Source organism: Dryobates pubescens, chromosome 12, assembly GCF_014839835.1.
Source record: "Dryobates pubescens isolate bDryPub1 chromosome 12, bDryPub1.pri, whole genome shotgun sequence".
Lineage (NCBI taxonomy): Eukaryota > Metazoa > Chordata > Aves > Piciformes > Picidae > Dryobates > Dryobates pubescens.
This window is the reverse complement of record NC_071623.1, coordinates 2204300-2491375: the sequence shown is the minus strand read 5'-3', so window position 1 is coordinate 2491375 and position 287076 is coordinate 2204300. Positions and strand designations below refer to the sequence as shown.

At 46.0% G+C, this 287076-nt stretch overlaps 4 protein-coding genes and 2 non-coding genes across 6 annotated transcripts in view; 4 read left to right on the top strand and 2 right to left on the bottom strand.

Annotated features, from left to right (window-relative positions):
- Positions 1-44998, top strand: part of RCSD1 (RCSD domain containing 1) — a 48250-nt gene extending 3252 nt beyond the window's left edge. Inside the window, exons 2-6 of the mRNA XM_054165913.1 lie at positions 36709-36816; positions 39972-40061; positions 41369-41440; positions 42777-42980; positions 44204-44998. Of these exons, the coding sequence (XP_054021888.1) occupies positions 36709-36816; positions 39972-40061; positions 41369-41440; positions 42777-42980; positions 44204-44827 (1098 nt within the window). The 3' untranslated portion in view covers positions 44828-44998. The remainder of the gene's footprint in view (positions 1-36708; positions 36817-39971; positions 40062-41368; positions 41441-42776; positions 42981-44203) is intronic.
- A 5098-nt stretch (positions 44999-50096) lies between these two features.
- Positions 50097-50168, top strand: TRNAP-CGG (transfer RNA proline (anticodon CGG)). The gene has a single exon. It is a non-coding gene; the product is annotated as a tRNA-Pro (tRNA).
- Positions 50169-50607: 439 nt separating this feature from the next.
- Positions 50608-50679, bottom strand: TRNAP-AGG (transfer RNA proline (anticodon AGG)). The gene has a single exon. It is a non-coding gene; the product is annotated as a tRNA-Pro (tRNA).
- A 4596-nt stretch (positions 50680-55275) lies between these two features.
- On the top strand, positions 55276-108909 carry MPZL1 (myelin protein zero like 1). Its single transcript, XM_054165873.1, has 6 exons — positions 55276-55406; positions 80167-80321; positions 83852-84065; positions 95131-95263; positions 98541-98646; positions 106534-108909. The coding sequence occupies exons 1-6, from the start codon at positions 55277-55279 to the stop codon at positions 106633-106635; spliced, it is 840 nt and encodes a 279-aa protein (XP_054021848.1). The 5' UTR covers position 55276; the 3' UTR covers positions 106636-108909.
- Positions 108910-119284: 10375 nt separating this feature from the next.
- On the bottom strand, positions 119285-129901 carry MPC2 (mitochondrial pyruvate carrier 2). The gene is made up of 5 exons (XM_009899703.2): positions 129697-129901; positions 123891-123931; positions 121991-122075; positions 120143-120254; positions 119285-119528 (listed from the first exon to the last, which is right to left on the bottom strand). The coding sequence occupies exons 1-5, from the start codon at positions 129800-129802 to the stop codon at positions 119492-119494; spliced, it is 381 nt and encodes a 126-aa protein (XP_009898005.2). The 5' UTR covers positions 129803-129901; the 3' UTR covers positions 119285-119491.
- Positions 129902-130441: 540 nt separating this feature from the next.
- Positions 130442-253379, top strand: DCAF6 (DDB1 and CUL4 associated factor 6). Its single transcript, XM_054165874.1, has 22 exons — positions 130442-130721; positions 151094-151155; positions 160724-160816; positions 172165-172350; positions 181719-181832; positions 182883-183018; positions 188012-188226; positions 191466-191559; positions 196035-196154; positions 196385-196630; positions 201902-202069; positions 210647-210706; positions 217346-217451; positions 222539-222651; positions 224071-224154; positions 224328-224655; positions 229067-229108; positions 237159-237297; positions 245224-245380; positions 247249-247337; positions 250727-250832; positions 252944-253379. The coding sequence occupies exons 1-22, from the start codon at positions 130628-130630 to the stop codon at positions 253006-253008; spliced, it is 2817 nt and encodes a 938-aa protein (XP_054021849.1). The 5' UTR covers positions 130442-130627; the 3' UTR covers positions 253009-253379.
- Positions 253380-287076: the final 33697 nt, after the last annotated feature.

Here is a 287076-nt window from a genome sequence, read left to right as displayed (position 1 = left end):
ACTTGTAAAAAAAAGCAGCCACTAAGCATTCTTTGCACTCATGGTAGAAAAAGGATTGAAAATTATTGTGTTGGCTTGGCAGTTTACTTCTTCAGATTTGGTCCAACCTGGCTAATTCCCATAGCTGTGTCAAACCTTGCTGCAGATGTTGTGAATTAAGACAGTCACTGAAAGTGCTTGTGGCTTTCTGCAGCCTGTATTCAACAGCAGCCATGACATTCCTTTTGCCAACCTCTCTGTAGGAGCTTGGGAGCATAGAGACATTTGAACTTTACTCACACAGCTAAAGGAAGCAATTCAAGACCGAATCTCACTTTGGAGGCTTCCCGTAGTGCTATGGGATTCCTAAGTTGCAAAGGTGCAGCAACCAGGTTTATTTTGGGAAGAAATGGAATGGAATGGAATGGAATGGAATGGAATGGAATGGAATGGAATAGAATAGAATAGAATAGAATAGAATAGAATAGAATAGAATAGAATAGAATTAACCAGGTTGGAAAAGACCTTTGACATCATCAAGTCCAACACCATCTGATCAACTAAACCATGGCACCAAGTGCCTCATCCAGTCTCTTTTTAAACACCTCCAGTGATGGTGACTCCACCACCTCCCTGAGCAGCACATTCCAATGGCCAATCTCTCTGGGAAGAATTTCTTCCTAACAACCAGCCTAAACTTCCCCTGGTTCAGCTTGAGACTGTGTCCTCTTGTCCTGGTGGTGGTCCCTCTCTTCTTTGTGCCTACCAACAGATTTTCTTTCTGTGACATCTCCATTTTGCCTATGGCTACACCATCTCAGGAGAGGGGAAGCTTTCTCAGGGCCAAGAGCAGTTCTCTGCTCACTTTCCCACTTCACTTTGGCAACCTACGGGACACAGCTTCTAGCACCAAGCACTGCAGTTTCCCTTCACCACGGTGTCCTCACCTGGGAAGTGATGGGCCCACTGCTCTTTTCAATAAATCCCCCTCCTGTATCAGGTGAGGATTGCACAAAGAGGCTCTGGGCCCTGCTCTACTACTCCAGCAAGCAGAAGAGCAACATGGAGATGATTTCTCAGAAGCCTCTATACCCTGTCTCAGTGGGAAGATGCAGGAACCTCCCAGAGTATCCAGTCCCACGACAGAGGTGACATCAGAAGCCATTTCTTCCTTTGTGTTGTGATCAGCCATGTATAACAACTGAGCACATTTCCAGGTCCAGTATCCCAATTGCTGCATCCTCCTAGGAGCCATGGGGACTAATGCCCTCGCTTGGACTACAGGACAGCTTTCTTTCAGCACAGGCACTTACCTTTTCCCTAGGACAACTGCAGTAAGGATATGTGACAAGTTACCCAAAAGGACTGAAGTGGAAGGAATGGAGGAAAGCTAATATGCAGAGAAGGGGGCTGAAATCTGTAACCATTATGGTCCTCAGTATGACACACACAGGTGAGCTGGGCTGATTAAGGTCTCTGTTCAACCTTGCACCTGTGGAGTCAAGATTAAATACAGGCATTATGCCATGGTTAGCTCTGCTGGGGCACAATTTCCCTTCCTCAGGAAGCTCTGTTGCGTGGCTTTAATTCCAAAAGTTAAAACATTCCTTTTCACTCTTCCTTTTTCTTTTTGCTTAATAGAACCTCAAATTTTAACCTCAAATACATTTGTTTTCAGTGTTTCCTCCCAAACTCATGACACATCCACACAGAGTACCTGTGTAGATACAGGGAAGCATATTTGAGTATGCGAGGAGAGGTAGCCTATGACCCCATTTCACTCCTCAAGTCTGGACAGATTGAGAATCTGCCTGACAGTAAGCAGCATGGCTGCAGCAGAGGACCTGGAAAGGATCATCTTTGCCAGACTTCTACATCCCAGTGACTAGATGAGCCCTCCTTCTTGAAGGACAGAAAAGAACAAACCCACACCTCATGGGGCTGTGCTGTGACCCTTTCTTGTGCTTAGCAGAGACCCCAGAGTAAACGGTTTGCAGAATGAACTTCTGTCCTTATGAGTATCCCAGGGCATGGTGATAGCCTTCTGGAAAAGCTGCCTTTCCTGTCCTCCAGCAGCATATTATGCATACCTTCTCATACATTCCGAGGATGTGCTTATCTGAAGAGCAGGGGAAAACATCAGCATTGCTTTACTGATGGCCGCTGCTGGTTTTCGTCATGGAAATGACCAAGCCCATCCAAACCGGGGTGGTTTTCCTTTCTGTTTCCACGTGGTTGGAACAGCAACTCTACAGCCTGAATCTGGGATCTGAGGTGGCACCTTTAACCAGCAGAAAGAGAACTAGTTTGCATGACCTGTCTATTTTACTGGGGAAGCCTTTACTAGCATAGAATAGAATAGAATAGAATAGAATAGAATAGAATAGAATAGAATAGAATAGAATAAACCAGGTTGGAAGAGACCTTCAAGATCATCGCATCCAACCTATCAACTAATTCAACCCACCTAATCAACTAAACCATGGCACCAAGCACCCCATCAAGTCTCCTCCTGAACACCTCCAATGATGGTGACTCCACCACCTCCCCAGGCAGCCTGTTCCAATGGGCAATCACTCTCTCTGTGTAGAACTTCTTCCTAACATCCAGCCTGAACCTCCCCTGGTGCAGCTTGAGACTGTGTCCTCTTGTTCTGGTGCTGGTTGCCTGGGAGAAGAGACCAACCCCCACCTGTCTACAACCTCCCTTCAGGGAGTTGTAGAGAGCAAGAAGGTCTCCCCTGAGTCTCCTCTTCTCCAGGCTAAGCAATCCCAGCTCCCTCAGCCTCTCCTCATAGGGCTTGTGTCCCAAGCCCCTCACCAACTTTGTTGCCCTTCTCATGTAGGCGCAGGTTTAAGTTTCATTTCACCCAAGCCCCAACGTATCCAGCTATGAATCTTACGCCAGAAATGCTTTTACATTAACACCAAGTCTAAGGCATATATTTATGATACCTTATCACCAGTCTTGGATGAGGTTTATCTGCTCCATTAGTGCCAAGGGCAGTTTTCACCTGTTAGAAATGAAAAAAGCCGTCAGACCAAATTCTTGTCAGCTAGGAGCACGTCGCTTGCTGAAGGTATTTCTGGAAATCTTCCTGTGGCACTTTTGGGCTATGCCTTTAAAACTTAGCTGCAGATTTCGAGCAGGAGAGTGGAAAACCAGAAATAAATGACTGTTTGCTGTTAAAAGGAGAACAAAAGATTATTCTAAACAAATGCATTGGATGGAAGTCTGGGGTGAAAAGAAGCTGTAACACATTCAAGTGCCGGGTTCTGCACATTGGCCACAGCAACCCCATGCAGAGCTACAGGCTGGGGTCAGAGTGGCTGGAGAGCAGTCAGGCTGAGAGGGACCTGGGGTGCTAGTCGACGGTAGACTAAACATGAGCCTGCAGTGTGCCCAGGCAGCCAAGAGGGCCAATGGCATCCTGGCCTGCATCAGGAACAGTGTGGCCAGCAGGAGCAGGGAGGTCATTCTGCCCCTGGACACTGCACTGGTTAGGCCGCACCTTGAGTACTGTGTCCAGTTCTGGGCCCCTCAGTTTAGGAAGGAGGTTGACTTGCTGGAACGAGTCCAGAGAAGAGCAACAAAGTTGGTGAGGGGTTTGGAACATAAGCCCTACGAGGAGAGGCTGAGGGAGCTGGGGTTGCTTAGCCTGGAGAAGAGGAGACTCAGGGGTGACCTTATTACTCTCTACAACTACCTGAAGGGAGGTTGTAGACAGACGGATGTTGGTCTCTTCTCCCAGGCAAGCAGTACCAGAACAAGAGGACACAGTCTCAGGCTGCGCCAGGGGAGGTTCAGGCTGGATGTTAGAAAAAAGTTCTATACAGAAAGAGTGATTGCACATTGGAATGGGCTGCCTGGGGAGGTGGTGGAGTCACCATCACTGGAGGTTTTTAGGAGAAGACTTGACGGGGTACTTGGTGCCGTGGGTTAGTTGCTTGGGCGGTGTTGGATTGGTTGATGGGTTGGACGCAATGATCTTGAAGGTCTCTTCCAACCTGGTTTATTCTATGTATTCTATGTATATTCTAACATTCCAGTCCCATTCCTTTTCTTTTCTCCTGTGGTCTCAGCTAAGACTAAGCTGTCAGCTCGTGGTTTGGACAGCAACACTCTGTGCTGGGTTAGGAACTGGCTGGAGGGCCGAGCCCAGAGAGTGGTGGTGAATGGTGCCACATCCGGCTGGCGGACAGGCACCAGTGGTGTCCCCCAGGGATCAGTGCTGGGCCCCATCCTCTTTAACATCTTCATTGATGATCTGGATGAGGGGATTGAGTCAGTCATCAGCAAGTTTGCAGATGACACCAAGTTGGGAACAGATGTTGGTCAGTTAGAGGGAAGAAGGGCTCTGCAGAGGGACCTCGACCGACTGGACAGATGGGCAGAGTCCAATGGATGGCATTTAATAAGTCCAAGTGCCAGGTGCTGCACTTTGGCCACGGCAACCCCATGCAGAGCTACAGGCTGGGGTCAGAGTGGCCGGAGAGCTGCCAAACAGAGAGGGACCTGGGGGTGCTGATTGACAGCCGCCTAAACATGAGCCAGCAGTGTGCCCAGGTGGCCAAGAGGGCCAATGGCATCCTGGCCTGTATTAGGAATAGTGTGGCCAGCAGGAGCAGGGAGGTCATTGTGCCCCTGTACTCTGCATTGGTTAGGCCACACCTTGAGTCCTGTGTCCAGTTCTGGGCCCCTCAGTTTAGGAAGGACATCGAGACACTTGAACGTGTCCAGAGAAGGGCAACAAGGCTGGGGAGAGGCCTTGAGCACAGCCCTGTGAGGAGAGGCTGAGGGAGCTGGGGTTGTTTAGCCTGGAGAAGAGAAGGCTCAGGGGTGACCTCATTGCCCTCTACAACTACCTGAAAGGTGGTTGTAGCCAGGAAGGGGTTGGTCTCTTCTCCCAGGCAACCAGCACCAGAACAAGAGCACACAGTCTCAAGCTGTGCCAGGGGAAGGTTAGACTCAAAGTGAGGAAAAAGCTCTTGACCGAGCGAGTCGTTCGTCATTGGAATGTGCTGCCCAGGGAGGTGGTGGAGTCACTGTCCCTGGAGGTGTTCAAGGGGAGACTGGACGTGGCACTTGGTGCCATGGTCTAGTTGTGAGGTCTGTTGGAACAGGTTGGACTTGATGATCCTTGGGGTCTCTTCCAACCTTAGTTACTGTGATACTGTGATAGTCTGCTTCTCTCTCAACCCTTTGTTTTTCTCTTTGGTGCAAAGGGAAAGGGGGGAAGGTTTAGAGGGGGGGGCAGTGGACCAGCTTCCCTGCTCTCTGTGAGAACCAGAGGGGTGCCAGGGGGGTTTCTGTGTTATTTGCTAGTTGTAAATACCTGTATAATATTGTACCTCCTGTCTCTTTTGTACACATTCATTGCATTCCATTGTAGAGTGTAGATTGTGCTTGTAAATACAGCTTCCATTTGCTTCCAAATGAGTTGGTCGTACCTCAGGTAATGCGATGGGGAAACTTCAGCCCACTACGCTTCTCCAGGCAGAGACCCTGACCTCACTTGCCAGACTGACAGCTAGTATAGATGCATGCCCTGTTATTTTTTAATTCAACACCGATGTTTGGAAGAGCTCAAACCCTACACAAGAGGCAGCAAGGTGGTAAGCTTTTGCATACAAGTGTCCTTCCGCAAATAAACCTGTTTACCCTTTGTAACGGGACACACGCAGTGTCTGGGTCAGGATAGCTTACTAGTGGCTAATCTGCAAAGAGTATCCATTTACCATTGCCAGCTCCAGCAAAGTTAACTGTTCATCTCAAGCTTCTCAAGTGCATGCTCTCAGCATGACTGGAGCACAGCTCAGACTGCGTTTGTCCGGGTTGGTAGCTGTGGCATGCAGCGCTGTTTTGCTGAGTGTCTTCAAGTACTTCACGAAACATCACACCTTTCTTTCATGCTCTCTCACTGAACCAAGCTACCTGCTGCTTCTTAAGGCAAGAAATGATTGCTCACCTAGATCACTTCTCAGCACAGAGAATGAACATGTGCAGCTTGGAAAGTTTCAGAATCTGAAGGATGCAGACAAATGACTTGTTCAGAGACAGACACAAAATGCGAAGGAGAGGGAGAGCTGACTCAGAAGAATGGACTTAAGTCAGTGTGCCCTTGCAGTGAAGCAAAGCCTAAACCTTTTTGACACAGAGGAAAGAGAATTTGTGCTTCAGAAAAGCAGCACACCTATGAGTGACGGGAGAGAGTCAAACGGAAGATGTCTATCTCACCGAAGAGCAGGAAGGGCTTCTTGCAGTGAGGTCTGGCAGGGTTTGGAACAGTGGAAAGAAAACCAAGTGTAGTGGAAACCTCTCCCAGCAGAGTTTCAAAAATAGACTGGACAGAGCATTAGAAAGGCAGGAGTGATCTCCTGTTGCATTCAAGCAGTAGTATTGAGAGGGCCACCAGAGGGGCAGGATCATACTGTTTCTGCAGTTCTCCCACATGTGGGGCTGCTAGCAGACGCTCGTGGCTATTCAGGATCAGGCCCCCAAAGTGTTTATTATTTCCTGATACAATGCATTGTTCACGGCCTGCCAAACTCTGCCTATGGGAAGCTTAGGTCAAAACAGTTTGCAGGGATCTGGGAAGCTGTTCTTTTACTGCCTGTGTAAAACACAAACCCAGTTTTCTTTGTATTTTTCCTTCCTCCTTTAAGAATGGGTATCTTTATCCTTTGAAACCTCATACTGCAGCAGCAATCATGGGTTACTCAAGTCAATCGTTTTGAAATACTTTTCTGATGAGTGCCACGTTCCCATGATGTAAGTTCAGATGAAACAGGTCCTGTTTTCATATATGCACACATGAGCTGGGTGCCAGGTTTCCTAGGAATTTTACCCCTTATGGCCTGCAGCAAATGTGTGCTTAACTTGTGAGACATGCACGTTATCGTTCTTGGCCGCGACAACCCCAGGCAGTGCTACGGGCTGGGGGCAGAGTGGCTGGAGAGCAGCCAGGCAGAAAGGGACCTGGGGGGACTGGTTGACAGTAGGCTGAACAGGAGCCAGCAGTGTGCCCAGGTGGCCAAGAGGGCCAATGGCATCCTGGCCTGTATCAGGAATGGTGTGGCCAGCAGGAGCAGGGAAGTCATTCTGCCCTGTGCTCAGCACTGGTTAGGCCACATCTTAAGTCCTGTGTCCAGTTCTGGGCCCCTCGGTTTAGGAAAGATGTTGACTTGCTGGAAGGTGTCCAGAGAAGGGCAACAAAGCTGGGGAGGGGTCTGGAGCACAGCTCTGTGAGGAGAGGCTGAGGGAGCTGGGGTTGCTTAGCCTGGAGAAGAGGAGGCTCAGGGGAGACCTTCTTGCTGTCTACAACTCCCTGAAGGGAGGTTGTAGCCAGGTGGGGGTTGGTCTCTTTTTCCCAGGCAACCAGCACCAGAACAAGAGCACACAGTCCCAAGCTCACCAGGGAAGGTTTAGGCTGGATGTTAGGAAGAAGTTCTTCCCAGCAAGAGATTGGCCATTGGAATGTGCTACCCAGGAAGGTGGTGGAGTCACCATCACTGGAGGTGTTTAAGAAGAGACTGGATGAGGCACTAGGTGCCATGGTTTAGTTGATGAGATGGTGTTGGGTGATAGGTTGGACTTGATCTCAAAAGTATTTTCCAGCCTGGTTAATTCTATTCTATTCTATTCTATTCTATTCTATTCTATTCTGTTCTGTTCTGTTCTGTTCTGTTCTGTTCTGTTTGGTTTCCCACTTAGTCTTTACAAAGCATGCAGAGTTGTCAGCACTGTCCCCTCAAGAAAACAAGGGCTGTCCATGCAAACAAATGCAGGCAGGCACACCAGTCCCCTTGACAGCAGGTGTCTGTAAAGAGGGCAGAGTGGAAGAAAAGGGATGGCTGGCTGAATACGCTGGAGCATGAGGTGATGTGAGACATGAAGTTAACCAAGTCAGACAAGTCACATACTTGAAGGAAACAGTTTTAGCACCTTCCCTTTCACCTCCCAGCTCAATTCAAAGTTCTGTTTTCCACTCATATCAGAACTTCTAATCTCATTTAATATCAAGTCCTGGTCTGTGCAGCTCTGTATCCTCTCCTCCTTCACCTGCCTTGACTCTGCCCTCCCACCCCAGCCTCCTGCCCTTGGCACAGGCATCTTGCACTACTCCAGTTCTGACCTCAAGCACCTGGTATGGGTGACCCACCCATTCTCTACATGCTAGGCCCTGCAGGGCTTTGCTCAGGAGTATGATACTCCAGCTCCAGCCTCCTAAGGTTCATCCTCCACTGCAGCTTCGCCCTCTATCCAGAAAAATTAAGCCTGTGTCGTCTACAGCAGCTCCTCAAACCTTTGTAGTTGGCAGCAGTCCAGTCTGTAGAGTCTCCAAGGCAAAAGATGGAAGCCTTTTCTTTTTGCAGCTCATGGTAAAGACAAGCTATCAAGTAATGAAACTCTCATACATTATTTCTTCTGCCTCTGCTCTGCAACTCAAAAATTGCTGGCTCATTCGCTTGTCAGTTGAATATAGTTTTTCTTCTCAATACCTTTCATTCTGAGGCTCATGATTCAGTGACATGCTGGCCAGAGGTTCCTAGTGCTGAGCAGGCATGCAGGCACTGAGCCAAAGCTTCCTGGACACCTGGTTCCGCTGGCCCAGCTTTTAACCTGAAGAAACTGTGCCTGAGGTTGAAGGAGCTTAGTTCACCTTCTTGTCACAGAAAGAACATGTAGGAGTTTCAATTAGCCACCAGGAAAAAAGAGAGTACTGAAGTAGGTAGGGTGCTTCAGAGCTCTTGGACATAATTGGGTTTCTCCTTTACAGAGTTGCTGAAAGAATTATATAAGCAGGTGAACTCAGAAGCAAAGATAATTCTCAGATCACAGAAAAAAAACCCCAACATGTCAAAGGCTAAGCTGCAGTTCAAGAATTCATAGAATGGTTTGGGTTCAAAGAGACCTCAAAGATGATCTACTTGCAGCCCATCTGCCATGGGCAGGGAAACTTTACACTAGACCAGGTTGTGCAACACCCGGTCCAACCTGGCCCTGAACGCTTCCAGGGAGGGGGCATCCACAGCATCTCTGGGCAATCTGTTCCAGTGTCTCACCACCCTCACTGTAAAAAATGTCTTCCTAGTATCCAGTCTAAACCTAGTCTCTTCCAGCTTAAAGCCATTACCCCTCCTGTCATTACAAGCCCGTGTAAAAAGTCCCTCCCCAGCTTTCTTGTAGGCCCCTTTCGGGTACTGGAAGGCTGCTCTAAGGTCTCTGCAGAGCCTTCTCTTCTGCAGGCTGAACAACCCCAACTCTTGCAGCCTGTTCCCTGCTGCAGCCCTCTGATCATCTTCATGGCTTCCCATGGACCTGCTGCAGCAATTTGATGTCCTTCTTGTGTTGCAGGCCCCAGAACTGGACACAGTACTCCAGGTGGGGTCTCATGAGAGTAGAGTGGGAGAAGCCTCCCTCATCCTGGTGGTCACACTTCTTTTGATGCAGCCCAGGACATGGTTGGCCTTCTGGACTGCAAGCACACATTGCCAGCTCATGTTGAGTCTTTCATCAGCTGACACCCCCCAAGTCCTGCTTCTCAAGGCTGCTCTTGAGCCATTCTCCACCTAACCTGCAGCTGTGTTTGGGGTTGCCCCGATCCAGGAGTAGGACCTTGTATTTGGCCTTATTGAACTTCATGAGGTTTGCATGGGCCCATGTCTCAAGCCTGTCCAAGTCCCTCTGGATGGCCTCCCTTTCCTCCAGTGTGTCAGCCAGACCACACAGCTTGGTGTCATCTGCAAACTTGCTGAGAGTGTGCTCAGTTCCACTGTCCACATTGCTGACAAAGATGTTAAACACTGGTCCCAGTACTGAGCCCTGAGGGACACCAGTACTCTCAGGTTGAGCTGTTGACTGCAACTGAGTGTGGCCATACAGCCAATTCTTTATCCCTGAAGTCCATGTTTTTCCAATATACTGACCAGAATATGATGTGGGACCGTCTCAAATGCTTTACACAAGTCCAGGTTGATGACATCAATTGCTCTTCCCTTATCCACTGGAGCTGTAAAGGCATTGAAAAGGCCACCAAACTCATCAGGCATGATTTTGCCTTGGTGAAGCCATGTTGGTTGCCACCAATCACCTCTTGATTTTCCATATGCCTTGGGAAGCCTTCAGGATGATCTGCTCCATGGTCTTGCCAGGCACAGAGGTAAGACTGATGGCCTGTAGTTTCTGGGTTCTTCCTTTTTTTCCATTTTGAAGAGTTACTTGTGAGCATCTTCCTTAGGGTGTACAGTGGACTCTTACCTACAGAAAGCACTGAATTTCTAGTGCATCATGAACAGATGTTGATCTATTAGAGGGCAGAAGGGCTCTGCAGAGGGACCTTGACCGACTGGACAGATGGGCAGAGTCCAACAAGATGACATTTAACAAGTCCAAGTGCCAGGTGCTGCACTTTGGCCACGGCAACCCCATGCAGAGCTACAGGCTGGGGTCAGAGTGGCTGGAGAGCTGCCAAACAGAGAGGGACCTGGGGGTGATGATTGACACCCACCTGAACATGAGCCAGCAGTGTGCCCAAGTGGCCAAGAAGGCCAATGGCATCCTGACCTGCATTAGGAATAGTGTGGCCAGCAGGAGCATTGTGCCCCTGTACTCATCACTGGTTAGGCCACACCTTGAGTCCTGTGTCCAGTTCTGGGCCCCTCAGTTTAAGAAGGACATTGAGACACTTGAAGGTGTCCAGAGAAGGGCAACAAGGCTGGGGAGAGGCCTTGAGCACAGCCCTGTGAGGAGAGGCTGAGGGAGCTGGGGTTGTTTAGCCTGGAGAAGAGGAGGCTCAGGGGAGACCTCATTGCTCTCTACAGCTACCTGGAAGGTGGTTGTAGCCAGGAAGGGGTTGGTCTCTTCTCCCAGGCAACCAGCACCAGAACAAGAGCACACAGTCTCAAGCTCACCAGGGGAGGTTTAGGCTGGAGGTGAGGAGAAAGTTCTTCACTGAGCGAGTCGTTCGTCATTGGAATGTGCTGCCCAGGGAGGTGGTGGAGTCCCTGTGCTTGGAGGTGTTCAAGAGGGGATTGGATGTGGCACTTGGTGCCATGGTCTAGTCATGAGGTCTGTGGTGACAGGTTGGACTTGGTGGTCTTTGAGGTCTCTTCCAACCTTGGTGATTCTGTGATTCTGTGAAAATTCAGGCATTATCAAACATCAGAGCAACTCTCAGCTGCCTGGATCTATTTGCTCAGCATAGGGCCTGGTTTTCAGGGGTCATGCAAACTGGAGACTCCAGACAGAGCTGAAGGGAGGGCAGCTGCTGAGAAAGCAGTTTCACAGACCTGGATCCTCATGCCACTGGGGCTGCTGAGCCCTCCAGGGGCAGTTAAAAAGACATCTCTGTGGATATAGATTAGCTTTCACAACTCAATCTGGCTGCTGGCTCAGTGCTTGCTATCACTTTCCTCCACTCCATATCTGTGTATCTTTTCAGACCAAATTCCTGGCTCAGATAAATACAAATCTCCTTCTCTGACCTGCCTGTATCCAGTGTAGACCTAATTTTATAGCAATGTGTTACAAAGATAGCACAGTCCTGACTGATGTGTCCTGGAAGCTGCAGCAGTTGGGAGCTCTGTGTAGGCTCGTTTACCATCCTGATTTTCTGTTCCCAGCATGATAAATTAAGAAGAGCTGAATGCCTGTGCTGTTACTAGACTGGGTCTAGTATTGTGTTTAAATGGGGAGGTACCACAGTCTACTTACAGCGTTTATCAAAGGTATTTCAGATTGTCCCTGCTCCTAGCATTCTCTTTGTCCATTCTTTGACAGTTCAATGAGTTCCATTTCCAATGTGACCTTTGAGGTCAAAGGCTGTGTGCACTTCCAGGCCTTGTTCTGGGGAGCTTTTGCAGCTCTAGAAGGATGAGGCATGAGCTAACAGAGGAACACTGACAAAACCTCCCAGGCTGCCTGCAGAGAGAGGGGGCATAGTGCAGGGGACAAGTGCATCCAGCCTCCCATGAGCAGAGTCTTCTCAACTGAGGCACAGGGGAGAGGGATGGCCAGGATCATGGAGCAGCATCCTGAAGGCTTTCCAGCTCTCATGATGCATTAGAAATTCAGTGCTTTCTGTAGGTAAGAGTCTGCTGTACACCCTAAGGAAGATGCTCACAAGTAACTCTTCAAAATGGAAAAAAAGGAAGAGCTCAGAAACTACAGGCCATCAGTCTTACCTCTGGCCTGGCAAGATCATGGTGCAGACCATCCTGAAGGTTTTCCAAGGCATATGGAAAATTAAGAAGAGGAGACTGGTGGCAACCAACATGGGTTGACCAAGGCAAAATCATGCCTGATGAATTTGATGGCCTTTTATGACCTTTATAGCACCAGTAGGTTCTTAGGCTCAGATGAGATAATTAACACATACAGTATATGCACTTGCTTAAATTTCTTCCTTTTAAACTACTCTGCCAGTCCAAGACTGGTCCCTTCCTTGTTCCATCTGAAGCATCTTGCCTCCTCCTCTTAAAGTTCACTTTCTTTGAGATCTCTGCTAACAGCAGGGCTTTTTTTCCTCACCTCATATGAGGCAAGCAAGGGAGAAGCTAAACTGAATAGCAGTTGAAAAGTGATTCATCAGGCTGAGATCTTTCCTACTACAGGGGCTGTTCCACTTGCTCAGCAGGTTTCCTTCACAGCACATGCCCAAATGCATCCCTGTCTGTAGGTGAGAGCAGAGTGCAGCCCAGCGTTGTGCCTACAGCTGCAGGGGTATACAAGTCACTTAAAGCAACTCTGTGATCCAGGTGGTTTCAAATAGTGTTGCAAGGCACATTTTAACCAACAGAAAGCTGCTCATCTTAGAGGTCTATATCAGATGATACCCGTGGTTCATGCATCTTATTCCTCACCAAAGCAGTACCCAGGCATACCCAGTCTTCCTGGCCACCTCTCTCCCTCCTGTGCCTCAGGTGAGAATCATAGAATTATAAAATCAATAAGGTTGGAAAAGACCTCAAAGATCATCAAAGTCCAACCTGTCACCCAACACCTCCTGACTACTAAACCATGGCACCAAGTGCCACATCCAATCCTTGCTTGAGCACAGACTCTGCTCATGGGAGGTTGGATGCACTTGTCCCTTAGACTGCACCATGTCCCCTCTCCCTGCAGGCAGCCTGGGAGGTTTTTCAGCATTCCTCTGTTAGCTCATGCCTCATCCTTCTAGAGCAGCAAAAGCTCCCCAGAACAAGGCCTGGAAGTGCACACAAAGAGGCACCAATTAATTTGGGACAACATGACAGGCTGTGTACAGTTCCCAGGCCATTAAGAAAAACAGATGTTTGAGATAGAAACATCAGGAAGCTGAGAAGGATCCTGGGGAAAATCTTGGCTGGAAACTGAGGTCTGTACAAGCAGCTGATGCAAACTGTGCACTAGAAAAGCACCCATGCCTTATGGTGGCATCACTGCTTTTCTTCAGAACTACTATCTCAACCCTCTACTCATGGAGGCATTTCTAGTAATCTGAGTGTCTCAAGGACAGATCACAGATACTGGTTATACAAGCTACTAAAGACACTTAGGGAGCAACAAGCTTCAGTCCAGCCAGACCACTGTCTTGGTTACAGCTGTTGTCAGCTGTGGATTCAGACATCAGCATTGCTCTGACAGAACTGGAGATCAATCCTTGGCTCCAAAGGAGCTATTCCACATGGGGAGTGTCTGTGGATTCCTGAAACAATACAACCTCTTTCTTTCCCCCATGAGTATTGGACATATCTGCAGTAGCTCATGGCTATATCAACCAAACCTTCAGCATTTGTTGCTAGAGGCTCCTATCAGATGGAGAGGAGTTAATGACAGAAATATATATCCTGCCTGACACAGCAGAAAAGTGAAAGTTCTTCCTGAACTAAGCTAAAAGCTTGGTGATGGTACTTACAAGAGGGGGTATCACAGTCTCACAGTATAACTCAGGTTGGAAGAGACCCCAAGGATCATTGAGTCCAACCTGTCTCCACAGACCTCATGACTAGACCATGGCACCAAGTGCCACATCCAATCCCCTCTTGAACAGTGGCTCCACCACCTCCCTGGGCAGCACATTCCAATGGCTAACAACTCTCTCAGTGAAGAACTTTCTCCTCACTTCAAGTCTAAACCTCCCCTGGCACAGCTTGAGACTGTGTCCCCTTGTTCTGGTGCTGGTTGCCTGGGAGAAGAGACCAATCCCTTCCTGGCCACAACCACCTTTGTAGAGAGCAATGAGATCACCCCTGAGCCTCCTCTTCTGCAGGCTAAACAACCTCAGCTCCCTCAGCCTCTCCTCACAGGGCTGTTCTCAAGGCCTCTCCCCAGCCTCGTTGCCCTTCTCTGGACACGTTCAAGGTCTTCAGTTACTTAGGAAAGTGGTGCACTGGCTCTCCAGATACTGACATTCTGCCCACTGGCCTCCTTCACTGTGACCTTCTTTGAGAGAGGAGCTGAAGGCTGTGTTTGACAGGGCATTTCAGAGTAACAGACCTTTGTTTTCAGCATCCCAATACAAATTTTCCTCACCTTGAGTAATACGAATGTTCAGTGTATCTACTGCAGGATTTTGGTTCACTGGTAGCACTTCTGGTTTAGAGGCACAAAGTATTTCCCCCCAAACAGAGTTCTTTTAAGACCAAATGGTCATTATAATGAGCCAAACAAGTCATTTTTGGAGACTGTTTGTTCCAGATAAGCACAGCTAGTATTTTAAAACCAGAAATATTAACTCAAAGGAAATACTGGGACACTGAGTTTCCCAGAGTTCAGAAAGGGAGGTGACACATAGTTTTAGTCTTCTAGTGTAGTCAAACTTAGTAACTGCAGAGATCTTTGTTCAGCTAGGTGAGTCTTTGTCTCTCGGTGCTTAAGGTTACTGATAGCTCAGCTCCAGTTTGCAGTGTACAGAGTACCACCAGGCAGTAGTTAGATGGCTCAGGGAGACCTTATTGCTCTCTACAACTACCTGAAAGGAGGTTGTAGCCAGGTGGGGGTTGGTCTCTTCTCCCAGGCACCCAACACCACAACAAGAGGACACAGTCTCAAGCTGTGCCAGGGGAGGTTTAGGCTCAAGGGGAGAAAGTTCTCCCCAGAAAGAGAGATTGGCCATTGGAATGTGCTGCCCAGGGAGGTGGTGGAGTCCCCATCCCTGGAGGTGTTCAAAAAAGGATTGGATGTGGCACTTGAAGCCATGGTTTAGTTAGTCATGAGGTGTTGGGTGACAGGTTGGACTTGATGATCTCTGAGGTCTTTTCCAACCTTACTGATTCTATGGTTTGAAATACATTACCACCTAGCAGCCTGATAGTAAACCATCAGCTTTTGAACCTTGCTGAATTATGTTTATTTTCCTGAAGCTGTGGAATCTGAAATATCTTAGCCTCCTCTTAAAAAGAAATGTCTTGCCGTCATCATGGCAGCGTGAGTCTTGAATGGAGACTCTAGTGTACCCTTAAGATCCAAAAAGGAGAACCCCATGTGGTATGCCTGGTCTTAAAGCCCAGCACAGATGAGTTTTTGAAGTGGCACTGTTTCAGATGACAGGAAAACCTCTCTTGCAAGGAGCTGCTTCAGAGGAAGATTGTCATTGTGTTGGCACAGCCTCTGTGCCTTTCACTGTTTCTCCAGTTGTGTAGCTGGGTATGACCATTTTCTATCAACTATCCACAAGCCTTTTCCTGCTGCCTGAAATGATTTCCATATTGGCTTCTTGACCTGTCTGCAAGCAGCTGTGTCAGGCTTGCAATGAGGCAATCATATACACAAGCATGTTTTACAGGAAAGGCCTAGCCTGTTTCTTCTTGAATTGATTGGAGGCTTATCTGTTTTCCCTGCTCTCTCAGTCAAGCTAGTTGCCTTGTCCCTTGAGAACTGGTCTTCTGGTCCCCACTTAGACATCCTAAACTTTCCTCTTCAGTGCCTGTGAGCAAATGTTGTCATGTATCTTTAAAACCTAGTGATTGTGATTATCACAACCTCTTCTTACTGTACCTAGCAAGGCTTCTCTCCACTGTAGCCTCAGGGGTCACTGGTACCTAACAGCCTTTTATTTCACCTTTCTACCTCTCATCCCAGCCCCCTGTCTTTTTACTGCAGCAAGAGTTGCCTGGCCCTTCTAATACCTTTTGGGCTTTCCCCTTAAGTATTCATCCATCTGGCATGAAACCTCATTTCAGTTGTTCTCTGGTTACTACTTTCAACATCTCTGAGTTTCTCCTTCCTCTTACACTGTTGACTTAGTGGTGTAAGGGAACCATCATGTGAGTGCTTTGTTGAGCCTATAAAAGGTTACTGTGCATAGACAATCATTAGGGTACAGCCCTGCAGGTGCAGGCAGGAAGGGTGAGCTGAACAAACAGGGGATGCATGTGACTGAAATGTGAAATCTGTTGTCTCACTACCAAAGTGTCTTTAGAGCATCCTTAAAATCATGTTGATTATTTCCAAGTTTTTAAAAATCTTTAGAAACCAGACTGAAATACCATGAAAAAGCAGAGTGGGAGGGAATCAGTCCTTCATGGGGGCTGGGCATCCTTACAACTTGCTTAGGCAATGTTTAGTGGCCACAGGTCACAGAATCACAGCATCACCAAGGTTGGAAGAGACCTCAAAGATCACCAAGTCCAACCTGTCACCACAGACCTCATGACTAAACCATGGCACCAAGTACCACATCCAATCCCCTCTTGAACACCTCCAGGGATGGGGACTCCACCACCTCCCTGGGCAGCACATTCCAATGGCCATTTTCTCTTTCTGGGAAGAACTTTCTCCTTACCTCCAGCCTAAACTTCCCCTGGTGCAGCTTGAGACTGTGTCCTCTTGTTCTGGTGCTGGTTGCTGGTACAACTCCTTTCAGGTAGTTGTAGAGAGCAATAAGGTCTCCCTGAGCCTCCTCTTCTCCAGGCTAAGCAACCCCAGCTCCCTCAGCCTCTCCTCATAGGGCTGTGCTCAAGGCCTCTCCCCAGCCTTGTTGCCCTTCTCTGGACACCTTCAAGTGTCTCGATGTCCTTCTTAAACTGAGGGGCCCAGAACTGGACACAGGACTCAAGGTGTGGCCTAACCAGTGTAGATTACAGGGCACAATGACTTCCCTGCTCCTGCTGGCCACACTATTCTTGATCTCAGTTAGTGCATGCCCGAAGTACCCTATACTACAGAAAATCCATATAGCTATTTCTCATGGGTACAGAGGTGAAATGTAGATACCTGGTTTGGGTACATGTTCATAGAGAGCTGTAACTGGGTTAACAATCCCTTTGCTGTGAACTCAGCACCAAAAAAATGCATCCAGTTTGCTGCCACCATGAGAAGCTGTGCAACATTATATGACTTTGGAGGCCAGATATCTTACCAGTGGTTTCCTTGGGCTGCTCTGCATCACACTGCAGCTAGTCTCAGACACGTGTGTTGTACAGAATCAGTCTGCCACGGAGGGCCAGGTGTCAAGGTGGAGGACTAAAATTCTGACCTGGATTTTGAATAGCTCAGGGCAGGTTATTGTGTCCTAGATCAGCTACAGTAGTAATGCAGAGCCAAAACACAGCAATCAACATCTTCAGCCTGGAAAAAACCTTGCAACTGTTGCTTGATTTTGCTGGCTCCTTTGCTTCACGAGGTATCTGCTTGCTTGACATAAAAACTCATCCAGAGCCCCAAGTACTGCTGCACAAACATGGGATTATTCCACCTGACCTCTCCATGGGTGCTGCTGCCCAGGCCAAGCTGCCACTGGAAATTAGGCATTTCCCTGTTACACTGCCCCTGCCCCACATCCTCATCTGTCCTCTCCACTCCTCTTCTTATGAGAATCCTCTGAGCATGCTGCACACAAAATAGGATCAAGCATCTTGTGAGAAGGACTTCTCATAGAAAAGGCAACTGTAACAGGCAGGAGCTGCTGGAGGCTTCTGCAGTCTCCTCAGTAAAGGACTCACAAAACACTGTACATATAATTAGACTAGACTAGACTAGAATAGAATTGACCAGGTTGGAAGAGACCTTTGAGATCATCAAGTCCGACCTATCACTCAACACCATCTAATCAACTAAACCATGGTACCAAGCACCCCATCAAGTCTCCTCCTAAACACCTCCAGTGTTGGTGACTCCACCACCTCCCTGGGCAGCACATTCCAATGGCAAGTAACTCTTTCTATGAAGAACTTCTTCCTAACATCCATCCTAAACCTCCCCTGGCACAGCTTGAGACTGTGTCCTCTTGTTCTGGTGCTGGTTGCCTGGGAGAAAAGACCAACCCCCACCTGGCTACAACCTCCCTTCAGGATGTTGTAGAGAGCAATGAGGTCTCCCTTGAGCCTCCTCTTCTCCAGGCTAAGCAACCCCAGCTCCCTCAGCCTCTCCTCACAGGGCTGTGCTCCAGACCCCTCCCCAGCTTTGCTGCCCTTCTCTGGACACCTTCCAGCAACTCAACATCTTTCCTAAACTGAGAGGCCCAGAAGTGGACACAGGACTCAAGGTGTGGCCTAACCAGTGCTGAGTACAAAGCAGAATGACTTCCCTGCTCCTGCTGGCCACACTGTTCCTGATGCAGCACCTGAGGGATGGGTGTCAAGTGGAGGGGGCCAAGCTCTTTTTGGTGGTGTGCAATAATAAGCCAAAGAAGAACAAGCACAAGCTTGAATGTAGAAGGTTTCACCTCAACATGAGGAGAAACGTCTTTGCAGTGAGGGTGATGGAGCCCTGGAGCAGGCTGCCCAGAGAGGTTGTGGAGTCTCCTTCTCTGGAGACTTTCAAACCCCACCTGGATGCATTCTTGTGCAGACTACCGTGGGTGATCCTGCTCTGGCAGGGGGTTGGACTGAATCATCTCTGTAGGTCCCTTCCACCCTCCAATGTACTGTGATCCTGTGATGCAGAGGCCAAGCTCCCTGTACTCTACCTTAAGTTCAAGAGATAATTCCATTTACTGAAACTTTGTCTTCTAATTGTTTGTCCTTTTTTTCATGACACTTTTTGTATAAATGGATTCAGGGGGTTTTATCTTCATTAACTAATCACTTCAGTTAAAGTTAGATACTAGTTTATGGCTAGACACATCTAGTAGATCTGTGCTAAAGAAGAGCTGAAAGTCTTTAGTGTACACTATCTTTAGTGTACTGCTACCGAGAAGGTATCCAATGTGATCTAGGTGGTGCTTTAAAGAAGGTCTATTAGGGCAGGTTTTGCACAGTGTAGTCTAGTACTAGAATGACTGGAATTATCTAGTTCTAGTACAAATAATTTACCTGAATGTTTCAGAGTGGCTGGAGAGCTCCCAAACAGAGAGGGACCTGGGGGTACTGATTGACACCTGCCTAAACATGAGCCAGCAGTGTGCCCAGGTGGCCAAGAAGGCCAATGGCATCCTGGCCTGTATTAGGAATAGTGTGGCCAGCAGGAGCAGGGAGGTCATTGTGCCGCTGTACTCTGCATTGGTTAGACAGCACCTTGAGTCCTGTGTCCAGTTCTGGGCCCCTCAGTTTAGGAAGGACATTGAGACTCTTGAAGGTGTCCAGAGAAGGGCAACAAGGCTGGGGAGAGGCCTTGAGCACAGCCCTGTGAGGAGAGGCTGAGGGAGCTGGGGTTGCTTAGCCTGGAGAAGAGGAGGCTCAGGGGAGACCTACTTGCTGTCTACAACTACCTGAAGGGAGGTTGTGGCCAGGTGGGGGTTGGTCTCTTCTCCCAGGCAACCAGCACCAGAACAAGAGCACACAGTCTCAAGCTGCACCAGGGGAAGTTTAGGCTGGAGGTGAGGAGAAAGTTCTTCACTGAGCGAGTCGTTTGCCATTGGAATGTGCTGCCCAGGGAGGTGGTGGAGTCACCGTCCCTGGAGGTGTTCAAGAGGGGATTGGACGTGGCACTTGGTGCCATGGTCTAGTCATGAGGTCTGTGGAGACAGGTTGGACTTGATGATCCTTGGGGTCTCTTCCAACCTTAGTGATACTGTGAGACTGTGATAGTTTATTAAAAGAATTTATTTTAATGGTCTGCCACCTCTGCCTCTGAGCAGTAAGTCATGGCTGAACAGCCAGCTGCCTTAACCTACGCAGGGCAGAGCAGAGCCAAGAGATGCTCCTGTCTCCATGGGGCACAGGTGGAGGTTACATACGTACTGCCCCTGCAAAGGCACCCCTGCCTGGCAGAGACCAGGTGCTGCAGTTTGCTGCTTCTTGGTAATGATAGCACCTGATCAAACCATTCCTGGCAGCCTCTGACAGACACACTGAGACAGTTGCTCAGGAAGTGCACAGCCTGGGCTCCATTCTGCTCTCCCAGGGGTGTGGGCTTCAAACTCTTTGGTCCATGTATCAAGAATCGTAGAATTGCTTCAGTTGGAAAAGAGTTAAGATCATTGAGTCCAACCATTATCTAACCCTGCCAAGTCTGCTGTTAAACCATGTCCCTTTAGCACCATATCTATGCATCTTTTAAATACCTCCAGGGAGAGTGATTCAACCACCTCCTTGGCAAGCTTGTTACAGAGTTTGATAACCTTTTCAGTGATGAAGATTCTTCTAATGTTCAATGTAAACCTCCCCTGGTACAACTTGAGGCCATTTCCTCTTGTCTCATTGCTTCTTGTTAGGAAGAAGACACTAACATCCACCTTCCAGGTAGCTGTAGAAAGCAAGGTCTCCTCCTCAGTCTGATATTTTCCATACTAAACAACCCCATTTCCCTCAGCCCCTTCTTATAAACCCTGTTCTCCAGACCCTTCATCAGCTTTGTTGCCATTCTCTGGGCCCTCTCCAGGAGCTCAGTGTTTTTCTTGTAGTGAGGGGCCCAAAACCGAACACAGCAGTCGAGGTGTGCTCTCACCACTGCTGAGTACAGCAGGACAATCACCTGCTGGCCACACTATTCTTGATACAGGCCAGGATGTTGTTGGCCCTGGCCATCTGGGCACATGCTGGCTGTCAATCAACAGCCCCAGGTCCCTTTCTGCGGGCAGCTTTCCAGCCGCTCTCCTCCAAGCCTGAACCGTTGCATGGGGGTGTTGTGACCCAGGTGCAGGACCCAGCACTTGGCCTTGTTGAACCTCATAGAATTGGCCTTGGCACCCCCAATCCAACCTGTTCAATGATTTTTAAGAGATGGGGTGTAACTCAGTGCTTAGGACCAGGCCAGTGCAAGCTCTTGCCAGCCTGCCTGGCAAAGTCATGCCAGGAATTCAAGGTTCCATGGGGCACAGGGGAGCTCACACTCCTGCCTGGTGATCTGAATGCTCTCCTGATAGATAAAGTCCTGGCTTCCCTCAGGACAATTGAGTGGCATGTGCAGCAGCACCCATACATTGCCCTTCCACCAGAGGCTCCTAACTATGGAGGTTTGAGGTACTGCTGCTGTAACGAATCAGCCTGTGTAGTGTTGGGAACACGTAGGCACTAGGCAGTTGCCAAGTATTGTCATCACTAAAAGGGAGACTCAAGATCTTGCTTGTAGCTTTCCCAGTGATGTTTGCTGGTTTTGCTACTCTCATCACAGTGTGTTTAGCAAGCACAGGCCAGGCACTCCTGAGATCTACATACCACAGCATGAATAAAAGAACAGCTTGCCATAAATCCAGCCTCAGAAATTTCCAGCACCAGCCAAAGTGTAGTGCGAGGTGGCTGCCATACACTTCCTATGTAAGGCCCTTTCCAGGCCAGACTGTTAGGATATGTTACTGACAAATTCCATGGAGGCAAACAGGAGGCTGCTTTCTCCACTTTGGGCCCAGAAGACTGAGGACAGCAGCAGCAGTCCCACTTCATCAAATTAAATGGGGACTTCATGCAGTCACTCTGCTGAGAAGGGATGCCTTTTGAAAGGTGTAGAGACAGCTGGCATTGGTACCAACTGTTCATCACAACAAACAATGCTACTTAACACTTGCACCTGCTTTCCTGGCCAAAATGCATCGACAGCAAAGGGAAGGACTTCTCAGAGGGCAAGCTAAAATAAGGATTCTCTCATGTTCATTGTAGTCACTCTCCAAAACAGAAAGTAGATGATGTGTTCATCACTTCTAATATCCTGGTTTCTATAGATGTTTCCTATAATTCTCTTGTGAAGGACACAGCTCCTTGCCTACATGTCTGGCCCTGGCTGTGCTCTGCTGCCAGTCTCCTCCCACAGGCACTGGCTGATTTTTACTGACAAATGCAGCCACACCATCACTGGGGCAATGGAGATGCAGCTTCAATTGCAATGCTCTTGAACCACACCACCTAACTCCAGCTGCCACCTAGTGCTTGCTCCCTGTTGCCCTGCACAAGCAGTGTGGTTTTTTATTCATAGATTCATAGAATGGTTTGGGCTGGAAAGGACCTTAAAGATCATCTAGTTCCACCCCCCGCTCCACCTTCCACTAGACCAAGCTGCTCAAAGCCTCATCAAACCTGGCCTTCAACAGTCCAAGGAGGGACCATCCACAACCTCTCTGGGCAGCCCATTCCAGTGTCTCACCACTCTCACTGAGTCATAGAATCATAGAATCAATGAGGTTGGAAAAGACCTCAGAGATCATCAAGCCCAACCTGTCACCCAACACCTCCTGACTAACTAAACCATGGCTTCAAGTGCCACGTCCAATCCCTTTTTGAACACCCCCAGGGACCCCCACTCTCTGGGCTCGGCCCTCCAGCCAGTTCCTAACCCAGCTCAGAGTGCTGCTGTCCAAGCCAGGGGCCGCCAGCTTGGCCAGGAGTTTGCTGTGGGGGACGGTGCCAAAGGCCTTGCTGAAGTCCAGAGGAGTCTTAAGCCTATCTTCAGGTCTTGTTGTTTCTGCAGAATGTTCAGGAGTTTGGAGCTCAAACTCCAACATTCAGAGTGTTTTCCCACAAGCTGCAGTTTGCTTTCCTTGGAGCTGCAAGATTGAAGACTGAATTTGTTGCATGTAAGATCAAGCAGACATGGCAGCTGCTCTGCAGGGGCTGAGGCTTGACCTTAACATAGGAAAAGCTTTTTCTTGGAGGTGCAGTGATTCTGCACAGCTGTGCATGCTTCCATGTGCTGCAACCCAGAAACCTGTTTGCATGACCTTGAAAATGCCAGTCCTGGCAAACAACAGCCAAGGATTTTGCAGCATGCTGGGATCATTATTATGCACAATACACAATTACAGGTATGATTCTTTCACAGCTGGACTGTAGGTCCTGATATCAGCCTCACAATGCTCTTCAAATCTTTCAAATGGAAATCTTACTTTGCTCAGCTTTCTGCTGTGTTTCACTCCTGCATGCTGGCAGTTTGAGGCCAGTTGTTTCTCCTTGCCCAGCCACCTGATGGCATCTTGGAGTAGCAGGATATGTATGCTGCCGTTCTTAAAGCTCATAAAATTCTCATCTGCAATGTGGAGTTGGTTAGCTTCTGGTAAATGTTGATCAAAGAAAACACAAAAGAAAGAGAGAAGAAGAAAAATCCTTATTTTCTAGCATTTAGAAAGATCTGCAAGATATCCTGGTCTTGTCCTCTCCTGGAAAGTAAATGTGATAAAGGTCGGACACACAAAGTTTTCAGAGCTAGCTGGGCCCCACAAGAAGAAGGTGCAGAAGTGGCTCACATGGTAGCCCAGCTCTGGGCCCCTCAGTTTAAGAAGGACATTGAGACACTTGAATGTGTCCAGAGAAGGGCAACAAGGCTGGGGAGAGGCCTTGAGCACAGCCCTGTGAGGAGAGGCTGAGGGAGCTGGGATTGTTTAGCCTGGAGAAGAGGAGGATCAGGGGTGACCTCATTGCTCTCTACAACTACCTGAAGGGAGGTTGTAGCCAGGAAGGGGTTGGTCTCTTTTTCCCAGGCAACCAGCACCAGAACAAGAGGACACAGTCTCAAGCTGTGCCAGGGGAGGTTTAGGCTGGAGGTGAGGAGAAAGTTCTTCCCAGAAAGAGTAATTGGCCATTGGAATGTGCTGGAGGTGGTGGAGTCTCCATCCCTGGAGGTGTTCAAGAGGGGACTGGACGTGGCACTTGAAGCCATGGTTTAGTTAGTCATGAGGTGTTGGGTGATAGGTTGGACTTGATAATCTCTGAGGTCTTTTCCAACCTTGTTGATTCTATGTTTCTATGATTCTATGATTTTCTCCAGAGGAGCACAGTGCATCCTGTTCTACACCAAATGGTAGAAAATGGAGGTAGGAACCTTGCATCCCAGGGCACTGCAGGCTCTACTGACACAGTAACTGGCGATAAGGTATCCCAGAGCCGTGGCTGCAGCCACTTCTAGCTGGTGCTTCTGCCAATAATTACATTTACCCCAGTCAGACAAGGAGCAGCTTCACTGCCAGATGAGACACCAAATGAATAAATAAACCACATAAATCCCTCCTGAAGCAGAGAGCCTTAAGGTCTCCAGAGAGAATGAATTGTGAAGAGAGATGAGAAGAAGGATGCTTCGCTGGGATGGAGAGGGGCCAGTGTAGCAAGAAGAAACTTGTTTATTCAGGGCTTGAGATATGTTCCTTCTTGAGCCAGGGGCCCAGCGTGCTGCTGAGCTCCAAGTCAGAACAAGTATCATACAACTGCCTTCTAGGAATGTGAAAAATGGGCCAGGGGGAGCATGAGCCCACCCACTTCCTGGGCAATCTGTACTCAGGCTGCATTGATGCTGTCATGTACCATGAGGAGAATGAGCAGGCTCAGATTGTGGGTTGCAGCCTCACCTGATTTTTGCTGCCCAGTTTCTCAAACTGATTCAGGTATTTTCCCATCTCCTTGCCTTTCAGTTTGCTCCTCTGGGAAAGTCTGCATTTTAAATCTACCCTGCTAACTTACCTCTCCCTTCTCAGCCCAAACAATGTCCCTCTTTCAGTATGATCCTGATGCCACTGATGTGCTCACACAGACACAGATAAATTAATCAGTTCAGGTTATGTTGGCAGGCAGGTGCAACCCGAGATTCATTTAAATGGCAGATGCAGAGAGGTGGCTTTGAATGAAACTGCAAGCTACATATTAGGCAGCAACTTGGGTCCAATCCTAACTGAAAACTATTGTTGAGGGGTTTTTTTAGTTCATTGAAAGAGGAATTCCTTAAAAGCTGCCCATCTAATATTGTGTGCACTTACAAAGTGTGAGAGCACTTATAAAGTGTGAGGCCTGTAAGAAGAGGCTGAAATGAAAATTCATTTACCTCTTTTCTGCCATTGAACAAGACAAAAAAAGCAAAGGGGCAGATTTGCCCAGGTGAACCTAAACTTGCCCATTCTGTGCTGTTCTCTGCTTTAAGGCTAAGACCCACACCCAGGCACCCACTCCAATTTAATTTAGATTATCTTCATTGATCAATAAATGAACTTAGGGGTAGGAAAGGATAGTTTGGTGGATTGGCCTGCTTGGACACTTGCCTGTAGAACAGGTACTCAAGATACTCCTAACTGAAGGAAAGATTTAATTACTTCATGAAGACACATTACTTCTATGTTTTGCATCAATGACTATTGTGGCCTTTGAAAGGGTAGGACTGGTCTGACACACAGGTGTGTTTGGCTCATGAGATGCATTTGTGATGCATTTTCCAGAGCATAAGTTCATGCCCTCTCCAGACAGACAGGAACTGCCTATGATAGATCATGCTGCATATGGATATTCAGCTGTCCTCAGCTGTTGAATGGAAGATGGGGCAGGGGGAAGGGATTAGCTCTCACCTATGGAAATGATCACCCCAAATGAGTGGGGCAGTGTAGGAGTGGCTAGTACTGTCATCACTTCCTTACTTGATCTGCAGGGTAGGGCATCCAGATTCTGTGGTCCTGCTCTGGCAGGGGGGTTGGACTCGATGATCTTCAGAGGTCCCTTCCAACCCCTAATATTCTGTGATCCTGTGATCTTCATTTCATCAAACTCTATCTCTCCATGGGAGTCTTTTGAGGACAGAGGCTGCAGCAGCTCACTGCAGGGGTAGGAGACCTCTCCTCCCACCCCTGGATGTCCTGAAAAGAAGTTTTTCCCTGCTGCAGCTTAACATTGGAATGGGCTGCCTGAGGAGGTGGTGGGGTCGCCGTCGCTGGGGGTGTTCAGGGCGAGGCTTGACAGGATGCTTGGTGCCATGGGTTAGTTGATTAGGTGGTGTTGGATGATAGGTTGGACACAATGATCTTGAAGGTCTCTTCCAACCTGGTCTATTCTATTCTATTCTATTCTAACATTCCATTCCCCAAAATAATGCTTCATGTGTCAGGAACAGGTACTCCAGAAGTTTGAGAATGGCTCTTCTCAGCCCAGCTGGTGGCAAATGGGTTCAGTTACACTGAAAATCAGGACCCTCTAAGGCTGCACTGCTCCTTGTGCAAGCTGAAAGGCTACACCCCGGTGTCGGTGGTATAAGCTTTCCCACGCAGACAAGGTCTACGACCAGCTGGCTCCTCAAATCTTGCTTCTACCTTGCTATAAAATGAGAAGGGTAGGTATCATGTCTGAGAAGGTTTTGCAGAGAGATCATTATAAATTGCCTTCAGAGGCCCGAGCCAGGCAGGGAAGAATGGGGTCTGCAAGAGGCTCTGTTCCTTCCTGAAATCCAGTGCCTTGGGGAGGGTTGATGCTTTATCTTCAAAGGAAACCGTAGCACAGCTTCCCAGAGTTTCTTGATGGCCTTCAGCAGAGTGTGGTGCTGCTTTATTTTGACTTTAGTTTTCTCTCCACAGATTAGTCCCATGTCTCTTCCTTAGCTGTGTGGGTCCTGCAGGTGTAGATCCTAGCCTCTACCATGCAGTGAGGCAAACCTGCTCCCTAGCCTCCTGTGTGGCTGTTGCTGTTTGAAGTGGGGCTTCTGGAGATCTCTGATGCAGTATTTGTGGGGATTTTGTAGATCCTTTACAGAAACAACTTAGCTGCTGGTAACCACCACCCTGCAATGGCTCACAGGGTTCACAGCCTGCACTCAGCTGCATCCCAGGTGGGAGGCAACAGGTTGCAGGATGGGATACCAGTGCCACACACCAGAACAGCCTTTACCAGCAGGCATGCAAAAATGTTATTTATCTGGCTTATTAGGATATAAGGATCACATATAAGGAGCACATAAGGATGCAGTTTTCTCAGCTCCACACCCCTCCCCTTGCTATGGCAGTGGAAAGGTTTGTCAGACTGGGCTGTGAACTGAATTGCTGAAATGATCTGGGTTAAAAATAACCTTGTAAAGAGTTAAGAGATGTATTTTTAGCCCAGATCACTGCAGTGATCTAGTTTACTGCACAGCCCCACAAACTTACATTGCTGCAAGGGAGGGGGAAAGAGGGGAAGGAAAGGTCAAGGGAAAATGAGCAGTTGAAAACATAAGCTGCCTTTCTGCCCAAACCAGGACCTTATGAAACTGCTCCCCAAAAGCACTGACCCTCTCTTGTTTTCATCTGGGATACTGACAACTTCTTGTGGCACAGTGCTGAGAACTGGGCACCGAGGATCACTATTTCTGGATCCTGTTTGTGTAATCAAGACACTTACCCCTGAGCCTTGGATGCCTTATTGCACCTGCCTCTGACACATTATTTGTCATTATTTGTTCCATATGTGCTTTTGCTGAGGTAGATTATGTGTGCAGCAACAAAAGCCCTCCTTGGAGTCACAGGGGAGCTTTGCAGAGCTTCGGTGAGCGCGAGGTGTAGGAAGCTGGCTGGAACAAGGGACTGGTGTGAGAGCAGGCTGCTCTTTAGAAGCAAGGGAGGGATGTAGCAGTAAGGGACTGGTCTCAGAATCATGTCTAGATGCAGCTGCTTGATAATGGAGATGGAAAGTGCACAGGACCAAATTCAAAACCAAGCCCAAGCAAACAAACAAGCAGGAGAATGGTGTAGCTCACTAATTTCATAGCACTCAATACTCTAGCCTTGGTGCCACGAAGGGCTTGCATCTCATGAAAAAGTTGCTCTGTCTGTCTAAAATACCATTACCTGCAAAATCAGACAGGTCAGAGGATTCATAAAGGAGGGAAGGAGAATAGGACAGTGTCAATTTCTGCTGTTACTCAGCCAGCATTCAAGTACTGCTTAAGACAAAACTCTCCACTGTGAGGCAGTTAATAGATCTTTGCTCTATTCATCAGCCAAACCAGGTGCACATATCCAAACCTGAGCTTCTCCTTCAGTGTCTGCTTCTGACTCCCACTGATACCCTTTCAGACTGTCACTTCCAGTACTGCTTTATGGACAGTGACAAAACTGGTGGGATATCAGTTGTGATAGCTTCCAGTTGCAGGGGGGTGGGTCGTGACCAAACCTGCTAGCTGAAGGCTGTTGGAGCCAGCACCTCTGGCTTTCCAGTTCTCCCCAGGAGTGTTTGCAGTTTTGATTTCATAAGAAACTTATCTGCAGTGCCACTCCTGTAGCTTAAACTGATGATCTTTAAGAAAAACTCTTAGTGAGTACTCAAATGGGATACACAGGGAAACTCTTCAGTCTACCTCTTTTCCATGGGCCTTTAAAATGGAGCTTCTCTCCCCTGGTGCCCACAGTGGGTCTCTCAGGCTCTAGCTGGAGAACTGGCAAATGTCATTGAGCCAGGTAATGACCTTTTAGACTTTATTACTCACACATCAAGCAGCCTCATTAGCCCTCACATTTTCTGGCACATTAAATTGTCAGTGAAGCTGGGATTGGTCTTCTCCAGTGCTGCCAAAGGGACCAGGTTTGGTTTTAAAAGCAGATAAAGACAGGTGGGGTTGGGCACCATTTTCAGATTTACTCAATAGTATAAAGTTATCTGGAAGAAGAAAGTGAAACCCCTTACAGAGAACTTGCAAAGTTGCACTTCCTCTTTTGCAGACAGTGCCATGCTCACACTGCTGGTATAATTCAATTCCTGTTTTGTTGATCTTTCTGACATATTTCACTGTGTGTGATGCTTAGCCACTTATTTTTAAGGAACAGTAAAAGATGGCAGAGTAGAACTCACCAAATTACTGATGGGCTAAGTCTTTTACCTTAGCTTGCTGGTTTTGGTCCACACAGTCTGACCATGTTTTTCTTCTGAAAAGAGTCACCAGCTGGCTGCAGAGTATGAAATTAGCATCTGAGTAATTTCACCTTTTTTCCCCATAAAAAGAGCAGAACCACTTCTCTTCATCTTTCAGTGGTGGGCACTGAGGCAGAAAAAATGACCAGGAGTGTGAGAGGCTACATTAATATCATGCAGCAGGAGAGAGCTAGCACTGAACCCTTAGGTGAGAGGAGCAGATGCATTTCCTAGTTATGGAAGAGACTGAAGGGTGGCAGGTACTCTGGGGTGAGAGTATGCCTGCATCAGGAACAGTGTGGCCAGCAGGAGCAGGGAAGTCATTGTGCCCTGTGCTCAGCACTGGTCAGGCCACACCTTGAGTCCTGTGTCCAGTTCTGGGCTCCTCAATTTAGGAAGGACATTGAGACTCTTGAAGGTGTCCAGAGAAGGGCAACGAGGCTGGGGAGAGGCCTTGAGCAGAGCCCTGTGAGGAGAGGCTGAGGGAGCTGGGGTTGTTTAGCCTGGAGAAGAGAAGGCTCAGGGGTGACCTTACTGCTGTCTACTACTACCTGAAGGGAGGTTGTGGACAGGTCGGGGTTGGTCTCTTCTCCCAGGCAACCAGCACCAGAACAAGAGGACACAGTCTCAAGCTGCACCAGGGGAAGTTTAGGCTGGAGGTGAGGAGAAAGTTCTTCACTGAGCGAGTCGTTTGCCATTGGAATGTGCTGCCCAGGGAGGTGGTGGAGTCACCATCCCTGGAGATGTTCAAGAGGGGATTGTATGTGGCACTTGAAGCCATGGTTTAGTTAGTCAGGAGGTGTTGGGTGACAGGTTGGACTTGGTGATCTCTCAGGTCTTTTCCAACCTTATTGATTCTATGATTCTATGACAGGCTTCCCCCCTTCCTCCCAGTGGGAGAGCGATTGCCAGTCCCTCATGTGGCAGTCAGGGGGACAATGTTCTCCTGGCAGTACAAAAATGTGAACTTTTGCATGCCAGTGCCCCAGTATAGTGCTTTTCCTTGACTGGAAGGCATGGAGCCTGGCACACCAGCTTTAAAAAACCAAAACACAACACACACACACACACAGAGAAAACCACAAACAAACCAAACCCCAAAGGAAAAAAAGATGGATGCAAAATAGCAGTGTAAAAAGGAAGGCAACTTTCCTGTGGCAAAGTGCAGAAGGTAATCTGAGAGGCTGCAGCTGGCAGGACTGCTCAGAAGGACACAGCCCATGGGCTACTTGTGCTAATCTTAGAATGGCATGTGCGCCGCTTCCTGCGCCCCGGCCGGCGAGCTGCGTGCCGGCAAGAGCTGCCTCGCAGTCAATGCCTGCTGCCAGCAAAACAAGAAGCGCACAGAATCTTTCCAGCCTCGCAGCTTTGAGCCAATCCAAAGAAAGGGAGCTGTGTTTTCAGACTGTAAATGAATGAATAAATAAATAAATAAAGGGGGGGGGGGGGGGGGGAAGGAAAGAAAAAAATTCAACCACCCCAAAACAAGAGGTCAAAGAAGTCAAGAGGAAGCACGATGAAAGAGGCTGTTGGGCACAAAGGAGGCAACCCTTCCACCACAGACAGTAAGTTGAGTGCTTAGTTCAGGTGTCTGCTCTGCCAGACCCAGGTATCCTGAGAGCTGGTATGCAGAGCCATGCCTCCCAGTCTGTCCTACCTTCCCCAGGTTCATTCTTTGCTCCTTCCTCTGTCTAGCCTGCCCTCCTTTCACAGCAGGGGGGCAGCCTGCAGCTGGGAACTTCTCTTAGCTGTTACTCCCCACTCAGCCCAGCCACCATTCTGTGTGCAGTAGGTAGCCCTGCTGATGTGTTTAGCTCACTGTTCCTTCCTTTCCCCTTATCTGCCACATCCCCTGTGTATAATAACTCTAATGAGGGTTGAAAAGGTGCTAGAAGTTCAGAGAGAAGACAGCATGATGTGGCTTTTGTGGCTGGATGCAGGAAAGTTAGTATAGAATAGAATAGAATAGAATAGACCGGGTTGGAAGAGACCTTCAAGATCATCGTGTCCAACCTATCATCCAACACCACCTAATCAACTAACCCATGGCACCAAGCATCCTGTCAAGCCTCGTCCTGAACACCCCCAGCGACGGCGACCCCACCACCTCCTCGGGCAGCCCATTCCAATGGGCAATCACTCTCTCTGTGTAAAACTTCCTCCTAACCTCCAGCCTAAACCTCCCCTGACACAGCCTGAGACTGTGTCCTCTTGTTCTGGTACTGGTTGCCTGGGAGAAGAGACCAACCTCCACCTCACTACAACCTCCCTTCAGGTAGTTGTAGAGAGCAATAAGGTCACCCCTGAGTCTCCTCCTCTCCAGGCTAAGCAACCCCAGCTCCCTCAGCCTCTCCTCACAGGGCTGTGCTCCAAGCCCCTCACCAACTTTGTTGCCCTTCTCTGGACACACTCCAGCAAGTCAACCTCCTTCCTAAACTGAGGGGCCCAGAACTGGACACAGGACTCGAGGTGCAGCCTAACCAGTGCAGTGTACAGGGCCAGAATGACCTCCCTGCTCCTGCTGGCCACACTGTTCCTGATGCAGGCCAGGATGCCATTGGCCCTCCTGGCTGCCTGGGCACACTGCAGGCTCATGTTCAACCAGCACCCCCAGGTCCCTTTCCACCTGACTGCTCTCCAGCCACTCTGACCCCAGCTTGTAGCTCTGCCTGGGGTTGCTGTGGCCAATGTGCAGAACCTGGCACTTGGATGTGTTCAATCTCATGCCATGTATGGAAAGTTTAATGAGGGAGACAGTCAGGATCCTGGAAACAGGGAATGACATCCCCTGGGGCTTGTGGGCCAGGGAGAAATATGCTAGTGTTTATTGGGAGTGCTTATTCACAGCTCCCTCATAAAGGGAAAAGCCATTTTGCATAATGCAAGCAGTCCTTAGCCATGCTGCTCTCTACCAGGTAGTTCAGACTAGAGAGTGCTTCGTGCTGTGGTTATGATTCTTAATGTAACCTCTTCAATTTGTGTTTATCCTAGAAAGTAAGAGTCCAAGTAAATTCCTTCTTTAATATGATTTCAAGTTTCCACAGCTGTATCTCCAGCCCCTGTAGTGTGGTGACTCAAATGAAATGATCCATACAGGGGCCCGATGGTTGTTTCAAGGGCCTTTCACCTCCAGCAATAGTGAAGAGTTGGTTGTGTTGATGAGACAGCAGGTCCCTCCCAGGCAGACTGGTGTAAAAGGAGAAGGAAGGACTCTGCTGGAGCTTTTGGCTAGAGGAATGTATTCCTCCAGCAATGGACTCTGAGGAAACTTTCTGAGTAACAGAAGAGTACTGAGGCAGAGGGCTGACAAGTGTGGTGCTGTGTTGGTTTTCGTTCCCGATACAGGCTGCCATTGGGTGACGAAGGCAGGCACGAACCCTGCTGCCATACAGCAGTGAGAGTCCACAAATGCAGGGGACAGAGAATGTCAGAAGTTCTCCCCAGAAGTCCTTTATTGGGCCATTGTAGAATCCCCAGCATTACAGAGACTCAGAGTCTCACTTAGAGAAGTAGTCCAGGATCCCTTAACAGATCATAGAATCACAGAATCAATAAGGCTGGAAAAGACCTCAGAGATCATCAAGTCCAACCTGTCACCCAACACCTCATGACTAACTAAACCATGGCTTCAAGTGCCACATCCAATCCTTTTTGAAACACCTCCAGAGATGGTGACTCCCTGGGCAGCACATTCCAATGGCCAATTACTCTTTCTGGGAAGAACTTTCTCCTCACCTCCAGCCTAAACCTCCCCTGGCACAGCTTGAGACTGTGTCCTCTTGTTCTGGTGCTGGTTGCCTGGGAGAAGAGACCAACCCCCTCCTGGCTGCAACTTCGCTTCAAGTACTTGTAGAGAACAATAAGGTCTCCCTTAAGCCTCCTCTTCTGCAGGCTAAGCAACCCCAGCTCCCTCAGCCTCTCCTCACAGGGCTGTGCTCAAAGCCTCTCCCCAGCCTTGTTGCCCTTCTCTGGACACCTTCAAGTGTCTCAATGTCCTTCTTAAACTGAGGGGCCCAGAACTGGACACAGGACTCAAGGTGTGGCCAAACCAGTGCTGAGTACAGGGCACAATGACCTCCCTGCTCCTGCTGGCCACACTATTTCTGATCCAGGCCAGGATGCCATTAGCCCTCTTGGCTCCCTGGGCACACTGCTGGCTCATGTTCAGTGAACCAGTCCCCCCAGGTCCCTTTCTGCCTGGCTGCTCTCCAGCCACTCTGACCCCAGCCTGTAGCTCTGCATGGGGTTGTTGTGGCCAAAGTGCAGCACCTGGCACTTGGACTTGTTAAATGCCATCCTGTTGGACTCTGCCCATCTGTCCAGCCTGGCAAGGTCCCTCTGCAGAGCTCTCCTATCCTCTAACTGACCAACACCAGCTCCCAGCTTAGTGTCATCTGCAAATTTACTGATGATGGACTCAATCCCCTCATCCATATCATCAGTAAGGATATTGAACAGGATGGGGCCCAGCACTGATCTCTGGGGCACACCACTGGTGCCTGGCTGCCAGCTGGCTGTGGCACCATTCACCACCACTCTCTGGGCTCAGCCTCCAGCCAGTTCCTAACCCAGCTCAGAGTGCTGCTGTCCAAGCCAGGGGCTGACAGCTTGGCCAGCAGTTTGCTGTGGGGGACAGTGTCCAAGGCCTTGCTGAAGTCCAGGCAGACCACATCCACAGCCTGCCCCACATTCACCAGGCAGTCACCTGATCATGGAAGGAGATCAGGTTGGTCAGGCAGGAGCTGCCCTTCCTAAATCCATGCTGGCTGGGCCTGAGCCCTTGGCTATGCTGCAGGTGCACTGTGATTGCCCCCAGGATGATCTGCTCCATAATCTTCCTGGCACTGAGGCCAGGCTGCCAGGCCTGGAGTTTCCAGGTTCCTCCATCCAACCCTTCTTGTGGATGAGCATCACGTTGGCAGCTTCCAGTCATCTGGGACCTCTCTGGTGAGGCAGGACTGGTGGAAAATGATAGAGGGCAGCTTGGCAGCTCATCTGCCAGCTCTTTCAGCACCCCAGGATGGATCCCATCCAGTCCCATGGACTTGTGAGGATCCATATAGCTCGGCGAGTCCCTAACTACTTCCTCATGGATTTCAGGGCAATTATACTGCTCCCTGACCCCATCTACCAATTCTGGAGGCCAGTTATCCTGGAGCCCTCCCACCTTACTGTTGGAAATGGAGGCAAAGAAAGTATTTAGTACCTCAGCCTTTTCCTCTTCTTTACAATGTTCCCCTCCCAGTCCAACAAAGAGTGGAGGTTCTTCTTGCCCTCACTTTAGCATTAATATATTTGTAAAAATGCTTTTTATTGTCTTTCACAGAAGTGGCCAACTTAAGTTCTAACTGGGCTTTTGCCTCTCTAAGCAGATGAAGCAGCTAACAGAAGTCCCAAGCATATCCCTTGCAGCATCCCTACACCACAGCCCTAGCCAGAAGCAGCGAACTAACAGAAGTCCCTAGCAGCGCTATCCAAAGCTGTTGCTACCTGAGTCCCTAACCCACGAGGAGAGAGAGTAACTATTGCTCAGAGTGGCTGTTTTTTATACTCTTTGTTATCAATCCCTTTACCAGTAAACTCCAACCACATAGATAAGCTAAGATCTTTTCCCAGTAAGAGGTGCCAGCATGTCAAGGAGGTGGCTTCTGCAGCACGTCCCAATCCAGGGGTGCCAATGCGAGGATGTGGCTCTTGGCACCCATGGAATGTTGTTGGTTTGCTCTAGGCAGTGTGCTGAGGAATTGGTCAGCTAAGCAATCATGCACTCTGTGTCCAGCAGCTGCCCTCAGAATAGTGGCTGCAACAGTGCTGGTCATGTGTTTGTGTTGGTGGTCTGAGAAGAAAAGGTATGAGGTTTCTTACTGGTGGTTCATAGCCTGGTTTGTTGTTTTGAGGTCTCCACTTCTAACAAAACAAAGGTTGTTGGTTAGCTGTCCCCAGGTCCTCTGGTTCAGTTTTCACTGGCATCAGATACTAGAGAAGAATCACAGACTATTAGGGGCTGGAAAGGACCTCCAGAGATCATCAAGTCCAACCCCCCTGCCCAAACAGGATCACATAGGGCAGGCTGCACAGGAACACATCCAGGTGGGTTTTGAAAGTCTCCAGAGAAGGAGACTCCACAACCTCTCTGGGCAGCCTGCTCCAGTGCTCTGTCATCCTCATCAAAAGAAGAGTCTTCTCATGTTGATTTTGAACCTCCTGTGTTCTAGATTGTTCCTTGTCCTATCACTGGGCACCACCAAAAAGAGACTGGAACCTTAATCTTGACACTCACCCCTCAGATATTTATAGGTGTTGATAAGACCCCTCTCAGCCTTCTCTTCTCCAGATGAAACAGCCCCAGGTCTCTCAATCTTTCTTCATAGCAGAGATGTTGAAGTCCCACAGTCATCCTCGTAGTGCTCTGGTGGAGCAGATCCCTGTCTCTCTTAACCTGGGGAGCTCAAAACTGGACACAATATTCTGGGTGTGGTCTTGCCAGGGCAGAGTAGAGGGGAAGGAGAACCTCCCTAGACTTTTATTAATGCACCCCAGGATACCATTGGCTCTCTAGGCCACAAGGGCACATTGCTGTCCCATGGATAACTTGCTGTCCACTAGGACTCCAAGGTCTTTCTCCATGGAGCTGCTTTCCAAGAGGACAACTCTTAGTTGGCACCTGATAATAGATCTCCCCAGATGCAGGACTGTGCACTTGTCCTTACTGAACTTCATGAGGTTCACCTTTGCCCAGCTCTCCAGCCTGCCCAGGTCTCGCTGGGTGTCAGCACAGCCTCCCAGTGTGCCAGCCATCTCCCCAGTTTCATAGCATCAGCAAACGTGCTGAGGATACACTCAGTCCCCTCATCCAGGTCACTGATAAAGCTGCTGAACAAAACTGGACCCAGTACTGATCCCTGGGGAACACCACTGGCCACAGGCTTCCAACTGGGCTCTGCACTGCTGATCACAACTCTGAACTCTGTTGTTGAGCCACTTACCAATCCACCTCATACTCCAGTCATCTAATGCACTTTACTGGAGTTTACCTATGAGGATCTTATAGAAGACAGTATCAAAAGAACAAAGCTTTGCTTTCATCTGCTTTGACTTCCAGCCTTTCTACTTATATTGCTTGATACACATATGTCAAAGAAAAGAAGGCAAATGTGGGATGATACTAGGCCTGTGTGCTGTGGGAAATGCTGCACCATCCAGTCTCCAACAAACCTCCTGCTTCTCAGCTTGTTGTCAACCCAGGGAAGGGGAAGCTACTCTCAGCCCTGGTATTTCCTTCCTGCTCCCCACCCACATAAGTGTTTCACTGCCAAGAAGGCAGAACAGCACAGGGACATCCCCAAGCAGATGCTGGCTTGCCACCAGGACAGGGAATGGCTTTTCCTGGCAGAGTCACTGGAAAAGGAAGGGCACCGCTGACCAGGGCAGTAAAAGCGAATGAGAGGGCTGAGAAGGTGTATAGGAACATCCTTTACTGTCACACTCCAGCTGCTCACTGTGAGAAAAAGCGGGGAACAAACACTTGGCTTGAAATACTTAACCTTGTGTCCAGTGAGAAGCACTGTGCAGGCTCTCCAGCTAGAGCTGAAAGGCTCTGAATGAATTACTGTTATTTCTGGGACGTTTGAAAATGCTGCTGGGTTCTGCTTTCCCAAACCTCTTGCTCTCAGACTGGATTATTGATGCCAGATGTGCAAAACTCTGCTTTAAGTCCCTGCTTACTCTTGAACTTTATAACACATACACAGGTTTCTCTCTAGCATGTTTGCTTTTCCCAGCATTTGCTCATAACTTCTTGTTCCTGATTTGTCAGAACAGGCCAGCAGAGACCAGCTCAGAGGTAGACAAGTCGGCATCACCCTCGGTGGCTCAGCTAGCAGGGAAATTCAAAGAGCAAGCAGCCAGCAACACTGGGAAAGAGGTAAGGAGCTCTGCGGCCACCAGGAGGTAACTGGGTGGAAGATGAGGCACTCACCTCTGCCTGTAGAAGTCAGAGCATCAGTGGTGAGCATGAAACCACCTTGATTTTGAATCTTCACGGAAGATTTGTCTCCCAGTGCAAACTATGACCAGTGTCTTCCATGCATTTCTGACTTTTGGATGAGCATTTTCACAGTATCACAGTATAACTAAGGTTGGAAGAGACCCCAAGGATCATCAAGTCCAACCCGTCCCAACAGACCTCACAACTAAACCATGGCACCAAGTGCCACGTCCAATCTCCCCTTGAACACCTCCAGGGACGGTGACTCCACCACCTCCCTGGGCAGCACATTCCAATGGCGAACGACTCGCTCGGTGAAGAACTTTCTCCTCACCTCCAGCCTAAACCTCCCCTGGCACAGCTTGAGACTGTGTCCCCTTGTTCTGGTGCTGGTTGCCTGGGAGAAGAGACCAACCCCTTCCTGGCTACAACCACCTTTCAGGTAGTTGTAGAGGGCAATGAGGTCTCCCCTGAGCCTTCTCTTCTCCAGGCTAAGCAACCCCAGCTCCCTCAGCCTCTCCTCACAGGGCTGTGCTCAAGGCCTCTCCCCAGCCTTGTTGCCCTTCTCTGGACACCTTCAAGTGTCTCAATGTCCTTCTTAAACTGAGGGGCCCAGAACTGGACACAGGACTCAAGGTGTGGCCTAACCAATGCAGAGTCCAGGGGCACAATGACCTCCCTGCTCCTGCTGGCCACACTATTCCTAATGCAGGCCAGGATGCCATTGGCCCTCTTGGCCACCTGGGCACACTGCTGGCTGTTTTTGGATTTTTTTTGGATTTTGGTACATCTATGCCTTAGGACATCTAGATACTGTAACTGAGAGGCTGGAAAGCTGCACAGGTGTGCATATATGCCTAACAGCAGCTGACAGCAGTGCATGCACTGTGTGGGCTGGCTTTTGTGCACAGAGGGTAACAACCAATAGTGAAAAAGCTAATCCTGAGCCATGGAAAAAGAAAGCAAACAACAGGTGCTGCAGTGTAGAAACCAGTGGCTGGTCACCAGCACTTTATTCACAAGGTTTCCTATGGGCAATTCCTTCTGTATGGGTCTGAAAGAGAAAGCTGTCTCTTTACTTGCCTTGTTGCCTCTTCCCGATGGCATTTCAGACTCTGTGTCTTTCTGTCACGCTGAAACTTTATCGACAGCCCACTAGGCCAAGCATTACCTCACAAGCTGTCTTTCACCAGATAAGCAAAACACTTGACTCTCTCTCTTAGGAAGAAAGGAAAGTCAGACTGTTTCTGGATGGAATTTGGCATTTTAGGAAAGCCTCCTGTATCAGTATGCACTTTTTAGAAGCATAAATGTTTGCTGTTTACTTTAGTCAGTGGGTGCCCCTTTAAAATTGAACTGCTGCCTTCAGCTGCTCCTCTAATTTCAGCATGTTCCAGGCTGGGCCTGAGGGGATCCTCCCTGTCACCTCTCCTGTCTTTGGGTGGGTGCAATGGTGGCCTCTGTCCTGCAGGGCTGGCAAGCCACCTTCTTTCAGAGGCTAGCACTCCTATAGCCAGGCCAGGATGAGAATAGCCAATCTCTTCCTAAAGACTTCCCCCTCCCCCACCCCATATTCCCCAGCGCACCACTCCCATCTGTCCCATTACAGTCATTTCCTCTTTTCTTAAGGTATGGGATTTAATTGCACTAAGTCCCTAACCCTCCAGAAGGCAAGTTCCCAGACCTCTCCTGTTATCTGCAGACCTCGGCTACTCCCAAGCCAAGGCAGTGTGGAGGGGCCTCACAGTGAGGGGAAACTAATTTTCTCCATAGACAGAGAAGGACAAAGTTTCCTGTCTTTTCTCTCCAAGACATCTGTCACTTCCCCACAGCTTTCTCAGACCGGCTTCAGCTTAATGGCTGCGTGGATGGTCTTTAACCCTTGACTGACCCACGCCAGCAAAGGGAAACTTACCAACCAAGGCACATCTGATGCACAGTACAGCATTGCATGTTTGCAAAATGGTGAGATTTCGATAAGACATGATGTTATTGCTTCCTAGTGTGACATAAGGATAAGGGCTGGGATGCCCTTGGCTGCTTAGAGATGCAGCATTGCCATGGCTGGGTGCAGGACCACCAGAAGCTAAGTGCCATCAAGTCTACAGGTCTTCCAAGACAGAGAACTCCACAGAGGTCAGAGATGTCATAATCCAACTTTTCACATGCCTGCCTGTTAGAAGGTAAAAAAAATTATCCAAATATTATGCTGTGGATATTATCCAAGATCCACAATATTATCCAAGTGTTTGGTCTGTTAACACATAAAAAGTGTGTTAACAGCTTGGCAGGAGACTACAAACCTGGCAGGAAAATAGAGACAGCTTGAATTCAAGACCAGAGGAATAGTTAAGAAGAAGCAACTCCATAGGTGCTGTGCCACATGTTTCTTGCTTCTGGTGACCACTCTCACATTTCTGAGACCCCAAGGACACTCAGAAGGAACCATTGTCCCTGACATTAAGTTGCCTTGTTCCTTCTCCCCCACAGAACCTGTTTCTTAGTCAGATTACAGGTTGCAGCTGACGGCTTGTCTCTGTGAGCTGCTGTTCCTCGTTAGAGAGAAACAAATGAGACTTTAGGGCATGTTGAAAAAGTCAGAATTCACCTTTTTGCCCCTAAAATATACCACATGCAAAATAGGAAAATCATCAACCAGGTAGGCTGCTGGGACTCAATAAAAGGAAATCCTGGTAGTAAGACAGGAAAGAGAACAATAACAAGCTATTCCAATGTGAGGGGGTTTCTAGTAAGATGAAGCTTCCAAGCAGGCTTATGCACCCTCCACAGCTTACAAGAGTGTTCTTTGCACAAAGCCTGGAGTGTTGAGGGTCCTACTGTGGAAAGAGATATAGTCTACTTTGCTAACACTAGGACTGGACTTAAGATGCTACAAGGACGCCTAGCACGCTGCGCACATGCCCACATGCTAATATCTTGTGCTGCTTTTGGGTGACTCCTTTAGGCAAGCTGAGCCCTGCCATCCAAGCAGGTCACTTACAGAGCATGCCCTTTGGTGCTGAAATTTAACTTCCTTTTCAAAAAGCCCTACTAATTTCTCTGCTGCTGAGCTGGTTGTTTTCTTCTCTTAGGTGCCACCACATAAGCCAACTCGGAGGAAACCACCATGCTCCCTTCCATTGTATTCCCACAAAACTGAGACAAGTGATAATGATGAGCAAGTGAGTATCAGTGTAACAGGGGGACAAGGCCTTTCCTCTCTGAAACCTGTTCTCTCCAGAGACACAAGGTTGGAGGTAGCAGAGAGCTCAGGCTGTGCAGCAAAAAGCAGCACCAGGCCTTCCCCTGCTCACACACGTACCAACGCAGTCAGCTCCACACTGGTTCCCACTCCTGTAGCATGGATACTCAACCCATTTCTATTGCTTTTGTTTTTAACCTTAGAGCACTGACGGGATGCAACCAATTACCACCTTTCAAGCATTTTAAAGCAGGAACTGCTGACATTTTTTACATTTGAACTGCACTTAGCACAGAGAGCATCCATGCTGTTTGTTGCCTTCAGATGAACTCTTAAGAGGTTTGACTACAATAGCATAATAGTTCCACTCTGTAGATTTTTCCTTCTTCAGAAAAAGGCAATGATTAATCCAGAGTGAAGAGGGGGGTTGTCAGCAATACTGACAGAATATTGTCTTGAGGTGCCTTCCATACAGCATCCTTGAATGAGCAGGTCACAGTAAGGTGGCTGCGACTCACTAAGGCTTTTCTCAGGCACTTCCCACTCATTTCTCCCATTCTGTACTTCAGAGCATGAGATCTACTCACCAAATTTCACATAGTCATTTGCCCTTAACAAGGGAGTGTTTCCTTGTCTTTCTCTCCTGACAGCTACAGGCTCTTGCTGCCTCCATGCCAAGGTTGCCCAAGCTTTAAAATGCTTCCTTTTCCTTTGGAACAGATGAAAGCAATATGCCTCTTCTCAAAATAATGTTCTCCCTTTCTCAGACTGTTTTCAGCCTTTCATAGCTCTCTACCTTTCCAGCCACTTAGGCCTTTCCTGCCAATACTAAATGTGCTTTAACTCAACTGTTAAGTCAAGTGGTGGCAGAAAGTTTTTCCCATCACAAAAGGCTGACAATGTTTGCCAACATAAAGGCTGACAATGTTTACCAACATTAAGGCTTGTATCCTTTAATTCTAATCTGTCTGGTCCTGAAATAAGACCAGAGTTAAAACCTCTTACTTTAGATACTTTAGTGAAGGCTGTGTAGCAGCAGAGCTATTGCACATCACCTAATTTGGATATTTCAGCCAGAAAGCAAACAATCACCTTTTTTTGCCAGAGGGAGGATATGTATGGGACAAGGTAGCAAAAGGGTAGCAAGGTCAGGAAAAAAGAAAGCAAACTTTTGTGTGAAGACACTAAATGAGGCTTCATTTGCTCCCCTAGTAGCAATTTCTGCTTATCCCTTCCAAGTTTCCTCTTTTTCAGCTACTACACTGTGATTTTCATTCTGTTTTCCAGAAGCGGTCTCCAAATGCTTGCTCTTTTCCCAAGGTCAAGGTGAAAAGCTCCCCCATGATTGAAAAGCTGCAGGTAGGTCCTGGAAGAGCTCACATGGTAGCCACGGCAAAATAAAACTGATTGGCATTTGTCACAGCTACTTCCCATGCGGAGCAGCCATGGGGGAAGGTGATCCAGAAGCCAAGGGTGGCAGTTAGGTAAGCAGGGCAGAGGCCTCACTAATGAAGGCCCAGTCCGACAGTACACAAAGAAAGAAGGCAGAGCAGGTTCAGCATCAGAAACAGTTTGGCAGCCCTCAGGCATTTTCATAGACATGCCAGTGCATGGGTCAGGGGCATTTGGATTTGCAGGGTACATGGCTGGGCAAAGGCATGGCCTCAGCTCAGCTAGGGAACAGGAACCTCAGTTTCAATGCAGCTGGTAAGAGAAAGTGAGGGAAATCCTGTCTGAGACTTCTTCCAGCTCTTTGTTCACAGCTTCTCAGCCTTTTGGCTAAGATCAAGTGTAGTAAATCAAACTGAGTCACCTGCATCCTACTAGGGAGCTGGCCTTGAGCACAGGCAGCTGCAATCCTGGCAGCAGGGAATGCACTCTGGGCTCTGGCACTCCCCTGCATGCACCTAGAAGCACTAAGCTGCCCTTGCCTTGATTGCCGCAGTTACACACGAACACGGCAGTGCTTCTTGCCCTTTCCCGTATTGCTCCGTGGTGCCTGATTCACACCGCTGGGGGCAGCTCAGCACACAACAGCCTGCAGCCTTCGTGCCCTGCCGCTGCCAGCTGCCTCTCCTGGCAGCATGTGTGACTCCAGAGCACAGTGCTTCCTGGCTGCCCTGACAGTGTAAACCTATTCATAGCACTGTACCTCTTAATGCTCCCAAGGACATTTGCCTGTGAGGCCTTCTTAGTGACAGGCCAGCAAGAAGTGTTTTGCCACAGTTAACCACAAGCTCCCTTCTTTCCATGACCTTCTCACTCCTCATGACTGTGCAGATCATTCAGAAGACGTGCAGACTGAGCTTGAGAATGCGATGTCTGCTTGGGCACACACAGGGATGGTTTACATCTTGAAATCTTTGCTGGCTGCTTGTTCAGACTTTCTCCTGGCTCAGCCATGTAGACTGTTCTGGCTTGGCTGGGTCACTGGAAAATCCCAAAGGCCTCAGGATGACAAAAGGACACATCCTGAGATCCAGCTGCTGGGGAAAGACAACTGTCCAGTCATAATTTCTCTGCCGGACTTGTTTGTTGACAGTGTCACCAGGAGAGACCCATAAGCAGAAGGTATGTGGGTTGTGACCGCCGAGCCGTGGCAGCTCCCGTGGCAAGGGCAAGGGCGCCTCCCTGTGGCTACCGCATGCAGTACACGCTGGTGTTGCACGCCCGTGACCGGCGTTTCTCTTTGCAGGCCAACCTGGCTTTTGCTCCAGCTGCTCTGCTGCCGGGAGCATCTCCTAAGAGCCCTGGTCCGAAAGCCCTGGTTTCTCCATTCAGTACTCCTCCCTCAACGCCCAGCAGCCCAGGGATTCAATCTCAGCCCAGCGAAGTGACGGAAACACCGGTCAGCTTTGATCAACCCCCGGAAGGCACTCAGCTGCAATTCTATAACAAGGTAGGGTATGTGCTAAGATTTCTCCATCACAGAAAGGTAAGGCTTGCTTACCACTTGAGGAGGAAGAGGAAGAGGAGGACACAGTTCTCAGTTCTGTGGTGATACTGTGCATTTGTGGCCAAGGGAGGAGACACCAGGTTCAAAACAGCCTTTTAGTGTAACTCTGTGGAGTCTCCTCTTTGCCCATCTTCACATGGAGCTTCACAGTCCAACAGCTCTGGCAGCCTTCCTGGCCAAATGGGTAAAGGGAAGGGGTGAAGTGGCAGGGCCCAGTAACTTCAGCTCAGTGGTAACAGAGTGGATGGTACCTGGGCAGGGAGCACTGAGAGGAGATGGTGCCACATGCCAGCTGAGTGGCTGAGCTGCAGTTTAGGGAACCATGCAGAGCACAGTGGTTTGTCAGGTGTCCCCACAGGGTGCTCAGCACTTAAATGGGGAGTTGTAGTCTGTATTCACCATAGAATCACAGAATCAGTCAGGGTTGGAAGGGACCACAAGGATCATCTACCATCATGAACTAGAGTGCTGACTCCTTCCTTCCTCAACCTCAAAACTGCCCAGTATACAAGAGGCTTGGAAAGGAGGCCTACAAGAAAGCTGAGAAGTGACTTTTTACAAGGGCTTCTAGTGGCAAGGATGAGAGGGGACAGCTTTAAGCTTGAGGAGGGTAGACTTAGGCTAGATATTAGGAAGTAATTCTTTACAGTGAGGGTGGTGAGATACCAGCTTGCCCAGGGAGGTTGTGAACGCCCATATGCTGGAGGTATTCAAGGCCAGGTTGGATGAGGCCTTGTGCAGCCTGGTTTAATGGAAGATGTCCCTGCCCATGGTAGCAGGGTTAGAACTATATGGTCTTTAAGGTCCCTTCCAACCCAAACCATTCTATGAATCTATGAAATCCAAAGTTAGCAGCATATACATAACAAATGCATTGCCCTTGGGTGTGGGGTCTAACCTGGACAAAGAGCCATAGTTTACATTACAACAATGATCTCCAGCACCAGCTTTACAGAAGGAAAGGAGGTTTATACTGAGGAGCTGCTTGTCCTCTAGTCCTTCAGGGGTAGGAGCCCTCATGTCTCTGCCTCTCAATAGCAGAGCAGGAAAAGTGAGGCCAACAGGTTAGCAATCGAGTTTCCCATGGTATTTTCCTCTGCTGTACTTTCCTGCTTTCCAGTACCTCTCTCTTGACTGCTTCACTGTCTGCTTTTCCTGCCTCCAAGGTCCGGTCACGGGGATCAATAAAGCGCAGGCCTCCCTCAAGGAGGTTCCGAAGGTCTCTGTCCGAGTATGGAGATGGGGAAAATCTAGCAGTCAACATTGCTCCAGAAAATGGTGCAAAGGAAGACGGGGATGAGGTGTTTGGGACCAAGGCCAAGAAAGAGGAGGCAGAAATAGGGAGCAAAGAGCAAAAGAAACAGAGAGAGTCTGGTGAGAATCCCTCATCAAGGAGAGGATCCAGCCCATCAGAAGATGAAGAAAAAGGGGGAAAACAGGCCGAGGAAATAACTCCTTGCCAGAGCAACACAGGGGATATGAAGGAGGAGGAAGTGTGTTTTGGTGTCTCGGGGGAGGACAACTCTCCCCAGCCTTCCTCTGGAAACAAGGAGGAGGTGTGTGAGGGTCCCCAGGGAGAAGAGCTGCAAGGCAGCACCTGTGAACAGGAAAAGGGGGACACAGAGAAGGAAGAAGCTGAAGCAGAGGAGACCAGTGAAAGCACAGACACTCAGAGAATGCCAAGCACTGAAGAAACACCGCTGGCACCTGAACCACTGCAGGATACAGTGGGCTTAGAGACTGCCAGTGAGCCTTCAACATCAGCCACGCAGGAACAGGGCACAGCATAACCATGATGCACAGGTAAGGTAGGTCAGTATGATGATGGCTCCCTACATCACCAAAGGGGTTTGCTTGTTAATGAAAACGGTCTTTTTGCTGCTTCCTACACCCCAAGTATCAAATCTCAGACCTGAAGAGGCTTCAAGGCAAGGCAATTAAAACAGCCAGCCCTCCTGTGTGGTGTTATAGAGACAATGGAGATACAGCAAACCTGTTTCTTGATTCAGTAAAACGGAGAGGCTTTGCTCACCAGGCACCTGGCTCAATTGCTGTTTTGAAAGCAATTTGAACTTACTAGCACTTTTCCCCAGTAGTAACCACACATACACTATCTCAATAAGCCTCCTTTACTTGTGCATATTTCCATGTCTGTGTGTGCAGTTTGTATGTATACCTGCATGCACATATAGTCTGTCTTTATACCTATGTGCCTATCTTGTTAGCTTTGCCAGCAAAAACAGTGTTTGCATGCAGACCACCTTTGTAATCAGCCAGGGAAGCACAGAAACACAGGCCTTTGCCACTTGGAATAAAAGGGGATTTCCATGGGCTAGTGCAGGACTTGTGCTGTGTAGCTTACTGCATATTCTCTAACCACGGATCACGTAGCCACAGATGCCTGTGGTAATACCTCATTCCACCTGAACCACTTGTCCCCTCTTCAAATGCTTCCTTGGTTTGGCAAGAAGCAACTGAAGGAAGCAGACTGCAGCCCAGGCTGCAGCTCTCCTTTGCCTCCTTGGTGGGGAAACTACCAAAACCAGACTCCCCAGCACTGTAATTACTTGAGAGTCGTGATTACTTTTCATAATAGCCTTACTTGTCCCCTCTGAAAAGGACATACCCATCAGGAGAGAGAAGAATAAACAAGTGAATAGGAGCCATCTAACCCAATCAAGGTGGAAGCTACTGGAAAACCTTCAGTGGCAGGAGAGGAGCAGAACGTGGATGTCCCTCGAGGTGGAGACTCATCCCAGAGCTGAGTGGCCACTTGCTGGCTCTTTGCTTCGCACCACCCTATTTTGGGACAGTGAGAACAAGAGACTTTGCTTGCAATTCGTCAGGAGTTCAAAACTGATGTGTTGGCTGACATTCCTTGGTGGTATTTGCAGACTGTGAGATCTGGTATGTGCTGTCCTGGAGCTGACAGCCACCACCACTCCAGGACATTCTGCTCCTTCATCCTGCTTCCAAATGCTTTTTTCTTCTCCCCTGCATTGGTCTTAGATGAAGTTCATCGGTGAGGTGCATATGTGTATGGTGCCTTTTTGTAGCTTCCTTTGCAATACTTTGGGGGGTCAAATTTCAGTAAATGATGTTTTAACAATTTGAAAAAGCATGTTTTCTCCATACATGCCACATGGCAGGCAATGTGAACCCTAAACATGGGGAAAACTCTTTGGATGTTGTTCATAACATACGAAATACCCTTGAAACGGGAGTTGAGATGAATGACCCGTGAAACAGCCTGCAATAGTAGGCAGTTCTTCTGTGTGCTTCAACTTTGGGGCATTTTTAGTGAGAGTGACAAGTAACAACCAACAGCTTTGATGCACAGAAAAGATGTGCTGTGTGGAGTGACTTGTCTTATCTGGCTCCAGGCTCCAGTCCAGCCACTCAGTCTTTCTCACTTCCAGACCCTATCTAATCTTTTGACTTTCTATTGGATCTTTCAATGTGTGGCCACTGAGTCCCACTTATGAGAAAAGCATCCTGGCTTACTGGAAATAGTTGGTCAAGGAAGAGGTCTTAGGTGGCTCTTTCCAGTTGTATGGCCTGACAGAATATAAATTGGTGGTCAGACGGCCAGTCCCTCTGAGGTATTGTTCTAGACATTGTACAATGCCCTCTTAGGCATTGTACTAGATTTTAATTCACTCCTGGGGTACTAGTTAAGAGATGGATCTAGCATTTGGTAAATTAAATAAATAATTTTAAAAAGCTTTTCTATGTGGAGAGTATTTGTTGCCCAAAAGAAGTAATTTAATTGGGGAAAGACAGACAGACCCTGAGCTGAGCAGCTTCCTGACAGTAGTGCTAGAATCTCTATCTGCAATAGTGAATAAAAAGCTGCCCTGGCTGAAGGCCATAGGGACAGATAGCCAGACATGCCAGAAGCTGAGTCAAGGAGGTGTCAGTTGGTGTGCATGATCAGTGGCCATCTAGTACCCACCAACACAGACCCAGCAACAGAGACCGAGAGCAGAATCAGACCGCTCTTCTTCATTCATCACAAAGCTCCTTCTAGCAATCATTAAGCAGAGCAGAGTCAGAGGCTTGGGTTGTCCCTGGCTTTCTGGATACACATAAGCCTTGAGTGGGCTCAGCAATACAGCAGTTTTACAAACCAAATGGTTTAAAGAGGTATCCCCTTTCTATTCACCAGCAATAAAATCTCAAGGAAAGAAGTGGTTCTGGGCCTTGCCTTTCTTTTTCCCAGGTGAGAGCGCTGAGATACAACTTGCTGAGAGGCAGCAGTGTTGCCCCTCCGTGTATCACAGGCTTGTTGGCAAATGTGACCCCCCAAATCCTTTGGAGCCATGTTGTGGAGGATTGTTGCCTTTGAATCCATTTTAACCTGGTTGTTGGAGCTTGTATTCCAGGGCAGGCTGCAATCATTCACTGTACCATTTCTTCTCTCAGCAGTGTCCCATCTGAATGTGAGTGACTGTGCCTTACTGTATATACAGATACATGTGTGCCTGCTTAGAGAACGTGTGTCCCGAGCAAGGGAATGGAAATCTGAAGGAGAGGCAGAAGAAATAAATGGTGGAATTAAACCAAACCAAAGTCTGTGTGTTTCTTCTTGGGGAGATGAAGGAACCTGAGGAGAAATGGAGAGAGCTGGTAGCAGCAGGCAAAATAGGGGTAGGATTTCCACTCCCATTGTAAGAGTTTTATGTTAAATTTGAACATATTTTGTGGTATTTTTTATGTTTGGGAAACAGCAATAGCCAAGGTAATTAATCCACAAAGGAAGGTGTTCTTTGGGGTAAACAGTGACAGGGGAAGGTCATGAATTCAAGCCTGCAGTGGGCAGTAGTGTCCTCCCTACTCGAGTCATGAGGTCTGTGGTGACAGGCTGGACTCGATGATCTTTGAGGTCTCTTCCAACCTTAGTGATACTGAATCTACTGAGACTGACACACTCCCTGTCCCAGCCCTGCAGGTATCAGATATCTAAGAAGAGAAGGCAGCACAGCCATATAACCTAGTGCCGTTTCTCCAACAGTTCCCTGGGTTCAGGGAGAGCATAACCCCAGGGTGATGCACAGAGACCCCTCCTGTGAGATCTCCCAGCTTCTGGCAATCAACAGTTTTAGAGCCTTTTTGTGCTGGAAGTTGCATCACCATCTTCATGCTTGATAGCTTTACAAGTTGCAGGAAAAAAGACACTCTCTTCTCAGCACAAGGTATGCACACATCCCCCTCAGGGCAGTGCTCACTGAGGTAGCACACAAACCTTGTCCCATCGTCAACCCAAGTGAGGGCAATTTTAGAGAAGACTCTTTGCCCACATTAGTATCATGACCCTGCAAAGCAGAGGATACATGTGGGCCCAAATCCCTGCCCCATCCAAACTATCAGCAAATGCTGGTTTGGGCAGTGTGTATCCATGAGGTGTACAAAGTAAAAAAGCTTAGACTGACATGTAGACCATGTCATGCTTTGGTATATGAGGGTGGCAGTTTGTGAGGGGTGGTGTGCCTATTCAGACCTATACACGTCTGTCAAATTGCTGGCTCTGGAATGTATAATCATTGAATCACAGAACTGGTTTGGTTGGAAAAGGCCTTTAAGATCATTTAAGGTCCAACCACCAACCCAACACGGCCATGGCAAATAAATCATGTCCTGGAGTGCCATGTATACACATCTGTTGACCTCCTCCAAGGATGGTGACTCCACCACCTCTCTGGGCAGTCTGTTCCAACGTTTGACCACTCTCTCACATGTTTGGTGTAAGAACACTGATGGCTGAACACAAAAATTACCTTAACAAGACAAATCTTATATAATTTATGCGATTCCTCTGCTGTGGATGCTGCCTGAAAGACGGGGGGGAAGTAAAAGCACAAAGTTTACAGAGCAGTGATGGACAGAAAACAGAACAAGAATAAAGATAAAATGGGGAAAGGAATGCAGCACACGAGCAAGGTGTTTGGCTGAGATCTTCCCTTCACGGTTGTTTCATGATTGGACCGTGTTTAAACTGTAGCCAGCCACAATAAAGCATTGGATGGGTAAGGACTGGGAGCAGGGACTGATGGGCAGGAGTTTTGAAGGGTGTGGGATGCAAGGAAGGCTTATACAGCAGCGTGCAAACACGAGGGAGAAGCTTGAGGATGGCAGGGCGCATGAACAGGATACAGCACATCAGGGATGAAGTGGGAGCTGAAGAAGCAGCGTGGAGCGAGTTCAGAAATCAAAGGGAGCCAAGGGCTCCTCTGGGCCCCACCACATAAGAAACGCAACCAACCCAATGCTGAGGCACTCTTCCAAGATGCCTTTCGCCTGTACGCCTCAAAGGCCACTCCGAGGGCCTCCTGCTGTCTCCCACGGGCCCGGCCACCTCACAGACCGTTGCCTCACCTGCCCGGGGGGTGCTGTCATGAGAGGATTCATTCACACTTGCATGCGTAGCACCCGGCGTATCCCGCACCCACGACCCGCCTGGCACAAAGCTGCCGGCGCTCAACGTCCCCGCCGCTCTGCCGACCCAGCCGCACCAGGAAGGGGGCGCAGCGCCCAACGGTTAGGGGGGGATAAACCAAACCCAGGAGGGAGGGGAGAGTGGGTGGTGTCCCACTTCCCCCTTCTCATCCGCTGAGAATGCGCTCGCCCAGCTTCGAGCGCCGCTGTCCGTGCCTGCCCGCCGCGCACGTCTGGCGCGGGCACGAAGCCGGGGGAGAAGGACGACACAGGCGTTCCTCCGCCCCTCGGAAGAGCGCGGAGTGGTACCTGCGCAGGGGAGCGCCGCTGCGGCCGCGCCTGTTCCCCACGAGGACTCGGCATCCTCTCTATCAAGCGCAGCCGTAGGGTACGGGAAGGGCAACCCACCGGTTACCCTGGCAGGGAGGAAGTTGCAGTAGCCTCCGCAGTTAGGGAGAGGAATGGAGTCTTCCGAAGAGGTGGGCAGAACCATTTGGAGTCAGGGGGAGGAAAAGGGCAGCCCCACAAAGATACTGAATGTGGGTGAGTGGGAAGTGCTGGTAGTAGGCGGGAAGTAAGTGAGTGAGTGAGTGAAGTGCTGAGCTGGGAAAACCTAAAGAGAGCGGCTCGTTGGTCTAGGGGTATGATTCTCGCTTCGGGTGCGAGAGGTCCCGGGTTCAAATCCCGGACGAGCCCGCCGATAGAGGAGGCGTGGTGATGTCTCCTATTTTGCCGAATCTGTTACTGCCGCGATATTTTTTTGTATCTCGGTAGCTGAGGCTCCTGTGCAGCGGGACGGAGTGCACGAATGGAGCTGGACTTAGTGCCCGTGGGGAGCCGCAGGCTTCGCGGTGTTGCGGCTCTTGTTTGTTTCTTGGGGGTTAATTTCGGTCCCGTGCGCGAGGCGAAGAGTATAACGCAAGAGGGGTAATCCCTTGTAAGTGTTTAACGCTGATTCCTTGCATTAAAAAGGAACGTGTCTCGGTATAACTCCTGTGCCCCCCGGTTAGGCGTGGTAGCCGATCCTGCCTGGCGAAGAAGCGCAGCGGAGGACGCCGAGTCGTGTCCCTGTAGCTGGGTAGGGAGCAGTGCTGGGAAGCAAAGAAGAGAAACGAGTAGAGTTGAAAAAAAAATTGGGCTCGTCCGGGATTTGAACCCGGGACCTCTCGCACCCTAAGCGAGAATCATACCCCTAGACCAACGAGCCGCCGTGATAACTTTTTTTCTTCCCTTCCAGAGGAACGGTCCAGTGTTAGGGCGTTGCTCGGCGCTATTTGCGGCTACCCTTCGCATCGGCCGTTGGGGCTGCCCGCAACGGGAGGTGGCACAGGCCTGCGTCTGCGTCCTCGGCTGGAGCAGAAACGGGCTGCCGGTCAGCCACGTGGATCACTTTGTAGGGTGCTCTTTTCAATTACAGCCATGCCTACGAGATCATGGTAAAGACACATGAGAATCACCAGAAAATCGCATTACATAAACATGGTAAACAGGATTTGTGACCAGGTGTGCGCAGTCCGGTGGCAGCTTGCCATCTGACTCGTTGCAGCGGAGGGTGACGTTTCACCCCTGCCTCAGCCTGCGAAGTCGCGATCCCTGCGGTCTACCCCGGCCGGTGCCCTTGCGGAGTGAGTGTGGCCCGCCGGCAGCCACCAGGACGCTTGCCCTGCCCGTGCGCCAGCCGCGCCGCTGTGGGCAGTAGCCCACCAAGGAGCCGTCAATGCTTACGGGGACCACCATCCGCCTTGTTGGGACAGCTCAGACTCGGGTGTGCAGCCTCTAGCATCTGTTTTGTGCAGTGCTCCATATTCGTAATGAGGCACAGGCACTGTTCCTGCGCGTTGTTCTCCAGGTTTTCTCCAGTCGCTGGCGAACCCATCTCCCCCTGTGTGCAAAATCGGCTTAATCTATCTAGCCATTAACCGCAGCAGCCAAACCACAAATCCCAACTCAAAGACGGGAAGTTCATGGTTCATTGTGGTAATTTAAAACTCACTCAACCAAGCTGTGGTGACATGACTTTCCTATTTTACAAGTGATGATTTTATGCAGACCTATTTAAGTATCAAGAGCCTTCTTACCACAAACACTGATGCTGGTCAAGCTAGAGAAGTCAGTGGTACCTTGTCTCTGTATAGTAACAGCTACCAAACTGATTTTGCCTGTATTCCAAGAAACTGTAGGGGGAGGAGAGAGGGGATGGGTGGCAGAGTAGGAGGGAGAGAGAGGAAAAACAGTTGCTTTAATTTTGTGGGGTTTGGGGTTTTCTATATATCAAGCTTACTGAGAATACCTGTGGCTCATTTTTTTTGCTTGCATCAATTCAGTACTGGAATATCTAATCATTAGCATAATTTTTCATTATAGCATTTCCTCAGAGCACTTATCCTTGCATGGTGGGTAATTCAAGCCATTCCTCTTAATCAAGGTAAGGACAAATAATTATCAAACTCTTTAAATACCATGTGCAATTCCTGTGCTGCTGCAAACTCGTGAATTTTGAAAGAACCCCCGTGTTTGTTTAACCAGAGGAAATACAAATATTGCACTACTTGCCAGTCACAATTTCTCTCAACTTGAAGAGGAAAGAGTAATATTGTAACAGACACTAAATATTTTCTTTTCTAAATAGAGCCTGGTTTTGTTTGTTTTCAGTTCTTCTCATACTGTTTCGGAACAAGCACGTTGGGCAGGTTATTTATTTTGCAGGAGTGTGTATCTCTGCACACTAAAGTGCCTGCTATACAGTTCCTTTAGCAGGTACAAAGGTGCAAGCTAAATATGAAACAACCAAACCCATTAAAAATGTAAAATCAGTCACAATATATTTGTTTTTCCTCTTAGAGATATTACCTTTACTTTGTTTGATGTAATCCTGCTTGCTCTCTCTGGCAAGATACTAGAGAGCTCTACAAAACAGTAGGCCAACACGGGTCAGAATTTCTAACAAAAAAGGCAGCCATGACAAAATTTATTTAACCTCTTCCCTGGTGACACACTCTTTAGATCTTCCTCTTGTGATAATCCGAAACAAACAAACAAGATACAAACCTATTTTTCCTTATCTTGTGAAACTGAACGTTGGTTTTATCACACCTGAGAATGCTCAGAAATCAGTTAGGCAACTTGATAGCAGCCTGCCTCACTGTCTAGGCAGTCATGCTTTCTCACTGCTGATTGTATCACCTTGCAGAGACAGATTCAGTGTGATGAGAAGTAACTTCCCACCTCTCCATATTCAGAGAGAAACATGCACACCACAAACAAACAAAAAAGATTTTATTGATAGCTAAGTGAGCCGAATTACTAAGAAATTTGGTAAATACCAGTATTATCACTAGACAGAGTTGTACAGCTGGACAGAAAAAGGATGGCATCAATTACAGCTTTATTTGGGTCAGCTGTTATGCCCAATAAAGGTGACAATGGGATGCTCATGAGGGGTGGCACAGCCGGGTGCTTGGCACAGCACTTAGTTCTTGGTAACAGTATGTTGTAGCATACAAATGCAATATATGTTCCTCAGAACAAATGAAGTTGTTCTAGCACCCTGCATCCTCTCTGGAAAGAGCAGAAGACAATAACTTAATCATTACTAAGTGGATAAGAAAACTTGGTCAACAGTGGGCAGACCAGATACTCTCCCAGACGTTCTCTGTATTGAACAGCAGTGCAACTATACAGCACACAGGACACTCACAGGGCTGTACCTGTGACACAACATTATGTCATCCCCATCAGGGAAGGGAGACATTGTAGAAAGCCTCTGGCATGGGGCACATGTGGCTGACTCAGGCTTATTAGTACATGAAAAGAAGGATGTGAGCTGTGTGAAGGACAGTAAATGTGAGAATAAGGATATATGTAAAAAAAAAGCTTTAGGCTGGCTGTCCTGAAAAAAACAATCTATGAAAGGTGAAGCATGGCCTGTGCAGGGAACTAAACGTTTTTAAACTGTGGAGTACTGAAGGAGCTGAAGGTAAATAGTAATAGAATAGAATAGAATAGAATTAACCAGGTTGGAAGAGACCTTCGAGATCATCGTGTCCAACCTATCATCCGACACCACCTAATCAACTAAACCATGCAACCAAGCATCCTGTCAAGCCTCGCCCTGAACACCCCCAGCGTTGGCGACCCCACCACCTCCTCAGGCAGCCCATTCCAGTGGGCAATCACTCTCTCTGTGTAAAACTTCCTCCTAACCTCCAGCCTAAACCTCCCCTGATGCAGCCTGAGACTGTGTCCTCTTGTTCTGGTACTGGTTGCCTGGGAGAAGTGACCAACCTCTGCCTGTCTACAATCTCTGGGTCCTGAGGTGCTTCCATGTTAGCAGCGCATTTACAGTCACTAAGGAGAGCGGTAAGGGTAGGTGGAGTTTCCATAGAAAGGAGGAGCTCTGAGGAATCATTGAGGCAAAAGGTCTTGAGACGAAAGGCTTATCAGTGTGTATCAGTTTCTGCTATGGTGGGAAAGTGCGGATATTGGTCAGTTGGCTAAAGACTCGGCTGCAAGGGAAGTCAAAGAGACTAAATGAATCAAACAAGATAACTACCTGTGATACAAAACGTTGCCTGTGTTGATCTTTATCCCAAATTGTTGCCCTGCATTTCTAGAAAACATGCAAGTTAGATGAGGAACATGCTTGGAGCTTCCCTCGAGGGTGTCAATAATGACTGCATACACTGTTACATTTTAAACCTCATGAGAACTGTAATCTGGTGGTTTACATCTGGGGAAAAAAAACAACAAACAAAACCCAAACCCCTGTGTTTTGCAGGAGCTTGCTTTGTCATGGCCCTCCTCAAAATGGCACGCAGTAGCTGGGACTTTTCCTGTGGCCTCTTTCATCTGCAAATGTGCATAGATGGCCAGAGGGTGACACAGAAACGGGTAGCACCTGAATCTGAGAGAGGACCAGAACCCATGGAGCACTGGGCAGGACTGAGTGGAGTAAGCCGCATGCCTTTGAAGTGTCATGGATACCACGAGCAATAGCCTTCTAATATGGCTAAGCTTGAACTCAGCTGTGATCCCCGAGACTGCACAGTAACAGACCCACAGCTCTTGTGTAGGCCTTGACTAACAAATAACTCCACGGGTGACTGTCGGCTATTTTCAGTCTTTTAAAATGTAAACTAGGAAGACCGTTAGCGTGGCTCCAAAAGTATTCAGTCGTCCACAGAGATGGTTAACTAGGACCTGAGACGACAGCATTTAGCGCTGGGCTACTTGGTGCTTTCTGGCGCCGTCCCTGCGGAGCCAAGGCAGCACGGACAGGCCGGCGAGCGCCATACCGGCAACGTGAAAGCAGGCGGCCAGCAGCGCGGGTAGGCTGCGGCCGCACGCACCGCGGCACTGGCTCGTCCTGATGCCTGAAGAGGCAGTAGCGTTTTTCTGCGACGACACCCGGCGTTTCTAAGCCTTTCCCGCGACAGCATGGCTGGGGATGCCTCCTCTGCCACGCCTCTGACCCCACACACTTCACCCAACCCGTGGCAGCTCCAGCCGACCCGCATCCCCTGCACCCGCCACGCCTGTGACGGCACTCCCACAGCACCGCCCGCCGTCGAGGCGGGAGGAATCTCGGTACGTGCCCTCCTCGGAGGTGGGCAGATCACTAAATTCCCTGTCTGGATAGGGTCCCCGGATTTGATGGATCGTTCTCCTGACCAAACCTCGGGGAGAAGCTGGGCAGGGTCAAGAAGGAAATAGGAGGTGTGTGCGAGTGACAGCAGTGGGGTCCTATCCCGGCGAGGAAATTGGGCTGCGGGTTATAAGGGGCGGGCCCGCAGCCGGGGCGGACAATGGGGGCGCGGGGAGGTGGTGGCTGGAAGATGGCAGCTGCTGGAGGCACGGTGGGGCGCCTGGTAACCGCCGTTCCTTCGCGGTTCTCCTGCTCGGCGTGGCTGCTGGCCGCCGCTGCACTGACCGCCGGTGAGTGAATGCGTGAGTGGGGGCCGGCCGGCGCCGCCGCCGCTTGTCTCTGCGGGGCTGCACTCGTAGCCCGGGCCGATGGTGATGCGGCGAGGGGAGCTGCCCGGCTCCACCTGAGGCGCGGCAGGCGGTGGCGGACTGCGCTCGTCGGCCTGGGTCGGGCCCGGCGAGGGCAGGAGAAAGGGGCCGGCCCGGTCCGGCCCTTGAGATGGAGGCGAGGACCCTTGAGGTGGAGGTAGGTGGAGGCGAGGCGAGGCTTCCCCGGCCTGTACCTCGCCCCTGGCGGAAGGTGCCGCACGGGGTGAGGCTTTCTGGGGAGGCTCTGGGTCCAGCGGGATCATCCCTTTTAAATGCAGCTCCAGATCGTCGTCGCCAGGTTACCGGAATGGAGGGCGGTTTCTCGGGCAGCGTGCAGTTTTACTCCTTCTGTTCACCCGGTTCAGCATCGATGCTCTCCGCCACAGTTGGTGGGGCTGAGACCGGCGTTTGGGCGCGTTTCCCGCGTGGCTGCGGAACGCTGCTCGCTCCTCTCTCGGCGCGCCGGCGGCAGGCCTGGCCCACGAGGGACACCTGGGTTCGTCCGGTCCCCGGGGAGAGAAGGAAGGTGTGGTGTAGCGGGGCCCTGCGGGGCAAAGCCCCGCTGCGCGTCCCGCGGTGCCGGCGTTGCGAGGGCCCGGCGATGTGTGCCGCGGGCGCCATGCGTGACGGCCCCGTGCAGCGCTTGCCAGTTTTGTCTTGATTGGGTTATTAAGGCAGAGGACGTGAGTCGTCTTTGTTGAGGAAAGGCACAGCGCGGCGTGGAGGTGACCGGCAAATGGGGACGCTGGAATTGCGGTAACTGACTTGGAAAACCTTTGATTTTGTCAGTCGTGAGGTATTTGGGTGGAGGAGTAATTACACCAGCTAAAATGAAACGCTTACCACTTGTATAGATGGAGAATAAGTATAAGGCAACGGAGCGGTAAAACTGTCGAGGGTAATGATTAACTTCACTGTCGCTTACATTCTTGCGGGACAACGAGGTCTGTGTTTCATGTAGCATCCTGATATGAAGAGGTCATGCACATTTCCTGGGCTAGCACAGCATGAGTAGATTTCAGGTGTAGGCAATGACGGTATGCTTTCTAAAGATACCTTTGTTTGGCAATACTTGCTTAGCGGGGAAAAAAACTTTGCAAAGTTTTCTATAGGAATCATTAAAGAAGCTGAATGAGTTCTCAGTTCAAATGTCTGGAAAACTGTGTAGTGCTGTAAGGCCATCTGGTGAGAGGCTTAAGACAGAACTGTGCGGAGTGGTAAGAAACTTAAAAGTGATTTCTAAATGGCATTGTTTGGATTTGTTTGAGATTACTACATTTTGCAGTAAACAGAAGTAGAAACTGTGAGGGTTTGCTGTAGATCTTCAGAGACAACCTTAACATTTAAAATTAAATGGGCAGATACATACACAGCTTGCAGTTAAAACTAAGTTCTTTGAAAATAAATATGGAGACAAGAGAAGGAGGAAGCATATTTTGCCTGACCACAACAAAAGGTATAACTATAGTTGCTGAGAGTTGTAGATCATTCTACAAAGTCTGAGGTATGTAACCAAATATAGTATCTTAAACCCAAGCAAACTACAGGACACTCTTTTAGAAGAGACCCTCCCTAGGGTGGAGACTCTCTAAGAAGTGAGATTGCAATTTAAATGAATAAGATAGCGATTTTAACCCTCATTTATCTGTCTGGAGCTGTTTTTATGCCCATCCCTACAAATGTTGCCTTCTTTTTTTAATTACTTTTATTTTTTTCCCCAACTCTTAAGTCAGAAGTTTTTTCTATGTTGGCTTCTGTCTGTGCTTATATTGCCTATCCTTAATCCTCCTGTCTGCTTTGCAAAGACACTTCTAGGTTTTTTATTTGTCCGTGTGTGGAGTTGGCACAACGTTTGCGCAAGAATAAATGGCCAAAGTGCAGGCCCTTCACCCCATTTCCATAAGTAAAATAGCTTGGTGATTGTTAGGGAAAGGATGGCCTTCTAGGGTTTGAGGTTATAAGGAGTCTTATCATAGAATGAATAAGGTTGGAAAAGACCTCAGAGATCATCAAGTCCAACCTATCACCCAACACCTCGTGACTAATAAAACCATGGCACCAAGTTCCATGTCCAATCCCCTTTTGAACACCTCCAGGGATGGGGACTCCACCACCTCCCTGGGCAGCACATTCCAATGGCCAATTCCTCTTTCTGGGAAGAGCTTTCCCCTCACCTCCAGCCTATACTTCCCCTGGCACAGTTTGAGACTGTGTCCTCTTGTTCTGGTGCTGGTTGCCTGGGAGAAGAGACCAACCCCTTCCTGGCTACAACCTCCCTTCATGGAGTTGTGGAGAGCAAGAAGGTCTCCCCTGAGCCTCCTCTTCTCTAGGCTAAGCAACCCCAGCTCCCTCAGCCTCTCCTCACAGGGCTGTGCTCCAGACCTCTCCCCAGCCTCGTTGCCCTTCTCTGGACGCGTTCAAGTGTCTCAGTGTCCTTCTGAAATTGAGGGGCCCAGAACTGGACACAGGACTCAAGGTGTGGCCTAACCTGTGCTGAGTACAGGGGTAGAATAACCTCCCTGCTCCTGCTGCCCATGTGTAATAAATACTCTGCCTTTTGGGCTTCTATGTATTATTCCAGTTCCTGCTGGTGTTCATGGACCCTTTTCCCATTCCCTTTTCTCCTGTTGGATTTTCATTTAGTCAGAGGTTCAGAAACCAAAAACTGCCTAGCAAAATGGGAAGGGCACAAGTGACATTTGCAGAGAGCCACTACTGCTTAACTGATCATCCAGTGTGATAAGTGGCTGGGTAACATGCTGCATAGCTTAGCTACCATGGCTTGTGGCTTCTGTCTCTTCTCATGCCCAATGACAGACCTGTTTCTTGTGGCCAGTAACCTGCAGTGAGGGAGAAATATTATTCAGGGGACTGTGTTGTATGGGCTTGGTTTTTGCCAAGCAGGCCACTGTTACTTCACAGATAAATACACATAACGGGTCTAAGCTTATTTTCTTGTGTCCACCCACATGTGTGCAGTAGAAGTTCATCTTGCTTGTTTACTCTCAGTCATCTGAAAACCCATTGCTCCATTGACTTGTGAAAACAAAGGAGTGTTGTCAGCTGTACTACTTGTGATCATGTGGCCATTTGTGGTGTAAGTAGTTATTCTAGGTATAAGGTCTTATATGGGTGGGTGAGCCTTGAACAAATAGTCAAAGAGTATGAAGAAAATACATATGCATTTTGTAATCCTGAACTTGTAAGCTATGAAACTATCACTTAAAGTGGTACTGTGTTGTCTGTGATTCACATCAGAGTGGTGCTTTGATTACTTCTGAAAGTCTAGACATTATTGAAAAGGTCATTTCTGGCATCTTTATTAATCTTATTGATGCCAGTGGAGCTTGGGTGTTTGGGGGGTGTGTGTTTGTTTGTTTTTCCCCCTTCTCTCTTCCTTTTCACACATACTTAGAAAGCAGTAACAAGCAGAGGAATATTGGCATGTGCCTATCACTGCTTTGAACTGAGCTGCACATTTTAGTTGGTGCTTGAAATATTTAATGAAAAGAGCAGTATAAGTGAGGGTCACTTTGTGTTCGTGCCAAGTATGGTCAGAATTGCTGTATTCTCCCCATCAGAAGCTATTCATTTAAGATGAGCCCATGGATGCTGCAGGTAGGAAGACTTCCTTGCCTGCAGTGATAAGTGGGTTCTGCAAAGGGAAAAAGTGAAGAGGTGGATGAACTCTGCTGGTTGGGCTGAGAGTAGGTCTGTTGCTCAGGTCACCTGGCTTGCAGCATCAAGATCTTGAATATTTTGACAGGACAGTAGCTCAATGTTTTGGTGATAATGTGGTTCAGCGCCGCGTTGCAAGTTGGCTGGGTTCTTAGCGACCCAACAGACCTCTACCTCTGTTAAATAACAATGCTTATGACTCTCTTGCTTGCTGTCTGAATTGTGATTGATTGTGCTAAGCAGGAGTTCCACTGTCTGTCTGTGGATGTAGCTTACTGTGAGTGGTGACAGTAGCCAGTGAATGTCTTGCCTAATATACTGGGTGCCTTCAGTCTAGATGGTAATCCAAAGAAATGAAAGCTAGTTTTATAAGGCAGATGTCTTATACTGTGTGACTTGAAATATTTTCATCTGAATACTGTCTAGAGAAATGTTGCTTTGCTAGAGAGGTGCTCTGCAGATCATCATGATGTCATCTCTCTACAGCTTATTATTGGCACCTACAGTGGGAGTTCTCTAAGCGTGATGTGGATTGATCACGTATGGCATACTCGGCTCTTTCTACCACTTACACGCAGTTAACTGATAACAATCTTGCATGCAAAAGAAAAAGCCAAACTATCCTGGCCTGCATTAGGAGTAGTGTGGCCAGCAGGAGCAGGGAGGTCATTGTGCCCCTGTACTCTGCATTGGTTAGGCTGCACCTTGAGTCCTGTGTCCAGTTCTGGGCCCCTCAGTTTAAGGACATCGAGACACTTGAATGTGTCCAGAGAAGGGCAACAAGGCTGGGGAGAGGCCTTGAGCAGAGCCCTGTGAGGAGAGGCTGAGGGAGCTGGGGTTGTTTAGCCTGGAGAAGAGAAGACTCAGGGGTGACCTCATTGCCCTCTACAACTACCTGAAAGGTGGTTGTAGCCAGGAAGGGGTTGGTCTCTTCTCCCAGGCAACCAGCACCAGAACAAGGGGACACAGTCTCAAGCTGCGCCAGGGGAGGTTTAGACTCGAGGTGAGGAGAAAGTTCTTCACCGAGCGAGTCGTTCGTCATTGGGATGTGCTGCCCAGGGAGGTGGTGGAGTCCCCGTCCCTGGAGGTGTTCAAGGGCAGATTGGATGTGGCACTTGGTGCCATGGTCTAGTTGTGAGGTCTACTGAGACAGGTTGGACTCAATGATCCTTGGGGTCTCTTCCAACCTTAGTTATACTGTGAGACTGTGAAGTTGCTGTTACAGCTGATGGAGCCCTGCTTTCCTGGAGACAGCTGAACACCTGCCTGCTGATGGGAAGTTTTGTCTTTACCTATGAAATGTCTTTATCTAATCCATGAATTTTCTCACTTTTACCCTTCCAGCTCTTACCCCTATCCTACTGACGGTAGTGAGCAAGTGTCTGGCTGGGGCTGAGCTGCCTGAGATTCTCACACAGCCCTTGCATGTTGTTCCCTATTGCCAGTGTGCCTTTCAGTTCCTGCATTTTTACTTAGATGTTGAGTTGGCACTTCCAGTTGGTGCTGCTGCAAGATTTTGGCTTAAAGTGCATAAGAAAACAGGAAGGCTGTTCTCATGAACTCTCTTAAACCCAGCTTAAAAAACTGCAGAAGAAGATGCTTTGCCACACATTTGCTAATTCTTTACACACATGATGTTAAGGGAGCTTGTCCTGAAACATTAGCTGCATTCTACCTTCAGTGTTAAAATTCAGACTGGGGTTCTGATCCATAAGGGAGGGTTAAATGGGGCAGTGCAGCAATTGTGTAGGTGGCAACTGCTGGCCCTTTCCTAAGCACTTTCACTTCATGAGGTAGAGCAGGGCAGGTGAACTCCAGGTAGGCAAAATGGCCAGTTGCAGAGGTGTTTGTCTTCAGCTGACTGCTAGCCATGTTGTGCTCTTCAGTATCTTGTATCTGTAATAGGTGCAAGTGAAAGATGGTGAGCAAACCTCCCTCTTGGCAATAGATTCCATTACTCAGCTCTGTATGTGCAACAGGAGTTTTAAATCTGACTGGTTATTCTGTCTTGAAGATTCCTGATAGAGATTTTTACTGGATAGCTTGACTCACTCAGTGTGGAAGGTCTTAAGATGATGGCTGGGTGTACCCTGCTGTGTGACAAAATCAGCACAGACTTGGACAAAGTTGCTGCTCTAATCAAAAGGATGGCTCTAGAAACGACCTTGTGTGTGTAAACTCCCTCCATATGTGTGGGGAAGTGATGCAGAGTATGCTACAGGGGAGGCCATGAATACTTCACAAAAGACAAGTGTTCCTGGGAGGAGCCAGCTGAAGCAGCTCCTGCTCAGTGCTTCCTAACCTTGCTCAGTTGCTGTACAAATGCAGTGTAGAGAAGGCTGGATGAGGCTGTTGGTCTGGTTTAAAAGAAAACAACGGGAAAAGGGCTGTTTTGAACATGCATTGCTTCCTGGTCAGATGAATCACTTTGTTCCAAGTGTGCATAGGAGCTATTTAAATTGGCACCACCACTGACAAATTCTTGAGAAACAAAGCTTTGTTATACATAGCATGGGCTTTTTCTTTTGGCTTTGTGGTTGTGCTGCAGCAGGTTAGATCTGGTTATGAATTTGCTTAGCAAGAAAGTTAGCAGGTTTTATTAGCAAGCAAGTGCAAGATAGCTATGAGCAAGGTGCCAGAGCTGGCTGCAGATACTCAGCAGTTAGAATAGAACTAACCAAGTTGGAAAAGACCTCAAAGATCATCAAGTCCAACCTATCACCTAGCACCATCTAATCAACTAAACCATGGCACCAAGTGCCTCATCCACTCTCTTTTTAAATACCTCCAGGGACAGGCACTCCACCACCTCCCTGGGCAGCACATCTCAATGGCCAATCTCTCTTGCTGGGAAGAACTACTTCCTAATATCCAGCCTGAACCTCAGCAGGTTGAGGCAGCTTGAGCCTGTGCAGCTTGAGCCTGTGTCCTCTTGTTCTGCTGCTGGTTGCCTGGGAGAAGAGACCAACCCCCACCTGGCTACAACCTCCTTTCAGGTAGCTGTAGATGGCAATAAGGTCTCCCCTGAGCCTCCTCTTCTCCAGGCTAATCAACCCCAGCTCCCTCAGCCTCTCCTCACAGGGCTGTGCTCCAGACCCCTCCCCAGCTTTGTTGCCCTTCTCTGGACACCTTCCAGCAACTCAACATCTTTCCTAAACTGAGGGGCCCAGAACTGGACACAGGACTCAAGGTGGAGCAGTAAGGTCCTTGGAAAGCTTTGGAATTCCTTGAACTGCTGGAAAGTAAGTCTCTAGTCACTCCAGGAGAGATTGGCTGTGTGACTGAGTGCCCTGTTAGTTGAGGAGGATCATTACTTGGGTGACTTGATTTCATCTGTGTCTTCTTGCACTGCTACCTGATTGGATTTTTTTCTGACAGGTTTTAATTGGTTCCCTCTGTATACATCTTTGGAGCTGGTGGAAGTACCAGTACTTGGCAAGAGATGGATTTGATGCTGGGTCAGGACTGATGACAAGTGGCAGTCACTGGTACTGAAAGGCTTCTGATGACTTGGGTGGTTCCAAGGGCATCTCCTGCAAATGTTTCTTGGTGTGCATAAATTCATTGTCACTGAACAAGTTTCAGCTTTGTGGATTGATGGAGTATTTTAAAAGGGGGAAGGAAAAAAAAGGTAGTTTCCTGTGTCTGTTTGACACTGCATCTCTTTGTGAAATTTGCTCATCCACATCCTAAATTCTGCCTAGGTTGTTTTGGAAAGGGATAGTTTCCATGCTGCTAATGCTGGAGTTTTTCAGACAGATGCTGCACACCCTCAGCAGTTGGCAGCATCGTTGGTATTTCTAACGCAGTTTCACTTGAAGTATCACAGCATCACCAAGGTTGGAAGAGAACTCAAAGATCATCAAGTCCAACCTGTCACCACAGACCTCATGACTAATCCATGGCACCAAGTGCCACATCCAATCCCCTCTTGAACACCTCCAGGGACGGCGACTCCACCACCTCCCTGGGCAGCACATCCCAATGACGAACGACTCGCTCGGTGAAGAACTTTCTCCTCACCTCGAGCCTAAACTTCCCCTGGTGCAGCTTGAGACTGTGTCCTCTTGTTCTGGTGCTGGTTGCCTGAGAGATGAGACCAACCCCCTCCTGGCTACAACCTCCCTTCAGGTAGTTGTAGAGAGCAAGAAGGTCTCCCCTGAGTCTTCTCTTCTCCAGGCTACGCAACCCCAGCTCCCTCAGCCTCTCCTCACAGGGCTGTGCTCAAGGCCTCTCCCCAGCCTTGTTGCCCTTCTCTGGACACCTTCAAGTGTCTCGATGTCCTTCTTAAACTGAGGAGCCCAGAACTGGACACAGGACTCAAGGTGTGGCCCAACCAGTGCTGAGTACAGGGCACAATGACTTCCCTGCTCCTGCTGGCCTCACTATTCTTGATCCAGGCCAGGATGCCCTTGGCCTTCTTGGCCACCTGGGCAGACTGCTGGTTCATGTTCAGGCAGGTGTCAATCAGCACCCCCAGGTCCCTGTCTGCTTGGAGTGCTAATAACCAGTGCTGACCTAGAGGGAAACTTCTCTTGCACCCAGTTTCATGCCCATCTCCACCATCCACCTCTTGGAGTTCTTTTGTTGTTGTCTACAACTCCTAATCCTTAATATTCTCAGTTCTTTAGCAGGCATTGAGACATGTTAGGGAATGCCTATAGTAATTCTAGTAGAAGTTTGTGAGAGTGGGATGTCTTCTGAACTCTGGCATGCTTACCCACTTCTCTCAGTTCTTCAGTTAAATGATTTTCTTTTTATGTTTTTTGGGTGGGGAACAAACCTTGGTATGCTTCAAGGAGACTCTTCAAAGATGTACTCTTTGTCATCCTGTTCCCTGTAGCCCTTCTTTTATCTTGATTCCTGTTCTCTGGAATCTTTCCTTGTGCCCAAGGAATAATCTGCTGTTTGTTAGTGACTCTGTTAGTACTGCAAGATAGGGCAAGAGTAGAAGAGCTGCCATCAGCTGTTCCAGTTACCCTATGCACTTTCAACCAGTGTACTTAATTAACTTGCCCCCCTGGGTTTTTCACTGTTTTGTTTTGACTTTGTCACCGAACTGTTTACTTGAATTTTGAACTTAAGCACTTGAAAACTCACTTGGCCACAGAAGGAAAACCACTCAAGGGCTGTTGAACCTTAAAATAGGCCTAGTTTGTAATGTATGTGAGTTGCTGATTGGTGTCCCAGTTCCCAGCAGTGGCAGAGCTTTTCCATGGGGATCACAAAGCATGATTTGCTTTGTGATCCCCATGGAAAAGCTGCTAGAACACAACTAAATTGGCCTTGAGACTAAAGGAGCATCTGCCCAAACCTGTGACTGCCTCTGCCATGGATGTATGAAGCAGTGCCACTGCAGTGCTTACTTGTGCATGGATCTTGGCGCTTTTACAAGCATCTCAATTTTATGCTTCCCAGATGGAGAGTGATACATCAGTGACATTATTTTCTTGGGATTGACTGGCAAGGTACTCTGTTGTTCTTTGCTGCTTCTCATGGCTTTTTTTCCCCCTTGTATCAGATTAAAAGGAGGGACTGAGAAAGTAAATCTCAGCACAGGTTCTTCTGCTGCCCTTTGGCAGAACAATGAGGAACTCTGCATCATGTGAAAGACCACTTGCAAAACTGACTCTGTGCTTTGGGAGCAGAAGGTAGTACCAAAACTTAGTGACTGACAGAACTTAAGAACAGGACTTGCAGAGGGACCTCGACCGACTGGACAGATGGGCAGAGTCCAATGGGATGGCATTCAACAAGTCCAAGTGCCAGGGGCTGCACTTTGGCCACAACAACCCCATGCAGAGCTACAGGCTGGGGTCAGAGTGGCTGAGAACTGCCAAACAGAGAGGGACCTGGGGGTGCTGATTGACACCCGCCTAAACATGAGCCAGCAGTGTGCCCAGGTGGCCAAGAGGGCCAATGGCATCCTGGCCTGCATTAGGAATAGTGTGGCCAGCAGGAGCAGGGAAGTCATTGTGCCCCTGGACTCTGCCTTGGTTAGGCCACACCTTGAGTCCTGTGTCCAGTTCTGGGCCCCTCAGTTTAGGAAGGACATTGAGACACTTGAAGGTGTCCAGAGAAGGGCAACAAGGCTGGGGAGAGGCCTTGAGCACAGCCCTGTGAGGAGAGGCTGAGGGAGCTGGGATTGTTTAGCCTGGAGAAGAGGAGGCTCAGGGGTGACCTCATTGCCCTCTACAACTACCTGAAAGGTGGTTGTAGCCAGGAAGGGGTTGGTCTCTTCTCCCAGGCAACCAGCACCAGAACAAGGGGACACAGTCTCAAGCTGTGCCAGGGGAGGTTTAGACTCGAGGTGAGGAGAAAGTTCTTCACTGAGCGAGTCGTTCGCCATTGGGATGTGCTGCCCAGGGAGGTGGTGGAGTCACCGTCCCTGGAGGTGTTCAAGGGGAGATTGGACGTGGCACTTGGTGCCATGGTCTAGTCATGAGGTCTACCAAGACAGGTTGGACTTGATGATCCTTGGGGTCTCTTCCAGCCTTAGTTATACTGTGATCTTGTGGAGTTTCAGAGGAATGCTCTGGGCATGTCTACTCCTGTCTATTAAGCCATAAAAGCTAGGGTTTCTGTGCCAGGTGTTCTACCTGCAGTGAAGAAATGGTGGCCTGTGGGGATGTCCCTGGTGCCTATAGTTGCACTAGGGAACTATAACTTTGTGCTGCTTTCCTGACGTGTTCTGTAGGGCTCTGGCTGCTGTTGCTTCATGCTGATTGTACAGTGAAACTGCTTTGTGGAAGAAAGAACTAAATGCCACAACTCTGTAGCTGAGAGTCGTTTCAACAGCAGACCTTGATGTTTCACAACACACTTGACGATAAGTAAGAGTATTACTGAAAGCACTGTTTCACAAGTGTGTGTTGGCTTGGGACTTATGACCCCTAGTCATTAGGAAATCCCACGTTCTCCTTTCTGATGAAACTTCTGGTCTGCTGGGGAAACCACAGTGAGCATGTTGACACTGACTTTTCTGTTGGTTTATTGAGAGCTTTAAATGTGAGCTGCTCAGAGTCTGTTGTATTAATGCCTTCCGTTCCCTTTTCCTGCTCTGTGACTCTCATCAGCTTGTCACTTGTAGCAGCCTGGCTGAAGACTTTCACCTTTCTTTCATCAGAATTTTTTTTTAAATGGTTATTTCCTAATCTGTAAAATGCTTTGTTTATAAATTACTTTATTACCAGATGTCTAAGATCAGTAAAGTGAGTTGCTTGTATCGGTTAACAAGCCGAGGAGTAGCAGCTTCGAGAGGAGGCGAATGTGACACTCCTCCCAGCGTAGGATGGGAGCTCCAGCAGCTGTAAGCATCCAATATGTAGTGGTCTGATGACAGTTTCTGCTTAGGCTGTGTTTGTGCTTGTGAAAGTAAGATGCCTGTGATTACAGTGTGTGTTTTTTGCACTTGTGGTTTGTGGGGACTCTTAGTGATCAAGCTGAGTTGGACCCAGGGGAATTGAGTTTGTTTCGGTGTGTTCATAGCCTTAATTAACAGAATTTTTTCATAGTATCAGTCAGGGTTGGAAGGGACCACAAGGATCATCTAGTTCCAACCCCCCTGCCATGGGCAGGGACACCCCACACTACATCAGCCTGGCCACAGCCTCATCCAGCCTGGGCTTAAACACCTCCAGGGACAGGGCCCCAACCACCTCCCTGGACAACCCATTCCAGGGCTTCACCACTCTCATGGGGAAGAACTTCCTCCTCACCTCCAGCCTCAATCTCCCCACCTCCAGCTTCATTCCATTCCCCCTAGTCCTATCACTACCTGAGATCCTGAGCAGTCCCTCCCCAGCCTTCTTGTAGCCCCCTTCAGATACTGGAAGGCCACAATGAGGTCACCTGGGAGCCTTCTCTTCTCCAGACTGAACAGCCCCAACTCCTTCAGTCTGTCCTCACAGGAGAGGTGCTCCAGCCCTCTGCTCATCCTCCTGGCCCTTCTCTGGACACCTTCCAGCACCTCCAGATCCCTCTTGGAATAGGGGCTCCAGAACTGGAGGCAGTACTCCAGGTGGGGGCTGAGCAGAGGGGGAGAATCACCTCCCTTGCCCTGCTGGCCACACTTCTCTTGCTGCAGCCCAGGCTCTTGTTGGCTTTCCAGGCTGCAAGTGCACACTGAGAGCTCCTGTTGAGCTTCTCCTCCCCCAGCACCCCCAAGGCTCTCTCCTCAGGGCTGCTTTCCAGCCAGTCCCTGCCCAGCCTGGGTTTGTGCCTGGGATTGCCTCAACCCAGCTGCAGGACCCTGCACTTGGTGTTGTTGAACCTCCTGAGGTTGGCTTGTGCCCACCTCTCCAGCCTGTCCAGGTCCCTCTGGATGGATCCCTTCTCTCCAGCCTGTCTGCTGCACCACACAGCTTGGTGTCATCAGCAAATCTGCTGAGGGTGCACTCAATGGCACTGTCCATGGCACCCACAAAGATGTTGAACAAGCCTGGTCCCAGGACTGATCCCTGAGGGACTCTGCTTGTCCCTGGCCTCCACTGGGACATGGACCCATGGACAGCCACTCTTTGGGTGCGGCCATCAAGCCAGTTCTGTATCCATCTAGTGGTCACCCATCACACCCATGTGTCACCAGCCTGGAGACCAGGATGTGGTGTGGGACAGTGTGAAGGCTTTGCTCAGGCTCAGGCAAACGACATCAGTTGCTTGCCCCTCAGCTATGAATGTTGTCACCTGTTCAGAGAAGGCCACCAGGTTAGTCAGGCAGGATTTGCCCTTGGTGAAGCCATGCTGACTGTTCCCAATCACCTCTTCACTATTCTTCTGAGTCAGCAGTGCCTCCAGGAGGATCTGCTCCATGATCTTTCTGGGCACAGAGGTGAGACTGCCTGGCCTGCAGTTCCCTGGTTCATTGGATCCATGGTCTCAGTGGAGTCTATGGTCTACAAAGAAATTAAGAGCTGTGTGTTAATCAGTGTAAGCTTCCAGTGCAAGGAAGGATTTCTTTGTGATATGCTACCAAACTGAATTTTCAGCCTTTGCCTGTCAGAGTGGGGACCCTATTGCTGTATACAGAAATGTAGAATAGAAACAATTAAGTTCCAAAAGTTTTGTTTTCAACCAGTATGAATCAAGTGTAAGCACCCAGAGGATACAAGTGATCATAGGGAAGCAGACACTTTGGTTTTAGCAGGCGTTGTTCTCCAAGCGCTGTCAGCTCAGGCAGTGTTGGATTTCTACAGATGCTGTTACCAAATGCTTTGGAGGTGCTTAAGAGGGCCTGAAGGAAGTAAAAGAAGTTTGCAGGTTTTGAGCAGATCCTTGTAAATGTGAGAGACAGTGTTGAGGAGAAGGGCCTACAATTTGAGAAGCCTGGTGAGATCAATGCTGTAAGGTGGTTGGGGCCAGGAATCTGTTAATGTGTAAACCAGGCTGAATGCTTGGCAAGCATAGGTGAGCCCTTACACCCCTGTGCAACTGTGTCAACTCATGGCTTGTTTCTGAGGAGGGGAGCATGATTTGTGTATTACTGTGTTTAGCTGAGGATAGGGCTTTGAATGCAAGCAGTTGGTGGTAGCAGACAAGGGCAATTGTCCAGACTTGGTCCTGTATGATAGCCAGTCATCCAGGCTGTGTCTCCTGTGCACATTGCTCCCAGCACTTGTGACTTGAGTCTTGGCTGGACTGGGCACAGATGTCCTGGAGAGTATGGTGTGGGAAGAATTCCCATCAGTGTGCTATAGACAGTGCCTGGCTGTCTTCTAGAAGAGTTTTTTGAGCAAGGATACCAGTTAAATTCGCTTACCAGTGCAGTGCTGTGGTCTTTTATGTTACTCTAGTGAAAACTGGAAGCTTGACTGCATTTAATCTCACTGAAAGATAAACAGGTAACCACAACTTGGTTAACTCACTAGATGTAAACTCTTGTGGTTATGAATGCTTATCTCCTATCAGTTCTGAACTCCATCTTTCTATACTTTGCTGCTTGGTAACTGTGAAGGCTTCTTCCACAGGGGAGACTTCTGAGCAGTACATTGTTGCCTCTCTTGAAGAGCATCAGAGATGGTACAGTGCCTGGGAATTCTGAGCTGGGACAGGGCTGGACTGCCTGAAAACATGTAGCCTTTGCACTAGTTTTGTGCAACCTGGCAGACCTGCTGGGCTCCTACAAAGTTTTCCAGAAGCTCTGCATCTTCACATGTGCTTAAACTCCTGGAGGGCTACGCATTTGGAGTTGGGAAGGTCTCCTTCATTCACAGCAAGTAAATTAGAACAGTGTAAAGTCAGTGAAGTTGATGAGGTGGCAATACTGTATAATGAATAATGCTTGCTCTGGGCATGCTGCTGTTGAGTACTACATCAACTTTGGTCAGTGATCTTGCATACACTATGCCTTCCTCTTAACATCACCCTTGGAGCAGCTTGGTTACAGGAACTGCAGTCCTTACTGGTCTGGTACTGACTTCTTTCCAGAGCAAAAAGGATATTGCAGTAATGAAGGCCATGATGCAAAATTAACTTTTTAGACCTGTGTAAGCTGAGCAGGTAGCTGGAAACTCTGTAAACTCCCTCTTGACCTCAGAAAAGTTCAAAGCCAAAGCTACTGTGCATGTTATGAGCTTGAGAGACATGCAGCAGCTCCATGGCGATAAATGCAGTTCTGGAGGGCTCTGGGGGAAGCAGTCAGCTCTGTTGCACTCCCATTTAGTGTGAGCTGGCAACCTAGCATTGACAAAGGTGTCAGACTGAGACTGTTCTTTGAAAATAAGGAGACAGTTCCTGAGCAGAGGCACAAATCTGAGTAGTCAGTGTAGTGATGGGAACAGAACTGGTTATGCAGATGAGATCCCTGAGACAAGATACTAAGGAAGGAGACCTGAGAATAGAGGGAGCACTGAAGAATGAAGATCGATTTTGGAACAGTAAGAAAAGGTTAGCAAGATGAGTAAGTTAGTAATTACCAAGTATGTGTGTCATGTCCTATTTTGAGAACAGGAGGCAAGATTAGGATGTAGTCTTTTCATTGAAGTGTGGGGGCTGAAATTTAACTGGTGACAGTTAATGTAACTGGAGTAAAACTGCTCTAACAATGCTAGCAATGCAGAAGGAATGGCTGAAGAGGCACAGGTGGGCTGTTCTCTCTCCCAGCAGTTTTGATGGTAGGTGAGAACAACAGAAGCATCTTTCTGCTGAAAAGAATTAAAGCACCTGATGGGTAGAAGACATCTTCAGAGGGAAGTACTTGGGACAGTACAGGCAGTTGGACAGGGTGACAGGGTCAAGGAGGATCTAAGGTAGAAGAGCAAATGTTTTATCTTTGCCCTATATACCTTTCAGACCTTCCCTGCCTAAAGCTCTTTCCTTTCTCAGACAGACTCCTATGATAAATGATTTCCTCTTGAGAGGAACTAAGGCTGAGTGAGCTTGAGGAATGGAGCAGTAGGCAAGTATGACTTGAATGTTACTCAAAATTTAACTTTCTCCCAAGTATTTAACTAGATGGAGGAGCTGGAACAAGGATGTAGTCCTGGCAAATGTGGAAAGGAAATGAGCCAGAACTGGAAATGATCACATGGATTTTATATGGCAGAGGAGGCCAAAGAGTTCGAGGCACTGGGAACTGCCTCCCCATCAGTGAAAGTGCCAGAGCAGAGTGCCAAGGCTGAATCTATGTCACATGTTGTGGCCTCTCTCCCACTTCCAAACTATCACATTACTATCTGAGGAGCTTATATCATGCTGTAAGGCAGAAGAGGCAGGAAACAATTTTTTTTTTTTTTAAGTGCTGCACACTGAAAGAGCAACAGGCTGGGGTCAGAGTGGCTGAGAGCTGCCAGGTGGAGAGGGACCTGGGGGTGCTGGTTGACGGTAGGCTGAACATGAGCCTGCAGCGTGCCCAGGCAGCCAGGAGGGCCAATGGCATCCTGGCCTGCATCAGGAAGTGTGGCCAGCAGGAGCAGGGAGGTCATTCTGCCCCTGTACACTGCACTGGTTAGGCCACACCTCGAGTACTGTGTCCAGTTCTGGGCCCCTCAGTTTAGGAAGGATGTTGACTTGCTGGAGTGTGTCCAGAGAAGAGCAACAAAGTTGGTGAGGGGCTTGGAACACAGCCCTGTGAGGAGAGGTTGAGGGAGCTGGGGTTGCTTAGCCTGGAGAAGAGGAGACTCAGGGGTGACCTTATTGCTCTCTACAACTACCTGAAGGGAGGTTGTAGTCAGGCAGAGGTTGGTCTCTTCTCCCAGGCAACCAGTACCAGAACAAGAGGACACAGTCTCAGGCTGTGCCAGGGGAGGTTTAGGCTGGAGGTTAGGAGGAAGTTTTACACAGAGAGAGTGATTGCCCATTGGAATGGGCTGCCCGAGGAGGTGGTAGGGTCGCCGACGCTGGGGGTGTTCAGGACGAGGCTTGACAGGATGCTTGGTGCCATGGGTTAGTTGATTGGGTGGTGTTGGATGATAGGTTGGACACGATGATCTTGAAGGTCACTTCCAACCTGGTTTATTCTATTCTAAAGTAAGGGACTTCTTTTAGGCTGGAGGGAGAGAATGAGCAAAGAAAAACCTCAATAGTAGAGAAATGAAACTTGCTGTACTGCCTACAAGATGACATAGTTCTGCCTTCCTGGACTGTAGGGAGAAGTTGGTGGTTGTGTTGTTGGGTTTTTTTTGTTGTGGGTTTTTTTGGGGGGGGGTTGTGTGTGTTGCTGCAGTTCTCTCATGTATTGTTAGTGAGTGACAACAGTTGCTTCTTCAGTGCTACCCACTGCCTCTGTGTGTAGCAAGGAGTTCTTGGTACCACGTACAAACAGCCAGCGTCTGTGCGGACTCTCTTGCTCCCACACAAATGCTGAGGGCATCTTGCTTGTTTTGTGCTTGAAAGGAAGGCTTGTTCTGTGGCATGGACTCAAAACAATGGGTTTTATTTTGCTTTTCTACTCCACTATCTGGAAATAAATACATAAAGAGCAGCAGTCCTGAGTTCACTTCATTGAGTTGCTGGAAGCCTTTGTATGTTCCAAGTAAATATTTGGGAACTGTTTTACAAAAGAATATTTTTTTGGCTCGTAGAATACATGCAAGGAAAAGGAAGCTCTGGTACAACCTCTTGATGAAAATCCCCCTCACTTAGGATGTGTTTCTCTTTCGCTCATTTGGAGTGAGAGCAGTGATGACAGGGCAGTCCAGGGGAGCAGGGATAACATGAGCAGACTGAGGCATTAGTGAGTTGAAGTGAGCAGTGTGGGTTCTGACTGGCAAAGTAGATTAATGATTGCTTCTTTTGGGTTTGGGTGTTGTAATTAAACTGGTATGCTTAATTCTCTCATCCCTGCAGTGCTTAGCATTCTCATTCTGTGTCCTCTGGGTATGTGTTCTGCCTTTCCCTGGGTTGCTGTGCTGGTTGGGTGAGAGACAGCAGTTCCTGCAGAGAGCCACAGTGGTGGTTGGGCGTACCCACATGATCAGGGTGTTTTCCATCTCTTTCACTGTTTGACCGCTTCACTGGCTGAACTAGAGCTTCTGGGCCCTGCAGGTGGTCTGTATTGCAGGGCCAGCTGCTGCTCCCTGCTGTGTTTGTGGCCCTGTGTTAAAGCCAGGCAGCTGGAGTTGCCCAATATAGTTGGAGACAAGGGAAGTGGTGCAACTCATGTGATCTTTGTTTCCCTGGACAAGGCTTAAAGTTGCATATGCAAAAGATGGTCTCTAAAATTATCCATGAAGCATGGGCTTTGCTTAATTTTAAGCTCTGATAAACAGGAGGAGTTGGAGATCTGTGTTCTGTAAGCATGTGTTAGAAGCACATCCCAGAATAGAGGTTGTATGGGAACTCCGGAGATGGAGTCCAACCCCCTGCCCAAGCAGGATCACCTAGGGCAAGCTGCACAGGAACACATCCAGGTGGGTCTTGAAAGTCTCCAAAGAAACAGACTCCACAGCCTCTCTGGGCAGCCTGCTCCAGTGCTCTGTCACCCTCACTGTAAGTGCCTCACCATGTTGAGGGGGAACCGCCTGTGTTGTAGCTTGTAACTGTTGCTGCTTGTCCTATGGCTGGGCACCACCAGAAAGAGACTGGCACCTTCGTCTTGACACCTAACCCTCAGATACTTCTAGATGTTGATAAGATCCCCTCTCACCCTTCTCAAGCCTAAACAGCCCCAGTTCTCTCAGTCTTTATTCACAGGAGAGATGCCTGGGATGTGAAGGCTGGAGTCAGCCTTGGCAACAGTGATCATGACATGGCAGAGTTTAGTGTCCTATGAGGAAGAAATGGGGCAATAGGGAGGATTGTCATCCTGGACTTCAGGAGGGCTAACTTTGTCCTCTTCAAAGACCTACCTGAAGGAATTCTGTGGGCCAAGAATATAGAAGGGGGGGGAGGGCACGCAAGAGTGCTGGTTAATATCCAAACATCCCTTCCTCCAAGCTCAAGATAGGTGCATTCCTTTGAATAAAAAAATAGAACAGAATTAACCAGGCTGGAAAAGACCTTCAAGATCATGTCCAACCTATCACCCAGCACCATCTAATCAACTAAACCATGGCACCAAGTGCCTCATCCAGGCTCCTCTTAAACACCTCCAGTGGTGGTGACTCTACCACCTCCCTGGGCAGCACATTCCAATGGCCAATCTCTCTTTCTGGGAAGAACTTCTTCCTAACATCCAGCCTAAACCTCCCCTGGCACAGCTTGAGACTGTGTCCCCTTGTTCTGGTGCTGGTTGCCTGGGAGAAGAGACCAACCCCCACCTGGCTACAACCTCCCTTCAGGGAGTTGTGGATGGCAATAAGGTCTCTCCTCTTCTCCAGGCTAAGCAACCCCAGCTCCCTCAGCCTCTCCTCACAGGGCTGTGCTCCAGACCCCTCCCCAGCTTTGTTGCCCTTCTCTGGACACCTTCCAGCAACTCAACATCTTTCCTAAACTGAGGGGCCCAGAACTGGACACAGGACTCAAGGTGTGGCCTAACCAGTGCTGAGTACAGGGCACAATGACCTCCTTGCTCCTGCTGGCCACACTATTCCTGATGCAGGCCAGGATGCCCTTGGACTTCTTGGCCACCTGGGCACACTGCTGCCTCATGTTTAGGAAACCTGTGTGGATGAGCAAGGAGCTGCTGAAAGAAGTCAAGTGGAAGTTGTTCACAGTATGTGGGAAAAGGTGACATGGGAGAAGTATAGGAATATTGTCAGGGTATGTAGGAATGCAGCATGGAAGGCCAAAGCCCTATTAGAATTACATCTGTTGCAGGAAGTAAAAGAGAACAAGAAGGGCTTTTTCGAATACCTCAGTGGTGAAAGGAAGAGTAGGGAAAATGTGGTCCACTGCTGAATGAGGTGGGAGCCCTGGTAACACGGGAGGCAGAGCTGCTGAAGTCTGAGGAAACTACAGACCCGTCAGGCTCACCTCTGTGCCTGGAAAGGAGCAGCTCATTCTAGAGGTCATCTCTAAGCATATGGAAGGAGGAAAAAAAAAAGGTTATCAGGACCAGCCAGCATGGATTTGCCAAAGGGAAGTTGTTTTACTAATCTGGTAGCCTATAATGGTGTGACTGAATGGGTGAGATACAGGAAGAGCAGTGGATGTTGTCTGCCCTGACTTTGGCAAGGCTTTTGTCACTGTCTGCCATGGCATGCTCACAGGGAGGCACAGGAAGCATCGGTTGGAAGAGTGGACAGTGAGATGGGTTGTGAACTGGCTAAATAACACAGCTCAAAGGGTTGTGATGAATGGTGCAGGGTCTGTTTGGAGACCTGTAGCTAGTGGTGTTCCCCAGGGTAAGTACTGGGTCCAGTCTTACTCAACATCTTTGACAACAGCCTGGCTGTGGGGATAGAGTGCATCCTGTGCTGTTTGCTGATGATACCAGTCTGGGAGGAGTGGCTGACACACCAGAAGGCTGTGAAGCCCTTCAGTGAGATCTGGAGAGCTGGGCAAAGGGGAAACCTAATGAGACTCAACAAGAACAAGTGTAGAGTCCTCCACCTGGGGAGGAACAATGCATTGCAGCAGTGCAGATTAGGGGTTGACCTGTTGGAAAGCAGCTCCATGGAGAAGGACCTTGGAGTCCCGGTGGATGACGATGGAGATTGGAGTCAATACAGCTGAGCAATATGATTGAGTATTGATCCTTTATTGTTCCAGTATTGCAGGCCTAGGGTGTGAGTATAGCACAGTAAAGTAAAGCATGGAAGAAGGGATAGGAAAGGCAGAAGTGCCTAGCAAGGGGACTTCTACAACTTATATAAACTGGGAGTGCCTTGTTGGCATGGACTCATTGGTTCCCTGTGAGTGACCACACATCACACTAGTATAGATTATTGGTCCAGCTACTGATGACACGTGAGGTTTGGTGATGCAGGTGCACGTCCTGTTGTCCCAAGATAACTTGCTGTGGTTATAGCTACCAGTGCCTTGCTTTAGTTACATGCTGCAGGCACAGCACTGTTTGGTACACTGCTAGCTGGCTCTGCACTTATGCTGAGCATGGCCTAGCACCATGTCAGGCTCTAGGCCTGCACTGCCAGATTGCTCACACTGCTCCTCGCTGGCATTGCCACAGGTGGACAATAAACTATCAGTGTCCTTGCTGCAAAGAGGGCCAGTGATATCCTGGGCTGCATGAGGAAGAATGTGTCCAGCAGGTCAAGGGAGGTTCTCCTCCCTCTCTACTCTGATCTAGTGAGACCACATCTAGAGTATTGTGTCCAGTTCTGGGCTCTGCAGCTGTGGTAGTGAGAAGTTCAATTCTCCCCACACACAAACCACAGCTAACTCGGTTGGAGAAGCAAAATGGAAGAGAGCTGTATTTATTCCAAGCAGAATGAAATGCAGTGAATCTGCACACAATGTACAGTATTGACAGGCTATACAAAAATATGCAGGAAAGAACAAAACACAGACAACTCCCTCCTTTGGGAGGAGGGTTCCCCCCCAAACCCCCTGTCCCCCTTCCTCCTTTTTTTCCCAAAAAGGATTAGAGAGAAAATGGATATTAAGGAAAATTCTGTTAGCTCAAAGCAGTTGTTAAGGGAGAAGAAGTTAGTTTCTTATCTCATTAGCCCAAGGTCAGCAATGCCAAGCACTGAAGAAAGAAGACAGCTGTCCAGACTGAGACTGAACAGACAGAACTCAGAGTAAAACCTTAAAGTTACCTTCCCACTGATCTACCAATGAAATTTGTTTAGGATTGTGGTGGTTTAAGCCTTAACTGGGAGTTAAGAGCTCAGATAGGGGCAAGGCTGAGAATCTCTCCCCTACTCCCCCCCTCCTCCCTCCCAACAGAGAGGGAAGGAAAAGGAAAGGAGCAAATCCACCAAACAATAATTTGGAGTCAGCTTGGAAGTAGAGAGGGAAAGAGTTTCCTTTAAATAAAATAGATATATAACACAATACCAGGTAAGGTTCACAAGGGCAAGGAACAAGGATGGATGGGAGGGGGACAAAGAAGAATACAAAACCAGTCTCTCTCTGAAGAGGCACAGAGGCAGCAGGGAGAAGGATCAGGCCTGACCACGGGGCTGAGGAGCAGGAGGGCAGCTGCAGTAGCTCTTGTCCAGGAGAGGCAGGAGCCAAAAGGAGAGCTAATAGCTGCAATGTCCTGCTTTTCATACCCTAGCTGGGCAGGGAGGGGGGAGTGGAACAGACTCAGTTTCCCAGGGGGAAAATGCCCTGCAGGGAGGGCAAAGCACTTGCAAGCCCTCCCCCCTGCTTTGTTTCTTTTCAGAATGGGCATTAACCACCACAAGAATTATCTTTGTTTTTCCTTTTTACACCAAAACATTCAGCTAGAGTGTTCAGTAGCTATCCTTTTCCTTAAAGGGACAGCCAAAAACTGTCACAGCAGCTCAAGAGGGGCAGGGAAATAGCAGAGAGGGTCCAATGGAAAGCTACAAGGATGATTAGGGGAGCAGAACATCTGCTTCACGAGGACAGGCTGAGAGATGTGGGGCTGGCTAATGTTGACAAGTATCTGAAGGGTGCCATTCTCTTTACAGTGGTGTCCTGTGATGGGATGAGGGGCAGTGGCTACCACTCCACCTCATCATCAGGAAAAACTTCTGTACTGTGAGGGTGATGGAGCAGTGGAACAGGCTGCCCAGACAGGTGGTGGAGTGTCCTTTGGAGACTTTCAAGGCCCTCCTGGATGTGTTCCTGTGTGGTCTGCCCTAGGTGATCCTGCTTGGGCAGGGTGGCTGGCCTCTATAATCCTCAAGAGGTCCCTTCCAACCCCTACCATTCTATGATTCTAAATAACCTGATGACTCCAGAATAACTATCCTCCAGAACCGGTAGATGGGGTCAGGGAGCAGTATAATCCCCCTGACATCCATGAGGAAGTAGTTAGGAACTTGCTGAGCCATTTGGATCCTCACAAGTCCATGGGACTGGATGGGATCCATCCTGGGGTGCTGAGAGAGCTGGCAGATGAGCTGCCAAGCTGCCCTCTATCATTTTTCACCAGTCCTGCCTCACCAGAGAGGTCCCAGATGAGTGGAAACTGGCCAGTGTGATGCCCATCCACAAGAAGGGCTGGATGGAGGAACCTGGAAACTCCAGGCCTGGCAGCCTGACCTCAGTGCCAGGAAGATTATGGAGCAGATCATCCTGGGGGCAATCACAGTGCACCTGCAGCATAGCCAAGGGACCAGGCCCAGCCAGCATGGATTTAGGAAGGGCAGGTCCTGCCTGACCAACCTTATCTCCTGTGCCCAGGTGACTGCCTGGTGGATGTGGGGCAGGCTGTGGATGTGGTCTACCTGGACTTCAGCAAGGCCTTTGACACCGCCCCTCACAGCAAACTGCTGGCCAAGCTGTCTCTGAGCTGGGTTAGGAAGTGGCTGGAGGCTGAGCCCAGAGAGTGGTGGTGAATGGTGCCACAGCCAGCTGGCAGCCAGGCACCAGTGGTGTGCCCCATGGAGCAGTGCTGGGCCCCATCCTGTTCAATATCTTCATTGATGATCTGGATGAGGGGATTGAGTCCATCATCAGTAAATTTCCAGATGACACCAAGCTGGGGGCAGGAGTTGATCTGTTAGAGGGTAGGAGAGCTCTGCAGAGGGACCCTGCCAGGCTGGACAGATGGGCAGAGTCCACCATGATGGCATTCAACAAGTCCAAGTGCCAGGTGCTGCACTTTGGCCACAACAACCCCATGCAGAGCTACAGGCTGGGGTCAGAGTGGCTGGGGAGCATTCAGGCAGAAAGGGACCTGGGGATACTGGTTGAGAGTAGGCTGAACATGAGCCAGCAGTGTGGCCAAGAAGGCCAATGGCATCCTGGCCTGTATCAGGAACAGTGTGGACAGCAGGAGCAGGGAAACCATTCTGCCCTGTACTCAGCACTGGTTGGGCCACACCTTGAGTCCTGTGTCCAGTTCTGGGCCCCTCAGTTTAAGAAGGACATTGAGACTCTTGAATGTGTCCAGAGAAGGGCAACGAGGCTGGGGAGAGGCCTTGAGCAGAGCCCTGTGAGGAGAGGCTGAGGGAGCTGGGGTTGCTTAGCCTGGAGAAGAGGAGGCTCAGGGGAGACCTTCTTGCTCTCTACAACTCCCTGAAGGGAGGTTGTAGCCAGGTGGGGGTTGGTCTCTTCTCCCAGGCACCCAGCACCAGAACAAGAGGACACAGTCTCAGGCTGCTCCAGGGGTTTGAGCTTTAGGCTCGAGGTGAGGAGAAAGTTCTTCACCGAGCGAGTCGTTCATCATTGGAATGTGCTGCCCAGGGAGGTGGTGAAGTCAACATCCCTGGAGGGGTTGAAGAGGGGATTGTATGTGGCACTTGGTGCCATGGTCTAGTCATGGGGTCTGTGGTGACAGGTTGGATTTGATGATCTTTGAGGCCTCTTCAAGCCTTGGTGATACTGTGATAAGGGTGGAAACCCTCTCAATTAAAGATATTCTTGCCCAGTAACAGAGTGCTGTGATTGGAAGCAGAGTACTTGTACCATTGCTGTGCAGAAAATAATGGGTTAATAAAAATCACACTTTACATTTGGGTTAGCAGGGACATGTCACATGCAGACCTGTCCACAGTGGTCTTACAGGTTGCTTGCTTCCATTTGGATATGGCACTAACATTGACAGGCGCTCCTCTCTGCTGCTGCAAGGTCATGCTTTGTTTCTTAACATGAACTGGAATGAATGTACAGATGTAGTATCATAGTATCAGTCAGGGTTGGAAGGGACCACAAGGATCATCTAGTTCCAACCCCCCTGCCATGAGGTTGCTTTATCTTTGCCACATCTTTGCTTAGATCTGGTTAGGGATGGTGTCTGCAGTTTGAAGGTGTCGGATAAAGTATGCATTCAGCAGGCTTTCCAAGTCATGCTGACTCTCATTATTCTGTAGGAAAACTACAAGCACAATATTAACCTTGATTCCTTCAACTTTGGAGAGTGACTGTGATTTGCTTGCTGGTTTGATCATGTGTAAGCCTTGTGGTAGGAAAAAAAGTTGAACTACTGTGATGCTTCTGAGCTCTGTCTCTGAGTTGCCATTTATGAGGTCTTGCACATAAGTAATGATCTTCAAAAACCAGAGACCTTGTAGCATGCCAGAGAGCAGAAGCAGATGGCATAGCTGGAAGACAGAGAGGTTTACTCCTCAGCTTTCTAGGGGTGAGTTTTTGTACTGTGTACTGCTGAAAAAAGTCTGGGGATGGGAAACAAGATGTGAGCCAGGGAGGAAGCTGAGTAATATCTGGGTCTAAGATGTTAGTTCCTCCAGCGGGGCTTATTTATTACAGTGCCTGCCGGCAGCTAGTAGGAAGGAGTTTTAAACTTAGCCTTTCCAGGATAGAGTTGACTTCTACAAACTGTTGTAGAGGAAACATCTGTAGATGGAAAACATCCTGGAACAGATAATGCAAGGAAAGAAGTGACCTGGTCTGCTCTATTCTTGTTTGTATTGCAGGTATCATGCAATGACTGCACACGTGCTTGTCTAAGAGCTGTTGACGCCTCTGCTCTCTTTCCCTTACAGGCAGTGTGGTAGGAACTTTGTAATGCTTGTAACAGCACTGATGCCACTTCTTCTTCCATCTCTTTGCCTTTCTCACACAGTATCAGCAGTAGAGGTCAACACACCAGAAGAGATCTTTGTGGAGAATGGGACGGACGCAAAGCTCCCCTGCACGTTCACATCTGTGGAGGTGATCAGCAGCGCAGCCTCCGTTTCTTGGAGCTTTCAACCAGAGGGAGCTGCAACTCGTATCTCAGTAAGGAATGGCTGTAGGGGAACAAACCTGGGAGGGGAGGCTGTGATGAATGTGCAGAGGTCTTGGGTCTGAGGAACAAGCAACTGTGAATTTGGAGCCTCCTTCCGCCTGCCTTGTCTCTGTCGCTGTGATTTTTAGGGGTGTGTTTATAGAGTTGTTTACAAGTATTGCCATATGCTGAATCTCTGGGAAGAGTAGTGTGCAGTGGCTGTAAAATATGGTAGCAGTTTTAGTCAGAGGAGAGGGGTGTTGATGTGGTAGCAGTATTTATGAAGTAGATGAGTGACTGAGTGACTTCTGCTGAGTTCTGCATCCTCTTGTGCTTGAAACAAGCTGTGGAGCTGTGCACAGAATGATAATGGTCACTGAATTTGAATTACTGCTGCTAGAGTGTTACATTTCCTCTTGTGCATGGCTTCCATTTTCTGCTTGTGTACTGTGTAGCCTCTGTTTGCAGGGGTTTAATGCAAGGCCAGCCTCCCTTGTTTCTGAGCAGAATTTAATTGGTCCAATCAGTAAGCAGTTACAGCTCAGATGAGTAATTCAAACTCATTTTAGTTACTGGACAAGTGAAAAATCAGACTTGCAAGCAGCTTAGGTGATGGCAATTATTAAAATAGCCTGTTTCCTGTATGCTGATCCCAAGTGGGCTCAGATCCTTCTGGTGTGAGCCTTCAAAGAAGTGGCTTTGGTAGGTTGTTAGCTGTCCTCTTCCTCTGTTGCGTAACCTGTGCACTGCTGCGTCTGAGCTCTCTGATGCTTCTGCTGTCTTATTCCTTGTCCCGAGTGAGAATTAAGAGGAAGCAGAACAAGGGACTCTAGGGCAGCAGGGAAGTTCTGGGGACAGCAGGCTGCTCAGCCTGGTAGTGTTAGTCTTTCCCTCTGCTGCAGACATGAGATCATTTCAGCCTTAGGAGCCCTTCAATGCTCAGAACAGAGATGATCCAAAACAGTGCAAGAGCATCTTGCTTAATGTATACAGCTCTGAAGAATCACCTTCTGCAATCTCAGTGAATAAATACTTAGTTTTGAAAAGGGAGCTCTTTTCTTTGGAAAGTCAAAAGTAGGGCATATTTCCCACTAATGTTGAACAGGATGGTGGTAAGAAGCCATCTCTCTTTTCCACTCCCCATAGAAATACCTCCCATATATCCTGTTTTGTCCTTCCCTTTCAGCATCACTGTTCAAATCCCTTGTTGTAGAAACACAGCTTCAGGGCATAACACTTTTGTGGAATTTAGATAGAATAGATTAGAATTAACCAGGTTGGAAAAGACCTTTGAGATCATCGAGTCCAACCTATTATCCAACACCATCTAATCAACCAAACCATGGCACCAAGCACCCCATCCAGTCTCTTCTGAAACACCTCCTGTGATGATGACTCCACCACCTCCCTGGGCAGCACAATCCAATGGCCAATCTTGCTTTCTATGAAGAACTTCTTCCTAACCTCCAGCCTAAACCTCCCCTGGTGCAGCTCGAGACTGTGTCCTCTTGTTCTAGTGCTGCTTGTCTGGGAGAAGAGACCAACTTCCCTTCAGGTAGTTGTAGAGAGCATATTCTACCTGAATGTAGTTATCAGCACAACTGAGAGAAAACATGTTATCTTTGAACAGAAGTGGCCCCTTATGATCTGGTATCAATTGCCTGTTTCTTTTGAGGGCTGGGAGTGGTGGAGAGGGAAGATGTATTTTATGAACCCAGGTCATGTCAATGCCATGGATTGGTGGGCATTAATTTGAAAGGTCAATCTCATGATCACCTTGTGTCTGAGCAAAGTATTTGCTTCTGAAAAGGATGCTCATGTGCCTCTTTAGAATCAGCACTGGCAATCTTGTGGCCGTGTGGGGAGGCAGACTTGACTGAAAACTTTACCTGCTTGAGCCCTTCCTTCCTCCTCCACAGGCCTGGTTATAGAGATGTCTCTGCTTGAATGAAACCTCTGTTGACAGCAGAGTTGCGTAATCAGCTCTAGGCTTCAGAAGTCGTCTCCTGTTAAATCTCTTAAACATACACATGGAGTGGCTTGAGTAACTTAGTCTGTGCTTCAGGACATATTTTACTTGGTGATTTCTTCTCCTTCAGGTGAGCACACCTAGAAAGCTGAGGAATCTGCCTCTTTAAGGAAAGACTTCCAACCAGATGCTTCCTCCCTGTGCACAGAGGTGTGGTAATGCAGTGTCTCTGTGCTAAAGGTTACAATCCATCTGGACTGATGCAGATTTCCTCTGACACGTTGACAGATTACTCTGTGCTAGCAGACTTCCTACCAGATTAGGTAGTTTGCTGGATTCATGTTAACCTGTAGACAACAGATTGTCAAACTGACTGCAGCAAAACAGGTGGTCATGTGCACATGTGTGGTCTGGGTAAGATCTGTGCTGCTACATGATCAGGCCTGATGCTCAGGGTGGGGGTCTGATAGAGAGGATGTTGGGATGGCAGGCCTCAGATCAAGAGTAGGAACAGGAAAAGAGATGAGAGAGGGCTTGAATGGAAAGAGGACTGACTGCTTTGTTCTGTGACAAAGACATTGGTTCCTAAAGAAGGCTGTGGAATGAGGAAGCTGGAATCTTGAACTCCTTTAAACATACTTCGGAAACTGAGCTGAAGAGAGTTCAGGTTGATTCTTGGTTAAGTTTGTGAAATGAAGAATGAATGTGCTCCTGCAATACAGCTCTGATCCATGTCTTAGGATTGTAGATGAGTGTTCAAGCAAACCATAGGTTTGAAAGCAGAGTTGTCCTGTAGACACAGTGCACAGAGTTGTCTCTGCACTCCTACTGCTGCAGATTTCAGATTTGGCCAGGTAGAGGGGAGAAATAAGCACTTCCTCCCCAGACTTTACTGGATGCTTCATTCTGCAAGGATTTGTGGTTGTGTCTAGGAAGTGCAGGGCCAGTGTACAACTTAGTCACCTAAAGCCTGAGAAACAATTCTATTTAGTCACTGTGAAGACTTCTGGAAAAAAGATAGATGTGCTCTAAACTGTCCATGGGATTTTTTTCTGGGGGCTAGAGGGTAGGAGGGGATTGCATGTTAATTTAGCTGTTGCAAGTAACACACAGCAAAGGATGAGGCAGGAAGCTTGGTCTCCTTTTCCTACTAGGATGCAGAAGGTTTCCTGTGCTTGTAAGACAGATGGCTGTGGTCCAGAACTGTTCTATCCTTTAATTATTCCCAAGCTACTAGCTCTTTCCCCTACCTCCTTGTCTGCAAAACCTTGTTTCCCTCAGAACAGGAAGAAAACACCCCAAACAATCCAACCACAAGCCAAAACTAACAGTAATCCAAACCTTGCAGTCTGTTGTGGTGGTATGATTGAAGTATAAGCCATATCATGGTTATGGGATCAAGAGTCAACAAGACAGACTGAAGTGGTGAGGCAGGAGGGGAAAAAGTCATCTCAAAACCGAGCTGTGTCTGATGCAGTGGATGCCGGGAGAAGAATGGAATCGTAAGGGAAGCGTGGTAGCTCTGTACTCTCTAATCAGATTGTTCTTGTATCCTCTTTTCCTTGACTGCAGTTTTTCTATTACTTTAATGGAAAGCCATACCCTGGAAAGGACATACCATTTAAAGACAGGATCACTTGGGCTGGAGATCTTAACAAGAAAGATGCTTCTATCAGTATATCAAATATGCAGTTCCGGGACAACGGCACTTACATTTGTGACGTCAAGAACCCGCCTGACATTGTTGTCAAGCCAGGAGAAATCCGAGTTAGAGTTGTGGAGAAAGGTATTCCCCCACTTATGATTCTTTTAATTCCTTCAGCTTGTTTGTTTGTTTATTGTTTTCCCCTTTTTGGTATCTGTGTCACTTTTCCTGAGGGTGGGGGAGCAGCCTGGAGGGAGCAACTACCTTTTTAATTCTTTTCTTTCAGGTTCTGCTAACTGAACATCCATTCTGGGAGCTGTTTAAAAACCTGTGTGTCCTTTCTCTCTATACCCACTGATTCCTCTGCTTTTAAGAAGCTTTGATGAAAATCCATCTTCTTATTTCAGAGTCCTGTGAATTTCCTTGGTGTGGAGGTTTTGGTGTTTTTTTTTCCCCCTTAAATTTGTGTTATGCTACATCAAGGGTTAGGATGACTTTTGCAATCTGGGTAGCAAGGGGAGCAAGTGGCAGAATCTTCTTTTCAGAACCAACCTTCTGTATGTATATATATAACAGTGAAATAGTGCTGTCTTCCCTGCAGAGGTGTGTGTTTGGATGTGCTTTCAGTCTTCTACCTGGATGTTCTTAACAGTATCTGTGGTGGCCCTTAGCCAGCCCTGCAGTTTATACTTGCAGTCATTCAAGGCTTCTGGCTAGCATTTGGTAACAATGATCACAGCTGATGAGCACTTAATGTTCTGTATGTCAATTTGGCTCTTTATTGCCTTTGGCCATCCAAACCATTTGATTGCTCTAGCTAAGCTGGAGGTCAGCCAGTGGGACTGTTTCTACAATAAAATGGTTCTTAGAGTGATCAGATTTCCAAATGTCTATAAATGTAATAAGGACAAAAGTAAATGTTGGATTGATTGATGTCTGTGGTGATGCAGCTATTCCATTGGCTTCTAGCACGGTAGGGTGGATGCCTCCATGTGTACTCCAACGAGAATGATAACTGCTGCTGTGACAGGTGTGTAGCCCTGCTCAGGAGGTCATTCCATATTCTTATGTAGGCAAGGTCTGTAACTATTCTCTACAAAGAGCAGTTTGAGTTGCATGGGATCTCTGGAGATCCTGCCATCACTTAGAACTTGCTGTTTGTTTTCAGTTTGAATTCTGTGTACAACAAAGTCTATTTTGTTGTGACGTGTTGATAGTCTCTACGAAGAAGCAGTACATTAGCTGCTGTCTTGGTAAAGCCTCTTTAGATTTTTAACCCAGGTTAAGCAAATGAAGGCTAACTTGGCTGATGGTTTTTTTCTCAACAGACTTGCATGCTGGCTTCCCCATAGGTCGAGCCTCTGGACAGGAGAGCCTCACAGTTTCTGAAGGGAGCTCTGTGTTTCGCATGCTTCTCCTCGTCAGGAAAATGCTGCAACAATTGTCTTCAGGCTCCTAGGAAGACTTGGAAAACAGATTTTTTCAAGCTATAGCTGTAAATGTTGTCTTGCATTCTCACTTAGCTTGAAACTACTGTTTTACTGTTGTAATAGGCTGTGACTCACGCTGGCCTGAGCTGGAGAAATCTTTTGGATTGAAATTAGCAGAGGTTGACTCCAGCCTGCTCTGTTTCAATCTGCAGCTTTTTCAAACATTTATTTCAATTTTTTTACTAATTTAATTGTTCTAAATTATAGTTCTGGTGTTGTATCACAGTATCAACAAAGTTGGAAGAGACCACAAAGATCATCAAGTCCAACCTCTCACCACAGACCTCATGACTAGACCATAGCAGTGCCACATCCAATCCCCTCTTGAGCACCTCCAGGGACCGTGACTCCACCACCTCCCTGGGCAGCTCATTCCAGTGGTTCAAAGCCACCATTGTGGTTTAAGCCCACCCAGCTGGCACTAAACACCACATAGCTTCTTACTCTCTTCCCCCTCTGGTGAGATGATAAGAAAATAAAAGCCTTAGGTGTCAAGCCAAAGGGCAGGGAGGGCTCAGGTCCCGGTTATGGTCATGGGCAAAAGACAGACTTGACTTGGGGAAATAAAATCAACTTCATTTAAACAACAAAAACCAAAACCAATTGACCCATTGCATGAGAAGGACAGTGAGAAATACAACTAGATTTTAAAAGCATCTTTTCCCCTTTCTCACCTCTTCTGAGGCTGAGCTCTGCTCCTGACTTCTCCACCTCATCCCCTCTGGAGGCACAGAGGGGCGAGGAATGGAGATTAGGGTCAGTCTGTCCCACGTTGCTTTTGCTGCTCCTTCTTCCTCAGGGAAAGCCCCCAGTCTTCACCTGCTCCAGTGTGAGGTGCTCCACAGGTGACAGGCAGGATTCTGCCCCACCATTGATCTCCAGGAGCTGCAGTGGCTCAGCCGGCCGTCTCCTCATGGGTCGCAGGGGAATTGGTGCTCCAGGATGGTGTGCGTCCCTCCCCTTCTTTACTGATCATTGTCTCACATCCTACTCCTCTCCAAAACTAAAGAACCTCCAAAGCAAAAGACCAGTAGACCCTTCCCTTGCTAGCAAAACCCTGCCAGACACAAACCCAAGACAGCTACTTACATATTTAAATGATCTCAGAGATGCTTGATTAGTCTTAGATCCTTGATTAAACATTTAATATGTTCCAGGTTTGCTTAGCTGTTTTAAGTAGCTGACTTGGAATCATTCATAGAAAATCATAGAATCAATAAGGTTGGAAAAGACCTCAGAGATCATCAAGTCCAACCTATCACCCAGCACCTCATGAATAACTAAACCATGGCTTCAAGCACCGCATCCAATCCCCTCTTGAACACCTCCAGGGATGGTGACTCTACCACCTCCCTGGGCAGCACATTCCAATGGCTAATCTCTCTTTCTGGGAAGAACTTTCTCCTCACCTCCAGCCTAAACTTCTCCTGGTGCAGCTTGAGACTGTGTCCTCTTGTTCTGGGGCTGCTTGCCTGGGAGAAGAGACCAACCCCCACCTGGCTACAACCTCCCTTCAGGGAGTTGTAGAGAGCAATAAGGTCTCCCCTGAGCCTCCTCTTCTCCAGGCTAAACAACCCCAGCTCCCTCAGCGGCTCCTCATAGAGATTGTGCTCCAGACCTCTCCCCAGCCTCGTTGCCCTTCTCTGGACACATTAAGTGTCTCAATGTCCTCCTTAATTTGAGGAGCCCAGAACTGGACACAGTACTCAAGGTGTGGCCTAACCAGTGCTGAGTACAGGTGCAGGATGACTTCTCTGCTCCTGCTGGCCACGCTATTTCTGATGCAGGCCAGGATGCCATTGGCCTTCTTGGCCACCTGGGCACAGTGCTGGCTCATATTCAGCCTGCTGTCAACCACTATCCCCAGGTCCCTTTCTGCCTGGCTGCTCTCCAGCCACTCTGTCCCCAGCCTGTGGTGCTGCACCCAGCACTTGGACTTGTGCAATGCCAAATTCCCTACACTATCTATGTAGATTTTGTATAATCAGCTCTATGAACTGTACTGGAAGAATCCTACAGGTAGGGATGAGAAGCAGGACTGTTCTGTCACTCATGCACCTGATACTGGAAGGGACTATTGTTCAAAGCCTAAATGTCAGAAATTTGTAGGGAATCTCATGTCCTTATGTTAGGCTGTCTGTGCTTGTAATAGGAAGCTGCTTAACAGTGTATTCAAGAGAGCTTGTGTTATCTGGGGGCAGTCCCTCTCTGATCTGAACTTTCACAGGGAAAATAATTAGCATTGTCATATTGACACCATCATCATTAGCAGCAGGGGAAGACTTCAGTTTCATGCCTCTTTCAGGAAGCTGATACTAACACCTTTCCAGCCCAGGTGGAGGTTGCTTTGAATTATGGTGCCAGCTAGCGAAAAGTGCTCTGTGAGAGGCAGTGTTTTTGGCTTGTGTTCAGCGCTGAAGTGCTAGCTTTCAGAGACTCGGTTATGGAGCTGGGACTGTTGCACTGAGGTGATTTGCCCCTCTGCAAGTACTTATGAGGGGTTCATGTAATTGTGGAATGCTGACAAATACAAGAGAATTTTGCACTGTGTAATTGTACAGTTGTGTGAGTTTTTCTAGAGTCTGTTGGGCCGTGTTCTGAGTGGCAATAAAGCCAAACCCTAGTTTCACGTGCAAGCAGATGTATTTTTTTGCTGTACAGTCTTAACCTAGAACATAACTGCTGTCCTTTACTCATTTTCAACCAATCAGAGCACACTGCCTGACTCCAAGAAACAACAAAACTAGGAAATGTTAGTCTCAGTCTTTCAGCAGACACTGCTGTGTAGTTTTGGATTGCTGCTTACTTCCTTGCCCTGAAAAAAATAGGGACCTTTTTTTCCTTGTGTGCAAGGTAACAGCTGGTCTGCTAACAGAAATAAATGTCTCTTTGAATTCTTTTGCAGACAGTTATTCCTGCACTTGGAAAGGTGGAAAAGCACAGAACCTAGGGAATTTCATCTTATTCTATCCCTCAAAACAAAATGGTTTATCTTTGCACAGCACTCAAGCACAACCTCAGCCTTGGGTACCTGAAAAATATTGCCACTTGTAGGTCTCTGTTCCTTGATAGCAGAGGGATGTCTGGGCTGATGGAAGGTTCTAAAAAGAAGAAATGTCTCCCCAAAATTGTGGCAGTCCTTTCTTCATCTTTGATTTCTTACCAAGACTCTGTATTACCATGTTGTTCTGAATTGGCATCTAGCTAACACAGCAGAGTTAGGAAAGCTGCTGGCATGAGCCACGTGAGGGTATGATCAGTGACCCAGCTAGAGATCAGGTAGCCCTTCACCTGAGAGTTCCTGAACTCAGAGTGAGCAGTATCCTTCTAGATAGGTAAGTCAAAATGAGCTTGGTCTACAGGCTGCAAACTTGTGGGAACTCTTTGTATGTTGACAGTCTGTGGGCCTTGTTGGCATGAGTCCAGCAGAGGGTGACTGATCTGAAGAAAGGACCAGATCCCCTTTCACATAAGGACAAGCTGGAGAGAGGTGGGGTTGTCTAGCCCACAAAAGTGAAAAAAGGGTGGTGCCTAGCCTGCAGAAGAGAAGAAAGGCTCAGGGAGCTTCTGTCACCAGGTATTTATGTGTGTTGATAGGACCTAAAGAAGCCTGAGCCGGGGGTGTGTACTGACAGGACAAGAGACAATCAGTGTAAACTGAAACACAGGAACTAAAACCTGAAACTATGTTTGCTGTGACTGAACCCTGGATTAGGTTGCCCTAAGAGATTATGAAATCTCCCATCCTTGGAGATAGCTTCAACCAGAATGGACAGAGTATTGAGCAAACTCTGCTAGCTGACCCTGCTTGAGTAGGGGCATTGGACAGGACAAGTTCAGGGTGACCCTTGCAACCTCAGCAGTTCTGTGATGAATGGATAAAGGTATCTAGAAAGAATTTTCTGGATAAGATGTTTCACCTCTTGGATCTTGTCCTGGTTTGTGACAGCCTGCTGCCACAGCCCACTCTCACAAGCAAATGCTGCAGGAGGGAAAGTAACACAAACCCCCTCCCTCCCCCTCTGGATTGAGATAAAGAGTGTTTGATGAGGTGGCACGATGTACAATTGCCTGAATGTGTTTTGCAGAAATGCACAGCAGAAGCAGCAGCACAAGCCATCTAGAAAATGACTCCTCTGACCCCAAGCCTGCAGCCAGCCCAGCAGGAAAGAGCAGCACCACAACCCATAAACTGGAAGCAGCAACCAGAAACAGGAAGCCTCTCGTGTTACAATCTGAACTCCAAGCCCCATGATAATTGACAGCACATCTATCTGTTTTCCACTGTGATGAAATACTACAACTGTTTCTCAGGGTTTAGGTGGCTAAGTTTCCACTGGAAACTGGTGCAGCATTCTTCTGTGGGTGGTGTAGGTGGTGTCGGATGATAGGTTGGACATGATGATCTCGAAGGTCTCTTCCAACCTGGTTTATTCTATTCTATTCTGTGAAGAATTTCTTTGTCATTCACAGGTTTACTGAGCCAGGACCAACGTGAGTTTTCTGTCCCATTTCCTCATGTCCTCCTCACGCTCATGTTATGAAAACCACAGGGTACACATTGTGGTGTGTACCTCCCAGAGTCTCTCTCTTGGACAGGGAGGTGCCTGCTCCTATTAGCCAAAACATGGTGGGGGACAGGGCATGTTCTTTTTCAGTCTGTGAGCCTCCTGGGACAGTTCCTTCACAGCTGAAACACAGGCCTGGACAGAGGAAGGGAGACTTCCCTTGTGTTGCTGGAGCCTGCTAGCTGTTTCATCCACAGTCTATCCTTGGCTACCTTTCAAGGCCAGGAAAAAGACTGACCACCTCTGGCTCTTCCTCTTGCTCCTGTGATGACCCTGATTCATCATCATCCTTTGCAGGAGGAACTGCTTTCCTTGCACACTTCCTTTTCTGTACAAGGGCAACTGATACTGGCAGAGGCTGGTTCTCTGGTGCAGCTGCCCTGCCTGCACATCTGCCTGTAGGTCCAACGACCTCCTCTTGTCCCTGAGTGTACTGAGGAAGGCTTGATAGGTATGAGCCAGGCTCCAACACCTTGCAGTGATTTGTATCTCTCAGGAATTTCTGGGATAGCAACATGCTTTTTTCCAACATTTCACCAGCATGTTCCAATTTTACACTTGTTTGGGGGCAACCATCAGCCTGAGCACCTGCCCATACTCTCCCTCACACCCTGCCACTCACTAAATCTGCTCCATTCTCAGGGCAGCTCTCCAGGTGGGAAAACTTGTGTTACGCTGGGCAACTCCAGGCACACATTTAGGGGACTTGATAACAGAAACAGGCTCATGTTGGTGTCCTAAGGATATTTAAAACCTTCAAAAGATGATGTCCTGGTCTGAGACCAGGCAGATCCTCTCTTGCCCCTGAGAGGGGCAAAAGGATGGCACTCATCACACCAATGGAGTGCAAAGTGATGGAAAGTTTAAATGGAAAAGCATCAAGTGTTTTATAGAAACTACAAAGCACAGTGACAAAAGAATCCCAAAGCATACAGAGTCCCTCCCAGCACACCCAAAAGCCTCCCAACTCTTCCCTTCTCCCCACCTGAGGCTATACCCAAAACCCACAGCGTTCTTTCTCCCCAACACCCCTCATCCCCCCCCCCACCCCAGCCAGGCAGGTCTCAGGCTGGCCAGGTCTGAGGCTGCCCCTCCCCCTTCTCCTCCTGGCCTAGCCAGGACTAAGAGGCCTTGAGATATTCCCCCAGTGTTACCTGATAGGGAGCATCTCCCATGGGAGCAGAGAGGGGAGAAAGAGGAAGAGAAAGACTTTGCAGCTGGATTTATAGGGCACAGGATATTATGGGTATGAAATACACAGCTTCCTGTGTCCACCTGCTGGGCTGCACCCTCGGGACACTGGAGGTGTAGCTGTGTGGCAGCAACAGGAGGCACCCAGCCTGAGCTGCCACAGATGAAAAAGTGTTCTCTGCTCCATCTGTCTGCAGGGTGAAATGACTGATAAATGGTGACACACATATGAATACCAGCTTGACTGAGTGACCAGTGAAATGACGTGCCAGACACCAGCACAGTACCATAGCTTTAAGCCATTTTGTTGAGGTGAAAAACAGCACCACAGAGGGCACCACATGGAGCACAAATGCATTGTGCAGCATAGCCAGGCAGACAAATGCATTACACACCTTATCATTGTGAAAACACTAAAGCAAATAATAGGAAGCATACTGGAGCAAATAAAATCACCTTAGCAAAACTGGATTATCTCATCTCCTTATTGTTTCCCCACATTGGGTGCCAAAATAGACTGTCCTGTTTTAAGACAGCCTGCTTTCACAAGCGAGCCCCCACCACACAGACAGAAGGGGAAGTAACACACCCCCCCAGGTTGAGATAAAGAGTTCAATGAGATCATACAATGTAGAATTACCTTAACCTGTTCAGCAGAAAAGCACAGGAAAAGCAGAGGCAGCAGCAGAAGCCAGTGATAAAGTGACCTCCCCACCCCTCCAAGCCTTCAGCCAGCACAGCAGAAAAGACCAACACCCCAAAACTGGAAACTAGAAGCAGCAACTGGAAACAGAGAGCCTCTCATGATACAATCTGAACTACAAGCCCCATGATGCTTTGCTCCAGCCAGTACTTTTGTTTTGAAGCTGGCATGACATTGTGCTGGGGCCCATCCTCTTTAACATCTTCATTGATGATATGGATGAGGGGGTTGAGTCAGTCATCAGCAAATTTGCAGATGACACCAAGTTGGGAGCAGATGTTGGTCAGTTAGAGGATGGAAAGGCTCTGCAGAGGGACCTTGACCAACTGGACAGATGGGCAGAGGCCAACAGGATGGCATTCAACAAGTCCAAGTGCCAGGTGCTGCACTTTGGCCACAGCAACCCCATGCAGAGCTACAGGCTGGGGTCAGAGTGGCTGGAGAGCTGCCAAACAGAGAGGGACCTGGGGGTGCTGATTGACAGCCACCTAAACATGAGCCAGCAGTGTGCCCAGGTGGCCAAGAGGGCCAATGGCATCCTGGCCTGTATTAGGAATAGTGTGGCCAGCAGGAGCAGGGAGGTCATTGTGCCCCTGGACTCTGCATTGGTTAGGCCACACCTTGAGTCCTGTGTCCAGTTCTGGGCTCCTCAGTTTAAGAAGGACATTGAGACACTTGAAGGTGTCCAGAGAAGGGCAACAAGGCTGGGGAGAGGCCTTGAGCACAGCCCTGTGAGGAGAGGCTGAGGGAGCTGGGGTTGTTTAGCCTGGAGGAGGCTCAGGGGTGACCTCATTGCCCTCTACAGCACCTGAAAGGTGGTTGTAGCCAGGAAGGGGTTGGTCTGTTCTCCCAGGCAACCAGCACCAGAACAAGGGGACACAGTCTCAAGCTGTGCCAGGGGAGGTTTAGACTCGAGGTGAGGAGAAAGTTCTTCACCGAGCGAGTCGTTCGTCACTGGGATGTGCTGCCCAGGGAGGTGGTGGAGTCACCGTCCCTGGAGGTGTTCAAGAGGGGATTGGATGTGGCACTTGGTGCCATGGTGTAGTCATGAGGTCTGTGGAGACAGGTTGGACTTGATGATCCTTGGGGTCTCTTCCAACCTTAGTTATTCTGTGATACTGTGATACTGTGATTAGCATGGTATTGAATACTCATCCACAGATTCAATTGGCTAAACACACCTTGTGCTAATTCACCTGTATTTGGTGCAAGTAGCTAGTGTGGCATGGAGCCTTTCAAGAAACCCCCTGCTCTAAGATGTTCCTTGTATTAAAGGTGATGTGAAGGGAGGGACTTTGTTTCTTACAGGGAAAAACTAGAATGGTAGTCTGTGTGTTCTTTATCCTGTGTGTCCAACTGGCTTGTATTTCTGGCTTCTCTTTCTTAGCCTACACTTCCCCAAAATTACATTAGGGAAAACATGAGTGAAGCTATATTGTGTTCTTACAAGCTCATTTCTAGTCTCTTACAATGATTCTGGTTTAAGAAGGGAAAGACTGATTCTACAGAATTATAGAGAGATGTATTATGAGACATGAGAATCACTTCTGAACATTCTTTAAGAGTGGTCATGGGTAGTGTCCTGGTTTGAGGCCAGGCAGATCCTCTCTTGCCCCTGAGAGGGGCAAAAGAATGACATCACACAAATGGAGTGCAAAGTGATGGAAAGCTTAAATGGAAAAGCAATTAGTGTTTTACAGAAACTACAAAGCAGAGTGACAAAAGAATCCCAAAGCACACAGAGTCCACTCCAGCACACCCAAAGCCTCCCAGCACTTCTCTTCTCCCCACCTGAGGGTATAACCAAAACCCACAGCGCTCTTTCTCCCCCTGCCCCAGCTAGGCTGGGCTCAGGCTGGCCAGGTCTGAGGCTGCCCCTTCCCCTTCTCCTCCTGGCATTAGGCCTAGCCAGGCCTAAGAGGCCTTGAGATACTCCCCCAGTGTTACCTGATAGGGAACATCTCCCATAGGAGCAGAGAGGGGAGAAAGAGGAAGGGAAAGACTTTGCAGCTGGATTTATAGGGCACAGGATATTATGGGTTTGAAATACACAGCTCCCTGTGTCCACCTGCTGGGCTGCACCCTCGGGACACTGGAGGTGTAGCTGTGTGGCAGGAACAGGAGGCACCCAGCCTGAACTGCCACAGGTAATAACTAGGTTGTTTGGTGCATGGTACCCAGAGAGCACCCAACCTTCAGATGGTTATCAGTGTGCTACCTTCAAATCTGCTTTCAGGTGTATCTGTCTTTTCCTGTTGGCCTCACTGGGAATTGCCAGATGAATATAACTTGTGGTTTTTTCCCTTCTGATACAAAATGAGACAGAGTAATCCTTAATGTCACTTTGGTTCCATGACAAAAAAAAGCTTCTGGTTCACTGTAAACTCTCTTCTGAAGGACAGCAACATTAAAAACACTCTGGGTGTGTGCCCTCTTTGTGCGTTATTCTGCTGGCTGCCTGCTTTCACTACCACTGAGGCTGCATGCTATAATTCCTTGATATTACATTAGTGCCTTCTGCTCTAAACAAAATCCAAGGTCAGGAGCATTTGTGATTTGCATTTATGTTGCTCTAAACAAATCCAAGGTCAGGAGCATTTGTGATTTGCATTTATGTTGCTCTAAACAAATCCAAGGTCAGGAGCATTTGTAATTTGCACTTCTGTTGCTCTAAACAAATCCAAGCTCAACAGCATTTGTGATTTGCACTTCTGTTGCTCTAATCAAATCCAAGCTCAACAGCATTTGTGATTTGCACTTCTGTTGCTCTAAACAAATCCAAGCTTAAGAGCATTTGTGATTTGCACTTCTGTTGCTCTAAACAAATCCAAGGTCAGGAGCATTTGTGATTTGCACTTCTGTTGCTCTAAACAAATCCAAGCTTAAGAGCATTTGTGATTTGCACTTCTGTTGCTCTGAACAAATCCAAGCTCAACAGCATTTGTGATTTGCACTTCTGTTGCTCTGAACAAATCCAAGCTCAACAGCATTTGTGATTTGCACTTCTGTTGCTCTAAACAAATCCAAGGTCAGGAGCATTTGTGATTTGCACTTCTGTTGCTCTAAACAAATCCAAGCTCAACAGCATTTGTGATTTGCACTTCTGTTGCTCTGAACAAATCCAAGCTCAACAGCATTTGTGATTTGCACTTCTGTTGTTCTAAACAAATCCAAGGTCAGGAGCATTTGTGATTTGCACTTCTGTTAATCAGGGAATGCAGAAGAGTTGAATGTTTTCTCCCTTTTCTCCCCAGACAGCCTGCCTGCGTTCCCCATTGCCATGGTGGCAGGGATAGTCATCGGTACGGTTACAGGTCTCTCACCGCTCATCTCTATTGTCGTGTGTCTTGTCATCAGAAAGAACAACTCTAAAAAACGATACTCTGGGTAAGAGATCTCCCTCCTCACCTGTGGATGATGTGAGGAACAGCAGCAGGATCAGAGGGAGGGCTTAGAGGCGGGTAGGAGTTGTTTCAGCCAGGTCAGCTGTGGCTAGAAGTAGGGTATGACCGTGTGTAACACTGGTCATCTGTCTGTATCTTTGTACTGTGCTTGAAAAGCCTCACTGACCGTGAGTTGCACCTGAACATTGCTAAATGTTGAAGTTGTTTCCCAGCCACAAGCATGTATGCTCTAAGAGCATTTAATCCAAGATTCCCTAGCTCTGATCTGTTCCCCTTCCCTTCTCTCCAGCCTTGCTTCCCAATACTACCCCCAGCCCTAAAAAAGGAAAAGTATCACACATGCACTTTTATGGAATGCTCTGTGTTGGGTTTTAAGATTGGATTTTTCAGTTGCTAGTATCTGGCTTCTGAACCTGAAGTGTACTTGCCAAAGTCCCATTTATCACACACTTAAGGAAGAAATACCCACTTTGCATCCATTCTCATTCACTGTCTAGTTTTGTTAGCAGCTACCATCCCTGCAAAGTTTTTAGTGTTAGAAAGATAACTCCAAAGTGAAGCACAGATCATGGAGTGGGAATATGAAACATCAACCAGAGCTAACAAAAGCAGACTTGAGTCCTGTGGTGATGGAGCTTGGTGCTGGTGGGGGAGGCACATCCTTGCTTTCTCCTCTCTAATTAGCTGGTAATTTGCTTCTAATGAAAATAAAGAAAATTACATATGTAGTCTCAGAAACAGAGCCCAAACTTACAACTTTCTTCTGCTCTTTCCCCGCTAAATGCTCCTGCTTCCTACAGGTTCTTTGGGTTGCCTGTGGGATCAAAGGAAATACCTCCAAAATCATCTTGTGGGGATTTCTAAATTAAACTTTTCCCTGTCCTTTTCCCAGTTGGAGAGCTTAGAGAAAGTCAGTTGGCTATTGCCCAGTGGTAAGGCTAAATATAGCCAAGGCGGCTGCGTGTGCTCAGAATGGTGTGGAAAGCCTGGGTTTGCCTTTCTGCATGCCTCCTTCCCCTAAAGCGAAGAGAAACCTGCAGCGGTGTGCGTGAGGGGACCCACTCGCCTTCTTTCCCAGTGAGCTGCTCTCCAGTGGCTTCCTGATGAAGGGCACACGCTGGTGCTGAGACTAAAGCAGTAGTTTGTGCATTGTAATTTCTTGTAGTAGAATTAACTGCTGTCTTGGGAAGGTAATTTCTGAAGTATAACTGCCGCTTTCACTGACCGTGCCAGCTCTGCATGCCATGTAAAGAGAAACCAAGTGTGCTGCGCCCTCTTCCAAACTTGCAGACTGTCTTCCACATGGTGCTAACCCAGTGCGTGGTGGTGGTGAGATACACTTGCTCTTAGATAACCCTTCTGCCTTGAGCTGAGACGGGCTGGGGTACTGCGTGGCACCTGGAATCCCTGCATGGCCACAGCCTCCCTTCCTGCTCTGACTTGGGTGGTTTGTCATGATTTTTGTTCTTTCTGCCCTTGGTGTGCTGGGATCGGCTCCTGCTGACCTTCCTCTCCTTACAGAGATCCTGATATAGACGCCAGATTGGGAATGTAACAGGGCTGGGTCTTCTCTTCCAGTCCCACTAGACACCATGGTAACTAATCAATCAAGTTGGTGGTTGCTTTTAATACCTGTGTGTATGTGTGCACATTTCCTCTTCCTTTGCTGACTAACCAGCTAGCTCTCTACTAACATAACTTCACTGTAATTTGTGCTGGAATCTGTTGGCAAAGGGATGGTGCATTTCACTGGGTGCTTGGGTTTCATTGTCTCGTGTCTGACTGGGGTGGGATTGCTGCTTATTCCAAATGGTGTCCCTCCATCTCTTCCAACACTGAGTTTGCCAGTCCATTGACTGAAGCACAGCAAATTCAGAGCCCTTTCTGTGTCAGAATGAAAGTAAATTCCCCATAAGTGTTCCCTAGCCTAGACAGCTCAGGTGTTTGAAAACTTGCAGTGATCTAAGTACATCAGTTGCTTAAACTGGAGTGATGACTTTTACATAGTATAGAGCTGAGGGATTTTGTGAATCAGGCATGTGAATAAACCAACTCATGACGATATCACGTTGGTACCAGAAAGGCAGATTTGTCTCTGGGACAGTAGATGTCTCTTGCTGTGATGGCTGGGGGCAGTATTTTGATTTCTTTTTTTCCTTACTGCTGCATGTATGGGGAGCTAAGTTTTCTATGGGTAGACCTACCAAAAGATAAAAAATTATTGCCACGTGAGGAGGTGGTCTGCTTAATGTCACTGTCCTCATTTGTTTGTTTTTGTACAGTGTCTGTCTACAAACACTGGGGGAAAAGGATGCCCAGTGGTCAAAAGGTTATGGCAGGGCAGAGAGCTCTTGGGTCTGCAGTCAAGGAGGTGGCTAGGTTTCTTTCCTGGGTGCCTGGGTGTGAGGAGGTAGACCTAGCATTAAGAGACTCATTGTTTTGTTGATTAGAAGCTACTCACATTAAATTTAAGAGCATTTCCTCATATACTTAGCTCTATGATATTAATTTCTGTCTGTCACAGGCTTGTTTTCAGTCTTGCTTTAAGCAGATGGAAAGAAGCAGAGAGTAAAAACTGGCAACCTTATTTTAAGGGTGTTGGTTCTCACTATCAGACAGTTTGCTTGTTTGAAAACCAATGTTTGTGTGATTAGATATTCCAGAGGCTATCCCAGGGCACATAGCGCACCTGTCACTTATGAGTCTTAAAGTAATTGCTCCAGAGACTACTGTCCATCGAGTGGGCAGAACTATTTTGGTATTGTAGCCCAACCAACAGCAAGGGAACTAATGCAGAGTTTGGCAGGAAGTACCTTTCTGGTGTGGAGAGCTGGTGGCTCTTGCAAGTGTTCACTCTAACTGTAGTATTGGTATAACACTTGCTTCAGCGACTGGAACTGTTTAGCTTGTAGTTAGGAGATCATTCCTGTTTACCACTGTTAACTGAGTCTGAAGCCTCAGTGGAGAAAAGACATATGGCTTTAGACTTGTTGGGCTGAATGGGAATATCTAGGGAACAGGGATTTTGGAGGAGCTGCTGTCCTGTGTTCACGTTGCCTACCACTGAGAGTCGGAGGAAGGGGAGAGATGGAGAACTGTATGTATTTCCATGATGTTTGTTTTTACTTTGGCATAATCTGCCACATTCATCTTTCCATCACTCGTTTTTTGTTTGTGTTCTTCTTCTTTTTGTTTGTTTGGTTTCCCCTTTTGTGCCTCTTGAACATTGTTGTGCAAACTCTGCTCTGCCACCTCGTCAGCTGCAGTACATCTGAGAGCTTGATGTCACCGGTTAAGCAGGCTCCGCAGAAGTCGCCCTCCGACACAGAGGGTCTGGTAAACAGCGTGCCCGCCAGATCACACCAGGTAAACTTCTTCCTGCTGCTTCCTGAAGCAGGATCCTCACAGAGCGTGGAGGAGGTGGTATGGAAAAGATAAAAGGCAGGGTGGGACACATGAATTAGGTGCTGTTTGTCAATGAGGGCTGAGGAGTAAAAGTGCTCTGATCAAGGGACGGGCAGTCAGCTGGGACTGGTGAGCTCTTCTATAGAAGGCTGAGTGCAGCTGAAAGAATAACATGGTGGTGGCAGTTGAGATAACGTTTTAAGCCCTTTCAGTCACAGAATCACAGAAATAACCAGGTTGGAAAAGACCTTCAAGATCATCAGGTCCAATCTATCATCCAACACCATCTAATCAACTAAACCATGGCACTTGGTGCCTTATCCAGCCTTATTTTAAACACTTCCAGGGATGGTGATGGGACAGTGACTCCACCACCTCCCTGGGCAGCACATTCCAATGGCCAATCACTCTCTCTGTGAAGAATTTCTTCCTAACATCCAGCCCAAACCCCTGGTGCAAGCTTGAGACTGTGTCTTCATGTTCTGTCACTGGTTGCCTGGGAGAAGAGACCAACCCCCACCTGGCTACAACCTCCCTTCAGGTAGTTGTAGACAGCAAGAAGGTCCCCCCTGAGCCTCCTCTTCTCCAGGCTAAGCAACCCCAGCTCCCTCAGCCTCTCCTCACAGGGCTGTGCTCCAGACCCCTCCCCAGCTTTGTTGCCCTTCTCTGGACACCTTCTAGCAACTCAACATCTTTCCTAAACTGAGGAGTCCAGAACTGGACACAGGACTCAAGGTGTGGCCTAACAGGGCTGAGTACAGGACAGAATGACTTCCCTGCTCCTGCTGGCCACACTGTTCCTGATGCAGGCCAGGATGGCACTGGTCTTCTTGGCCCCCTGGGCGCACTGCTGGCTCATGTTCAGAGGTACTAATGTATCAAAAGAAATGGTTGTGGTCTTGTTCACTAATGTACACAAGTGAATTCCAAGGATGAGAGCCTGTCAAGGATGAGAACTGGGCAGTGGGTCACTGTTTAATGTAGAGACAACATTGTGTACTAGGTGTGTAATCACTCCCTAAAGCTGGCTAATCTGTCCTCAGATTGTAATGGGGAAGAATTCTAGTTTGTCATCCCTGTGGCACTGTGGTGGGTTTGAAGGGAGACCCCCTCCCCAAAACAACCATCCTCTGCTACCAAGAATGTGCTGGGTTGAGGCAGCCCCCTCCCCCCACCACGGGCAGCAATAAACACTCAGACAAATGGATTGCAAAAGTGATGAAAGTTTGAATACAAAGCAGTGAATGTTACAGAAAAGCAAAAGCACAGTGACAAAGAAAGATCCCAAAGCAAACCCAGAGGCATCCCATTCCCACCTGAGGGTACACCCGAGACCCCCAGGGCTCCTTCTTCCCCCTCCCTCTGCTGGGCTAGTCTCATCTGGCCAGGTCTGAGACTGCCCATCCCCCCGTGGCCTTGGGCCTAGCCAGGCCCAAAGCCAGCAGACATCTCCCCCAGTTACCGGCTGGAGGAGGAAGAAAGAGCAAGGGCTAGACCCCGCACTGGATCTTATTGCTGAGTTGAAGGAAAAGGTGGCTTTTATCCAGACTTAACGTCCCAAGGGAAGTTAGTCAGAGGGGAAAGAGCATGAATCTGTCAGAGATCCCACACACTATATAGTTACCTGTTAACAATATATAATTACTTGTTAGCAGTGTTCAAGGTTTCCTCATTTGTAAGCTATTTCTTGCCTCATGCTTTGGGTATTCCCAGCAATTTTCCTGGGGAGGTACAGATCCTGAGTGAGTGTAAGGCTGAAATTAGCCACCTTTTAGCAAGTGGTTGCAGAGTGGTGTGTGAAATAGCAACAGGTTCATCGAGTCCAACCTGTCTCCCCAGACCTCATGACTAGATCATAGCAGTGCCACATCCAGTCTCCTCTTGAACACCTCCAGGGATGGGGACTCCACCACCTCCCTGGGCAGCACATTCCAATGATGAACGACTCCATGAAGAACTTTCTCCTCGCCTCCAGCCTAAACTTCCCCTGGCACAGCTTGAGACTGTGTCCTCTTGTTCTGGTGCTGGTTGCCTGGGAGAAGAGACCAACCCCTTCCTGGCTACAACCACCTTTCAGGTAGTTGTAGAGGGCAATGAGGTCACCCCTGAGCCTCCTCTTCTCCAGGCTAAACAACCCCAGCTCCCTCAGCCTCTCCTCACAGGGCTGTGCTCAAGGTCTCTCCCCAGCCTCATTGCCCTTCTCTGGACATGTTCAAGTGTCTCCATGTCCTTCCTAAACCGAGACACAGGACTCAAGGTGTGGCCTAACCAATGCAGAGTCCAAGGGCACAATGACCTCCCTGCTCCTGCTGGCCACACTATTCCTAATGCAGGCCAGGATGCCATTGGCCTTCTTGGCCACCTGGGCACACTGCTGGCTCATGTTTAGGTGGCTGTCAATCAGCACCTCCAGGTCCCTCTCTGCCTGGATGCTCTCCAGCCACTCTGACCCCAGCCTGTAGCTCTGCATGGGGTTGCTGTGGCCAAAGTGCAGCACCCAGCACTTGGATTTGTTGAATGCCATCCCGTTGGACTCTGCCCATCTGTCCAGTCGGTCGAGGTCCCTCTGCAGAGCCTTTCTACCCTCTAACTGACTAACATCTGCTCTCAGCTTGGTGTCATCTGCAAACTTGCTGATGACTGACTCAATCCCCTCATCCAGATCATTAATGAAGATGTTAAAGAGGATGGGGCCCAGCACTGATCCCTGGGGGACGCCACTGGTGACTGGCTGCCAGCTGGATGTGGCACCATTCCCCAACTTCCCTAGGGCAGAAGCCCAAGATGTTTTATGTAATTACTGTAATGGTATGAGGCAGTACATGCAAGTGCCCTGAGAGCTATGTGGAGGAAGAGTTTTGCACTTGCATCTTGCAAGCACAAATACCTGTATCTTCTCCATTCAATGTTGTGATGTGAAGGGTTGCTGTGCCCTCACCCTTCCGTGTCCCCAGTGTTTTGGGTCTTAAGGTACTGGAAGGAACATGTCAGAGTAATTCTAAACTTTGTAAAGATTTCTCAGAATCAGTGTGCTTTTGCCTTTCTGTAGACACTCCAGTTTGTCTGTTAATTGACAGAGTCCTCCAGGGCCTTCCCACAGGTAAGTTCCTAAAGCAAAACCTGAAGTGTGAATGCTGCTGACCTCAAAGGAAAAACACAGAAAATAGATTTAGTTTTGTTTAGTTTTGGTTCCATGTTTTAGATTTTAGATCTGTTTTGTCAGGCAAAGAGAGCTGTGCCTATGCTTTATTTTCTTGGCAAGCATTTGTGGCAGAAAGTGGTTCCTGTATGTTCTGTTAAGCATTTGCCTCGACAGCATGTAAACATATTTACTTACCTTTAACAAGTTCCACAGTAAAATCAGGGTGGTCAGATTTTGAACATGTTGGTTAAATCAGGGAAGAAACTAAATTTCAATGATAATACTCAGATTCCTAGAGGCTCCCAAAAGCTGTTGCATCCTGCTTGTTGATTCAAGGCACACTTCTGTGTCTTGGTTTGCCTGGCAGTTTTAGACCAGTGGTTCACAGTAAAGAGTTGTGGATGTGCAGCAAGTGACCGAATGCTTTGTGCTTCACTGATGGTGAAGAACTGTGAACACAAATACACAACCCCTGCCTCCACAAATTGAAAGAATTGATAGAGGTGTTCCCTCTCAGAGAGTGACATTTAAATTAAATTTATTAAGTTAATTCCTTTTAATATTTATATATCAGTTTAAGAATCAGTGATGAAGAACTTGTCCACATCACATATGCAAGTGCACGTGAGCCTGCACTTTTGTGGGTTGGGTGGGCGTTTGTCAAGCCTAAGCCTTGCTTTTTGGAGTGCCCCAAAGCATGAGTATCTGGTTCTGTGAATGTTCAGCTGGTAGAATTATTCAGTTTGTTTTCACTGTGTCTTCCTTCTCAGCAGGTGTGCTCTGCCCCATAAAATTTGTCTGTAGTGTTTCTTCTCCATGCCACCATTCCATAGTGCCTTGTGTTCTACCATGGCTGGTATTTGCATGAGTGTGAAAAGCACTTCCAGTGAACGCAACAACTATGTGTTTCCCACATGGATGTTTAGCTATTAATCTGGGCTGCAGCAGGCAAGCTGGAAGGCAGGTGTGTGCTGTCTCAAGATTTGCTAACTCCAGGATGGCTGTCATTTATCTTAATGCTTTGCAAGTAGCTGAGTATTCATGTCTGGACAGGCAGAAGGACCACTGATCTTAAAGTGTGACCTCGACAGAAGTGCATTTGTGATGCACAGAGCAGCATGGTATAGAATTCCTGAGCAGGACCTGTCAGTGTAAGCAGCAGGAAGCACTAAAGCTGTATTAGCTTAAGTGCAGATCTCTGGCTTTGCTTTTTCTGGTTTAAGACATACCTGAGCAGGCTGTATTTAGGCTCTGTTCCAGACTTTGAATGGAGCCCAAGACCCTGGTTCAGGAATCTTGATTTGAAGCTAGAATCCATGGTTTCAGAATCCGTCTTTCAGAATCTCAGCTTCAACATCTTTCAGAATCTCAACAACCTGAAAATACTGTAAACCACAGTTAAGAGCATGATGGTCTAACTTTGTAATTCCTTTTTCCTTGCTGTAACTTGTAAGCCATGACTCTGACAAACTCCTAGCACGGCATCGGTACACCTGCTACATTTTCCCTTCAGTTATGAATGGGAAAATGGCAAGGCTTAGGGAAATGCTGGATTTAGGTGGCAGTGCTGGTCATCTTCTGGTAAGGAAAAGTCAAAATAATCTGATTTGGGGTTAGGTGAAAGTTCTGAATTGCTTAGGCATTTTTGAAGCTTCTTATTGATGAAGAAGTCTTTTTAAAGATTCAGATCACTGGAGGTACCAAGTGCAGAGGAAAAAAGTGGCCCTGGTGCAGGTTATGATCAGCTAGAAAATCAACTGGCAGCAAGTCTGTGCTCCTCCTTTTCTCTGTGTTAGCTAATCTACCACTTACTTAGGTAACAGTGAACCCATCAAGACAGTGATCACAGCAAGTGGTCTCTCCACCACCACCTAACATACTGGTTGCAGCAGAATAACCATATTTAACTTGACATAAAGTTGTAAGTGATCCTGAATGGGCTCCAGTGGTAGAAAATAGACCGATCAGAATTACTTACCTGAAATGTGCAGTGCCACAGTGAGTACTTTAGAGAGGTGTAGATTGGAAAAAAAATAAAGAAATGAACTGTCAGGAATTGCTTTCAGGCTGAATTTGTTATACCCTATGGCCTCAGGCAGATGAGACTTCAAAAACTGCCTACAAACAAACCTTAGGGCCACTTTGCCTTAAAGTTGATACAGACCCTGCACTCTAACTGGAATTAGTAATGTAATCCTGATACAGTGTTGGAGACCAGAACAACATGAGAACCAACAGCAGAAAAGGAAACAAAAGAAGTGGCCCTAATAAGACTTGAAATACAGACTTTCCCAAGACATCTGCAAGGAGTTTTGAGCATTTTCTTAGTCCTTTATTTACACTCGGGGTTTTATAGCCACTCTCCAGTTTTCATCCTTATGTCCATCTCCTTCCTGTACTCTCTTGCTTGGGAAATACTTTACTCAAAAGGAAGAAAATCTGGATTTAAACTGCTTCTGAATGAGAACAAGGTATTGATTGGTTGTGTGCTTTGCTGTTGTGTTGGGGTGATAGGGAAGAACAGCTGTGCATAAGCATACCTGTGGTCCTTCGAGAACTTCACTTTCTGCACAGAAAGTCTCTTAATCTCTGGTCCCTAATTGCTTTGGAAGGTAGGTGGAGTCTGGGTCAGTTCCAGAGAGATGTTTTTTAACTTGTCAGGATGCATAAAGGACTGGGGAGAAAGGAGTAGGAGAGATGCCCGTGAATCACAGAATTTTAGAGGTTGGAAGGGACCTCCAGAGATCATCGAGTCCAACCCTGCCAAAGCAGGATCCCATAGGGCAGGCTGCACAGGAACACATCCAGGCAGGTTCTGAAAGTCTCCAGAGAAGGAAACTCCACAGCCTCTCTGGACAGCCTGCTCCAGCGCTCCGTCACCCTCACCAAAAGAAGTTTCTCTTCATGTTGAGGTGAAACCTTCTCTGTTGGAGTTTGTATCCATTGTTCCTTGTCTGATTACTGTGTACCACCAAAGAGACTGGCCCTCTCCACTGGACACCCACCCCTCAGATATTGATAGACATTGATCTGATCTCTTCTCAGCCTTCTCTCCTCCAGACTAAACAGCTCCAGGGCTCTCAGTCTTTCTTCACAGGGGAGATGCTCAAGTCCCCTAATCATCCTCGTGGCTCTCTGTTGGACTCTCTCCAGCAGCTCTCTGTCTCTCCTGAACTGGGGGGCCCAAAACTGGACACAGTATTCCAGGTGTGGTCTCACCAGGGCAGAGTAGAGGGTAAGGAGAACTTCCGTCGACCTGCTGGACACACTTTTCTTGAGGCACCTCAGGATCCCATTGGCTCCCTTGGCCATGAAGGCACACTGCTGTCCCATGGAGAACTTGCTGTCTGCTAGGACTCCAGGGTCTTTCTCCATGGAGCTGTTTTCCAGCAGGGCAGCCCCTAACCTGTGCTGGTGCCTGTTGTTATTCCTCCCCAGATGCAGGACTGTGTACTTGTCCTTGTCAAACTTCATGAGGTTTGCCTTGACCCCGCTCTCCAGCCTGTCCAGATCTTGTTGGATGGCAGCTCAGCCTAACTGGATGTTGGCCACCCCTCACAAATCTACTTCTTTGTTGGTCATAAGGGAAACAGAAACAGAGTTAAATGGATGAAATTATTTTGAAGCAAAATGGCTGAAAAAGCTGCAACCAAGCTAAAAGATTTCTCCTTGCAATTTCCACACCCCACTACACTAAGAAAGGAAAAAGAATACAAAAAGGTCTGTCCCTTTCCCTCCTGCACAGGGCCACGTGTAGGGGTGTATGGTTCCCTTGCTGAAGTCACCTGGTAGGTGGTTGCAGCCTTCTGCTCTGTGCTTATGCCAGTTGGGGTATACAGAATGGGAGCTGCAGGTAATACATTTCCATAAGGTCCCATCTCTCTTGCTGGCTGTTTTCTCTCTGTAGGCTACAGTCCTGTGCTCTGCCCATCTTGAATAGCTGTGATTCTCTTTCCTGCGGGATATGTTTGGGAGGATGTGGTGTTTTAGGAGGTACTGGCATGCTTGTGTGCTTTGCTGAAAGATGGTGCTGTACTCTCCTCCTCTGCACCCCAGAAAATATAATGAGGGTATGTGGCTGTGCTTGCCCAGTGTGTCTGTGGAGGGGCTCACTCCTTGGGTTGACTCAAAAGTCAGGTAAGAATTCTTCATTACTGCATTGTTTCAGTACATGCTGGCTCACTCCCCAGCGTGGCTCACTTGCTTGGGCAGTGACTGGTGTCATAAGGTGGCTGCAGGCTTGTTCTCTCCCTCTGTATCTGCACGGTACAGCTTTGCTGGGGTTTGTAGAACCTGAGTGGGGCAGTGCGGGAGGTACGCTCTGCTGTCTACTGGTAAATCTGTAGCACACTTCCTCTCGAGATGGATCACATCTGGCACACATCTTACTAAGCCTACATTCTTGCTCCATAGCATGTAAGAATTGCTGCTTTTCAGAACAAAGGATCCCAGATTTTGCTTTTTGTGAGAAGCAAGCAGGACGAAAGGGAGGGCATGATGCTGTTTGGCATGCTCCTGATAGGAGAAAGGTGGCAGACTAGAGCTCATTTGTAACCGAGAGTTCATTCCACCTGCTTCAACGTGCCATTAGCAGTCATAAAAGCTCTGTGGTCTTGGTTTAGCTTTGGTCTTGCTGCCCTGCAAGTAAAGGGCAATATGGTCTTTCCTGAAAAGCCCTGATTGTGCTCCTTTGGTTCTCTCCCCAGGGCCCAGTCATATATGCGCAGTTAGACCACTCCGGAGGACGGCACAGCGACAAGATTAACAAGTCAGAGTCTGTGGTCTACGCTGACATTCGGAAGAACTGAGATGATCTCCTAAGCTATCCAAAGGAAAAGACACCTTCAGACTGGAATTGCTTGAACAAGATTTGACCCTGAGAACTCACATGTGGCCTTTGATGCCTAGGCTAGGACCAATGCATGTGCATACAGAGGGAAAGATATATATGTATTGTGTGTAAATAGTCTATTTAATCGTCCAGAGGTGAGACCAATGTTGCATGTTGAAATGCGGTAAGGATTTTGCTTATAAATTGCCAATATTCCTTTTTTTGTATCATGTATGACGAGAGAGGAAGTGAAAACTCGCCACACAACTTCAAAATGTTTTTATCTTGATTAATAATGGAATAACTGGAAGATGCCTGGAGGCTCTAGATGGACTTGGAGACTCTAGATTCACCCGGAGATTCTAGACTGACTTGGAGATTCTTTGTTTGTTTGTTTGTTTCTAGGGCTCAATTTATTTTGTTGAGTTGAATATAAAGGAGATGCCTTCTTTATATTCTCAGAGTTCTTCATGTGTACAGGGTATTCATCTTTCCTTGGTCAGATTCTCAGTACAAGCTGCCTTCTCATATAGACCAGATGCCCTCACTTGGTCTTGTAAGCCAGACTGTGAGTCCCAGTTACCAGAATTGTATGTCTGAGCAGTGTAAGTGAAGGAAATGTTTTGGCCTACCTGACCTGTGTAATACAGGCCACAGAACTGCTTGCTTCTCTACTGAGCCCATCTATTTAAGTTTAATTGTTTAAAGCACAGGGATAGCGTTGATCTAAGGAATTTTGTGAAGTGGTAGTGTCCCACATGAAAACTTAGGAGCGAGTTAAAGAGATAGGAAGCTATGGGTAGTTGCCTCAGTCTCCACTCAACCTTTCAATGAAATATTTCCTCCTCTAAGCTCTGTCATTTCATATCAGCATGAAAAAGGGCTCCAAGAGATCTAGAAGCTGTAGTACTCCCAAGGCTCTGTTGTACCACTGTCTCTTCCTTAGAGATGCTTTATCCATCCTTAAACACCTGTAGTGGAGGCTGAATGACCTCTGAAGGAAATCTGGGGCTCCACTGTGGGTTTTTTGACGTGGGTTCTTTTGTGTAAACTATATTTGCACAGAGGATGCGGAGGGCAGTTTGTTTCCTTCCTCTCTGCAAGTCTACTACTTGAATATTATTTCCTAGCATCTTATTTCTGAATTAAACTCCTCATAGATTGTTAAGGATCTCTGATCATTCTCTGCTGAGGAAGAGGAATTTTCTTCTGCTGACCCATTGTTATCCTGAAATCTGGAATTCAAACCTAGAAGTGGCATTCCAGCTGAGGTCTCTCAGATTAGCACAAAGTAGAAGGATTTCTGTTTCGTACATCCTAATGTGGTCTTGGCTTTTTGTAGCTGCAATAAGTTTTCAGTTTGGTTTACTGTAACACCTTCTCTCCAATTCTCACCTGTTTCCTAGTTCAGTCTGTTGCACAGAATCAGTCACAAAATGGTTGAGATTGGAAGGAACCTCTGAATGTCATTTAGTCCAAACCCTCCAGCGGGGTCAGTTGGAGCAGGTTGACCAGCGCTTTGTCCAGTTGGTAACATCTGTCTCCACAGTGTCTGATCATTTAGAGTGATTCAGCAGTGAATGAAGTGCTTCCCTTGTGCTCAGGTGGATTTTGTTTTCAAAAAGTTCTATCCATTGCCTCTTTTCCTGCCACTGAGCAGTACTGAGAACTATCTATACACGCCGATAAGATCCTCCCAAGCTTTTGCTTCTTCAGGCTGAACAATCCCAGCAAGTCTCAGCCTTTCCCCATGTGAAAGATGCCCCAATTCCTTTATCATCTTTGTGGCCCTGCACTGCACTTGCTGTGGTAAGTCAGTATGTCACTCATACTGGACAACCCAAAATTGGACTGAGCACTCCAGGTGCGGTCTCACCAGTGCTGAATAAAGGGGAAGGATAACCTCCCTTGATGTGCTGGCAACGCTTTGCTTAATGCAGCCCAGGATAGCATTTGCTGCCTTTGCAGAAGGAGCACACTGCTGGGTCGTGTTCAATCTGATGCCCAACACAACTCCCATGGTGACGTTCCTGTAAAGCTGCTTTTCACCCAGGGAGCCACCAGCATGTACTGGTGCATGGGGTTATTCCTTCCCAGGTGCAGGACTTTGCTCCTCTCGTTCTTGATCTTCATGACATTCCTCTTAGCTCAAGTCTCCAGTTTGTCCAGGGACCTTTGAATGGCAGCACAACCATCTCGTGCACCAGCAGCTCTTCCTGCTCTTGTATTGTCTGCAGTTTTGTCTCTGCTGAAATTGTATGATGGCTTTTTCTCAATCCCCAGATGTAAGAAGTCAGGCAAGGGAGGTAAGAGATCAATACAGCTGAGCTGAGTGCTGAAGGTCCAGAAGGAAATGCACAGACAGTGGAAGCAGGGACAGGTATCCTGAGAGGACTATAGGGGCACTGCCTGGTTGTGTATGGATGGGGTCAGGAGCACCAAGGCCTGGCTGGGAAGGGATACAAAGAATAATAAGAGCTTCTATAGCTATTGGTTAGAAAACGGTGAAAGAAATCTTACCTCCCTATGATGAGCAAGGCTGGCAAACTGGTAAGAATGGGACAAGGAAAAGGCTGAAGTAATGAACAACTATTTTGCCTTGGTCTTCACTGGCAACCTTTTTTCTCACACTTGGACCATAAGACAGGGACTGGGGTAGTAAAGCCTCAGTTTCCTGGCTGCCCAAGGAACTTGTTGATTATAATGTTTTCCTTTATTATAAACGATGTGGCAATATTAATCAAAACATTAATAACCTTCATGGTTGCCAAAATGTATCACAAGGTTGGATGTACAATTAGAATATATTTACAGTGGGAATGTGCAGGATTTGGGCAACTACAACAATTTAACTGTTTTATGCAAACCAGAAGGAATAGAACAGAAAGAGAATACCCTGGGAGCGAAATGGCATCGACCACACTGGGGAGGGGAGACTCAACAGGAACCGTGATGCCTAAGAGGCAGTTCATTAATTACTCACAGGTGGTTGTGCTGCTGCTGTGTATTAGAGGCTTTGTGGCACTCTCATGTGCCAGGCACGGCAGGTTGCTGGCAGGAATGCCAGGCGGTCGTCGATGGCTGGTCTGGCTGCAGCAGACAGCAGGCTGTTAACGATGCTATCACGACTGGCGCTGGCTTTGTCCTGGTGAATTGAGGCATGGCAGGATCCTGGTTGCAAGGGGCAGCAGGCTTGGCTCTGACTCCTAAGCTCATGGCTTCTCTGGTAGCTTGTGGTGTGTATGCTCATGGCTATATCCCTGGCGCTGGACCAGGCAACTTGAGGCTTTGAAGCTCGAAGCAGCTTTAAGCCAGACAAGGTCCAACTGGGTTCAAGCACACAAGGCCTGAGCGAGGCTAAGCAAGGCAAAAGCAACTAGAAATCCACCTGTATGTAAATCTTGCCTGAGACTGATTTGACCAATAGGGCATGAAACCAGCACATGGCAGTCTGGTCAAGAATGAAAGTCAGAACAGATTGAAGCTGAAGCTGGAGGGAGTGAGAGAAAGAATGTTAGTGCTATTTGGTATGGTACATCTCACATCTGACCAATGAAATTCATTTAGGATTAATCTTTGTTTTTCCTTTTTGTACCAAAACATTCAGCTAGAGAATTCTGTAGCTGTCCTTAAAGGCACAGCCTAAAACTGTCACAGGGACCAGGTCTAGACACCTTAGTGTCTGTCTGGGTTTGTGCTGGGGCCGTTTGGCCCTACCATGACATTCCACCCCCAACCCTGTGGGGCAAGCTGATCTCAGGCCATAAATCCCCTTTTAGTGAGGGGTACATTGTGGCTTATACAATCACTGTTGGATTACATATCAAATACAGTGGTTTGCACATTAAGCATAGTGACTTACAATACCATATGCACTATATGAGCAGTGTATACAAACCACACAAACCATGTAGCCACGAACAATGTGTTAACACAAACACTGTAGAGCAGCATATGCTCTGAGCCCAACACTTTGGTGCTCTTTCAATCATCCACCCCCTGATTGTTGATGGGTGTGTCTCCAGTGTGACACTGAATCAATCAAAGTGTCCATGGGGCTTTTTGATTTTCCCACCCTGGATGTAAATGGGTCTCTGTCGCTGAGAGACACAGTTCCTCAATATTGAGGTGAGAGAGAATGTTCTCCCTTGCCAGGCAAGGCTGGCAAAGCGGAAGCAGCGGTGAATGCTGCAGCAGGAGAGCAGACTGGGCTCTGGCTCTGTTGATGCCTCTTCCATAAAGCTGCTTTCCCCGTCTGCCGCTCCGATTCAAAACTTGCAGCACCATCCCTTTGACTTCAGATTCCGTCAACCATCTTACAGCGTGCTCTCGCACTCCCAGGGAAAGAAATTGCTGGAACCAGTCTACTGATGAGGGATCAGAGCTTCCAGGGTGGCTCTGTGAGTTCCATTTCCCGTGGCTGCTGGAGCAGCTGGAACGGCTAGGGTGTCGCTTGTGGACCTTTTCTGTGCAGCCTCGGTTCCTCGCCAGGCTGGGATACGGTATGGTGGCCAGGGCGATCTGGGTGCGAAGCACTTCCTGCGTCTCACCACATGGTGCCGGCATGCGGTGGCTGGGGTGTGCCTCAAAATGGCTTCTCTCGTTGGAGCTCTGTTCTCTGGAGGCATTTTCCAGCCTGCAGTTCGCAGCCATTTCTCAGGAATCCATTTTCGGGTGGCGGATGCGCTTGCGAATTTTCCCCGGCTCCCCGGTGCTGCGGCGGCGGTTTGTAGTCTCCTTCCTGGCCGCCGGCGCGGCACAGATTTTCCGCAGCTTACAACAGGCAGGCGCTGGGCTCAGCTCGCAGCTGGACTTGTGATGGGATTTCAGGAGCGCTGTGCTTTCAGGATTGCAGTGGTTTCACAGACCAAAGTCACCCGGTGCCGGGCTGGATTCATAAGCTGAATCAGAGCTGTTCTTTCGGATTGGCTCGGCTCTGGGTTTATGGCGGGCTCTCCGCGAGCCGGGCTCTCGCTGTGCCATATTGGGTTCTGCATGGGCTGCAGGCACGCTTGCCCTCTTTAAAACACGTGGTGTGGAGGATTTCACGGCGCTGGCAGGTGGAGAGGGACTCCTCACATTCTGCAGTCCGCAGCGGGCGTTGTGATGTCCTCGTGCGGATGATGCACTCGCCTGGCAGGTGAGGCTGCTCTCCGCGCTGTTTCAGCAGTGCCCCACGGGAGCGGGATCAGTGCGGGATCGGCAAGCCCCTTTTACGCGGCTGGTCGGTCGGAGCGAGCGGCAAGGGGGGGACAGCTTCCCTCAGTGTAGTTTTGGTGCCGGGTTTGGTTTTGCTTTCGGGCAGCACAGTGCCAGGTTGAGGCGAGCGGCAATCGCTCCTAAGCTCATGGCTTCTCTGGTAGCTTGCGGTGTGTATGCTCGTGGCTTTATCCCAGGCGCTGGACCAGGCAACTCGAGGATGTGCAGCTCGAGGCTGTGCAGCTTGAGGCTATGCAGCTTGAGGCTATGCAGCTCGAGGCTATGCAGCTCAAGGCTATGCAACTCGAGGCAGTTTCAAGCCAGACAAGGTCCAACTGGGTTCAAGCACACAAGGCTTCAGCAAGGCTTCAGCAAGGCAAAAGCAAGGCACAGGCAACTAGAAATCCACCTGTATATAAATCTTGCCCAAGATTGATTGGACCAATAGGGCATGTAACCAGCACGTGGTACCCCAATGGGAAAGGGTTCTGCCAGGCTGTGGCCAGAACACATGCTCTTACCATAGATACAGGGTTGTTTACCAGACATGCATGGTCCTGTCCCCTTTGTTCCTCTTCCTGTGTTACCCTGGCTTTCTGCAGGAAGGAGGGGGGAGAGTGGGACCATGTCTACACACCTTAGTGTCTGTTTGGGTTTGTGCTGGGGCTGTTTGGCCCTACCATGACAGTCATCTATCTGGACTTGTTAAAGCCTTTGACAGAGTCCCCCACAATGTCCTTCTCTCCAAATTGGAGAGAGATGGGTTTGATGGGTGGATTGTTCAGTGGATAAGGAATCCATTAGCTAGTCGCATGAAGAGGGTAGTGGGCATCAGCTTGAGATCAGTGACAAGTGCTGTTCCTCAGGGATCCATACTGGGCTGTGCTGTTTAATATCTTCATTAGTTACACAGACAGTGGAGTCAAGTTTGCAGGAGACACGAAGTCGAATGGTGCAGCTGACATGCCCATAGGGGCATGATGCCATCACAAAAGACCTGCATAAGCTTGAGAAGTGGCCCCACGTGAACCTCATGAGGTTCAACACGGCCAAATGCATTGTCCTGCACCAGTCTAGGGGCAATCCCCAGTAATACAGGCTGGGGCATGAAGCAGCATTGAGAGCAGCCCTGCAGAGAAGGTCTTGGGAGTGCTGGTGGATGAAAAACTGGACATGAGCTGGCAAGGTGTGCTTGCAGTTCAGAAAGCTGACTCTGCCGTGGGCTGCATCAAAACAAGTCAGATCAGCAGCTTGAGGGAGGTGATTTATTGCCTCGGCTTCATCGTTGTGAGACCTCACCAGGAGTGCCGTGTGTAACTCTGGGGCCACTGTCACAAGAAAGACATGAACCTGTTGGAGTGAGTCCAGAGGAGGGCCACAGAGATGATCAGAGGGCTGTAGCACTTCTATGAAGGAAGGATGAGAGTGTTGGGGTTGTTCAGCCTGGAGAAGAGAAGGGAAGACCTTGTTGCAGCCGTTCAGTACTTAAAAGTGGCCTACAGGAAAGAAGGGAACAATCTTGCCTGTTGCAATAGGACAAGGGATAATAAACTAAAAGAGGCAGAATTTAGACTGGATAGAAGGAAGACATATTTTAAAGAGAGGGTGATGAAACACTGGGACAGGTGACCGGGCAGAGCTTTGAGCAGCCTGATCTGGTTAAAGATGACTCTGCTCCCTGCAGAGGGTTTGGACTTGATAACCTTTGCAGGTCTCTTCCAACCCAAAACATTCTATATTTCTATCTCCTATGATTTTTCAGACCTCATCTTCATTTTGCTGGCTGAAAACTTGGTTTGAATTCTCATCCTGTCCTCCAGTAAGCTTGAAACACTCTTAGCTTGCTATTTGCAAACTTACACCAATGCTTCACTGTAAGATAATGAAATGAAATACAGTTTCAGGCCCAAGGCAGGCCCTCTTAGAACCACATCAGATAACTCTTTAAATTACAGCAGTGCCACTTAAACCACTGTTTTGGTTACAGAGGAGTTTTTTCCTACAAGGCCGGGTATGCCAACACTGTTTTCTTTCATCAGGCTCAAAGGTCACTGATTGCCTGACAACACTTGCCTGCCTTAGAAGCCTCACTAAGATCAGGATGAATCCTGCTGCTGCTTTCCTTATCTACCAGGCTTGTTACTTCCAAACATTTGTTTTACACTTATAAACGCTTTTGACATGGTTGGTAGAGAAAACTGATGTTGATCTGCCTGTGTTCATCCCTCTACATCACCCTCTTTCTCCCTAGACATTTTAGAGTAAGATGGAGAAATGTGATGAATGTAGTGACCAAAAAACTTGGTGCTATGAAAAGACAGGGCTGTCCTTGCCTCTGGAGTCTGCTACTAATACTGGTTTCTCTTCCTGCTGGAATGTACTGGAGAATCTGAGTTGTGGTCTGGTGCTGACTTTAAGAGCCACACTGATCTGTCTGGTGCTAACTTTAAGAAACTGATTGGGAATTGGTGCTTTCTTAACAGAAATACCTCCCTCGCTTCTGTTTAGCTATGGGTATGCTCAGAGTGCCTGTCCCGAGGATGCTCGCTGCAAGGCTGCTTGTGTCCTCTTTGTGAAGGCAGGACGGACTTGTAAGCATTCTTTTAAATTTCCAAACATCTTTTTACAAAGAAGGAAGTCTCTCCCCCCAGGATTAGCAGAAATCAGTCTGAATCCCTCTCTAGTGTGAAGGCTGTTGAGTATCTTTTTTTTTGGCCACGTTTCCACGTAGCTACTAAATAACTTATTCAGGGCGAAGTCCAAAGAACTTGAGGCAATGTGAGACAGCACTTAGGAACTTTCTGTCCCTCAGGTTGTAACCTTAGCTTGTTTAATCACACAATAACCTGTGCTAGCAAAAGGGAAATCGGAATAAAGTATCAGGAGACAGATGATTTAGACTTCATTGAATGGTAGCAAGCAGAGATTAAAGTCAGACAAAGGTCATCATGCCCTGATGTTGTAGTGAGCAGTATTTTAACGCTGCTTGCTCTACCTCTATTTGCTGAATTCCCTGATACTGTTATTCACAGGTGGAGAGGACCAGCTTGGACTTGGAGGAGCTCTAGGTACGTTGTCCTTGTTCTGCTGAAGTCCTGCTGCTAGCTCTTTTTAGGACCATCTGTTTTAAATACCAGTGCTGTGCGACAGGCTTGCTGCAGCACAACTAAGGGGCAGGCAGCCTCTCTTGAGACAGCAGCTGGTGGCTAAAACTGTTACATGGTAAGGGCATCACTCTCAGCGAAGCTGGAGATGGTCTGTGTGCTGTAAACGACTTGCGGTGGATTCTCTTTCATTCATCATGCAAATAAAACTGGGATCAACCTGAAATCCATTTCTCAGCCGAGGGGAGAAAAGTTAGAGCAAGTTCTTGTGTGGGTGAAAGTGTCCGTGTATCCGCTGTGGGAGAGCAGTTCCGGCTCGCCAGCCCGGCTCCAGCAGCTCAGCCAGCCGGCGCCCCCTAGAGCCAAGGCTGTGAATGGCAGCGTTCCTCTTCCCTGCTTTCGACAGAACTGCAAAGTGGGAAAGTTTTGGCTTTTTACTGAGCGGATATAGTCTTGACTATTTTTTATTGCTTTTCTGACCTCTTTTGAGAAGAGGATTACGAATAATAATGAAGTATTAGTCCCAGTCCGTTGGTAGCTGCGTTCAGTACCTCAAATCTCCATTGCCCCTTTTTGACTCCAGCGGCTGCCCTGTGGTGAGCTGGCCAGCGTGTTCAGGAGATGTCACTGAGGGCCGTGGCAAGGTGGCAGGTGGCATTACAGCCCTGCAGCTAATTGAATGATGTGCCCTTTTAAACCACAGACTGGTAGGGTTTTGTTTTCTCTCAAGGCTTTAGTGATGTTTCAATTTGTGACTAGAAGAGCTGGAACTAGGTTTTAAACCTTTTTTTTCCCCTCAATCTATGAGAACTGTCTAGGTAGCTATCTGTCTTGTAACTGCAGTAAATGTCTATATGCAACTTAGAAGCTGCATTGCCTTAGAGTGGAGCCGTTGAGGTCAAGTGTGAGCTGTTTGAGTTGCACCCGAAACACCTTCACCCTGTACTGAAATCTCATCTCGGAGTTTTACATGATTAATGTATTTATTTAGGACCTCAAATACAAAATGCTCTCATTGTGCAATAGGTGATGGAAATCTTTTCTCTTTCAAACCATCAAAGCTGAGAAAGTGGGTGAGACTTCTGGGCTGTGGCCACACCCCTGTGGTGCTACTCTTTAGGTGACTTTTATATGGAGACTACAAAACCGTATTAACTCTGCTCAGCAATTATCCTGAGGGTTCTCTTTCCCTTCTCTTCACTGTCCTAAAGCTAATAAGCCCTTTCATGTAAAGGTATTTTTCACTCTGAAATGTAAGTTCGATGCCTTTGGAGATCAATGTGCTGTGCACTCTTTTCTGTCTCCCTGCCGTGCCAGCTGTTTCTGTGTGGTAAATGTGACTGGAAAGACAGCCCGAGTACTTTTGTTTTGTAAGCCTCTGTCTTGGAGGTATGCAAGAGAAGAAACACCTGTAAGACAGGTGTATGACCTGTGTGAGGGAGCTAGATACGCATGGCATGGCCTGCTTACATGAAGAGACAGCCTACCGACACTTAGTGCTTTTGCTTTTACAGACTCGTCTGGAAACAGTTATCTTGGGTATTTTTTCTTGAATGGACTTTCATGTTTTCTATTGTAATCTTGTGAATATTTTAATACATTTTTCCCCCCATTACTGCTTTGCTGGACAAGTCTTACTTGATGAGGGGCTGGGGAGGGAAGGGGACTGAAATACACTGCCTCTCTGACAATATTCTCGGTCACTGCAGTCTCTGTTGGCTCAGAGAACAAACAGCACAGGGGGAGAGTTCACGATTTGAACTGATACTCTGTATAACCACTTCAGCTAGGAGAAAGGAGAAATGCAAGTGAAACCAGCAGAATACACATAGAAGAGAAATAGCTTTGTGGCAGGACAGCCTCTGAAAAAGGTGGGGCTGACAGATTATCAGGCACATGTCTTGACAATGCTTCCCTTCAAGTATCCTACTTTGCACAGGTTAAATCACCACCGGTGCCACAACGGGGTGCTGTAGGTCTTGTAACTATTGAACTGTTTCCTTTCCTCTCCACCCTTGCCATGCTGGAGTGAAAACAGATGGGACTGGTAGAAAAGTAGGCATGAAAAAAGACTTAATAATAGGACTTTGCAAAACCCCAAGCCTTCATATCCTGAAAGCTGAGTCCTGAAGAAGCTATTCTCTTACAGTTACCTTCTGGATATAAGTTCCTGAGCTCTGTTACTGACTCCTTGCTTTGGTGAAAGAGGTTTCAGAGTACCTGCCAGGGAAACTCATTGAAGCCTTGCTCTGAGCACAGCTGCCTTGTACTCCTCAGTAGCAGATGAGCTTTTGCGAGGTGATGCAAAGCCTTTGCTCAGAAGCTGTTTCAGTTGCACATTTTTCCTCTTCATGGGAGAGCAAGGAGGGAAAGATGTTGACTTCCAGAGAAGGGTTCAGTGTTTATTCACAAACATGTCACAGATGGAAGCAGACTACCTGCCTCCAAAGCTTTGGAGGACTGACAGGTAGGTGATTCCTGAGTGCACACCTCCAGGGGAAATCCGTATGTACTTAAGGAGGAGGTGAAAAGTGAGTAATGGAAGTTCTGGCTGGTTGTTTGTCACACTTCCAAGAACCAGGTACTTAAATGCACACATCTTCTGCCTCTAGTTGGGAAGATGTGTAGCAGGTTGAAATGACACCCCCCAAAATCAAACTGCCAGACCAGCTCAGCTGGAAAGCAAAGGAAGCTGTATTCACAAGCAAGACTACAATCTGCAAATATGAAATGCCATGAATATGTACACAGTGTACAACATTCACATGCAGTTACAATTCATAAACAACACAGGAAACCCCCTGGACAAACCCAGGGGGTTACTAGTAGCTTCCCCTCTCCTTCCCCCCTATTTGTACAAGGGAAAAGAGAAAGAGAAGAGCAGAGAGTAGCCAAGTTAGTAATTAGCCACAAGAAGAATGCAGCCAAGGTCAGCAGAGGGACCTAGACCAATGGGCAGAGTCCAGCGGGATGGCATTCAACAAGTCCAAGTGCCAGGTGCTGCACTTTGGCCATGGCAACCCCATGCAGAGCTACAGGCTGGGGTCAGAGTGGCTGGAGAGCTGCCAAACAGAGAGGGACCTGGGGGTGCTGATTGACAGCTGCCTAAACATGAGCCAGCAGTGTGCCCAGGTGGCCAAGAGGGCCAATGGCATCCTGGCCTGCATTAGGAATAGTGTGGCCAGCAGGAGCAGGGAAGTCATTGTGCCCCTGGACTCTGCACAGGTTAGGCCACACCTTGAGTCCTGTGTCCAGTTCTGGGCCCCTCAGTTTAAGAAGGACATTGAGACTCTTGAAAGTGTCCAGAGAAGGGCAACAAGGCTGGGGAGAGGCCTTGAGCACAGCCCTGTGAGGAGAGGCTGAGGGAGCTGGGGTTGTTTAGCCTGGAGGAGGCTCAGGGGTGACCTCATTGCCCTCTACAACTGCCTGAAAGGTGGTTGTAGCCAGGTGGGGGTTGGTCTCTTCTCCCAGGCACCCAGCACCAGAACAAGAGGACACAGTCTCAAGCTGTGCCAGGGGAGGTTTAGACTCGAGGTGAGGAGAAAGTTCTTCACCGAGCGAGTCGTTCGTCATTGGAATGTGCTGCCCAGGGAGGTGGTGGAGTCACCGTCCCTGGAGGTGTTCAAGAGGGGATTGGATGTGGCACTTGGTGCCATAGTCTAGTCATGAGGTCTGTGGTGACAGGTTGGACTCGATGATCCTCGAGGTCTCTTCCAACCTTAGTGATACTGTGATACTGTAATAGTCAAGCAAAAGCACCAGCTCCTATCTGCTAGAGTGAAGAAGCTGAAAAGAGTGTTACACAACTAACTCTGTTAGTAATCAATCCAATGGGATTATTTAGACCTTAGCATTGTTTTTCTTTTGCATCCAATGGCAATTTATTTACATCCTACCACTTTCCTAATCAATCTGTGGAAATTTTCCCAGCCATTAGCCTAAAACTACAAGCTGACAGGAGCTAAACCAGCAGTGGCACATACCAGCTTGCCTTCCTCTTGTGAGAAGAGTGTGGTGGCTGGGAAATGAAGCTGTACATAGCTGGAAAGAATATCCTTACACAACCAGGAAAGAGCATCAAGGGAGGGAAATGCAAATGCTGCTGCTGTTGGGTACTGAAAGTGTGGTAAACCTCCATGCAGGTCTGACTGCGACACAAAAGATGATCACTTGAGTCTGAGGCTCTGGCTGCCTGTCTCCAGCGCCTTGTCACTGCCAGTACTGTTCACTAGAGTCAGGTGAAGTGGTGCCCAGCCCCTGAATCCAGGCACAATCCACAATCAGTTCCTTTCTAAAAAAGACACCATAAGACACACCATTTTATTTCAAGTTAAAAGGTTGTACTTTATTTAACTGTAGAGAGATAGTTGGTTATTTGCAGTTAGAAAACACTTGCTCTCCAAACATTTAGATTTCCTCTTTCATTTTCTCAGAAGGAAAAACATTCAAATTAGTGAAGGTAGGTCCCATGGGGAAGGGTTTGTGCGTTGTTGGATTTGACTCATTGTATGAAGCATCTCTTTGCTGCAGCTATTCTTGCTGCTTTGCCTTCAGCTCCTGGTTATACCTGTAGGGAGAGGGGGGAAAAGCACACACTAAGAATGTAACACCAGTTATAAGAAGAGTGTCTTCCTAGTAATCTGTTCAGCAAAGGAGGTTTAACATTACAACAGACTTGAGGGTGAGAACTCAGGACAGGATCACTGAGTTCATGGAAGGAGTTCCAAATTAGTTGTTCAGGCTGCCTCATTCCTAGTACTGAAAGCAGAGAGCTAGACATTTTGCCACAAGAAATAACAATACATGAAAACTCTGCTCTGCTTAAGAACCTTTGATCCAGCTGGAACTGAGACTGAAACACTGAAAACTGACAGAAGTGAAAATCTTAGGAGGTGGAGAAAGTCCAGGCTGGTTGCCAGTCAGCCCTACAGCTTTTATGGACCGCCTCAGGAAGCACAGCTTACATCGATCATTCCTGAGAAACATGCTCCAACTATACAGGAAATATTTAAAGCTTCACTCCCACTCCACTGGAAAGCTAACAATGTGTCAAAAGAACTCTGCAATGTTTAATTAACTGCTTAGGTCCTCTTGGCTGTTGCAGCGCACAAGTTCCTGGTTAAGGTGAGGTTGTAGGGATGCTTAGCTGCAGGGTGTAGAGAAAGCCTTGCCAATGCATACCTCCATATTCGGAAAAGCTGAGAGCCACCAGCACAGCCAACGAAGAAGTTCACAGCAAACAGACTCCAGTTTTTGGGAATAATAACTAGAGAGTACCTGGACCAAATGAGGCCTGTGGAATGCAAAGGACAGTTTAAAGATGTTAAGCCTTTCAAGTGAACTATCCAAACATCCCCCGAAGTTTGGAGCCAGAATTAGAGGCCAGTTTAAGGAAACAAGTTTCCTAACTTCTTACCCCAGGCAGAGCTACAGGCTGGGGTCAGAGTGGCTGAGAGCAGCCAGGCAGAGAGGGACCTGGGGGTGCTGGTCGATGGTAGGCTGAACATGAGCCTGCAGTGTGCCCAGGCAGCCAGGAGGGCCAATGGCATCCTGGCCTGCATCAGGAACAGTGTGGCCAGCAGGAGCAGGGAGGTCATTCTGCCCCTGTACACTGCACTGGTTAGGCTGCACCTTGAGTCCTGTGTCCAGTTCTGGGCCCCTCAGTTTAGGAAGGAGGTTGACTTGCTGGAACGAGTCCAGAGAAGGGCAACGAAGTTGGTGAGGGACTTGGAACACAGCCCTGTGAGGAGAGGCTGAGGGAGCTGGGGTTGCTTAGCCTGGAGGAGACTCAGGGGTGACCTTATTGCTCTCTACAACTACCTGAAGGGAGGTTGTAGTCAGGCGGATGTTGGTCTCTTCTCCCAGGCAACCAGCACCAGAACAAGAGGACACAGTCTCAGGCTGCGCCAGGGGAGGTTTAGGTTGGATGTTAGGAGGAAGTTCTATACAGAGAGAGTGATTGCCCATGGGAATGGGCTGCAGGGGGAGGTGGTGGAGTCGCCATCACTGGAGGTGTTCAGGAGGAGACTTGATGGGGTGCTTGGTGCCATGGGTTAGTTATTTAGGCGGTGTTGGATTGGTTGATGGGTTGGACATGATGATCTTGAGGGTCTCTTCCAACCTGGTCTATTCTATGTATGTATGTAAATCCATCCACTATTAAACTGATTTTCCTACCACTAGCCATCTGTCAGTGGGTAGCTGTAGGTATGTATTGCATTCTTCACAAATCACTGAACAGTAAGGTCAATCACACTGTTAGTATCAAACAAAAATCCTCTATACAGCAGCCTAAACCTTCATTCTCCAGCACAGTTGCAGGGCAGTGCCATTTTGCTGTAGCATATCCATCTTGCTGCACCAGCTAAGGGATTACAGAAACTACCAGTCAAGAAAGGTTTGTATATCATGCAAAATGCACAACACTATGTCAGATTCACAGGAGAAAGTGGCAGCTGCAGTTTTGATTTTCAGCTTTAGCTGCCACCAGTCCCACCCTTGGCAGGATCTGGTGGAACACTTTGATTACAGAATATTGTTTCTGCCACTGTGAAAATTCACAGCAGGCAGCAGTGCAGCAGTCCATGCACCCCTGCTTCCAAGCTCTTTTAACACATGGACATTCTTGCCAGTTACATTAGTCTCATTACCCTACCATTGTTTAGTCTGTTCTAAAAAAGGCACCACATCCTGGACAAATGTCAAAATTACTTGACCTGAAGCAAAGCAGAAGAGGTCACTTAGTGGAACAAGTGGCATCACTGTAACTTAAGGGATGAAATTCATCTCCTAACTCATAACAACTTACTCTGCCAAATTAAGGCACATGTAGAAAACTGTTCTGTAATCAAAGGACCCTTACAGGTTTAGAAACAAGTCTAGGTCTGTCCTAGAACTGTCATCTGCCAACAATAGTGAGAGCTAGCATAATACAGTTTTCCATAGCTGTACTGACACAGGGCTCAGGAGGCAGCATATATGGTTTTAGAGAGAGTACTGTGTAAAAGCATGGAGTAACTTTGCCTTTACCTGTGGCCATGAGTACTGCAGACTGTGCTGTGCTGAGCTTTTCTGCTGGTCTGGCCATATCAGCAAGTCCAGCACATACCAAACCCTGTGAAGAGAAATTCAGTGAACACCAGTTGAGTACCAGGGAGGACCTCCTGTAGCAGGTCAAACACTTTACAAGGGGAAACTGCTTCATAGCTCAGTGCTCATTCTATATGCATTATGCAGGAGATGGGACCCAATATATGAGCAGAGTCACTAGACTCACAGAGACAACATCTACTTTTATTCTCTTGTGGTGGGAGTAAGAACACAATTACAGGGTGTGCAACTGGCCTGCAGTAACATCCCAGGCAGTGGCAACTTTGTATTCATTTTAGAACAATGTTAATTTAATCACAGTTGCTTAAGAAAGCCACTGAAAAATAATGGGTTGTCATGCAACAAGTAGACTATTATCTAAACAAGGCCCTTCCCAAAGGGACACTGCTGGGGAAGATGTAGGTGTGACACCATACAGTTTTCATTCAGCTTCATCTGAGGAGGTGAAATTGCTTCTTTTTAAGCATGATTTCAGCACAAGTTTAAAACTTCCAGGTGAAGAGAGGAACAGCTTGGCTCCATCGACTTGCCACCATCACCAGCAAACAGGCTGCGTGATTTTGGTTCTGTTGTGTCACTGCCCTCTACTGGAAATACAATTTCATGTTACAGGAGTTAAAAACCCCCACGCAAAACACCAACCAAATCCCACAGAGAAGAGAGTCCTAATGTTTTTGATTCACTGACTGCCACTGGGGACTCTTTTGGCTCCAGCTGGGTTTCAAAGGCAGACTTCGGTGTGCTCTTCTCGTACAGGATCGGTACTGCCCCAGTTGTGCCACGGAGACTTGCAGCACACTTGGGTAACTGCAGTAAATGCACCTTTGCCATCTAGGGGGGAGGTCATTTTAAACTTCTCAGTGAAGAACTTCACTGTGAGCTTAGAGAAGCCTTCCTGTATGCTCACAAAAGGAAATGAAAATAATAATCATAAAAAAGTCTGTGTCTAAGCTCTTTTGACAGAGCAGCAATCAACAGCAGCCTGCTCAGAAGAGTTCCCTGCATGCTCAGGGTATGCTGCCTGGGGGAGTCTCTGAATAAGGGAGAGGATAACCATGCTACTGCAGCTCCAGTTTAGCTTGACATCAAAGCCAAGCTACAGCTTGAAGCGTAATGCATTGCCTGTGACCTGCAAACAGCTGAGGTTCACAATGGACTTAGGAACCAGATGGCAAGTGGAAGAGTAGGTTACATCAAACAAGTTATCAAACAGTTTTAAGAATGTAGAAGTAATTCATCTGTACCAATACAACAACTGGAAGGAGGTACCAGTGTAGGAAGAGACATATACTTCACCAGTGCACAAACATAACCAAGGGGGTGTAAGCAAAACTGCAAAGGAAACAGAGAGCTACTGGCAGCCAGAATGGCACTTGCCTTTTTTGGTTTGTGTTCTCAGGATTACCTTGCACTCCACTTCAACCCACCTTCAAACTATGAGGCTTAAGAACTGGTTTCCTTAAGATAGTCTTCAACTTCCTCCATCTCAGAAGGAATACATGGTTTAAGAGTTCTGAATTATGCCAGCTCATGCCTACCTTGAGCAACAGTTAGCATTTCACAGGGGAAAGCCTTTGTGAAACTTTCAGTGAGGATTACAAAATTCCCACAGAACATTTCCCCACACACTGCACTCTCTGCATGTTGTGCTACTGCTATGAAGGCTAATTTTGTTCCTCCCTGCATATCAAAAATTAGAGCCTTGATATGAAATCTTCCTGTAGGCTCAGATATCTGCTGAGAAACTATTTCTTGCTGAAAGGGTTACTGCAGATTGCTCTGACTGACATCGGGACAGCAGCTGGCATCTCGTACTTACCCATTTCATAATAGGTGCCCAGAAAAACACTGTTTTTGGACCTGAGGGAGTGAAAAAACAAGTTAAATCATTCAGAGGGATGTGGCTTTTAATACCCATAGTAAGCTTGGTTTGGTTTAAATAACAAATTGTGTGTGGTGTATGTCAGCACAGGTGACAACAGCTTGTAGAAACTGAGTCAGTACCTCAGCACTCTGTTGTGTAACCAGCCCACCCATTTCTGCCACAGATGAGTAGGAGGCTGTATTTCTGCTTTTAAGCAAACAAGGACACTACAGCAGGTAAAATGCATTTATAAAGAAGAGATGTAGGATAAGGCCTAGGAATAGACTAGGCTAGAATAGAGCAGGCTGGAAAAGATGTTCGAGATCATCGAGTCCAATCTATCACCCAACACCATCTATTTTATTACTGATACAAATCAGTTCCTCCTCCCCTTCCCAAATCACAGCCCTTCTGCTACAGAAGACATGCTGCACAGCAGCATGACATGGTTAAACGGAGCACAACCTGCAAACCTAAGTAGCGGTAAATGTCACAAGGACAGTGTCCTCATTCATCTCTAGTCTGCATGTGGTGGCCTCAGGCTGTGCCTTTAAAACCTTGCTGCAGATTTTTGAGCAGATAAGTAGAAAAATATAAACAAATCACTACTGGGTGTAAAAAGGAAAACAAAAGATTACTCTGAACAAATTCAGTGGGTAAATATCTGGAATAGGAGGAGCTGTGCCATAGCAATTCTGCCCTTTTCTATTCTCTTCTGATCTCAGGCTGTTTTGCTTCGCTCAGGAGAGATAACCTGCTTTGGCTGGCCTTGGCTAAGTCTAACTTCTCTGCTCCTCTCTCTTGTCCCTTCTGTACAGGGGGGGGTAAGGGGAGAGGCAGGGAGGGAGAAGCTGGTAGCTTCCCCTGGTCCTTGTGCTGTTTATCACTTGTAAATACCTGTATAATATTGTAACTCCTGTCTAGTTTGTGCATGTTCATTGCATTCCGTTGTAGAGTATAGATTTTTGCTTGGAAATACAGCTCCATTGGCTTCTAACTGGCAAAGTTAATGCTGGGGGGAAACTTCAACCCACCACGCTGCACCTCTGAATGACAATGTCTTTCTAGCAGAAAGCAGCTTTCCACCCAGTCACACCTACAAGCTAATAATCTGCCAACAGGCAAAGGACAAAATGGACAGAAGGAAGAGAGGACACTCAGTGGAATAGGATCTAGGAGAAAACATCTCTCTTACCAATACATACTGCAGTGGTGCTAATGCAGCAGTTAGTTGATTAAAACAGAGTAGTGTAACGCCACGCCTACAACAAGCAGACTGCCAACAATGCCAGAAATCACCAATCTAGGAATGCTGCTCCAAGTCTCCAAAAAAGAGAACACAATACAAGGTACTGATGATCTCAGAGGTCTGAGGAAAAAATAATTCATAAACTTAGCAACACAGTGGCAAAAGCAAACTGTGAAAGAATAGGAAACTCAAATAAAGTCTGTCCTCAACTCCTTGTCCTATCTGTCTTTTTAAAGTCTACTGTGGAAGCCAAGAGATTGGTTCAGTAGTGTCCCAGCTCTGCAATAACAGCTAGCGTCTTTCAGAGCATTCTTCTGTCTCTAGGTTTCCTTTAATTTTTGTTTTCTACTGGTTGCTAGGTCCTCTGTAAAGAGCTAAACCCACTCTCTGCTGACCTGGGGAGTCTCAGTCTGCTGTAGCTGTTGAGCTGTATGGATATGTTCATAGCATGTTCTATGGAGATATTAATAGTACACCTGTGAGCTTTGATGGCATCTGTGCAGAGGCTCACTGGAACCCTGATTAATCTACACATTTCCAACCAAAATGCCTCAAGTACTGTGTCCAGTTCTGGGCCCCTCAGTTTAGGAAGGAGGTTGACTTGCTGGAAGGTGTCCAGAGAAGGGCAACGAAGTTGGTGAGGGGTTTGGAACACAGCCCTGTGAGGAGAGACTGAGGGAGCTGGGGTTGCTTAGCCTGGAGAAGAGGAGACTCAGGGGTGACCTCATTGCTCTCTACAACTACCTGAAGGGAGGTTGTAGACAGGCAGAGGTTGGTCTCTTCTCCCAGGCAGCCAGTACCAGAACAAGAGGACACAGTCTCAGGCTGCACCAGGGGAGGTTTAGGTTGGATATTAGGAAGAAGTTCTATACAGAGAGAGTGATTGTCCATTGGAATGGGCTGCCTGAGGAGGTGGTGGAGTCACCATCATTGGAGGTGTTCAGGAGAAGACTTGATGGGGTGCTTGGTGCCATGGGTTAGTTGTTTAGGTGGTGTTGGATTGCTTGATGGGTTGGACGCGATGATCTTGAAGGTCTCTTCCAACCTGGTCTATTCTATTCTATGATCAACCCACCACAATGGGTCCAATTTCATCAAAACACATCAAGATTTAGATCTTGCTCAGCATTCTGATAAGGTGCAAGAGGAATCAGAGAGCGTTAGGGGTTGGAAAGGACATCCAGAGGTCATTGTGTCCAACCCCCCTGCCAAAGCAAGCACACCTACGTCAGGCCGCAGAGGGCCGCCTCCAGGCAGGCAGCCAGCTTTTCATGAGAACACATTACATATTATGAATAAAGCTTTTCAGTACAAGCAATACACATAAAGACTTTGCTTACTTTTTATGTAAGCTAATGTTCCACTAACTATTCAGCCTTTAAAAGGCCTTGCAGTAGCTGTTTCTAGCCCTGCTTTAAGCACCCTCACATTTAAACACAACGAATTGGGACAAGCTAACTGTGGGGTTTCTACAGCAAACATCTGTGAAGCAACTTGCCATCTGGGGGCCTGTTGCAAACTTCAGTTGCTCCACCACTTTAAAGTCAGCTAAGGCCTATAAAAGGGGATGACAACTGCAGCACAGAAAGCAACAAAAACTGGCTTGGCAGCTTTGCATAACGCCCTGTTAGAGACACTGCTTGCAACGGCGCTCAAATGTCAAAGTGCAGTTAACAACTCCTAGCACACTGCTTCTTGCTTGGATAACTGAATGGTTCCACCTACACAGGATGTCACTTTTTCAGGATGCCTGGGGTTGTACACCCACTAAAACTCTCTTGTATTACTGTGTAAATACAGCTCAATATTCATGCTTTACAGATAGAACTTTGTTGCTACTCTCTTAGGCAGCTTAGTACGTTAACATCAGGCTGCTAATGTAGCTCTTTATGAATTAGCCTCACAGAGGTCCCACAGGAATAGCTTTAATTACTTACCACCTCTTTTCTTCTACAACATAAATTCACATATGGGAGTAGCAGGAAACATTTTCAAGAGTATTGAAATAAATTTTTATCAATAATAGACAACCAAGCAATTTAAAACTGCTGACTACAAAAGTAAGAAACAAATCAAGACAAGTAAGGTGCCGAGCCAAGGTTGTTAGAAGGGGAGAGCGTCTGAAGCCTTATGCAGAACATCTCTCCTGGCAGCACTCCAGCAAGCACCCAGCCAGGGTGAGCTCCTCCTAGACCCTGACTTCCAGAATTTTTCATGGATTAATTTGACAGTAGCACATCAGAGCAGAGGCATACAGGAGACCAACCTGGATATTATGTGTGTGACCAGTCTATAGAATGTATGACTGCTATTAAATGTAAGAAGTCTTTGCCCTGGAGAACCTAGGCAAAGTGAAAATCAGGCAAGATGAACCAAAGCAGCAGAAGGAAAGGGAGTACAAGCTCAGGCCACAATTCCCTGTCTCTGCCAAGAGCAATGCTTCCTGCTGTGTGGCAGTCTGGAGAGTTGGTGTGATGTACCCCAGGCCCTTCAATGTCCTCCAGCAGCTGTGTTCTGTGCAGTGTCAGCCAGAGAAACAGCTTTTCAGATCAGGTATCAATTATTTCTCCCAGGCAACCAGCACCAGAACAAGAGGACACAGTCTCAAGCTGCACCAGGGGAGGTTTAGGCTGGATCTTAGGAAGAAGTTCTTCACAGAAAGAGTTATTGACCATTGGAATGTGCAGCCCAGGGAGGTGGTGGAGTCACCATCACTGGAGGTGTTTAGGACGAGACTTGATGGGGTGCTTGGTGCCATGGTTGAGTTGATCAGGTGGTGCTGGGTGATAGGTTGCACTCGATGATCTCAAAGGTCTCTTCCAACCTGGTTAATTCTATTCTATTTTACTGGAAGTTTAATTTGTGCTAGAAAAGAAGAAAGCCTTGTTCCTAATTTCCCACATGTGATTTATAATTTCATGATAATGACACTTAATGCTCCAAAATTAGACTGGAAACTTAGATATCACCAGAACTAAAATGTGAGCTTTTCATTTCTAACCTACTTGTTTTGCAGTCAGAGTGACATCTATTGCATAACTTTCTCACAGACTCACCTTCAAGACATTGAAGGCTGAAACAGAAGTGGCAGAGGTTCAGTTTTGATACCTGCTTGCTCACTTATACCATCAGTATGGATTATGGCAGATACCTATGTGTGTGTATATATATACACACACAGAATCCCTTAAAAATGGATTGTTACAAAATCAACATGATGATCCTGAGAAGTTTCCCACAGGCAGTTTCATGAAGTGAAAAGCCCTGCAAGGGAACCTCCAAAGCCTTTTTTCAGTTAGTATTACAGTTCTGCTGAAGAATGAACACAGATGTTCCCAGAGCTTGCCATGCTTCTATTGAATACAAGGCAACTGGGAGCTGCCACATTTGACACAGCATGGATGTGTCAACCAGAGGCTTGTCATCTTCACAAAGGCAGTGGTGGAAACATTGACTCCTGATATACAAAAATTACATTAATGCTAAAAATATACATTCACCTCGTGAATTCTGTGCAAATCAAACATTTTGGTAACTGCAGCTTTCAGTCTTTGTGATTTCTTTAATGCAACAATTCCCATGTCAAGAAAGGACCATTACAGGAGGATGGAGCAACTGACTAAAAACTAAAGTCCATTTCCATAGCACGTACTGCAGGTAGGTGAAGAGTCAAAGGTGCTTATCACACTGAAACAAAACAGTGGGAACAGCAGCCTATGGAGCTGCAGGATTTCATTGAGTGCTCTTTTCAACTACCTTATGCAATTTGTTGACATGGCAAACATCACCCAGATGGCACTGAAGCTGATTATTTTACATCAAATGTCTCCCCAACAAGCAGGAAACCCCCTGTGTTTGCTGCAGTAAAGGTAAGCTTCAGGTCAGGTAAGGGTAGCTCATTTCACAGAAGCTCGACCTCTTCAGCTAAGAGGATGGACTGAAAAATGGCTCGAGTTGTCTCTGGTAGGAGTGCAGAGAAAGCGCATCCAGACTACACTTCAAGACCAGACATCCAAGCAGTGCTCCCCCTACTTTTTCCGCACATCCAATTAAAAGAAGTGACTACTCTCGGGCCGTCAGCCCCCTTTGGAAACCATCACGTACCCTGAACTTGGACCACGTAGCTCAGCCGTCCCCGGATTCAAATCGCGGAGCGACATTAACCAAACACTCCAGCACACTGCGGCAGGCGGGAGTAACAATTCGTATCGTGCCTGCCTTTTTCTTCTTTTCTTCTTTTCCTTTCCCTTCGTCAGAGCAGCAGAACTTCGCGTCCGCGGTGCCTGCTCCGCGCCCCCGGCCGCAGGACACATCCCTACCCCGGTGGCCCGCACTGCCGAACGCTCTGACAGCCTCTCCCCTTCCCCCACGTCAGGCAGCCGCAGCAGCCCCCGCAGGGACCCGCAGCAGCTCGCCACAACCTCCCCCGACCTAACCAGGGGCCGAGGTGACCCCTCAGACCGTAGCCCCTAGCGCGGAGGCGGCCCTGACCGCGGAAGAACGCCCCATTACCTGCCGGATGGTTGTAAAAGGGCCGGAACCGCGGCGGCAGCATAAGCTCGATGCGGTCGAGCAAGCGGTGGTAGGAGGCACGGAGCCCCGCGGCAGCGGCCGCCATGGTGGGACGACGAAGGAGACGCGGGGGCCGGGCGGCAGCGACGGGTCAGCAGATAAGCAGGTACCGACCGGACGGCTCCGCTCCTCCGCGACCCGCCGTCCTTCCACCGCCCCCCCGCAAGCCCCGCCTATCTGTCACCCTCGTGCTGGGGGGAGGGGCGCCGCGTCTTGCATGCCGATAGGCGACTTCTGCAGGAGGCGGTGCGGGGTGAAGGGGTTCGCGAAGCGCTAACTGGCTAGGGTAGGCAGCCCCCGCCTCCTGAGGAGAGCTGGCGCCATCGCGCTCCGAGAAGCTATCCCGGCCGTCGCGCGAAGGGCACGAGCGCCCGGCTCAGAGATGGCCGCTGGAGCCGCTTCACTGTCTCATTCAAGATGGCCGGCGCGAAAAACCCTGAGCTGCGACTACACGCCCAAACCAAAGATGGACACTTTGCGGCTTCGTCGTTCGGCCGGCGAAGCGGAACGCGTTGCCATCATCCGTCATTTCCGCCACAGCAGGGGGAGAGGGGCGGGGCATGATGTCCCGAGGCAACGTTCCCAGATCGCGCGAGACTCCTGTAGTCTCGGAGCCCGGCGCTCCCTCCCTCGCGGCAGGGGGCGGGGCGCGGCGCCGCGGGGCGGGGCGCGAGGAATGGGGCGGGGCGGGGAGCTGCCGCCGGCCCCGTCGCCGCTCGCTCTCCGACGGTGGCTCGGCGCGAGGCGGGCGTGAGAACGCCGCGCGCACGGGCCGATCGGTTTCCATGGTGATCGCGCGGGACGGCCGGTACCAGCGGAGCGCCCGACGCCCCTCCCTCCCCTTCTCCCCGCGCCCCTTCCGCGCGGGGCCATGTCCCGCGGGCACTGCCCCCACCTGCTGTGGGACGTGCGGAAGCGGAGTCTGGGGCTGGAGGAGCCCGGCCTGCTGCGAAGGCACTACCTGGGTAAGGGCGGAGGCGGGCGGGCAGGGCATCGTTGAGGTGCTCTTAGTCGCCCTCCTAGGTGAGGAGGGAGGCGGGCGACCCTTCTAGCCACCGCTCTCCGTGCGGCCGGGCGCCCCCCCCGTCCCCACGCGTGGGGCCGGAGCAGGGAACCGGGGATCCTGCCTCCCCACGGCGAGGCGCGCGCGCTGGGGGCGGGGCGCGGTGGGGAAGGCTTCGCGCGGTGTGGGGCGGCCGAGCGGCTCCATTCCCGAGCCCCCGTTCCGCCGCCTCGGCGCTCCCGGCGCGTTCCGCTCCCCCTCTCAGTCGGGCTGTCCCGCCGCAGCGGTCGCCGCCGGTGGCGAAGTTTCCTGTGCCCTGCGTGGGGCGGCCCCCTCGCTCCCCTCCCCAGCCCTCCGCGCCCTCGGGAGGGTCCCCGGCGCGGCAGGGCCTTCTGCTGGCTCCGTGCGCTCGTTTTGCTGCCCGGTCGCCCTCGCCCGCCAGCCCTCTCTCCCTCTCCCTGAAGGAACTGTTGCACGAGGGGAGATCCAGCGGGGAAGTTGGGCGGCGGCGGCGGCGGATCGCCGCGGCTCAAAATAGACCGGCAGCCGCGGTTTATGCCTGGGGCTGGACAGGCTCCGGATTTACCGGCCTTGAGCCTCTAAGGATTGCTAACAAAACGCGTAAATGCCGGGATAATAGCGTCATTGTTCTCCGGGCTTTTAGGTGCTTCCTGGGTTTTGAAAGCTGAATGCTGGGCAGAGCCACTTGAACGCGTTGGGTGCCGGCTTATTTAGCGTGCCTTTGTGTTCACAACTGCCCTGCGGCGACCGCGGGGGCTTCGCCGAGTGCGCTTCGGCTGTCTGGATGCTGTCTCTTGCGAAGGCTGCGAGAGTTATTTTCACTTTCCGAGTGCTCCGATTTCAAAATAGCGTTAGTTTCCTTTTAGTAGGCTTCGAGGCGATTTCTTCAGTGCAAAGGAACTGTTGATATTCTTTGTAATGGCGCAGGTTACGTGCATTCTGAACCGCTCCTCACGTAAATAAATAAATAACTACCTATTCGCGTGGTTTTGGAGGTGTTGCATATATCTGTTGCATATATCATAATGGCATTTTGCTTTAGTGCGGTGGCTCTCCAGGAAAGACGACTTAGTGGTGGCAAACACATTCTTTTATGCTTGTCTAGCAAAATAATTCCTCCTTCTGGGTCGAAACATTAAGTACTTGAGGTGGAACTTATTTACAGCGTAGTAAAAAGTCTGCATTTTTTTACTCCCTGGGCATTTCTGACTGGTTGGTATTGGTTTTCATTTCGTTTCCTGGAGGAATTTAAGGTGGCATATCACATTTCCAAGTCTAATTTGGTAGTCTGTGGTCCCTGAGCACTGGGTAGTCCACAGAAGGTGTCTGAGAAAAGCTCAGTGTTAAAAGTAGGTCTGCAGTGTGTAGATTTGGAAGAAGCAGTGCAGGACTCTGTCTGTTTTGCTTTTACATAGAATCAGTAAGGTCGGAAAAGACCTCAAAGATCATCAAGTCCAACCTGTCATCCAGTACCTCATGACAACTAAACCATGGCTGCAAGTGTCTCTAGCAGTTGAGGTGTTATGATTTGGTCAGTTGAGATCATCCTTTTGGATTTAAGGTGGTGGTTTTGTTTGTTTGTTTTGTTTCTTTAATCTGGACACTGCTGCAACAAAATGTTGATAACTTCAGCTAAAATCAAAATCCTTCTGGTGACTAGGTTATGGTCCCATATTTACTGCTTTTGATTTAATCTAAACACATTCAGTAGCTTTATAGCCTTGGAAAAAAATAGGATCTGGGAGAGGATTTCCACTGAAATGATTTTAAGATCTGCATTAATGGTGGTAAGAGTTGCTCAGTCCTTAATGACTGTTGCTTTTAATGAGAGGTTAGTACATGGTTACTACCTGAAGGGTGGTTGTAGCCAGGAGGGAGTTGGTCTCTTCTCTCAGGCACCCAGCACCAGAACAAGAGGACACAGTCTCAAGCTGCGCCAGGGGAAGTTTAGGCTGGAGGTGAGGAGAAAGTTCTTCACTGAGAGAGTGATTGCCCATTGGAATGTGCTGCCCAGGGAGGTGGTGGAGTCCCCATCCCTGGAGGTGTTCAAGAGGGGATTGGACGTGGCACTTGGTGCCATGGTCTAGTCATGAGGTCTGTGGTGACAGGTTGGACTCGATGATCTTTGAGGTCTCTTCCAACCTTGGTGATACTGTGATATGGTCTGTTACTTTTGTAGAGCCAACCCACGTGTGTTCAAAATGACATTTAAGGCCTTAACAGGCCCACTGATTTTGCTGGTAGTAGGGAGTGATTGCTTGTGTGCAGATTAACCAGATGACAGGCCTGTTGTTCTGCTTTATGTGCAGTTTGGTATATACATGGGTCTTTTTCAGACTTAGTGTTGTGTAGGAGCTGTCTTATTTGGGCACAAATTGAGACCACAGTGATGGGCAGCACTGCTGGCTGTTGCTGATCTAGCCTGAATGAAAAGCAAGGTTCCTTCATATTTACACTGTTTCCCAACAGTTCTACAGGCAGAACAAGTGCACAATAAGCATTTCATTTTGCCTTAGTAATAGCCAGTAGGGTGACTTGAGGCATTGCCTGTGTGCATGGTTTGCCTTTTGTTTTGTTTAGGTGGGCTTGCTTGTTTGTCTGAATTTGTAAGAACAGTTCTGGATCCCAGTACAAAATAGGGTGGATGGTATCCCTCTGTTGTCTGGTGCTCTTTTTCAGGGGGCAAATCAAAGGAATACCCTCATAGCAAGTCTGTAACTAGCAATGCAGTCCACAGCGTGTTGGAAGGAAGATGTGTATGCATGAATGATAATTTCATAGTGAGCCATTGATTGGGATGATGATCTTGTGCTGCAGTGTAAAATATGGGGAACATAGAATGCTGTCTTTTGAGGGAAGGCATCTGACAGCTATCTGCTTTCCTATTTGCTCTGTGTTTTAGTTTCATGTGAACTGGCAATCAAGTGGCACTCTATTTATAGTCTCTTTCAGCTCTTGAAAACAGCTGCTCCAGGAAGGATCAGTGCATCATACTGTACCTTTCTATGCAGATAGTTACCTCCTGAAATTTGTGTCCTTGCAAAACTCTTTCTGATTTTGCAGGATGTCTAAATGATTGCTCTGAAACCTAGACTGTTCTGGACAGAGTTCCAGAGGGAAGGGTTGGGCAGATGGGCCAATATGTATGTAGCTGGGATGTGTCTTTCAGGTGTTATCATATGATAAGAATTCTGGCAGTGATAGAAGGAAAATGTGGGTCTTATCAGTATGTCTGCTAGCTACACTTTCTTCAGCATTTGTAGGCTAATTAGTCTCAATTTCGGGCAGTACTTGTGCCTGAAGTCTCCAGAGAAAGCCAAGCCTCGGAGAGGCTGTTAGTAACACTGTCTTCTTTCATTCAGTTTGAGCATAGCCTTAGCCTAAGGCTAGTGGGAGGAGTCCTGCTGCATCAGCTTTCAGTTGTTAAAAACACCACAGTGCTTTAACACTGAGAAACATTGGTAGTACACCCTAGTATCCACTTAAAATTCTGCTTTGAAACTGGCAAGTGTAATTATTGAGTCGGGAGACTTTCCCAAGAATCCCCACATCAGTGTTGCAATTTTGTGTAAGTGTGTCAAGTTTTCAGTGACTAAGTAACGCAGCATTTCTGCTGGCCGGTCCAGCGTTCAGTGCCCGCTCAGGAAAGGTCTCGATGTGCGACATATAATCATTTGCCTAGAGGAAGGGCATCGTGGGTTTCTGGTAAGAAGGAGGAGAGTCCATAATTTCTCTGAAGTATTTTGTGTATCACAGTGTCACCAAGGTTGGAAGAGACCTCGAGGATCATCAAGTCCAACCTGTCTCCACAGACCTCACGACTAGACCACGGCACCAAGTGCCACATCCAATCTCCTCTTGAACACCTCCAGGGATGGTGACTCCACCACCTCCCTGGGCAGCACATCCCAATGACGAACGACTCGCTCGGTGAAGAACTTTCTCCTCACTTCAAGTCTAAACCTCCCTTGGCACAGCTTGAGACTGTTTCCCCTTGTTCTGGTGCTGGTTGCCTGGGAGAAGAGACCAACCCCTTCCTGGCTACAACCACCTCTCAGGTGGTTGTAGAGGGCAATGAGGTCACCTCTGATCCTTCTCTTCTCCAGGCTAAACAACCCCAGCTCCCTCAGCCTCTCCTCACAGGGCTGTGCTCAAGGCCTCTCCCCAGCCTCGTTGCCCTTCTCTGGACAAGTTCAAGTGTCTCGATGTCCTTCTTACACTGAGGGGCCCAGAACTTATCCAGAGAAAATCTGTTAGTCTAAAATGGTGTGCAGAGGAGTTGATGCCATTTTTTTTAGCTGAGAGTGATTGTCAGAAGTTGTAGTGCAAGTATCAAAGTAAGCCAATTCTCCCTAATCTGATACCCTTGCTCATATTTACCAACATTTGCTTTCCTCATGCTTTGAACTTTTAAGTTTGTTGGATTTCTTACGTGGTGTTGCAGTGCTACCCCCTTGTTAAAGACCGTTTCCTATTTGACTAAGCTTTGCTCATTGGACATAGATAGAATTGGGTATCGCTGTTGAACATGCAGCTCTTCCTAAAATCCATTGCTTCATGGTGCCAGACTGAAACTAATTCCTTAAAGTACTGAAAATGCTAATTCTCTCTGTTGTTTTTCCTTAGACAAACAAACACTATCAGAGATGGAAACTTTAATTTTGGGGTGACCAGCTAGAAAAAGATGTGTACCCAATTTTTACTCCAGCTATATTTCAATGCACCATATCTTAGTCTTTGAAAGTAATGGTGAGTTAGAAGGGTCAGACAGCTTTAACTGATCAGCTTTGCAGCTTGTGCTCTTGCAGATTTGAAGGCAGTCACAGGGTATTCAGTCAGCCTTTCTTCTTCAATTCTTTGCATAGTGCTTTTGATGGTTAGCTATTTTCAGGTGCAGTGCTACATTTCACATCCTAAACCTCTGGCATCAATTTTCTTTTCCAGCATGAATTAAAAGCACTCATCTGTCACAGCTAAACCCCAGGACTGCTAGAGGTGTTTTATGTGTTTTCCTTCTACAAGTCTAACAAATTAACTGCTGCTTGAAAAAGGACCATTATAAATTTACCTGGCTGTCTGATTATGAGGAGACAAATGATTGACTGCTCTTGTGTAGCTTACTGATGTGTGGCATCTTCCACTGCACTTTGGTGTGTGTTCAGAAAGCTGATTCTGTATACAGAAGCTGATTCTGGCATACACCAAATACTTTGTGAAATCAGACTAACTGAAGATTTTAGAGGGATACAATTGAAGTCTCCATTATTTTTTTCCATTAGTGATGTTTTCTGAATAGAAATAGAATCAGATTTGATATTCACAGTGTAATGTGAATTAATTGTAGGCAAATACATCCTTGAAACAAGCTCAAAGGTCTTTAATAGGCTCAATCTAATATATCTTAGGCAGGAAATTTGGTACAGTCAATGGTTTTTCAGTGGCTGTGTAGAAAAGTTTAAGATTGTAGAATCATAGAATCAGTCAGGGTTGGAAGGGACCACAAGGATCATCTAGTTCCAACCCCCCTGCCATGGGCAGGGACACCCCACACTACATCAGCCTGGCCAGAGCCTTGTCCAGCTTGGTTTTAAACACCTCCAGGGACGGTACCCCAACCACCTCCCTGGACAACCCATTCCAGGGCTTCACCACTCTCACGGTGACTTACTTCTTCCTCACCTCCAGCCTGAATCTCCCCACCTCCAGCTTCATTCCATTCCCCCTAGTCCTATCACTCCCTGAGATCCTGAGCAGTCCCTCCCCAGCCTTCTTGTAGCCCCCTTCAGATACTGGAAGGCCATAATAAGGTCACCTTGGAGCCTTCTCTTCTCCACACTGAACAGCCCCAACTTCTTCAGTCTGTCCTCACAGGAGAGGTGCTCCAGCCCTCTGCTCATCCTTGTGGTCCTTCTCTGGATACCTTCCAGCACCTCCAGATCCCTCTTGGAATAGGGGCTCCAGAACTGGAGGCAGTACTCCAGGTGGGGTCTCAGCAGAGCTGAGGAGAGGGGGAGAATCACCTCCCTTGCCCTGCTGGCCACACTTCTCTTGTTTCAGAAAAAGCAGTGTTGCCTGTTATTTATAAGAGAGGATAGTCATCAGGTATGGTCATAGACTGGGTATGGTTTTGGGTTTTTTCCCTGCTGATAAAACTAAAACTTCATGACTGCAGTTCTTAAAAATGGACTGATGGGCACTTGAAAGAGCAGTGCATAGTATCATAGTATCAGTCAGGGTTGGAAGGGACCACAAGGATCATCTAGTTCCAACCCCCCTGCCATGGGCAGGGACACCCCACACTAGATCAGCCTGGCCAGAGCCTCATCCAGCCTGGGCTTAAACACCTCCAGGGACAGGGCCCCAACCACCTCCCTGGACAACCCATTCCAGGGCTCCACCACTCTCATGGGGAAGAACTTCCTCCTCACCTCCAGCCTGAATCTCCCCACCTCCAGCTTCATTCCATTTCCCCTAGTCCTATCACTCCCTGAGATCCTGAGCAGTCCCTCCCCAGCCTTCTTGTAGCCCCCTTCAGATACTGGAAGGCCACAATCAGTATCATTGGGACCTGTTGATAACAAGTTGAGTTCAGAGGATTTTAATGAAGAGACTGTCTAAATCAAACTGCCTGCTACCATCTCACTGAAATCAGTACCAAGAAATAGCAGGGCACAATGGATATGTGTAAAGCAGCTTTTTGAAAAAAATAAAGAGTAATGATTTATTTTTGTTCCTAGTTCATCTGAGATAATAAGGATAGCCATCAAATATGTTTTACTATAACAATTTGTAGGAAGTAGCACACTGCTGTTAAAGGAGAATAAAACCATAGTGTAGCAGAATCATCTGGACAATGCAACAAATAGAAGGTGGCTGGTTCTAATTAGATACATACCAGAAAACCAGGAGCTATGTGAGCTAGGAGGCAAGATTAAAGTTGGATGAGCATTTCTGGTGTGTGTGTGCTGAATACTTAGCTTTCATTTCAGTCTCATCAGCCTTCTGTTGTCTTTGGGATTATTTCACTCACAGACTTAACTGCGCCATGGAAGCGGAGGCAGAGAAGCCAGTTGGACAGGCAGGCCAGGCCCTCCAGCCATGTGGCACTACACTATGAACATTTGATAGCTTGTTTTGTTGCTATTTCAGGAACCCTTGCTTGGAGTTAACTGTATCGTTGACCTTTCCTCTGTTGCACCTTCCCTGTGCGTTTTGTGGTTTAATTGTCAGGGTTGGTGGTGCTGCTTCTGTCTCCTCGGTGTTGTGCCACTTCGCTCCCACTCAGTGACGAAGTGTTGACAATCACTTCGGCTGCTTTGCTTTTATAACAACAGCAAAAAAAGAAGGTGTGGTATGCAGGGTCTAGGATTGCTCCATACCTTCTGTCACTCTGTCCTGAAAGAAGGGAACAGTATCTGCTAGTAGTTTGTGGGGTGTTTGGGAGTACAACTTCATTTTCTTAGGTGTTAATATCAATTAGTGAAAAATGTGGAGCCTTGCAGATCACATTTGTGTGTTCCTTGGCGGGACTGCTGGGCTGAAGCTTGGTTTTTGGTGTGGTTTCTTTTTGGTTTTGGGGTGTTTTTTAATTGGTTTGGTTTTGTTTGTTTTTAATAGTACTGTCTAGATGAATTATCACTGCTACCAATGACCCTGCTTACTGAGTCTTGATGTTTCAACTTTGTAAATCACCTATTTTTAAAGTTCCCCCCCCCCCCCCCCCGGCTATTGTATCTGTGCACACAGCATAAAAAAATTAATGGAAAGGAGATTTCTGGCATTGCATAGAATAGAATAGATTTAACCAGGTTGGAAAAGACCTTTGAGATTATCAAGTCCAACCTATCACCCAACACCATCTAATCAACTAAACCATGGCACCAAGTGCCTCATCCAGGCTCTTCCTAAACACCTCCAGTGATGGTGACTCCACCACCTCCCTGGGCAGCACATTCCAATGGCCAATCTCTCTTTCAGGGAAGAGCTTCTTCCTAAGATCCAGCCTAAACCTCCCCTGACACAGCTTGAGATGGTGTCCTCTTGTTCTGGTGCTGGTTGCCTGGGAGAAGAGACCAGCCTGAAGAGAACTACCTGAAGGGTACTTCAGGTAGTTGTAGACAGCAGGAATAGAGTAGAATAGAATAGAATAGAGTAGAATAGAATAGACCAGGCTGGAAGAGACCTTCAAGATCATTGCATCCAACCCATCAACCAATCCAACACCACCTAAACAACAAATCCATGGCACCAAGCACCTCATCAAGTCTCCTCCTGAACACTTCCAATGATGGTGACTCCACCACCTCCCTTGGCAGCCCATTCCAATGGACAATCACTCTCTCTGTATAGAACTTCTTCCTCACATCCAGCCTAAACCTCCCCTGGTGCAGCCTGAGACTGTGTCCTCTTGTTCTGGTACTGGCTGCCTGGGAGAAGAGACCAACATCTGCCTGACTACAACCTCCCTTCAGGTAGTTGTAGAGAGCAGTAAGGTCACCCCTGAGTCTCCTCTTCTCCAGGCTAAGCAACCCCAGCTCCCTCAGCCTCTCCTCACAGGGCTGTGCTCCAGACCCCTCCCCAGCTTTGTTACCCTTCTCTGGACACCTTCCAGCAACTCAACATCTTTCCTAACCTGAGGGGCCCAGAACTGGACACAGGACTCAAGGTGTGGCCGAACCAGTGCTGAGTACAGGTCAGAATGACTTCCCTGCTCCTGCTGGCCACACTATTCCTCATGCAGGCCAGGATGCCATTGACCTTCTTCGCCACCTGGGCACACTGCAGGCTCATGTTCAGCTGCTGTCAACCACTACCCCCAGGTCCCTCTCTGCCTGGCTGCTCTCCAGCCTCTCTGACCCCAACCTGTAGCACTGCATGGGGTTGTTGCGGCCAATGTGTAGAACCTGGCACTTGGATGTGTTCAATCTCCTGCCCTTGGACTCTGCCCATCTGTCCAGCCTGGCAGGGTCCCTCTGCAGAGCTCTCTCACCCTCTGACAGATGAACACCTGCCCCCAGCTTGGTGTTATCTGCAAATTTACTGATGATGGACTCAATCCCCTCATCCAGCTCATCAATAAAGATATTGAACAGGCTGGGGCGCAGCACTGATCCCTGGGGGACACCACTGGTGCCTGGCAGCCAGCTGGATGTGGCACCATTCACCACCACTCTGGGTGACAGCTAGCCTAAATGGAGCTAGGGGGAAATGAAAAGTTAGAATAACTATTATTTTGGACTGTTGATTCATCTGTCCTTCAGAAATTCAAGAGGCCTTTTAAATTATCTGTAGCTTTCTGAGTTTTGCTGGACAGGGGCTGCATGATGCAGATGCTCTTGTGTATTTCAAGGGAATAACCTTGTGTATGGTTACAGAACATTAATCACGTGTGTTAATGGTTGCCAAGAAGTAGGAGTAGTATATGGTAGTGTGTTGTGGTCACAAGGCTTTGCATGTGTAATGATACTATTTGAAATACACTCTGTCTTAGGATACAAATGCATTTGCTTTGTAACCTTTGCAGTCTCAGCCTTGTCCTGCAGCCAGCTGGAGGCTCTAAAAGTTTACCTGTGCTTCAGAGAGATTTTCATTCTTGATGGCAGCATTTCCTTGACTCTATACTGTGTGCTTTTAAAGACAATCTTTGTGAAAACAATGCATCTGCTCTAACTGCTTGTGTCTTGATCCTGAGTGTTTCAGACAGCTTCATATCTAAGTTGCACCTTGATCTTGTAATAATGAGCTTTGCGTCCACGCAAGCTGTCTCTGGCTACGAAAACAACTCGTGTGCTGGATTTGTATTTCAAGAGGAGACAGTGATGTGAGAGATCACTTGAGATTTTTGTTCTTCTCAGTATTATTTTCCTGTACCCTTCTTCCAGCTGGATTGCTTCCATTAACTGCATTAGGGCAGACCATTAAGCACGTCTGTTGCACTGCAATACTAGCGTTCCTGTGACTCCCGATTTCTATCCTTGACTGACCCCACAATAGTCTAGTGGGATATAACTGATCGTGCACCCAGAACTTGTTGACTCCACAGACTTGTCCTGTCTCAGCAGTGAAGAAAAACTCAGTTTCAGGTATAAAGTATGCCAGCCTTCAAACAAAGCTGAATTTTTCACTGATTAAGTGCAAGTCTCAGCATTTTCATGTCTTTGGGGGCCTAGTGAGCTGCTGATTCAGATATGTCCCAAATGCTTTAGTGTGTGTTGAATCATTAAATATTGAATGTGAATATCGTGAGATGGAATCTGAGTCACATCAGTGAACTTTAATAACCCCTATTGTCCTCAGATAGTTCTTTGAGGATGTGCAGGCATTCCTCAGCAAAACTGAAGATGTTGTTAGTGCCACTGCTCTGTACTTAGCAGATATCATCAGTAAATGAGGACCCTTCCCCTTCCCCTTCCCCTTCCCCTTCCCCTTCCCCTTCCCCTTCCCCTTCCCCTTCCCCTTCCCCTTCCCCTTCCCCTTCCCCTTCCCCTTCCCCTTCCCCTTCCCCTTCCCCTTCCCCTTCCCCTTCCCCTTCCCCTTCCCCTTCCCCTTCCCCTTCCCCTTCCCCTTCCCCTTCCCCTTCCCCTTCCCCTTCCCCTTCCCCTTCCCCTTCCCGCTTTTCTTACATTTGATTTTACATGTCCAGGGATAATTCAGCTTGTGTCCCAGTGTTACTTAACAGCAGAGTTGAGGTGAAAACACCATGTATGATTGATTTCACTCTGGATGATAACCGCAGAAGCTGGCGGGACAGCCTGCGCAGTCCCAAACGCCACTGCACTCCAAAGCCGTAAGTTACAGTGCTGACTGGAGGCAAGGGGCTGAGCAACCCCTGAGAACCAGGGCAAAAGTGCTCTGGATCGACTCAATGAATCTGGATCTGGGATTGCATTTTTCTGGCACAGCCTGCTGGAGCAAGTCCCTGGCTTTTGAAGCTGCAGATACTATGTGGAATTCTTCAACTTTCATTCTTTCCAATTCCGATAACTCTCCATCGTCACGGGGGGAACCATGTTTTCTCCTGCCCCCACTCTTTTATCTTTCTACATCATCATCTAAACATCACCATGATTCAGATTTCTACTTTAAATCACATCATCTATCTTTAAAACCTAATCCTGGACAATTTCCAAGTGTTTACACCAGTAATCTCACCAGATTATGTGCCTATACCTGTTAAGGTGTGTCTGTCGGTATCTGTTTCACAACTTCCCCCAAACCTGGCAGTGTATAACTCCTGTACCTGCCCAGGATTAAATGGTATGTTTAACTAGGTAGGTATGTGGATTAGTAAATGCTTTAATTCAGTTCCACCCTGTCTAAAATCTTAGTTTCATGGGGATGGAATGGAATGGAATGGAATGGAATGGAATGGAATGGAATAGAATGGAATAGAATAGAATAGAATAGAATAGACCAGGTAGGAAAATACCTTTGAGATCATCAAGACCAACCTATCACCCAACACCATCTAATCAACTAAACCATGGCACCAAGTGTCTCATCCAGTCTCTTCCTAAACACCTCCAGTGATGGTGACTCCACCACCTCCCTGGGCAGCACATTCCAATGGCTGGTCTCTCTGGGAAGCATGTCTTCCTAACCTCCAGCCTAAACCTCCCCTGGCACAGCTTGAGACTTGTGGGAAGGCAGGCCCTGCTTTTTTGCTAGATATGTCTCTTTAGGTATGCTGGTGAGCCTTTATATGATTGCTTCTTAATTTGTTTAAAAATGTGTATTGAGTTAGTTTAAACAACTTTCTTTACCCAGAATTTTTGTCTGAAGCAGACATCTAAGTGCCAGGTTCTGCACATTGGCCACAGCAACCCCATGCAGTGCTACAGGCTGGGGTCAGAGTGGCTGCGAGCTGCCAGGTGGAGAGGGACCTGGGGGTGCTGGTTAATGGTAGGCTGAACATGAGCCTGCAGTGTGCCCAGGCAGCCAGGAGGGCCAATGGCATCCTGGCCTGCATCAGGAACAGTGTGGCCAGCAGGAGCAGGGAGGTCATTCTGCCCCTGTACACTGCACTGGTTAGGCTGCACCTCGAATACTGTGTCCAGTTCTGGGCCCCTCAGTTTAGGAAGGAGGTTGAGACGCTGGAACGAGTCCAGAGAAGGGCAATGAAGTTGGGGAGGGGTTTGGAACACAGCCCTGTGAGGAGAGGCTGAGGGAGCTGGGGTTGCTTAGCCTGGAGGAGACTCAGGGGTGACCTTATTGCTCTCTACAGCTACCTGAAGGGAGGTTGTAGTCAGGCAGAGGATGGTCTCTTCTCCCAGGCAACCAGTACCAGAACAAGAGGACACAGTCTTAGGCTGCACCAGGGGAGGTTTAGGCTGGAGGTTAGGAGGAAGTTTTACATACAGAGAGTGATTGCCCATTGGAATGGGCTGCCCGAGGAGGTGGTGGGGTCGCCATCGCTGGGGGTGTTCAGGATGAGGCTTGACAGGATGCTTGGTGCCATGGGTTAGTTGATTAGGTGGTGTTGGATGATAGGTTGGACACGATGATCCTGAAGGTCTCTTCCAACCTGGTCTGGTCTGGTTTGGTCTCTTCTCCTTCTCTTCTCCTTCTCTTCTCCTTCTCTTCTCCTTCTCTTCTCCTTCTCTTCTCCTTCTCTTCTCCTTCTCTTCTCCTTCTCTTCTCCTTCTCTTCTCCTTCTCTTCTCCTTCTCTTCTCCTTCTCTTCTCCTTCTCTTCTCCTTCTCTTCTCCTTCTCTTCTCCTTCTCTTCTCCTTCTCTTCTCCTTCTCTTCTCCTTCTCTTCTCCTTCTCTTCTCCTTCTCTTCTCCTTCTCTTCTCCTTCTCTTCTCCTTCTCTTCTCCTTCTCTTCTCCTTCTCTTCTCCTTCTCTTCTCCTTCTCTTCTCCTTCTCTTCTCCTTCTCTTCTCCTTCTCTTCTCCTTCTCTTCTCCTTCTCTTCTCCTTCTCTTCTCCTTCTCTTCTCCTTCTCTTCTCCTTCTCTTCTCCTTCTCTTCTCCTTCTCTTCTCCCTCTGGGATGTCCATGTGACTAGCCCTGCTGGCTGTAGCAGTAGTCTCTGAGACACTTAAAGATACTGGAAAGACTGCTGTGTTGGGCACGTGTGTCTCAGCCATGAGAATATGTGCCTGCTAGGAATGTGAGTAAGAGCAGATCCCTGTAGCTTCTGCTAGTGTTTTCCCATGCTCCAGTATTCATTTTGTCTGATTGCTTGAGACAGTGGATGATGGTTCTGCTGCTAGCAGTATTAAATGTTGCACTGGGGTTGTCCTGCTCCTGTTTCAGATTCTCAGACATTGTCTCTTCTTGCTGAAAAGCAGAGCTCCTAATTAACATTGGTTGTTACACAAACAAGTGGTACTTAAGAAAATCCAGCAGAGTACGTGATGTGTCTGTTGCAAAAGTTCTTAAAGCTTGTCTGTGTTACTGCATTAACATCATTTATGCCAGAAAATGTTCAACACACATTACAGTTCCATGTGCTGTTTAAGATGAAGACTTTTCAAAGTCTGAGAAGAACATTTCCTTTCATATATATATATATTTTACTGGTTAGGCCACACCTTGAGTCCTGTGTCCAGTTCTGGGCCCCTCAAATTAAGAAGGACATTGAGGTACTTGAACGTGTCCAGAGAGGGGCAATGAGGCTGGGGAGAGGCTTTGAGCACCAGCCCTACAAGGAGATGCTAAGGGGATTGTTTAGCCTGGAGAAGAAGAGGCTCAGGGGAGACCTTACTACTGTTTACAGCTACCTGAAGGGATGTTGTAGCCGGGAGGGGGGTGGTCTCTTCTCCCAGGCACCCAGCACCAGAACAAGAGGACACAGTCTCAAGCTGCACCAGGGAAGTTTAGCCTCAATTGGACGTGGCACTGAGTGCCATGGTTTAGTAGTCATGAGGTCTTAGGTGAAAAGTTGGACTTGATGATCTTTGAGGTCTTTTCCAACCTTATTGATTCTATGATTCCAAAGGCATGTTGAAACCTGCAGTAATGCTATTGACTTTAGCTTGCCACACTGCAGAATATTTTTGTTTTCAGTTCAAAGGAGCTGCCTTTGGTTCCTTTGACTAGAGGAAAACAGGCCTGAAGTGTATTTTTGTTAATCTGGTAACTCTTCAGTTTAATAATAATAATAATAAAAAACCCAGGTTTGAAGAGACCCTCAAGATCATCGCATCCAACCCCTCAACCAATCCAACACCACCTAATCAACTAAACCATGGCACCAAGCACCCCATCAAGTCTCCTCCTGAGCACCTCCAATGATGATGACTCCACCACCTCCCCAGGCAGCCCATTCCAATGGGCAATCACTCTCTCTGTATAGAACTTCTTCCTCACATCCAGCCTAAACCTCCCCTGGAGCAGCCTGAGACTCTGTCCTCTTGTTCTGGTACTGGCTGCCTGGGAGAAGAGACCAACCTCCACCTGTCTACAACTTCCTTTCAGGTAGTTGTAGACAGCAATAAGGTCACCCCTGAGTCTCCTCTTCTCCAGGCTAAGCAACCCCAGCTCCCTCAGCCTCTCCTCACAGGGCTGTGCTCCAAGCCCCTCCCCAACTTTATTGCCCTTCTCTGGACTTGTTCCAGCGTCTCAACCTCCTTCCTAAACTGAGGGGCCCAGAACTGGACACAGGACTCAAGGTGTGGCCCAACCAGTGCTGAGTACAGGGCACAATGACTTCCCTGCTCCTGCTGGCCACACTGTTCCTCATGCAGGCCAGGATGCCATTGGCCTTCTTGGCCACCTGGGCACACTGCTGGCTCATGTTCAGCCTACCATCGACCAGCACCCCCAGGTCCCTCTCTGCCTGGCTGCTCTCCAGCCACTCTGACCCCAGCCTGTAGCTCTGCATGGGGTTGCTGTGGCCAATGTGCAGAACCCGGCACTTGGATGTGTTCAATCTCCTGCCCTTGGACTCTGCCCATCTGCCCAGCCTGTCGAGGTCCCTCTGCAGAGCCTCTCTACCCTCCAGCAGATCAACTCCTGCCCCCAGCTTGGTGTCGTCAGCAAATTTACTGATGATGGACTCAATGCCCTCATCCAGATCATCAATAAAGATGTTAAAGAGCATGGGGCCCAGCACTGATCCCTGGGGGACACCACTGGTGCCTGGCTGCCAGCTGGATGTGGCACCATTCACCACCACTCTCTGGGCTCAGCCTCCAGCCAGTTCCTAACCCATCGCAGTGTGCTCCCATCCAAGCTAGGGGCTGACAGCTTGGCCAGCAGTTTGCTGTGGGGGACAGTGTCAAAGGCCTTGCTGAGTTCCAGGTAGACTACATCTCTTTCAGAACTCCAACTTGTTTACTTGAGTGATGTCTTTCAGTGCTGGTGAGCAAACCAGACGATGCTTTTGCATTTGTTTGTAGTCACAAAGCCAGCTGATCACACTTAAGCTATTTCAGGCAGTGCTGTGTTGTGGAGAGTAAGATGGTGCATGTTATCTTTTCGCCTTTGGTTGTTTTTCACATGAATACAAATTCTGTTTGTTTTAGCATGATTTTTTTTTGTTGTCCTCTGCTCTGCTGGCATTACAAATATTTGTAACATAGTATGAAAATGTCAAGTGTCTTTTATCTCAGTGAGGAGTTTGTATATCAGCATTGGACTCCTCTGAAGGACTGAATGGATATTAAAATTGCTGAAACTTGCAGGGTTTTTTCTCCTGTCCCAAAACCATGCTTGTTTTATCATCTGCTCAGCTGCAGTCTGTGGCAAAAACAATGCAGAAGGCTTCATAATGGGCAGTGCAAGTGGGGACAGGATAGCTGTCAGAATGTGGTGTACTTGTGAATGAAATCCACTTAGTACTAGTCAATATAGCACGCTCACTCAAAAGCCAGTTCTTAGAATGCACAGATAAAATGCCTTCTCTGAGACGGGCAGTTGTGTACTCCATGCCATGATTTTGCAGCTGAGCACACCTTTAAAATTCTATTAACACAACTGAATGTTTTATATTAAATATATTTCAAGCATGAAATATGGTAATTATCAAACAGACACAAAGCACATTGGTCTGCACTGAAAATGCTTGCAGCCTTACCAGCGATGGAGCCCAGTGGATGCTTATAGCCAGGAGTGGATGCTTGTAGTCACTGAAATATCTGTGAAAGTTAATTGCAGGCATTGCTGATAATGCAAATAAATCATAACTGTGCTGTTACCTATAGTAACTTGCTCCTGCAGCTTTGGTAGAAGCAAATCCAAGCAGTAGTCTTTTCCAAAGCACTTATTGATTACCCTAAAAAACATATGATGTTGCTGAATGTTTTTTCCCTTCAGCAGATCTCTTTTTATGTATCTTTTGTATTTCTTCATGCATTACTGTATTGATTTCTTCAAGATATGTATGATTTCTTCATAAATAGGTATAAATATCCTTGCTAGGAAATATTACAGGCTTGCTGGACTGTAATTCAGGGCATAGTGTCTATGTTCTGTCCTTTCTGTCGTAGTGAAAGTTTTGTGTTTCGTAACACACGAAGCTTATTCTGAAGTGGATCTTAGGATTTGAGTGAAAGCTTGATTAGCCACCAAGCTGCTTGATGCTGGATGTTTAGTAGCAAAGCTCTTGCATATTAAAATTGCAAGTTAATCTCTTCACAGCAATTAAAATTTTGTATTTTCTGTAGTGTTCAGACCTTTAGGCTAAAGGCTATGAAGAGCAGAGAAGAATTTGGATTAGGTGTTTTGAATTTAAAGCATAATGAAGCAGCTGCTCATAGTAACTTGAAAGGTAATCATAAACATGGATAGAACCAGGAGTTGCCATTTTTTGATGTTTATACAGTGGTACAAAACAATAAAGAAATATATGCAGGGCCTTGTTCAAAGGACTAGAGGTCACACTGGTGGATTTGGTTTCTGGCAGTACTGCTGATTCACCCTCTTCTTTGACAAATTGCTTCAGTTTTCTGTGTCCATAAAATTGGTCTGCCATCAGTCTATGTAGCTAACAAATGTTTTCCATTATTTTATTTAATCTTCAAGGATTTTTAACATACCTTGATGGAATTTGACTTGCTGGAGCGTGTCCAGAAAAGGGCAACAAGGTTGGTGAGGGGCTTGGAGCACAAGCCCTATGAGGAGAAATTGAGGGAGCTGGGGTTGCTTAGTCTGGAGAGGAGGAGACTCAGGGGTGACCTTATTGCTCTCTACGACTACCTGAAGGGAGGTTGTAGTGAGGCAGAGGTTGGTCTCTTCTCCCAGGCAACCAGTACCAGAACAAGAGGACACAGTCTCAGGCTGCACCAGGGGAGGTTTAGGCTGGAGGTTAGGAGGAAGTTTTACACAGAGAGAGTGATTGCCCATTGGAATGGGCTGCATGGGGAGGTGGTGGGGTCGCTGTCACTGGGGGTGTTTAGGGTGAGGCTTGACAGGATGCTTGGTGCCATGGGTTAGTTGATTGGGTGGTGTTGGATGATAGGTTGGACACGATGATCTTGAAGGTCTCTTCCAACCTGGTTTATTCTATTCTATTCTATTCTTTCCTAATTTAATTCAGTGCATACAGCACATAGAGCTGATTATGCTATATGGAGAATTCTGGAAGGTGGAATGTGTTGAGATGTAGATCAAAAGTTATGCTGTGCAGAGTTTGATGTAGTTAATCCAGAAAAATAACCTATATGCATATGAACTGGGCTTGCCATATTTTCATGGAGTGGCTTCAGAAATACGTCAGCTCTACCCTAGAAAGTTGAGTAGTTTTAAACTGCTCTTCGAGTGCAAGATAACATGTGCTCTGCATTGGGAACAGATGCTGGCTCTCTTTCAGTTTTAAACTAGGGCATTCCAAATGTCACTGCAAGCTAGTGCTGAGGGACTTGGCCTTGGAAAGAGCCAGCTTGACATAAATGAGTGTTCATTTGACAAATAGGATCTATTACTGGTTTTCCAAATATGGTTGTTTTTTCATGTCTGATACCAATGTGGTGCTGCTTTGGGTCAAAGTTCAGTGGTGCTTCCATAAAGCAGAAATGTACTTCAAAACTAGACCTTCATCATCTAATGATCTGTACTTTTTCAGTGGTAAATTCTGGAATATAGTTGTAAATATAAGGAGGTTTTACATACTTAAGCCATCAAACCTCAGTGCTGTCGTCAGTTCTGAAGCAGCATTGACTAAATTGCTTATAAATGTGATCAGGCCCAGTCTGCAAGTGTTTGTGAAAGATAGGTCCTGCTTGATGAACTTCATCTCCTTCTATGACAAGATGACTGGCCCATGGATGAGGAAAATGCTGTGGTTCTTCCATACATAGAATGTAGCCTTGGAGATACTGAACAGGATAGGGCCCACACAAATAGGAAGGGTTTGGAGCCAAGACACTGTTTCCTCCATTGCCCCATTTTTACTTTAGGGAATAAGGAGACTCTTCAAGTGTTGCAGTTTTGCTTGGTTTCTATTCCACCCTCAAGTCTGTATTTAGATAAATATTGATCACATGATAACTAACTAATCACATATAAGAAAAACCACATATGCTAGCATGTGCAATCCTAACAATGTGTTTAATGTTTTAAATGGTGCAGTGTAAATATACAGGGGTATCTCAAGTGAAGCATTTAATGAAATGTGGGCAGCTACTCTAGCCAATTTATTAAGACCAAAAAACTGTCATCTAACAACAGCAACAAACCAGTTTATACCTGATTGTGTCAGCAGGCTTCTTCAAGGAAAGAAAAAATGCAATTGAAGATGTCATTACATCACATTTGCCATTTTTTTTTGCTTGCTTGCTAGTTTAAGTGATTTGGATTAAAACCAAAAAAATATCATGGTCCTCAAATGTAAGTGCTGTTAGGATGTGAGCACACAGATTAAGTTTGTCAGTGTTTGTCTTCTCTGAAAGTGCATTCTGGGGATTATTAGGTTCATTAATCTAGATGATCCTGTTAAGGGGGGTTGGACTAGATGATGCTGCATCAAAAGATCTAGAGAGGTGATTCTGCCACTTTGCCCTGCTCTCATGGGACCTCACCTGGACTACTGTGTCCAGGTCTGGAGCCTTCAATACGGGAAGGACATGGACCTGATGGAGCAGGTCCAGAGGAGTACCACAAAAATGACTGGGGGGGTTGGAGCACCTCTGCTACAAAGGCAGGCTGAGGGAGCTGGGGTTGTTCAGCTTGGAAAAGAGGAGGCTTTGGGGAGACCTGATAGCAGCCTCCCAGTACCTGAAGGGGGCCTGGGCCTACAGGAAGGATGGAGAGAGACTGTTTACAAAGGCCTGTAGTGATAGGATGAGGGGCAATGGCTTCAAACTAGAGAAGAGCAGATCTAGATTGGATGTTAGGAACAGGCTTTTCACCAGGAGGGTGGTGGAACACTGGAAGAGGTTGCCTGGGGAGGTGGTTGGGGCCCCATCCCTGGAGATATTGAAAGCAAGGCTCAAGAGGGCTCTGGACAGCCTGATGTAGTTGAGGATGCCCCTGCTGACTGCAGAGGAGGTTGGTTGGACTAGATGAACTTTGGAGGTGCCCTCCAACCCAGACCATTCTAGGATTCTATGATCTTTCAAGGTCCCTTTCAGCCCCTAACATTCTGTGATTCTGTGTGATTATAGCCTACTTTGATACAGTGGTGGCACTTGAAATGAAACTTGGTGCTATTTGTTTAAGCATTGGGTTTGGGTGGAGATCACACTGTTTTCAATGTAATTTATTTTCCCCTCTTCATGTGTATAGTATAGCAGTGGTTTTAAGTGCAGTGGTAAGTCAGCTTGTATAGGGAATAAGGACTAAAAGTTCCTGGGCCCTTACCTTACTCAATATGCATTTATAGATTACTTCTTTCTCCTTCATTCCTTCCTTTCATGTCAGCTTTCCAGAAGTTTCTTTTGTGTTTTATCCCATAAATATGTATCAGATGGATTGGCAGTGGACTTCAGTGGTACTTTTCAAATGGCAACAAATATGATGGAATTGCAATTGTTTTTTTCTCTGCTTTAAGGGATGTAGAATTGTAGATAGTGCTTGGAAGATAAAATTTCAACAAAGAACAGGAAGTTGAAGACCACTTTTTACTTTCTTCTTGAGACCTAAACCTCTTCTTCTTTATATTTCTATACAAGGATCATACTTCAATAGTTATCTTGCTGTCCTTCAGCTAAGTTAACCAAATGACCACAGTTATTTGCTGCTTTAGTGAACCTGTGAACCTGTGAAATGTTCACTTTGCTGTTCCTGCACTCTTATTAAAGGTGAAGAAGTGCTGTCAGATGTGATGCTTTATTGATTAGGTCTTTACCTGTTAGCACCCATTAGTAGGATCTTGATTACTTCTTCAGTGTTACTGTTTTGAAAAAGTGTGTAATTAGTGTTTCTCTTCACAGGCAGAAGAGAATTTATCCAAAGGTTAAAACTTGAAGCAACCTTGAATGTTCATGATGGATGTGTAAGTCACTTGTTGTTTCTTTGTTTGTTGAAGTATGTTAAATTGTGATTTTGTTGCCATGATGTTAGTTCCTTAGCTTAAAAAAATGCAAATACTATGCATTAAAGCTGAGCTGGAAAACTGTACTTGTTGAGACCTACATCTGAATTCTCTAGGTACATGTTTTTTCTTAAACATTTGATGCTTTACCTTTGAAGCAAAACCAAATCCCTTTCCTATACCTTATTACTGAATCCACTGCTGAACGAATTAATCTTCTATGCTGGGGTAACACATGCTTGTCTTTTAGTTAGAACTCATCTTAAACCTTTTACATGCAATCTTTAGCAGCATTGTGTTATGTTGATCTACTTTGTTGACTTAAAGCTGTATTACAGTTTTGAATGATTCTAAAAAGCAAATGGTCAGGTGCTGTGTGCTCCTTCAAAGATACAATCAAACCAAAGATGAGCTTCCCTGAAAGGCACTAATACAATTTAAAATATTGTTTGTTTAACTTCTGCAATTTTTGAAAGTGGTCAAAATAGTTCAAATCTTTCTTTTAAACAAAAGATTTTACTTAAAGTAGGTACAGGGCCAAGAGATTGCCACATTACTTTTGAGGAATAGAGCTGAAATTCCTGATTGTTGAAGCAGTATCACAGTATCACAGTATAACTAAGGTTGGAAGAGATGCCAAGGATCATCAAGTCCAACCTGACCCAACAGACCTCATGACTAGACCATAGCACCAAGTGCCACGTCCAATCTCCCCTTGAACACCTCCAGGGACGGTGACTCCACCACCTCCCTGGGCAGCCCATTCCAATGACGAACGACTCGCTCGGTGAAGAACTTTCTCCTCACCTCGAGTCTAAACCTCCCCTGGCACAGCTTGAGACTGTGTCCTCTTGTTCTGGTGCTGGTTGCCTGGGAGAAGAGACCAACCCCTTCCTGGCTACAACCACCTTTCAGGTAGTTGTAGAGGGCAATGAGGTCACCCCTGATCCTTCTCTTCTCCAGGCTAAGCAACCCCAGCTCCCTCAGCCTCTCCTCACAGGGCTGTGCTCAAGGCCTCTCCCCAGCCTTGTTGCCCTTCTCTGGACACCTTCAAGTGTCTCGATGTCCTTCTTAAACTGAGGGGCCCAGAACTGGACACAGGACTCAAGGTGTGGCCTAACCAATGCAGAGCACAGGGCACAATGACCTCCCTGCTCCTGCTGGCCACACTATTCCTAATACAGGCCAGGATGCCATTGGCCCTCTTGGCCACCTGGGCACACTGACCCCAGCCTGTAGCTCTGCATGGGGTTGCCGTGGCCAAAGTGCAGCACCTGGCACTTGGACTTGTTAAATGCCATCCCATTAGGCTCTGCCCATCTGTCCAGTTGGTCGAGGTCCCTCTGCAGAGCCTTTCTGCCCTCTAACTGACCAACATCTGTTCCCAACTTGGTGTCATCTGCAAACTTGCTGATGACTGACTCAACCCCCTCATCCATATCATCAATGAAGATGTTAAAGAGGATGGGGCCCAGCACTGATCCCTGGGGCACACCACTGGTGCCTGGCTGCCAGCCGGATGTGGCACCATTCACCACCACTCTCTGGGCTCAGCCTCCAGCCAGTTCCTAACCCAGCACAGAGTGTTGCTGTCCAAGCCACGAGCTGACAGCTTAGCCAGCAAAGCATTGTGTTTGTTGTGCAAGATATACAAAAAGTGAAAGGATACAAAGTGAAAATGTGTACATGTTATGTTTCAACACATGCAGTGAAATGTGAAATATTTCCAAAGCTGCTCAAATGTAAAGATGTTTTTTTTTTCTATCCTAAGTTGCTTACACTTGTGGCTTTACTTTAAGGATGGTTATAATTGTAAACTGACACAGCAGTGCTTTTAAAGAGAAAACATTAGCAAGCTAGCCTTTTGGCCTGAGATCAGAGGTGTGATTTTTTGCCTTGCATGTGGTTTTGAGAGACTAGGAAGACTGGAAAAGGTAAGTATTAGAAATGCTTTATATAAAAGTCAGCTACTTTTGTTGTATGGACCTACCATTGTAAGTTTAACGTTCTGGTACAGGTGTTGTTGACTTAGAAAAACAGATGCATTCATTCCTCATTTGTTTTCAAGAAATGTTGTAAGAAAACAATGCAAGGTCTCTTTGAACCCTGGCCATTCTGTGATAATACCTGCAGAAAATTCTTTACCAGCCTTTGCATTCCAGATTGTAACAGTGATTTTTACTCTACATTGGTTAGGCCACACCTTGAGTACTGTGTCCAGTTCTGGGCCCCTCAGTTTAGGAAGGACATCAAGACACTTGAAGGTGTCCAGAGAAGGGCAGTGAGGCTGGGGAGAGGCCTTGAGCAGAGCCCTGTGAGGAGAGGCTGAGGGAGCTGGGGTTGCTTAGCCTGGAGAAGAGAAGGCTCAGGGGAGACCTCATTGCCCTCTACAACTACCTGAAAGGTGGTTGTAGCCAGGAGGGGGTTGGTCTCTTCTCCCAGGCAACCAGCACCAGAACAAGAGGACACAGTCTTAAGCTGCACCAGGGGAAGTTTAGGCTGGAGGTGAGGAGAAAGTTCTTCACTGAGAGAGTCATTTGTCATTGGAATGTGCTGCCCAGGGAGGTGGTGGAATCACCATCTCTGGAGGGCTTCAAGAGGGGACTGGATGTGGCACTTGGTGCCATGGTCTAGTCATGAGGTCTGTGGTGACAGGTTGGGCTCGATGATCTTTGAGGTCTCTTCCAACCTTGGTGATGCTGTGATACTTCAGAATTTCTTTCCAAGTATTTTTCCCTCTCCTCAAATACATAGAAGATGACATTTTCAAGTTTCTTTTCCAGAAGTTGGTTAGGATTTTTTATTTTTTTTTCCCTCTCTCTTGAAACCAGTTATTTTTGCTGATAAAACAAGGGACAGGAAAATAGTGTTTCTTTGCTTCTTGTTAATATTTGAATGAATTATCTCTCTTTCAGTTAACTACCTCTGTGTCATGTCACAGAAATACATATGTTTTAGTTGGTGTTGCTTGGGTAGGCCCAGTGGATACATACTTGAAAACTCATTCTGAGTTTATTGGGTTAGCTTTTAAAGTATGCTTTATGTGGTCTAATCATAACAATTCCCACCCAGTAAAGCAATTAAACTGTGCATGTTACAGCATTATATGCAGATGCTTAACATACTGCTGCAACTTGGAAAATTTCTTCAGACTTTAACTTTGCTCAGAACTATCCACCTTTAAAGAATAAACTGTTGGTAGTTTTTAACCTCCTTTACTGTGCCTTTTTTTTCCCCCCTTCCCAGGGAATACTCTTGTATGGCTAACAGCACAGTATAATTTCTTCATTGTTTCAGAAAACATCTGTGAAATAAAAGTAAAATGAAATTGCGGTGCCCTTACTGATTAAAATGCTTATATCATCAATGGCAAACCACTCCATCATATTAGTTTAGTCTTTTCACGTTGCAGTTGCTGAATCAGTGAGGAATAAACACCACAGGAGTCTTAAGGATGTTTCTAGATTTGTGGGGGTTTGGGGAGTGTTCAGAGTTTTTTGGAGGGTGGGCTTTGGAGGTTTGGGTTGGTTTGGTTTGATTTAGTTTGTTTGGGTTTTTTGGTGGTTTCTTTAAGAACATTTGTGCCCAGTTCTGGGCCCCTCAGGTTAGGAAAGATGTTGAGTTGCTGGAATGTGTCAAGAGAAGGGCAACAAAGCTGGTGCAGGGTTTGGAGCACAGCCCTGTGAGGAGAGGCTGAGGGAGCTGGGATTGCTTAGCCTGGAGAAGAGGAGGCTCAGGGGAGACCTTATTACTCTCTCCAACTACCTGAAGGGAGGTTGTAGCCAGGTCTCTTCTCCCAGGCAACCAGCACCAGAACAAGAGGACACAGTGTCAAGCTGCACCAGGGGAGGCTTAGGCTGGATGTTAGGAAGAAGTTCTTCCCTGAAAGAGAGATTGGCCATTGGAATGTGCTGCCCAGGGAGGTGGTGGAGTCACCATCACTGGAAGTGTTTAAGAAGAGCCTGGATGAGGCATTTGGTGCCATGGTTTAGTTGATGAGATGGTGTTGGGCGATAGGTTGGACTTGATGATCTCGAAGGTCTTTTCCAACCTGGTTCATTCCATTCCATTCCATTCCATTCTGTGAAACGAATTGCAGCTTTTATTTTCCCTGTAAAGCATGCTGAGTAATTGGACATGGTGGTCAAATTAAATTTTTTTTCTAGCTGAAGATAAAAATAAAGTCAGCTTCCTGCCTACCATTTGATCTGTGTTTCCTAAAAGAGAGATCCTGTGGGACCCTTTCTAGGGCATGGATTGCCTCTTTCAACAGTGTTCACGTTGTCCAAATTTGGTGAGGTTGTATGTGTGCCAGAAGGTACCATTTTCCATATTAATTCTAAAGGGAGCTTAAATTGATAAGGAAATGTGTAACCTGAGATGAGATGCTTTCTGTATGAAGTGTTGAAAAAGAATCAGTTTGGCCTAGCAGCAGTGAAGCACGAGGAAAGAAGAAAGCAGCTCAGAATCATATTGAATTGGAGTAAAAATGCTACTTGTTTTCTTCCAGTTCTGGTCCTGGGAAAGTTGAGGAAGGTAGAATTGCAGAATGCATAGGTAGATGAAGCTTCTGACAAGCAATGTGACATTTTAATGTAAAGGAGACATTAAGTTGAGTAACAAACAAGCATCCTGAGTGGTTTACATCTCCTCCGGGATGGCACACGTGAGCAACTCATTTTGAGATGAAGTCCTCAAAGCTATGCCTCAGTTAGTATAGGAAGTTTGTTTGCATGTTGTTGGAATGTGCAGCTTTTACCTATTTCTCCACAGATGAAAAGTAGTACCTTTTGCTCTCACTTCCCTGCTTGGAGATCTTTCTGATGTTCTGTGTATCCACAGATACTTGTGTTTCCTTTTGTTCTATTTCTTGCATTCTGTTTATCTACCTTGTTCACAGAGGAGTAGATTCTACTGTTACATTGCATAGAAGTGTGAAGTTAGCTTCTCCCATTTTTGTGAGGACTGGCTACACTGCCTCCTGCATTGTCTGGAGAAAATACAGAGAAAGCAAATTTATTTTTGACATTTTGACTAATGAGTCAGAAGTGCCTGCTGCTTCCTTTTAAAGCTGGTTGCGTGGCAAATAAAACTAGATACAGCTGATAACCTGGAGTGCTTAGAAGAAAAAAAGCTATTTGCACATCCTCTGACTTGTCTAATTTTGTTTGTAATTGTCACTTCCATTTTTATGCATCTCACACAGTATCACAGTAACTAAGGTTGGAAGAGACCCCAAGGATCATCAAGTCCAACCTGTTCCAACAGACCTCACAACCAGACCATGGCACCAAGTGCCACATCCAATCTCCCCTTGAACACCTCCAGGGTTCCATCTCCTTTGGTTTGGCTCCAAACATATTTTTCCCAGAATTTCAAACCCTTGGAGTTGTAACTATTACATTATGCTTTTAGTTGGGTGTTGAATGGCTGTGAAGGTAACAGATGCATAGCTATTCCACAGGGCTTTGAAACACAAACCAATTTTCTATGGTAGAGACATGAGAACTTTTTTTTCATTTGCTTTCATTGAACATAGGTTGGACTTGATGATCTCAAAGGTCTCTTCCAACCTGGTCTATTGTATTCTATTCTCTTCTCTTTTCTATTCTCTTCTCTTTTCTATTCTCTTCTCTTTTCTATTCTCTTCTCTTTTTGAGTCTATTTTCTATTTTCTCTTCCCTCTCTCCTCTCCTCTCCGAACCTCTCCAAACCTCTCCTCTCCGAACCTCTCCTCTCCGAACCTCTCCTCTCCGAACCTCTCCTCTCCGAACCTCTCCTCTCCGAACCTCTCCAAACCTCTCCGCTCCGAACCTCTCCTCTCCTCTCCTCTCCGAACCTCTCCAAACCGAACCTCTCCTCTCCGAACCGAACCTCTCCGAACCTCTCCTCTCCGAACCTCTCCTCTCCTCTCCGAACCTCTCCTCTCTGAACCTCTCCAAACCGAACCTCTCCTCTCCAAACCGAACCTCTCCGAACCGAACCGAACCGAACCGAACCTCTCTGAACCTCTCCTCTCCGAACCTCTCCTCTCCGAACCTCTCCTCTCCGAACCTCTCCTCTCCTCTCCGAACCTCTCCTCTCCGAACCTCTCCTCTCCGAACCTCTCCTCTCCTCTCTGAACCTCTCCTCTCTGAACCTCTCCTCTCTGAACCTCTCCTCTCTGAACCTCTCCTCTCCGAACCTCTCCTCTCCGAACCTCTCCTCTCCGAACCTCTCCTCTCCTCTCCGAACCTCTCCTCTCCTCTCCCTCCCCTCCCCTCCCCTCCATTTTCTTTTCTATTCTATTCTATCTGGTTTTAGTTATCACTACATATATTTATTGGGGTAATTCACTGTTGGCCAATAGGTTGTTCTGAACACTGAGAAATGTGTATTGACTGATCACTTGCTGGAAAGCTGCTGTTCTCTGGGGGAAAACAGAAGAATAAAAATCAAGCCTATTCCACTGTTATTTGAATTATTTTTTGACAATGACATTGAGAACCAACTTTGTCCTAGGTAAGGGTGTACTGCAGCTGCTCAATCCTGACGCTATCTGTGCAATGGAATTGGAGTTTAGAAGGGGAACCATTGTCTTGTGAAGGCTTGTGATGCTGCAGTTTAGATAGTCATGTCTTCTCTTTGCATCTTCAGTGTTTTCTCTGCTTTTCTGTCCTTCAGATTTGCTTTTGGTCACACTCATCCACCCTTCTCTAGTTAATTTTTGTGATAGCTCTTTCCCCTCTTCTTTTTTATACCACCCCTCCCCCCCCCCCCCAACCCCCCTTTTTATTTTTGGTCAGTTTCCTTGTTTGTATTTCCACCCCCCACCCCCATTCTTGTTTCTGTTTTTCTATCCTTGTACTAGCATTTTGGTTTCTTTAGGGCAACAATGGTACTCCTCTGCCTGAAAGGAAATGTTGATGAGTATCGTTGGGTTTTGCATTTGCCCCAGCCGGAGCACTGTGCTATGGTTGGCAACAGTTTGTAAAGGACATTCATTCACATTGTCAGGACAGGTTACTTCAATGATAGATGGATCTAGGGGCTAGTTGAATGCATGGTTCTTGATTGACAGCCAGGGTTATGAAACCATAAGAGTAGCCAGTGCTCAGTCGAGGCTGATAACTTGTCCCTGGCAGTGGACAGGACTCATTTTTGAGGACAGGTGAGATAGGGCAATCAGGCAGTGTTCCAGGGAACACACTACACAATAATAGACAGATAGAGGTGAAAGTAGCAGTTTTGTTTCTGGTACCTTTCAGTTTTTCATTAATGAATATGTATATTCCTCTATTCCTGGTGTTCAGGACATTCCTCGACAGTGAACTGCAGTTTCAGTCAATGCCGTGTGTGTCGTGTGATGGTTTCATTGGAGGCTTTCTCTCTTCTTTACCTCAAAGATTCACAGAAGAGCATTTCTTTTTCCATGTCATTCATGATTTCATAAGCTTCCATCATATGCCCTCCCCAGAATAGTACAAATTACTTGCTGGTTGCTATAAAAAGTAGTAGATGCCTATGACCACCTTAGTAATTTTTTCTTAATATAATTTCTCTTTTCAAATGGGCAGTAACAGAAATGGAGAATATAGAAGTGGGATATGAACCAAAGCTTTGGATAATGTGGAAGAGACAGATGTGCTATGCATGTTTGTATACACTGGCAGAATGATGTTTGCTTTTCTGTGCATTTCCTAATGATTATTAACATTATTTGAGTGGTGTTGAGCATCGAGCTAACTCTGCCATAGACATGCGTAATGGAACGCGAAAGTTTGTTTAAAACTCCTTAATAAGTCATAGAATCATAGAATCAATAAGCTTGGAAAAGACCTCAGAGATCAAGTCCAACCTGTCACCCAACACCTCCTGAGAACTAAACCATGGCTTCAAGTGCCACATCCAATCCTTTTTTGAGCACCTCCAGGGACGGGGACTCCACCACCTTCCCTGGGCAGCACATTCCAATGGCCAACTCTCTCTGTGAAGAACTTTCTCCTCACCTCAAGCTTAAACTTTCCCTGGCACAGTTTGAGACTGTGTCCTCTTGTTCTGGTGCTGGTTGCCTGGGAGAAGAGACCAACCCCCACCTGGCTACAGCCTCCTCTCAGGGAGTTGTAGAGAGCAATAAGGTCTCCCCTGAGCTTCCTCTTCTCCAGGCTAACAACCCCAGCTCCCTCAGCCTCTCCTCACAGGGCTGTGCTCAAGGCCTCTCCCCAGCCTTGTTGCCCTTCTCTGGACACACTCAAGTGTCTCGATGTCCTTCTTAAACTGAGGGGCCCAGAACTGGACACAGTACTCAAGGTGAGGCCTAACCAGTGCTGAGTACAGGGGCACAATGACCTCCCTGCTCCTGCTGGCCACACTATTCCTAATACAGGCCAGGATGCCATTGGCCCTCTTGCCACCTGGGCACACTGCTGGCTCATGTTTAGGTGGGTGTCAATCAGCACCCCCAGGTCCCTCTCTGTTTGGCAGTGGTGATGCATGCAGTCTTGTGCTTGAGCTGCTGCTTGAAGACAGGTTACTCTAAGGACAGATTTGATCTTCCTAGACTTTGAGTGCTTTTCCAGCTTTAATTCAGTGGCACATTATTAAACAGCCATGTGAGAAGGAGAATTGATAAGGAAATACATTGTAAAGTTCTCCCAATACAATTCAGTACCTCTCCGGAGGATTCTTCATTCCCAGCATACTTGCTTCCCAAAAGGGATATGGGACAAATTCTGTGGTGCTGTTCACATGATCCTTGAGAAGGTGTGGTCACTGAGAAGTATACAAAGCAATGGATGGTCAGAATCTAGATGGAGTGAAGATAAAATAATGGTGATGTTGTGATTATCACTCTCTACAACTACCTGAAGGGAGGTTGTAGACAGACAGATGTTGGTCTCTTCTCCCAGGCAGCCAGCACCAGAACAAGAAGACACAGTCTCAGGCTGCGCCAGGGGAGGTTTAGATTGGATGTTAGGAAGAAGTTCTATACAGAGAGAGTGACTGCCCATGGGAATGGGCTGCCTGGGGAGGTGGTGGAGTCACCATCACTGGAGGTGTTCAGGAGGAGACTTGATGGGGTGCTTGGTGCCATGTGTTAGTTGTTTAGGTGGTGTTGGATTGGTTGAGGGTTGGATGCAATGATCTTGAAGGTCTCTTTCAACCTGGTTTATTCTATTCTATTCTATTCTATTCTATTCTATTCTATTCTATTCTATTCTATTCTATTCTAATTACCTCCATTTAAAATGCAGAGAACTTTGTGGAGGAATTTAGTACATTAAAGCACTGGAATGTGTAGAATTGTGGGAACTGTGGCCTCTGTGGGAAGGCTTAATTTGCCTGATGGTCTCTTCTAGAGCAGAGGGAGTAATCAAGATTCCATAGATGAAGCAGGTGGTTGATTCCCTTATAAACTTGTTTCTAAATTATTTGTGTGTGCTAGCTACTCTAGAAAGTACATTTGTGAACTCCCATTTCTGTAGTGTTGGATGAGTACTGATGTTACAATATTCTGAAAATGTAAACATAACCTTTTTATTTCATGCAGGTGAATACAATTTGCTGGAATGATACAGGAGAATATATTTTATCTGGCTCAGATGACACCAATCTGGTCATCAGTAATCCCTACAGCAGGAAGGTATGTTTGCCTCCTCAGTAATTTTCAAAGAAGATTTGCATGATTATTTCTCAGGATATTGAGATACTTTTCAAGCTCTTATTTGAGAATGATGATATCAGGCACTTGATAGTTTTATAAATGGAAATAAAAGTTCACAGTGCTTTCAAGCCTTAGTATTCTAACCCCTTGCAACATAGGCATTATCCCATTTTACGGTCGGTGGTCTGGCACAAAAGGAACATGGTCACACAACAGATCACTGTCAGAATTAGCAATAGGATTAAATAACTCCTGTGAAATCTTATAGTCAGAGAAATTGTTTTCTGCTTCACTTTAGTTTTCAAATGTTGTATTAGTTTTTGCTATACATGGTACACCAAATGGCCTTCCTGTGCAATGTTGAAGTGTCAGTACTGAGTAAAATATTACCATTTGAAATTACATTGCCTTGTGTTTGTGTAGATTTGGCTCCTAAATGGCAGAAGTGCTGTAAAGGCCTCTGCTTTTCCAGTTCTGCACTTACACGGGTTTCAATGAAGTCAGATGGCTTCCAGCAATGCCAGCTAGTATCTGTCATGTGGTAGCAGTGTTGCATGCTTTGCTCTTTAAGGAGGCATTGATAGTTTGATAGAAGAGGTGCTAAGAACTTTGTCCCTCAGTGCTGGGTAGCCTATGCAGCAATGTTCAAGTGAAATCTTCTCTCTTATGCTTTCTCAGAGGTTGAGAACTAAGACCTGAGGAGGTGCTGAAAAATTAAATGCAGTGGGGGAACCAAAATGTATGGTTGATATGGTGGAAGAGAGTTTGAATAGAAGCTTATGGAAGCAGCAAAATTTGACCTTCCTGAAAAGCTGTGGTGGGAAAATAATAGTAATCAGGAATGTGGCCTGTGCCTATATGCAAGGCCATTTTCCTCACTTCCCAAAATGAACTGCAGCTTCTAAACTTACTCTCTTCCTTTCAACCATTGGTATCAGATTGACCACATTCAGATCAGTGGTGTTAGCCCAGGGTTTCTCTTGGACTAGAGTTCAGCTGAAGAAGGGATATCTAAGACATGTATAAAACAGATGAAGGCACTTGAGAAGTAAAACTTTTTCATGCAAGTAAAGGATGTTCAATATTGTACAGAGTTTATTTTATTATATTGCTATGGGATACCAATATTGTTATTGCATAATTATTATATTAAAATATTGTAGTATTTTAATAAATGAATCAGTTTAAACTTTCTTTTTTCAGGGGATCATTTTCCCCCCCCACTGTGTACTATTGTTGCCAAATGAGAAAGGTAGAGATACACACATACCTTTCTCTTCATAGAATAGAAAAGATGTTTTGTTTTCTTACTTTCAATGGCTAGCTCTACCTAGCAGCAGAGCAATTTCCCCCTTCAACCCATGTATGCAGATGCAATTATAAACCAGCCTGTACTAACAAGAAGACCTAATAATCAGTATTGTTCCTGAAATGTACTAGAGATGCAGTTTTTAATGACTTACAATTGCTTTAGCTTTTTTCCTCTGGCTTGAGTTACAGAATCAATAGGAGAAGGCAGCAAATTGGTATGGGTTGGAGAAATGTACTGTAATTTGTCATTTTGGCAGATACATTTTCTGTTATGAACCAGCTAGAGTAGCAAAAATACACTCCAGCCATCAATATAGCCCTCTGTGTTAGTAAAATAGCTAATTTGATAAGGAAGCATTTAATCTTGTTTATTTAATCTTATTTTGGGTGAGTTTTAAATGAGTCACTTCACTTCATGTAATGTATGGCCAGATGCAAATGGTAGTTGCTACTGTGTTATGTGTCTCAGAAGGAGACATTTTCTAAGTGTTACTGAAGTTTGAATAGGTGATAGGTGTTCATAGTGCTTGTGCACCCCGTACACTACGGGTAAGATCCTGTGTTCTGCCTGTCTCAGAGCCCAGGACCCTTAATAGAACTATTTGGCAAAATTAATCTCTGCCTCTCTTTTTCTGGTGCCTCAGGGGCTTGCTCTGACACAGCTTCAGAAAATTAAAACAAATCAAGCTAATTAATTGTCCAAAGCAACAGATAGAACAGATTAGGGTTTGCTGGTGTTAAATGCACTAACTGCAAGATGATCTCACGTTAATAAAACCGGGGTGACATCCAACGCTATCAGAGATGCAAACCTTTGCAGTAGCTCTCATCCAACAGAAATGTAGCAAGAGTTAAGCCATATACTGAAGGTGCTATTCTCACCAAGAAAGCTGTCCCTGTCTGGGGTGGAGGAAAAGGAGCACAGCCCATCAACAGTCCTTGTCTGTGTCTTTCCCTCCCAACTGCTGATGCACCCTTTGCTGCTGGTACTGGTGCCTCTGGATGCTGAGAAATGTTCTTCTTGTGGGTTTTATACCCCAGCCCCACATGTTGCTGCCTTCTGGGTGACTGTAGTGGTTTGAACCTTAACTGGAGTTTAAGACCTCAGATGGTAGCAAACCAATAATTCCCCCCCTGCTCCCCTCTTCTCTGATAAGGGAAAAGGGAGAGAAACAAAAGAAAATAAAAAAGAAGTAGGGGAAAAGACAAAGAGGTAAATTTACCAAAAATATAATCTGGAGTCACTTTGGAAGTAGGAGAAGTAAATTTTTAAACAAAATATATACATATAGCAATAACAGGGAGGCTTTACAAGGGTAAGGAATAAGGATGAATAGGAAAATACACAAACCCAAGCTTGGGTGGCCTTATATTTCTCTTGATGTAAGTGGATTTCAGTCCTTTGGAGAAATGTGGATGTAGTAGGGAAAGACCAGGCCTGACCACGTGGCATAACCAGAAGGCTGGCAGTGGCTGTTGACCCTCTTCAACAGGTGAGGCAGGAGCAAAGGGTCATGGTGTCTTCCTCTTTATAGGCTTGCTGGACAGGAAGGGAGAGTGGAATAGACCACCTTTGACCCCAGCGGACCCCTCCTCCTGGCAGGGGGAAACCAAGTCCCTCTCTGTTCACCTGGATTAGGTTTCTTTTGGCCTCTGGGGGAAGCAGAGCTCTTGTAGCCCTCCCCCCAGGATGGGTGTAACACAGCACAGTGACATTTAGCATGATTTGGGAGAAGAATTGAGTAACACAGTCATAGTTCTGGGCCCCTCAGTTTAAGAAGGACATTGAGACACTTGAATGTGTCCAGAGAAGGGCAACAAGGCTGGGGAGAGGCCTTGAGCACAGCCCTGTGAGGAGAGGCTGAGGGAGCTGGGGTTGTTTAGCCTGGAGAAGAGGAGGCTCAGGGGTGACCTCATTGCCCTCTGCAACTACCTGAAAGGTGGTTGTAGACAGGAAGGGGTTGGTCTCTTCTCCCAGGCAACCAGCACCAGAACAAGGGGACACAGTCTCAAGCTGTGCCAGGGGAGGTTTAGACTCGAGGTGAGGAGAAAGTTCTTCACCGAGCGAGTCGTTCGTCATTGGGATGTGCTGCCCAGGGAGGTGGTGGAGTCACCGTCCCTGGAGGTGTTCAAGGGGAGATTGGACGTGGCACTTGGTGCCATGGTCTAGTTGTGAGGTCTGTTGGGACAGGTTGGACTTGATGATCCTTGGGGTCTCTTCCAACCTTAGTTATACTGTGATACTGTGATATATCTTTAATATGTGCTCAGTTTTGATCATTGGCATACTGAGAGGTGTCAACTTTAGTATTAAAATTGCAGTTATGTAGGCAAAAGTTTTCGCTTGGCTACCCTGAGCCTCGCAATCCATTTTGATGTTGGGTGTTTGTTATTTTGGCCTTCCTTCGTTGGTTTTAGCCAAAACAGGGCTGAAGACTCTTCCTTCAGCTTTTTGGCAGGCCAGCTTAGCCTTCATTTAACACAAACATTTACTGATTGTAAATGGCCTTGGTCCTTTGTGCTAAATGAACTTGCATTCCTGCCTCATGGTAAGATAGGCAGGTATCCCACAGCATCTGAGGAGAAATATGTCACTGTGATTTCTACTAGTAATTGCAAGTCCCAGTGAAAAGGATGAGTGCTTTATTATACTTTGGGACGGCTGAGAAGCATTCTTGTTGTGGATCTTTTCTTCCTCATTTGTTTTAGGCATCACACTGCTAAGGGTGGGGAGCAGGAGGAGTTTGGATGGAGCTAAAGCTCTACATGGCAGAAATATGGTACAAACATATGGAAATTCATGTATTTGCCTCAGGTTGAGCACTCAGTTTTCAAAGCCTTTAAATGAAGTCTGAGACTTAGCTTGGCTAATACCAATGTGAAGACAGTTCTTAGGAGGTTCAGGATTTTTGAGTCACTCAGGATTTTTGAATCTTTAACCTGGTTTGCCTTTTGGAAGAGGAAGGGTTCAGCCCATGTGAGAGTTCTGGGGAGGCTTTAGAGGGTGCTTGCTGAGGCTGAAGGTATACAGCTTTTCTATTATCTGGATTGCTACTTTGCACTTCAGGGTGGGGTTCCCTTAGGTTTGCTTTACTTCAAAAGAAGGTTTGACCTCTTTAAAGGAAGTACTGTTGAAAAGATTGGCTTGATAATTGTCCTGCACTGAGTGTCTTGAATGGGAACCCAAAAATTAACTGTATCCTGAAAAGCTTTGTAATCCACTGACATTTGGCTTGTATTTGTTTAAACAGACAATTTTTTTCTTTAAAGAAAGGAAACCAGAGTGGTAATAAAATCTCTTTTTAAAATGGCTGTTTTTTGATGTGATTTTAAGGATTGATGTGATTTTGTTCATCGTGGTGACTTTTTATTGGAAAGATTTTCCATTTAGATAGGGAGCTGAAACATTTCAGGTTTAATGAAGCCAACAGGGTAGCTGCCAGAAATTCTGTTTTCATGGAGGAAAGTACTTATTGTTATGGATGGAAGCTTGTACGTAAGATTTGGGGGCTGCCACATGAATTAGTAATCCTATCCTGAGACTTAATCTATGGTTTTATGAGATGCAATTTGAATTCTTTAATTTGTTGCCTTTTCTTCTTTTTTGTTTCCTGTGTGGCATATTGAGCAAGGAGCTGCTGGACACACTATTACTTAAAAAGAAACTCTACAGGCAGTGGAGGGAAGGACAGCTAGAACAGGGGGGATATAAGGAAGCTGCCCGAGCAGCAGGAGACCTGGTTAGGAAAGCCAAAGCAGAGTTTGAATTGAATCTAGCCAGGAAGGTTAAAGGGAACACTAAGAACTTCTACAGGTATATGAATGGGAAGAAGAAGCCTAGGGAAGGTGTGGGGCCCCTCAGAAAGGAAACTGGTGACATGGCCACAAGTGATGAGGAAAAGGCTGAGGTACTCAATAACTTCTTTACCTCAGTCTTCACTGCAAGGGCCTCTAGCCACACTCCTGGTGTCATGGAAGACAATGCCAGGGACGGGGAGGAAGAACTGCACATCGTAAGTGAAGATCAGGTTGGTGATCACCGGAAGAACCTGAAAGTGTTCAAGTCCATGGGACCCCATGGGGTACACCCACGGGTGCTGAGGGAACTGGCAGATGAGGTTGCTAAACCCCTCTCTATTCTATTCCAAAAGTCATGGCAGTCTGGGGAAGTCCACACAGACTGGAAAAGGGGAAACATAACCCCCACTTTCAAAAAGAGTAAGAAGGAGGAACCAGGGAACTCCAGGCCAGGCAGTCTCACCTCTGTGCCCAGAAAGATCATGGAGCAGATCCTCCTGGAGGCACTACTGACTCAGAAGAATAGTGAAGAGGTGATTTGGAACAGTCAGCATGGCTTCACCAAGGGCAAATCCTGCCTGACAAACCTCGTGGCCTTCTCTGAACAGGTGACAACATTCATAGCTGAGGGGTGAGCAACTGATGTCATTTGCCTGGCCCTGAGCAAAGCCTTCGACACTGTCCCGCACCACATCCTGGTCTCCAGGCTGGTGACACATGGGTTTGATGGGTGACCACTAGATGGATACAGAACTGGCTTGATGGCTGCACCCAAAGAGTGGCTGTCCATGGGTCCATGTCCCAGTGGAGGCCAGGGACAAGCAGAGTCCCTCAGGGATCAGTCCTGGGACCAGGCTTGTTCAACATCTTTGTGGGTGCCATGGATGGTGGCATTGAGTGCACCCTCAGCAAGTTTGCTGATGGCACCAAGCTGTGTGGTGCAGCAGACAGGCTGGAGGGAAGGGATCCATCCAGAGGGACCTGGACAGGCTGGAGAGGTGGGCACAAGCCAGCCTCATGAGGTTCAACAAGACCAAGGGCAGGCTCCTGCATCTGGGTCATAGAATCAATAAGGTTGGAAGTGACCTCAAAGATCATCAAGTCCAACCTGTCACCCAACACCTCATGACTACTAACCCATGGCACAGTCCAGGCAATGCCAGGCACAAATCCAGGCTGGGCAGTGACTGGCTGGAAGGCAGCCCTGAGGAGAGAGACTTGAGGGTGCTGGGGGAGGAGAAGCTCAACAGGAGCTCTCAGTGTGCACTTGCAGCCTGGAAAGCCAATCAGATCCTGGGCTGCATCAGGAGAAGTGTGGCCAGCAGGGCAAGGGAGGTAATTCTCCCCCTCTGCTCAGCTCTGGTGAGACCCCACCTGGAGTACTGCCTCCAGTTCTGGAGCCCCTGTCACAAGAGGGATCTGGAGGTGCTGGAAAGTGTCCAGAGAAGGGCCACGAGGATGAGCAGAGGGCTGGAGCACCTCTCCTGTGAGGACAGACTGAAGGAGTTGGGGCTGTTCAGTCTGGAGAAGAGAAGGCTCCGAGGTGACCTCATTGTGGCCTTCCAGTATCTGAAGGGGGCTCCAAGAAGGCTGGGGAGGGACTGCTCAGGATCTCAGGTAGTGATAGGACTAGGGGGAATGGAATGAAGCTGGAGGTGGGGAGATTCAGGCTGGAGGTGAGGAGGAAGTTCTTCCCCATGAGAGTGGTGAAGCCCTGGAATGGGTTGTCCAGGGAGGTGGTTGAGGCCCTGTCCCTGGAGGTGTTTAAGCCCAGGCTGGATGAGGCTCTGGCAACCTGATTTAGTGTGAGGTGTCCCTGCCCATGGCAGGGGGGTTGGAACTAGATGATCCTTGTGGTCCCTTCCAACCCTGGCTGATACTATGATACTATCATACTATGATATTACCTAAGCAATTGTAGAAGGTATGAATATATAATTACAACACCAAGTTAAGTGCTTTGAAGAACATCTGAAATTCTTTGCTTCCCTCCTCCTGACATTTTTCTTCAGTCATTAAGTTTTTGTAGCCTCATACATGTTGATAGTAAAATGCCCAAATGGAGTAAAGTGGGGATATTATTTTACTCTGTGTAGCTAACAGTAGGCTTTTGAGGGATGGTTGTTTGTGGTAGTCTCTCATCTTTTTCTTTACCTAGACACCAGCAACTTTTATACCTCTTTCTCCTCTGTAAGGCCATAAAAGAGGATGTTCAGTGCAAGGGCAGGAAAATATGGTGCATGTAATACATACTGTAATACTTTATTAATTTCATTGTAATGCTGCGCAACAGTCAGGAAATTGAGGGGCAAGCAAGGTGAGATCTGCTTTTTGAGGAAACTCTTTACTGAAAATGTTTAGATGTGTGTTTCTGAATCCTGTTTCCATTTACAGTGGATGAGAGAAGGGAGGGAAAGAAAAATCTGAGGTTTTTTCAAGTTTGTGAGGAATCACAGAATCACCAAGGTTGCAAGAGACCTCGAGGATCATTGAGTCCAACCTGTCACCACAGACCCCGTGACTAAACCATGGCACCAAGTGCCACATCCAGTCCCTTCTTGAACACCTCCAGGGACAGTGACTCCACCACCTCCCTGGGCAGCACATCCCAATGGCGAATGACTCTTTCCGTGAAGAACTTTCTCCTCACCTCCAGCCTAAACTTCCCCTGGCACAGCCTGAGACTGTGTCCTCTTGTTCTGGTGCTGGCTGCCTGGGAGAAGAGACTAACTCTCTCGTGGCTACAACCACCCTTCAGGTAGTTGTAGAGAGCAATGAGGTCTCTCCTGAGCCTCCTCTTCTCCAGGCTAAGCAACCCCAGCTCCCTCAGCCTCTCCTCACAGGGCTGTGCTCAAGGCCTCTCCCCAGCCTCGTTGCCCTTCTCTGGACACCTTCAAGTCTCTCAATGTCCTTCTTAAACTGAGGGGCCCAGAACTGGACACAGGACTCAAGGTGTGGCCTAACCTGTGCAGAGTACAGGGGCACAATGACTTCCCTGTTCCTGCTGGCCACACTATTCCTAATGCAGGCCAGGATGCCATTGGCCCTCTTGGCCACCTGGGCACACTGCTGGCTCATGTTTAGGTGGCTGTCAATCAGCATCCCCAGGTCCCTCTCTGTTTGGCAGCTCTCCAGCCACTCTGTCCCCAGCCTGTAGCTCTGCATGGGGTTGTTGTGGCCAAAGTGCAGCACCTGGCACTTGGACTTGTTAAATGCCATCCTGTCGGGCTCTGCCCATCTGTCCAGTCGGTCGAGGTCCCTCTGCAGAGCCTTTCCACCCTCTAACTGACCAACATCTGCTCCCAGCTTGGTGTCATCTGCAAACTTGCTGATGACTGACTCAATCCCCTCATCCAGATCATCGATGAAGATATTAAAGAGGATGGGGCCCAGCACTGATCCCTGGGGGACACCACTAATCATCAAATTCAGATCTCTGTGTCTAAACTGAGATCAGTACATGGAAAAGAACTGAAGCAGAAGATAAGTTGTGACTGCATGAAACCCAGGGGCATTAGGTTGAGGTTTGTTGGAAAAAGTGGGAAAAGTAAGAAGCACTTGTACCTCAGAGTAAGAGAAGGACTCTGTACTGCAGAGTAAAGAGAAGAAAAAGTCTGTCTGGTTATATTCAGTAACAGGGAGGAAGTGGTGAACTGGCAAGATGATAAGGCCCCTAGTTTAGAGTGGTTTGGTTTTTTTTTAATTATCTGCTTTTTTATGGAGATCAAAAAGAATTTCATGTCAGGAGAAATTATTTCACAGTAGTAATTACATAAAATCAGAGGTGGGACAGACAGAAGACAGCTTTAACTCTTATCTGAATGAGGGTACCTTATGGACCTCTTGTTCTGAGTTGCTCCTTTGATACTGAGTTCCTTATTTCCTTTGAATATATGTATATATAAAAGATATTAGGCCTTGTATATCTTTCAGCTGTAGTGGTTTAAGCTGACTAGCCCCACTAGAAGGGACAGGGCTACCCCCCTCACCCCAGGGTGAATAGAATAGAATAGAATAGAATAGAATAGAATAGAATAGAATAAACCAGGTTGGAAGAGACCTTCAAGATCATCGTGTCCAACCTATCATCCAACACCACCTAATCAACTAACCCATGGCACCAAGCATCCTGTCAAGTCTTGCCCTGAACACCCCCAGCGACGGCGACCCCACCACCTCCCCAGGCAGCCCATTCCAATGGGCAATCACTCTCTCTGTGTAAAACTTCCTCCTAACCTCCAGCCTAAAATGATGCAATGCCAGCTGGCTAGTGTATTTTAGGCCATGCTAACATCATGATCACTGCAGGACAGGAAGGGGTTGACCAAGGCTTAGTGGACTTGAAGTATATTCTATAGCTTGTAGTTTCCTGTTCTGGGTGTTTTGTGGAGTTTGTTTGGGTTTTTTTTTGCTTGTGTTGGTTGGTTTGGTTTGGGGTTGTTCAGGTTTGGGTTTTTTTGCCCCTGCTTCCGGGGCAGGGCTGCCCTCCGTTTTGCAGTCTGGGGGCGGCTTGCGTTTTGTCTGTGCCCCTGTTGCTGCAGACTGCCAGTACGGCAGTTTTCCTTTGTGTAATCTGATATCCCTGCAATAGAGTAGTAAATTGTCCTTATCTCAACTAGCATCTCTGCCTCCCGGGTCCTTCTCCTCCACCCGGAGGGGTCAGAGTGGGGAAAGAAGAAACCCCTCTGTCGTGAGCAGATTTGCCGGGGCTGAGCTGCCAGCTGAGTTAAAACCAGGGCACAGAATATGCAGATAGACCATTAATTCTCTGTGTGTGTGTGTGTGAATTGTTTAAAAGGTGCACTTGTGTAGTATTAGTCATGAGCTGTCTCTGAGAGAGCAACTTCATTTGCATAACGTTTTATTGGATTAAGTTAATTGAGTGGAATTTTGGAAGTAATTTGCATACTGTAAACAACTTGGTAAATACCTTTTTTCCTATGAGCAGTTTGCTTTAAGTGCTGCAGATAGGAGAAATAAGACTAGAATGTTCACTGATGCCCAAGAAAGCATATGGAGGGTGGTTTCAGTTCTGAGAGGCTGGTAACAAATAGGTTAGGAATTGTGAAGAGTTATCACATAGTGGTTAGAACCAGCTGTGATCCTGAAGGAAATTAGGTGAAATTAGAATGACATTCATTGACATGGAGCCCAATTTCAGTTTATTGTTCTTAAATGTTGTTTATTTGTGTTTTAACTGGTGTCAAAACATCCTTTCTTGTAAACTTTGGTGACGACGGAGGTTGGAATCAATACAGCTGATCAGTATGATCTAGTATCGTTCCTTTATTGTTCCAGTATTGCAGGCCTATGGCACAGGCCTATGGTGAGTATAGCACAGTAAAGTAAAGCAAGAAGAAGGGATAGGAAAGGCAGAAGTGCCTAGCAAGGGAACTGCTACAACTTATATAAACTGGGAGTGCCTTGTTGGCATGGACTCAGTGGTTCCCTATGAGTGACCACACATCACACTAGTATAGATTATTGGTCCAACTACTGATGACACGTGAGGTTTGGTGATGCAGGTGCATGTCCTGTTGTCCCAAGATAACTTGCTGTGTTTATAGCTACCAGTGCCTTGGTTTAGTTACACGCTGCAGGCACAGCACTGTTTGGTACACTGCTAGCTGGCTCTGCACTTATGCTAAGCATGGCCTAGCACCATGTCAGGCTCCAGGCCTGCACTGCCAGATTGCTCACACTGCTCCTCGCTGGCATTGCCACACTTTGGTTCTCCTTTTTAAAGTGAGTTTATTATAAGAATATCATCAATTTTTAAAGCCTGTAACGTTGTCTTGCAGTGCAGTGCCTTGTTCTTGACCCATGATATTCTAGATCCTCCAGTTCTTTTCTCACTGACATGCTGACTGGCTGCACTGTCACCCTGGACTGGTGTTTTACTTTGAGAAACCTGATACAATGTGTAACTAGCAATTTAAAAACATAAGGTGGCAGTTACATTCCAGTCCTTGACTTTTGCAGGCTGCTTTGTGCAAGTGTGTAAGTGAATGTCTCCTGTTGGAACCACATTGCTCTTTGAAGAAATGTTGTGTGAAGAGAGGTTCTCTGTTCTGTTGTATGAAACTGTGGGCTGCTGGCAACCTGTACATAAATGATGTTTTCTAGTACCAGAGCCCACACGTGGTGGTGTTGTCCCATCCTATGGTTGCTTTGGAAACATTAACCTGATACAACCTTCCTTTTTCTTCCTTCCTCAGGTTTTAACAACCATTCGCTCAGGACACAGGGCAAACATTTTTAGTGCAAAGTTCTTGCCGTGCACCAATGACAAACAGATTGTATCTTGTTCTGGAGATGGAGTCATTTTTTACACTAATGTCGAGCAAGATGCGGAGACCAACAGGCAATGCCAGTACACCTGCCACTACGGAACTACCTATGAGGTACCGCACGAAAGGCGATGCTTTCAAACCAGGCTCAATACCATAGCTTCTTGTATTGGTCTCCAACATTTGAAGCAGGCTGCTGAAAGCTTTAATTCAGTGAGAATTAAAGAACTTCCCTTATAGCTTTGTTGTGCTGGTTTAGTTTTAAGGTTTTCGGTGTGGTTTTGTTGGTCTGTTGTGTGGGGTTTGTGGTGGTGGTGGGTTTGGGGGGGTTTTGGGGGGCTTTAGTTTGTTTGGTGGTGTGGTTTTGGGGTTGGTTTTTATTTTGTTTAGCCTGGAGAAGAGGAGGCTCAGGGGAGACCTTACTGCTCTCTACAACTACCTGAAGGGAGGTTGTAGCCAGGTGGAGGTTGGTCTCTTCTCCCAGGCAACCAGCACCACAACAAGAGGACACAGTCTCAGGCTGTGCCAGGGGAGGTTTAGGCTGGATGTTAGGAAGAAGTTCTTCGCTGAAAGAGAGATTGGCCATTGGAATTGCTGCCCAGGGAGGTGGTGGAGTCCCCATCACTGAAAGTGCCTGGATGAGGCACTTGGTACCATGGTTTAATTGATTAGCTGTTGTTGGGTGATAGGTTGGACTTGATGATCTTGAGGGTCTTTTCCAACCTGGTTTATTCTATTCTATTCTATTCTATTCTATTCTATTCTATTCTATTCTATTCTATTCTACTCTATTCTACTCTACTCTACTCTACTCTACTCTACTCTACTCTACTCTACTCTACTCTACTCTACTCTACTCTGTAATAATTATGTATGCTTTAAAAGGAAACACATTGAATTATATGGAGGACTTTCCAAAACAATGTCTTTAAGGCCACTTTCTTTGCAGATACTTCACTGAAAGAATCCTCTGCAGAGCAAATGTGATATAAATTGTCCTGTGAATTTGTATCCAAAGTAGGTTGGGAGGTGGAGGCAATGGCTATGTCCCCTGACCCAACTTTTCATGAGTCTAATGCCTTTTCCACGCTTTATATCCTTCTCAGACATGCTTATTTCAGTGTGTTTAAGTTACTCAATATGAAAAATGTATTTAGATACTTTCTCTATTTTGTATTCCAGTCAACTCTTCATGAGTGAATTTTGAGCTAGTGCATTCAATCCTGCCTTGGAAATTTCTTTCATATAAATAGACAAGTGAGGAAGTAAAATATTGTGTTAGGAGGGTAATCAGCAAAGTCTGCTGCTTGTAAAACTGTGCTTAAAATAAATAAGTAAACCCCAGCTACTTCCTGGGTTACAAACATTGCAGGTTTTTGGACTATTTGTGGTTTCAGATGTTTTTGTAACCTTACCAAAGTACACAGGTGGTGGGAGGGGATCACAAACGCCTTACTTATCAAACTAATTTAGCTCCCATTTCATAACAAGCTTTTCTGTTTCCTTCTTTGTATTGTAAACTGAATGAAGCATTTAAAAATCTTTGTTAAAAGAAATGGAGCCTCTGCAGGGTTATGTGAACAAAGCCCAAACCACTGAAGTACTGCCAGAATTTTTGATCATGGAGTAAAAGTATCCTTAGGGTAGCAATTCCCTGTGTCCTATTAATGGTTTTATCAAGAACATTCTCTCTCTACAGGGGAACTTTGCAGATCATTTGAGCAAACCTTGTGATACTCACTCTCTTTCTGAGATTGGTGGTGTTCTTGTCATCTAGTTTGGTGTTGCCTGTGTTTAATACAAGAATGTATTTTGCATAACATGATTCTGGATCCCAGGCTCACATCATCTGCTTTTATTTTTAACATTTGAGAAACCACTTAGAATAGCAACAGTCCTTGTGGCCTCAAACCAGAAGCTTGAATTGCCTCAGTTCTCACTGAAGTTCACTATATATAGTAGTCTGTCTGCTAGACTCTGGATTCTGCAGGTTGTTGATTAGATGTTCTCTGTATCTCACATGAAGCCTGTCTTTCCATAAGAACATCTGGAGACTGAGATGCTCTTTCTTAGAGATGAAATGCCCTCGTTGAACAGAGGGTCTGTCAGGTTGCTGTGTTGTGATTTCCTGGGGAAGTGAGCCTCCTCCTAACGGATGGTTGCAGGGTTGCTGAGTAACCAATTGCTGGCTTACCTGGTACCTTTATTTCCTGGATAGCTAGCTATGAGTATTATAAAAAACATTTCTGAGATTGAGAATAAGAGAATAGCCATGGGTACTGTGCAGAACAGATGTGAAGATGTAGTGGTAGAAGCAGGATTGGGTATGTGCAATTGGAGGTCATGAGCTAGGCTGGGCTAGGCTGCTCAGAGTAGTGCAAATGGAAGAGTTGGTGCCAGCATAGAAGTCATCGTGGCTGTTTGGATCTGCCTGAGCTTAGGCTGACTATCTGTTTGGTTGATTACATGAAGTGGCTGATAGGAGGCGCAAACCAATGATCAAATGGGGAAAAAATCACTGAAAGCAGTTGCCAGTAGTGCTTGAGGGTCAGGACTAGTAATGGAGACCAGAACTGTAAGACTTTTAGCCTGTAATATGAGATGTCAGCTGTCTCTTTGCAAGGTGTCATCAGAAGTGATGGTAATGCACATTGCAAGCTACTAGACCAATGATAAATTTGATAGGTACAAGAAACCGCCCAAAGACACTGGAAAGGTTTAAAAAGTATTTTAGAAGAAACATGGGGAGACCAAGAGCCTGCCAAATCAAGATGGATGTTTTATTGTTGTCTGTATAGAATGACTATAGCTGAACACTAACTATTTCCATGAATATTCAAATTCAGCTCTTCAAAATCATTAATTGAAGAGAGTATGGACATTTGACTGCTATATTGCAAGCTCAAAATGGTGGTGTTTGGGATGATTTTCGCTTAGCAAATAATGTTAACAAGGGTCTTATTGTTGTTTTGAATAACAGTAGAGTGATACTCTTCTGTTCATACTGGCAGCAATCTGGAAATCCCTGTATGACTTAGACTGTCCCTGTATGACTTGCTACAGGCTGGGGTCAGAGTGGCTGAGAGCAGCCAGGTGGAGAGGGACCTGGGGGTGCTGGTCGACGGTGGCTGAACATGAGCCTGCAGTGTGCCCAGGCAGCCAAGAGGGCCAATGGCATCCTGGCCTGCAGCAGGAACAGTGTGGCCAGCAGGAGCAGGGAGGTCATTCTGCCCCTGTACGCTGCACTGGTTAGGCTGCACCTCGAGTACTGTGTCCAGTTCTGGGCCCCTCAGTTTAGGAAGGAGGTTGACTTGCTGGAACGAGTCCAGAGAAGGGCAACAAAGTTGGTGAGGGGCTTGGAACACAGCCCTGTGAGGAGAGGCTGAGGGAGCTGGGGTTGCTTAGCCTGGAGAAGAGGAGACTCAGGGGTGACCTTATTGCTGTCTACAACTACCTGAAAGGAGGTTGTAGCCAGGCGGATGTTGGTCTCTTCTCCCAGGCAGCCAGCACCAGAACAAGAGGACACAGTCTCAGGCTGCGCCAGGGGAGGTTTAGGCTGGAGTTTAGGAGGAAGTTTTACACAGAGAGAGTGATTGCCCATTGGAATGGGCTGCCTGGGGAGGTGGTGGAGTCACCATCATTGGAGGTGGTCAGGAGGAGACTTGATGGGGTGCTTGGTGCCATGGGTTAGTTGATTAGGTGGTGTTGGATGATAGGTTGGACACGATGATCTTGAAGGTCTCTTCCAACCTGGTTTATTCTATTCTATTCTATTCTGTTCTGTTCTATTCTATTTGTAACAGATTAAAGCACTGTGAATGGGTTAACCTGCCTGTTTCCCCCCAACAGAGAAATGAGGGAAAAGTCACACACACACACACACACACACACACACACACACAAGTATCTCTGGGTTTAGATAAAATAAAAGGAGTTTGATACAAATGTGATAACATAATGCACAGTTACCTTAGCCTATTTGCAGAAAAAGCAGGGCAGAAAGCAATAGCAAGCAGAAGCAAGCGAGCCAAACCACTACATCCATCCCCTTCATGATGCCATCCCCGAGGGAAAAAGCCAGCCCCCAAAACTTGGCACCCAAAAGCAGCAATCAGAACAGGAAGCCTCTCATATTACAATCTGAACTTCAAGCCCCACAATACTTTGCTTCAGCCAGCACTTCATTTTGAAGCTGGCATGAGGCAGGATGGTATAAATAGCAGCAGATTTAAACTCAACCCATATGTGGGTTTAACAACTGTGTCTCTTTTTGAAGTTATTCTTCTTAACCTGTGAGGTTTAACATATTTATGTTTGACCTCTTTTCAAGAAGTCTTTGAAAATACCAGTTTGTGAAACATTTCTGCAAAGCCTATAAATTCTGTTAGTGTGCCTGAAAGCTGATGTTTGAACACTCAGTGCATGTGTTGCTGTGTGGTGTAGCAGATGATTTTTTCAGCCTTGGCATATGAAAGTGTAAGGATTTTTTTTAAAGCTGTGTCTCAGCTTCAGCTTCTGACGTGACACAACTTTGTCATTGAGAAGTTTCTGGAGTGGGAAAGTGTATTCAAAATATGACTTTACTACCCAGCTGTATGGAACCACATGACTGTGTTAAATATAGAACTGAACTCATTGAGCTCTGTAAATAACAGAAGCTAACATCATCTGTCCCTGACATACTAATTCTAAATTTGAATGTGGTTAGAATTTATACTCCACCTTAAAACTGAAGTTTGTGACGGTTCAAGACGTTACAAAACCCACTGAAACAGAAGAATGGGGAAACTCCTGTACTTGTTATGAACTGTGAGATAACCGGACAGTCTGGAGGAGAATCAAGTAGAGAGGGGGAAGGAAGATCTTGAAACATGTTTCTGGAGAACTTGTTGATGAAGATGGTTACAAGATTATTTTCACTCAGCTGAATGCTTTTCTTTATTGCTCTACATGTTAATTGCATTTGAGAAAGAGAATGTGCCTTTATGGATAACTCTTACCTCCACAATTTCACTACAATAAAATGATCACATAGCTGTACATTTTAACCATAAATAAAATACTAAGTAAAAATACTTGCTTAGGAAAAAATTCTTTCATGTGTGTAATGTGTACTTGTTGAACTTAATCAAGTAAGAGCCCTTGCTACTATATTTGAGTCTGCACTTTATAAACACATAGAGAAATTGAAAAGTTTTTAGAATAGAATAGAATAGACCAGGTTGGAAGAGACCTTCAAGATCATCGTGTCCAACCTATCAACCAATCCAACCCACCTAAACAACTAACCCATGGCACCAAGCACCCCATCAAGCCTCCTCCTGGACACCTCCAGTGATGGCGACTCCACCACCTCCCCAGGCAGCCCATTCCAATGGGCAATCACTCTCTCTGTATAGAACTTCTTCCTAACATCCAGCATAAACCTCCCCTGGAGCAGCCTGAGACTGTGTCCTCTTGTTCTGGTGCTGGCTGCCTGGGAGAAGAGACCAACCTCTGCCTGTCTACAACCTCCCTTCAGGTAGTAGTAGAGAGTAATAAGGTCACCCCTGAGTCTCCTCTTCTCCAGGCTAAGCAACCCCAGCTCCCTCAGCCTCTCCTCACAGGGCTTATGCTCCAAACCCCTCACCAACTTCGTTGCCCTTCTCTGGACTCGTTCCAGCAAGTCAACCTCCTTCCTAAACTGAGGGGCCCAGAACTGGACACAGTACTCAAGGTGTGGCCTAACCAGTGCAGTGTACAGGGGCAGAATGACCTCCCTGCTCCTGCTGGCCACACTGTTCCTGATGCAGGCCAGGATGCCATTGGCCCTCTTAGCTGCCTGGGCACACTGCAGGCTCATGTTCAGCCTACCGTCGACCAGCACCCCCAGGTCCCTCTCTTCCCGGCTGCTCTCCAGCCACTCTGACCCCAGCCTGTAGCTCTGCATGGGGTTGTTGTGGCCAATGTGCAGAACCTGGCACTTGGATGTGTTCAGTCTCCTGCCCTTGGACTCTGCCCATCTGTCCAGCCTGTCGAGGTCCCTCTGCAGAGCCTCTCTACCCTCCAGCAGACCAACTCCTGCCCCCAGCTTGGTGTTGTCAGCAAATTTACTGATGTTGGACTCAATGCCCTCATCCAGATCATCAATAAAGATGTTAAAGAGCATGGGGTCCAGCACTGATCCCTGGGGCACACCACTAGTGACTGGACACATGCATAAAAATGGACACCATGCATAAAAATTGGCGTGGGGGTGGCCAGATGTACTGCTTTATTACATATAAAATGTGAAATGGTATCAGTGTGAACAAAATAAAATACAGCTACTAGAAATAAGTTTGCTGTGTTACACCACATTCAGCAGCATTCTTAGAGTACATGTTTCCAGTGAAAGCTCTGCATTGATCTTCAGCAAAGAGGCTGGAAGGATTTAGTGGGTTTAAGAACCACTGCTGGCCTTACAACTACACTAATAAAGTTAACTTGAGTGAATGTGTAGTGAAAACCACAGTTTTCAGTATTTTGTGCTAACATATTGTGAAACAACAGTCATCTCTCGTATGTTATTGTTCCATTGTTATTAAAGTATCATGGATTGGGTTGAACTTGCTGCTGCTATTCATACCATGCTGCAGTCATGCCAGCTTCAAAAAATGAAAGGGCTAACTGGAGCAAAGTATTATGGAGCTTGAAGTTCAGATTGAAACATGGGAGGCTTCCCGTTCTGGTTGCTGCTTCTGGGTTCCAGATTCATGAGTGTTGGCTCCATTGCAATGTGCTGCCCAGGGAGGTGGTGGAGTCACCATCACTGGAGGTTAAGAGGGGACTGGATGAGACACTTGGTGCCATGGTTTAGTTGATTAGGTGGCGCTGAGTGATAGGTTGGACTTGATGATCTCGAAGATCTTTTCCAACCTGGTTAATTCTGTCCTGTCCTATCCTATCCTGTCCTGTCCTGTCCTGTCCTATACTATCCTCCTTTTTCCAGGCACAGTGGGAGTCAGGTACCCGTGGATTTTGGTTTTCTGTTTTCTGCTGTTTTTCACTGTATTTCACTGTGCTTCTTCTGCAAATAGGCTAAGCTAAGGTTATTGTGCATTGTATTATTAGATTAATTGGATTATTAGCTAAGGTAATTATACATTGTGATTATGATATATTAAACTCTTATCTCTTTATCTCAACCCTGAGTTTTGTGTGTTACCTCTCCCCTCACTTTTGTGTTGGGGGAGCAGGGAGTTTAGCCATTGTGCTAACCCATTACAGCTTTGTTCTGTCTGTTAAACTTCTTGTTTGTCAGCAGTAAGATTTGGCACAGCACACAGTAAATGAATGTACTAAACATCACAAGGAGAAATGTTGAATCCTGCAGAGATTGCCTTTGTAATCTCACTTTAGGTAGTGATTTACAGATATCCATAGATTACTTTTAAGAGTGGGGATGGAATGAGAATAAATCATAACATAGGAAGTGTAGAAAGAATCACTTCTTGGCTCTGTGTTCCGTTGGTGTACTACACTATTACTGATGTTTGGAGATTTATAAACTACTATGAAGTTACTGATAGTAGCTGTAGTATAGGAAAAGAAAATACTGTGATTTTCTGCAACAGTCTTTGTTTTGTGTTTAACATTGTCATGGTTTAGACGAGGCTGGCAACTGAGCTCCACATAGCTGCCCCTGCAACACTCTGATGGGATGGGAAGGAAAAGTGGGAGGAAAAAGGCTGGGCTGAGATAAGGAGAATTCAATAAAACAGCAGAAAGAGAGAAGAAGCAACAATAATAACAAAACTACTAATGGAATAATATATAAAGCAAGTGATATAAAACGCAGTACTGACTGAGATGACCTGGCCTGACCCAAGCCATCTTCCTGATCCTGCCCCATCCACCCTCACTTGCTCCAGCTGCACCCCCTTACAGCCAGCTATCTTGGCTGTGGCTCCTCCCAGCTTACTGTGGAAAAAATGGACCCTATCCTAGGCAGAACCAGGACAAACACAATATTTCATACTTTCATTGACCTGTGGAATGAAGCTTTAACATGGTAGTTCCTTGCCTTTTTATTTTGTCTTAAGCAGGCCTTCTTGAGCGTAGCCGTACATGTACGACTCTGAGTCTCCATAGTTTGAGCAGGGCTGAAGTAAGGAAAATGGTGCTCTTAAAAAAACATCCAGTGAGGGCATAAGTTAATAACAGCCTTTAATTCACAGATGCCTCAGGAGACTACCTCTATTCCTGATGGGAATAAAAGGCATCTTCTGAGGGGTTTGTTTGATATTGTTGCTATTATCTGCTAGAGAATAGGATAGGATAGGATAGGATAGGATAGGATAGGATAGGATAGGATAGGATAGGATAGGATAGGATAGACCAGGTTGGAAGAGACCTTCAAGATCATTGTGTCCAACCTATCATCCAACACCACCTAATCAACTAAACCATACAACCAAGCATCCTGTCAAGCCTTGCCCTGAACACCCCCAGCGACGGCGACCCCACCACCTCCCCAGGCAGCCCATTCCAGTGGGCAATCACTCTCTCTGTGTAAAACTTCCTCCTAACCTCCAGCCTAAACCTCCCCTGGTGTAGCCTGAGACTGTGTCCTCTTGTTCTGGTACTGGTTGCCTGGGAGAAGAGACCAACCTCTGCTCACTACAACCCCCCCTTCAGGTAGTTGTAAACTCAGCTTCCATTGAATTATTGCAGCAACATTTGGAATATTGATTACAATCCATTTCTTTTATTTATTGGAAGATAATTGAAATGATTGTAAGCTTTCACCTGTAAATCTTTAATCTGGTGACATCCACAGTTTTAACTTCACAGTATAACTAAGGTTGGAAGAGACCCCAAGGATCATCAAGTCCAACCTGTCCCAACAGACCTCACAACTAGACCATGGCACCAAATGCCACGTCCAATCTCCCCTTGAACACCTCCAGGGACGGTGACTCCACCACCTCCCCGGGCAGCACATTCCAATGACAAACGACTCGCTCAGTGATGAACTTTTTCCTCACCTCGAGTCTAAACCTCCCCTGGCACAGCTTGAGACTGTGTCCCCTTGTTCTGGTGCTGGTTGCCTGGGAGAAGAGACCAACCCCTTCCTGGCTACAACCACCTTTCAGGTAGTTGTAGAGGGCAATGAGGTCACCCCTGAGCCTTCTCTTCTCCAGGCTAAACAATCCCAGCTCCCTCAGCCTCTCCTCACAGGGCTGTGCTCAAGGCCTCTCCCCAGCCTTGTTGCCCTTCTCTGGACACGTTCAAGTGTCTCGATGTCCTTCTTAAACTGAGGGGCCCAGAACTTCATTAGTATGAGCCTGTTTTTGAAGTAGCAGTTTTCCATGTACCTCTTTATTTCAATAAAAACCTTGACCTGAGTCATACCTGCTTCAGTCTTTATTGCTTATTAAAATGTTAATGCTTTTATTTTCAGATTATTGGTATTTCTGCACACATTAATACCTTTTTTTTCCCCCATTTTATTTACACAGATTATGACAGTACCAAATGATCCCTATACTTTCCTCTCTTGTGGTGAAGATGGCACTGTAAGATGGTTTGATACTCGAATCAAAACGAGTTGCACAAAAGAAGATTGTAAAGATGTAAGAGTGAAATCTTTTACTAAAGATGACCTAAATGTAGAGCTGTACATCATACAAACATAGGATATGAATCCTGGTAAGGCTTTTAGAAATAATAGGTTTCAGGGTCGTTGGTGGAGATGACAACATGTTTCCCAAGAAACAAAAAAAAAGTTTGGGGAGTCTTTTTTTCTTTCCTTTTTTTTTTTTTTTTAACTTTTAAATTTATATTAGTGGAATATCTACTTTGGCATTTTTTAGTTCATGAGCTTTGGTGTGAAACTTCTGACGTGATTGAAATCTAACCTCTTGCTCCGCTTTATGATAGTTTCTACAGAGTGCAGAATTGGAGGCAAAATATAAGCTTTGACAATCATCTGCAGCCCTGTGCTCTTGAGCACCCTTTCTCCCACCATTACAAATATTGATAATTAATTACACTAGATCAAATTAGTCACTGGTATTATTCCCTTAGAGGGCAAGGTATTTGTGATGTCCGCTGTGCTTTGATTTCAGAGATAGTTTTTCTCCAATCCAATATTAAAACTGACACCAAATTATGTATTACTACTCTCAATTAATTTTATTCTAAATAGGCATTGTGCATATTCACCAGTTCTAGGGGTTTCTTTCTTGATTTTCTTCTGTCCACTTATTTGCTCATATATGAAATCTATTCTAACCTGTTAAATCAATTTAGACTGGTTCTGTGTATTTAGTACTTTCCTCACTCAACAGTTAACTCAAGTTTCCCTAGGAAGATCCAAGGTGCAAACTAGGTCATAAATCTGCAGTTATTACACTTACCTATTCTGAAATATTTATTCCTGTAGTTTGTTTTGGTTTCTTTGACTCCTTTTTAAATGATTATTATTTTGAGGTACAGTTCTTTCTTTGCTATTTTCCCTTCCCTGCAGGGACTTTTCTGTTCGACTTATGTACAATCTATCTTCACAGGGCCAGACCTAGCTTTCTCAAAACCCCCTTGACTTGTGTCCTGAAGCAATAAATAGAATGAAGCTTATAATTTTCAGAGTTCTTGTGTGAATGCTGTGCTGTGGTTTGTTCTAGGACATTTTAATAAACTGCCGGCGTGCTGCCACCTCCGTCGCGATTTGCCCGCCAATCCCGTACTATCTCGCCGTGGGCTGCTCTGACAGCTCAGTAAGAATATATGATCGCCGAATGCTGGGTACAAGAGCAACAGGTAGGAGCTATGCCTTACAGTAAGCTTTGCTAACCATTTGTGGTTCCAAATTCAGGCTGTTCTTTTCAGAGTAGATAAAATCACAGAATCATAGAATCAACAAGGTTGGAAAAGGCCTCGGAGATCATCAAGTCCAACCTGTCACCCAACACCTCCTGACTAACTAAACCATGGCTCCAAGTGCCACGTCCAATCCCCTCTTGAACACCTCCAGGGACAGGGACTCCACCACCTCCCTGGGCAGCACATTCCAATGGGCAATTACTCTTTCTGGGAAGAACTTTCTCCTCACCTCCAGCCTAAACTTCCCCTGGCACAGCCTGAGACTGTGTCCTCTTGTTCTGGTGCTGGTTGCCTGGGAGAAGAGACCACCCCCGATCTGGGTACAACTTCCCTTCAGGTAGTTGTAGACAGCAATAAGCTCTCCCCTGAGCCTCCTCTTCCCTAGGCTAAACAACCACAGCTGCCTCAGCCTCTCCTCACAGGGCTGTGCTCCAGACCCATCCCCAGCCTCCTTTCCCCTTCTCTGGACATGTTCAAGTGTCTCAATATCCTTAAATTGAGAGGCCCAGAACTGGACACAGGACTCAAGGTGCGGCCTAACCAGTGCTGAGCACAGGGCAGAATGACTTCCCTGCTCCTGCTGGCCACACTATTCCTCATGCAGGTAAGGATGCCATTAGCCTCCTTGGCCACATGAGCACACTGCTGGCTCATGTTCAGCCAGCTATCAACCAGTACCCCCAGGTCCCTTTCTGCCTGGCTATTCTCCAACCACTCTGACCCCAGCCTGTAGCACTGCATGGGGTTGTTGTGGCCGAAGTGCAGTACCTGGCACTTGGACTTGTTGAATGCCATCCTGTTGGACTCTGCCCATCTGTCCAGCCTGGCAAGGTCCCTCTGCAGAGCTCTCCTACTCTCTAACAGATCAACTCCTGCCCCGAGCTTGGTGTCATCTGCCAACTTACTGATGATGGACTCAATGCCCTCATCCAGATCATCAATAAAGATATTGAACATGATGGGGCCCAGCACTGATCCCTGGGGGACACCACCAGTGCCTGGCTGCCAGCTGGCTGTGGCACCATTCACCACCACTCTCTGGGGTCAGCCTCCAGCCAGTTCCTAACCCAGCTCAGAGTGCTGCTGTCCAAGCCAGGGGCTGACAGCTTGGCCAGGAGTTTGCTGTGGGGGACAGTGTCAAAGGCCTTGCTTAAGTCCAGGCAGACTACATCCACAGCCTGCCCCACATCCATCAGGCAGTCACCTGGGCATAGAAGGAGATCAGGTTGGTGAGGCAGGAGTTGCCCTTCCTAAATCCATGCTGGCTGGGCCTGATCCCTTGGCCATGCTGGAGGTGCACTGTGGTTGCCCCCAAGATGATCTGCTCCATAATCTTCCTGGCACTGAGGTCAGGCTGCCAGGCCTGGAGTTTGCAGGTTCCTCCATCCAGCCCTTCCTGTGGATGGATAGTGAATGCCTGAAGCGTTATATTGAGTGAAGAAGATTTCTCTGAGAAGTATGATTTGTAATAATAGTCCTTTAATATTTTCTAATACAGAAATCTTTTGTAAATCTTAAGGAAATCTTTGTAAATCTTAAGTAAACTTAATCTCTTCATCTTAGAATACATGTTGTACTGGATGCAGAAAAAGTCATTTTGTAATGTCTCTTCTTGAATTTTAATTAAGATCTTATCTTCTTGTACTCTGCCATGCTGGAATGTGTTGCTTCTTATGGAAAGGGATGTTATGAACTCTGTATCATGCAATATGCTTACCTTTGCAGTGGTTGTTGATGTTTCTAACCATTTCACTGACAAGCTACAAATTCTTCAGGTGAAAACCAATGTGCATCAGATGCTTATTTTAGGACATAATCTACATAGCCATGCATGCACATTCATGCAAACAATCAGTGTCACAAAATCTATCATTTCTTGCAGCATTTTCATGTTGATCATTGTGATGGGGGAGAAAGGAAACATTAAAGATGATTCAATTAAAAAAACTACCCCTCTCACCAGGGTAACACTCTCTTAAGAGCTCTCCCATTCATCACAGTGGCCAGCAAAATTCTGTGAGAACTGTCTGAGGAACAGATTTCAGGGGACTGATGGAAAGGTGCTATGTACCTTGTTGTGGTGGGTTGAAGTCTCCTCCAGCATTGACTTTAGCCAGAAGCCAATGGAGCTGTATTTACAAGCACAATCTACACTCTACAATGGAATGCAATGAATGTGTACGCAATACACAGGAGTTACAATATTATACAGGTATTTACAATTACCAAACAACATAAAAAAACCCTGGTCAAAAAGAGACCAGGGAAGCTGCTCCCCCCAACCACCCCAAAACCTCCCAAACCCTCCTTGTACCAAGAGAGAGATAGAGAAGCTGGGAGAAAGCAGTGTTAGTCTTATCTCAATATCAGCCAGAAGCGTTATCTTCTCCCAGACAAAGCAGAACAGCCAAGATCAGAGAAGAGAAAAGGAATGGGAATGGAAGTGAAATGTGAAGAATTGTTATGATACAGCTTCTCTTATCCCAGACTTTCATCCAGTGAATTTGTTTAGAACAATCTTTTGTTTTCCTTTTCACACCCAGTAGTGATTTGTTTATATTTTTCTACTTTTCTGCTCAAAATCTGCAGCTAGATTTTAAAGGCATAGCCTAGAACTGCCACACTAGTATTGTAACAGCATGGGAATAAGGCAGATGCAGGTATGCCAGCCTGTGGAGTAGAGGAAAAACAAAATTTTCCAGATTGTAATTTTTCTGGATATCTTGGTACAGTATTCTGCTGGTTTGGGGTTTGTGAGTTTGTCTGTCTTGAATGTTTTTAAGAGGTGAAGTATTCTATGACGACTGAGGAAACTATTGGTTTTCATTTAAACTTTTTTTGGTCCTTATGTAAAATGACAGTGTGTAAAATTGCAATGTAAATGTAAAATTACAGTGTGGCCAGCAGGAGCAGGGAGGTCATTCTGCCCCTGTACACTGCACTGGTTAGGCCACACCTTGAGTACTGTGTCCAGTTCTGGGCCCCTCAGTTTAGGAAGGAGGTTGACTTGCTGGAACGAGTCCAGAGAAGAGCAACAAAGTTGGTGAGGGGCTTGGAACACAGCCCTATGAGGAGAGGCTGAGGGAGCTGGGGTTGCTTAGCCTGGAGAAGAGGAGACTCAGGGGTGACCTTATTACTCTCTACAACTACCTGAAGGGAGGTTGTAGCCAGATGGGGGTTGGTCTCTTCTCCCAGGCAGCCAGCACCAGAACAAGAGGACACAGTCTCAGGCTGCACCAGGGGAGGTTTAGGTTGGGAGTTAGGAAGAAGTTCTATACAGAGAGAGTGATTGCCCATTGGAATGGGCTGCCTGGGGAGGTGGTAGAGTCACCATCATTGGAGGTTTTCAGGAGGAGACTTGATGGGGTGCTTGGTGCCATGGGTTAGTTGCTTAAGTGATGTTGGATTGGTTGATGGGTTGGACGCGATGATCTTGAAGGTCTCTTCCAACCTGGTTTATTCTATGTATTCTATGAGATAATAAAACTGACTTTTTCTGTGGTCAGGGACGGATTGTTGCACATACTAAGTCACAACAGATATAGAATACATAGAATACATAGAATAAACCAGGTTGGAAGAGACCTTCAAGATCATCGCGTCCAACCCATCAACCAATCCAACACCGCCCATGCAACTAACCCACAGCACCAAGCACCCCGTCAAGTCTTCTCCTAAAAACCTCCAGTGATGGCGACTCCACCACCTCCCCAGGCAGCCCATTCCAATGTGCAATCACTCTTTCTGTATAGAACTTTTTTCTAACATCCAGCCTGAACCTCCCCTGGCGCAGCCTGAGACTGTGTCCTCTATACCAAGTGGGAAACAGTTGCATGGAAAATGTCTCTTTTACTCAGTGCTAGACCTTCTAATGGGTAAATTATCTGTTCACAAACTTGTAATTCTAGAATCTATGATTATTTACTGTGTGGATTGGAGATGAGTTGTCAGGGAAGCATGGTAAGTCCAGTGTGTTGTATAGCTCTGCTTTTCAAAGTGATGGTACTATTGTCTTGAAGAGAAGCTAATATTTTTTCCAGACTTTTGAGTAGAAAAGAGGAGATGCATGTCCTAAATTTTTTGAAGTTTCATATAGTTTATTTCTTTCTACTTTGGGTGTAGATAGATTTACATTCTTAATGTGTAAACATCTTAGCTTCTAAAATTTCCATTTGTACTGCATTTGACAGGTAGCTTCCACACACTGTCATGTGGGAAGTAGGAGATCAAAGAAGAGAATTGCATGTGTGGTTTTTCATAGGTTTTCATAGTGTTTGTAGAGTTGGTAAACAAAAATAAGAAATAATAATAAGATTTGATAGGTCATGATTATTGCTGTCTGCTACTACCTGAAGGGAGGTTGTGGCCAGGTGGGGGTTGGGCTCTTCTCCTGGGCAACCAGCACCAGAACAAGAGGACACAGTCTCAAGCTGTGCCAGGGAAGGTTTAGGCTGGAGGTTAGGAAGAAGTTCTTCCCAAAAAGAGAGACTGGCCATTGGAATGTGCTGCCCAGGTTGGTGGTGGAGTCACCATCACTGGAGGTGTTTAGGAAGAGACTGAATGGGGCACTCAGTGCCATGGTTTAGTTGATTAGATGGTGTTGGGTGATGGCTTGGACTTGATCTCAAAGGTCTTTTCCAACCTGGTTAATTCTATTCTATTCTAGTGTAGTCTATTCCATTCTAGTCTAGTCTAGTCTCTTCTGTTCTGTTTTGTTCTGTTCTATTCTGTTCTGTTCTATTTTAACCCATCTTAATGCAGAAGTTCCAGGCTATGTAGCCTTCCCCTAATCCTCTGTTGTTGGATGTTAAACGGTGTAGTGAAGCAGTTGAAAATCTGCAATAGTAAATGTGCCATTTCTGTCTCTCTTCCCTCCCCACCTTTTTTTTTAATTAAAATATTTATTTCTGTATTGATATATTTCTTACAGGGAATTATGCTGGCAGGGGCACCGTTGGAATGGTGGCACGTTTTGTTCCTCCTCATCTCAGCAACAAATCCTGCAGAGTAACGTCTCTGTGTTACAGTGAAGATGGTCAAGAGATCCTTGTTAGTTACTCCTCAGATTACATATACTTGTTTGACCCCAAGGACGACACAGCACGAGAACTTAAAGTTCCTTCTGCTGAAGAGAGACGTGAAGAGGCAAGTGATGAAGATAAGCTGTATGTGTGCTTGCTTTTTATTCCTAGTGGCACACAGTTGTCTTTCCCTTTTAGATTCATCTTCAGTTGTTGCAGTTGATAGATCAAGGTGTGCCAAGTAGATTGTTACAAAATGTGCAGGTTTACAATATTTGGCTTTATATAGTGTTTTGTCACCTTCTGGTTTTCTTTCTTGTTTGGTTTCATTCACTTAAAGATGAGAATGCATCTATGTGAACCTCAGGTTATAAGGCCAGCAGGGGTGGCAGGTCATTCTTGTAGTTGAGGCATAGTCTGTTGCTTTCCTTGCCACCAATGGCATATTCCTTGAAATCAATTATAAATACTATTTCTTGATGACAGAGATGAAGGCAGGTAAACAGTTTAGATTGAGGAGGGAAGCCACTCCTACTGATCAGCAGTAGAAGTTTTGGCAGTGTAACCAAGTTTTTCAGCTATAATGATGCTGACCCTTGTAGTCTAAATTTTTTGATCAATATAAAATTAATCTCTTTAACTCCTTTATATCCTAAGTTCATTACCTTTAGTCTGAGACAGGAGCCTCGACGGAGATTACAATGAGTTGTCAGTATCCTGCTATCTTCAGCTGGAATATGAGGGTGATAATGATGACTGTGATTTCTTCTTTGTATTTGCTGAGACGAGCATCATGATGATGTTTTCTTCCTCACTTTTCTTAGAATCTATTTGGAGGCCACTTTTACACATTTTCCAGCATGTTTTACATGATGTATTTTCTTCATTTGTCAGACACTGTGGCATGGTTTTGCTTTTAAGTGCTTCTCCTCTGTCCCTAAAACAGCTGTTGCTTGTGTCCAACTTTTATAGTGCAGGTAACAGTCATGTGTGAGTTGCTGAGATGTCTCTGGTATTCTCATGTGTCCACATCTGCAGGACATTGCTATCAGCCTGAGCCTCTACTACTTTGTGCTCCATCAATGTCCTGTAGCAATAGGTATTTTTTTTCTTGCAGTTTAGCCAGCTGACATTCTTACACATATCAAAATTGGTACACCACACATCTATGCAAATCTAAGCAAAACTAAAGCAAATTAGGTGATAATTGCCTGGTCACTAGACAATTGCTTTTGCAGCTAAATAAGCTAATAAAAGAATGGACCAAGCAAGTGAAGTCCAGATAAAGCCTGACAAGTATGAATCTTCATATTAAGTGTTGGTTTCATATTAAGCCTGTGGCCTGTTGCTAGCAATGAGCATCCTGTATTTACCAGGCCATAGGCTGCTGTTACTAGTGCAAGTATTGTTGATCAGAAGGGGCTGTAGATTGATAGTGTGAAGGAAGAATGTCCAGCTGAGTTACCTTGTTACCTCACTGAGGCAGGAGAAAACAAAGAGGAACCCAGAAAAATTATGTGATGCACAAAGAGAGAGTCATGCCTGGAGGTGTTCAAGAGGGGACTGCATGTGGCACTTGTCTGTGGTGACAGGTTGGACTCGATGATCTTTGAGGTCTCTTCCAACCTTGGTGGTGGTGATACTGTGAAATGGCTCTGCCCTTCTCCTTTTCTTCTGCATAATTTTGATTTTGAAGTAATTTGGTGGAGATTCAACTGCCCAGTTGTTAGAGAAAAAGAAGATTGTGGCCACCTGTTTGTTCTTTCATGATCGTATGTGTTCTTTGGTTTTGTAGGCACAGAATATGTCCTGTAATCTCTTCTTACCACATTAATTTTTCCTTAATTGCTATTTTTGCTCCAGCCTGGCTTTAGGTTGTGTAGAGCAGAAAGAATGTAAACCTTTCTTCCTGAATCTATTGGATCCTGAAAGTTAGCACTTTAATATTCTGTCACCACAGGGGTGTTACATTTACTTTAAAACTGTCAGCACAAATATACTTTTTTTTTTTCCTAGAGCCAGAAGTATCCAGCCAATAAACTTAATTTAAAACTCTGCTTTGCCTGTCTGAATGTTCAAAGCACTATCTGTTTCTCTTCAAGCCACTGAAAGTAAAACTACCTATAGAGTGCTTGTATTTCCTGCTGAGGGAAAAAGAAAAAGTTGTTCAAGTTTCAAACCCCACAATGATTAAGAAGTGAAGATCATTTTCATGGAGTTTCTCTATTTTGTTAGTGTCCAGTTGCTTGATTTGGGTTTTTTTTGCTTAATTGCAAATCCACATTTCATTAAAATGAAGCTGCCATGTAGTTTTTAAGTATACTTAGGACTGTATAAAATAAAGCCTGCGTTGTTTCTGAGTATCGTTGATTTAGAATGATCAGCTTCTGTGTAGCTGAACCTCTTGCATTCTGTTGATGCAGCGTCGTGAGGATTCATAGCTGCTCCAAACATGCAGCTGCTGCATAGCTGCTCCCATGCAGTGCTACAGGCTGGGGTCAGAGTGGCTGGAAAGCACCCAGGCAGAAAGGGACCTGGGGGTGCTGGTTGACAGATGGCTGAACACGAGCCAGAAGTGTGCCCAGCTGGCCAGGAAGGCCAATGGCATCCTGACCTGCATAACAAATAGTGTGACCAGCAGGAGCAGGGAAGTCATTCTGCCCCTGTACTCAGCACTGGTTAGGCCACACCTGGAGTCCTGTGTTCAGTTCTGGGCCTCTCAGTTTAAGAAGGACATTGAGAGACTTAAAGGTGTCCAGAGAAGGGCAACGAGGCTGGGGAAAGGTCTTGAGCACAGCCCTGTGAGGAGAGCTGGGGTTGCTTAGCCTGGAGAAGAGGAGGCTCAGGGGAGACCTTCTTGCTCTCTACAACTCCCTGAAGGGAGGTTGTAGCCAGGTGGGGGTTGGTCTCTTCTCCCAGGCAACCAGCACCAGAACAAGAGGACACAGTCTCAAGCTGTGGCAGGGGAAGTTTAGGCTGGAGATGAGGAGAAAGTTCTTCCCAGAAAGAGTGATTCCCCATTGGGATGTGCTGCCCAGGGAGGTGGTGGAGTCACCATCCCTGGAGGTGTTCAGGGCGTGGCACTTGAAGCCATGGTTTAGTTAGTCATGAGGTGTTGGGTGATAAGTTGGACTTGATGATCACTGAGGTCTTTTCCAACCTTTCTGATTCTATGATCCTATGACATTGGGGTCTATTTTATTTTTCACTTTATTTTTCGGGCACTGCTATGAATTCAGGTGGCTTAAGGAAATCGAGATGCTGCATTTATGTTTAGACTTAGAATTCCTTTCTGTCCAACATGAATAGCTTTGTCATGCCTTCTTGGTTTTAATTCTAGTTTCAATGTGTTTTCCCTCACAGTTACGACAGCCTCCTGTGAAACGTTTGCGCCTCAGAGGGGATTGGTCGGACACTGGACCAAGAGCAAGGCCTGAGAGTGAGCGCGAAAGAGACGGTAAAGTATTTGCATGTTTGCAGTTAGAGGGGAGTTGTTTCCTTGGATGCTGTGTTTTGTTTTGGTTGGATTTTCTTTGTTGGTTTTTTTTGGGGGGGAGGGGGTGTTTGTTTTATTTTAGGTTTTATTTTCCAATTGTTGTTAAGTATTCCTGAAACGTGCTTCAGACTAAGCTGCCTGTGTTTTAGGAATCAGACATGTCTTAAGATGATCTCCTTAGAATTTAACTCTGCAGGGATTTTTAAAATGTCCAAATTGAAAAGATTCTTACCAGAAAAAAATTGTTGCTTCAGTTAGGCTGATGCAAAGCAAGGGGAGCTTACTGCATTGTCATTGGTCAGATAGTAACAGGAATTAATGCTTGGCCTTTCGCGGTCAGGTCTTGTTCTGCATTCAAAGTTACAAATAAAATACTCTGTAATGGTTACAGCAGAGACCTGAGAACTGAAATTCAGAGCAATAGGATTCTAAGATTCTTTCCATTTTTTGTGAAACAAATGTAGTGGCTAAATTCATGTGCCTCTGTTTTAATGTTTGAAATATATGACTCAATTATTGGAAGCTTCAGGAGTTCAAACGTTTCCAAAGTTCTGCTGTTGGACAAGATACACCAATGCAGGGCAGTGAAGGCTTTGTCATTCATCTTACTCTACATCTAAGGATGTGTATCTGTTTAAACCCAGCAGGTTATGGGGGTACAAGTATTTGGTTTAGTTCCCTTAAATCTGTCTCCCTTTTCTGCCTGTCATTTCCCTTTCCAGATTTTCAGTGTTGGTTTTCTCATCTTCCTGATTCCCCAAACTAGAACTGCCTAGCTGTATCAGACTCATGGTCTATGTAGAGTATGATTCTGTATCCAACACAGAGGTGCTATTGAAGCAGCCAACATGAGCCTGTCCTCTTACCCTAGCCTGTTGCCTTTGTTGCTCCCCCAGTACTTGGAATTTAAAGGGCTAGAAGTGCTAGAGGGCAAATTCCCATCTGTTCCTTTAGAATCTGCATATGGTTTTATTGCATGTGAGTTTCTGTAGTTCTTTTAACAACCTGTTGCTAATAATTCCTATGGCAAAAAATTCTGGCATTTCAGTGCCACTGTGTAAAGGAGGATTACCTTATCTACTGTCTTTTAAACTGCTCTCTTGGTTTCACAGTATCACAGTATCACAAAGGTTGGAAGAGACCTAACAGATCATCGAGTCCAACCTGTCTCCACAGACCTCATGACTAGACCATGGCACCAAGTGCCACATCCAATCCCCTCTTGAACACCTCCAGGGATGGGGACTCCACCACCTCCCTGGGCAGCACATTCCAATGACGAACGACTCGCTCGGTGAAGAACTTTCTCCTCACCTCGAGCCTAAACTTCCCCTGATGCAGCTTGAGACTGTGTCCCCTTGTTCTGGTGCTGGTTGCCTGGAGAAGAGACCAAACCCCTTCCTGGCTACAACCAGGAGAGAGCAATGAGGTCACCCCTGATCCTCCTCTTCTCCAGGCTAAACAACCCCAGCTCCCTCAGCCTCTCCTCACAGGCTGTGCTCAAGGCCTCTCCCCAGCCTTGTTGCCCTTCTCTGGACACGTTCAAGTGTCTCAATGTCCTTCTTAAACTGAGGGGCCCAGAACTGGACACAGGACTCAAGGTGTGGCCTAACCAGTGCAGAGTCCAGGGGCACAAGGACTTCCCTGCTCCTGCTGGCCACACTATTCCTAATGCAGGCCAGGATGCCATTGGCCTTGTTGGCCACCTGGGCACACTGCTGGCTCATGTTTAGGCAGCTGTCAATCAGCTCCCCCAGGTCCCTCTCTGTTTGGCAGCTCTCAGCCACTCTGACCCCAGCCTGTAGCTCTGCATGGGGTTGCCATGGCCAAAGTGCAGCACCTGGCACTTGGACTTGTTGAATGCCATCCCATTGGACTCTGCCCATCTGTCCAGCCTGTCGAGGTCCCTCTGCAGAGCCCTTCTGCCCTCCAACTGACCAACATCTGCTCCCATCTGTAGTTCCCTTTTCTTTGCTTCCCTTTCTTAAAATGGGGGATAGCTTTCCCCTTTTCCAGTCTGTGGGAACCTCAGACTTCCATGACTTCTCAAATATGATGGCTAGTGGCCTAGCAACTTCATTTGCCAGCTCTTTCAGGACCTGTGGATGTATCTCATCAGGTCCCATGGACTTGTGCACCCTCAGGTTCTCTAGGTGTTCCTGGACCTGATCTCTTCCTACCCTGGGTGGTTCTTCATTCTCCCAGACCCAGCCAATACCCTCTGTGACTTGGGTGGAGTGGCTCAAGTGGTTACCAGTGAAGACTGAAGCAAAAATCGTCCCTGATCTCCAGCTCAATGGCATCTAGTGCCTCCCTGATGTACAGGGCCACCCCTTCACCCCTTCTTCCTTGCCTGTCTCTCCTGAAGAGCCTGTAGCCATCCATTGCAGCGCTCCAGCCATGTGAGTCGTCCCACCACATCTCTGTGATGGCAACTACATCATAACTTTCCTGCTGCAGCAAGGCTTCCAGCTCCTCTTGCTTGTTACCCATGCTTTGTGCATTAGTGCACATGCACTGCAGCTGGGCTGCTGGTTTCACCCCTGACTCCAGCTTACCACCCTCAGACTCCTGTCTGGGGGGACTGGTTTCAGCCCCTTCCCCCTTCGAATCTAGTTTAAAGCCCTATCAATGAGACCTACCAATTCCCTTCCTAGAATCTTTTTGCCTTTGGGGGACAGGCCATTCTTGTACACTGTCATCTTTCCCCTCCTCTGGGACAGATGTACTCCATCTGTTGCCAGCTGGCCTGGTGCAGTAGAAAGTTCTCCAACATCAAAAAACCCAAAATGTTTTTGACTGCACCAGCCTCTAAGCCATGTGGTGTTGGATGATAGGTTGGACACGATGATCTTGAAGGTGTCTTCCAACCTGGTCTGGTCTATTCTATTCTATTCTATTCTATTCTATTCTTGGTGAATGGTGCCACATCCAGCTGGCAGCCAGGCACTAGTGGTGTTCCCCAGGGATCAGTGCTGGGCCCCATGCTCTTTAACATCTTTATTGATGAGCTGGATGAGGGCATTGAGTCCATCATCAGTAAATTTGCTAACGACACCAAGCTGGGGGCAGGAGTTGATCTGCTGGAGGGTAGAGAGGCTCTGCAGAGGGACCTGGACAGGCTGGGCAGATGGGCAGAGTCCAAGGGCAGGAGATTGAACACATCCAAGTGCCAGGTTCTGCACATTGGCCACAACAACCCCATGCAGTGCTACAGGCTGGGGTCAGAGTGGCTGGAGAGCAGCCAGGCTGAGAGGGACCTGGGGGTGCTGGTTGATGGTAGGCTGAACACGAGCCTGCAGTGTGCCCAGGCAGCTAAGAGGGCCAATGGCATCCTGGCCTGCATCAGGAACATGTGGCCAGCAGGAGCAGGGAGGTCATTCTGCCCCTGTACACTGCACTGGTTAGGCCACACCTTGAGTCCTGTGTCCAGTTCTGGGCCCCTCAGTTTAGGAAGGAGGTTGACTTGCAGGAGTGTGTCCAGAGAAGGGCAACAAAGTTGGTGAGGGGCTTGGAGCCCAGCCCCGTGAGGAGAGACTGAGGGAGCTGGGGTTGCTTAGCCTGGAGAAGAGGAGACTCAGGGGTGACCTTATTACTCTCTACAACTACCTGAAGGGAGGTTGTAGACAGGTGGATGTTGGTCTCTTCTCCCAGGCAGCCAGCACCAGAACAAGAGGACACAGTCTCAGGCTGCACCAGGGGAGGTTCAGGCTGGATGTTAGGAAAAAGTTCTACACAGAGAGAGTGATTGCACATTGGAATGGGCTGCCTGGGGAGGTGGTGGAGTCGCCATCATTGGAGGTTTTCAGGAGAAGACTTGATGGGGTGCTTGGTGCCATGGTTTAGTTGTTTAGGTGGTGTTGGATTGGTTGATGGGTTGGACACGATGATCTTGAAGGTCTCTTCCAACCTGGTTTATTCTATGTATGTGTTCTATGTATTCTGTTCTGTTCTGTTCTGTTCTGTTCTATTCTATTCTATTCTATAAATGTTGTTGAGTGCTTCAGCCTTCTCCATGTCCTCACTAACCAGGTCACCTGTATCACTTCAGAGATCTCTCATTTTGCTTTTTTTCTCTCACATACCTGTAGAATCCTTGCTTCCACACTTTGTGGATTCCTCTTTTGTATATGATCTTGGTCAGGAGTTCCTTGTTCATCCATGTAGGTTTCCTGGCATTTTTGCCTGATTTCTTCCTTTTGTGGTTGCAGTGCCTTTAACAAGCATTCTGCTTTAAGCAGAATTACACAAATTTCACCATGTCATGTGTACAAAAGCTCCAGGTAACTGGGAAACAGCAAAGGAGGTGTTTTAGGGGATTATAAATTGCACAGCTTACAGTGCAGGGGTTCTCTATGGAAGACAAAAAAAGGGCAGGAAAAAGTAAACACTTTTGTAAACTTGCAAATAAAACTTTAGCATTGTTTGTTTTACAGGGGAGCAAAGTCCTAACGTCTCTCTAATGCAGAGGATGTCAGACATGCTGTCAAGATGGTTTGAAGAAGCTAGTGAAGTTGCACAAAGCAATCGAGGACGAGGAAGGTCACGTTCCAGAGGTGATTTCCTTCTTTTCAAGAGTAATAATTCCAACAGAAAGTGTGTACTGGATGTATAGACCTTGAATGTAAGCCTTTCTGAGCTGTAAACTAAAGCACTGTCAATTCACTCTGAAGACCTGAGCACACTTACTTGCCCTATGAATGGTAATGCAAAAGGATCTTTAGAGGCAGTTGTATGCTTACCTTTGGACCCTTGGTTTTTCCCCTTTTTTTGTGTTTACTCAAAGGTGGGACTAATCGGACAGACGCGCCGACTGCTACTAACGTGCCACCTAGTACTGAATCAGAAACTGCAATGGAAGTAGATGGTTCTGAACAACTTCCGTCTTCCTCCTCCTCTACAATGTCAGCCCAAGCTCCTTCAACATCCTCTTCAACAGAAAGTCCCCCTTCAACTTCATTATTATCCTCTCCCGATAATGAACAAAGGCCTTCTTTAGGGGCCTCAACTCAACCTGTGCTCCATCAGTCTGGTGAGAAGAAATCCATCTTGTCATTGTTTACGAAAAATGCTTTCAGTAAGAAAAAAATGTGTGTTAGGATATTCTGAGTAATTGATCTCAATCTGCACATCCTTGATAAGACTAGGTATTTTATAGTTACCAAGTGGCTGCAGCTGTGGTTTACATAAAGAGTAAAACCATCGACCGTGTATGTGTGTGCCTGAAAAAGGAGTGTCAAAGGGAAGAACCAGTATTGTCTTTTGAAGTATAAACTTGAAAAAATACTGCTTATTTTTTCTAAACTTACTCCCTAAGTAGTCATTCCTTCTTCAGCTGTGATTTCGCTGTAGCAGCATCAGTGCAATGAATAGCACAACCTATGCCTGTTGCAATCAGAGTAACAGAGAATATTTCCTTCAGCAGGAATCTACATACTCAACATTTCAGATTCAGCAATATTACTCTCTTGCTTCTTAGAAGCATCTGGATAGCAGGGCCCACCTCATATTATAGTCCATTACAGGTTAATAAGTTGTATTCCATATTGTTGGTTTAAGTTTGTAAATCTTGAAGACACTCTTCTGTATTTAACCAGACTTACAATCCTACTGTGGAAAAATGAATAAAGTCTATTTTAATTTTGGAAACTGATTTGGGTAGCAAAGAGCACCTCATGCTTTGGCTTGCCCTTTTCCATCCCTGTGTGGAAAAAAGATGCCACAGCCTTTAGAGTTAAATATTTGTATGAGAGTTTATTTTTACTTTTCAAAAGTGACTTTCTAAACCTCACAGCTGTGGTGAAAAGGCTCATGTGGTCCAAAATCATCTACAGGTTCAGACCTGTCTATCTTAAAATCCTGTGTTTGTTGCATAAATTCACCTTTTGTCTGTACCAATTCTGTTGTAAACAGTCAAGGTCTTTGTCATTGGAAAAGGTAACTGGTAGCATCTTCAGTCCCTAAATTGGATTACAGGAGAGATGGGGCTTTCCCAGGGAAGGTATGCCATTCAATGTACTGTGACTGTTGCAGCCAAAATCTTTGAGACAGGTGAGAAATGGTATCTGAATGACAGAGAATCTAAAGACATATGTTGAAATTTATTAAATGTATCATTCTCAGCCTTTAAAACCTTGAAACTAGTCTGATACTTACTTAAAGGAAATAAAAAGTGAGCATGAGTGTGACAGTACACAGAGTCCAGATACTATTTCTATAGTAAGTAAATGGTAGGAAATTTATTGACTAGCAGAGGTTTTTAGTCACCTATGTTTTCTATTAGTATTAGTGTCAGTTTGCTGCAGTCTCAAGTTGTTCACAATACACACTCAAAAAATTCAGGAGTCCACTCTAATTCAGTGTCACCCTGTTTAGCAGCCACTATTGTTGGTACAGGGAGACAACCACTAAAGAACACACATACCAGTGCCAGAGTTCATTTTGATCTATTTATTTATTATATGTCAGTGGTACATTCAGGAACTTACACTGGCCAGGAGAGTATGTCCCATAGTAAAATAATTGCTTCAAGCTATGTCACTGAAAATTTGTGGGGTGCATAATGATAATACACTAAAAAGCATTTCTGGAATTACAATGCATTTTCTATCCTGCATTTTAAAGACAGCATGCTGACTAGGAACAGTGTTTTCCTCTGTTTTCTCTGAAGCTGCCTGACTTTCTAAGCAAAAGTTTATTCTGCCGTAATGAAGCTGAAGTTGTTACTTCTTAATCCAGCTCTTCCTCTTTTCCTGTGTTACTTTGGACTAAGACTTTCCATATATACAGTTTTGAAAGGGTGGTTGTGTTTGTTTCATTGACAGACAGTGGATATTTTTTAATCTACTGTATAATATTGGATGGATTCTTTCACTACACCTAAACGGGGTGTCAGTTTGGCTACTGAGTCTTAAAACAAAAAAGGAAGAAAATCATTACTACTCCCTATTCCTCCACCCAAATTCAAAACCAACAGATACAAACCAAGCAAACTCTCTGGTATTCTTTATTGATGTGTGCAGTTTTTTAGTGTTAGGACAATGTGTCATCTTTAAATTGTCTAAATTCAGAATAGAATAGAATAGAATTAACCAGGTTGGAAAAGTCCTTCGAGATCATCAAGTCCAACCTCAAGCTGCACCAGGGGAGGTTCAGACTGGATGTTAGGAAGAAATTCTTCATAGAGAGAGTGATTGACCATTGGAATGTGCTGCCCAGGGAGGTGGTGGAGTTACCATTACTGGAGGTGTTTAGGAGGAGACTTGATGGGGTGCCTGGTGCCATAGTTTAGTTGATTAGATGGTGTTGGATGATGGGTTTGGCGCGATGATCTTGAAGGTCTATATTCCATTCTATTCTATTCTAACCTATCACCCAACACCATCTAATCAACTAAATCATGGCAGCAAGTGCCTCATCCAGGCCCTTCTTAAACACCTCCAGTGATGGTGACTCCACCACCTCCCCGGCCAGCACATTCCAATGGCAAATTACTCTTTCTGGGAAGAACTTTCTCCTCACCTCCAGCTTGAACTTCCCCTGGCACAGCTTGAGACTGTGTCCTCTTGTTCTGGTGCTGGTTGCCTGGGAGAAGAGACCAACCCCCACCTGGCTACAACCTCCCTTCAGGGAGTTGTAGAGAGCAAGAAGGTCTCCCCAAGCCTCCTCTTCTCCAGGCTAGACAACCCCCGCTCCCTCAGCCTCTCTTCACAGGGCTGTGCTCCAAACCCCTCCCCAGCCTCATTGCCCTTCTCTGGACATGTCCAGCAATTCAACATCTTTCCTAAACTGAGGAGCCCAGAACTGGACACAGGACTCAAGGTGTGGCCTAACTAGTGCTGAGTACAGGGCACAATGACATCCCTGCTCCTGCTGGCCACACCATTCCTGATACAGGCCAGGAATTTTAAATTGTCTAAAGGAGGTTTGCAGGACTATACTTAATAGTACTGTATGTTTGCACATCTAGTAAGCATCTTCCCTAGTTTATGCACTTTTAAAGTGCTTCAGTTACTGTAAAACAAATCTTTGGGTAACATGGACATGTTCAATGAAGCTCCTAGGCAGAAGGCACAGGTTACAGCAGAGCAGTAGCTGTGTGTATGTGAATGGTTGGCTTGAATGAGAATTCCCATTGTGCAGTGTTTGTATGTAACCAATCTCAGTTATGAGATTTCGTTTACTTATAGTCTCTAGTCTGTAAATGTGAAAACACTGCACTCTGCATCAAGGACAGGATTCCCTGAGTTTGTGTAGCTGCATTTAGAGGTGAATAAAACCTACTTTTTAGGGTGACAGCATGGGGTTAGTGGTAATAGGAAGATTAGCTTCAATACAGTGGGGTTGAGTAGGAAAACCAGATAAAACTGTGTTGTGAAAGATGGATGACTGGAGAAGCATTTTGGAAAATGGAAGAAGGAAAGTGAGATGCTTTCAGCCATTATTTTGCATAAAGTCGTGGTAGTCTAAAAGATAAACCCCAATATTAACTTTCTTGCCCTTTTTGGCCCTTTCAGTGGAAGCCATTAATTCAATTCTCGTATCAGTTTTAAGGTGGTGTACTTTCAAACCATCAAAAAGCATCAGATAAAACAAACTAGAAAATACAATAATGCTCTTTCTTCCCCACAAATAATATTCTAGATACACATTGGTATCGTTGAGAGAGGGAGAGCAGCAGGGCAATTGACTAATGAGGACAAAGCCTAATCTTAATTTGCCATCTAATATAAGGTAACTTTTATTTTAGATCTTGGATGGGAAAGTAGCAATAGCTGGTTGGATTTTTTTTCTCTCTGTTTCTTCACTTCATTTGCTAGCAGAATAAACATTTACTTAGAAATTCTGAAATGTGTTAAAATGTGTGGTTTTATTCAAGATAGCTATCTCTTCATATTTTGAATTGTAGCTCTTGTTGCATCTTAAATTGTAACTGTGGACTGAGTGGAACTGAGTCAGCTGCAAGTACTGAAAACTGCAAATTTAGGCATCACTGAAATTTCCTTTGCAACCATTTCTAGGCTGCTTGGAGTTGTAATTTCCATAAATGTTCATGGCACATGAAAACTATTCACAGAAAATCTCTTAGATGCCATGTCTCGTCTAGGGAGTATAGATTTCCTTCTTTTACCCCTCATCAACCACAAACTGGCAGGATACATTTTCCCAGAGTAGTATTAGACTGAGGATGTTAGTGCTCATAACTATTCAACATTAACTGGTGCTTGCCACTAACTTTTGATTGATTGGGTTCTGTCTTTGTGCTTGTTTATGAAAGAAGATTTAAAATTTGCTTTATAAACATTCTGCAGTTCCTATTCAGTAGGTGAATAAGAGCTACAGGGTATTTCTAAAGCTGCTGCCTGGGTGAAAGGCTGTATGCCACTGTAATGCTCTCCACTATTTTAAGATTTAAGATCTTATTATTTTTCCTTTGCCATTTTCCTCAGACCTACAAAATACTCCAAAGTGCCCTTGATATACTTTCAGGGTAGGTCTAGGCTTGCCCTTTGCAGCAGAGTTAGCTGGAGCATTTGATGTGAATATTTGACTCTGAATTAGCTTCTCTAGCCTATTATATTATAGATGAGGGGAGTTCAGCAGTAGTTCAAGTCGATGTTGTGCTTCAGCTGTTGCTAATAAGGGCACAATCTGTATTGTGCAAAGAGGAGCACTTGCATAGAAAGAATGAAAAATGACTTGGATGTGTAGTTTTACAGCAGTTTGCCAAAACTCCTGTTAATCACAGAGCGGACTGCTACCTGCCAACACGCTCTCGCTGGCAAATTAATAAGGGCAAACCAAGAAAAATAATGACATCTATAATGATGGAACTGAAAAAATAGTCTGTTAAGAGAATTGCACTAAGAATTGGTTTTAGTATAATAAACTACTTTCTCTGTAGCACCATGTAATGGTATTTTTAGACTCTGAACCCTCACTCACTGACGATGTCTGATTTAAATGAGAGTTCATGGTAAACTGTATTGTGGTTAGATGCTGTCTGCCACCTGTTTCTGTAGCCCCAAGTTTTTTTCACAGGTTTGTTTTGATCAAAACTGTGCTAAATTTCATGCATTTAGGAAGAGAAAAACTGTTTCAGTAGTTTTTAATAGTCTCTAGATCTTAGTACATTATTTACATACATTTTGTCACTGTAATTGCACTTCGTATCTGTTGCTTGTCTCTTGATCAGTCCCCTACCCCTCTTCCCTGTTCTGTGTATTGCATGTTCAATGCTTCTTTGTTTTACATACTTCTTTTTTTCCCCCCTCCCTCCTGCTTCCCCCTCCCTGTTTGTCAGAGTTAATGGGACCTGAGTTAGCTATAATCCGTAGGGGTCTACAGCGACTGAGGCTGAGGAAGGCAGAACAACAGAGACAGCGAGAGCTAGCTGAGGGTTCAGCGCCACAGTCATCTTCCTCTGAGCAGTCTTCCTCTAAGGGCTCCTCACAGGACCCTCAGACATCAGGTTGTCATTTGTCAAGGTTTCTTAAGCAGCTAACGTAGTTTGTAGTTTGTGCTGCTGTTATTTGCTGAGATGCTTCTCTTCCAGAACAAGACAGTTAATGCATTTGCCGCTTGTTTTACCTTGCATGTGGTGGTGGTGATCATCACATGGTTAGGGAAAGAGTAACAACGAGAGTTTTTGTTTATCTAACATGTTTGGATTATACAGCTGCAAGATACTCTATGAAGAAAGTTTCCTAGGTGCATGGTATTGGATATGTGCAATGTTTGTTAGAGCAGTTGAGCAGGGAGTTGCTGTGTCCTGAATAGAGTAAGGTACTTACACACTTGATATTTTCATGTTAATTGCACTGAATCATAATATTTAAGCCTTTGCTTTTGTTTAGCATATGTTCTAAATCAGTAAACCAGAATTTTGGCAGTCTTAAATGCTGTGCTTTTATAATAAGTGTAGTGAAAATACTTGAAACAAAGCAAAGTCCCCAGATACACCCTCCTGTTTTGAACACAGTGACTTTTCAGTTTGTCATCCTCTTTCTCTTGCCTTACTGAGATTAAAAAATACTACCAGAAAGCTTTGGAGATTTGAGAAGGTTAGGGTAGAAGCATGCATGTGAATAAAGAGGTAAACCATAAAGCATAAACTTGAAGGAAATTCTGTTATGGCACCAAAAAAGACTAAGTTGCATGCTGTGTGAAAAATCAGCAGGCTGTTGTGTTCAGAAGCAATGGCTGGCAGTGCTGCATCTGTGAGGAAATTCTGTGACAGCTGAGGTGTGGCTAAATTACTGATAAGGATTGTCATACTTGCACAGCTTTGCTTGCTGTGGTTCAAGCTATTAATTTATCTAGAGCCTTTTACAGGACAATTTGATGGAACACTGGCTAGTGCTGTAGTTACAGTATGTAGTTATTGAATTTGTAATAACTCTCTACACTAGAAAATTCTACAGTGGGTTTTCAGAATGCTGGAAACCAGTAAATCCTGGAGGGCCGTGTGCTTGTCCTAGGGGTGGTGGCCAGAGGTGCTTGTGACTTCTAGCAGAACAAGAAAAAGAACAGTAGCAGTGTTCTTGGCTGCAGTTTCCTGCCAGGTAAAAAACCCCAACCCTAAAAACACCAAATTACTGAAAGCAGAGTGAACATCAGAATTTTTGAACTCAAGGTATTGATACAGGCAAAACTATATCTGACATTTTCAGTCAATGGATTTAGAAGTTCCAATTTCTTTTGGAATGACTTCAAATCAATTTATTTTTTTGCTAGATTGTTTCCCATTGAATTGAAATAGTGAAAAAAAAAGGTGGTTGCAGTCATATCTGCAGGATTTTCACCTGGAGGTATACCTGTGGATATTTTACTACCTCTGAAGTGAGTGTGGTTTGGGTTTCACTTGATTCTTTCTTAGTTGTCCTTCAAGGATGAAATGTCATTCTTTACTCCCACTTCCTTGTGGGTCAGCATACTGTAGGATCCATGCTGGCACAGATTTGAAGCTTTAAGCTAAGCCAAGTAATTGCTTTGACAGCTCAAAGGAGTCAACTCATTAGGATGTTTGTGGTTTAATTTTTTCTGCTGTTTGGTCTGATTGCTAGAATTTGTTGGTTTCAGCATGATAGACAGTGGAAGAGTTAAAATGAGGAATTCAAATGTAAGTATTTAATGTCAATTAGTCATCAAAAATTTGGTTAAAAAATATCTTTTCCTTTCTACTTTTATGTGTAAATACAAGAAATTCCTGTTGTGCTTCATCAGCTTCCTGTATGTATTTCATAGAATCATAGAATGCATCAGGTTGGAAGGGACCCTTGAAGGTTGTCGTGTCCAACCCCCCTGAAGTGAGCAGAGACACCAACTAGATCAGATTGCTCAGGGCCCCATCAAGTCTGACCCAGGGATGGGGCCTCCACTACCCTCATTGTGAAGAATTTCTGCCTTACATCTAACCTAAATTTACTCTTCTGTAATTTAAAACCATTCCCCATTGTCCTATCACTACAAGCCCTTCTGAGCAGCCCCTCCCCAGTCTTCCTGGAGGTCCCCTTTAGATCCTGAAATGTAGCATAAGATCTCCCTGGAGCCTTCTCTTCTCCAGGCTGAACAACCCCAACTCCCTCAGCCTGTGTTCATAGGTGAGGTGCTCCAGCCCTCTGATCATTGTGGCTTTTGCAGGTCCATGTTCTTCCTGACTTGGGGGTCCCAGAGCTGGACACAGTATTCTAGGTGAGGTCTCATCAGAGCAGAGAAGAGTAGCAAAATCACCTGCCTTGGCCTGCTGACCATGCTTCTTTTGATGCAGCCCAGGATGCCATTAGCTTTACTGGCTGCAATTGCACATTGTTGGCTCATGTCCAGCTGCTCCTTCACCGGTACCCCCAAGTCCTTTTCTCAAACTCATCATCCCCCAGCCTGTATTGATGTTAAGGATTGCCCAATCTAGATGCAGGACCTTGCACTTAGCCTTATTGAACATCTCCTTTTCCTATTATAGGAGGGAGCAAATGAAGTCCTTTTTTTGTTTGTTTTACTTTAATTAGAGAATCCATATAACCTTTGCATTGTCTGTGTGCTTTATTGCAACCTCAGCATGGAAATATTCTCTGTATTTGCTCGTTTCCTTTTATGCAAGTTACTTTGTTCCCTTTTTCTGACTTCCTAAGACTTATTATTGGAAGGTGCATATCCACAATCTATTCCTTTGGCAAACCAGAGCTGTAGATTCTTAGTCTCTTGCTTTGCCATAGCAACAATTGCTTGATGGCTCGGTGGTAAGCTAACATTTCAGTATAGTGATAGCAGAAAAAGAATTTCTTAGTTTGTTTTGTGTTCTTGTTGTTTATATAGTGGGTTGGTTTGCTTGTTTGTTTGAATAAATTCCCATACAGCAGCAATCTCCATGTTTTCCTGCAAGGTTGACTCTGATGCTCTGTCTTTAGGGAGATGTTCATTTTTTAGGCATATCCTAGTTTTCAAACAAAAAATGACTCCCCAAGATGTGTCTGCCACTATGGAGAACAGCATCAGAGATTCTGGCCAAGGGCTGCAAGTTCTCAGCTAAAGTTCTCTGACAAACATCATTTCACAGTATCACAGTAACCAAGGTTGGAAGAGACCCCAAGGATCATCAAGTCCAACCTGTTCCAACAGACCTCACAACTAGACCATGGCACCAAGTGCCACGTCCAATCTCCCCTTGAACACCTCCAGGGACGGTGACTCCACCACCTCCCTGGGCAGCACATTCCAATGACGAACGACTCGCTCAGTGAAGAACTTTCTCCTCACCTCGAGTCTAAACCTCCCCTGGCACAGCTTGAGACTGTGTCCCCTATTTCTCCTATTCATTCTTAATCCTTATCCTCAGTTGTAACTGCAGACAGAAAAAATAGGCCAGCCTTGTAAGAAATTATCAGTAGAAAATGCCAAGAGCTCAAAGCTTTGCAGGTTTAATAGAAACTTAGACTGCATGGTACTTACTGTGTCCTCTATACTAGGGACTCGTAATATTTACATGAGGATTTGTGACCTGTGTCTGTAACAGTTAATCTTCACTGTTTAGAAAAAGCGTAACCAAGAGTTTATGTTGTTGAATGTGATAGTGAGTCAACTGAGTAATGATACACAGTGGGCTGACTTGATATCGAGAAAAAACAGATGATTTATCCTCAGATGGCAAAGAGTCTTTGTTTCAGTGGGTACCTTTCACGAGTACTATGTCAATTTGGTAGTTTTAGCAGCAGTAAATGCTGCATGCATCAGATCTGTTAGCTGTTAGAATAGAATAGAATAGAATAGAATAGAATAGAATAGAATAGAATAGAATAGAATAGAATAGAATAGAATAGAATAGAATAGAATAGAATTAACCAGGTTGGAAAAGACCTCAGAGATCATCAAGTCCAAGCCATCACCCAACACCATCTAATCAACTAAACCATGGCACTGAGTGCCCCATCCAGTCTCTTTCTAAACACCTTCAGTGATGGTGACTCCACAACCTCCCTGGGCAGCACATTCCAATGGCTAATTACTCTTTCTGGGAAGAACTTTCTCCTCACCTCCAGCCTAAACTTCCCCTGGCACAGCTTGAGACTGTGTCCTCTTGTTCTGGTGCTGGTTGCCTGGGAGAAGAGACCAACCCCCACCTGGCTACAACCTCCCTTCAGGGAGTTGGAGAGAGCAAGAAGGTCTCCCCTGAGCCTCCTCTTCTCCAGGCTAAGCAATCCCAGCTCCCTCAGCCTCTCCTCACAGGGCTGTGCTCAAGGCCTCTCCCCAGCCTTGTTGCCCTTCTCTGGACACCTTCAAGTGTCTCAATGTCCTTCTTAAACTGAGGAGCCCAGAACTGGACACAGGACTCCAGGTGTGGCCTAACCAGTGCTGAGTACAGGGCAGAATGGTTTCCCTGCTCCTGCTGGCCACACAGTTCCTAATGCAGGCCAGGATGTCATTTGCTTTCTTGGCCACCTGGGCATACTGCTGGCTCATGTTCATCTGCTGTCAACCAGAACCCCCAGGTCCCTTTCTGCCTGGCCTTTGCATACTTTGTAAACACACAGGTACAGGAATGTGTCTATATGAAGCCCAAAGTATATTACTGAGAATTCATTGGCTGTGCAAAGCCATTACTCCTAGTTATCAAAACAAGTATTTAATTTCTTAATATAAGGTCCACTTTATAAACCAGCTTTAGGAAACAGATCTCTCTGCTTCTCCTCTGCTGATTGTCACATTGGAACTGCTGTTATACAGTAATATAAAGAGGAATAATTCTAATACTTTGAAGTCAGGTGCTGATTGCCCAAACTATAGGAAAATCCTTCAGCATATAACTGACTTGAAAATTATCTTCTATTTTCTGTTTGAGGTTCCCCAAATTTATGAATCTCCAGTTGCCTCTTTAAGTGGTGGTCCAGTTTAGAATGTACTGGTGGCATTACAACCAGTGACCTGCATTGGGATATAGACCCAGCCTGTGAAGGCTCAGGTAAGAGTTTGGATTTTTGTTTGTTTTTTTAACTATATGGCACAGTTTTGGTAACACTTTTTTCAAAAGCTTTATCATCAATGATGAAAGTGCTTTTTCAGAATTGCCACAAAACAAAGCCATATATTTAAAAAAGAGGCATTTACCTGAACTTCTCCAGGCTGGTTTCATGGTCACGTTGATTTCCCTGCCTGAGGTGTGGGGTTCCAGACTGCAGTGCCACTTCCAGAGGTGCTGGTTCTCTGTGGCTTCAGGAGACTTGAAAAAAGAGAATGAAAAATGAAACAAAAAAACCCCAAACTGAGCTCTTTTCTTAACTACATTAATTGGGATGTTTAGGAAGCTGTCTTATGATGTTTAAAAAAGCTTCTATTACAGGTGAAATACATTCACAAAGTGAAATGTGGGAGGTTTCAGCCTGCATCGGCATGGACAGACTACCTAGAAAACTTGACACTTTTCACTTCCTGTGCTTGCATGATGCACATGGTGAAACACACCTACTTTGTGCTTCCTGCTGTATAATGTGAGGTCTTAATAAAGTTCAGAAGTGCTGATAAGAGTAGGAAATGTAATTTCTTATGCTTATACTTACAATACGCTAGTTCAGTCATAGTTCCTGTGTTCATCTTGGTCTGAATTAAACATCTGATGAGATTAGCTTTTCCAGCCGAGTAAAATGCTTGGCAGCATGATATGCCTTTTTAATAAAGGATATTTAAGCTCATAGAAAGAATTACTGTACAAGAACAGAGTGCAGCTGAGGATCACTGTCTTTTGTTATTAGGCTTCTCAGCTTGCTGTCCAAGACCTCCCCTCCTTTTAGCGCTTTTGATACAAGTTAATCCTAATCACAGGCTTCACAGTGATCAAAGCCAGCCTGCCCTTGAAAGAGGCATGCAGATTCCTGTGCTGAGTCAGCTGCAATACAGCTAGATCATGTTATGACTAGTGAATCTTTCCATGAGCTCTTTGCTCTGATTTACATTCTGAAAAGTGGATTACTAAGTGTGGTGAGTTGAAGTTTCCCCCCAGCATTAACTTTGCCAGAGCAACTCAGTTAGAAGCAAATGGAGCTGTATTTACAAGCACAATCTACACTCTACAGTGGAATGCAATGAATGTGCACAAAACATACAGGAGTTACAATATGATACAGATATTTGCAATTAGCAAACAACATGAAAAGCCCCCTGGTCAGAGACCAGGGAAGCTGTTCCACTGCTTCCCCCCCCCCCCTGTCCCAAGAGAGAAAAGGAGCAGAGAGAAAGCAGGGGTTAGACTTAACTAAACACCTCAGCCCAGGCCATCCGACAAGCAGGTTAACCTCTACAGAGTGAAGCAAAACCGGCAGAGATCAGGAAAGAGGAGAATTGTTATGGTACAGCCCATCTTGATACTTATCCAATGAATTTGTTTAGAATAATCTTTTGTTTTCCTTTTCACACCCAATAGTGATTTATTTCTATTTTTCTACTTTTCTGCTTGAAATCTGTAACTAAATTCTGACGGCATAGCCTAAACCCACCACAGTAAGCCACTGAAAAAACTCTAAATACTTCTCTTGCAGCCTGATACAGTTGGAGACATCCCAGCTCACTGCAGGGAAGGTGGGCAAAATGACCTTGGAGGGTCCCTTCCAACCTGATGCAATCTGTGAATCTGTAAAATTGTGTGAAAAACAGACTTCAGTTTTGGAAAGTGAAATACATTTCAGGTTACAAGTTCCGTAATTAAGAGCTGTGTCCCAGATCTAGATTGACAAATACACTGGTGTGGCCTAGGTGTGTTTGGTGCAAAGCATGAACATGAGGAAAGGTGAAGACAACACAGGACCAATTTTATGTTCTCCAGTTATGGAAATAAAATGCATAAGCCTAGTTACCAAAGCAAGCTGCCTTCCAAAACACACTGAGCTTGACTCTCCTGGCCTCTGGTCTTCACTCCTCTCCTGCCCTGGGCTAGATATCAAAGTAATGATGGAACAGACTGTGATTCCTGTACCAGTGACTAGGAATGAAGTATCTGAGGATGTGTTTTTAAATCAGCTTGTCAACTTGGCAGGTTTTGTGGCTGTATTACAAAATGGGTCATGCTCATGATTCTAACCCAAACATGGAAGTTCTCTTCTGCAGGAGGGAATATCTAATTCCATTGCTTTCCTTGTACAGGATTTAAATTTATGTTAAAATTCCTTCAGCGTGCTTTGGTGTTGGCAGACTGTGACTCAGTTTATAATACAGGATATCAAATCATTTTAGCTTACATGGATTTGTTTGTAACAGAAGATTAACAAATGGAACCAAGATAGCCTAGCCAATGTCTTTGAAATACTGCACTACTTTACATAGACAGCTCATCTTGCAATAATACAAAGTAACTCTTCAGAAGTGATAAGGAAAATACAGAAGATACTGAATGTTGCATCTGTCAATTTTCTGTGCAATGAGTGCAGCGCTGCTGGTGGTTATTAACTGGTAGTGTCCAGTGCTGGCAGGGAGTGGGGAGGCACCTTAACTGCTGAGGGGTTTGTTTCATTTGGTTTATTTGTTTTTCTGTGATTAGATGAGCATTTTCATAACCCTCACTGGTGTGGTACTGAGATAAACTCACAACGATGTGTTCTCAGTCTTCAGATCACAGTATCACAGTATCACAGTAACTAAGGTTGGAAGAGACCCTAAGGATCATCAAGTCCAACCTGTTCCAACAGACCTCACAACTAGACCATGGCACCAAGTGCCACGTCCAGTCTCCCCTTGAACACCTCCAGGGATGGTGACTCCACCACCTCCCTGGGCAGCACATTCCAATGACGAATGACTCGCTCAATGAAGAACTTTTTCCTCACCTCTAGTCTAAACCTCCCCTGGCACAGCTTGAGACTGTGTCCCCTTGTTCTGGTGCTGGTTGCCTGGGAGAAGAGACCAACCCCCTCCTGTCTACAACCACCTTTCAGATAGTTGTAGAGGGCAATGAGGTCACCTCTGATCCTTCTCTTCTCCAGGCTACAGATGCTACAGATGCATCATGGAATGCAGAACTACTGGACTGTCATATGAATGGGATGTATTTTGGTGCTTTAATATTTTACAGTCTGTTACATGTGTGAACAGTCTCACCTTCTACATTTTATACTCATAGGTATAAATATTGAAGACATTGGTATGCCACTGAGTATATTGTGTTGAAGTATAAATACTCTGAAATTTACATGTGGTACGTGGTTTGGTGTGGTACTCGGAGCAAAGGCTTTAGGAGTCATGATTCTTCAGTGCTTTTCTTGACATGCTAGAAATTAGAAGAACATGGTAAAAACTTCAGTAATGGACAGGCATTTTTAATATCAACATGTCAGCGAGCTTCAGGCTGTTCAATGACTACCTAAATGAGTACATAATGGTTTGAAACAAGTGGCTTTGCTTCTGTCATGCCTGAAAAATGCGATATGGCTGGCTGCTCATAAAACAAACCCAAAGCTTCCTTGAGTTGCTGCTTTTTGGTTTTTTTATTTTAAACTAATATTTGATCGTGACATTGCTGTGCAGTTCTCTGCTGCTTATGTTTTAAGTTGAAATCTCGTTTTTGTTTCAGATTCTCCTTCTTCAGTGGTTAACAAACAGCTTGGATCCATGTCACTTGATGAGCAACAGGGTGCGTGTGACAGGAAATGCGCTATACGCAGCCATAGTTCATTGCAATGCTTCCTTTTAAAATTGCCTTTCATGATGATAAACAGTCTAAAAATGCTGTTCATCTGCATAAAGTAGAATTCTGTAAGCAGATCTGCTGGAAACTCATTAATTATTTAACCCTCAATATGAGTACCAGAGTAAGGCTAAGTGTTGTTTTCAAAAGCCATCTGATGCTCAATTCTTAATGCATTCGATGTAGGTACAGTAAATATCTTGTGTACTATAGAGGCATTTCAAATATTTGTTTTTAAATGCAAAGTAAACTTAATTCTTTTTACAGTTTTTCTGAATGATTCTTCTTGGATCAAAGTGCAAATATAAAGACTGAGTAACTCCTAATCACATAATGCCAAATGACTTTTTCTTATGCAGAAAAGAAGCGCAGCTTCCACCGTTTGAGTAACTCAAGAGCATCTCTTGCACTTAGGTGCATCTTAATTCTGTAACCCTTTGACCTACACCATTTCTGCTAAACAAGTACTGGTGTTTCTCTGTAGATGCCCCTTGGGGTGGTGGTCGAAAGAACACTTGTGAGCTTTCTCTATGCCCATTATTCATCTGTTTTCAAGTTGTGAAGTGGGCCATAGGTGACCCTATTTCAACTGCACCAGTGTCACCTGCAGTGAATATTCATTTGTGAATAATGAATGAGTGATAGATGGTAATTTAAAAATAGACTTCCATACACTTGCTTCCATATCAAAGCCTTTGCAGAGATTTAATAGCTCAAATCCCACAAAATTGCTGGCTGTTTCATCTTGTTTCATGTTCTAAACTAGAATGCCATTTTGAAATCCCTTTTCTGAAAAGCAGTCTATTTGGCATCTCTTGAGGTTATGGTTTATTTTACCATGCTATAACACTAGGGGAAAAAAACTAAGCATGTTTTATATTGACAAAATGATGATGTGAAACTACACTTTTGTGATTAAATAGCCTGGAATCTCAATGAACTTGCTAATTCATGATCCTGTAGTCTAGGTTGGACTCCATGCTCTCAAAGGTCTTTTCCAACCTGGTCTATTCTATTCTATTCTATTCTATTCTATTCTATCCTATTCTATTCTATTCTATTCTATTCTATTCTATTCTATTCTACTCTACTCTGTTCTGTTCTGTTCTGTTCTTCTATTCTGTTCTACATCACACTAACAGGTTTAGCTGTAAAACTTGCTTATAATTAGTGGCTGAGTTGTGCTGCCTGTTACAAACACAAAATAAATTATTATTTGATGAGAATAGAATAAAGTAGAATGAACATAGAAAGTCTGCATGCTTACTGAATTTCTTACAACTACAAAAATGTAGGAAAAATGATGCATTTTTCAATGATGTTGTGATTTAAACCCATCTGACAGCAAAGATAAAACTAGAACTTTTGGACCCAAAAATCAGTTCCCAACTCTGCATCCGATTTCTTTTCAAGTAGCCTTCAAAACTAGTTTGTGTACTAGTATTTTTAATTGCATATTTGCAGTAGGCCCATAGTTATAATAGACTCCTATGAGTTATTGCTTAATATTTTTTTCCAGCACTAAGAAATTACTTGAACTAATGCAAAGGGAATTCTTCACACAAAAATATTCAGGTTTTTAAATACCAAACCCCACCGAAACCAACCAAACAAAAAACCACCAAAACCAAACCCACCCCAAAATGCATTTGTTTATCCACACTTATTTTTTATTAAGACAGTGTTTTTCTGTTGTGATGATAAGAATCACCTGAAGAGACAGAGAATGTTGCTTCTCATTTGGAAAACTAGGAATTGGGAAAAGGAGGTGATTTATTAGGAAATCTGTTGTCCAAGTGATAACCAGAAAGAATAATTTTGCTGTGATGCAGTTGTGTTTTTCAAGTTAAACTGCACTAATTTGAACAGAAATCTCCAAAAAATTACAAGGAGCTAATGGAGGAAGTAATATAAGTTCTTTTTATATACAAATGCCTTCCCCACTCTCCATTCCTATCTTAATTTGGTACTGAATCAGCTGTTGACCTTTATAAGACTGTTCCTGGGTTTAAACCTATTTTGATACTTACTACAAAGACATAGATTTCTAATGACATTATTCTGATAGTCCAGCAGAGAAGCTCTTCAGTCATTCCCATATGTACAAAATGAATTTACAGTGATCTATACTGAATCTTTATTTTTAACTGTGTTTGTGTTATGGAGGGGTTTAGACTTGCTGCAGTGTAAAGGCAATGTTTTGAGTGTAAGGTACTCCCTGAATTGGTGTCATTAAAGAGGGAACCTGAAGCCAAAGAGATAGTTTGGTATCTTAGAAGTGTAAATCATAGAATCAATAAGGTTGGAAAAGACCTCAGAGATCATCAAGTCCAACCTGTCACCCAACACCTCATGACTAACTAAACCATGGCTTCAAGTGCCACATCCAATCCCTTTTTGAACACCTCCAGGGACAGCTGACTCAATCCCCTCATCCAGATCATCAATAAAGACAATGTGTGTATGCATCACATACCATCTTAATGTTGCTTCCTACACATAGGGATGCCATACCAATAACTGGTATTACTAGATATTTGCAAGTTTGTTAATAATCCCTTATGGTGACATCATATCAGACTGTTCAGTGCCATATGACAGGTAGCTGAGCAGGCCCAGAACAAGCTGGTATGTCAGCTATTGCAGAGCTAGCGCCTTATAAATGATACTGTGAGTACATTAAACTGTACTGGTGCCAGCTAGGTAACTCTCTCTCCCAGTCAGATAAACTGGTTGAGTGTTAGTGTGGACAGAGAGTTTTCCAGACCTATTGTGAGCTCTGCAGGTGAGCTCCATAATTGCAGGCCTGTGCTTCATTGTAAGGCCCAGTGTGGTCTGTGCCACCTCCTACGTAAAAGCACAGTACTCAGTTAGTGTAAGAATCACCTCAGCAAAGAAATTGTGCACCATTGGCTGGAAAAATTGATTGATTTCTGGTCTTCCCTTCAATGTCATTGTGCTTTACACTGACTGGCACCCATGTAACACTGCTCAGTCAGTATTCCTCACTAGATTAACGAATCTCCACCCATCCTCTTGAGCTCAGCTGCTTCAGTTTTAATTTGTTAAGTGTTTGGATGGAATTCCTGTGTTATGAAATATACCACAGTCTTCTCTTTGGATCGCTTTTTCTCCCTTTAGAAGTAACTCTCTTTGATTTTCACTCAGAATATAACCTTGCCTTCAAAAAGTTCAAAGCTGATTTGCTTATGATACCATGATTAGTGCTGGAGAGAAATGATTGTTGCAGTTTTTCATGCAAAGTTATCTGTCCTGTTCTTGTGGGGTTGCCAACAGACTAGTGAACAGGTCAGCATTTGAGGTGTGGGAAGCTAGCTTGAAATTCCCTACAATGTTAGTTTAACTTGGTAAACCTTTCTATGCACTTACCACTTCATAGTGAAGAGCCCCAAGCTTTGTGAATTTACACTTGCACAGGTTTGTTTTCTAAGGGAAAAAAATGTGTATAAAGGATATTGCTTTCAGCTGCAGGGTTTGGCTATGTTGGTTTTTAGTGTTATGTGATTTTTTTGGGGGGGTGTTTTTTGGGTTTTTTTTTTTTACTATTTCATGGGAGTATCTGTTCTTGGACAGGGTTGATTATGAAATAAGAGTGTAAGTTGTTGATAGTGTCCTTAAAGTATAATGTGTTTGGCTGTAAAATCCAAGTAAAATTTCAAGGCATTTTTGAGGAACTGGCAACAGAGTTTAGTAAGATGTTAAAAAGCTACAACTTTTTTTTGGATCAGCTATTGCCCTATTAGATTTTGCAAGCAGATTTATAGTTTTGGCAGTAGTTCTTCTCTAAATCAAAGGAGAGCTGTACAAGTTTTCCTCATGTTCCTTTCCTTTTTTAAATCAGTGTTAAGTAGGTCAGGCCTGGGGTCAGGCTAGTAGTGAAAGGGAACAGTCCTTCGTTCTCATCTAGTCAGTCTTTGGCAATCACTGAGTTCTTGAAAACAAAGAGCTCACGACTTCAGGGTTTTGCATGGCTTCTCTAAAAGAATGTTCAGTTATGTACTAGGTAAAACTTGTTAGTTTTCTTCACAGAGGCTCCCATTCAGCTTCCATTACAGTCTAAGTTTAATATAAAACAGCAAACTACATATCTAGTTTGTTCCTAGATTCTTGTTTCATCTGTGTTCTGAAAATTTTCTTGTTCTTATTGGAGGCAATTTCTTGCTAGTTTAAAGAAGAAACTGACCCAGTCCAAACTGTAGCTCATGTTACTAAGTTTAAGAAAAAGCTATTACACAGTATGGTTTAACAGCTATCTGTCCACAAAAATGCTTTCACAGTTAGTGCCCTCTTTAGATGAATCTACAGCAGTTCTTCCAGCTTTTTGAGTGTGAATAAATATGAGCAGTACTTCCAATGTGAGTGTAGTCAGAGTATAAGCTTTATGCATCTTGGTTAAATGTTTTGATGTTAAGATTGTAAGGCAAGGCAGTGCTGTTACGGTAATATGGTCTGAGCTTCACAACAGAAGCTTTATAGTCATCTAGGCTCATTGTAGGGTAGCAATGTTTGGTTACTTTGGTCAGTAACAGTAACTTGTTTTGTGCAGAAGCACGTATTGCATAGCAATAATAAGTTACAGTTTAGTCACAGTTTGATGGCTGTCTTGGACTATTCAAGGCAGTAAGTTGTCTTTCTTTACCTATCTGGGTTTCCAATTCAAAGGTATGTCCTGTCTGTACTTGTTACAAGGAAGGTAAAGAATTCTCCAGTGTCCAGTTCCTGTTAACTTGTGTAGTATATTGGCACAATCAGTATTTGCACTTGCTTAAGAAGAGATGCTCAGAATTTGGACAGGCTTTTGTACTAAGAGATGCTTGCTGACAGGTTGCCAAAAAACCCAAACCCATAGAGAAAGCACCATTTTAGTTAAGAAACAACATGTCATTTTTGTTCCAAATGCCTATGTGCTCCACTATAAGATATTTTCTTACATTAATTTCTTTTCTTACTAAGTTTATTTCAGGAACTGGAAACTTTTGATCAGTTTCATTCTTACTCCAGCCTAACAGAAGTGTAACTGGAACCTTTATTTTAGAGAGACTATGAGCTTCTCTCTGCACAGAAGGTGGCCCATGCCTTATGTATGGTTAGGATCATGGTTGTAACTGGTTAATTCCCTTTCATATGTAAACATTTCAGTTTTCCTTCCAGAATGTCTGTGTTTGGAGGGAGGGGGTTGTTGTTGCTTTTTGGTTTGGCTCGTTTGCTTTATTAAATTTCTCCCCAGAATTTAAAGCTGATCACTGCCCTGATCTTGTGAGTGGATTCCTCCCTGTCAGCAGTTAAAAAATAGGAGCATTATTAGGTTAAATGGTTGTGTGCTATTTCCTAGTTCCTATAATTTAATTGCATATTTTAAAAGCTGTATCCTGTGGCAGGATTGTAGCCATTGCTGGTTTAATAATAGACTTTTTAGTGGGGGAATTTGTAGGTTTGTGCTTGAATCAAATGGAAGTTTACCCTAATATGATCTAAGTTTTAACTTTATTATAAGTGTCAGTTGGCTGCCAATAGTGCTAGTATACTTGAATCAAATTCTGTCCTTTATAAACCAAAGAAAACATGGCATGATTTTGTCCAAACAGTCACCAGATAAAAAGCTGAGCATTCATGAGCAGCAAGATTAACATACATAGGCTGCTTGGTGTCTAATGCTAAGTAAACTGTCCTATGTGAGACCTGAGTGAATGGCACCTCTATAGTGAGGCTGAATCTGATGGTACTTTACATAATGTTTTAGTATTGCCCAAGGCCACCTTCAGTATTAATGACAGCTGTGCCATGCATATAGAAAGACTGTGACCATGAATTTTACTCAAGGGTGGTGGGTGAATGGATGTCATTAAGCAGTTCAGTTGTAAAGGAGCCCTACTGAACATTCTTACAACTCTGCATGCAGCAGATATTTGGTAGGCTTGCAGTGGTTTTCAATTTGATTGACTTTGTTACTTTCAGACATAATGAATAGTTTGCTGTGCAAGTACTTACAGTTGTTATAAAATGAAAGATTTTTTAACCCCAAAGTTCTCAGAGTGAATTTACAGTGTTCTTATGACAACTAGTTGACAATTTACAGCAGGTCTTAGGATATTGGTAGTGAACTGGGTTCTAAGTGGAAAATAGAAAGGATGGTGACTCTTCTAGACAGCTGATTATGGCTAGCTCTCATTATCTTCATATCTGTTATAAGGAGGCAAAATATAGACTGAAAATCACTTTGAAAAACATGTTATATTCTTGCTACTAATACACCTGATAAAAAAAGGGGTCTGCTTATAAAGGATAATATTGTGTGTACACCTAGCTATCTGTAGTTTTGTTTCCCTGCATGTTGAAGGACAGCATCTTCTTTATTTGCTCTTAGGCCCTTTTTAAAGCATTGCAAATTTGGTGTGTTTACTCTAAAACTATTGCATTTTTGCTTGGGCTGTAAGGGTTCTTACATAGACATTGTACATGTTACTACCACATTTGGCCCTTGTTAGGATAATTAAGCTTTCTAACATAACAGCTCTATGTGTATTACTGATACCCATCCAAACTTTATCAACCCCCTATTTGCAGAGAGCGATAAGCCGCGAACAGGAACAGGAGAGCCAGTTTTAAGTTTGCACTACAGTACAGAAGGAACAACTACAAGCACAATAAAACTGGACTTCACTGATGAGTGGTAAGAAGTTCATTTTGTTTTTCATGGGTTATTGATCAGCACATACAACTTGCAATCATCTGGCACAAACAGAGATAAATTACATTTCCATATGGTGTATGCATATTTGTGGGTGTATAGAGACAGTTTGAAATGGCTCTAGTCCTTAATGTATTCAGAACATAAGGTGGGCATACTTTACCATGAAGTTTATGCAGGAGGGTTTTTGTGATATTGAATGTGAATCTTTTTAATACTAACATAAGTTGAAACATTCTGTCTTCATCAAACCCTACCATAATGTTAGTGTTTACTATCTCCCTAAAGTAGTGCAGTAGAGTGATGGAAAGGTGGTCCAGGGTCTAGCACTTAAGATTTAATTCTCTGCTCTACCAGACTCCTCATATGTTACTCTGAAAATTTGTCTTTCTGTGGCACAGTTCCCGGGTTGTAAAACACAAAAATCAGTATTTCTGTTTGAAGAATATTGATAAAAGCATATGGTTAAGATATCAACTTTGTAGACTGCTTAGATATCACAGTGATGGCATCCTTTTCACATATAATAAATACATATACTGCCTATAACTGCCCTGACTTGAATTGGTATTGATGTCTACCACTAAGGCATCTTAGCATCTCTTAAAGTAACCACAATCCTTGTTTTATCCCTTCTTAGGTCTGTTCCTTTGCTTATGTTTTCAAAATGATTGTAAAAGGCAGTAATTAGAAATGCTTGCTGGGAATTGTTACTGGGCAAAAAAAAAAACAACACCCAAACACCACATTTACTACCTCTTAAGTGCTGTAGCTTTAGACATAAACCACACACCTTGCCAGCTGCAGTTTGGACACTTTAGAGAGTGATCTGTGAAAATGAAGGTTTTACTCATCAAATACTGTGATGGTTGTGTTCAACCAATCTATCAGGCTCTATTTCAATTTTGAGTCCAAATCCAGCAAGCTTTGAATTAATTAATTTTGCTGTAATGCTTTTAACCAACTCTGCATTCAGTGTTGTTTCATTCATCTTTGTTTAGCACATCAGGGTAGGCAAATTTCACAAGAGGACCACAGCACTAGCAAATGTTTAGTCCATTTGTTCTAATGGATTTACAAATGTAATCATAACAATACTCCTTCCACTGGGTCATTAAAGAACATTAACACTCTGTTTCCATGGTTATTTTAAAACAAAAGTTGAAAAATGCATTTTACACTTCAAGCAGTTAATGATGGAAGGGGTTCTGGGGATTGAAAAATGAATGAATGAATAAAAAGGAAAAAGTAGAGTGTGAAGGGAATGGGGGTGAGGGAGAGGCAGATAAGTTGTTAGAAAAATCTCTACTTGGGGAAGTAAAAAATGAAGTGAAAACTTAACTTCATGTAGATACTGTGTCTAGTAGCAAGTATTTTAGTATTTCAGAGGGTGAGCACCACATGAACAAGAAACATCAAATTACAGCTGCCTAAACATGAGCCAGCAGTGTGCCCAGGTGGCCAGGAAGGCCAATGGCATCCTGGCCTGCATTAGGAATAGTGTGGCCAGCAGGAGCAGGGAGGTCATTGTGCCCCTGGACTCTGCATTGGTTAGGCCACACCTTGAGTCCTGTGTCCAGTTCTGGGCCCCTCAGTTTAAGAAGGACATTGAGACACTTGAACGAGTCCAGAGAAGGGCAACGAGTCTGGGGAGAGGCCTTGAGCACAGCCCTGTGAGGAGAGGCTGAGGGAGCTGGGGTTGTTTAGCCTGGAGAAGAGAAGGCTTAGGCGTGACCTCATTGCCCTCTATAACTCCCTGAAAGGTGGTTGTAGCCAGGAAGGGGTTGGTCTGTTCTCCCAGGCAACCAGCACCAGAACAAGGGGACACAGTCTCAAGCTGTGCCAGGGGAAGTTTAGGCTGGAGGTGAGGAGAAAGTTCTTCCCAGAAAGAGTAATTAGCCATTGGAATGTGCTGCCCAGGGAGGTGGTGGAGTCACCATCCCTGGAGGTGTTCAAGAGGGGATTGGACGTGGCACTTGGTGCTATTGTCTAGTCATGAGGTGCTGGGTGACAGGTTGGACTTGATCTTTGAGGCCTCTTCCAACCTTGGTGATACTGTGATACCAAAGGAGAATGAAGGACTAACACATAATGAACTTTGAATGGTAGCAGTAGACAAGATTTGAGGACAGTTACAGAAAGACACATTAAAATAAACAGTACATGGGAAATAAACCAAAATTGTGGGAACCTAGATTGTGTATAATTCAGTACCTTTTATTTGAAAGAATAATGGGTTCTAGAAATATACATGGTGTAACAGAGAGAAAGTGCCTGGATTTCCAGAAACTATTTGATTCTTTGCCACATGTTAAACTTACATTAAAGGTGGGGCAGATAGATCAATAAAATCATAGAATCAGAGAATCAACAAGGTTGGAAAAGGCCTCAGAGATCATCAAGTCCAACCTGTCACCCAACACCTCATGACTAACTAAACCCTGGCTTCAAGTGCCATGTCCAACCCCTCTTTGAACACCTCCAGGGATGGGGACCCCACCACCTCCCTGGGCAGCACATTCAATGGCCAACAACTCTTTCTGGGAACAACTTTCTCCTCACCTCCAGCCTAAAAAATGTAGCTGCTGGTATGAAAAGTAACATTTCAGTAAAAACTAAAGCAGAGCAATACATGAATATGAATAAGTTTGGGGGATTGTTTTGTTTTGTTTTGGGTATTTGCTTTGTTATCATTTTCGTGCTAAGACTAGTGATTATATCATCTGTTGTATGAAATAGCAAAAGTCCTTGAGTTGGTGTAGTACACTTCTGCTCTGTCTGTTCATTCAGAAACAATCCATTGTTTTTCTTAGAAATGCTGTAAGGGCTAACAAAGTTTTTCTACATACTCCAAATCCATTACAGAACTGCAGCAGACTATTGCTCATCAAGATGAGTAGAAGTTCTGATATTTAATGACAAAATTAAAAGTACTTAGGTCCAGACTGGATTCTCAAGAATGCAGACTAAGTATGATTTATGCTGCTTCCAGCAATGTAGCATATAAAATAGTTAATTAATAACATACAAGAAAGAAGGTGCTGGCAACAATACAGTCTAAATTCTTGAGAACCATGCTTACAATTCTTTGTTTCCTCATTCCTCAGGAGCAGGGAGGTCATTGTGCCCCTCTACACTGCACTGGTTAGGCCACACCTCGAGTACTGTGTCCAGTTCTGGGCCCCTCAGTTTAGGAAGGAGGTTGACTTGCTGGAACGAGTCCAGAGAAGGGCAACAAAGTTGGTGAGGGGTTTGGAACACAGCCCTGTGAGGAGAGGCTGAGGGAGCTGGGGTTGCTTAGCCTGGAGAAGAGGAGACTCAGGGGTGACCTTATTACTCTCTACAACAACCTGAAGGGAGGCTGTAGACAGACGGATGTTGGTCTCTTCTCCCAGGCAGCCAGTACCAGAACAAGAGGACACAGTCTCAGGCTGCACCAGGGGAGGTTTAGGTTGGCTGTGAGGAAAAAGTTCTATACAGAGAGAGTGATTGCACTTTGGAATGGGCTGCCTGGGGAGGTGGTGGAGTCGCTGTCATTGGTGGTTTTCAGGAGGAGACTTGATGGGGTGCTTGGTGCCATGGGTTAGTTGTTTAGGTGGTGTTGGATTGGTTGATGGGCTGGACGTGATGATCTTGAAGGTCTTTTCCAACTTGGTTTATTCTATTTCATTCTATTTGCCCACTGCTTTGCCTGAATTTGATCTGCCAGCACAGAGCAGAATGGGAGAGCTCAGGAGCAGCTTTGAATTTCCTAAAATGAAGTGTTCTTCAGCTTCTAAAAACATTAGTTTTGATTATTTTCAGAACTTAAATGTTACATATTTCCTGAGGAATAATTTTCCTTACTGTAAACTGAAATTGGTATTCCACAGTAATTAACTAAGCATCAACAGGGAGTAAATCTTAAATACCAGCTTACAGTACATCTTGAGACATAGCGAAACTTGGAGGACTGAAAGCTGAGGTCAGAAGTCCATGCCTCAAAAGGCATGGCAAGGAGGGTTAATGTGACAGAATCTAGATGTTTTTCTTTTCTTTTCTTTTTAATTAGATGGGATAAGGTTATGTATTAGTGCTCAGCTCACAGCTTGTAGTACTTTTAAGAAGATCTCTTATCACTAATGCATGTAAAAAACATATAATTAGAATACATAGAATACATAGAATAAACCAGGTTGGAAGAGACCTTCAAGATCATCGCGTCCAACCCATCAACCAATCCAACACCACCTAAACAACTAACCCATGGCACCAAGCACCCCATCAAGTCTCCTCCTGAACACCTCCAATGATGGCGACTCCACCACCTCCCCAGGCAGCCCATTCCAATGGGCAATCACTCTCTCTGTGTAGAACTTTTTCCTAACATCCAGCCTGAACCTCCCCTGGCACAGCCTGAGACTGTGTCCTCTTGTTCTGGTGCTGGCTGCCTGGGAGAAGAGACCAACCCCCATCTGGCTACAACCTCCCCTCAGGTAGTTGTAGAGAGCAATAAGGTCACCCCAGAGTCTCCTCTTCTCCAGGCTAAGCAACCCCAGCTCCCTCAGCCTCTCCTCATAGGGCTGTGCTCCAAGCCCCTCACCAACCTTGTTGCCCTTCTCTGGACTCGTTCCAGCAAGTCAACCTCCTTCCTAAACTGAGGGGCCCAGAACTGGACATAGGACTCAAGGTGTGGCCTAACCAGTGCAGTGTACAGGGGCAGAATGACCTCCCTGCTCCTGCTGGCCACACTGTTCCTGATGCAGGCCAGGATGCCATTGGCCCTCCTGGCTCCCTGGGCACACTGCAGTGAAAGAAACCACATATTTTTGAAAAGCAGTTAAGAAATTCTTTAAAAGTTTAAAAAAAAACCAGAAGGATTCTGTGATGCAGGGGGGGAATAGTATGGGATGAGTGGTAATGCATATAAAACACTTGAACTGCTGTTGAGGTTGTTAATTGTGGCTACTGAAGTCACTGAATTGTGAGATTGCAGTGAGGAAGCTGATGATGGTCAGGCTGTGCTATTGCAGTGATCTTACCCGTTTCCATTATTCATTTTAGTATTTTTTTGCATGTTATGTTGCCAGGAGCAGCACAAATTCAAGCTCCAGAGGGAGTGGAAGTCATTGCAAAAGTGAAGGTCAAGAAGACTCTGTTAAAAAAGGCTCAGAAGAGTCAGGGCTTGAAGACGAAGAAACAAGTAAGAAGTACCATAATTTCTGTAATGTTGAGGCAATGTCTGTGACTACTGTTGAACACAATGGGAGCCTCATACAGGAGCATTTGAAGGCAGAATACAGCCATAATAGAACATCTTCTTCTATGCCCGGGTGACTGCCTGGTGGATGTGGGGCAGGCTGTGGATGTAGTCTGCCTGGACTTCAGCAAGGCCTTGGACACTGTCCCCCACAGCAAACTCCTGACCAAGCTGTGAGCCCCTGTCTTGGACAGCAGCACTCTGAGCTGGGTTAGGAACTGGCTGGAGGCTGAGCCCAGAGAGTGGTGGTGAATGGTGCCACAGCCAGCTGGCAGCCAGGCACCAGTGGTGTGCCCCAGGGATCAGTGCTGGGCCCCATCCTGTTCAATATCTTTGTTGATGATCTGGATGAGGGGATTGAGTCCATCATCAGTAAATTTGCAGATGACAACAAGGTGGGGGCAGGAGTTGATCTGCTGGAGGGTAGAGAGGCTCTGCAGAGGGACTTTGACAGGCTGGACAGATGGGCAGAGTCCAACAGGATGGCATTCAACAAGTCCAAGTGCCAGGTGCTGCACTTTGGCCACAGCAACCCCATGCAGAGCTACAGGCTGGGGTCAGAGTGGTTGGAGAATAGCCAGGCAGAAAGGGACCTGGGGGTACTAGTTGACAGCAGGCTGAACATGAGCCATCAGTGTGCTCAGGTGGCCAAGAAGGCCAATGGCATCCTGGCCTGCATCAGGAATAGTGTGGCCAGCAGGAGCAGGGAAGTCATTGTGCTCTGTACTCAGCACTGGTTTGGCCACACCTTGAGTCCTGGGTCCACTTCTGGGCCCCTCAGTTTAGGAAACATGTTGAGATGCTGGAAGGTGTCCAGAGAAGGGCAGCAAAGCTGGGGAGGGGTCTGGAGCACAGCCCTGTGAGGAGAGGCTGAGGGAGCTGGGGTTGTTTAGCCTGGAGAAGGGGAAGTTCAGAGGAGACCTTATTGTTCTCTACAACTCCCTGAAGGGAGGTTGTAGCCAGGTGGGGGTTGGTCTCTTCTCCCAGGCAACCAGCACCACAAGAAGAGGACACAATCTCCAGCTGTGCCAGGGGAGGTTTAGGCTGGATGTTAGGAAGAAATTCTTCCCAGAAAGAGATTTGCCATGGGAATGTGCTGCCCAGGGAGGTGGTAGAGTCACCATCCCTGGAGGTGTTTAGGAAGAGCCTGCATGAGGTGCTTGGTGCCATGGTTTAATTGATGAGATGGTGTTGGGTGATAGGTTGGACTTGATGATCTTGAAGATCTTTTCCAACCTGGTTAGTTCTGTTCTGTTCTGTCTAGGAGTGCCAGTATCCGTTAGATTTTCTTACATTTTTTTATATGTCTGTGTGTGTATCAAAATGAAGTAATGGGATTAAATACTGTATTGCTTAATTCAGGAGTTCCTGATGAATATCCCAGGGAAGATGCAAATGCTGAGGAACTGAAAGCTCCAAATCAAACTGCAGAGAGGACAGAAGAGAGTATGTATCTGTATTCTTTCAAATACAGCTATATAAAGCAGAGAATGAAAAACTGAATTTCCAGTAGAAAACTCCCTGTGCATGATTTAACTTCTGTGACCGTTTGGAATGTCTTCCAAAATAGGCTATGATCACTAATGCTGTGACTTGTTTTCTCAAACATTTTCTGTTAGCTGCATCAGATAAACCTTGTCCTGAGCATTCTGGAATCCAGCCAGAAGAAAATGGTCCTGATGCTGACACTGTTCCTGGGAATGTAGAGGAAGAAGCATCCTGTGAGAAAAGCGGAAATCAAGAAGTTTCAGATCAAAGTACGGAATCCACTGTCAACTCTGTTGGTGCAAAGGATGAACCTCAGCTTCAGCCATACCCAGAATCCTCAGGGCTTGCAACTCCAGAAGAGTCCTCCACCAGGACCTCAGCTCTCCAAGAAACTGACGATAGTGACGATGATCCTGTTCTGATCCCGGGGGCAAGGTATCGAGGAGGACCAGGACACAGGTTAGGGAAATCCTTTTCTCTGCTATTGCTTGGCAAAGTGCCTGTCATTTATTTATTTGTTTACTTTAAAGGGAAAAAAATCTAGAAACCTGTGCCTCATATCCACAATTAAAATAAATTGTTCTTTGACAACTAGCCAAAAGCTTCATGTCTGAGTAATTTGTCTTATATGTAAGGTAGCTATTTTTTATACAGCTATATATGGATAGCCATATTTTCCTTCCTAGCCAAGCAAGCTCCTGCCGATCTAATACCTGCTTGTGCTTATTTCTGGCCTGCTGAATACCTGCAGTTCATTTTTTATTATTCTCCCCATAGACATAAGTGTGGAAAGCTCATAAATGAGTGTGAAGGGTACTGGAGCCTACATTTTCTTTCAGCTGTACTTTAGGTGGAGCTTTCAACTGTCGTTTAGCAGCGCTGAGTTTGTAGGACGTATGCTAAGACTGGTGCTCCGTTTTTCACTCTTTTTCTTGGAAGGAGAAAGCCTGCAATTCTTTTCAGTTTGTTGGTTATTGAGTATCAGCAGATGAAAGTGACAGTAGATGAAGAAGGTAGATTACTAATCATTGTCATTAATAAAAGACACATTTAGTAAGATTGGTGTTTGGTGGTTTCATTCTTCTTTTCCTTGTAAAATATGAACAGCTGTACACTCCTGTTTGATCATTCAGTAAACTTAGCCCCCAGTTTGGTACTGCTAATTTAATTTAAATCCTTGGACATTTTAAAAGCTGTGGTAATTATTTAAACAAACACCTCTTAGCATCTGTTAATTCTACCATTAGACTTAAGAAAATATCTTACTTGTTTTATATGTTATGTAATCCAGTGTCTGATGCCTTAACTTTATTCCTAACCCATTCAAAGGCAGTGTTGCCTTGCTATTAATTTCCTAGACTGGCAATGGAAGTTCTTTAGAGGAAGCATTACAGTATGTCTTCATGAGGAAACCAGAAAGAATTTAATAACTGTGTAGGGAAAAAGCTTTGAATAATTTGCAGTTAAAAAAAATAAAAAGTCCTAAGCCACCACACTGTCAAAGGTAACACAAAGAGCAGCCATTGGTGGCACAAATAATCCTGCTCCCTAAATGACAGCTTTTATTTAAATAGCCAACACATACAGATTCCCTCTTAATCCAATGAATTTCCATGCAATGCTAAGTAACTGTAGGTCAATGTATAATGGTGGAAAGAGTTTCCACTGCAAAGCCAATGTTCATTGCAATCAGTGATTGAAGAGCAAGCTATGAAAAGCTCTGACATTTTAATCCCATTTCTGTTTTCAAGCGGGGTTCTTAGCTTCTCTGCACGCACCTTATGTTGGCTCTACAAAGTAAGAGTTGTTGTGGTAACGTAATAAGAATGACACTTCCAGATATTGCCTAGCTGCTCCCATTTCCCACTAGTGAGGACATCTTAGCTGAAGTTACACTTTATCTGAAAAGCTTTCTTTCCTTCTTTGTGTGCAACAAGATTCCTTCCTGTAGCAGTTTATCATATAGGAAAAAATCATTAAGCTAAATTAATGATATCATTAAAATTCTTTATGCAGCCCCTTGCTCCCTTATTCTTTCCCCCAGTACAATCTGACAAAAGTTGCTGTGCAGTCAGTTCTGGTTTGGTTTAGGATTGTCTCCAGACTTTCATTACTCGGGTTTAATGGCCAGTCAATTCGTTCTGCTTGGGTTTTGTGTGTGAGCAGTGGAGTTTTCCAGTTCAGCTTCTGAGCAGTCAGATGCATGTTCACAGTCTGCTCCCTACTATGCTTCTGGTTTCAGGAATTTTTAAATGCCCTCTGAGACACTGGAGAGGAGTAAAACATCCTATGTGTACACAAAGGAATTGGAATTTCCAGAGGGAAAGCAAGCACTGGTGGTCTCAAAGGCTAGCTATAAGCCTTCTTAATATTCATATCTTACATGAAATAGAGTGGCAGGAGCTGTAAGTCCTCTCTTCTGTTACAGTTGCTGTAGCATATAATCTTTTTCATAAACTGATCAGATTTATAGCAAATCCCCCTGGCCCCTTAACTAGCTACCTCTAAACTTTGCTGCTATAGTGGGTGCAAATGGATGAAAATTAGTAATTTTGGTTTGTGCTAACTCATTTTGATTGAAGCAAGTTTTTCCTGCCCACTTCTTATTTAAATCATGTTCATACTGTCCCTTTTCAGCTAAGAGTGCCAAGTTTTTCTCACTCCTAACAGTAAAAATGTGTGGGTGTCCTGACGTCACGCTGGTTCCTGTCTGTGCTTCTCCACGTTCCACTTCTTTCCTGAACATAGTAGCCCAGAATTGTGCACAGTGCAATGTTTGCATTTTGCTAAGGTTAATGGTATGAGTATTACTCTTGGTCTAGAGAAGGTTCTCTGAGACAAATGTGTGCTGTAGTTGTATCATTCTCCTCTCTTGCTTATGGCTCTCCTTGCTGAAAGGCTATTAGCAATCTGTTAAACCAAACTTCCTGCAAGACTGGTGCTTAACTCCACCAGTGTGTTAGAGCCTTACATTTTCTCTCTTCTCATTTAGCAAACTGTGTTACCTAACAATTCCTTTACTAAATCTCATTGCCACAAGTGTATCTAATAATTTTGTTTCATATGTGTTATCCTATCAGATAATTAATGGCATTAATGTAGATGCAATAAAGTAGATTTTTCTTTTGCTTTGAGGCTTGTTTTCTTTGGTTGGTTGTTGTTTGGTTGGGGGTTTTTTGTCTTCTGCAGAAGGTAATCATGGTCTGCCTTTGGTGAATGTATTTTATGCAGTGACAAGATGTGTAGTTATAATTTTTCTCTAGGACAAAACCAAAAAAATAGGCTGCAGCCTTTTGAAACAGAGTGCTTAATGCTAGAAAGATTAATCTTTCCCAGTCTATATCATTCCTAGTTTTATTTGCAATCAATTTTAGGTTTCTTCAGGTGCTGTTCTTTATACATCTAATACGAGAACAAATTCCACAGTTGGGGAAACAACAATAAATACAGCTGCCTCAAAGTCATTTTCCCACTGTAAAGTACAACTCTGGGCAGAATTCTGGTTCTACTCTGGAGAACTTACTGCTGCATCAACTCCACTGGTCTCCCTTTAGTAAGATTAAATGTGGAATTCAAATGCACAAAGAAAATGTTGTCTGCTTTGCAAATCTAATGTTTACAGACCTTCCATTATTTGAGTTTTGACTACAAACCCAACTTGTAATGTTTCCATACCAAGGACTGGGTCTTTCTCTCTCACACATAATCTAAGAACAGATACAAGGAACATAATCTCCTTATAGCTCATGAGGATAGCTCTCACTAACTAACCTGAAACTGAACTGTTGGGAAAGACCATGCAGCAGATCTGGAAACACAAAGCTTGGACTAACTTCAGTATTTTGAGAAGGACTTACAGTAGCAGCAGCAAAATATGTAGAAATACTATGATCCTTTGGTTGAGAGGTGGGCTAAGTCAGCTGAATGTTGATTAGGAATCAGCTAGGAATAGTTTTGGCACAGAAGCACATTGCTTTGAAAGAAATTATTGAGGATATGACATCTGACTCTTTCTGTAACATTTCTGTAGCTACTGAGCATCGCTATGGGAAAAGTGAAGAGCGGTGACTGAAAGAATAGAGTTATTCAACTTCTTGTCATTGCCTATGAAGAACTGCACAGGAGCTCTCGAAGTTAAAAAGAAACCTGTTTTGTGCAACAGAGGAGTTTAGCTAGATAGTCAACAAAGTAACTTCCTGGGAATTTTAGGGAGTGCACGGAAAAAGGTCTTTTGTCTTATAAATATGAGGAGATGTGTGGGTTTTTAAGTCTCTAAGCAGGCACATAGCACAGCTTTAAAACTCACCAAGTCTAGAAAATGTAGGTGGAATAGGGATAGATAATGTGGCTTGCCTTGGCACCGTGCTTTGTAATTTAGGGTGAACAGCAGACACACACAAAATGCAAATGCTTCCTGCGCAGAGAGTGTAGTTTTCAATGAATTTGTCTTAATTTGCCCAAATTAGCCAAAATAACTCTCTGAGGGCTGCTTTCCTACTTAAATGACTGAATTAATTTTGTTTACACTTTGACAGAAGCTGATCTATGAGCAGAGGCTAAGCCTGAAAACGTTAAACCAGCAGGTTAAATGTTCAGGTGTGAATGCAAAATGGAAATGATGATGCAGCTGCTGCTGCTTCTTCTGCTACAGTCTATGAAGAATTCACTGCATTTTATGACATCTTTATGTATCATTATGTAATTTGAATACTATTTTTGCTGAAACCAAAGTAGGCCTGTACTAACACATTGAGGAGAAGGAGTTGTCTCAGCTGGAATATGCAGAGCACATTTTGCCATCGATGCTAACCTTTTAAAGACACGATGCACCGCATTTTTGAATGACTTCAGTTGTTGTTCCTTTTACTAGATATAATATCAGAGGAACAGCGATAGGTGATAGAATAATGAGGTAATTCATTATTTTCTTCCTCCCCTCTTCCTTTTTACTGCCATATAATGGACTTATCAGGTTCTTGTTTTTCACATCTAACTGACATCATAAGAACTGCTGTACTTTAAATGCTATGAATTACAGAGCCTATTGCTTGAGTTATATTTAGCCGCATGTATTGCATGGGAATTGGAAAGAAATGGCAGTGTATAAATTTAACAACCTATTAACATTTTTACTGTGTGCCATAGAAATGAATGGGGTTTGAAAAGTGAGTAGTTTGTGAAAAGCAAATACTTTTTTGTTTGTTTGTTTTAATTCATTTAGCTGCCGAGGAACGTGTTACATTTGCATGTGCCGCTGCTGACTTGCTTTGTGTGGTGGGTTGAAGTTTCCCCCCAGCATTAACTTTTGCCAGACCAACTCAGTTAGAAGCAAATGGAGCTGTATTTACAAGCACAATCTACACTCTACAATGAATATGCACAAAACATACAGGAGTTACAATATTATACAGATATTTACAATTGATAAACAGTACAAGGACACTCCTGGCCAAGGACCAGGGGAGGCTACCAGCTTCTCCCCCCTTGCCTCTCCTCTTACCCACCTGTACAAAAGGGGCAAGAGAAAGGAGCAGAGAAGTTAGGCTTAGCCAAAACCAGCCAAAACACACAGACTATCCCTACCAAGTGAAGCAAAACCAGCCAGAGATCATAAGAGAAGAGAAAAGGGCAGAATTATTATGGTACAGCTCCTCTTATTCCAGATATGTGCCCACTGAATTTGTTTAGAATCATCTTTTGTTTTCCTTTTTACACCCAAGAGTGATTTGTTTCTATTTTCCTACTTTTCTGCTCAAAATCTGTAACTACATTTTAAAGGCATAACCTAAAACCACCACACTTTGTCTGGTAGCAGAGAACACCCAGTTCTGGACAAAAATGTAACAATACATGTATCAAAGAGAGTTTCTTGTTTTTTTTTTCCTGAACAAGGTTATGGAACTGAGCATAATTTAAAAGCTATATTTAATATAATAATACATATTTGTAATAACATAATATGATATACATGTAAGAATAGAATAGAATAGAATAGAATAGAATAGAATAGAATAGAATTAACCAGGTTGGAAAAAACCTTTGAGATCATCAAGTCCAACCTATCACCCAACACCTCACGACTAACTAAACCATGGCTCCAAGGGCCACGTCCAATCCCCACTTGAACACCTCCAGGGATGGGGCCTCCACCACCTCCCTGGGCAGCACATTCCAATGGCAAATCACTCTTTCTGGGAAGAACTTTCTCCTCACCTCCAGCCTAAACCTCCCCTGGCACAGCTTGAGACTGTGTCCTCATGTTCTGGTGCTGGTTGCCTGGGAGAAGAGACCAATCCCTACTGGCTACAACCTCCCTTCAGGTAGATGTAGAGAGCAAGAAGGTCTCCCCTGAGCCTTCTCTTCTCCAGGCTAAGCAACCCCAGCTCCCTCAGTCTCTCCTCACAGGGCTGTGCTCCAGACCTCTCCCCAGCCTCATTGCCCTTCTCTGGACACCTTCAAGTGTCTCAATGTCCTTCTTAAACTGAGGGGCCCAGAACTGGACACAGGACTCAAGGTGTGGCCTAACCAGTGCTGAGCACAGGGCACAATGACCTCCCTGCTCCTGCTGGCCACACTATTCCTGATGCAGGCCAGGATGCCATTGGCCCTCTTGGCCCCCTGGGCACACTGCTGGCTCATGTTCAGCCTACTCTCAACCAGTACTGCATATGAGAAGGACATCTGTCACATACTGTATTCTGTGTGCAGTGAGAAAGTGCAGGCAATGGCAAGATCCCACTGCCTGTTTTATTGTTGCAGGCACACCCAACACTGAGCTTTTCCTTCTGCTTCAGATAATTTTACATTTCTTTATTAATACTTACATAACAATACATGTTTATCAAGATACATCCTAAATTTTATGCAGTGTATCTTTTTATGAAGTTTAATGGAAAAGTCACTTGATCTCATATTCTTCAGTGAAATACTTGGGTGAATGAACTGTTAAGAACATGCAAGGCAATTTGGGCAATTATGTTTGGCCCCACACTGTGAGAGGGAGAAGCCATCTACTGTGATTTGCTGTAAAGGCTCTACACAGGGAAAATGGCACAAAATAATGCTAATGATGAAAATTAACATCCTGCATTTATGTCAGAGTATCACAGTATCAGTCAGGGTTGGAAGAGACTTTAGCCTGAGTCCTATACTTTAAATGCCTACAGGAAAATAGTACAGATATTTATTTCTTTGTCTTATATTTCATTCTTAGCTGCAGTTAGCATGCATGGATTTAACTGGGCAACTTTCTCAAAGATTCAGGAACCTGCATGGTTTTTTGTACTTCCAATTCCACATCAGGCATTCTTTCTATGTTAAACATGTTTACCAGGGAGTTCTTTAGCTTGTCAGCATAGCCCATGGGAATAATTGTTTCATATAAGCTTAATATCAAAGCGAATGATGCATTCAGCGCAGAATGTTTTAGCAGTGTATTTTTCTCCAGTTTTCACTCTCTGTCTGCAGCATAGCAGGGGAAAACTCTGAAAATATTCTGTAGCTGTGAGCAGTGGAAAGATAGGCTGTGTTGCAAGGCCAGGAAATCACTTGGGAGTGCATTATGCCAAACACTTTATATGATCAGCAGTGAAATAACGTGGGCTTTAGGGCAGCGTCACCGTGCTATTAACATGATGGTTTTGACCTTGGTTTTGAACTATTTCAGTGCACAAAAGTTGACAACAGTATAGGATCTTTCCTAGATTTGGAGGCTTCTGCACTTTGGCTACAACAACCCCATGCAGAGCTACAGGCTGGGGTCAGAGTGGCTGGAGAACAGCCAGGTGGAAAGGGACCTGGGGTTGCTGGTTGATGGTGGGCTGAACATGAGGCTGCAGTGTGCTCAGGCAGCCAGGAGGGCTAATGGCATCCTGGCCTGCATCAGGAACAGTGTGGCCAGCAGGAGCAGGGAGGTCATTGTGCCCCTGGACACTGCACTGGTTAGGCCACACCTTGAGTCCTGTGTCCAGTTCTGGGCCCCTCAGTTTAGGAAGGAGGTTGACTTGCTGGAGTGTGTCCAGAGAAGCGCGACGAGGTTGGTGAGGGGCTTGGAGCACAAGCCCTATGAGGAGAGGCTGAGGGAGCTGGGGTTGCTGAGCCTGGAGAGGAGGAGACTCAGGGGTGACCTTATTGCTCTCTACAGCTACCTGAAGGGAGGTTGTAGTGAGGCGGAGGTTGTAGTGAGGCAGAGGTTGATCTCTTCTCCCAGGCAACCAGTACCAGAACAAGAGGACACAGTCTCAGGCTGCGCCAGGGGAGGTTTAGGCTGGAGGTTAGGAGGAAGTTTTACACAGAGAGAGTGATTGCCCATTGGAATGGGCTGCCTGGGGAGGTGGTGGAGTCACCGTCGCTGGGGGTGTTCAGGGCGAGGCTTGACAGGATGCTTGGTGCCATGGGTTAGTTGATTAGGTGATGTTGGATGATAGGTTGGGCACGATGATCTCGAAGGTCTCTTCCAACCTGGTTTATTCTATTCTATTCTATTCTATTCTATTCTATTCTATTCTATTCTAAAGGAACATGGTGATCTGGTCACTAAAATCAGAAATACAATAAAGTTGTGGATATTTATCAGAGGCTTCTATTGTAGTATGATGATTGTGAGTTAACCTTGTCATGCAGCTCAGCCTCACCTCGGCAGCTTACTCACTTTCCTCCAGTGGGCAGGGGGGGATGGGAAATCAGGAGAGTAAAATAGTGAGAGAACTTGTGGGTTAAGATGTAAAGACCAATACAGTGGCTTGTTAACTTGCCACCTTCCTGACTCTCGTGGTGATCTTAACAAGCCAGCTGGTTAAGGCACACAATTGGAATTCTTGGGTCAGTGCGTGGTAGCTGGCAGATGGATTCTCCTACATGGTCAACAAAGAATGACCACAGGGCATCACAGAAATAGGTTCTAAATTGATAATTATAAGCCACAGGTCCTGTGCAGTTGTTTTGCATCGGGAAAATAGTTTACATGAGATGATATCAGCAAAAGGGAGGGGGAAAAAACATAATCTTAACTGTAAAGAGCTGAAGAGGAGCCAGTGTTTCTGGTACTTTGAAAAAAGAGACAGTGTTTGTATGTAAATGCATTTAGAAAGACAAGAAACAACAGAAATCCTTAATCCTGGAGAATCAATACTCAGCTCAATACTCAGTACAGAGCCGAGACAAGAAGGATGGAAAATGTAAGTGAGCTTTATAGCCAACTGCTGCTGCCTAGCTCAGGAGATGATCAGTCTGATAATGGTGTGGGGAAGGAACAGGATCATCTGGGATACAGCATTAATTTTGTGGCAACCACTACATCTGGACCACAAAGTTTGTAGTGGAATCCCTTTAGATTGTAGATTTTGCTTTTGAAAAACACACAATTGATTCTGACTGCCTCTGCTCTAACTGGTAGATGACCACAGTTGTTTTAAAACATAGGAGACCAGTTAGCCAGAAACTGTTGAGTAACTGAGGGCTGCAACTGTCTCAAAGAGAATTCTTTTTTAAAGAGCAACATGTGACACATTGTGCTCTGAGACACAACCTGGTTATTCCCTTATGCACGTTGCAAAGGTGGCCCTATTTAAAAGAATTCTTCTTACACTTCAGAATTTCTAAACATACAGGAAATGCCCTAAGAGGCAACAGGTGTACAGTAAGCCTAAAAAAGTTGGGGGTTTTGGTTTGGTTGTTTGGGGTTTTTTTAATCATAGAATAATTAGGTTGAAAAAGACCTCAGAGATCATCAAGTCCAACCTATCACCCAACACCTCATGACTAACTAAACCATGGCACCAAGTGCCACATCCAATCCCCCTCCAAACACCTCCAGGGATGGGGACTCCACCACCTCCCTGGGCAGCACATTCCAATGGCCAATCTCTCTGGGAAGAACTTCTTCCTAACCTCCAGCCTAAACCTCCCCTTGTGCACCTTGAGATTGTGTCCTCTTGTTCTGGTGCTGGTTGCCTGGGAGAAGAGACCAACCCCCACCTGGCTACAACCTCCCTTCTGGTAGTTGTAGAGAGCAGTAAGGACTCCTCTGAGCCCTTTCTTTTCCAGGCTAAGCAACCCCAGCTCCCTCAGCCTCTCCTCACAGGGCTGTGCTCCAGACCCCTCCCCAGCTTTGTTGCCCTTCTCTGGACACATTCAAATGTCTCAATATCCTTCTTAAATTGAGGGCTCCAGAACTGGATACAGGACTCAAGGTGTGGCCTAACCAGTGCTGAGAACAGGGCCAGAAGGACTTCCCTGCTCCTGGCCACACTATTTGTTATGCAGGCCAGGATGCCACTGGCCTTCACTGGCCTTGGGCACACTGCTGGCTCATGTTCAGCCAACTGTCCACCAGTACCCCCAGGTCCCTTTCTGCTTGGCTGCTCTCCAGCTTCTGTATCTGCTGTGCTCCAAGTGGTTAAGCTGCTAGCTGAGGTTATGTTGGTGCAGGCAGAAATTGCTTCTCACAAGTAGAGATAAAATGCAAACCATTTTGGTTGGTTGGTTTTTCTTTGTGTGACTTAAAAACTATAGAAATCTGTAGTTAGGGACAAGTCATGCCTCTCAGAGAGAATCCTTTTCCCTGTCATGGTCTTTATTCTGCAGTGTTGTTAGATTGGGCTCATATTTCTCTTTTCTGGAGAAGACTTGCTTCTGCCAGGCTGCTGCTTCTGTGGCGTGTGACCAGCGTGCCCAGTGACAGTACCGCAGTTACAGCCATGCGTGCCTGGCTGCATTCCCTCTGCTGACATGTAATCACCAGCCTTACAGAATAACCACATACCAATGCATTAATGCCTTTTAAAATAAGACACCCACCCAGCATTTTATATTAAGGGATTATTTTTGTTGAAAGACGGAGTGTTTTTACCAAATATTGCTTCGGTGCTTCTGCTTTTGTTTTAAAATGCATAGCTCTGACTGCTGAACAGTCTCCAGGCTTGGTATGGGGGCTCTTGGGGTTGTTCTTGCTAATGTCTGCATTTAAGCCTAGGGTATTTAGAGGAGGAGATTACTTTTTCTAGAGATACTGTGGTGAAAAATCATGCACAAAACTACTGTGGGTTACCAGTTAGGGTCTTTAATACCACCTTCTCATCCCCAAATTTGCTGCTTCTGCCTAGCAAGTAACTTCTGAGCTGTACAAGCTTTCTCAGGACTAATGATGTTTAACTTCTCTTTTTTTTTCCACTGCTCATCTTTTATTAATTAATGTAGAGAATACTAATACATTAAGTGATAGAGGTAAGGCTAGCAGGTGTACTTCTGAACCCAAAAGGGTCTTCCTGTACTGAAGAGTTATGTGTGTTGTTCCCAAAGCGTGTGGTCACTTAATGGGGTTGGCAGCAGAGCAGCTGTTTCCAGGTGATTCTTGCTTTCACTTTTCTCACAGAAAACCATCCTTTAAGAAAAGCAAGTATAAACCCAAATATGTACAAATAATTGTTTGAAGTGTCTGTGTTTTATGTAGCAAATCATTTAGTTGCCACTCTTCTTTCTTGTAGAAATAAGCGGGTGAGGGGAATAACTCTGTGAGCTTTAACATACAGCTGTGCTTTCTATTCTTGGTATCTTTATAATGACAAAGAACATAACCCTTTCCCCCCCAACTGTATGATGACTTTGTGACAAAACCTCTTCTTAAATCTATTTAAGATTAAAATTGAGAATCCATTTATTATAAGGACCAACTAACAAATACAGTATATTTATTTAGTATAGTATAAGGAGGAGCAATGAGAAAATTGCCTAAATATGAGATTTGGGGGGGGGGATAGAAAACTCTCACCAAGGCAAGTAGTGCTTGCCTGCTTTCCCTGGGATTGCTTGCTAGACAAACTCCAAAGAACTGTCACTGTGAAGTGGGTCTGTTGGCTAGTGCTTATAAAAGTCTTCTGGTTTCCATAAAACCTAAGGATTACTTTAAGTATTAAAAGCTTAGTTGTATTAGATGATCTGCCTTAGTATGGCAGGTTGTGTTTTGGTGGGTTTGTGTTTGCTTTTTTGGACAAAAAAGGCTCTGTATTGATGACTCCCTGCTTGCACTCCTTCTCTCCTTTCCCTAGCTGTAGGGCAACACTTACTTTAATTTTCTCAGTCCAGCTTTCTGCTATGACAAAAATGAAACACAAATTCCTGTAATAGTCTGACTCCTTTCATTCTCCTGAAGTCTCTACCTGCTCCCTCTTGAGAGTGACGTCCCCCTGGGACTGTGTTCAAGACCTCAAAGCTGATAGCAACCCCGGCTGGGAACCAAAGAAGAAAAACACTTAGGTACAGGTGCTGGGATGTGACAGTTTGCTTATTACAGCAATCTGCAAACTTAGAGCTAAAATTTGGCTAAAATTTGGTCTTCTCAGAGAGTAATCAAAAATAGCTTCCTGAAATGGAACATTCACAAACCAAACCACATAATTTCACAATGTCTCTTTATATTAACCCAGGAAACTTTCTGCTGTATCCCCCACTGCTAACGGAAGGGGATGTTGCTACAGGAATTGATTTTAAATCCTCTCTCTCGCCTTGCTAGGAGCTTTCTCAAGCTGTCTAAATCTTGAGTCTTGTCACCCAGAAACACTGAATGCATTTAACACATTTTTTTTTTAACCTTTTCAAAAGTTCCCATTCAGAATGGGTTTTTCACTTTAGAGTTTTGCCATCTCTTTGCAAGTGGAGGAATCTCTCTAGCACTAAAGAATAAAATAGCATGTGAATTTTTGCCAGCAGCTGAAGTTTGCTCTTCGGAGGGGGAATCCAATTTTGCATCATTTGACATTCCACTGTCTTGCATGCTCCTCTTGTTCTGAGCCAGGATGGGAAATGAAAGGCTCTAATTGTACACTAGGGATCATATTGGTGTATGTTCCACTTTTATGCAGAGTGTGGTTGAGTGCTCAATTATTATTTTATAGTCCTTTTTGATAGCCTATTTCAGTACTTCGAGATGGACTCTCATTCGTGTTCTCCTTGTCTGCAATTTATAGACGATCTGCTGTTGCCCGCATTCAGGAGCTCTTCAGGAGAAGGAAAGAAAGAAAAGAAATGGAAGAGCTGGAAACGCTGAACATCAGACGCCCGCTGATAAAGATGGTTTATAAAGGGCACCGCAACTCCCGGACAATGGTACCAACTCTTTGTCTCTTTTGGGAACTGCAAGGCTTTTATGGACTGAATCAGGGTAGCTGCCACATTGACAGCTTGCCAAAAAGGATATTGTGAAATACTGGAAGCAGTCTTTCTTGTATTCAGAATAGAATAGAATAGAATAGAGTAGAGTAGAATAGAATAGAATAGAATAGAATAGAATTAGAATAGAATAGAATTAGAATAGATTAGAATAGAATATAATTTAGAATAGAATAGAAATATAATAGAATAGATTAGAATAGAATAGAATAGAAATAGAATAGAATAGAATAGAATTAGAATAGATTAGAATAGAATAGAATTTAGAATAGAATAGAATAGAATAGAATTAGAATAGATTAGAATAGAATATAATTTAGAATAGAATAGAATAGAGTAGAGTAGAGTAGAGTAGAGTAGAATAGAATAGAATAGAATAGAATAGAATAGAATAGAATAGAATAGAATAGAATAGAATAGAATAAACCAGGTTGGAAGAGACCTTCCAGATCATCGCGTCCAACCCATCAACCAATCCAACACCACCTAAACAACTAACCCATGGCACCAAGCACCCCATCAAGTCTCCTCCTGAACACCTCCAATGATGGTGACTCCACCACCTCCCCAGGCAGCCCATTCCAATGGGCAGTCACTCTCTCTGTATAGAACTTCTTCCTAACATCCAGCCTAAACCTCCCCTGGTGCAGCCTGAGACTGTCCCCTCTTGTTCTGGTGCTGGCTGCCTGGGAGAAGTTGGAAGCCACATAATTTGCTCTAAATGAAAATTGAAGTTAGTGTGACTCATAGAATCACAGAATCAATAAGGTTAGAAAAGCCCTCAGAGATCATCAAGTCCAACCTGTCACCCAACACCTCATGACTAACTAAACCATGGCTTCAAGTGCCACTTCCAATCCCTTTTTGAATGCCTCCAGGGGCAGGGATTCCACCACCTCCCTGGGCAGCACATTCCAATGGCCAATTAATCTTTCTGGGAAGAACTTTCTCCTCACCCTGAGCTAATGACTCATGTCCTTGTGCTAGGCATTTAAGATTTCATGAGATTCTCTGTTTAACTTCCTTTGAAGTCTTGGGTATTTTTTTTAACTCCTTTTTTATTTTGTCTGTCAGCTTAAGTGGTATCAAATGTGCCTACCTTTAAAATTATGATTTGATCCTCACTTTCCCTTCCAAACTCTTTAAATATTAAATAATAATTTTTAACAGCTTGGAAGGGAAAGTGATTAATAAATCAGAGTTCTGAAGAGGCTTGACATCTCTGAATTATCATAATATTGAAATAAAAAGAAGCAGTGCTAGTTATTAAATAGTGATCTAACTACTAGATGCTCTTTTTCATGCAAAGTACTCTACCAAAAAAGTGCGCTAAAAAAAGAACTCTGAAAAATCGCTGCTTTCTGAAGCAGTGGTGCATGAGCAAGTTGGTTTTCTTGCTGTGTGTGGTTTTTGCTTTTTACAGTATTTTGAAGATGGAAGCTCTGAGGAGTAGGTAGTATTTCGTAGAAGTAGCAGGTGTATTATCATAGAATCAATAAGGTTGGAAGAGACCTCAGAGATGATCAATTCCAACCTGTCACCCAACACCTCATGACTAATTAAACCATATGGCTTCAAGTACCACATCCAATCCCCTCTTGAACACCTCCTGGGACAAGGACTCCACCACCTCCCTGGGCAGCACATCCCAATCCCCAATCTCTCTTGCTGGGAAGAACTTTCTCCTCTCCTCCAGCCTAAACTTCCCCTGGCACAGCTTGAGACTGTGTCCTCTTGTTCTGGTGCTGGTTGCCTGGGAGAAGAGATCAACCCCCACCTGGCTACGACCTCCCTTCAGGTAGTTGTAGATGATCTGAGGAATAGTGCCTCTACCTCCAAAAGCAATTTTCTAGAGTTTGTGTGAGCATCTGTCATTATGTTGGAGAAAATGCTTCAGTAGATGCATATTTCAGTCTACAGAAGAAAAAAGGCTTTGAAAGTGCTTTGATTAATGACAAGGACTTTTGCACTGCATTTCAATAATTAATTCTAATTGCTTAAAAATCCATTAGTTTGAAAGTTATAGCATCAAGCACTTTGTAATGAAGAAGTATTAAAACTAAGCTTGCCTAAGTGCTCTTAATGCAGTCTCTATGTGCATACATGCTGCTGTGCACATTATTGCATGGACTTTGTTGTTTGGTTTCTTTTGCAGGTGGGTTGATGGGTTTGCTTTTCTTTCACTGGAGTAGGTATGACAAGGAATGCAGACAATGAAAGCTGATGTAACCTTCCCACTTGGTTTTGATGTTGGCAAACTGAATTTCCATTTCTTTTTTCTGAGGGATACCCTCTTGCCTGCAAGGCAAGGGCTGATGGTATTTCCCTGTTAAATTTGTGAAGAAGACTGCTTAGAAAGGGCTTCTTGCACTGCTGAGCAGCCCAATTAAATGACCATGAACTATTTTGATACCTCTGTGTGTGTGTATATTTATACACACGCACACACATATTATATATATATGATATATATTAATTGTATCTATCCACATAATGAAGATGATGCAAGCAAATTGATTATTTCTGGTGCTTCCATACTTCTGAGAACTGAATTTGACAAGGCAGCAATGTTTTTAATGAATGTATTTTAGATGTCATTCTTTGGTTGTCAAACAGCAAAAGAAAAGCAGCGTTATATTGAGGTTTGCTTGCACCAGCGGCAGGGTTGGCAGAGTTTTCTGTCCATCAAACAGATCCCTGCCATGTAACCCACTCAAATGAGGTCATTAGAGCCCTGAATATTACCAGCTTTTCATGAAACAGACCTGGAAGTATGGCTGCTGGGGGTGGGTGGTAGTGATGCAGGGTGGGATTTCCTGTTTCTCTTTGGCTCTTGGAGTTAAAAAATCCTCTTGTGTGCTCAAACTCCCCTGGTTTTTTTCTTCCACATTGGCCTTTTGCTATGTGCCTTCATCTGTTATTTGTGTGTCTTATCTCTTCCTCAGTGTTTTTCCCTCCAATCCTAGTCTTATTTCCTTTTATATATACACCATTCCTCCTCTACTCCACTCACCCCAAGTCCTGAGTCCCCCCCTACAAACTGTTGCCTCAATAGAGTATCTGTGTGTAACCAATAAATGGGCTAAGTCGTGTACGCATATTGAAGTGTGTATGTCAGCTTGAAAACACCTTTTTCAGATGTGAATCTCCATTCTCTCCATTTATGTGGTCCTGAAATGAGATCTGATGAATATTAGAGATGTAAAGCCAGCAGTTAAATAACAGAATAAAAAGGCAGGAAGAAGTCATAGTTGAGAAATAAAATACGAAGTTATTTGCTATTGAGATAACGTAGATGTACTTAGGATAATAAAAATGTACATGAAGAGGAACTGTAAGTGAAAAGCAGCTGAAAGATGAATGGATTGGAAATGGGTCTTTCACTACAGCATCCAGGAGTGCAGTTTCCCTGGCTTATTTTTAGACTTTGGGACAACTTTATTGCACTAACTGCAATCAGTGCTACACTGTCTACAGTCAAAGATCTAGCAAGGCTGAAATGTCAAACTGGACATACTCAGGTTGGAAATAAAATAGGTATTTTTGACAGTAGTAAGGGTTCAACTTCTTTATCATGGTGATTTTTCAAATCAAGATAGCTGGGGCAAAACACAGAGCAAGACAATGACATTGTCCTTTTCTCTAATGCTTTTCTGAGAATAATATGCCAGGAGAAAGATAAGGATGTGGATGCAGTCTCCCTTACAGCTTTGTGATGCTGTGGTACTTGGGAAATAATTCCACAGCAGAATTCTGTGTAAATGATCTCAAAATCAAAATTTGGTGCCTTACTCCAAAGATACTCTAAAATACTTACAGTTATCAAAATAGTTATGCTGAACTTCAAACACTGGACATCACCTATATGAATGATGCACTTACCCTTCTCCCTCAGCCACTGTATCTAATCTCACACCCTCTGGATGATGTAGGACAGCAATGGGACAGGATGCTGCTGAAATCAGAAGTGATTTCTGAAGACAATTTTAATCATTAGTGAAGGAAGTGAAACATTCTTGTTGTCAGAATGATAGTTTGGCTTTGATGGGCTTAGTTCTCTTTAAGAAAGGAGGACAAGTGAGGCATGAAGAGATTAGAATAGAATAGAATAGAATAGAACAGAATAGAATAGAATAGAACAGAATAGAATAGAATAGAATAGAATAGAATAGAATAGACGAGGTTGGAAGAGACCTTCAAGGCCATCGTGTCCAACCCATCAACCAATCCAACCCACCTTAACAGCTAACCCATGGCACCAAGCACCCCACCAAGCCTCCTCCTGAACACCTCCAATGATGGCAGCCCATTCCAATGGGCAATCACTCCCTCTGTATAGAACTTCTTCCTAACATCCAGCCTAAACCTCCCCTGGTGCAGCCTGAGACTGTGTCCTCTTGTTCTGGTACTGGCTGCCTGGGAGAAGAGACCGTCATCCACCTGTCTGCAACCTCCCTTCAGGTAGTTGTAGAGAGCAATAAGGTCACCCCTGAGTCTCCCTTTCTCCAGGCTACATTTCACAAACCTAGTAGTTGTTTCTTGAAAAACAAGATTCTAGGGTGGCTTTTTATGGCTCAGAAACCGAATAAGCCACTCTCAGTCTGTAAACACAAGGGTATTTTGAATGTAAGAGGTGTAGAATAATATCAACATTATATTCCAAGGAATTTGATATCTGACACTGCTGCCACTTTTCCCTGGCTTGCAATTTCTCTGTCATTTGTATAATTATTTTCATTGTGATGCTGCTCTGTTTCATAGGACAGACTGTTTCAGCCACCTTCAGATGAGATTGCAGGTCAAAGAAACACTCGAGTCTGGGTGTAGTGAATGCACAGTTAATAAGTAATACAGCATTTACAAGTAGTTAAATAACATTTAAGAAATAAAAATAGTCTAATATAAATCATAAATAAGTCCACACAAAAATATAACTAGTATGTAAATGTGATAATCAGATAATACCTTATTCTTATGATCCTATCTCATTTTAGGAAGGGGGATGGGAACAAAGGGGAGAAGAAAGTTCAGACTTCTTGAGTTGCTTGTGTGCCCAAGAAGGTTTCAAGTCAAGTGCATGTCACGTTAGCCATCCTGTCCTTGGCTGTATCTGCTATCCTTTTTAGTTCTCAGAATCGAGGGCAAGACAGACTAGCCATTCTGAAGGGAGAGATGGTCACTTATTTGAAGAGTGCTCACAGCATTGTTAGCAAATGCCAACCCAGAGCAGCAATGCTCACAAGGCCATGAATATTTATGGAGCTCAAGACAATAGGTTTGAATACCTAGTGAATTATAGCACTTCACACAAATAATGGGAAACAGCTGACGTAATAATCTGTTACTATATAGTATACTAGCCTAAAGCATGAGCATACTGTCCCCTGAAACCATCCTTTTTCTTTTACCTAGAGGAGGATGATGTTCCTCTCTTCAGAGGAGGCTGTGTATGGATGGCAGGGGTAGAAAGGCAGAATGCAATGTTCCACCTTTGCCTTCCCTGCTGACAGGGTCCCTCTGCTCTAAAAGAAGCCTTTTGTCAGTCTCCCTTAGTGCTGTCAGAGCTTCCTGGAAAAGCTGCCAGAAGGGAAAGTGCATGCTGTCTGCATCACTTCCTTGGCTGAAGAGTTGAAGTTGAAGCAGCTGTTTTTCTGGAAGCTTTTTGAAGCTTATAGAGTTGAGGTGAGAAGTGGCTTGCTTTCTAGAAGCTTTCTCCAAGGACCTTGGATCTTTCTGCAATAGCCTTCATTTGGTGATGCCCTGTTCATTCACACACAGCTGTGCACACTGTTAACCCACATTTTGTGTGTGAATGTTTGTGAGTTTCCTCACATCTTTTTTGGTTTATGAAAAATTCTCAAGTAATTTGTGTGTCTTCCAAGTAAAAGTTATCATCAGCATGTCACTCTCAGAGGTGTATTACTCTCTACAACTACCTGAAGGGAGGTTGTAGACTGACAGATGTTGGTCTCTTCTCCCAGGTGGCCAGTACCAGGACAAGAGGACACAGTCTCAGGCTGCGCCAGGGGAGGTTCAGGCTGGATGTTAGGAAGAAGTTCTACACAGAGAGAGTGATTGCCCATTGGAATGGGCTGCCTGGGGAGGTGGTGGAGTCGCCATCACTGGAGGTGTTCAGGAGAAGACTTGATGGGGTGCTTGGTGCCATGGGTTAGTTGATTAGGTGGTGTTGGATTGGTTGATGGGTTGGACACGATGATCTTGAAGGTCTCTTCCAACCTGGTTTATTCTATATTCTATATTCTATATTCTATATTCTATATTCTATATTCTATATTCTATTTTCTCCTTCAAACATACAGTTCTCCAATCAGAGAAGTCTTCCTTGAAAGTTTTCATTATGACCAATTATAATCCAGAGTCAAATGACTGTGTTATCAATAATGATAGAGAGGAGCTAGCTATAGGCCAAAAGCAAAGTTTGTAACTTCTGATAAGTGAGTGACTTCACTGTAATTTGTGTAATGCTAGTTCAGTCAGTGCAAAGTAAAACGCCATACACTGGCCCAAGATGCCAGAATGAGCCTCAGTGTGAACAGTAGGCCCTCAAACAACTCACTTCCTTTGCAAGACAGGATTTGCCTTGCTCTAGAAATTTATACACAGCAACATGTGCATTTAACCTTACTTTTCAATAATAGATAATCCATCTTGGCAGTCTTATCACAGGCACTCTTTGCTGATAGCATGACTGATATCACAGTATAACTAAGGTTGGAAGAGACCTCGAGGATCATCGAGTCCAACCTGTGTGACATCTGGTAGCCATATAACTTCAAGTCTTTTGCAAAGACTCTTAGATGCTTCAACAGAGTAATGAAAGGAATGACCACATAGAATAGAAGAGAGTAGAATAGAATTAGAATAGCATAGCATAGCATAGCATAGCATAGCATAGCATAGAATAGAATAGAATAGAATAGAATAGAATAAACCAGGTTGGAAAAGACCTTCAAGATCATCGGGTCCAACCTATCACCCAACATTATCTCATCAACTAAACCATGGCACTAAGTGCCTCATCCAGTCCCCTCTTAAACACCTCCAGGGATGGTGATCACCTCCCTGGGCAGCGCATTCCAATGGCCAATCTCCCTGGGAAGAATTTCTTCCTAACTTCCAGCCTAAACCTCCCCTGGCACAGCTTGAGACTGTGTCCTCTTGTTCTATTGGTGTATCATGACATTGGCTCAGCTTGCAGGCAGAGATGCTTTTACATTCATCAGCTGTAACCATAATAGCTGAAGCTGAAGAGTCACTTTCACCTGGATACCTTCCTTGTTTGCTGGCTTATAACTTTTAATTTTGGCCTTGGACTAAGAATTTCTAGTTCTTATCTGATTGATTACAGAGAGTTGAGAAAAAAATTCCTGTTTGATTTCATGATCCTTTTTTATCTGCCAGATAATTCCCACCTCCCAGTTTTCATAAGCTTCTGTCTCATCTCTGTAAATGGAAAATCCCCAGCAGATTAACCTGTCACTCACTTTAATCTGCCAAACTCTTCCCAGAAACTGTTTCACACAGCCTTGTCTCCACTATCATTCTTGTCACTTCTGCAAGAGACCAATCTGCTGCCATTTATTTCCAAACTGCTCAGTCTGCCCCAGCTCCTCCTCATTTTTCTGTTAGCAGCCACTTTGCTCTGAAGATTGTTAACCTTCTGAATTTTCTTCTTTGGTAATTTCTTTTTAAATGTTTCCTTTAACTTTTCATAGTTTTCACAAATTTTGTTCTGGAGCTCTTTCTCCAGGGGCAGAGACGAAGGATGGAAACGGAAGGATGCTTTTGGATGTGCTTTCCAAGCTACTCAAGTAACTGTTGTTTTGGTTTCACTATCTGCAGATAAAGGAAGCCAATTTTTGGGGATCTAACTTTGTCATGAGTGGCTCAGACTGTGGCCATATCTTCATATGGGATAGACATACTGCTGAACATCTCATGCTGCTGGAAGCTGATAATCATGTGGTGAACTGTCTTCAGCCTCATCCATTTGACCCAAGTAAGATGGTGACTTTTCATAGACTGCAAGTTCAGGTTATCTGTAGTAAAGCATTTTAAAGCACAGCCCTGAATTCTTTGTTCAATAGAGTGTTGTAATGATTAATGACCCTGTTATTCATTTCTTCCCATATTACCTGACTTATACTGCTTTTCATTTTGTCTTTCACTACTAATGACTCTTGGCCTTTAAAACCCTCCCTATTCAATAACATATTGAAGTGAAAATATAACAAATGTAGCACTTACAGAAAGTTAAGATGAATATCCATTTTTCAATCCCCTCAATACGCTGAATGCTTCCTGTGACACTAATGAGAGAAATACGGAGTCAGAGAATCAATAAGGTTGGAAAAGACCTCAGAGATCATCAAGTCCAACCTATCACCCAACACCTCCTGGCTAACTAAACCATGGCTTCAAGTGCCACATCCAGTCCCTTTTTGAACACCTCCAGGGACAGGGACTCCACCACCTCCCTGGGCAGCACATTCCAATGGCCAATTACTCTTTCTGGGAAGCACTTTCTTCTCACCTTGAGCCTAAACCTCCCCTGGCACAGCTTGAGACTGTGTCCCCTTGTTCTGGTGCTGGTTGCCTGGGAGAAGAGACCAACCCCAACCTGTCCACAACCTGCCTTCAGGTAGTTGTAGAGAGCAATAAGATCTCCCCTAAGCCTGTTCTTCTGGCTAAGCAACCCCAGCTCCCTCAGTCTCCCCTCACAGGGCTGTGCTCCAGACCCCTCCCCAGCCTCGTTGCCCTTCTCTGGACACATTCAACTATCTCAATATCCTTCTTAAATTGAGGGGCCCAGAACTGGACACAGGACTCAAGGTGTGGCCTAACCAGTGCTGAGCACAGGGCACAATGACCTCCCTGCTCCTGCTGGCCACACTGTTCCTGATGCAAGCCAGGATACCATTGGCCTTCTTGGCCACCTGGGCCCACTGCTGGCTCATGTTCAGCCAGCTGTCAACCTACCCCCTCAGGTGCTGTCACTGAAATACCAGCAACCATTTGGGAGCTGATATTGGAATCTGGTCTCTCCTTTGCTCTGATTTTTAAAAAAAGAAATAAAAAAGTCTCAGTGCTTAACTGAAGTTGTGTCCCTGTACATGTTCGGAGTGTGTGGCTAGGTTGGCCACATCTTTTGGAGGCATCTTTCAAAATATCCTGTAGCTTTACTGATTTCTTGGAGTATGACTGTCTCCCTAGCACACACTGAACATGCAACAAAGAGGTCATCTTCCATGCAGGACACTTAATCATGCACAGTTCCCCAGTTACTGAGACCTTTCTATGCAATTTTCACTCCCACAGGTGTTCTGTGCAATGATTTAGAGAATGTTCAGCACCTTTTTGTTTTGCTTGTTTTAACAAGTGTTTATAAGAGCATCCATTGCTCCTTCCTATTGGAACATTAAATGAATGTGCATGGAATACACTGGAATTACCAAATGCCAAAGCAGGTTGGAAGTCATCTTGCTTCTGCTTTTGTATCTGGGCCGACAGATCCTAAGGCTTTGTTATTAATGCATATCCTTGTTAGGCCATCAGCAGGATTATGTTAGAAGTGGCTGTGTTTGTTCTTGCTTGCTGCTTCTATCTTATGTATATTCTGATGCCTTCTTTGAAGTAAAAAGAATGAATGTGTGCATGTGTTTTCATCATATGTATATTTTTAAGTATACAGCCTAGCTCAGGTCTCATATGAAGACAGTAATCACATAGATGTATGTTCAGCATGGAAGCTGACATATGCAACTAAGTGCTTCAACTGCAGTGTTTTTCTTCATCTCCAGTTAAGTGCAGGACATACTGATACAGATGTAACACATTTCATTTTGAATTACTATTGCTTACTCCTAGTTCTGGCCTCTTCGGGTATTGATTATGACATTAAGATTTGGTCACCACTGGAGGAATCCAGGATTTTTAACAGAAAACTTGCAGATGAGGTAAGAACCTTTCCTCCTTTTTCACAGTAATGTTGCATCTTTGGTGCCAGTTACTGATACTGATTTAACAGTTAATTGATGTTCAACAAATAAGCTCCAAGTAAAAAGCTGCCCTTGTTAACATCTGACTTTCCTATCACTGGCAGCACACAAAGGCACTTTCTATTTCAGTAACTCTCCTGAGGAGAGAGATGATGTGATGATGAGATGATATGATGTGATCTGGTATTATGCACATGAGAAATGTACAAGCAGTCAATACAGAAGGAAAACTGGGAGGAATTAAGAAATTAAGGTCATGCCTGTCTTTAAACAAGTTAGTTAACTGAAGGAAATACACTGGTATGTAGCAGAACAGGAACTGCAAAGATCAAGCCCATTAAATGTTCTGTGGCATAAGAGGGAGGTAGGTTAATACAGCAAATCAGGAAGTTCATACAACAAAGCAAACATTGCAAGCCCCATCAATTATCAAAATCTATCTGTGAGGTCATGTACCATATTGTTTTCATAGCCCCAAAGTAATAACCTTGTGTTTAGCAACTGGCCTATGATGATCACAGGCTGCATAATTGTATTGTAGTGATTTGCATAACATAATTCATTGAAATGTTAGATGTTCTTCTGTAAATAATACATTAGGGCAAGTCTGGGTGGTTTGAAGGCTTTTGTGGTGCAGTGTCCTGGACAGCAGGGATATGGGCTTTTTAATTGCTAGTTTTCTGAATTAGTGCTATACAGATCTTGAAGAGAAGCAGAAACCCACAGCCCTCAGCCACCACCTCCCCATCACGCTGATAGAAACCTCAAACCATACACTTGAGAGCTTTGAACCTTTTCCATTACTTTAGCAACAGTAACACAGAGTGAAGTGGTGCTTCCTTATGTATTGTATGGTAGCTTCAATCTCTTGTGTGTTTTGGAGCCTTTAGTGCTTAGAAATACTGCTAAACACAAACATGTGCTAAAAGCAATCATATTTTGTCTCTTCATTTTTAACAATAACAAATTTTAGCCTGGAGAAGAGGAGGCTCAGAGGAGACCTTCTTGCTCTCTACAACTCCCTGAAGGGAGGTTGTAGCCAGGTGGGGGTTGGTCTCTTCTCCCAGGCAACCAGCACCAGAACAAGAGGACACAGTCTCAAGCTGCACCAGGGGAGGTTTAGGCTAGATGTTAGGAAGAAGTTCTTCACAAGGAGAGAGATTGGCCACTGGAATGTGCTGCCCCAGGAGGTGGTGGAGTCACCATCCCTGGAGGTGTTTAGGAAGAGACTGTATGGGGTGCTTGGTGCCATGGTTTAGTTGATTAGATAATGTTGGGTGATAGGTTGGACTAGATGATCTCCAAGGTCTCTTCCAACCTGGTTTATTCTATTCTATTCTATTCTATTCTATGCTATTCTGTTCTGTTCTGTTCTGTTCTGTTCTATTCTATTCTATGCTATGCTATGCTATGCTATGCTATGCTATGCTATTCTGTTATTCTATTCTATTCTCAATTGTTTAGAGATGTAATTAATTTTTCTTTCATGAAAACTGTAGACCTTCCATAAAATTTGATGCCACCTGGTTTGCAATTTTACATCTTGTTTGGGTTTTAAGGTAATAATTATTGAAATCCCTATGTAGAGGGCAGGGGAGGTTTCCCATGTCAAGTTTTGCCTAAAGTAAGCATCTAAAATATCTAACCTGAATTTTCTATCAAAGGGAACGTGTCTAATGGCACATAGTGCTTGGGGAAAGTTTGGCACAGATATAGAGCTGTGTTTAAAATTAAGACAAGCCATGACCTTAATAAATAGGAAGAAACAGTAAGGATGGGAACAAATCTCTGAATAGAGAATAACCATCAGAAACAGGCTGTCTAAAGGGTGTTACTGATGGTGCACAGGAGAAATAGAAGGCAAAAGGCAAAAAAATAGGCACTCTGCTGTCAGCCTAGTTTGCTTCTTTTAGGGAGTGCTCAGCGATTCAAAGTGCCTGGTAAATAGATAAGAATGACATTTGGCAGGACATGCTCCTCACAGAGCAACAAGGCTTTTGAGGAGTCTCAGGGAGAAAAAATGAAATGCATTTTTTCCCTGCCTTGCAGCACCTGGTCTGGCAGAAAGGTCAGAATTTGTTACCACCTAAAGAAGCTTTGATGCCTAGTGATAACGAAAGAGAGATGCAGTGTGGGAGTAGGACTTAACAGCAAAGCAACCAGGATGGCAAGGAAATACCATGAGAGAGGAAGGAACCAAAAGGGCTAAAAATTCATTAGTGATTTTCTTTCTGTGAAACTAAGACAGTAGGAACTGGTTCTTTCAAGTCATTTGGGGGCAAGCTGTAGATCTGGTTAGGAGGAATTATGAAATTGAAGCATGTTACTCAACAGTGATAGAATAGAATAGAATAGAATAGTATAGAATAGGATAGGATAGGATAGGATAGGATAGGATAGGATAGGATAGGATAGGATAGGATAGGATAGAATAGAATAGAATAAACCAGGTTGGAAGAGACCTTGGAGATCATCAAGTCCAACCTATCATCCAACACTATCTAATCAACTAAACCATGGCACCAAGCACCCCATACAGTGTCTTCCTAAACACCTCCAGTGATGATGACTCTACCACCTGCCTAGGCAGCACATTCCCATGGCCAATCTCTTTTTCTGGGAAGAACTTCTTCCTAACATCCAGCCTAAACCTCCCCTGGCACAGCTTGAGACTGTGTCCTCTTGTTCTGGTGCTGGTTGCCTGGGTGAAGAGACCAACCCCCACCTGGCTACAACCTCCCTTCAGGTGGTTGTAGAGAGCAAGAAGGTCTCCTCTGAGCCTCCTCTTCTCCAGGCTAAAATTTGTTATTGTTAAAAATGAAGAGATAAAATATGATTGCTTTTAGCACATGTTTGTGTTTAGCAGTATTTCTAAACACTATTGTGTTCCTTCTTCACAAGTTTCAAGCAGCATGGAGGTAGGACTTTAGGGTGACATCATCTCTTTTCCTTCCCACATTCTTGGCCAGCACTGATGCCAGAACTTTGTTCTGTGCAACAGCTGCTGTCTCTAGCAGCACATTCTCTCATTGGTCCTCCTTACTCCTTGCAAAATCTCATTTCCAGAAGATTTTCTCCGTTGCTTGTCTCAATAGCCGCTATACTTATGTACAATAAGCTTACTGGAATATTCTTCAGAGAGACAATGAGATGTTTGTGGGCAGGAATCTTCTTACCACATACAATAAGTGTAACTGTATTTGATAGTCATCATTAAAATATTGTAATTTTGGGCTCTAGAAATTGTGTTTTATTTCCATAGGAACTTTGTATCTGCCACCCCACATTGATGCAGTACAGTGCTGTGTTTACTTCTGATGCTGTTTTTTCCCCTTCCCTGCCTCCAGGTTATAACACGGAATGAACTGATGTTGGAAGAGACCAGAAACACTATTACTGTGCCAGCTTCTTTTATGTTACGAATGCTGGCTTCCTTGAATCATATAAGAGCAGGTAAGAGACTTCTGAAGGGCTTGTCCACTGCATTGGCCTAAGAAATAGCAGAAAGATAGGGGAAACATCAAGAGCTTCATCTGTCTGTAGCTACACTTGGGGTTGGTGAGAAAATTCAAGGGTTGTTCAGTGATCTCTTAATAGAAGTACTAAGGAATTGTGTGTGTCCTGGTTTGAGGCCAGGCAGATCCTCTCTTGCCCCTGAGAGGAGCAAAAGAATGCCACTCATCACACAAATGGATTGTGAAGTGATGGAAAGTTTAAGGGGAAAGCAGGAAGTGTTGTACAGAAACTACAAGCACAGTGACAAAAGAATCCCAAAGCATACAGAGTCCCCTCCAGCACACCCAAAGGTCCCCAACCTTTCCCTTCTCCCCACCTGAGGGTATACCCAATACCTCCAGGGCTTTTTCTTCCCCCCCTTATTCTGCTAGGCTGGTCTCAGGCTGGCCAGGTCTGAGGCTGCCCCTCCCCCTTCTCCTCCTGGCATTTAGCCTAGCCAGGACTAAGAGCCCTTGAGATATTCCCCCAGTGTTACCTGATAGGGAGCGTCTCTCATAGGAGCAGAAAAGGAAGAAAGAGGAAGGGAAAGACTTTGCAGCTGGATATTATGGGTATGAAATACACAGCTTCCTGTGTCCACCTCCTGGGCTGCACCCTCAGGACACTGGAGGTGTAGCTGTGTGGCAGCAACAGGAGGCACCCAGCCTGAGCTGCCACAGTGTGAAGCTTGCAGCATTTCTGCAGCCATGGCTGTTGTTTTAATGGTGGAGTTCTTCTGGGCCTTTTTTCCCCCCTCAAAACAAAAGGCAAGAAAAGAGCAAAATGTATTTTCAGATGTTACCATACCCTCCACCCTGGAAGAGATGATGTGTGATGTAGTACTACTTAGATGTCCAGAAATATTCTCTTTAGTAAGGAATGATCTTTAATGTGAGTGCTGTGCAATGGAAAAGCTATTGGGGATGACTGGAATGAGTTGCAAGGAAAACCAACTGTCTTTGTGGGCTTGCAGCTGTCTAGGGACAAAAGAGGGTGTGGGAGACATTAGTGTTGCTGCTGGCAGCTGCTCCTGGGGCAGCAACAGGGCAGTTGCCATGGGTCTAAAACTGGTGATGGGTTGCATGGGTTGAATCATCACTGGAAACCTGTGTTCCTGGATGTTGGTGCTGAAGAAGCTGAATGCAGTGGGTTGATACTGAAGATGTAGGACAATAGGGAGACATCACACTGGGTAGGAAGCAAGAAGATGAAGTTCTGAGAGGCTGGTATGACATATGGGGTGGAAGTCTTAACAGAAGGTGAAAGTGACTGTAGTTATTTAATACAGGGACTCTGGCACTGGCTGAGCAGAGCAGTGGGCTTACAGTGATGAGGTACGAAGGAAGCTCTGCCTGGCAGCAGCTGCTGTTCCTTTCATCTCTTGCTGATCTGTGAGAGTGGGGAAGATGCCACTGTATCCAGCCCAGTGGTATGCCTCAGCACTGCTGGAACTGAATATATTGGTTTAGGTTTTTCTTCATCCAAAGAACTGCCCAGCAACAGTTTCAGCAAAAATCTGTCTTGTGGCTGGTGCCTGTTTGAGTGATAGATCTTGAGCCAATTGTGTTTCCTCACACATTTCTGCATTTGTCTTTCTCTAAACACGTACATCAAGAGGTACATTTTCTGATGTGCACACTAACAGACAGTGATTCCCCAGTTTTCTGGAGCACACAAATGCTATTTGTATAGTATTTCTGGAGCATACAGATGCTGATACTGCAGCTATTCCAGTTTGAGCTCCCCAGAACAGTCTTCCAATCCCTTGAATTCACCATCTCTTTAATATTATGTTTGCATTCATCTTTCCTGTGCTGACAGCTTGTCAGCAGCTACAAGGTTTCTCCTTTTGTACACAAATTTTGCTTTTATGCCTGGAAATCCTTTACAGCTTTTCTTCTATTCTCTTTTCTTGTGGTAACATTTCTGCTGTCAGTCCACACAGACTTCTTCTGTATAACCTACAGCCACTGTGTTGTTTAATAGCCCAGGGAGATAGTATGCTATAAGTATCTACCAAAGCCTGACAGCTTTAGAAGTTGTCTTTACTGGATCTCTGTGTCTTGCAGACCGATTGGAAGGTGACAGATCAGAGGGATCTGGTCAGGAAAACGAGAATGAAGATGAAGAGTAACTGGCAGTTGTGTGCAAGCACCTAGACCTCGATGGAATTTGTATAAGACATTAATTCTATTTTTCCTTACAGAGCTTTAGTGCAATTCGAAGGTATTGCTTTTGGATAACCTAACCTTTTGTTTTTGGATGACTGTGTGCATGACTTTGGGAGAGTGTGCAAGTAAAACAAGCAAAAATGTTTTTAAAATGTTTTGCCATGTATGAGGGGTGCTAGAAGATGCAAAGTGCAATATTTTCCTTAACCTGCAAATGTGGGAGCTTGGATCAATGTTTTCAAGTAACTTTCATTCTAGTACAAACGTTGGTTCAGATAAATTTCTATACCTGCTGTTTGCATGTTTGTTGCTTTCTAATTAAAAGATTTGTTTGGTTTAAGTAGTTCTGTGGGTTTTTTTCCTTCATGCAACCACTGATTTTTTCACCTTGCCACTACAACCCCATTGCTGCCTTCATTTGCATCCTTTGTTTGTGAAGGGATGAATACAACTGTGTGTTAGGATGAGCGCCGGGATTTTCTGGGGCTTTGACAAGCCACACAGAATCACTAAGGTTGGAAGAGACCTCAAAGACACCTCTTGGCTCTTGCATTTCCATGGGTATAAGCCACACATACACAAGCAAAATTGTCTCTCCACCAGGCTTGCTGTAATGGCACTTCACATTCTCCATGCCTGAATCCGTGGTTCTGGTGAACTGGTTGTGTTTCACTAACAGATCCCTGAGTTCTTTGCAGTAACAGCAGATACAGCTTCCATTTCCAATGGCTTTAGAATAGAGAAAGTGCAGTGCAAAGCAATGTGAATGTGAAGATCCCTGTACTTCCTAGGTATAACTATTTGGGGGAAAGGGCAGCTCAGCCCATGTAACAGGCTCTCTGCTCCCTCTGTACATTTTTGATGGCAGTGGGGACGAGGAAGTGAAGGAGGGAAAACAGAGCAGGGAAAAGTGTGGCTTTGCTCAAAGACTTCTTGCCAGGGATGGCAGATGCTGAGAGACTCCATTGTGAGTTACAGAATGCTGGGAAGAATTCTAAATCAGCTGGATGAGGGTACAGGATAATGATAACTGTTATCATTAAAGGATACATTCATCACACAGTCCTCACAAATTTTGCTTACATCAGCAAAAATAATTGCCTGCACCAAGGTCTAAATAACATTGTGACAACACCCTGGTATCCTGATGCGTGATGCAGACAGGCTGAAAGGACTCGGGGAAGGGATATGAATCACAAAAGCAGAGTGAGATGGGCAAAACAGAATTATTTGAGGAGAGGAGAGATTTGTGAGGAACGAGGAATAGGAATTGCATGGAACTCAGCTGGCAGTCAAAACAAGACACGTGGGCAAGGGAAGAGTAACGTGAGGGGAGAGGAAAATGGGAGAAGATGGGCTTGGGTGGTAGCTTTTCCCAAAACAGCAGAAGATAAGAAATTACAGAGGTAATAGAAGCTTTGTGAGTGATCCAGTGAAGTGAATTTAGGAAAGGAGAAAATAACTGGGTGGGAGAGAAGGCTTTGGAGATGGAGGCTGCTGAGAATGGAAGATGAGCGTTGTCAAGAGTGAAAACTGTACACCGAGAGAAGTTACAACCTCCGACAGAGGCTGGAGATCTGGTAAGCATTTGGTATCCACTGTGGTGGAGGGAGAGGAAGAGAATGCAAGGCAGGTTGTTGGAGTATGGAGTGAGTGTAATGGCCAACAGGGGTATTGCTTTCTTTTTTTCCCTGGTGACACAAGGAGAAATACTAAGCAGTCTTGAGTCCTGTGTCCAGCTCTGGGCCCCTCAATTTAAGAAGGACATTGAGACACTTGAACATGTCCAGAGAAGGGCAACAAGGCTGGGGAGAGGTCTGGAGCACAGCCCTGTGAGGAGAGGCTGAGGGAGCTGGGGTTGCTTAGCCTGGAGAAGAGGAGGCTCAGGGGAGACCTTCTTGCTCTCTACAACTCCCTGAAGGGAGGTTGTAGGCAGGTGGGAGTTGGTCTCTTCTCCCAGGCAACCAGCAGCAGAACAAGAGGCCACAGTCTCAAGCTGTGCCAGGGGAGATTTAGGCTGGATGTTAGGAAGAAATTCTTCCCAGAAAGATTGGCCATGGGAATGTGCTGCCCAGGGAGGTGGTGGAGTCACCATCCCTGGAGGTGTTTAAGAGGAGGCTAGATGAGGCACTTGGTGCCATGGTTTAGTTGATGAGATGGTGTTGGGTGATAGGTTGGACTGGATGATCTCCAAGGTCTTTTCCAACCTGGTTAATTCTGTATTCTGTAATTGTGGGTACTGATTAAAAGGAGGGTTAAGCCTCAAGGGCAAAAGTGTAATGGTTGGAAGATTAAGTTTTATAATTCTTTTCAGTTGTCACTATCCATAGTGTCTGAGTTGGTTATTTTCATAAACATTTAGCTGCCAGGCTGTCTTGATTCCTGGAACCATGCAATAGGAGCTGTTGTCAGGAGCAGGAGGGGTGTTGGTAATTCTAGAGTTTATAGCAGAAAAAAATCACGGAGCATGTTGTTCAAATGGAAGTGAAAAAATAAACAACCCACAATCCAAGCCCTCATGTTTTCAGACACAACTCTTGTGAGTCAAGCCCGATTTCAGACTTGGGGCTTTGAGGTGGGTGATGCTGCAGGAGCTCCCTCTAGTGCCACCATTCGTGCTGCACTGGTGGAAGCACGCATCCTGTGTGCAGAAACGAACATGGGAATGTGTACCCCACGCTAACAGCGATGCAAGAGTGGAGCTGATCATTCCCCTTTTCAAGTAAGCCAATGAAAAGACCAACAAGCAACAGTCTATAATGCTCCTGGCAAAAATCGAATGACCAGTTGATTTAGCTGGCTGCTAAAACATAGCCAAACCTTCCAGTTTCTAATTACAATAATAGCACAAATTTGATAGATGGGACAGAGAGTGAGACTTTGGGGAGGACCTTATTTTCCCTCTTTGCACACTGCTTGAGCTTATATGCTCAAGCTGATCTTTGTCCCACGGCAGCTTGCTGTCAATGTGTACATTGCAGGAAGAGCACTTGTGAAAAGTAAGAGTTCAGATGTCATTGAACTCAGTTCTATGAAGGACATTTCTTAAGACCATTGCAAAGATCACAGGCAACTTTTTTAATGTGTTGATACAATTCCTGGTATATAATCTGGTGTCTCAAAGCCTGGGCAGATGGTTGCTGTAGGAAGCAATCTGTTGTTTAAATGCCAAAGATGTTCAAACCACTGTCTGCTGAAGTTCTAGTTCTCCATGCCTTCCTCTGGTGGAGGTAGGACAAGGTTCATGCAACATCCTGAGTCATCTTTATTCTGAAATACAGCTTGAATAAAACGTTGTCCTAAACCATTGTGCATGTCCTAAGCTATTTAGAACAACCCAGAGGATGTTTCTGAGGAAGAATAAAATAGAATAGAATTAACCAGGTTGGAAGAGACCTTCGAGATCATCGTGTCCAACCTATCATCCAACACCACCTAATCAGCTAAACCATGGCACCAAGCATCCTGTCAAGCCTCGCCCTGAACACCCCCAGCGACGGCGACCCCACCACCTCCCCAGGCAGCCCATTCCAGTGGGCAATCACTCTCTCTGAGTAAAACTTCCTCCTAACCTCCAGCCTAAACCTCCCCTGACGCAGCCTGAGACTGTGTCCTCTTGTTCTGGTACTGGTTGCCTGGTAGAAGAGACCAACCTCCGCCTCACCACAACCTCCCTTCAGGTAGTTGTAGACAGCAATAAGGTCACCCCTGAGTCTCCTCCTCTCCAGGCTAAGCAACCCCAGCTCCCTCAGCCTCTCCTCACAGGGCTGTGTTCCAAGCCCCTCACCAACCTTGTTGCCCTTTTCTGGACATGCTCCAGCAAGTCAAACTCCTTCCTAAACTGAGGGGCCCAGAACTGGACACAGGACTCGAGGTGTGGCCTAACCAGTGCAGTGTACAGGGGCAGAATGACCTCCCTGCTCCTGCTGGCCACACTGTTCCTGATGCAGGCCAGGATGCCATTGGCCCTCCTGGCTGCCTGGGCGCACTGCAGGCTCATGTTCAGTCTACCATCAAATTAGAGAAGTAATTAAATTAGAGAAGTGAATGTGTAATACAGGTTTCCCTGCATTTGCACAACCAAAATAGCTATCATTGAAGTGTGTTCTGTGCAAGGGATGGGAGAATATGTTCTGAGATGCTGCTTGGAAAGCTGAGTGCTCATGTCCACAAAGTAGTTTTTTTTTATGGACAGGTAGTTCTGAGCCAGGTTTGGTATCTGAGGCTCTGGCCTATTGCAAAGGCCATTAACAATTCTTGGGAATTCTTTGTGCTGCACAGTTTCATGGGCCAGGCCTGACAACACTTTTGAAAATGATGTACCAATCGGTACTGGTTAGGCCAAGTGATGGAGCAGAATATCCTGGCGGCAACAACTGCGCACCTGAAGGATGGCCAAGGGCTCAGGTCCAGCCAGCATGGATTTAGGAAGGGCAGGTCCTGCCTCTCCAACCTGATCTCCTTCTATGATCAGGTGACTGCCTGGTGGATGTGGGGAGGCTGTGGATGTGGTCTGCCTGGACTTCAGCAAGGCCTTTGACACCATCCCTCACAGTAAACTGCTGGCCAAGCTGTCAGCTCATGGCTTGGACAGCAACACTCTGTGCTGGGTTAGGAACTGGCTGGAGGCTGAGCCCAGAGAGTAGTGGTGAATGGTGCCACAGCCAGCTGGCAGCCAGGCACCAGTGGCGTCCCCCAGGGATCAGTGCTGGGCCCCATCCTCTTTAACATCTTCACTGATGATCTGGATGAGGGGGTTGAGTCAGTCATCAGTAAATTAGCAGATGACACCAAGCTGGGAGCAGATGTTGGTCAGTTAGAGGGTAGAAGGGCTCTGCAGAGGGACCTCGACCGACTGGACAGATGGGCAGAGTCCAACAGGATGACATTCAACAAGTCCAAGTGCCAGGTGCTGCACTTTGGCCACAGCAACCCCATGCAGAGCTACAGGCTGGGGTCAGAGTGGCTGAGAGCTCCCAAACAGAGAGGGACCTGGGGGTGCTGATTGACAGCCACCTAAACATGAGCCAGCAGTGTGCCCAGGTGGCCAAGAAGGCCAATGGCATCCTGGCCTGCATTAGGAATAGTGTGGCCAGCAGGAGCAGGGAGGTCATTGTGCCCTGTGCTCTGCATTGGTTAGGCCACACCTTGAGTCCTGTGTCCAGTTCTGGGCCCCTCAGTTTAAGAAGGACATCGAGACACTTGAAGGTGTCCAGAGAAGGGCAACAAGGCTGGGGAGAGGCCTTGAGCACAGCCCTGTGAGGAGAGGCTGAGGGAGCTGGGGTTGTTTAGCCTGGAGAAGAGGAGGCTCAGGGGAGACCTCATTGCCCTCTACAACTACCTGAAAGGTGGTTGTAGCCAGGAAGGGGTTGGTCTCTTCTCCCAGGCAACCAGCACCAGAACAAGGGGACACAGTCTCAAGCTGCGCCAGGGGAGGTTTAGACTCGAGGTGAGGAGAAAGTTCTTCACTGAGCGAGTCGTTCGTCATTGGGATGTGCTGCCCAGGGAGGTGGTGGAGTCACCGTCCCTGGAGGTGTTCAAGAGGGGATTGGATGTGGCACTTGGTGCCATGGTCTAATCATGAGGTCTACCAAGACAGGTTGGACTCGATGATCCTCGAGGTCTCTTCCAACCTTAGTCATACTGTGATCCTGTAAAACCCATGTACCTTCTGGTCCACAATCAATCCCCTGCAAGAGGCCAGCTCTCAAAGCCACAGCTGAAGTACAGGAAATAACATAGAAGGCAGCTGTGAAGTCATCTGCCCTGCCTAAAAAGAGATTGATACAGGCTTTGAAATGTGAGGTTGCATCACTTTAAAGCTATTTTCATGCATTATAACATGTCCAGATGCCTTTATCTGTGTATGCATCCAGTTTGTCTCAGTGATACTCTCTGTTGTTGAATCTGAGTTCATTGTAGGGTCACAGGCATTTATTTTCCTTAGTTTTAAATGCTCCTTTTATTTGCAATGGCTTGTTCTTTAGATGAAAGGGTACCACCTACCTTTCAGTGCCTTTAAGTATAGTTTCCTTTTTGCTGGTAGTTCAAAGTAGAATCCAAGCCCAGCTACTGCTTCTAAAACTACTAACAAGCATGACCAGGTGTTTGGATTGGGAAGAACAGCCACACTCTACTCTTAAAGCAAGCTTCTGATGGTGACTTCCCATATTACCCTGCTTCTGCTTTTCTGCAGAAGGACATAATCCATGGGATCTGACACTATCCAAGTCAGAACTGATGTCTGCTAATTTAGGAAGGGCTCAATTTAGTCAAAAACTCTCTAAACAGACTTTATTAATGGGCTGTGTTACTAACTGGAAAACAAATCCCAGGAGATCTGCAGCTCTTCTCGAGCAGCACCATAGACCTTCTCCATCCCCCCTAGGATGACAATGCTCAGACCCCATTTCCAGTATTTTCTCCTTTCTCTTTAACCCCATACAATCTGGCCACTTCTAGCTACCATATTTAGTACTGGTGAGTACTAAGAAGAAGAAGACTTTTCCTTAGCTGAGAACTGCCTTTGCTCAGCCTGTGAGGCAACCCAAAGGCAAATGCTCAGTTATTCTAGCTCCTTTATCCCTGGTAGACTCGTGCATGCACCTCAGGTATGCTCATCTCCATGCTTTATTGTTTTCCTCTCATGATAAGCTGATGTCCCTTCTGAATCCAGCATAAGTGCACCTTCACCTCTGTTTATACTGGCCATCCCACTCTACTAATCTGGCACAGCTATGGCAATGCCACGACCCCATGACAAAGGGTTCTGGTCCTACTCTGCACCTTTGAAGCCAGCTACTGTAGACCCAGGTCTTCTAGTAATTACCTGGCTGCTTTGAACTGAATACAACTGCTTCATGTTCTATAATTAGCCCAATGATTGTTAACTGGCTGTTTTGTTATTCAGTTTTCACTTGTTTCCAGGGATAGATACACCAAGAAAGATTCACCTGTGCTGAGACTCTGATGTTCCTTACCTGTTTTACACATAACATTTCTTGCATATCTAAGTTTCATTTTTGCATTGGATGCCCATGCATGTCTGAAGGAATCTTACTAAAATCAAGGTAGACTAAAAATGAACCTGTAATTGTTAAGCCATCTAAAGGAACAGCAGCTTATTCAAGGTACTTTGAATGGTGAGTTGAATGTCACACCTTCAAAGGTGATTGTGAGAGACTAAATCTCGTCTCTCTTGATGTGCATCAACAAAGACAAAATCACCTTTGCTGCTTGCCCAGACAACAGCTGATGTGCATTGGGCAGATGCCACTGGATAAGGACTCTCTGGAATGTGCACAGAGAGGATCATCTCTATCCATCAGCTACCCTGGGAAGGGAGGATGGGGAAAAGGACAATGGATTCACCACCTGGACACATACCTAAAAACTGTATAAAAGACCTGAGCAACTACTGGCTCAGAAGAAGGAAATGACCTGGGCAATGCCACTCTGAAGAAAAATGAAGACAATACCAGGAGAGAATGGATTGGAATGGAATGGAATGGAGTGGAATGGAGTGGAATAGAATGGAATAGAATAGAATAGAATAGAATAGAATAGAGTAGAGTAGAGTAGAGTAGAGTAGAGTAGAATAGAATAGAATAGAATAGAATTAACCTGGTTGGAAAAAACCTTCAAGATCATCGAGTCCAACCTATCACCCAACACCATCTAACCAACTAAACCATGGCACCAAGTGCCTCATCCAGGCTCTTCCTAAACACCTCCAGTGATGGTGACTCCACCACCTCCCTGGGCAGCACAGTCCAATGGCCAATCTCTCTTTCTGTGAAGAACTTCTTCCTAACATCCAGCCTGAGCCTCCGGATACAGAAGAAAAGACATCACCATGTAGGAGAAAAGACATCACCATGTAGCCTGGAGGCAGCAGACCAGGAGGAACCCTCTCTCTGTGTCCTAAGTTCTGCCTGCTGCAACTCATGGAGCTGAAGAGGCTGCTCAGAGAGGGGCTTGAACTTTGGGATCTCTCCCTCCCCTCCTCCAGCAGAAGATAGCACAGCCAACAAGGATGACCTCTCCTCCACACCAAAGCGGCAGCAGCCTTCCTCCACAGACCCAAACTGTCTTGGGGCATGAGGGGTGTGGTAATATAATTCCTTTCCACTTCTCTCTCCCTCTTCTCCCTCTCTCTCTCTTTTTTTTCCCCTCTCTCTCTCTCCCTTCTTCTATTCCATCCACTTTATTCTGTTAGTCAGTGGCCTCGAGGGCTGTTGATATTTTGGCCTCGTTTGTGCCTCTAATTCCATAACACAGAACATTCAAAAGAGCTGAGGCTCTTACGCTCCTGGACCGAGACAGTGATAGGCTGTATTTGCATTCATCAGAATGGGATGGCTATTTGGTAGCAGGTGCAAGATGCAGTAGGTGCTCTCACTTAGTTCTGGCTGACTCAGTGTTGTCATGGGGTTCATTCTAGCTCCGAGAGCATATCATGCCGATTCAGCGCCTGTGGAACAGGTGTCTGGGACTGCCCTCTGTCTCATATCATGAGCATTCAAAGAGAATGCTTTAAAATAAGGTGTGCTTATTTTGTCTGGGCTTGTACAGAGCAGGAGAGGTTTCTGTATATCTTTCAGTCAGTCAGTCAAAGTTAGGTGCTGTGATAAAACCATTTGACTTGGAAATCGGTTGCACTACAGCAGCCTTACAGGCTCAGGAATGTCAAACAAATTACTAACTATAAAATTATCTTCATTTTTTTCTGAAGTGAGGACTTTTTCCTTTGCAAAAATTAATTGTAGTGTGTCTCTGTACTGACACTGTAGGTGCATTGCAGGGGATGGCCCTCCCTCTAGCAGGAGCTATGGCTCAGTACCAGTGCAGGGAGACATCCAGAGCTACTCATCGCCTCCATCAACACGCCTTCACTGTGGCAGAAGCAACCCCCAGCCTCTTGCCCCTTCACAACCATGCTACATGTGCCTACTCAGGGTATGGGGGTGTGTCTCAGTCCAGAGAGGGAAAGAGGCTCAGCTCTTTTGAATGTTCCCATGTTATGAAATTAGAGGCACAAACGAGGCCAAAATGTCAACAGCTAGGCTATTGATTAACAGAATAACAGAGGGAGGAAGAGAGAGAGAGAGAGGGAAGAAATAGAAACAGGGAGAAGGGGGAAAAAGCAGGAAAGGGATTACATTACCACAACCCTCATCCCCCAAGACAGTATGAGTCTGTGGAGGAAGGCTGCTGCAGCTTTGGAAGGGAGGAGATGTTGGGTCTGTGAAGAAAGGCTATTGCAGCTTTGGCATCCAGGAGATGTCCTTGTCAGCCGTGCTGTCCTCTGAGCAGCCTCTTCAGCTCCATGAGCTGCAGCAGGCAGAACTTAGGACACAGAGAGAGGGCTCCTCTTGGTCTGCTTCTTCCAGGCTACATGGTGATGTCTCTGTCATTTTTGTCTCCTGGTATTCTCTCCATTTTTCTTCAGAGCAGCACTGCCCCAGGCTTTTCCTTCTCTGTTGTTTTCCTTCTCAGTGGCATTGGCCAGGTCTTTTCCTTCTGTGTTTTCTTTCTACTGTTTTCCTTCTCCTGTGTTTTCCTTCTCCTGAGCCAGTAGTTGCTCAGATCTTTTATACAGTTTTTAGGTGTGTATATTCCAGAGAGTATCTATTGGCCTCTGCCCATTGCCAGGACAGCTGCATCCTGGTGAGCAATCCTTATCTATGCACCTTCCCGAGAGCCCTTCCAGTGGCTCTGCCCAATGCCCATCAGCTATGTCTGGGCAAGCAGCAAAGGTGATTTTGTCTTTGTTGAGACACGTCAAGAGAGATAAGATTTAGTCTCTCAGAGGGTGTCACCAGTGGGGCCAGTTGTGCACTTTCCCCCACCATGCTGAAGAACCACGTGATTGCTCAGAAATTCAGCTTCTTTTGCACCACATGAATTTCACATTGCTGCAGTGAATAGGCTTGCTAGCAGTCTGGAGGGTCTACATTTGGTCTGGTATGTGCTCTTACAGAGAACAGTTGGGCAAAAGAAATAAAGGAGAAACTGGATGAACGTTATTTAATTTGAGACAATATTTTTCTCATCCCTCTTCTCACAGTCTCCCTCACCTTGGTTAGCTGGCTACCTATCAAGCGGTTTGGTGTAGGTACCAAGATGTGAGACAGGGAGCCCAAGATGCAGGGGGTAGCTCTACCCCTGGCCCTTTGGACCGTCCATGGCCAGGCAGAAAGCAGGCACGAGGTGCTGGAGAAGAAAGCTCTCCACTTCCTCCACACAGAAAGCAAACAGAGCATCTGGAAGAGAACAATGTGAAGAGAAATGAAAAGCTGAATTAAAAAAAAGTCAATGCAGCAATCACTTCTGATTCACTGAAAGATTTCCAATAACCAGAGGCATGCCAGAAGTGTCGCAGAGCTGCAAGAAACACTCCAGTGCCACCTGCACGCGCTCTGGCAGGGGGTATACCGCATTAAAAGTGAGTGTCAGATTAATATGGCTTCCTGCGTGGTTCTGTAACAGCTGTATGACAGCGCTACAAGAAAGCTGTAGTGGTTTGAGCCTTAGCTGGGAGTCAAAAGCCCAGATGGGGGAAAGGCTGAGAATCTCTCCCCCACTGCCCCCTCCTCCCCCCAAACAGAGAGGGGGAAAAAAAGGGTAAGGAGCAAATCCACTAAACAATAATCTGGAGTCGGCTTGGGAGTAGAGAGGTGAAGAATTTTCTTTAAACTATATATATATATAACAATAACAGGAAAGGTTCACAAGGGCAAGGAACAAGGATGGATGGGAGGGGGACAAGAAAGAATAATACAAAACCAGTCTCTCTCTGAGGAGGTGCAGAGGCAGCAGGGAGAAGGATCAGGTCTGGCCACGTGGCTGAGGAGCAGGAGGGCAGCTGCAGTAGCTCTCATCCAGCAGAGGCAGGAGCCAAAAGGAGCGCCAACAGCTATGATGTCCTGCTTTTGATACCCTAGCTGGGCAGGGAGCGGGGAGTGGAACAGACTCAGCTCCCCAGGGGAAAACGCCCTGCAGGGAGAGTAAAGTACCTGCAAGCCCTCCACACTGCTTTGTTTTTTGTTTTCAGAAAAGGGCATTAACCCACCACAAAAGCTTTTTTTTAGCTGCAGAGGTGCAGGAAAATAAACTCTGCTGTGCTACAAGATCCAGAAGAGGAAAAGGCTCCTTTCCTATGAGAAGGTAGCTGGCATCTCAGGGAAACTACAGGTTGAAAAACGTGCAGTGTGCACTAGAATATATTACTGAAGAAAGAGTAGAGAGGAGAGTGAGGCTAGGAATCTCTGGCACTGGAACCTAGGATTTGTCCCCACCAGGGTTTTGAAGCTAAGTTTGTTGATGACCAGAGAGCCAACAGAATATGCTCAGGCAACACATGGTTATCCAGGTCCAAGGCTGTCATCTTCTGACAGTGCTCCAGAATCACACAAAATGACGATCTATGTGTGGTGACGTTGATGTTAGCTTGAATACACCTTTGCCTCGAAATGATGGATCCAGTTTACAAAGACAGACAGCAGTGTCAGAATTCCCCTTCAACAGATGGAAAAATTGGCCATGAAGGAGGGAGGATACAAATTTCTTCACAAACCCTAACAGGCTAGTAATAAATCCTGAAATTATTTAAGACTCCTGAGGTGCATCCCCTTACACCAGCCTTAAAGAACATCTTAAAGGACAGGAAGTCAACCTTTTTGATCACAGCCCTTTGCCTTGGCAACTTCAGATTCTCTTTTGAAGCAAGAGAGGGAATGGATTTCTTGGTAAACCATCAGTGGCATTGTTGCTGTATAGATCCACATGATAATAAACCTGAGTGCTCCTAGGGCTCTATCTCAATACAGTAAATGTAAAGAGGCTGGTACAAAACTGCAGTTACTTGTGATTGATATGGCAGTGGTGACTCTGCATGTGGCTGGTTTGTGCAGGTATGACCTGAGCTCTTCAGTCGCTTCACATGTTACCATAAAGACTACAAAATGTATCTTCCACTTACAACTAGTCTGTTAGTAATTTAGCTGTAGCCTGACAGAAGCGGAGCTGCCGAAGGATCGGCATCTGACAGTCTGCCCCTGGGTTGCCATGGTAACTACCTAGAATGGGATGTGCTTAAGAAAAAACACAGTTCTGGGCTAAATTCTGGGCTGGCAGGCAGCAGATGGATGGCATTCAGCTGCCTCAGGGGGTGGTACTCCACAGCCAGACACAGACTCAGAAATCTCCCTGGGGAGCTGAGTTGGCAGTGGGGAGGTTCTGTAGTGGGGAAGCAGAGAGGAGATCCAGTTGCAAGCAAAACTTCAGTTTGAAACATTAATTTGTTCCTAGATTTGCTCACTGAGCCACGAAACATGCAAGGTTTGATGAATTCTTGCATAACCTAAGCCCACCTGAAAGCCCCATGGATTGCCCAAGCCCAGGACATAGCATTCCCACAGCTCGTTCTCAGGAGCAGCCAGCTGAGACAGGTAGGACTTCCTGTTTCACTGGGAAGTGAAGCTATTTGGCAGCCTTTGGTACACCCAGAGCCAAGGACTTGGGATCCCAGGCAGCTGCAAGCTGGAATTGGTGTCGGAGTCACTGAACCCCTCTCAGAACACAGGCAACATATTGTGTTACAGGAATGCTCCCAAAATTCAATGTCCTCAGGATTTTCTGTTTGCCAAACAATTTGAAATGAAAAAAAGGAAAAAAGCAACATCTTGTTCCAACATGGCCCAAGTTCTCCCCAGAAAGAGAGACTGCCATGGGAATGTGCTGCCCAGGGAGGCGGTGGAGTCACCGTCACTGGAGGTGTTTAAGAGGAGTCTGGAGGAGGCACTTGGTGCTACGGTTTAGTTGATCAGATGGTGTTGGGTGATAGGTTGGACTCAATGATCTCGAAGGTCTTTTCCAACATGGTTTATTCTATTCTATTCTATTCTATTCTATTCTATTCTAAAGACCATGTTTTAACAAGAACATTTCTCATAAGGGAGAGCGTGTGGTATGGAGTACACAAAATCTGAGCAAGTGGGATGCTCCCACATCTAGGGGCAGAAATCTGGAGAGGAAAAAAAATAACGAGAAGAGAAGAGAAGAGAAGAGAAGAGAAGAGAAGAGAAGAGAAGAGAAGAGAAGAGAAGAGAAGAGAAGAGAAGAGAAGAGAAGAGAAGAGAAGAGAAGAGAAGAGAAGAGAAGAGAAGAGAAGAGAAGAGAAGAGAAGAGAAGAGAAGAGAAGAGAAGAGAAGAGAAGAGGAAAGGAAAGGAAAGGAAAGGAAAGGAAAGGAAAGGAAAGGAAAGGAAAGGAAAGGAAAGGAAAGGAAAGGAAAGGAAAGGAAAGGAAAGGAAAGGAAAGGAAAGGAAAGGAAAGGAAAGGAAAGGAAAGGAAAGGAAAGGAAAGGAAAGGAAAGGAAAGGAAAGGAAAGGAAAGGAAAGGAAAGGGGAAAGTAAAAAGAGAAAAGGGAAAAGAGAAAAGAGAAAAGAAAAAGTAAACCATCACCATAGGTGTATGAAAAGTCAGTTTGGTTTGAGACAATTGCTGCTTTGGGCGTTCTTTTGGTGGTGGTGGGGAACCACTAGTATTGTGGTTCCCTTATACTGTGTGCAGTGCACATCATAGCAAACAGGGTGTGATATTAAATTCATTTTCCATCATTGTTTTCAGAAAGGAAATATTCCTCAGTATCCGCAAACTATGGACAATTTCTGTGCGCCACATTTTCCCTGCACTGCTCAGCTATGAATAGAATAGAATAGAATAGAATAGACCAGGTTGGAAGAGACCTCCAAGATCATCACATCCAACCCATCAACCAATCCAGCACCACCTAAACAACTAACCCATGGCACCAAGCACCCCATCAAGTCTCCTCCTGAACACCTTCAATGACAATGACTCCACCACCTCCCCAGGCAGCCCATTCCAATGGGCAATCACTCTCTCTGTATAGAACTTCTTCCTAACAGCCAGCCTGAACCTCCCCTGGCGCAGCCTGAGACTGTGTCCTCTTGTTCTGGTACTGGTTGCCTGGGAGAAGAGACCAACATCTGCCTGTCTACAACCTCCCTTCAGGTAGTTGTAGAGAGTGATAAGGTCTCCCCTGAGTCTCCTCCTCTCCAGGCTAAGCAACCCCAGCTCCCTCAGCCTCTCCTCACAGAGCTGTGTTCCAAGCCCCTCACCAACTTTGTTGCCCTTCTCTGGACTCGTTCCAGCAAGTCAACCTCCTTCCTAAACTGAGGGGCCCAGAACTGGACACAGGACTCGAGGTGCAGCCTAACCAGTGCAGTGTACAGGGGCAGAATGACCTCCCTGCTCCTGCTGGCCACACTGTTCCTGATGCAGGCCAGGATGCCATTGGCCCTCCTGGCTGCCTGGGCACACTGCAGGCTCATGTTCAGCCTACCCCAGGTCCCTCTCTGCCTGGCTGCTCTCCAGCCACTCTGACCCCAGCCTGTAGCTCTGCATGGGGTTGCTGTGGCCAATGTGCAGAACCCGGCACTTGGATGTGTTCAATCTCATCCTGTTGGACTCTGCCCATCTGCCCAGCCTGTCGAGGTCCCTCTGCAGAGCCTCTCTACCCTCCAGCAGATCAATTCCTGCCTCCAGCTTGCAGTGTTACTTAAATTATTCCTGTTTTACTGGCATCTCAGGCTAGGGCCTTTGGGGTGCATTGAAGTACCCCTTCTGATAACAGATTGAAAGGTAAAGAATTGGTATTTAACAGACCTGAGTATAGCTCCTACAAACTGACTGGATTATGAACAATGTACTCTACACTTTGCAAACCATAAATAAAGTTTAGGAGGAGCAAGCAAATATTGATTGCAGCCAGGTATTTCAATTCTTACTCATATTTTCATTTACTGAGGAAGAAGAGGAAATTAAACCTCCTCCAATGCCTTCATTTTTCTCAAAGAAATCTGACAATCCTAATTATGACAAAGCAAAGAGAAATGAAAGTCTATTTCTGGAGATGATTCTTCCTGTAAATAGTGCCTGGGCACTTCTGCCTCATCTCATCTCCTTCGGGCTGTCAGATGAGCACAATAAATGACTCAACCTATAACCTCCATTTTGTTGTTCTTTTTTTTTGCTGTTGCAAATACAATCAGGCTTTGCCTACCTGTCACCAAATGACTTCCTAAAAGACAAGGATATGGGAGCCTTGGTTTAGCTGGAGATAAATTTAGCCTCTTGTCTCGGTCCGGAGAGGGAAGGAGACTAGTTCTTTTGAATATTCCCGTGCTGTGAAATTAATCGGCACAAACGAGGCCAAAATATCAACAGCTAGACTATTTATTACATAGAGAAAATGGAAATAAGAAGGGGAGAGGGAGAAGATAGAGAGGGAGAGAGAGACGAGAGAGAGAGAAGAGGAAAGGAGTTATATTACCACACCCCTCACCCACCCCAAGACAGTTTGAGTCTGTGGAGGAGAGGTGCTGCATGAGGTGCTGGGTTTGTGCTGAGGCTTTGGCTGGAGATGCGATGTGATCCCTCTGGGCAGCCTGGCTCTGTAGAGAAAGGGTGCTGAGGCTTTGGCTGGAGAACAGATGAGGTCCCTCTGGGCAGCATGGGTCAGCTCCATGAGTAGAGGACATGGAGAGAGGGTTCAGTCTGCTTCCTTCCTTCTCAGCGGCATGGTCCTCCTTCAGCGTTTTTCTCTCTGCGTTTTTCTTCCCTCCATTGCGGTTTTCTTCCTCTGCGGTTTTCTTCCCCCTGAGCCAGTAGTGGTCAAGTCTTTTATACAGTTTTTAGTCCTTAGGTATGTGTCTGAGCATTGTCCCTCAGGAATTCAGGAGCCAGGAAATCATAAGTATCCAGGTATCATTCCCCAGGAAGTCTTTCAGTGTATTCATGTGAGTTTGGACAGTGGTCTGGATGGAGTGGGGGGGGGCCTCCGCCTCCTTCCTCTCCATCTCCCTGCCTACCCACTTATCACACATCAGGAAACAGGTGGAGAGTCCATTGACTCATCACCCTCCCTTCCTGGGGGTATCTGATAGCTGTCTTGAAGGCGTGATGGCTGGGTCCTTGGGTCATTGTTATAGGCCAGCTGCAGTCCAGTGTTATCACGAAGCAATCGCAAGGTGATTTGCATCCAGGATTGGTACTGTCTGGGCAAGCAGCAAGTGATTTTATCTTTGTTGAGTCACACCAGGAGTTTAGACTCTTACACCACCCCGTCAATCAAAGATAAAAGCAAGAAAGAAAGAAAGAAAAGAAAGGAAAGGAAAGAAGTTTTAAACAATTTTTTCAATAGACATAAGTTTTGGTTGGCTAATGGCACAAATCTGTTGTACACCATCATTAGACACAAATTGCATATTGGACACTACACAAGGTGAAAGATTAACAATACTAGCAAAATAGGACAAAACAGGTAATTACACAAGGTGAAAGCATCCTTGTTCCTCCTGGAAGCCAAGAGAACAAACCCATACCCCCCCACCCCGTCAGTCCTTCAGTTTGGAATTGAAGTGAGCTTCCTTCCAGATCTGAATGTCTGCGGAGCTATGGCAAGTACAGTCCTTGAAGAGATGTCTTCTGCGATGCAAAACTTGAGAGGTCTTCTATATTGTAACAAGACAAGTCCTTCTGACAATACATCAAGTAGAATTCAGCATTATAACTTAAACAACAGGTAATTTTAGCATTAGACTTAAATAAGAAACTCAACCTTAAAACATACAAAACTGGTATTTCCAGGTTCCCATACAGTCACCCTCTCAGGTGATGTCCCTTGAAAGAGTTTGCTTAATTACTTTGAATGGGCCTGGAAGTATCGTTGATTGTTTCAGGTTCTCTCAAAGCCAAGTTAAACACAAACAAAAACACAAACAAAAGCTTTGTCCCGAGCCACGTACAATTTTCATTTGGTGATCTTCTGACTCATGCTTCACCCCCGACTCACCACTGAGAAGTGAAGCCCTTAGTTGCCCTGGGGGGCATACCCCTCCCCTCACCAAATGGTTTCACAAAGAGAGGAGCAGTGGCCTCAGCCCTCTTTTTAGGCTCAGGCCAGCATTTCACAATGATTTCTAATTGCCTCGTGGGTACCCCATCAACCACTTCTTTTGGGATACCTTTCTTCTGACCCACCCCCCACCAATATTGCCGGGTATTCAAGTGTTCCCTGCCCCTAGCCAGGTGCCTACTAGGAATACGGCGCGACTGGCCCTGGGGGCTTGGTGGGTGAATCATTTTCACATGTCTCAAGCCTCTAGTTTGAGGTTTTTTACTTTCCTCAGGAATGTTATACTGCCTGGCATAATCTAATAACTCCCTTCCCAAATCTTCCCATGTCCTGGAAGAAAGTGGGGTATTAGCTATTTCCTTTTGGAGCTGGATACCTCTTATTTTAAGCGAGTCAGGGAGACCCCTGATCAAAGGAGTCATTCTGTTTGCATCCACCAGAAGAGAAAGGGGGGATTCAAAATGATGTTTTAGTTCTCTTTCATAGATCATTTGCAGGCATGCAGCCTTTTGCACATTTTCCATTATCTGATTCATCCCTCCCTGCAGAACTACAGGTTCTCCTCTCTCCTTTGGATCAAACCCCCCTGCCCAATAGGCAGCTCGCTGGGTAAGGCTCCAGGGTCCACTCCTGTTTTTCGTGGTTAGAAAAACATTATCACCCCAATAGCCCATGGCTTCAGCTTCTGTTAACATAATCTGATCACCTCCAGTTTGTGAAACTCGCCACACATATTCCACCTCAGACTCCCCAGCAGAGCGTGCAAATTCTTTACGAATTTTGGCCAGCACAGTGTAGGAGAAAGGTGCATCTTTAGTTGTGACAGTGGGGGTAGTTTCCCCATCCTCATATAAAACTTCAGTTTTAATGAGAGGTCTCACATGCACAGCAGCTTCCTTAGCTGTTGCCAATTCTGCCCGAGGGTACACAGGGGCAGACTCCAGGTAATTCACACCCTGTTTTGAGTCCAAATACGAATTTTGCCTCCTCTCCTTTTCCAATCGAATTTTAAGGTCTGCCACTACGTCTTTCAAAGTGGCAACATGGCTTTGTAGTGACGAAACTAAGTCCTGCAAAGAGGAAATAGTTGTATTGTCCCGCTCATGCCATTCCTCTTTCTCCTTCACTGAAGCAGCTAAACAGGCGCCTAAAACCGCACAAATAAAACCTTTGCCTTTTCCGGCTTTTGCTCTTGCATCTTTCTGCAGAGCCACAATTCTATCAGCCACACTCTGGAAATTATGCCAATTTTCACGGGCCCAGTCAAGTACCTGTACAGATGGGCGGGCACCGTGAGCTTCTAAAAGGTTAAAAAGCCTCTCACTCCGGGCCATCTCTTTTGTTTCACAAGGCATTTCTTAATAGGGCACTAAGTTTCACAGGGAGTCGGATCAAAACACTGTTTGTACCAACAAAATCTTCCCTGGAAAACGTACACTTTTAAAAAGCTTACTCCAAACTAATCTTCTCCAGGAAAAATGCACAATAGATTTTTCAGGAGAGGTCACACACAAGAAAAAACAACCAATCTGGGCTTCTCAAGGAGGTAACACGATTTCCCTGAGAGAACCCACACTTGCAAAAGCTTCTCGGCTTTTGTACCTCAAATTTTCTGTTACACCGGGACAAGAAACCCTATGTTTCTCAGGGAAGAGTCACTCTGTTTCCCTGAGAGAACACACACTTTACAAATATCACCAAAACTGGGTTTACCAAAACAGGGTACTGAGAATCCTCGGGGAGGCCACACTATAAAATCAACGTTTGTACCCCAGTTAATCTTCCCCGGGAAAGCACACACATGTAAAGCAGGGTACAGAGGATTCTCAAGGAGGTCACACTATAAATAACCTTCCTCGAGAAAGCACACACATAGAAAGCTTTTGAGAACTCCCACACAGTCTCTCTGAAAATTTCACTTCGTCCTTCTCCGGCCACTTCCCTCGCGGGAGAGTGAAAACGCGAATCTGGACTCCGCACTCACTTCGTACTCAGAGTACGTCTCAGACACACACACACATTTTGGGGTTCTCAGAAATACAGGAGTTTTGCTGTGATACTTTCACTGCACGGGAATCCTGCCGACTACGCCAATTAAATGTCTCGGTCCGGAGAGGGAAGGAGACTAGTTCTTTTGAATATTCCCGTGCTGTGAAATTAATCGGCACAAACGAGGCCAAAATATCAACAGCTAGACTATTTATTACATAGAGAAAATGGAAATAAGAAGGGGAGAGGGAGAAGATAGAGAGGGAGAGAGAGACGAGAGAGAGAGAAGAGGAAAGGAGTTATATTACCACACCCCTCACCCACCCCAAGACAGTTTGAGTCTGTGGAGGAGAGGTGCTGCATGAGGTGCTGGGTTTGTGCTGAGGCTTTGGCTGGAGATGCGATGTGATCCCTCTGGGCAGCCTGGCTCTGTAGAGAAAGGGTGCTGAGGCTTTGGCTGGAGAACAGATGAGGTCCCTCTGGGCAGCATGGGTCAGCTCCATGAGTAGAGGACATGGAGAGAGGGTTCAGTCTGCTTCCTTCCTTCTCAGCGGCATGGTCCTCCTTCAGCGTTTTTCTCTCTGCGTTTTTCTTCCCTCCATTGCGGTTTTCTTCCTCTGCGGTTTTCTTCCCCCTGAGCCAGTAGTGGTCAAGTCTTTTATACAGTTTTTAGTCCTTAGGTATGTGTCTGAGCATTGTCCCTCAGGAATTCAGGAGCCAGGAAATCATAAGTATCCAGGTATCATTCCCCAGGAAGTCTTTCAGTGTATTCATGTGAGTTTGGACAGTGGTCTGGATGGAGTGGGGGGGGGCCTCCGCCTCCTTCCTCTCCATCTCCCTGCCTACCCACTTATCACACATCAGGAAACAGGTGGAGAGTCCATTGACTCATCACCCTCCCTTCCTGGGGGTATCTGATAGCTGTCTTGAAGGCGTGATGGCTGGGTCCTTGGGTCATTGTTATAGGCCAGCTGCAGTCCAGTGTTATCACGAAGCAATCGCAAGGTGATTTGCATCCAGGATTGGTACTGTCTGGGCAAGCAGCAAGTGATTTTATCTTTGTTGAGTCACACCAGGAGTTTAGACTCTTACACCTCTCTCTTCCAACAAAACCAGCCCCAGAACAAGAGGACACAGTCTCAAGCTGTGCCAGGGGAGGTTTAGGCTGGAGGTGAGGAGAAAGTTCTGCCCAGAAAGAGGAATTGGCCACTGGGATGTGCTGCCCAGGGAGGTGGTGGAGTCACCGTCCCTGGAGGTGTGCAAAGGGAGACTGGACGTGGCACTTGAAGCCATGGTTTAGTTAGTCATGAGGTGTTGGGTGACAGGTTGGACTTGATGATCTCTGAGGTCTTTTCCAACCTTATTGATTCGGTGATTCTGTGTTAGATAAAGCATACAAAAGCGATACACCAGGTGTTAGAATTGTGGTGAGTGCTGCAGAGATTCCAAACTTGGTTTCTGTAATGATTTGTAGCTGCTGCCATTAAACTCAAGTTCAGTTTAATGTTGAGTTTTTCAGGGGGAAAAAGGAAGTCCTAACTCCCCAGCTGGAAACAAGCATGTGATGTGGCTTTTGGTATGCTGTTCAGAAACTACCTTCTTCTGAGGAAAGGCTGAGAGCCCTGGGGCTGTTTAGTCTGGAGAAGAGAAAACTGAGAGGAGATCTTATTAATGTTTGCAAATATCTGAAGGGTGGGTGTCAAGAAGAAGGTGCCAGTCTCTTTTCAATGGTGTCCTGTGATAGCACAAGGATAGGACAAGGAAGTTCCACCTTAACAGGTGAGGCTACTGGAGCAGGCTGCCCAGCGAGGTTGCAGAGTCTCCTCTGGAGACATTCAAGACTTGTCTGGATGTGTTTCTGTGTGACCTGCCCTTGGTGATCCTGATTTGGCAGTGGAGTTTGACTTGATAATCTTCAGAAGTCCCTTCCAACCCCTACCATTCTATGATTCTATGATTCCAGTTCACTCCTGTTCTTTATATTCCATATGCAGTAAATGAATGAGCATTTTTTGTGGGTGCCATGGACATTGAGTGCACCCTCAGCAGGTTTGCTGATGGCACCAAGCTGTGTGGTGCAGCAGACAGGCTGGAGGGAAGGGATCCATCCAGAGGGACCTTGACAGGCTGGAGAGCTGGGCACAAGCCAACCTCATGAGGTTCAACAAGAACAAGTGCAGGGTCCTGCATCTGGGTCGAGGCAATCCCAGGCACAAACCCAGGCTGGGCAGTGACTGGCTGGAAAGCAGCCCTGAGGAGAGAGACTTGGGGGTGCTGGGGGAGGAGAAGCTCAACAGGAGCTCTCAGTGTGCACTTGCAGCCTGGAAAGCCAACCAGATCCTGGGCTGCAGCAAGAGAATTGTGGCCAGCAGGGCAAGGGAGGTGATTCTCCCCCTCTACTCAGCTCTGGTGAGACCCCACCTGGAGTACTGCCTCCAGTTCTGGAGCCCCTATTCCAAGAGGGATCTGGAGGGGCTGGAAGGTGTCCAGAGAAGGGCCAGGAGGATGAGCAGAGGGCTGGAGCACCTCTCCTGTGAGGACAGACTGAAGGAGTTGGGGCTGTTCAGTCTGGAGAAGAGAAGGCTCCGAGGTGACCTCATTGTGGCCTTCCAGTATCTGAAGGGGGCTACAAGAAGGCTGGGGAGGGACTGCTCAGGATCTCAGGTAGTGATAGGACTAGGGGGAATGGAATGACGCTGGAGGTGGGGAGATTCAGGCTGGAGGTGAGGAGGAAGTTCTTCCCCATGAGAGTGGTGAAGCCCTGGAATGGGTTGTCCAGGGAGGTGGTTGAGTCCCCGTCCCTGGAGGTGTTTAAGCCCAGGCTGGATGAGGCTGTGGCCAGGCTGATGTAGTGTGGGGTGTTCCTGCCCATGGCAGGGGGGTTGGAACTAGATGATCCTTGTGGTCCCTTCCAACCCTGTCTGATTCTATGATACTATGATTTCTATCAACAGGTTCTACCACCATCCTCTGGATTTGCCAAGTTTTGCCTGAAACTTCTCATGTGTGTCTTGCTCTTTTAAGAAAGGCAGCTCCAAAATGGCAGAACCAGTAAGGTCCCTTTGCCAATGAGCGAAGGAGAAACAACATGGGAGATGGCAGGAAAGGGAATAGTTAGTGAATAAAAATGACCTTGTAATAGCAGCAGTGTAGAGTCTTCCTCCATTCTCTCAGTGTGCATGGCTTTGTGGTCTGTCTTCTCAAACAACACATGGGCTTGTTATGGTAAAAAAATTGTTATGGTAAAAAAATTTTTAGGGGGTCATGGGAAAGGGGAAGGTAGTCTCTTGTCCAGTTCCTGATAGGGGACAGGACTGCAGCTCTGACATCTCAGCTTTCATGATGACATTGTGAAGCTTCCACCTTCAAATACCGGGCAAATGGTGTCCTACCTACCTGTCGTGACACCCTCACCCCAGCTTCCTCACCATTCCTGGTTGAAGTTTTGCCTGGGCTCGGGAGAGCGGGGCTGGAGGACACGTGTGGCTGCTAGGAGGGCTGTGATTCAAGCATCACAGCAGTATGTGGTGTGGGTGCCAGCTGCCAAAAAGTCAGTGTGCTCATACAGATCGAGTCCATTGTCTCAGATGAGGCCCATTTGGAGCTATTTTTGACACCCATTTATTTCTGCCGCCTGCGTTCTCAGTATCATCCACTCACGATTTCAATTGTTTTGCTTGAGGGTTGTCAATGCAGAATCACTTCAGAAGTCCATGCCTTAAACCATGCAAGGCTGACTATGGCTTCCTATTTCCCTGATTTCTCACTCTGGGGGGCAGCAGGGGGGCAGGGGGGTGCAGGGGCACAGGAAAGGGGTGATACATAAAAGTGGCTGTTGTAAATACTCTAAATACTCCACTCAGGCTTTCTGCCTCACTATAAATAACTCAAATTAGAAACCCTGTACTGCACAAATCTGACACATATCCCTTTCTGCTTCTTGTGTGAAGCATTCACCAGCTGGTGGATGCGCTGCCATGGGTTAGGAACTGGCTGGAGGCTGAGCCCAGAGAGTGGTGGTGAATGGAGCCACAGCCAGCTGGCAGCCAGGCACCGGTGGTGTGCCCCAGGGATCAGTGCTGGGCCCCATGCTCTTTAACATCTTTATTGATGATCTGGACAAGGACATTGAGTCCATCAGCAGTAAATTTGCTGACGACACCAAGCTGGGGGCAGGAGTTGATCTGCTGGAGGGTAGAGAGGCTCTGCAGAGGGACCTCGACAGGCTGGGCAGATGGGCAGAGTCCAAGGGCAGGAGACTGAACACATCCAAGTGCCAGGTTCTGCACATTGGCCACAGCAACCCCATGCAGAGCTACAGGCTGGGGTCAGAGTGGCTGGAGAACAGCCAGGCAGAAAGGGATCTGGGGGTACTGGTCGATGAACAGGAGCCTGCAGTGTGCCCAGGCAGCCAAGAGGGCCAATGGCATCCTGGCCTGCATCAGGAACAGTGTGGCCAGCAGGAGCAGGGAGGTCATTCTGCCCCTGTACACTGCACTGGTTAGGCCGCACCTCGAGTCCTGTGTCCAGTTCTGGGCCCCTCAGTTTAGGAAGGAGGTTGACTTGCTGGAGTGTGTCCAGAGAAGGGCAACAAGGTTGGTGAGGGGCTTGGAACACAGCCCTACGAGGAGAGGCTGAGGGAGCTGAGGTTGCTTAGCCTGGAGAGGAGGAGACTCAGGGGTGACCTTATTGCTGTCTACAACTACCTTAAGGGAAGTTGTAGACAGGCAGAGGTTGGTCTCTTCTCCCAGGCAACTAGTACCAGAACAAGAGGACACAGTCTCAGGCTGCACCAGTGGTGGTTTAGGCTGGAGGTTAGGAAGAATTCTACACAGAGAGAGTGATTGCCCATTGGAATGGGCTGCCTGGGGAGGTGGTGGAGTCATCTTCACTAGAGGTGTTCAGGAGGAGACTCGATGGGGTGCTTGGTGCCATGTTAGTTGATTAGGTGGTGTTGGATGATAGGTTGGATGTGATGATCTTGAAGGTCTCTTCCAACCTGGTTTATTCTATTCTATTCTATTCTATTCTATTCTATTCTATTCTATTCTATTCTATTCTATTCTATTCTATTCTATTCTATTCTAAAGGCTTTCAGCTGTAAGGGATGCTGGTTGTAGACCATGCTCATTCACTCTGGGGTCTGTGTCATCTGTTTGCATGATGTAAGCTGGAGAGTCCAGGACAAATGCACCAGTTTTATTCATGTATCAACAATCTTGCTTGAGGGATGACTTCAGAGATTTTACATGGCACAATCTGCAGATTAGTTAATCTGCAGATTAATTGAGTGTGTGGAAATTGAATTCTAGTCCTCCTTTGGAGATAATATTCAATCCTATAGCCAAGATATATATTGGGGGGAGCTCTTGAAAACCCAAAGCCAAAACAAGGAGTATTTCCCAATGGCACACTGCAGTTTGGCATACAATGACAAGCAAAGAACACACCAGGTTCCTTATCATACACCACAGAGTAAAGAAATTCCTTACTGTTTGTGTGAGATCAGGATTCTTGCTCAGTTTCACTTGAGAGATCAGCAGTAATATTTCTCTCTCCAGTGCAGCTTGGCATTTTTGCTAAACTGCCAGTTTTCAAAGGCACAGAACCCAAATCCTACACTTAAGCTGAACAATTCTGGATCAGGACAAAGAAGCTCCTTTTCTTTCCCATTTTTGTCAGGATGGTTGTACAGTTCAGGCTACAAGGAAACATACTATTCTCTTGCATAAAAAGCTCTCTTGCCCTCTTCCTTGTGGCACTCCAGTGAAAGTAAAAGACAATCAAATAGGGGGGGAGGGAGGTTGTTGCTGGTTTTTACACCATACATTTCACTTCATCAGTTCAACAACCCTACAGTTATTTTCAGTTATCTAACTCATGAACTGTCAGAATACAGAATACAGACTTAGAATACATAGAATACATAGAATAAGCCAGGTTGGAAGAGACCTTCAAGATCATCACGTCCAACCCATCAACCAATCCAACCCACCTAAACAACTAACCCATGGCACCAAGCACCCCATCAAGTCTGCTCCTGAACACCTCCAGTGACGGCGACTCCACCACCTCCCCAGGCAGCCCATTCCAATGGGCAATCACTCTCTCTGTATAGAACTTCTTCCTCACATCCAACCTGAACCTCCCCTGGCGCATCCTGAGACTGTGTCCTCTTGTTCTGGTACTGGCTGCCTGGGAGAAGAGACCAACATCCGTCTGTCTACAGCCTTCCTTCAGGTAGTTGTAGAGAGTGATAAGGTCTCCCCTGAGTCTCCTCCTCTCCAGGCTAAGCAACCCCAGCTCCCTCAGCCTCTCCTCCCAGGGCTGTGTTCCAAGCCCCTCACCAACTTCGTTGCCCTTCTCTGGACTCGTTCCAGCAAGTCAACCTCCTTCCTAAACTGAGGGGCCCAGAACTGGACACAGGACTCGAGGTGCAGCCTAACCAGTGCAGTGTACAGGGGCAGAATGACCTCCCTGCTCCTGCTGGCCACACTGTTCCTGATGCAGGCCAGGATGCCATTGGCCCTCCTGGCTGCCTGGGCACACTGCAGGCTCATGTTCAGTCTACTGTCAACTTAAGCAGGTTGGAAAAGACCTCTGAGATCATCGAGTCCAACCAATCACCCAACACCATCTAATCAACTAAACCATGGCACCAAGTGCCTCATCCAGTCTTATTTTAAACACTTCCAGGGATGGTGATGAAACAGTGACTCCACCACCCCCCTGGGCAGCACATTCCAATGGCCAATCTTTCCTTCTGTAAAGAATTTCTTCCTAACATCCAGCCTAAACCTCCCCTGGCACAGTTTGAGACTGTGTCCTCTCATTCTATCACAGGCTGTCTGGGAAAAGAGACCAACCCCACGCTGCACTTCAGAGACTGTTAATAGTTGTGCAATCTGACCTGTAAACTAGCATTTCACCAAATCACTGAGAAATGGATCACTGCATCTGCATATTGATTGCATGTTTTCTTCACATGAAAACAAGAGCCCCACAAAACCCCCAACAGCTGTAACCTATTTTATATACAGTGGTTTGCATAGGGATCTACCTGCAAGTCAGATCAATTCCTAGGTACTGCTTTGTCACAAACATCTACCTTCATAGAACCTCTTCTGCCTTAGCACTAAGCTAAGGTCTGAAGATCATATACTGATCAGCCCATAGTTGTATTGTGAAGATGAATAATTATGGTACTTGTCCACTTGGATGTGTGTAATCATTTCATTCAAGGCTGTTTTTGTCACAAGATGAGCATGGCTGGTTCTTTCAGCTACAAAAAGTGGCTTGGCACTTCACACCTGGGCATTTTTTCATGTCTGTTAAACATTATCTACACAGAAATAGCACTGCTAAATGTCTATACTGATGATCTCAATTTCAGAAGGACACTGAGACGCTTGAACGTGTGCAGAGAAGGGCGACAAGGCTGAGGAAAGGTCTGGAGCACAGCCCTGTGAGAAGAGGCTGAGGGAGCTGGGGTTGCTTAGCCTGGAGAAGAGGAGGCTCAGAGGAGACCTCATTGCTCTCTACAACTGCCTGAAGGGAGGTTGTATCCAGGTGGGGGTTGGTCTCTTCTCCCAGGCAACCAGTACCACAACAAGAAGACACAGTCTCAAGCTGCACCAGGGAAAGTTTAGGCTGGAGGAGAAACTTCTTCACAGAAAGAGTTGCTAGCCACTGGGATGGGCTGCCCAGGGAGGTGGTGGAGTCCCCATCCCTGGAGGTGTTCAAGAGGGGATTGGATGTGGCACTTGGTGCCATGGTTTAGTTAGTCATGAGGTACTGGGTGACAGGTTGGTCTTGATGATCTCTGAGGTCTTTTCCAACCTTATTGATTCTGTGATTCAAGTCATTCATGGTACATGTCTATACTGCTGATCTTAATCAAATTTTTCATGAGATATGTCTCAGCAGAGATATGTTGATGCCAGCTGAATTCCCAAAGCATTTAAGCTGCCAGACTCTTGTACCACTGATTTGGAGCCATGGTGGTAGCAGAGGCTACCACCATGATAAGTGGTAGACTGGAGTACAGATTTAGTCTCCTAATGATTTCCTCCTGCAAAAAAACCAAAGCAAACCAATCAACCAACCAACCAACCAAACAAAAAACCCCCACAAAAAACCACCAAACCCAAGAGAAAAACCCAAACCCAAACCCACAACTGTGGAAACCCAAGCCAAGGATTTAAGAGATTCTTTCATGTTCCTTTCTTAACACTTTCTTTAGCCACTGCCAAGCAGAGTGGATGTGTTTTCTCTCACAGGGGTAAATTTCATTCAGAAAGCATTTCAGAGCATATCTTCAGTGTCCTCATTTCTCTTGGTGAACAGCAAGGCTTCTTCTCACTTTCTTTTGCTGTCTTTGCAATAGCTGGAAGACAAACCTTGGTGAGGGGTTTAGAACACAAGCCCTACGAGGAGAGGCTGAGGGAGCTGGGGTTGCTTAGCCTGGAGAAGAGGAGGCTCAGGGGAGACCTTCTTGCTCTCTACAACTACCTGAAGGGAGGTTGTAGACAGACAGATGTTGGTCTCTTCTCCCAGGCAGCCAGCACCAGAACAAGAGGACACAGTCTCAGGCTGCACCAGGGGAGGTTCAGGTTGGATGTTAGGAAGAAGTTCTACACAGAGAGAGTGATTGCCCATTGGAATGGGCTGCCTGGGGAGGTGGTGGAGTCGCCATCATTGGAGGTGTTCAGGAGGAGACTTGATGGGGTGCTTGGTGCCATGGGTAAGTTGCTTAGGTGGTGTTGGATTGGTTGATGGGTTGGACGCGATGATCTTGAAGGTCTCTTCCAACCTGGTTTATTCTATGTATTCTATATTTCCATGTCTGGTCTTCAATCAGCCCCTCTGGAACAACGTCACCACTGCAGTCTGAGGTGACTACTGGGGCATGAAAAATGACCAATGGAGCAACAAAAAAGTTACTTGTATGTAACCACCTGTGTTATGCTTTCTTTTCTCATTCTAGTTTCCCTTATCTTGGATGGAATTCTTGGAGATACATTATCATTTTCCTAACTGCTCTATCCGTTTAATAGACTTTAACACTTGAGGGTGCCAGGATGGGAAGCAGTTTTTAGCTGCTATATCCTGCAAGCATTTTAATCTCAGACATAGGCCCATGAGGAATGAGAAGTGATCTCTGTGTTGGAAGGTTCTCACTGCAATATTTAAGTGCACTTTTATTCTCCCAGCACCTCATGAGATAGAAAAATTGGTATGCTGAAGCTGGATTTAGTGTTCCAGGGACGATCGCCATGAACTGGCTCCCCAACGCAATTACCTCCCTGCATCCAAGGAGTGAAGGATCAGCTCTAGAGTTTTATTGACAATTAGCTTTTAGAATTACTCTTTCATTACTTGGATTGTATAATGCATGCTTTCTTGGGACAGCAGTAATAAGATTTCAGGAGAAAATGGAATGAGACAATGCAATTACCACCTGTAATTACTCTTTCTGTTCTTGTCTTAGTTCTTGGGGGGAGGGAGGGCTTCTTGTTTAGTGCTTCATGAAGTATCTCCTATTGTAACTGCTTTAAGGCTACATTTCATTACATGATTTGCAGTGGTAGAAGTGCCAGCAGGAACTAATTGTATTCCTAAAATCATAGAATCATAGAATTGTGAGGGTTGGAAGGGACCTCAAGGATCATCCACTTCCAACCTCCCTGCCATGGGCTCACCATGAGGTTGTCATGGGCTCACCTCTCCAGCTGGTCAAGGACCCTCTGGATAGATCCCTTCCCACCAGCATGTCTGCTGCCATGGGCAGGGACACCTCACACTAGATCAGGTTGCTCAGAGCCACATCCAGCCTGGTCCTCAAAGCCTCCAGGCATGAGGCTTCCACCACCTCCCTGGGCAACCTGTGCCAGTGTCTCACCACCCTCATAGGGAAAACTTCTTTCCTAACAGCCAATCTGAATCTACCCATTTCTAGTTTTGTTCCATTCCCCCTAGTCCTATCATTACCTGGCACACTAAAAAGTCCCTCCCCAGCCTTCTTGTAGCCCCCTGCAGATACTGGAAGGCCACAATAAGGTCTCCTCAGAGCCTTCTCTTCTCTGGACTAAATAGCCCCAGCTCTCTCAGTCTGTCCTCACAGCAGAGCAGCTCCAGCCCTCTGATCATCCTTGTGGCTCTTCTCTGGACACCTTCCAGCACCTCCAGATCCTTCCTGGAACAGAGGCTCCAGAACTGGACACAGAGCTCCAGGTGTGGTCTCAGCAGAGTGGAGCAGAGGGGGAGAATCCCCTCCCTCAACCTGCTGGCTATGCTTCTCTTGATGCAGCTCAGGATGGGATTGGCTCTCTGGGCTGCAAGTGCTCACTGCTGGCTCCTGTTGAGCTTCTCATCCCCCAGCACCCCCAAGGCCTTTTCTTCAGGGCTGCTCTCAAGGCAGTCCCTGCCCAGCCTATACTGGTGCTTGGGATTGCGCTGACCCAGATGCAGGACCTTGCACTTGGTCTTGTTGAATCTCATGAGGTGGTCATGGGCTCATCTCTCCAGCTGGTCAAGGACCCTCTGGATGGATCCCTTCCCTCCAGCTGTCTGCTGCACCACACAGCTTGGTGTCATCAGCAAACTTGCTGAGAGTGCACTCAATGCCACTGTCCATGGCACCAACAAAGATGTTAAACAAGCCTGGCCCCAGCACTGATCCCTGAGGGACTCCACTTGTCACTGGTCTCCACTTGGACATGGACCCATTGACAGCCGCCCTTTGGGTGCAGCCATCAAGCCAGTTCTGTATCCACTGAATGTTCCACCCATGGAACCCATCCTGCACCAGCCTGGAGACCAGGATGTGCTGTGGGACAGTGTCAAAGGCTTTCCTCAGCTCCAGGTCAATGACCTCAGTTGCTCAGCCTTCATCTATTGATGTTGTGACCTTGTCATAGAAGGACACCAGGTTTGCCAGGCAGGATTTGCCCTTGGTGAAGCCCTGCTGATTGTGCCCAATCACCTCTTTGTTATTCTTCTGCCTCAGCAGTGCCTCCAGGAGGATCTGCTCCATGATCTTACCAGGCACAGAGGTGAGACTGCCTGGCCTATAGTCCCCTGGGTCATCCTTCTTTCCCTTCTTGAAAATGGGAGTTATGTTTCCCCTTTTCCAGTCAGTGGGGACCTCCCCAGACTGCCAGGGCTTTTGGAATATAATAGAGAGCAGCTTAGCAACCTCCTCCCCAGCTCCCTCAGCACCCCTGGGTGTATCCCATTGGGTCCCATGGACTTGAACACTTTCAGGTTCTTCAGATGGTCACAACCTGACCTTCACTCACCATGGGCAGTTCCTTCTTCCAGTCCCTGCTATTCTGGGAGTGCTGCTGGAGCCCTTGCCAGTGAAGACTGAGGTAAAGAAGCCATTGAGACCCTCAGCCTTCTCCATGTCACTTGTCACCAGCTCAGCTGTGTCCTTTCTGAGGGGGCCCACACCTTCCCCAGGCTTCTTTTCACCATTAATATACCTATAGAAAGTTTTATGCTCCCCTGGCTCTCCCTGGCAGATTTAATTCTAACTGAGCTTTAGCTTTCCTCAGCAGGGCTCTGGCTGCTCAGGCAGCTTCCTTACATGCCCCCATTCCAGCTGTCCTTTCTTCCACTCCTTGTAGAGTTTCTTTTTGTGTGCCAGTGTGTCCAGGAGCTCCTTGCTCATCCAGCCAGGTCTCCTGGCATTCTTTCCTGCTTTCCTCTTAGTGGATATACTTTGCTCCTGGGCATGGAGAAGGTGATCCTTGAACACTGAGCAGCTGTCCTGGACCCCTCTTGCCTCTAGGGCTTTGTCCCATGGTACTTTGGCCAGCAGATCCCTGAAGTGCTCAAAGTCTGCATGCCTAAAATCCAGGGTTGGAAGCTTGGGATACATCCTCCTAGCTGCCCTGAGAAACTCTATAGCTTCATGGTGACTGCAGCCAAGGTTCTCCCTGAGCCTCACATTGGTCACCAGCCCTCCCCTATTGGTGAGAACAAGGTCCAGCATAGCCTTTTCTCGTTGGCTCCTCTGCCATTTGGAGGAGGAAGTTGTCATATGTGCATTCCAGGAACATCCTGGATTGCTGGTACCTGGCTGTGTTGTCCCTCCAGCAGATGCCAGGGTGGTTGCAATCCCCCAAGAGGAGTAGGGCCTGTGGACATGAAGCCACTTCTCTTTCCCTGTGGAGTGCCTCATCTGCTTGGTTCTGCAGGTCAGGAGGCCTGTAGCAGACCCCTACAGTAACATCTCCTTCCCCTGGCTTCCCTTTACTCTTCACCCATATGCTCTCCACCAGCTCATCATCCTTGCCCAGGTGGAGCTCCACTGATTTCAGCTGGTCACTGATACAGAGAGCAACAGCTCCTCCCCTCCTGCCCTGCCTGTCCTTCCTAAAGAGCTGGTCCCCATCCATCCCTGCACTCCAGTCATGGGAATCATCCCACCAAGTGTCAGTGACAGCCACTATGTCGTGGCATCCCAGCAGCACAGTGCCCTTAACTCATCCTGTTTTCTGCCCCAGCTGTGTGCATTGGCACAGAGGCACTTCAGCTGTGCTGGCAAATATCTCCTTTTTGGGTGTTTGGGGGTTGTTGGGGTTTGGGTTGGTTGGTCACTTGGGGTTTTCTGGGGTTTTGTTTGTTTTATCACTGCTGCTGCTGGTGGTTTTTATTGTTTGGTTGTTTGTGGGGTTTTGTTGTAGGGTTTTTTGTGTGTGTGTTTGTTAATTTAAAGGAAGTAACTGATCCCCAGTGCCTCTGCCTAGAAGATATGAACCATGGAGACATTTCAAGAAGGTCATTATGATCTTGTCCTTTACTCACCCGTTTTGTTTAAGAGCATTGATTCATGAAACTCTCTCTTTGATGTCTTCTGATACACAGGTTGAAAAAGATGCAGCATTATGGTAAGATGGGGAATGTTAACTTTGATGTTAACTTTCTCTCTGCTGTTAATTGCCATATAATCTGTTCAGATTCTCATTTGCAGGGTGCAGTAATTTGAGGAGGCAATGCTCTCAGTTTCTCCTACCCAGCCCTTACTGTGCAGTCCTGTGGCCGCACAGCCTCAGGAGGATGGGACACCCTTATGAGGGAGAGGTTGGCATATATCTCAACTACATTTCCAAGTTGTCTTCAGGCTTCAAGCAGCCATGTTTAGGGGCTAGGATTTCCGGGTGACAAACCCAGCCCTAGATCTGCCTCTTTCAGCATCCAACTGGGTAAGGAAGCAAATTAAACCAGCAGTATCAGTGCTGCTATGTACCCTCATGTTCAGCATCTAATCTTCCCCCTGTGAGAAGGATGAGTACTCAATGAGGTGTCAGCAACTTTCAGACCTAATTCTGTTTCAACTCACAACAAGAGAATTACACTGCACATTAGACTTTTAACTTTGCACCAACCATTGGAATGTGGCAGCTGTTGCAGGGGTGTGAGAGACTAAAGCTTGTCTCTCCTGGTGCGACTCAACAAAGATAAAATCACTTGCTGCTTGCCCAGACAATAGCTGATGTGTGTTGGGCAGAGCCACTTGAATGCCTCTTGGAAGGTGCAAAGATAACATTGCTCACTGGCCCACAGCTGGCCTCACAACAGTGGACCGAGGCCACCTTGGGGAATATGCATAAGACAAGATAATCTCCACCCATCAAGTACCCTGGATAGGGAGGACGGTGAGACAATAGATTCACCACCTGTTTCCTGGTGTGTAAGGAGTGTGTGGGCAGGAGGATGGAGAAGGAGGAGGTGAAGGCCAACCCCCCCCCCCCCCTCCATCCAGCCCCCTGCCCAAACACACAGGAATACACAGAGAGATTTCCTGGGGAACGATACCCGGATACTTACCTAAGGAGGATTTGCTGGCCTCTGATTTTCTGAGGGACAATGCTTGGACACATAGCTAAGGACTGAAAAACTGTAAAAGACTTGAGCCACGACTGGTTTAGCAGAAGAAAAACATGGAACCAAAAACACAGATGGAGGAAAACACAGGAGAAGGACAGTGCCACTGAGAAGGAAAGCACAAGAGAAGGAAAAGCCTGGGACAATGCTGCTCCGGAGAAAAGAGGCCATGGAGGCTGGAAGAAGCAGACTGAACCCTCTCTCTGTGTCCTAAGATCCACCTGCTGCAGCTCATGGAGCTGAAGAAGCTGCTCAGAGGACCACCTCTCTTCTCCAGCCAAAGCCTCAGCACCCTTGCTCTACAGACCCAACATCTCCTGCAGCACCTTTCCTCCACAGACTCAAACTGTCTTGGTGGGGGTGTGGGGTGTGGTAAAATAATTCCGTTCCCCTTCTCTCTCTCTCTCACTCTATTTTCTTTCTCTCCCCTTCTGACCCATCCACTTTATTTGTGTAATAAATAGCCTGGCTGTTGATATTTTGGCCTGGGTTGTGCCTCTGATTTCACCACAGGGGAATATTCAAAAGAAGTGAGGCTCTTTCCCTCTCTGGACCGAGACAAGGGGTAGGGAGGGTCTTTTGCTTGTAGGCAAGTGGATACCCAGGTGTTTTCATGCTAGTGTTTGTTAGCTGTGGAATACTGATGTAGGTTGTGATGGCTTCTCTCTGAGGTGCACTATGCTCAGAGGAACCCTTGTCACACGTGTTTTGGTGCAGCAAATGGCTGGTGCAGCATGAAGGGCAATGTTGAGGTTGATTGTGCAATGCAATGTGAGGGCTGCTGCAAGATAATGCGTAGTGGGTTTTTCAAAGTGACCCAGGGGCTTCAAACCTACTCAGCTACTTCAGCCTCCCTCTGCTTCCTAGTGGGGCTGTACCTCACCAAAGTATTCCCTTGACTTTTTTTTGGACTGCTGTAATCTCAAGCCTCAATAAATTCTAGAGATGACTAGAGAGAAGTCTGGCCTTAAACTACAACATATGTTAAGCAGATATCAAATTCTGTGTAACCCTGAGCCTTCAAGGCAGTGAAACTGAAAAGACTCTTTCCAGGTTAAATTTGGGTAACAGTAACACTTTCTGATTAATAAGCACAGTTTACTTCATTGTATTTAATGTGATTATAACATAATGTACTTTAGTACTTACTATCATTAAATATTGTTGAGGAAGAACCTGGAGCTTGTCCTAGCTAAACAAGAATTG

Bases quoted from the DNA above. Each gene is read 5' to 3' on its own strand.
- MPZL1 (XM_054165873.1), top strand. From the start codon at position 55,277: ATGGGGGCGCGGGGAGGTGGTGGCTGGAAGATGGCAGCTGCTGGAGGC. The intron at 55,407-80,166 runs GTGAGTGAATGC...TTTCTCACACAG, and splicing joins CGCCGCTGCACTGACCGCCG to TATCAGCAGTAGAGGTCAAC. The intron at 98,647-106,533 runs GTAAACTTCTTC...TTCTCTCCCCAG, and splicing joins TGCCCGCCAGATCACACCAG to GGCCCAGTCATATATGCGCA.
- MPC2 (XM_009899703.2), bottom strand. From the start codon at position 129,802: ATGGCGGCCGCTGCCGCGGGGCTCCGTGCCTCCTACCACCGCTTGCTC. The intron at 123,932-129,696 runs GTAATGGGGCGT...TCACTCCCTCAG, and splicing joins CTTTTACAACCATCCGGCAG to GTCCAAAAACAGTGTTTTTC. The intron at 122,076-123,890 runs GTAAGTACGAGA...TTCTCTTCACAG, and splicing joins GGGCACCTATTATGAAATGG to GGTTTGGTATGTGCTGGACT.
- DCAF6 (XM_054165874.1), top strand. From the start codon at position 130,628: ATGTCCCGCGGGCACTGCCCCCACCTGCTGTGGGACGTGCGGAAGCGG. The intron at 196,155-196,384 runs GTGATTTCCTTC...GTTTACTCAAAG, and splicing joins AGGAAGGTCACGTTCCAGAG to GTGGGACTAATCGGACAGAC. The intron at 224,155-224,327 runs GTATGTATCTGT...ATTTTCTGTTAG, and splicing joins TGCAGAGAGGACAGAAGAGA to CTGCATCAGATAAACCTTGT.